We start from the raw sequence: 288,358 nt of genomic DNA, 5'->3' as shown, positions 1-288,358 counted from the left end.
ATGAGTATAGTCCCAACCTACTCAACCTAGCTTCATAAGTCAAGCCCTCATCTCCAGAATCAACCTCATGAACCTTCTCTGAACAGCCTCCAATGCAAGTATATCCTTCCTTAAATACGGAGACCAGAACTGCACGCAGTACTCCAGGTGTGTCCTCACCAAGGCCCAGATTGGAACAGATTCATTAAATGGGTTGGATTTTACTAACCTCGGTGGGTCAGGAGTGGGCAACATCCTTGGTGAGTCCCAACCCCACAGCTATGTTGATCCCGGCCTCCGACATGATTTTACCTTGATGGAGCTTGTTAAGCCCGCCTTCCGAGGTTCCAAGCCAATTAAAAGGAAGCGGGTCTGATGATGTCATTTGATGACACGTCATCAGCCAGTTTCTTTAAAAGGACTATGCCCACGTACATTTTGACAGTTGTGCTGCTAGTGTTCTACAGCATTGAGGTGCTGCAAACACTGACAAGCATTGCACAAAGGTGCACGGCTACACCCAAGCTTTCCCATCACTCCCTCCAGATGCTCATGGAGGGAGTCACAGCATGCAGGGAGGTTCTCTTCTTTTTCCATGGGCAGCAGAGTCCTCCACAGGACACTAAAGCAGCCTGGTTGCACATTGTGCAGGAGAGCACAAACAGGGATGTCGTCAGGAGGATCTGGGTGCAGTGGCGAAAACCTTTCAATGATCTCTGTGAATCATGAAACGTTACTGAAAGCCACACTCAGCCTCGTCCTGCTGTGCCACTCATCAATCCCCATCACTCTGCCTTCCTTACCCTACTCCTGCACATCTTTACACCAACTTACCTTGCATCCCTCTTTCTCTATCTACGTTATCACATCTCCATCTCACAAGCCACCCCTCACACTCACCCTCATCCTTGTCCAATCACAGCCACTAACAACACACAAGAGTAGGCACTTGGGTGTTATCTCTAATGCTGAAGTAAATGCTCATGTGTGATCAAATATTGAAATCTATATTTTCAACACTCTGCCTTCTTGGACAGATCTGTGTGCACCTTTGAAAGTGGCTTAGTGAGTTGCAGTGAATGGCAAGACATAACGGTAGCCCCCGCCGCCGACTCCCCCCTCCCCCTGCCCACTCCCAATGGCGATGAGTGTGAAAGAAATGGCTTGGACATTGTAGGTGCTTTATGGTGTTGCCCTGGGGTGTTGCCATCCTGGCGCATCATGTGGCAGTCAGGGTGTACAGCATCAAGTGAAGTAAATGTGGCCATGGTGAGGCCATCCCTGGCGCCCCAGGCAGCAATGTAGTCAGGTGCTGATGCCCTGTACAGCATCCGGTGATTGCGGAGAATGTTGGTGTTGTTGTTGGTGATGCTGGTGTGCCTAGTGTTGTTGGTGTTGGGGCTTATCGTAGTGTGATTCTGAGGACCAAGGTGAGATTTTTTTCAAGGGCACCAATGCTGATGGAATAGCTGGCAGCTGAAGTTGAGATGACAAAAACGATCTGTCAGTGGTCAGAGAGGTTGTTCCAAGGAGGTGACACTTGATATGGAGTTCACGATAAACACTTCAAACTTCCATAAAGCTGAAAAGTGTATTCCAAATCCTGAAGGCTCCAGCTTCTAAGATTGGAAATTAAACAGCTGTGAAATGGTAGCTTTCATACCACTTCTGCAGCAGTCAACCAGTCAAACCAATCCAGAGTTGTTGAAAACCCGACTCACTTACCTGATGTGATACCCGAGGGACATGAACCTTGTAAAAAACTTGGAAAAATCCTTTGGATCTGGTAAAATGCTGCTTAAATAGCTTTAAGTAGCTTCTTAACTAGCACAGTTGCCTGACACATCGCTTAGTCCGGGTCTCCAATCCACAGGTAGAGCCGGCACTTTGGAAATTCACAAGGAAGCGGGTTCAGAGTGATCTTCCGACCTGCTGTCAATCATTGCCATTTTGACAGCGGGCCTGTCTCCAAACTCGTACTTGCAGGGCTGGTAAGATTCAGGCCATTGAATTAACTTGCACACTTGAAATACCATGTAAAAAGAAACTGTGCCAATATGTAAAAAAAAATCTTCACTAAGGAATCAGAAAGAAAGAAACTCACCTCATTCGCACTCATTTGCATGAGGTGATGTTGAACACCATTTCTAATGCCAACCGCCATGAGTCTCTGAAGGCAGTACTTGTGAGCTAAGCACTGCACACAGCCCCTCCAGTCTACAGTTCCCCACCGTGCCCTTAGATGGGCTTTTATGTTATCTATTTTCAGAGGAGAAAAGACAGAATGACACTGCTGGGATTTTAATCCAGAACCTTTTGGGCCCCAATCCAGCACTCGACCAACCCAACCTACCTAACAGTTAGTAAGTGAATAAGTGATATTTCTTTTCGCAGACTGTGTCAGATAATATATTTTGTGAAAGTTTATTTTACTTTAACATCTGAATTAGTGCAAACTTCATATTGCATCATCATTTACTATGTTAATTTTACCCCTTAGGTTGGGTGTACCAGCCACGACCAGGAAAAAAAAAACGATTTGCACTGGGTGTTCCTTCAAACGTCTTTCCTGGCAGTGGTCAAAGTATTGTTTCTACAACTCCAGCAACCATTTACCCCTATCGGCCTGCCACCTACTCGGTGGTCATTCCGAATTTACAGACTAATGTCAACCGTCCATCAGTTATTGGTAAGTTATGAAATTTATGATATAGTGTTGAGCTGTGTAGATCAACATGTCTATTATATAATAAAAATGGTAAGTGAGCTTCAGATTCTAATGGTACTGCATAAACGTAAGGAAGCATCTTCAAAATAGTGGGATGGCACCTTATAATATATAACAGCCCACTATGCCTTCGTGATTGCAAAACCATTCCCCGAACACAGAAGATTGTTGTAAAGGGACCCCAAGTAAGGCCACAGCAAAGAAGGATACAGAAATGTTAACCATATTTAAAGTATTGAACAGGATAAGAATGCAGTTGGAGAGGCGAAAAGAAGATGTGGAGACATGTCCAAAGAAATTAAATCCTTCTCCAAGGCTGTGACCAATAATGAGTCAATAATCATCCACCTGCATCCTATAATGTATGTAAATAAGGTCTGTCCACCACCAAGGGCACTACTGTCAGAGGTCCTAGGTCCACACTCGTGCTAGGCCTAGTATATAACCTGAACTTCACCTTTGTACCTTCACTTCTGGAAGCCATTAAAGACTGAGCAGGTTACACCTAGTCACTGGCTCACAGTACGGAGTTCATTGTATCATTTCATACACAGCAACTGGCGATGAGGCAAATACAAACCCACGCAAAAGTATGACGAGCACAGCACGATCGAGTACTGTTGGAATTCTCGAGAGATTCAATGAGGGAGAGCATTGGGAAGATTTCACGGATTGTCTTGACCAGTATTTCGTGGCAAACGACCTAAACAAAGATGAGGATGCAGAGAAGCGCAGGGCAGTTCTTCTCACTGTCCGTGGCCCCACGATCTCTGCACTCATCAAGAATCTGCTCTCACCCACTCTTCCTACAGAAAAGGATTACAACGAACTGTGTGCTCTAGTTTGGGAACACATTAAACCCACGGAAGGAATCCTCATATCCAGATATCGCTTCTATACGCACGTTCGTCCTGAAGGCCAGGACGTACCGGCATTTGTTGCCGACCTGAGACGTCTTGTAGGGCCTTGAAAATTTGGGCCTGCGCTGGACGACATGCTGCATGACTTTTTCGTGATCGGGGTCAACCACGAGGTGATCTTAAGTAAGCTGCTGGCTGTGGAGACACCGGACCTCAGCAAGGTCATCACCATCGCCCAGGCTTGCATATCCACACAGAAAAGCACGAAGCAGATATCGCGACAAAACAGGAACTCCACGGCAACTACTGTGTACAAAATTGCATCGACGGCCGGCGGAGCTGCACATAGCAGGGCCTACTCGACTGCGTCTGCAAGACCAGGAGCCGCTCAAAGTTCGCTATCGAGGGCCTACTCGACTGCGTATGCGAGAACGGGAGCCGCCCAAAGTTCGCCGTTGAGGGCCTGCTTGCCTGCGTGTGCGAGAACGGGAGCCACTCAAAGCCCGCCATCGGGCACAAATCCAAGCTCAAGTATTGGCATTGCGGGGCAATCACCGACCCCATCAGTGCTGCTTCAGGCAGTATGTATGCAGAGGGTGTGCGAAGACGGGGCACCTTCAGCGGACGTGTCTGCAGCGGAGCAAGCGAGTTTCGACACACCACGTGGATGATGATCAATTCAGCGTGGATCTGGCGATCTAACCCGAGACATTTGAGAGCTCCAAGAAGGAAGTGTATAGCGTATTTACATTCCTAACAAAGAGCCAATGATTGAGGTAAAATTAAACGGCGTGCCGGTATCCATGGAATTAGACACGGGTGTGAGACAATCGATAATGAGCCAGAGGATTTTCGAAAAGCTGTGGGTGACCAAGGCAGCGAGACGAAAGCTGAGTCTGATAAATGGAGAGTTGCGTATCTACACCAAAGAGCTCATACCAGTGATCGGTAGCGCAGCAGTAAGAGTGTCGTACGAGGGAGCGGTTCATGATCTACCGTTATGGATTATTCTGAGCAATGGCCTATCGTTATTCGGCAGGAGTTGGCTCGAGAAAATAAAATGGAAATGGTACAACATCGAAGCTTTGTCATCAGCGGATGATGATTTGTGTGCTCAAGTGCTGAGCAAATTTCCCTCACTGTTTGAATCGTGAATTGGTAGCTTCAAGGGAGCCAAGGTGCAGATTCACCTAGGCCCAGAGGCAAGGCCCATCCATCACAAAGCCAGGGCGGGCCCGCACATGATGAGAGAAAAGGTCGAGCTTGAATTGGACAGGCTACAACGCGAGGGAGTCATCTCACCGCTCGAATTTAATGAATGGGCCAGTCCCATTGTTCCGGTGTTCAAGAGCGATGGCACGGTCAGGATTTGTGGAGACTACAAGGTCATGATCAACCAAGTTTTGAAACAAGATCAGTACCCGCGACCGAAAGCTGATGACCTGTTTGCAATGCTAGCCGGAGGAAAATCGTTCACCAAATTGGATCTAACATCGGCCTACATGACACAGGAACTGGTTGAATCATGAAAGAAACTTATGTGCATCAACACGCACAAAGGATTGTTTATTTACAACAGGTGCCTTTGGCATTCGTTCGGCGGCAACCCTATTTTGGAGAAACCTGGAGAGCCTATTGAAATCCGTCCCCAGGACAGTGGTATTACAAGACGACATCCTAGTCACAGGTTGTGACACCACCGAGCGCCTGCACAATCTGGAAGAGGTTCTGCGTTGCCTGGACAAAGTGGGACGCAGGCTGAAATGTTCGAAGTGCATTTTCATGGCACCAGAGGTCGAATTCCTTAATTGCTGCAGACGGAATCCGGCATACAGAAGCGAAAACAGAGGCCATCAAAAATGTGTTCTGGCCGCAGAATGTGACGGAGCTGCGTTTGTTTCTGGGTCTTCTCAATTACTTCGATAACTTCTTACCCAAATTGAGCACAGTATTAGAGCCTTTGCACAAGCTGCTCAGGAAAGGAGACGACTGGGTGTGGGGTGAACTTCAAGACAGAGCCTTTGAGAAGGCTAGGAATCTGTTGTGTTCCCACAAGCTACTGGTACTGTATGACGCATGCAAGCGTCTACTTTTGACCTGTGATGCGTCGTTCTATGGGGTCGGCTGCATACTCCAGCAAGCCAATGAGTCAGGCAAACTAGAACCAGTTGCATTCGCATCTCGAAGCCTGTCCAAGGTGGAAAGAGCCTATAGCATGGTAAAGAAAGAGGCTTTAGCATGTGTTTATGGGGTAAAAAAAATGCACCAGTCCTTGTTTGGGCTTCGCTTCGAGCTGAAATCCGATCACAAGCCGCTTATATTGTTGTTCTCGGAACATAAAAGTATCAATACCAACACGTCGTCCTGCATCCAGAGGTGGGTGCTGACATTATCTGCCTATGATTATGTCATTCGCCATAGACCAGGCACCGACACCTGCGCTGATACATTGAGCCGGTTACCGTTGCCCACACCAGAGGTGCAAACGCCAATGCCCACAGAGCTACTCATGGTCATGGATGCCTTTGAGAGTGAAGAGCCGTCTGTCACTGCTCAACAAGTTAAGCTCTGGACCAGCCAGGATTCGACCCTATCGATTGTAAAACATTGTGTTCTTTGTGGGGACCGGTCAATCATCCCCAAGGAAATGGGTGATGAAACCAAACCGTACAGCCGTTGCAAAGATGAGCTCCACATCCAGTCCGACTGTTTACTGTGGGGTAATAGTGTTGTAATGCCCAAGAAAGACAGGGCGAGATTTGTACGGGAGTTACATAGTACGCACCCTGGTATTGTCATGATGAAGGCCATCACCAGGTCCCATGTTTGGTGGCCTGGCAATGACTCAGACTTAGAGTCATGCGTGCATCAGTGCAGCACTTGCATGTGGTTAAGCAATGCCCCAAAGGAAGCTCCACTCAGTCTGTGGTCATGGCCATCCAAACCGTGGTCTATAATCCACATCGACTTTGCGGGCCCTTTCCTCAGTAAAATGTTTTTTGTGGTGGTGGATGCATACTCCAAATGGATAGAATGTGTGATCATGTCATCCAGCACTTCCACTGCCACCATTGAGAACCTGAGAGCCATGTTTGCACACATAGTCTGCCAGACATCGTTGTCAATGACAACGGACCGTGTTTCACGAGCCTGGAGTTTCAAGAGTTCATGAAACGCAACGGCATAAAACACGTGAGGTCAGCCCCGTTCAAACCCGCGTCCAATGGTCAAGCAGAGCGAGCAGTTCAAACCATCAAGCAGAGCCTGAAACATGTAACTCACGGTTCCTTGCAGACATGCCTGTCATGCATACTGCTCAGTTACATGACAAGGACACACGCTCACCGGGGTCCCACCTGCAGAACTATTGATGAAGAGAGGCCTCAAAACCAGGCTCTCTCTAGTCCATCCTGACCTTAACCCAACATTAATGCTTTCTGTCTTGAAGCCAGCTAACTATCCATTCTGCTACTTGTCCCCTGTCTCTGCATTCTCTGACTTTATTCATTAGTCTATTATGCGGTACCTTATCAAAGGCCTTTTGAAAATCTATATAAATTACATCTACTGTATTACCTTTGTCGTACCTCTTCAAAGAATTCAATGAGTTAAGTCAAGCAAGACTTTCCCTTTTGAAATCCACGTTGACTATTCATTATAGTTCTGACGAAGGGTCATCGACCCGAAACGTTAACTCTTCTTTCGCTCCACAGATGCTGCCTGACCTGCTGAGATTTTCAGCATTTTCTGTTTTTATTCATTATTATGTTTTTGGTTTCTAGATGTTCTTCTATTTGTTCCTTTAGTGGAGATTTTATTATTTTTCCTACCATTGATGTTAAGCTGAATGGTCTATAGCTCCCTGGATATGTTCTATCTCCCTTCTTAAATATAGATATTACATTAGCTATCCACCAGTCCTCTGGCACTATACCTTTTTCTAACAAATTATGAAATATGTTTAATAGTGCCTCTGCTATTTCTTCCCTAGATTCTTTTAAAATGCATGGATGTAATAAGTCTGGACCAGGGGTTTCATTCTCTTTGAATTTGATTTGTTTATTTAATATTTCTCTTTATTTTAAATACGGTTATGCGAGTAGAGCTGGCATGGACTGTTTGGGCCAAATAGCCTGTTTTTGTGCTGTATATCCTATGTAACCCAATGTAATATATCATTTCTAATCTCATCTTGTTAATATGGATTCTTTTTCCCTCAATCTGTTTCAGCGAATACACTGACGCAAACACCTTCTTGCCTTTTCTGTAAAAGACCTTTATTGAAGATTCTCCGGCCGGAACTTGTCAAGACAAATCAGAGCCTGTTTACCTTCCTCTGGACAAGCCCCTTTACAGCGCGAAAAGCACAGCAGTTATACATTTTCAAAACATAACACATTTGATTAGCACTTGGTCTGTCCATTCCCTTTCTTCCTCCCCCCTGCCCGAATATGTTCAATGGCAGGCGAGGAGGTATCCTAATTAGAGCTGACCCAAGGTCAGCTTGTTTATAGCCTCATTAAATTCTTCTTCTTTATCAGTAAAACCTATTTCCCTCTTATCAGTAAAAAGCATTACGTTATTCTCCCCTCCTTATTAGTGAAAACCATTACGTTACCTTCTCCTATCTGTGATTGCTTTTTCTTTCCCGTGACCCATGTTTAACCTCAACTCTCAATAACCCCCTTTTTTTCTGTCGATTCTGCAATGTCTGCATCTTGACATTTCTTTAACTATTTTCCCATGATTCCCTATCTCCATCTCTCTGCCACATTTACAATCCTTCTGTATCCATTCTCAATTTTCCAATGTTATGTCCACCTGCTCTGTCTCCCTGGTAAATACTGAAACAAAGTAATTATTGAATATTTTTGCCATTTTGCTATTGCTGCCTGTGATTTAATCCTGACCATCCCTTCATGGCATGATTCCCATCTCAACTATCATTTTTATATTTATGTGCCTGTAGAATATTTTACTATTTTGTTTTATGACATCTTTTGTGACTGTGACAAAGGTAAACTATCCCTCCTCATGCTTCTGGACCTGTCTGCAGCCATTGACACAGTTGACCACTCCATCCTCCTCCAAGGCCTCTCCACCAATGTTCAGCTAGGTGGGAGTGCACTCGCTTGGTTCCATTCTTATCTCTCTAATCGTAGCCAGAAAATCTTCAGCAATGGCTTCTCTTCCCACTCCCGCATCATTACCTCTGGTGTCCCCCAAGGATCTGTCCTTGGTCCCCTCTTATTTCTCATCCATATGCTGCCCCTTGGCGATATCATCCAAAAACACAGAGTCAGTTTCCACATGTAGGCAGATGACACCCAGCTCTACTTCTCCACCATTTCTGCCGCCACCTGCTTGGTATCTAAATTGTCAGATTGCTTGTCCGAGATCCAGTAATAGATGAGCAGAAATTTTCTCCAATTAAATATTGGGAAGACCGAAGCCATTATCTTTGGTCCCCGCCGCAAACTGTGTTCCCCAACCACTGACTCCATCCCTCCACCTAGTATCAATCTGATTGTGAAATCTGAGGGAAGACTGTTCACAACCGAGGTGTTATATTTGACCCTGAAATGAGTTTCCAGCCACACATCCGCGGCATAACTAAAACTGCCTTTTTCCACCTCCGTAACATTGCCCACCTCTGCCCCTGCCTCAGCTCTTCTGCTGCTGAAACCCTCATTCATGCCTTTGTTACCTCTGGACTTGACTACTCCAACTGACTCCTCGCCGGCCTTCCATATTCCACACTACATAAACTTGAAGTCATCCAAAACTCTGCAACCTGTGTAATAACCCGCACCAAGTCAAGATCACCCATCACCCCTGTGCTTTCTGACCTACATTGGCTCCCAGTTAATGCCTCAATTTCAAAATTCTCATCCTTGTTTATAAATCACTCCATTGGCTTGCCCCTCCCTATCTCTGTAATCTTTTTCAGTCTCGCAATCCCACAAGATGTCTGCGCTCCTCAAATTCTGGCCTCTTGAATATCCCTCGTTATAACTGCTCAACCATCGGTGGACGTGCCTTCAGTTGTCTGGGCCCTAAGCTCTGGAACTCCTTCCCTAAACCTCTATGGCTCTCTACCTCCCTTTCCTCCTTTAAGACGTTTGTTATAACCTACCTCCTTTAAACAAGCTTTTGATCATCTGCCTTAATTTCTTCTGTGGCTCGGAGTCAAATTTATCTGTTTGTCTGTAACACTGTTGTGAAGTGCCTTGGGACATTTTACTACGTTAATGGTGCTATGTAAATAAGTTATTATATTTATGTTCCTTGATCATTTAATTTCATAGTTCCTTTTTTTCTTCCTAATTGTTTTTTTGACTTCTCTCCTAATCTCTTTGTATTCTCCCTTGTCATGCTCTTCCCTGCTGTTCATGTACTTAGTGTACACCTCTTTCCTTACCCTCAATTTTTGCCGAATGTCTTTATTCAGCCATGGTGTCTCATTAGTCTTCAGCTTATTCTTGTCTTTTAGTGGAATATATTTTCCGGGAACTCTGTTGAGCATAGTTTTAAATGTTTCCTATTACTATTCTACATCATTGTTTGCCAATATTGTTGTCCATTTTATTTTTGCAAGTTCTATTCTCAGCCCTTCAAAATTGGCTTTTCTCCAATCTATTACCCTGGTCTTCGTCATACTTATATCCTTCTCAATTATTATTTTAAAATGTGTTGTATTATGGTCACAATTGCTCAGATGTTCTCCTACTTTTACTTCTCTTATCTACTCTGGTTCATTCCAGATTCCTAGATCTACCCTTGTTGGGTTTCTTACATATTAGATTAGAAGGGAGTCCTGTACACATTGTAGGAACTCCAATCCCTTATCCCCTTTACCTACCTCTTCTGACCAATTAATATCGGGATAGTTGAAATCCTCCATGATTATTCTATATTTTTTACTCATTTGCCTAATTTGTTTGCATATTTCTTCCTCCACCTTCCTTCTGCTATTAGATGGTCTGTAGACTACTCCTATTAATGTGTGATCCTTTATTATCTTTTATCTCTATCCACATGGATTTTATTTCTGTCTTACTGATAGCTGCCAAAGTAATGTAAAATATTCAGGTGCAGCTACAGCATTTCTTGCGTTTATACTTGCTGGACGTTCAATAAAACTATCATATCAACAACATGCAATGGACTGCTTTGTTCGACTTACATCGAATATACAGCACAGAAACAGGTCATTTGGCCAAACAGGTCATTCGGCCCAACAGGTCAATGCCAGCGTGTATGCTCCACACAAGCCTTCTTCCAGCCCTCTTCATCTAACCCTTTCAGCCTAACCTTGTATTCCTTTCTCCCTCATGTTTATCTAACTTCTTCTTATCTGCATCTATGTTATTCGCCTCAACTACTCATTGTAGTAGTGAGTTTTACATTCTAACTATTCTTTGGGTAAGGAAGTTTCTCCTGAATTCCCAATTGCCAACAGGCAGCCTGGCATCCCCTCTTGGGTGTCAGGTCGTTGGCCCGGCCAACCCTCCTTGGTGGCCAAGTGTTTGCCACTAAAGTGGCCGCAAAGTTCGCAGCGGCCCTCCCCTTTAACTGATTGGGCAGAGCGTTGTGACGTGCCAGCGCGATGGCGTCATCAGCGTGGCACTGATGGCCCGATGATGAGGCCACTTCCGTCCCGCTTCAAAAAAGCATGAAGTACTGAATTTCTCCGGTTTGCCCACCCCATGGATTGGGGCGGCCAGGACACTTCAAGAGTGGTAGGTGCGACACGTTTCGGGCAGTGGGCAATTTCGGCCCCATAATTTTGTGCAGTGACAGTGATAATAGTTCAAGGAAGTTGTATTATATAGATAGCATGCTAATATGATGTTCGATGACCTGACTGGACAATGAACATTGATGTTATATGATTCGTTCCCCCCCATTATAAATATCTCATCACACCAATGGTACTTGCAGAGCTGAGGTTAGTGGACAATTATGGTTTATGGCAAAGGGAGTTTGAAAGTATGGCACTTCCAAAATGCTGCTTGGGGCTTCAAGAAGTCAAGTTCAATAATAAAATGAAAAATCACAAATACTAGAATTCAGAAATGAAATTAGAAAATGCTTGAATTCTACAGCAGGTCAGTCAACATCTTAAAGGGAAACGCCAATTAAATTTCAACTGGGATCCTCCATCAGAAGTGGCACATTGAGGCAGGAGAGCCTCTCACAGGGCCAACCAAAACAAGTTGAGGTCAAGAGTTGAAATAAGCTAACTAATTTCATGAAGAGGCTGCTGGAGGCTGTGATAGCCATGTGAACAGATTTTAAAATACTGGAAAGAAAACAACAAAGGAAGACTCTAAAATGGCTCTAAAATCCAACAGGAAGATGCTAATGAACTAAATGTATTTATTTAGAACTGTATAATGGTACATTGTTATTCATTTATATAACTTTTATTGTAATTGTTCTCAGTTATAACAGTTTTATACATTTATAAAGTGTTGGCATTGTTCACAAAAACTGCAATTTAGTGTACATATTACTAAAGTACAGAGTGATAGAACGTTGGCTTTGCATAGAGGTTCATGGACTACTGATAAGTGTATTGGCTTGTGCTGCTGTTGCTGCCTGCTTCACTGCTATCGAGGATTGTTGGATTTTTTTGGGGCTGTCAATACCCTGTATAACATTGTGACACTCTGCGACCAAGTAGGTTAGCCTGTGTCCCTTTTACTCAGCACCTGGATTTTAAAAGGGATCTTGGTCAGCATGCCAGCCAGCATTGGCAGTAGTCCATAACTAGGAACTGAGTTTGAATGGGATAATATTAAAAAGTCCAACCAACTTGCCACATCGATGGCTTGCAAAATTGAAACCTTCAGTGACTGAATGAAGTGGAAGTGTTCAGGCCAAGGAATGATTTAGTGTTAATTGATTTAAAATATTTCATGTCATTCTTGATGGAAGGCAATACTGTTTATTATAATTTGGAACTGTAAAACCATTTAATCTATTTCAACAGACTTGATGATGCCTTGTCCTATAATATGTGATGTCCTGGTTTTCCAGCAGGTCAAAGCCAGTCTCTGCGCATGCCAGTTGCTCAAGGTCCTCGCCCAAATTCAATTATACTTTATCCACAAACAAATCCCGTCCAGGTTGGTCTGCCTACTCAAAGCATATCCAGTCATCCCACTGTGCCAACCACTTGTCCTCCAGGACACAGTAGGAATGAGGTCCACCATGAGGTTCCTGGTCCAAGTGCAGTGGCTAATTGTGCAGAGCAAAGGATACCTACAATGTCAGTGGATATTGGCAAAAGAAATTCTACCAGTGAAACTAATAACACCCACAACAGAGGTACCATACCTGAAGTACCAGCACAAAAGGAGATACCCACTGTTTCCAACTGCCCCAGAAATCCACCACAAATACCTTCAGCAACTCTTCCACACCCACATGCTTACCAGCATCCGCCAATGGGGCATGCTGCTAATCTGTTTGGAGCTGCTGCCCGATTTCCTTTTCACCATCCCTATTTCTTGCCTGGACCACCCTACTTCCCTTCAAGGTACGTAGAAACAGATTTATAGTTGCAGTATCTTCATGCTTAGAATTTAATTTACATAGAAATGTTGCACCAAATGAGAGATGGAAATATATTTGTTTTAAGTTGTTGTAGGACATGAGCTAGTGTGTTAGGATGCCTAGTAATTCAGATGAGTATGTGTGTTTGTATAAGCGTGCAGAAGGATCTTACACAATTTGGCAGACATACTGTTTGCAAGGTTCATTGAGGCCCAAATGTCTATGAAAGCTAAGGGCAAACACCAAAATGCACCTGGAGAACCAAAGTAGCACCCAGACATTCAGTGCGTGTTTGCAACAGGTGCTTCAAGGAAAGGCTTTAAACAAATGGAGCTTCTCCAGTTGGGCCCCTCCTCCACATAGGACCACCTCTTGCTGCAAGACCAACTGCCCCATAGCCTCTAACACTTAATCTGCACATCAAATATTTCTTGTGGAGGCTTATAAAAACTAGGATCTTGAACTTCCCGGAGCAGAAAGCAAGACTTTTGTCCTGGGCCCAGGAATTTAGGAAGCTGCCTGGTTTTGCTGGGAATCCACCCCATTTGCAGTGTACCTTTAAATTCAGTTCGGGCAGGGCAGGGCAGAGATGGGCAGATCTTATAACTCCTTTCCACTGATTGCTGGCATGAGTCTTATTGAGACCTTTAGAAAGGCCACAAACCTTTACTAGACTAAAGTAAAGGAGTGGCTTGATTAACTTAGTCTGCAGAGACCAAGGGGCCGAAATTGTCCCCCTCTATAAGGTCCATTTCCGCTTCTAAGAGGTGGGAATAGAGCGGAGAGGCCTTACTGACTGGGAGCGGACAGATGGGCCGACCCTTCTGAAATTGCCCCCAGACCGGAAGCGGCGGGAATGGATTTCTGCACTGCCCGTTTTCCCACCATGTCGGGCACGTGCCAACCCCTTACTGACCAACGGCGATCCCTGCAGGAAATGGTCCCGAGGTAGCGGTGCCACCACCGGTTGGTGCCACTGACAGCTTTCCCCAGCGGTGTGCTATTTGTGGCTGGGCGGCACATCTGCTCTTAAAAGGGAGGTCGCGCTGCCGGCAACTCCATTTTATTTTTCATTGTCAGCTGACTGCCAGGTCAGGCCAACAATTATGCCCATGGGTTTATCTGGGCCAACAACAGGCAGCCTGGCATCGCCACTTGGGTGCCAGGCCACTGGCCAGGTCAAAACACTTCCTGGTGGCCCAACTTTTGCCACTAAAGTGGCTGCAGAATTCGCAGCGGCCCTCCCTTTTAATTGAAGGGGAGGGATGTTGTGAAGAATCAGCGTGACGCAGCACCTCAGCATCGCACTGATGTCCTCAGCGATGTGCTGATGACTTGGAGCGACGGCCCTTCCATCCCACCCACACTTCCACCCGCTGACGATAGCCGCTCCAACCCGCCTGCACTTCTGCCCCGCTGACGACTGCAACACTGCTCCGACCAGACAAAAAAAGATTAAAATCTTGAATTTCGCCGGATTATCCGCCCCACAGAAAACTGACAAAACGATACATGCGCCCCATTTGGGGCGGAGGGCAATTTCGATCCCCAAGTCTCTAAAGGAAGCTAAAATTATTTTTTGGTCAATTTTTCTGAGGTCTAAAAAATCTGTGGGCACTTTCATCTGTGCACTGATTCATCTTGGGCAGACAGATTGGGGCAGCTGCCACTGACGTGCCCTTGCAAGCACAGTACACCTGTTTGGGTGTGCAAATGGAGTTTGGGACCTGATTTCTGGCATCGGGCTAAGGTGAATGGAAATTCCATTCCATCACACTTACACCAGCCCTCAGGATCTTCAGGGCTCAGCATATCTTTAAAGGCAGCCAGCACCCTTATAACAATTATTTGCTCCAATGCACTCCTGGCTGGCCTCCCACATTCTACCCTACGTAAACTTGAGGTCATCCAAAACTCAGCAGCCAGTGTCCTAACTCGCATCAAGTCCCGCTCCCCCATCACTTGTGTGCTTGCTGACATTGGCTCCCGGTTAAGCAACGCCTCGATTTCAAAATTCTCATCCCAGTTTACAAATCCCTCCATGGCCTCGCCCTCCCTATCTCTGTAATCTCCTTCAGCTTCACAACCCTCTCGAGATATCTGCACTCCTCAAATTCAGCCCTCTTGAGCACCCCTGATTATAACTGCTCAACCATTGGTGGCCGTGCCTTCATTTGCCTAGACCCTAAGCTCTGGAACTCCCTCCCTAAACCTCTCCGTCTCTCTATCTCTCTTTCCTCCTTTAAGATGCTCTTTAAAACCTACCTCTTTGACCAAGCTTTTGGTCATCTGCAGTAATTTCTTCTTACGTGGCTCGGTGTCAAATTTTGTTTTATAATGCTCCTGTAAAGCGCCTTGGAACATTTTTACTACGTTAAAGGCACTATATAAATACAAGTTGCTGTTGGTGTTAAAGTGCAAAAGAAGGATCTAGCAAGGGGAATCCCATGTCAGTAACAGAGCTCTTCAGATTTTCCTTGCTTTGAAATTAATGGAAGAAAAAGAAAGTGGTTTCTGTTAGGGGTGTGCAAATCTCCTTACCAGATTTTCCTTTCTGCACTCTGCCAGGAAATGTTTAATGCTCAGGCAATAAAAAGCAACATTTCCAACAGTTTCTTCCTGTCCCTCAGAGCTTTATCTTTTACTTTTTATTCATCTTCAAGTGTTGCGAATTCGTATTGAACTCCCATATCTCCCCCATTGCTAAAATTGCCCCATCAAAAGAATCTGTATTCCTCTTTTGTGCCACTTCTTTTCCCAAAAATAATTCTTAACTTCTATAAAGTCCAAGTACTTCTCCCACATCTGGGAAATGTTACTAACAGTTCCCTCCAACTCCCAGACAGAATACAAAAAAAAAGTTTTTACTTCTGAAAGACCATTCCTCTTACCCTCGCCCGCAGCCCCTCTCTCATTTCCGTACTTTATTGCACTTCTATGGTCTGTAATCCTCTGAACGTTCCTTTTTATATATCCCGACTGACTTGAACTCAAGATACAGTTTTCTATTCTATATCACTTTCACGCAACCTCAGGATGATGGAATTCCTTCGTCTTTTCTTTCCTCCTAACTTCTTGAGGTTATTAAAATCTAAGCTTGACATTATCTTTTCACTACTTCACTACTTTCGCTCTGTGCTTGCTCGTGCCAATTTCACGATTTCCCAGAAGAAGTAACGGGGCACAAAATACATCTGCCAAAATGGCCTTCTGTGACGTAAACTTCTATGATTCTAAATATGTACTGGGGTATTGAAATGCTATGCAAATGATGGGATTATGTCATACTGTGTCATTTATGTTATTTGCTCCCTCGCAACTCTTGACACTTATGCTTTCCTAGGTACAGCATTGCTACTGGCAGCAGATGGATCATTTTAAAATGAATAGGCTTGTGCCCAGCCCAGGGGACTAATGGCCATATTATACTGTGCCAAGCCTGCTGCTGCCGATCACTGACCCTGCTCCAGGCATAACCCCTGGCAGAGGCTGGGGAGTGAACTGAAATGATTTTAATGAGCTATGGGCCATAAAACTGTTCAGGGGCACATTGTTACATAGCAACATAGAAAATAGGTGCAGGAGTAGGCCATTCAGCCCTTCGAGCCTGCACCACCATTCAATAAGATCATGGCTGATCATTCCCTCAGTATCCCTATCTTGCTTTCTCTCCATACCCCTTGATCCCCTTAGCCGTAAGGGCCATATCTAACTCCCTCTTGAATATATCCAATGAACTGGCATTAACTCTCTGCGGCAGGGAATTCCACAGGTTAACAACTCTGAGTGAAGAAGTTTCTCATCTCAGTCTTAAATGGCATACCCCTTATCCTCAGACTATGTCCCCTGGTTCTAGACTTCCACAACATCGGGAACATTCTTCCCGCATCTAACCTGTCCAGTCCCGTTGGAATCTTATACGTTTCTATGAGATCCCCTCTCATCCTTCTAAACTCCAGTGTATAAAGGCCCAGTTGATCCAGTCTCTCTTCATATGACAGTCCAGCCTTCCCAGGAATCAATCTGGTGAACCTTCGCTGCACTCGCTCAATAGCAAGCATGTCCTTCCTCAGGTTAGGAGACCAAAACTGAACACAATATTCCAGGTGAGGCCTCACTAAGGCCCTGTACAACTGCAGTAAGACCTCCCTGCTCCTATACTCACATCCCCTAGCTATGAAGGCCAACATACCAGTTGCCTTCTTCACCGCCTGCTGTACCTGCATGCCAACTTTCAGTGACTGATGAACCATGACACCCAGGTCTCGTTGCACCTCCCCTTTTCCTAATCTGCCGCCATTCAGATAATATTCTGCCTTCGTGTTTTTGACCCCAAAATGGATAACCTCACATTTATCCACATTATACTGCATCTGCCATGCATTTGCCCACTCACCTAACCTGTCCAAGTCACCCTGCAGCCTCTTGGCATCCTCCTCACAGCTCACACCGCCACCCAGTTTAGTGTCATCTGCAAACTTGGAGATATTACACTCAATTCCTTCATCTAAATCGTTAATGTATATTGTAAAGAGCTGGGGTCCCAGCACTGAGCCCTGCGGCACTCCACTAGTCACTGCCTGACATTCTGAAAAGGACCCGTTTATCCCGACGCTCTGCTTCCTGTCTGCCAACCAGTTCTCTATCCACGTCAGTACATTACCCCCAATACCTTGCGCTTTGATTTTGCACACCAGTCTCTTGTGCGGGACCTTGTCAAAAGCCTTTTTAAAGTCCAAATACACCACATCCACTGGTTCTCCCTTGTCCACTCTGCTAGTTCCATCCTCAAAAAATTCCAGAAGATTCGTCAAGTATGATTTCCCTTTCATAAATCCATGCTGACTTGGTCCGATTCTGTCACTGCTTTCCAAATGCGCTGCTATTTCATCCTTAATGATTGATTCCAACATTTTCCCCACTACTGATGTCAAGCTAACCGGTCTATAATTACCTGTTTTCTCTCTCCCTCCTTTTTTAAAAAGTGGTGTTACATTAGCTACCCTCCAGTCCATAGGAACTGATCCAGAGTCAATAGACTGTTGGAAAATGATCACCAATGCATCCACTATTTCTGGGGCCACTTCCTTAAGTACTCTGGGATGCAGACTATCAGGCCCCGGGGATTTATCGGCCTTCAATCCCATCAATTTCCCTAATACAATTTCCCGTCTAATAAAGATATCCTTCAGTTCCTCCTTCTCACTCGACCCACTGTCCCCCAGTACATTCGGAAAGTTATTTGTGTCTTCCTTCGTAAAGACAGAACCGAAGTATTTGTTCAGTTGGTCTGCCATTTCTTTGTTTCCCATTATAAATTCACCTGAATCCGACTGCAAGGGACCTACGTTTGTCTCCACTAATCTTTTTCTTTTCACATATTTATAGAAGCTTTTGCAGTCAGTTTTTATGTTCCCTGCAAGCTTCCTTTCGTACTCTATTTTTCCCCTCTTAATTAAACCTTTAGTCCTCCTCTGCTGAATTCTAAATTTCTCCCAGTCCTCAGGTTTGTTGCTTTTCTAGCCAATTTATATGAATCTTCCTTGGTTTTAACACTATCCTTAATTTCCCTTGTTACGATGTGTTGAAGTCCCACCTGCACTTCAGCCAGCATAACGACCAAGCAAAAGATCTTTAGAAAGGTAAAAATTGGAGGGTTGGGGTGGGAGAAGGACAACAACTTTAGAAATATGTTATAAGGTAGTAATTATGCTGCTAAGCTTTCCTCTTATAGTTTATAATGTCCTCCAAACTGTTACTTTGTTCCATTGTAACACTATGCTCCTGCTATCTATTGTCCGATAGTCAGTACCCATGAATAATCAGCAAACATCACACTGACTCGATCTGTTCTCCCACTCCAGTAGTTGTCCTTACAGCAGACCACCCTATGGCTATGGCGATTTTGCAAACAGCATGTCTGAATGCCTGGGCTACTACGAGGACCGATACCAAAAGCATGAGGCTATGTTCTCAGCGCTGAATAGAGACTATCCTTTTAGGGAGTACCCAGACGATTGTCAACGCAACACAGACTCCAGGAGCAATAGCAGCATTGAGGAAGGACCACACTCTAACAGCCTGGGAGGAGAAGAGTACCTGAACTCTGTGCCACAGTTGGACGTTGGAGCACTGGAAAACGTCTTCACAACCCCAATGTCTGCTCCATCACAGCCACAAAGAGTGGAAATGGTCCACAGTGATGACGAACAAGAAGGCAAAGTATTAAAAAGCCTGTAGCTAAAAAAAAAACTATTCAAATTGTTTTAAACATACCATCATAAAGAGTATCTCTGTGGAATGATGATTCTTTTATTTATAATAAACCAAACTGAGAATTCACAGTTTTGTCTCCACATGGGAGCACTTGATGTTTATAACATCCATGCATGAAAATATAGAGCATTAAAAATATAATTTTAACCTTTGCGCACAAAAAATACAAAAAAGAAAAAATTGTTGGTGTTACAGATTGTTATTGATACATTTTAAAATACCTTCAGTGACCTTTACTTCAGATTCGAAATTCAGTTGAAACACACCTAACTACTAGTTAGTGCTCGTGATTCTGGTTATTGCAAGTCGACTTCTGTAAGTGTTGTTCATATTGTTACAGTTTCTTTTTCAGTTATATTTTAATAAACTAACATTAAACCTACATTTTTTTAAAATAATTGTTTTTTTAAATTGTTCCCTTGTCACATATGATAAAGTTGCAGTTCATTATGGCTTATTTTTAAAATCTCTTAACACGATTGCACTTGTGCCCAGAGGCTTAAGGTGGGCAGGATGCCAGGGCAGCCACAGTGTGGAGTGATTGTCTGTGGGTTGACATTCACGTTTCCCCTGCACGGTCATTCGCCAACCATCGGCAGCCCTGTCAGAGGTACGCACTGAGCGGGGGGGTTGGGGGAAAGGAAGAAAAATGCTGATTCCTCCCTGACTGCTGTTCCACACCTCCCAGCAACAAGTTACTGGCACAGAGACCTAGCAGCGGGTTGAGGGCCAACTTCCTCGGCCAGGGAGTGGTAGGTGGCACAGGGGCCTTAAAGAGGGGGAGCAAATCTATTTAATCCCAGACATTTTTGATTTTGTAAAATGATTTATTATAAGCCATCAAGGACTGTTCAGCATTCAAATCGCTGTATTTTTAATCACCGGGAGCCTTCTTAATTCAGCATAATGCATAGAAGTTAACAGTATCAGAAACTCTGTGGCATAGACCAATTTGTTTTATTCAATCTTTTTAAAACAGTAGTTCAGAACATTCCAGTATTGATGGACGATGAAGGGACAGGAATCAATTTGCCATCCCTTACTTGTAACATTATCACAAATTCATATATATTGTTATAATAAATATTTCTATTTATTGCAATCCATCTCTGGCGTGTTTTTATTGCTTGAATAAAGATGCTATGGGAGTCTGAGCAATTGCCCAAAGTTGTGCCATGGGTTCTCCATGCTGAAACATTAACCTGCTTATTTCTCTTTACAGATGCTGACTGGCCTGCTGTCCATTTCCATTTTTATTTCATATTTCCAACTTTCACAGTTTTCTCTTTTTATCCCAGTCATTATTATTGTTTCACTACTACTTTTAACCAGGTCACTTTTTAAAATGTTCTCGACACTGACATTGCTGTTTTTGCTCTTGTTTTTAAAGGGATATTTTCACCACGTTAAAGGGTCTTGACAAGACCGTTTGCCAACCTGGAAACACAGGCACATACATATAAAGCTTGGTGATACCACCTGGGGTCCACCATTTTATGTAGGGCTCGGCCCACTCTGACACTATGAGGTTTTCTCCAGTGCCATTATGGAAAGGAAGGCAGGTCCTGGGGCAATATCCTTTGTTCAATGAAACTTCATGAAAGCAATATCAGGTGGCGCTCAACACTTCATTGTATATAATCGGAGCATACCTCTGGACCACAGCCGATAGTGTAGCTGCTAAATACACAGCCCAGGCTAGCACTAAGACACACGGATCAGTTTGAGTCATGGTCTCTGCTGAGTCAGTTAGAGCAGCAGTTGAGGACATTACATTTGCCCTCAGTGCCCTGCATTAGTGGGTAGAAAAATCAGCTCAGGTTCCTGCTCCTTATCTCTGTCCAATAACTCCTGCTGGAAAGTGCTCCTATCTGAAACTTGAGTTAGGACAGGAGCTGGCATGCACATGCTGCCTTTCGTGGTTGAATAATTTGCTGACAGTCATTGTGTAAGCTCACATATGATGAATAACCACTTGGGATGAGGTACTGGAGGGCCACTGAACTCTATCCCAGGAAAGGAAAAGAGAAATGATGGCCTGCTTTAACTCTCACCATCACCAACAGCAAACTGAACAATCAAACATTGACCTCTAGTGTTGACTAAATAGGTCATAATGTTTGCTTTATTTGAGACTATTAACCTATGTCTTTTGACCTCATCTCCGCTGATTACAACATCCTAATGCAAACAGCAGGGTATTGTAGGAATTGTTGGGGAGCTGGTGGTGATCATCAGTGAGGTAATGTGAATAAAGGTATTACTGAATACTCAGAGACTATCAACAAAATGGTGAATACATGCAGTTTGCCAATGCGCATGTCTGTGTGGACACTGGGTGATGACAAGGGGCAGGCTCAACTGCGCTCTTCCTTGGTTGAATAACTAGCAGGCACTTGTTACCTAGGCTCACAAATGAAGAACAGCCACTTGAGTGAGGTACAGGAAGATTGCTTAATGCCCAGGAAACCATGGACCCCATCAAAAGAACACTACCTTCAAGAAAGGGAAAAAACTGAGAAAAAGAATGGGAGATAAACAGTCAGACACTGACAAGCACATCAACTTAAGAGATTTAGAGGTGTCCCGAGGAAAAAATATGCCAGCAAGCTGTCAAAGAAAATTATTTTATCTCATCTGTTTATTATTTTATCACATTGCTGTTTGTGGGAGTTTGCTGTGTGTAAATTGGCTGCTGCGTTTCCCACATTACAACAGTGACTACACTCCAAAAGTACTTCATTGGCTGTAAAGCACTTCGAGACATCCGGCGGTCGTGAAAGGCACTATACAAATGTAAGTCTTTTCTTTTTTTATCACCGCCAATGTATATTTTACATTAATTTAATGTTAATTCTTCAGTGATAACAGTGACTGCACTTTAAAAGTAAATAATTTGTTGTTAAGAGCATTGGATAACCAAAGGATGTGATGATGCTAAATAAATGTAAGAATTTGTTCTTTATCTATTTCTTTTTCTCTTTATCTGTCTTTTTCTTCTCTCTTTTTCCCTTTATTTCTCACTTTCTCTTTCTTCAGTTAAAAGGCTCCCACTAAACTGATAAATCACAAATAAGGCTCAATTTATTGATTTTGCAAATGACAATTCTGGTCAGCGATGAATTATGCAGCCATTATACCACAGGTACCACTTTGATACCAGCCAACACCTGTGTGAGAGTGTGTGAGGCAACAGCAAAAAATTGTTCAAATAATATAAAGCTTCAAATGAAGGAGACAGTAGAAAATGCTGAAAAGATACAGCAGAAATCAAAATGGGTTAATGTTTCAAATGGAACCCTGACAAAAGCTATGCACCCAAATCATCGATCCATACTTTCTCTTGACAGATGTGCATTTACAGCATTTTCAATTTTATTACATTTTAGGACCTGCTGTGCTTTCCATTCGACAGAGGCGAGGTTCTATACACAGGTACAATGCTTTCCGGCACTGGAATTTTAAAAAAATATTAAAAATGTATGTGTAGACCAGTGCATCACTGCATTTAAAATGAATATTTAGAAAGAGGGCTTTGCCATGAAGGTGCTGGGAATCGGGTTCCCTAGGGTGCGGCTCACCTGCCAGTACCTTGACCAAGTGGCCACTTTTCAGAGGTGACACTAGAGTGTCAGTTTCAGCCAGCGATCCTACATTGAGGGATATCACAGCTCAATATCTGCACTAGGTCAGCGATGGAAACATTGGGCAATTTTTCCTCTGCTTAGGCCAGAGGCATTGAGACCAAGGACTGAATTGTTTTCTGCTATTCTATGGAAACAGGAGCAGAATTGGGTTGTGAAGCCTCATTGGCCTGACCTGAATTTTCTTCCCCTTGTTGCTGCTAGGACCGCCACTGGCCACTTCTTCCTTGCCTGTGATACCTGGAAGGCCCCTACATATCCAAATGGAGGAAGAGGGCCTTGGAATGATTTTCTGTCCCTCGTGTCTCTTATGATGCTGCAGGCACAGTCTTTTTACAGTATCGTCTTACACTGTGTGGTAACTGGCAGGCTCCTGTTTGCTGGTGTGGAGTCCACCACGGATGCTTAATGACCCCTGACCCAGAAAACTGGGGCATTGTGGGATGATAGGCATATATTCCCCCTGACCATGTAGGGGCAGAATGACGGAATCCCAATCCTAGCAGTAGCATATAACAGGGTAGGCAGTCTATCACTGAGATTTGCATGTATAATCCCACAGACACTGATCATTACTACATTTATCTGGTTCCATAACCTCTCAGCACCCCCAGAAGTATAACATTTTCCTTTGATGAAAGAATAAAAGAACGGAGTAATGAGTGTAAAGTTGAAATTACACCATACAAACAGCAGATGGCCTTCTTTACCACCTATTATCACCAGCAACCAAGTGCTGACCTCTAGTGTTAGTTAAATAAATAATAATGTTTGATTCACTTCTGCCTTTTGACCTTTTTTGACCATTGATGACAATATCTTAACATGTTATTGTTGGGGAGCTGGTGATGTTCATAATTGAGGTACTGCATTGGAAATAAAGGTGTTAATTAATAATCAGAGAATATTAACAAAATAGCAACATGGTAAATATGTACAGATTACCTATGTTGGTGTTTCTGTGGATGAAGGTGGGACCAGGCTTGGCTGTCTCACCTTCCACAGTCAAATAGCCTGCATGCACTCATTGCCTTCGGTGACAGATGTCTAATGGCACTCATTCTGCCACTAGAAGCCCAGGGCAGGATATATGCCGCTGCCTCAGCCCTTGGTCAAAGATCGTTAAACATTTTGGACTCCTTCCTGTGGGTGGGAACCTGCCAGTTAGCTCTGGAACCCATAACCTTCTGACTCAGAGGCGAGAGTGCTACCACTGAGCCACGGCTTAAACTGACTGAAGGAGAAATATTGGTCCAGGACCAGGGGAGAACTCCCTGCTCTTCTTCTTGGATACTAGGGAATCAAGGGATATGAGGTTAGGTTGGCAAAGTGTTGAGGTAGAAGATCAGCTATGATCTTAATAAATGGCGGAGCAGGTGCGTGGGACCATATGGCCTACTCCTATTTCTTATTTTCTTCCAATAATGCCTTAGGATCTGAACAGGCAGAAGGGGCCTCAGTTTAACATGACATGCAAAAAGCAGCACTTCATAATACTGGCATTCGTTTCCGACCCTCACCAAGTCCGCTTACTTCCACCTCCATATAATTACCCATCTCCGCCCCTGTCTCAGCCCATTTGCTGCTGAACAATCCATGCTTTCATTACCTCCAGACTAGACTATTCCTGGCCGGCCTCTCATCCTCCACCCTGCATAAGCTTGAACTCATCCAAAATTCTACTGCTCATATCCTAACGAAAGTCCTGTTCACCTATCACCCCTGTGCTCGCTGACCTACATTGTCTCTTGGTCCGGCAACGTCTCAAGTTAAAAATTCTCATCCTTGTGTTCGAATCTCTCCATGGCCTCGCCCCTCCCTATCTCTATAACCTCCTCCAGCCCTACCAACCTCCAAGAACTCTGCATTTCTTCAATTCTGGCCTCTTGTGCATCCCCATCATTGGCGGCTGTACCTTCAGCCATCTAAGGCCTAAGCACTGGAATTCCATCCGTAAACCTCTTCACCTCTTTAAGACGCTCCTTAAAACCTACTACTTTAACCAAGCTTTTTGTCACCTGTCAAATCTACTTATGTGTTTGGTGTCAAATTTTGTCTGAATACACTCCTGTGAAGTGCCTCGGGGATCTTTTCATTATGTTATAGCCGCAATATATCTGCAAGATGTTACTGTTTAAAACCTAATTGCAGTGCGGTTGATGTTGCAGCTACATGGGCCATCTGCACTTAGATTGTTTGGGGTTCACCTGTTGTTGTTCCCGTTTTATGCAATCTATTTAGAAATTGTGCCCAGTTAGGCCGTCACTTGTTCTCAGTTGGGTCCTTCTTTTACTTCTTCACAAATTAATGTCCCTGCTGTTCAAAGCTTCTTTGAAATATGTGGTTAAGTTTCTGATTTGACATTCGGGCTGGGTGTCCTTAGGACTGATTCAGGTCACTTTCCAGTTCCATTTGGGTCAAGAAATTGTTGGCTTGCAGATTTAGACAGCAACACGCAGGGGTACAGCAGCATAGTACTTATATTACTGGACTAATAATATGAAGACATGAGTTCAAATCCCACAACAGCAGCTGGGGGAATTTAAATTCAGTTAATTAAATAAATCTGGAATTAAAAAGCTAGTATCAGTAATGATGACCATGAAATGACTGGATTGTTGGAAAACCTCAACTGCTTCACTAATGTCCTTTAGGGAAGGAAATCTGCCGTCCTTACCCGGTCTGGCCTATATGTGACTCCAGACCCACAGCAATGTGGTTTACTCTTAACTGCTCTCTGAAATGGCTTAGTAAGTCACTCAGTTGTACCAAACCTGTATAACAAAGTTAGCACTGTGGCAGTTGTGTACGTAAATAAACAGACTAACTGAAACAGGAGTAATGTAACTTACTGTATCCTTTACAGCAACTCCCAAAATGGTGTCCCAAAACCAGCATGTTCACAGCAGAGTGTGAATAGCTCCCTCAGGGTCATAATGCCTGTCTAGTGTCCTATAACAAACAAATAGAATATGAACACAACATATTTTCCCCTCTTTGAAAACACAGTCTATGTACAGACAAAATCCTTGAGACAGCCAGGCCGTGTTCTGATACGCTGAGACCGGTGTGGAGCTTGTGGTGTTTGATCGAGGTTAATAGGTTGGGAAACAGAATGGTGCCTCTGTTCCATCCTGCTAGTCTATTGGCCTGTAAGTTGGGATCAGTTTATGAGCGTTCCATCGAGGTCCATCTGTCATGTATTCAACTGTCATTGTAACCCATGTATAAACTGACCTAAGTTGTACACCGTGAGAACATTGACCACTAGGTGGTAAACCTGTGGGAGACACTCCGAACCTGGACTTTCAGGTATAAAAGGGGAAGCTCCACCCACCTTCATCACTTCAGTGCTGGCTAATAAAGGTTACTGGTCACAGAGTGACCTTCTCTCAAGTATGGGCCTCATGTGCATTTATACTATACAGTAAGGACATATTATTGGTGACGAGAAAGTGGGATTTAAACCACGCAAGCATGGCCACTAGCAGCACAGACGAGAGGTACTGTGTTGGTGATGATTGGGACGATTTTATTGAGAGATTACAGCAAAGTTTAATCACCAAGGAATGGTTGAGATAGGGTTCGGCCGACAAACGCAGGGCTCATCTCCTGACGGTTTGTGGATCCAGGCCGTACTCCCTGATGAAGGACCTTCTAGCGTCAGAGAAGCCGGCGGACAAAACTTTTGAAGAGCTCAGTAAGTTGATCGGGGAACACTTTAAACCGGCAAGCAGCATGCACATGGCGAGACACCGGCAGCGAGCAGGGCAAAGCGTTCCAGACTTCATGGCAGACCTCCGGTGACTGGCGAGTCTATGTAAGTTCCCAGATGCATGCAGAACGGAGATGCCGCAAGACTTTTTTATTGAGGGCATCGGGCATGCTGGGGTTTACAGGAAACTGATTGAGACCAAAGACTTGACCTTGGAAGTGGCGGCTGTGATAGCCCAGACATTTATCTCAGGGGAGGAAGATGATGTTTGACAAAAATCTTGGTTTTAATGCAGCAAATGGACATTGTTAACGTGGTACACAGTTCTCCAGGCAGGCAGGGGCAATTGGACATGCCCGAGCATGTAGTCGAACCCAAATGGGGAATTCAACAGAGACAGTGGCTAGCTGAATGGCGATTCATGCCATCGCAAGGGACAATGCGGCCAGTAATGGGGCCATCAACACCTGTCAATGGTGTGCTTAAGGACAGTTACAGAGACAGTCAGAGACGATCAACTGGTAATGGACCTTTTGTTTCCAACAACGGCTCATGTTGGAGGTGTGGAGGCAAACACCCAGCCAGAGCTTGCAGGTATCAGCAATATACATGCAGAAACTGCAATGTCAGCGGTCACTTGGCGCATTTGTGCAGGAAGCCTGCAGCCAGGTTGATGTACGAGGAGGACAGGCCCGATATAAGCCCTACGAGGCCAAATGGACACTGGGGGAACTCATTGGAAGCTGAAGTTCAGCGAGTTCATGTGGAGCACACATACAGTTCATACACCAGGACGCCACCAATAATGATGAAAGTGCTCCTCAATGGCATCCCAGTATCAATGGAGCTAGACACAGGGGTAGCCAGTCCCTGATGAGTATCAAACAGTTTGACAAGTTGTGGGCGTCCAAGGCCAGGAGGCCAAAATTATTGCCGATTGACGCACAGCTACGGACATATACAAAGGAGATCATTCCGGTGCTAGGCAGCACCACAGTAGTTGTAACCCACAAAGGTTCGGAGAACAGGTTGCCACTCTGGATTGCCCCGGGGGATGGTCCCGCACTACTGGGGAAGAGTTGGCTCGCTGTCATGAACTGGAAATGGGGCGATGTCAATGCAATTTTTTCTGTGGAGCGAGTATCATGCTCACAGGTCCTGGGCAAATTTGACTCATTATTTCAACCCGGCATTGGCACTTTCATGGGGATTCACATAAATCCAGACGCCAGGTCAGTACACCACAAGGCTAGAGCGGTGCCATATGTGATGCGGGAAAAGATAGAAGGCGAATTGGACCGCCTGCTGAGGGAAGGCATCATCTCGCCAGTCGAATTCAGTGACTGGGTGAGCCTGATTGTGCCGGTGCTCAAGGCAGATGGGTCGGTCAGAATATGTGGTGATTACAAGGCCACCATCAATCGTGTGTCACTCCAAGACCAGTACCCGATACCGAGAGCGGAGGACCTCTTTGCGACGCTATCCGGTGGCAAACTTTTTTCAAAATTGGACCTGATCTCAGCTTACATGACCCAGGAGCTGGCTAGTGAGTCGAAGAAGCTGACCACCATCACGACACACAAGGGGTTGTTTGAGTACAACAGATGTCCGTTCGGGATTCACTCGGCCGCCGCGATCTTCCAACGAAATATGGAAAGCCTCCTCAAGTCGATTCCAAGGATGGTGGTTTTTCAAGACGACATCCTCATCACGGGTTGCAACACTGAAGAACACCTCCACAACCTGGAGGAGGTGCTACGCAGACTGGACCGGGTAGGGCTGTGACTGAAAAAGGCGAAGTGCGTCTTCCTAGCTCCAGAGGTAGAATTCCTGGGGATGAGGGTAGCAGCAGACAGGATCAGACCTACTGCGTCCAAAACGGAAGCGATCCAAAGAGCACCCAAACCTCGCAACACGATGGAGCTGCGTTCGTTCCTGGGGCTCGTGAACTATTTTGGTAACTTTCTTCCAAAACTGAGCACGCTGTTAGAGCCGCTACACGTGCATCTATGCAAAGGTCGCGATTGGGTCTGGGGGGACAGCCAGGAAAGGGCTTTTGATAGAGCACGCAATTTGTTATGCTCCAACAATCTGTTAACGCTATATGACCCATGTAAGAAACTTGTTTTAACGTGCGATGCGTCGTCCTATGGGGTCGGATGTGTGTTGTAGCATGTTAATGCCAAGGGTCAGTTACAGCCGGTAGCTTATGCCTCCAGAAGTCAGTCCCAGGCAGAAAGGGGCTACGGGATGATAGAAAAGGAAATGCTTGCATGTGTATATGCAGTAAAAAAAAAAGCACCAGTACCTGTTTGGCAGGAAATTTGAGCTGGAAACAGATCACAAACCCCTAATGTCCCTTTTGGCTGACAACAAGGCCATAAATGCTAATGCATCGGCCCGCATACAGAGGTGGGCACTCACGTTAGCCGCTATGACTATACCATTCGGCACAAACCCGGCACTGAAAACTGCGCCGATGCACTCAGCAGGCTCCCACTAGACACCACCAAGGGGGCAACCGAGCATGCTGCTGAGATAGTCATGGCTGTTGAAGCTTTTGAAAGTGAAGGCTCACCCGTGACAGCCCGTCAGATCAAAGTCTGGACAAATAGAGAACCGCTACTGTCTTTAGTCAAGAAATGTGTCTTCAGTGGGGACTGGGAGGCCACGTACGGGGCATGCCCTGAGGAATTTAAACCATTTCACAGGCGCAAGGATGAACTCTTGATTCAGGCAGATTGCCTACTATGGGGAAACTGAGTAGTCATGCCCCAGATGGGCAGAGAGTTGTTCATCAGAGAACTCCACAATGAGCACTCGGGCATTGTCATGATAAAGGCAATTGCCAGGTCACACGTTTGGTGGCCAGGGATAGATGCAGACCTGGAACTTTGTGTTCGCAGGTGCAACACGTGTGCCCAGCTGGGCAATGCGCCCAGGGAAGCCCCCCCTTAGTCCCTGGTCCTGGCCCGCCAAGCCATGGTCATGCATCCATGTGGACTACGCAGGTCCTTTCATGGGAAAAATGTTTTTGGTTGTAGTAGATGCTTACTCCAAATGGATCGAGTGTGACATTCTTAATTCAAGCACATCCTCTGCCATGGTAGAAAGTCTACGGGCAATGTTCGCTGCCCATGGTCTACCGGACGTCTTGGTCAGCGACAATGGCCCGTGCTTTACAAGCATTGAATTCCAGGACTTTATGGCAGGAAATGGTATCAACCATGTCAGAACGGCACCGTTCAAGCCGGCCTCAAACGGCCAGGTGGAACGAGCAGTGCAGATACTCAAACAGGGGATGCTCAGAATCCAAGGGGGTTCCCTACAAAGCCGCTTATCATTCCTCCTGTTGGCCAATAGATTCCGACCATACTCACTCACAGGGTTTCCACCCGCAGAGCTGCTAATGAAAAGAATGCTCAAAACCAGGTTATCCCTTATACACCCAACCATGAAAGAACTTGTTGAGAGCGGCACCAGTCACAATGTGACTTCCATGACAAGAATGCGAGGGCACGATGTATTGATGTCAATTACCCTGTCTTTGTCCTCAACTGCGCTGCAGGGCCCAAATGGCTTGCAGGCACTGTGATTGCCAAAGAGGGGAATAGGATTCTAGTAGTTAAACTTACCAATGGACAAATCTGCTGCAAACATGTGGATCAAACAAAAAGGAGGTTCAGCAACCTCATAGATGAAGCAGAGGAAGAACACGATGTAGAGTTCATTCCACCACCAGTGACTGAACACCGGAACTAAGTGGAGGAGAGCCCAGTCACTGTGGGCAGTCCGGACAGGCCTGAGGCACCGCAATCAGCAGACACTCAGGCCAGCACCCAACAACCGGAGTCCCAACTCAGGCGCTCCACAAGGAAGCGTAAACCACCAGAGAGACTTAACCCCCTGTGATCCCAATAAGACTTTGGGGGGGAGGTGATGTCATGTATTCAACTGTCATTGTAACCCATGTATAAACTGACCTAAGTTGTATACCATGAGAACATTGACCACTAGGTGGTAAACCTGTGGGAGACACACCTAACCTGGAATTTTAGGTATAAAAGGGGAAGCTCCACCCACCTTCATCACTTCAGTGCTGGCTAATAAAGGTTACTGGTTACAGAGTGACCTTCTCTCAAGTATGAGCCTCGTGTGCATTTATACTGTATAGTAAGGGCATATTACCATCATTGAGCTCGTAGGTGTGAGGGCTGAGCTTTCGACCGATCTGTTTTGGAGGCGAAAGTGAAGATGCGAGCTTATGACTCTGGTTTGGGCGCTTAACTGTGACCTAATCTCCGTTCTTCAGTTGGGGCTTGAAAGCGCTGATGTAAGCTGAGTGGACCTCATTAAATACAAGGTCGATGCTCAGCCTTGATACCCCTCTGGACGGACTAAGTGAAATATAGAGTCGACGTCCCGACGAGTAGAGATGACAGACTTCGATTGGAGGTTCAAAACGGTCTTTATTCACAGGCCTGGGGAGAACCTTCTGAGACCGCTCTCAGATCCAACTCCACCGAGATGTTAGCGAATTTCATATTTATACATTTAACAGTCCATCACTTCTGTAGCCTTTCCCGCGTGACATCTTACGCTATTCCCTATATTCGCGGTTAATCTTGTTTCTTCTTGTAAGCTTATTTTCAGCTCCTTCTGTCATTGGGGCCTTCCTCTTATCTATTCTTGCAACTTCATTGCTGTAACAATCGCCCTTTGTTTTTGTCAGATGGCCTTGTCCGATCGCATGTTTTCTTAAGGTAACAGTTCCTGTTCTCGCAGGGGTTTCGAGCTATCTCTGCAACGTGAGCAGATTCTGACCTTGTAACATGCTCATGTTAATTCTGTAAGGCAAGCATATCGTGGTTAATTTTATCAGACTTCAGCTGTAAGCCATGTTGCTATGCACACAGTGCATCCTTTACCGTTTAATTGTGCAGACTGGTGCCTTGACCGAGCAAGTCCTCAAGTCCTCTTAATCATGGATCGATTCACTACCTCTTGTCCCATTTCACCAAGCACACTGGTGATATACTATAGCTCAACATATTTATACATAAATTCAAGCGCTAAATAAATTTGGTTATTTCAAGCGTGTCGTTTTGTGTCAGTGTACAACTTTGCTTTTTGTTGGCATTCCGAAATCTGGGATGCGAGTGTGGCTACCTTCATGCTAGGTTTGGCTGGGGGGTTGAGAATGTCCTGTAGCCAGCGAAGATTCCGCCCAATCATGAGCTCAGCGGGTGTCTTTCCCGTCAGCGAGTGATTTGTCGAACAGTATGTGCGGAGAATGGTTTGAACCGTTTTGTCGAATCTTTGGCCTGCTGCGAGGTTGGCTTTCAAACCTTCTTTGATGACGCAGTTAAATCGCTCAACCTCTGTTGCTTTGCGGATTGTACCGAGCAGTAAGGCGATTCTTGATAGCATGACAAATAAGGAAATCCGCTAACTGGTCGGACACAAACTGAGGTCCCACTTCATGAACTTACGCTACAGAATAGTGACGATCGTTGATGAGGTCACTGAACTTGTAGCGATTTCTGGCCATTTGGAATGCGGGTCATGTACTACAACAAGGAAACGCTGGTGCTGTGGAGCTGCTTCAACTGGATCGAAGATATCCAACTGAAGTTGTTGCCATGGTTGTTATGGCCATGGAATGGACTTCATTGGCGCTGGTCGGGTGTTTGTGGCCTTTTCGCTCAGACTGCATGCTTCGCAGTGTGAGACAAAGTCCTCGATGGGAGTGTCAATCCCAGGCCACCATACTGAATCGCAACATTTCTGCTTCATGCGGACAATGCCAGGGAGTCCATCGTATGCCAATGAGAGAATGCGCTGTTGAAGCGACTTCTGAATTACTGCTCTATCACCACTAGCTAGGCAGCCATCGTTCCAAATGAAAAATTCATCGCAAAGTCTGTGGAAGGTTTTCAGCTCTTCTGGAATTTGCTTAGGCCACTCAGTCTGGAGGAAGTGTCACATGTGCTGGACCGTAGCATCACTCTGTGATTCGGTTTTGTGTTTGTTGCAGGAGACAAGGTTTCTGATGGACTGAGTGATGGTCGACATGACATATGTGTCGTCATCTGTGAACAAGTTAGCATCAGAGTCCGAAACACTCGGTTTCGAGTGGCTGAACATGTCAGCTGCATGGTTGCAACTGCCAGCGATGTACTGTACATCAAAGTTATACTGATGAAGGCGATCGGACCATCGGCTGATTCGTAGTGGTCTGTGCCCAGATGCAGTTGTAGCAAGCAGCGTAGTTAGCGCTTGGTGATCCGTACGGAGGGTAAATTTCCTGCTATAGAGGTAGATGTGCCAGCTTTCACATGCATAGATGCAATCGAGTGCTTCACGTTCCCCTGTACAGAGATGGAAGCAAGTGCTTTGCATTCCCCTGTAGAGTATTTACGTTCTGCAGACGAGAGTGTGCGAGAAGCGAAGGCTACTGGGCCTTCCTGGCCATCAATCTATTGCGAGAGCACAGCACCAGTGATGGTGCCTGATGCATCGTGGTGACGTACGTAGTGGCATTCGGATCAAAGTGCACGAGGATAGGAGGGGATGTGATTTTCTCCTTAAGCGTGGTGAATGCCTGAGCCTGGGAATATGTCCATTCCCAAGGAATGTCCTTGCGCAGCAACTTGTGATTCGACAATGTGCGCATAGTGCGGGATGAACTTCAGATAGAAGTTACAAGTGCTGAGGAATGATGAAAGTTTTTTGACATTGGTAGCCTCCTGCATTCGCTGGATCGTGTCAATGTTGACAAGTGTCAGCTTGACACCTTGTGCTCTGAATCTGTAGACCAGAAAGTTTATTTCTCCAGCAGCAAATGTAAAATTATTGGCATTAAGTGTAATGTTTTGTGCAGCAAGTCTAGCCATAACTGCATGAAGTCGCTGGTCATGTTCTTCCATTGTCTGTCCATGGACGATGATATCGTCAAGCAGATTGAGGGCTCTCTCTTTGCCTGCTAGCATAGTAGTGACAATTTTCAGACATGCACTTGATGCAGAAGATAGTCTGTAGGGCATGTGTCGATACTGATACAGACCATAATGCATCGCGAATGCCGTGAGCGGTTTGCTGTCCTCCGCGAGGGGTATTTGCAGGTAACTGCGGCGCATGTCGAGTTTTCTAAAAAGTATTAAGCCGTGGAATTCTGAAGACAGTTCGTTAATGGTAGGAAGAGGGTACTTGTCGGGGATGATAGTCTTGTTGACCTCTTTCAGGTCGATGCTCTAGTGTATGGACAAAGAGTCCGACTGAACAATGTGAGCTGTAAGTAAAGTGTGCCCTTAGTCTTTTATTGCAGGTGTCCAGGGTGCCTCTCCAACCTGTGAAGCCTTCTTAAATACTTGTGCTTCCAAGGGATTATGGGATCCCTTGGGAGTCTGAGGAATGAGCCCTCTGGTGGCTGTACAGAGTAAATACAAGTCCACATATATAACAACATTTCACCCCCAAAGTCAATAGAGTAACTATTTACAATGTGAGTCGATCTGGGGCCCTTCTTGCACTGGTTGGTCATCTCGGTGTGAAAGCTGGTGTTGTTGAATCATTTGTTGGGCCCTCGCTAGGCTGCTGTGCAGCTGGCCTTGCTGGGCTGCTGTTGATGAGGGGTTCTGCTTCGTGGTCAACCGTGGTGTGTATTTTGGGGGATCAAAAAAGCTAGGGTCCAAGGTGGGTTGCTCAGGATAGTCCATGAATTTGAGTTTGATTTGGTCCAAGTGTTTCCGGTGAATGAGTCCATTTGAAAGTTTGAGCCGAAACACCCTGCTCCCCTCTTTGGCCATGACAGTGCCGGGAAAACACTTGGGACCTTGTCCATAATTTAATACAAATACAGGATCATTGACTTCACTCTTGCGTGACACATTTGCGCTATCACGGTATGTACTTTGTTGAAGCCGCCTGCTCTCTACCTGTTCACGTAGATCAGGGTGAACTAACGAGAGCCTTGTCTTAAGTGCTCTTTTCATGAGCAGTTCAGCAGGTGGGATCCCAGTGAGTGAGTGGGGTCTCGCGTGGTAGCTAAGCAGGACTCAGGATAGGCGAGTCTGCAGTGAGCCTTCAATTAGCTTCTTCAAGCCTTGCTTGATGGTTTGCACTGCTCTCTCTGCCTGACCATTGGACGCTAGTTTAAAAGGGGCAGATGTGACATGTTTGATCCCGTTACGGGTCATGAATTCTTTGAACTCAGCACTGGTAAAACATGGTCCGTTGTCGCTCACCAGAACATCAGGTAAGCCATGAGTGGCAAACATGGCCCGCAGGCTTTCAGTAGTGGCAGCGGACGTGCTAGCCGACATTATCTCACTTTCAATCCACTTGGAGTACGCGTCTACAACCACAAGGAATATTTTACCCAAAAACGGGCCTGCATAGTCGATGTGTACCCTAGACCACGCTTTGGAGGGCCAAGACCATGAACTTAGCGGCGCCTCCCTGGGTACATTGCTTAACTGCGAGCATGTATTACATCTGTGAACGCAGGATTCTCAGTCCGCATCGATACCGGGTCACCACACGTGGGATCTGGATATCGTTTTCATCATTACGATGCCTGGGTAGGTACTGTGGACGTCGTTGATGAAGGTGTCTCTGCCCTTCTTGGGAACCACTACTCGATTGCCCCACAGAAGGCAGTCTGCCTGTATAGACATTTCATCTTTGCATCGCTTGAACGACTTTATCTCTTCTTGCATTTCCACTGGGACATTGGACCAGCTCCCGTGAAGCACACAGCTTTTGACTAGAGATAATAAGGGGTTCTGGCTTGTCCAGGTTTTGATCTGCCAGGCAGTGACGGATGATTGCTCACTCTCAAAAGCTTCCATAACCATGGCTAGATCTGCAGGCTGCGCCATTTCCACCCCCCGTGATGGGCAATGGCAGCCTACTGAGAACATTGGCGTAGTTTTCTGTGCCTGGCCTGTGGCGGATGGCGTAGTTGTATGCGGACAACGTGAGCGCCCATCTCTGGATGCGGGCCGACGCGTTGGTATTTATCACTTTACTCTCGGAAAACAGGGATATAAGTGGCATATGGTCAGTTTCCAATTTGAATTTTAGCCCAAACAGGTATTGATGCATTTTCTTTATCCCATAGACATACAGTAACGCTTCTTTTTGAATCATGCTGTAGGCTCTCTCGGCCTTAGACAGACTCCTGGATGCATAAGCAATCGGTTGCAGTTTCCCGAAATCATTAGCTTGTTGCAATACACACCCGACGCCATATGACGATGCATCACATGCTCGTACCAAACGCTTACATGGATCATACAACAGAAGCAATTTGTTTGAGCATAACAATTTTCTCGCTTTTACAAAGGCATTTTCTTAGCTTTTACCCCAAACCCATTCGCCCCCCCTTTTCATAATAAGACATGTAGTGGTTCTAGCAGGGTGCTGAGACCTGGTAAGAAGTTACCAAAGTAGTTCAAGAGTCCCAGAAATGACCACAGCTCCGTCATGTTCTGTGGCCTCGGTGCGTTCTCGATTGCCTCCGTCTTCGCGTGGGCCTGATGCTGTCCGCCGCAATCCTCCTTCCCAGGAACTCCACTTCAGGTGCGGAAAATGCACTTCAAGCATTTTAACCTGAACCCCACGCAGTTGAGTCGACTAAGAACCTCCTCCAGATTCTGCAGATGCTCGACTGTGTTCCAACCTGTGACCAAGATGTCGTCCTGGAAGACCACGGTGTGCGGGACCGACTTCAATAAACTTTCCATGTTTCTCTGAAATATCACCGCCGCTGATCAGATTCCAAATGGACATCTGTTATAAGCAAAAAGACCTTTGTGCTTGTTGATGCAGGTCAGGGCCTTCAATGATTCCTCCAGTTCCTGCGTCATGTAGGCTGAAGTCAGATCCAGCTTCGTGAACGTCTTTCCTCCCGCCAACGTTGCAAAGAGGTCGTCGGCTTTTGGTAGTGGATATTGGTCCTGCAGAGAGAAACGATTGATGGTTACTTTGTAATCGCCACAGATTCTGACGGTGCTGTCTCCTTTGAGGACTGGGACAATAGGACTGGCCCACCTGCTGAACTCGATCGGTGAGATGATGCCCTCTCTTTGTAGCTGGTCTAGCTCGATCTCTACCCTTTCTCTCATCATGTACGATACTGCTCTCGCCTTGTGATGGATGGGTCACGCCCCGGAATTAGGTGGATCTGCACTTTTGCTCCTTGGAATTTCCCGATGCCTGGTTTGAACAGCGAAATAAATTTGTTTAAGACCTGGACACACGAAGTGTCGTCAGCGGGCGATAGCACTCGGATATCGTCCCAGTTCCAGCGTATTTTTCCCAGCCAGCTCCTGCTGAGCAACGTGGGACCATCGCCCGGTACCATCCAGAGTGATAGCTTGTGCACCGCTCCATCGTAGGATACCCTTACGGTAGCACTGCCGATCACAGAAATCAGTTCATTTGTGTAAGTTCTTAGTTTCGTGCGAATTAGAGTTAAGAGTGGCCTTAAGGTCTTTTTGCCCATGATTGACTGGCTTGCGCTCGTGTCCAGCTCCATTGACACCGGGAGTCCATTTAATTCAACATTCAGCATTATCGGGGGACAATTCATGGTGAATGTGTGTACCCCATGTACCTCTGCCTCCTCTATCTGAGGCTCTGTTTCTTCATGATCCTCCTCTGCAACCTGGTGGTTTGCAGGTTTAACAGGTTAACAGCTTGCCTGCACACTCGTTGGGCTGTCCCATTGTTCCACAGCGTTTGCAAACGTATCCTTTGAATCGGCATGAATGGAAACGATGATCACCCCCGTAGCGCCAACAAGGGGTTAATGGCCTTTCATTCATCACCCTTGATGGTGGACTCTGAGACATCTGCGGACGTGTAGCTGCAGGTATATGCGACCTGCCCTGTACGTTACGATTCAAAAACAACATCACTTTGTTCACAGTACTTGAAGCAGCACTTGTGTGTTGAGAGATTTGCTTCGTATTGTCATTGGTGGGAATGAACGCCTGGGCTATCGCTATGGCCTTACTCAAGGTTGGGGTCTCTACAGTCAAAAGTTTGCGAAGTATGATTTCATGGCCAATGCCAAGTATGAAAAAGTTTCTGAGCATGTGCTCCAAATGTCCTTCAAATTTGCAATGTCCTGCAAGGCATCTTAGCTCGGCGACATAACTCGCCACTTCAGATCTTTTGTAGCTGTAGAACCGGTACCTTTCCATCAGAACGCTTTCCTTCGGGTTCAAATGCTCTCGGACCAGTGTGCACAAATCGGCGTACGATTTCTCCGTGGATTTCACTGGAGTGAGCAGATTCTTCATGAGGCCATACGTTGGTGCCCCACAGACAGTGAGGAGGATCGCCCTTCGTTTGGCAGTGCTCTCTTCCCCATCGAGCTCGTTGGCCACGAAGTATTGGTCAAGTCGCTCCACAAAAGTTTCCCAATCATCTCCCTCCGAAAATTTCTCCACGATGCCCACTGTTCTCTGCATCTTTGGGTTCGCTATCTGTACCTCGTCGCCAGTTGTAGTGTATGGAGAAAGAGTCAGACTGAACACTGTGAGCTCAAAGTAAAGTGTGACCTTAGTCTTTTATTGCAGGTCTCCAGAGTGCCTCTCCAACCTGTGAAGCCTTCTTAAATACTTGTGCTCCCAAGGGATTATGGGATCCCTTGAGACTCCGGGGAATGAGCCCTCTGGTGGCTGTACAGAGTAAATACAAGTCCACATATAAAAAAGATGCATCGGCGGTCTCCCTATTTTTACACCAAGCAATGACTAAGTTCAAGGTCCAGGATGAGAAGTCGATGCTCTGAGATTCAAGTCGCATTATTTCTGTGGACACTTGGTTGCAAACCGCGAATGGGTGATGGCGAAGTCGCTGTGTAACCAGTTTGATGGAAGAGTCAACGTGGGGATGATGGCAAAATGTTGTTGTCACTCCAAACCCTGCGAGGGTTGAGGGATACTGCTTGTCAAAGTCCACCGTGTACACAGGTGCGCCGGTTGGGTCGTAAACTTTGACATGAAAGGAAAAGTTCTCCAATGTTATGTCCTTGTAGTATATTGGGACAGATATGACCCCAAGTACCTCAATTTTGGAGTTGGACTACACATGTAGAGTGGAAGTTGCAGGCTGCAGTTGACAGTGCGTGAAGTGGGTTTTGTACACAGCCTTGCTCAATGTGGGGATTTTGGCTCCAAAGTCAATGAGGAGGCAGATGGGCGTCCCGTCAATGTTTATATCACAGTCTTTGAATTTGCCTGAACCAATGTGCGAAATGTCACTAACGGTGTAAACCATAATGGGTTCATCACTATCGGGGTTGTCCACATGTCGAAATTGCTGCGATGAGCAACATACACTAGCAAAATGTTCATATTACCACATGGAGAGCATTTCTTCCCACATGCTTTGCTGAATGTGATTTGTCCCCACAGTTAAAGCAGTGGAATTTAGACTCATGATCCATAGTGGGTGGCTTATTACTAGCCCTGGGTCTCTGCTGTGATTTCCGCTTTGGACGAACGCCTTGCACATGGGCTGTAGCTGAAGTCTGCTGCACTGGGGGAACAGGAGACCGGATCGCTTTTGAATTGGAAAGCATTGATTTGATTTGGATAGCCAAATTAGTTGCTTTATCCAATGTCAATTTGTCAACCTCCATTAGCAAGCGTTCCTGAATGTGGTGGATTGTTGATTCTCAATCATTTGAACCCTAATCATTTCCTCTGTGAATGCTTCAAAGTTACACGTAGCGGCCAGTTCAGTTAATTAAATGATATACTGTTGATTGGTTCACCGTTCCCTTGCCCACCTTGACGAAATTTGTTTCTCTCCAACATGATACTTTTCTTTCGCCCAAAATAGTTCCCTAGAATGCTTACCACTTTATTGTAGGGCTCCGTGTCTTTGATTTGGCCAAAGATGCGTTGGCCTTCGGTGCTGAGGCAGTGGATAAGTATTGCACGGCGGCGAGCTGGTGTTACGTTGTTGCTGTGTAACCCGTTTGCCGGGATGTACGTAAAAAAGCTTTTTATCTGTCTCGGCCATGGAATTGGAGGGTCCCCGAGTGTGGAGAGGAAAGGCGGGGGGATAGGGAGGTTAATTTGATCCCATCCTTGTCGCCAAATTATGTTGTGTACATAAATAAACAGACTAACTGAAACAGGAGTAATGTAACTTACTGTGTCATTTACAGCAACTCGCAAAATGGTTTCCCAAAACCAGCATGAACCAGCATGTTTACAGCAACTGTGAATAGCTCCCTCAGGGTCCTAATGCCTGTCTAGTGTCCTGTAACAAACAAATAGAGTATGAACACAACAAGAGTAGCTTCACCACACGGACTACAACGGTTCAAGAAGGTGGCTCACCACCACCTTCTCAAGGGCAATTCGGGATGGGCAATAAATGCCAGCCTTGCCAGCGACACCCACATCCTGTGAATGAATAAATTAAAAAAAACACAAGTCAGAACTGGAACCTTGGGCTAGAATTTCCTAACAACCCGCCCAAAAGACGCATAGATTCCCAAGATTATCACCGGTGAAAACTTCCCCCATAAAAAGAAAATCCGCCCAGCATAAAAAATAGACGTTGCACCCTGATTCTCGGAAAAAAGGTGAATTTTGGGTCGCTTCGGTGGTTCTCAAAGAAAATGGGCGATAATTAATAAATTTACAAAAAATTTACCCAGAGGCTATGGGTTGGGACGAGGAGAAAAACACGAAGGGCTAGATTTTCCACTAAGATTCTATCGCCCCAAAAAATGGGCAATATTTCCGGCCTTAGTGATTTTTTATTTTTCAGGATCGCTGGAATATCGCCCATTTTTTTGACCGCTAGTTTTGGCTTTTTATTTTGGGCGATAGCCTTAGCGATGTGAAATGGGCCTAATTCAGTACAGCAAGGCTGCCGTCCATAGCAACGGCCGTTCTGCGCAAGCGCTTTTTTCTTTAGCAAAGAACTTTTCCCGCGATTCGTAAGGTCAGGGGTCATCTACACATGCTCAGATGACAAAGGAAGGGAGAGAGAGTGTTTTTTGTGGAGAGAGAGAGAAAGAGCTTTTGTGAAGGAGTGAGGATTGCTGATTTTTGAAGGAGTGAAGGATTGCTGATTTTTCAAGTGCTATAGTTGTGAAGAAGTTAGTTATAAAGTAAAAAAGATTTTTGTAAATCGTTACAAAGATAAAAATTATGGAGAGGTCGCATGAGGACTCGGGAGAGAGTGTGCAGGAGGGTTGCAGGGAGAAGGAGGGCAAAACCCTTCTCTGACAAAGCAAATGATGCATTGGTCAATGAAGTCGAGACGCTGTGGAGCCAATTAACCCGGGGTGGGCGTGGGAAACCTCCACCCCAGATGTATCAGAAAATATGGGGCAAGATCGCCGATGTATTATCCTCAGTGTCCCACGATAGGCGTGAATCCAACCAGTGCCGCAAGAGGTGGAATAGCCTGGTTGCTTCCACAAGAGTAAGGGCTAGAACCTCCGCTTTATTTGCATGATTGCCGCCCACTTAATGACCATTTTACCGCTGAAAGGACGTATAACGCCCATAGATTGCCCATTTTGGCACAAAATGGAAACAGACGGGCATTTTTAGGAAACTTATCGCCGAGCGTTACTTTCCCCATGTGCTTAATACCAAGAAAAAATATTCCCGTCGCCCACTTTTTTGGGGCAGAATCAGCAGAATGGGCGAAATCAACGGCCATAATATCGTCCAGCGTTACTTTCTGCACAGAATTAACGCCGAGATTCAATATTAACGCCCGCACACTGTTTTTTGTCGTAAAGAGCATATTTACCCAAACTAGCGGCCATGAGATCGGCCAGCGTCAATTTCACCACCTGACACTCGTATCGCTCACAATATCGCTCGCCCAGAAAAATGCCCACACAAAGTGGAACTAACCGGAACGAATGCCAGCGGTGTGGCTGGCATTTGTTAAATCCACCTCTTACGTGAGGAGCTGATATCGGAAAGATTTGCCTGAAATAACGCTGATGTGAGTGACAACACTGAAACACTGCTGTGTGTGTGCAGCTCAGACATCAATGGTGCCCATCACCTTGGTGCCAGTTACAGTTTACGTTGATTGATGTTAAGTTGTATTTAACCCTTTCATGGTAAGAAATCATCAGTGTGTAATAGTACAGCTCTCTGGGACAATACGCAACAAGGTTGTGATCAATAACAAAAATGTTATACCAATATTAGTCTGAAATCATAAGTATCACAGCCAATGACACCCAACCCTCACCCACACCTCACTTTTTCCACCATTGACATAAATCACATGTTCAACATGTCTAGCAACGCAGAATTCAAAGGCAAAGCAGGAGCGTGGTCCCCAGCCCCCATACATTGCAACAAATTTCATACACCCAGATAGAGATACAACACAGCCATCACCTGCACAGATGCAGCCCACTTTCCTTCCTCCCGCCCTTTATTCTCCCCACCTCTACCCCTTCCTCTCCTCGCTCCACGGAGCCTGGCCGAGGAGCTCCTCGGGCAGTGCTTCATTGGGGGGGATGAAGGCAGATGCAGTCCTTGCACGGGTACGGGAGTGGGGGGGTGGGTGCCGAGGGGGCAACATTCTCTGATGCAGAAGCAGGATCTTGGTCCTTGCTCTCATTTATCGTACGCGGTGGGGGTGCGGAATCTAGGGGTGGAGTGCTGCGCTCGGGGACCACTGGGAGGCCTGTGGCAACAGTGTTCCTGGCTATCGCATTCAGAGCCTCCACTATACGCCGAATGTATTCGGTCATGGTGGCCAGCTGTTGGGACATGCCCTCCAATGCTTTGATGAGCTGGTAACGAATGTCTACAGTCCTCCTGGACAACTGTACCATCTCTCCACTCTCATGTTGTGCTCATGGAACAGATCTGCCGCATCCATGAGGCCTCTGCGGGGTCGGCACCATCCTGAGGACAAATGGGGTGCCCTGTGGTGAGGTGCTTGGGGCCGATACCTCCAGAGTGGAGGCGGGAATGACCAGAGAACCACGAAATGGCCTTGGGGTGGAATGGCCTCTGGAGCATGGTGATTCAGGTTCTTCGAAGTCCGCGCTCTCATACGTGCAGAACAGACCCAGCAGATTGGCGGGTGAGAATCGGAGCTCCTCAGCAGTAGATGTAGTAGGATCATCCGCCGACTCCTGCCCCGTGCCCCCACCTTCTGGCCTCTGCGGTCTTGCCTGGGGCCGCGCTGCTGGCTGAGCTACAAAACACAAATGAGGTTATTAGAGGAGTAGGGGGTGCTAGGGTGACAAGGTGAGTCCAGCGCTACACGCAGCATATGCACGACAAAAGCACCACTGCTATCAAAATCATCCCAGACATCACATTTCATGACCATCAACACATTGTGCATTGCATTGATTTTCATTGGGCCAGAATTATTTCTATGACAATTTTAGAAATCATCTACCATATATGATTGTTCGGATATAAGTGGGTGTGGCATTTATAGACTTTACTTACGCAATGGTGTAAGCTTTACTCATGTGGCATCACTTCAGGGTCTGCAGATGCTTCCGTGGCTGTCCGGTGGTACTTCTCCACGAGTGCGAGCACCTACTCCTCCATCTCAGTGATATCGCCCCCACCCATTCGCCTCTCCACGGACCTCAGCGTCGATAGCTTCTTCTGTAAAAAGTGACAGGACGACATGGCATGAGATCATTGTGTGATATCATTGCTAGATACTGTCACAGACACTGATACAACACATAAACGACAGATGTAATCATGATTATTATGAAAATTATCATTCTTTACCTAAAGACGTACACCGTGATGGCAGGCTTTGAGTAAAACATTCCCGATCAAAGTGCAAAACCTCATCTGCTGATAGTCACTCATGACTGTTACAAATCAAATTATATAAATACATAAGTACATGTAAATCAATGTAATACTTACTCTTGTGGATCTCACTAGGTCGTTCCAGCATTTGCGGCATTGGTTGCCCTCACGCACCTCGTTGGTCGCCAACGAGACCACCTCTGCTATCTCGGTCCATACATTCTGGTATGCCTTTGGAGTGGGCTTCCCACGCCCTCCCTGTGTCAAATCACCCCAGCATAACTGAACCTCCTGGAGGAGGGAAGCATTTACCTCGTCGACGAACCTCCTGGCTCTTTTGTGCCCTCCAGTGTGCTCCGTTCCCAGCTCACTGCTCTGTCCAGCGTCAGTCTCCACAGTGCTATGTTGCCTTCTCCTCTCTCTCCATTATAGGCCAAATGCTGTCAAATATGTGGCTGGTAACACCTACTTTTTGTTTGCCTACTTGCTGTGAAGCACGAAAGTCTCCCTCCTTCCTCCCAAAGCAGCCAAACCACACCCAGACGCGCCTTCAGTCCCTCTGAGCTCCCTCTCTCTCTGTCTCCTCTTCTGCGCATGTCATGGTGGCCCTTGAGCTGCTGAATTGCTGGAATCGAGCGTTGCCATGCCTTTGCTAAGGACGGCCACACTTTATGGCAGAAGGTCAAAAAAATGTAACGCTCCCGCCCATTTCATATTGCTCGCGATAGCGCCCATTTTCAAAAGTGGAGACTGTTATGTGTCAAATAAAAAAATGTGACTTGAGCAAGTGTAACCTGAGTCTCTTTATTCTGACTCCAGAGGGATAGCAGAGCTTGGGAGGCCTGCTTATATAAAGTGCTCCCAAGGAATGCTGGGATCCCTTGGGACTCCAACAGATGCACCCTCTGGTGGCAGTAGAAAGTTGGTTACAAGATGTTGCATACATAACATCACTCCCCACCCACCCCCCCAAAGTCAATAGTACACTTATTTACAGGGTGAGATGATCTGGGGCTTTCCGCTCCCTAGTCGATCGTCTCGGTACAAGCACAGGTGCAGGTGAGTTGGTTGGGCCTTTGCTGGACTGCTGCACAGCTGGCCTTGCTGGGCTGCTGGGGATGATGAGTTCAGCTTCGGGGTCAACTGTGATGTCGGTTGCCACTTGTGTGTGTATCGGAGGATCGAAGTTGGTGATGTCCTCTTCAGGTTGCTCATGGCTGTCTGTGAATCGCAGTTTGGTTTGGTCCAAATGCTTTCTGCAAGTTAGTCCATTTGCAAGTTTGACCTCAAACACCCTACTCCCTTCTTTGGCTATGACAGTGCCAGCAAGCCATTTGGGACCATGTCCATAGTTGAGTACAAATACAGGGTCATTGACTTCAATATCGCGTGACAAATTTGCGCGATCATGGTACATGCTTTGTTGATGCCACCTGCCCTCGACATGATCATGGAGATCAGGGTGGACTAGAGAGAGCCTTGTTTTGAGTACCCTTTTCATGATCAGTTCAGCAGGGGGAACCCCGGTGAGCGAGTGGGGTCTTGTGCGGTAGCTGAGCAGGACTCGGGACAGGCGGGTCTGCAGGGAGCCTTCCAACATGCGTTTCAAGCTTTGCTTGATGGTTTGGACTGCTCGTTCTGCCTGGCCGTTAGATGCAGGCTTGAATGGGGCAGATGTGACGTGCTTGATCCCATTGTGGGTCATGAATTCCTTGAATTCAGCGCTGGTGAAGCACGGCCCATTGTCACTGACAAGGACATCAGGCAGGCCGTGCATGGCAAACATCGTAGGCTTTCGATGGTGGCAGTGGACGTGCTTACAGACATTATTACACACTCAATCCGTTTAGAATAAGCATCCACAACAACTAAAAACATTTTGCCTAGAAACGGGCCAGCGAAGTCAACATGGATCCTAGACCATGGTTTGGAGGGCCATGACCACAAACTTAGCGGTGCCTCCCTGGGTGCATTGCTCAGTTGAGAGTGTTGCATTGGCGCACGCAAGACTCAAAATCTGAGTCGATGCCAGGCCAATGCAACGCTATAGCTTTCATCATTACTTTGCCTGGGTGGGTACTGTGTAGGTCGCGTATAAACATTTCCCTGCCTTTCTTTGGCAAAACCACGTGATTACCCCACAAAAGACAGTCCGCCATTTTGTCATTGCGCCGCTTGAACGACTTGATCTCTTCATGCATCTCTGCTCGGACACTGGACCAGCTCCCATGTAGGACACAGTTATTTACAAGGGACAGTAAAGGATCCTGGCTGGTCCAGGTCCTGATCTGGCGGGCCGTAACAGGTGACTTTTCATTTTCAAATGCATCCATCACCAAGAGCAAGTCTGCAGGCTGTGCCATTTCCACCCCGGTGGTGGGCATTGGTAGCCGACTGAGAGCATCAGCGCAGTTCTCTGTGCCTGGCCTGTGGAGAATTACATAGTTATTTGCAGACAGAGTGAACGCCCATCTTTGGATGCGAGCAGAGGCATTGGTATTAATACCTTTGCTCTCTGAGAATAGCAATATGGTGGCTTATGGTCAGTTTCTAACTCGAACTTAAGCCCAAACAGATACTGGTGTATTTTCTTCACCCCGTAAGCACATGCCGTTCAATCATGCTGTAGGCCCTTTCGGCCTTGGACAAACTCCTGGATGCATAAGCGACCAGTTGCAATGTTCCCGATTCGTTTGCTTGTTGTAACACACACCCGACCCCGAACGAAGATGCATTGCAAGCGAGCACTAAACGTTTACATGGGTCATACAGAACAAGCAGTTTATTGGAACATAACAGATTTCTGGCTTTCTCAAAAGCAGTCTCTTGTGACTTTTCCCATACCCAGTCATCTCCCTTGCGTAGCAATATATGTAGAGATTCTAGCAAGGTGCTTAACCCGGGTAGGAAATCACCAAAAAATTTAGGAGTCCCAGGAACGATCGCAGCTCCATCACGTTCTGTGGTCTCAGTGTGTTCTTGATGGCCTCTGTCTTGGCGTCGGTGGGTCTGATGCCGTCTGCCACGATTCTTCTCCATAAGAACACGACCTCTGGCGCCAGGAAAACACACCGAGCGTTTCAACCTGAGTCCCACATGATCTAGCCGACTTAGAATCTCTTCCAGGTTCTGCAAGTGTTTGATGCTGTCCCGACCTGTGATCAATATGTCGTCCTGGAAAACCACGGTGTGCGGAACCGACTTTAGCAGATTCTCCATGTTCCTTTGAAAAATAGCCGCGGCCGATCGAATCCCAAACGGGCATCTATTGTAGATGAACAGACCTTTGTGCGTGTTGATACAGGTGAGTCGTTTCGAAGATTCCGCCAGCTTCTGCGTCATGTAGGCCGAGGTCAGGTCCAACTTGGTGAATGCCTTCCCTCCTGCCAGCATCGCAAATAGGTTGTCTGCCTTGGGTAGTGGGTACTGGTCCTGCAGACAAAAACGGTTAATCATTACTTTATAGTCCCCACAAATTCTGACCATGCCATCGCCCTTGAGAACCGGAACAATCGGACTGACCACTCATTGAAATCAACCGGCGTGTTGATGCCCTCTTGTTGCAGCCTGTCCAGCTCGATCTCCACTTTCTCTCACATCATGTATGGCACCGCACGTGCCTTGTGGTGGATGGGTCATGTACCAGGAACCAAGTGGATCTGCACCTTCACCCCAGAGAATTTTCCGATGCCTGGCTCAAACAATGACGGGAACTTGCTCAAAACCTGGACACATGAGGCGTCGTCGACGGATGAAAGTGCTCGGATGTCATTCCAGTTCCAGCGGATTTTTCCCAGCCAGCGTCTCCGAACAGTGTGGGGCCATCTCCTGGTACAATCCATAATGGTAGTTCATGCATCGCTCCATTTACTGCTGCACTGCCAATTACAGGGATCAGCTCTTTAGTGTAAGTTCTCAGCTTGGTATGAATAGAGCTTAGCTTGGGCCTTTGTGCCTTGTTGCACCAGAGCCTCTCGAAGGCCTTTTTGCTCATGATAGACTGACTTGCACCCGTGTCCAATTCCATGGATACTGGAATTCATTTCAGTTCAACTTTTAACATGATCGGTGGACATTTTGTGGTGAAGGTGTGTACCCGTACACTTCTGCCTCCTCGGTTCGAGTCTCTAGTTCAGTTTGATCCGCCATGGATCAGTATTCCTCTGCAATGTGGTGGTTTTCAGGGTTTGCAACTCGTCTGCACATTCACTGGAGGTGTCCCATTGTTCCACGACTTTGCACGGATAATGTTTGAAGCGGCATTGATGGGCTCGATGATCACCTCCGCAGCGCCAACAAGGTGTTAATTGCCTCGCATTCACACTTGATGGTGGACTCTGAGTCTCCTGAGGTCATGTAGCTGCAGGCGTGTATGTTCTGCCATATGCATTCCTGCCTGAAAATGATGTTACTTTGTGTACATTACTTGCCGATGCATCTTTATGCTGCAAAATGTGTTTGGTGTTATCGCTGGTGGACATAAATGCCTGGGCTATCGTTATGGCTTTGCTCAGATTCAGTGTTTCAACAGTCAATAGTTTGAGAAGGATAAACTCATGGTCAATACCAAGCACAAAACAGTCTCTTAACATTTGCTCCAGGAATCCACCGAATTCGCAATGTCCTGCAAAGCGCCTTAGTTTGGCAACGTAGCTCGCCACTTCCTGGCCTTCAGATCGTTGACATGTATAAAATCGATACCTTGCCATCAGAATGCTCTCCTTCGGCATTAGGTGCTCCCGGACCAGCGTACACAGTTCTTCATTCAATTTGGTTGTTGGTTTCAGCGGAGCAAGAAGATTCTTCATGAGGCCATAGGCTGTTGCCCCGCAGACGGTAAGGAGGATCGCCTTTTGTTTGGCAACGTTCTCTTTCCCTTCCAGCTCGTTGGCCAAGAAGTATTGGTCGAGTCACTCCACGAAGCCTTCCCAATCATCACCTTCTGAGAATTTCTCCAGGATACCAACAGTTCTCTACATTTTCGCGTGATGGTTCGTTATCTATTACTCATCGCCAGTTGTTATGTCTCAAATAAGGCAATGTGACTGAGTACTGTAGACTTAAGCAAGTGTGACCTTTGTCTCTATATTCTGACTCCAGAGTGCTGGCACAGCATGGGAGGCCTGCTTATATATAGTGCTCCCAAGGGATGCTGGGATCCCTTGGGATTCCAACAGATGCACCCTCTGGTGGCAGTAGAAATGCTGGTTACATGGTGTTGCATACATAACAGGGGCAGGGGCCAAAGATAATGTTTTTGGTCTTGCTCGGTACAAGAGGTTGCATCGATAACAGAGACTAGGTGGTTTGAGAATGGGTGAGAAGCTGGCAATCTGAAAACCCTTTTTTACCGCCCACCCCGGAAATATGGCCCATTTTGGACGATAATCACAAAAGTGGAGGTTCTAGCCCTAAGTATTAAATAGATTTGAAATTGTAATGATTTACTGAATAATTAAATCTGCCGGATTGTAATGAAGCTGGGTAATCTTGCTAGACTCCCTGCTAAGATTTGGACTGGGGTCGGAATCTGCGCCTCTAATTTGCGCACCGTCTCCTTTTTGGTTACGTTGATGGATGGGGCACGACTGAGCACTGAGGGGTCTGGTCAGCTTTACCCAGACTCTGTGAGTCTCTCCGGCTGCTGTCATTCACACAGTGACCCAGCCTGGACTGGGCGAGAGCTGCCCTGGCTCGCTGTCTGCCCTGGGACACTTTGGGATATTAGCTCCGGCCACACAGAGGTCTCCGATCACAGCCCATGGACACAGTGCCCCCTCCCATTACAGTCCTGTCATTGCCGAGCTCACCAGTGGTCCTGATTCCCCCCACTGGGGGATCGCCATTGATTCAAATAAACCGCATATCTCCCCTCAGGCGTCGAATGTCAAGGCCTGTGGATGGGGCCTTTCCTGGAGATTGTACGCGAGATGTTTGGTGTCAAGCATTAGTTCCTAAACACGATGTTAATAAATATTTTCTCTAAATGTAGATGTTATAACCATGCATCCATTGTGGATATAAACCGTTTCAGCAATGGTAGAATCTGTTGTCTTTCCATAATAGTACCTAGTCAGTTAGCTTATGCCATGCGCTTGTCACGTTTGGAGGAGGCCCTGCTGATATGCAGACCCTGACTGACTTGGAGGAATGTGCTGATGCACTAGTGGGCAGCCACAGTCGCTCTGCCACCCGTGGTGGTGCAGATCCCGTTGTTGCGCCATGTGAGTAATGTGTAAAGCAGTGGTAAACCAGTGGTCATTTAAAGTAATGTAACGGCATTTCATTATAATATATGAATGATGTCATGTTATACATGCAGCTTCTGTACTACTCTCAGATTAACAACATAAGAACATAAGAAATAGGAGCAGGTGTAGGCCATTTAGCCCCTCGAGCCTGCTCCGCCATTCAATAAGATCATGTCTGATCTGATCATGAACTCAGCTCCACTTCCCTGCCCACTGCCCATAACCCTTCATTCCCTTATCGCTCAAAAATCTGTCTATCTCCGCCTTAAATATATTCAATGACCCAGCCTCCACAGCTCCCTGGGGCAGAGAATTCCATAGATGTACAACCATATGATGTCTCTCGTTCACATTTATTGCAGTAGTGTTGCTCCTTGTACATATGCCAGTGCAGCGCAAACATTGTCATATCTACCCTTCTGTTCTAATAACCTCAATTATGTTTTGCAGGTCCCGAGACTCCCGAGGCGCAAAGGAAGGCCCCTCCACAAACGCCTGTGACATTGTAGGTGGTCATCACCACGGGTACAGAGGAGACTACTGATGAGGAGGAAGATGACCAATTGTCATCTGTTGTACCTGCGGCCACGTCTTCATCGATGGATGAAGTAGCGGGGCCAAGCGGCTTGCAGCAAGCAACTCCAAAGCATACAGTGCCCATGCCGACCACACAGCAGTTGAGTCGGTGAGGTAGGCACGCACTGCGACAGGCAGATCCTAACGAGGACATGGTCGCACTGTCAAGGGTGAGCGTCGACCTAGATCGAGAGCTTCTCCAGGCGATTGTTGGGTTGACCGGAAACATTGCCGCAATGTCCGCACGAATAACGGAGGACATGAAGCGGATAGTTGTGGCAATGGGCCAAATGACCAGCGTCTTCTCCTCCAGCCACTGAGGAGATTCTGTCAACATCACCCCCCCAGCCCCCCCCCCACAGCAGCAGGCCTTGACGTCCCCTACTGCAAGACGTATTGGTCCCGTTACTCGGGGATTGAAACGGGGGCTTATTAGAAGAGGGGGTCAAGGTTCAGGTGGGAAGCATGGCTGCAGGTAGGGTATTGTATATAGTTGTTACTTCTTGTTAAAAATACATTTTTGTTAAATGTACACTGTTATGTTATTGTTTTGGTAAAAATATTGTTGAATGTTCGGGGTTAGTGTGTGGGGGGTGGGGTATATGTTTGTTGTAAACATTTTCAGATTTATGTTTAACAATTAAATATTTTTATTTAACTTTACAATTGTCCTGAAGTGTCTTCTAATAACATAAGGTAAAACATCAATACAAGGGTTGGAAACAATGGCCATGGCCAGCCCAGGTCAGGCAAGGATGAAACGTAACACAACTGTAACTGTCACCAATGTAAGTTCATGCAAAGTGTTCATTTATGAGCTGCTGATGCAAGAGTTTTGCAGCTATGTAACTACCACAGGGCTTTTCCAGTCTTGCGTGGGGGGGGGGGCATGGGTTCATCACCAGGCTGATTGTCCTCCCCAAGGTCCTCCTCATCCTCCTCCTGGTCCTCCTCTTCTGCCTCCCCTCTCTCCTGAGCTGGAATGGTGGTCCCATCTGGCAATTGTTGTCCTCTCCTTATAGCTAGGTTATGCAACATGCAGCACACCACAATAAACTCAGCGACCTGCTCAGGGTAGTATTGTAGGTTGCCTCCTCAGTGGTCCAGGCATCTGAAGCGCTGCTTAAGCACTCCGATTGTCTTTTCGACGACATTGCGTGTAGCTATATGGCTTTCATTGTAGCGCTTCTCAGCTTCCATCTGGAGCTTACTCAGGGGGGGTTATGAGCCAGCTGGCAAGGCCATATCCTTTATCCCCCAGCATCTAACCGTGACCTTGTGGCTGACTCTTAAACAAGTCAGAGACAGTGCTCTCATGCAAGATGTGCGCATCATGGATACTGACTGGAAAATTTGCATTTACTGCCATGATTATTTGCTTGTTGTCGACAACAAGCTGTACATTCAGGGAGTGGAATCCCTTTCGGTTCTGAAACACCTCTGCATCCTCTAAAGGTGCTCGCAGGGCGATGTGTGTGCAGTCTATAGCTCCCTGCACCTTGGGGAAGTTTGCTATTCGCGAGAAACCCAAAGCCCTCTCAGTCTGTGCCTCCCTGGTCATAGGGATGATTATAAAGTCCATCCTGCATGCATATAGGGCTTCAGTCAGCTACCGAATGAAGCAATGTGTGGCGTGTTGAAAGCAATGTCGCCAGCTGATGTCTGAAAGGAGCCCATACGTAGAAGGAAAGTGCCGCAGTAACCTTAACATCAACGGACAGTGCGGGCCTGATGGTGCTGGTAGGCTGCAGATCTTCATTAATTAGCTGGCAGATCTCACTGATGACCTCTTTCGGAAGAGCAGCCTCCTAACGCACATGTTAGCGGACAAGTTCAGGTATGATCGCTTTTCCCTGTAAATGCGTTGGGTGTATGGTCTCCTCCGCAGCAGCAGTCTACCACCCCTTTGTTTGGGCACATAAAGCTCTTCAATATACCTTCTCCCATCTCTATGTGATTAGCATGTGATTAGTGACCAATACTGGTTGAGAAATTATAGGCCTTATCACTATAAATCGCTATAAATGCCCTTAATTTGTCCTCAACAAATACAAATGTAATTAGATGATTGGCAAGAGTCAAAAAGTTCCTTAAAATCACTCACAAATTGATTCTCCTCATATGCACTTGAAGCAGCCTTGCAGTACAGATCCTCCGACTTTTAAAATGGCATCAGTAGTGCCGAGTACTGCCGAGCAGTGCCGACTTAAGGTCAGGTGAGTGCAGCTTTTTTTCAACAACTTTTTCGGCCAGCAAAATGCCGAAAGTTGCGGTCGGCGATCATCTCGGCGATAATCGCAAGTTTCCATTTTCAGCACTATTCTCGACCTTGCACGCGGATGACATCATATTTTTTTTTAAACTTAGGCTGGGCGATGCAGCACATTCATGTGTGCCGAAAGTTGGGGAGGTGATAAATGGGCGCTAATCGGGCACTAGTTCCATTTTTTAGCAAAAATGGACGACAGCCTGAATCTCAGCGCTTATATGGGTGCTAAATGGGCGATGCCCCTAAAAATAATTTTTCAAAAAACATAACCTAAACAATTATTGAAACATTCTCAGGACTCTTTTGACTTAAATCTCCACAACAAAATTTTAAAATAATTAGTAAACAATTACTTAGCATTTTCTTGCAGAGCTACCCACCCACCGCCCAGCTCCGCTGATTCTCGTGGGTGTTTTTTTATATACTTACCTACATAGAAAATAGGTGCAGGAGTAGGCCATTCGGCCCTTCGAGCCTGCACCACCATTCAATAAGGTCATGGCTGATCATTCACCTCAGTACCGCTTTCCTGCTTTCTTTCCATACCCCTTGATCCCTTTAGCAGTCAGGACCATATCTAACTCCCTCTTGAATATATCTAACGAACTGGCATCAACAACTCTCTGTGGTAAAGAATTCCACAGGTTAACAACTCTCTGAATGAAGAAGTTTCTCCTCATCTCGGTCCTAAATGGCTTACCCCTTATCCTTTGACTGTGACCCCTGGTTCTGGGCTTCCTCAACAACGGGAACATTCTTCCTGCATATAACCTGTCCAGTCCCGTCAGAATTTTATATGTTTCTATGAGATCCCCTCTCATTCTTCTAAACTCCAGTGAATACAGGCCCAGTGGATCCAGTCTCTCCTCATATGTCAGTCCTGCCATCCCGGGTATCAGTCTGGTGAACCTTCGCTGCATTTGAGCAAGAATGTCCTTGCTCAGATTAGGAGACCAAAACTGAACACAATATTCCAGGTGAGGCCTCACCAAGGCCCTGTACAACTGCATTAAGACCTCCCTGCTCCTATACTCAAATCCCCTAGCTATGAAGGTCAACATGCCATTTGCCTTCTTCACCGCCTGCTGTACCTGCATGCCAACTTTCAATGACTGATGTACCATGACACCCAGGTCTCGTTGCACCTCCCCTTTTCCTAATCTGCCGCCATTCAGATAATATTCTGTCTTTGTGTTTTTGCCACCAAAGTGAATAACCTCACATTTATCCACATTATACTGCATCTGCCATACATTTGCCCACTCACCTAGCCTGTCCAAGTCACCCTGGAGCCTCTTAGCATCCTCCTCACAGCTCACACCACCACCCAGCTTAGTGTCTACTGCAAACTTGGAGATATTACATCTAAATCATTGATGTATATTATAAATAGCCGGGGTCCCAGCACTGAACCCTGCAGTACCCCACTAGTCACTACCTGCCATTCTGAGAAGGACCCGTTTATCCCTATTCTCTGCTTCCTGTCTGCCAACCAGTTCTCTATCCACGTCAATACATTACCCCAATACCATGTGCTTTGATTTTGCACACCAATCTCTTGTGTGGGACCTTGTTAAAAGCCTTTTGAAAGTCACATCCACTGGTTCTCCCTTGTCCACTCTACTAGTTACATCCTCAAAAAATTCCAGAAGATTTATCAAGCATGATTTCCATTTCATAAATCCATGCTGACTTGGACTGATCCTGTCACTGCTTTCCAAATGTGCTGCTATTTCATCTTTAATAATTGATTCCAACATTTTCCCCACTACCAGTCAGGCTAACCGGTCTATAATTCCCCGTTTTCTCTCTCCCTCCTTTTCTATGGGTCACCGCTGAGCCAAATATCACGCCAGGATGCATGCCGGCGGTCCGTTCCCCAGCGGTACTTCGAAACCGCCGGCATAACTCAGCTGGGCAATTTCTCGCCGACCCGATTACCGCCAAAATGGCCAATACCGCCCAGAAACCGGGTGGTGAGCCACTGCAAATTCTAGCTCCTTGTTTCCATGAGATCCTTGCAGAACCTTTAAGTTAATGTATCTCACACAAACTACCAGACAGTTAGTTTAAGTGCAGAAACTCAATGTACACCTGAAGTGACTGAGCAGCAATAGCCAAATAGATCGTCGAGTCTATAGTACTAAATTACAATAGTGACAACACTTCAAAAGTATTTCATTGGCTGTAAAGCGCTTTGGGATGTCCTGAGTTTGTGAAAGGCGCTTTATAAATGGAAGTTTTTCCTTTCTTTGCACGGAAGAAGTCACAAGAACAGTGTACAATATGTAGGGAGACAAGAGAAGCTGGGATTCCCCTTAAAGCAGAGAAAGGCAAAGGTGGATCTAATAGAGATGATCAAAGTTATGACAGTTAAGCTAGAGAGAAACCGTTTCCACCGGTGGAGGGTCCGTAACTAAAGGACACAGATTTAAGATAATTAGCAAAGGAACCAGAGGGGAGAACAGGAGAATATTTTTTATTATACAGCGAGAGGTTATGATTTGGAAAGCATTACCTGAAAGGGTGTGGAAGCAGATTCACTTGTAACTTTCAAATGGGAATTGGATATACACTTGAAACGGAAAGATTTGCAGCACTATGGGGAAGGAGCGGAAGAAGGAGAGCGACTAATTGGATCACTCTTTCAAAGAGCCGGCACAGGCACGATGGGCCAAACGGCCTCCTTCTGTGTCATATGATTCTATGACAGACCATTCCACCTGTTCCATGGCTGCTTCCTGAGCATCTCTCAACCAGGCTCCGTTTGGCAGCTCACGTCACGTGGTGCCAGCCCCACACATTTTACCAAGCATTTCTGTGCAGATGGAACTGCAGCTCGTGACCAAGGACAGATCAGTCCCGACAGCTGGTGTCTCAGCCCCATTGTAGGGGCCTCCCTTCTTAAATCCATGGTATGCTACCACAGTAGGTGGGGCTGCGGATTACCATACTTGCTGGGGCCTTCTTCATTCTTTGAATGATATGCATGCTACACAGTCTGCCCCTGGAATTCGTCTCTGCCAGGCCTCCTCTCCCTGTTACTTCACCTTCAACTTTTAAACTTCTTTTTGGGAGAGGGGGCTGTGAATTCCTGCAACCCCATCTTGTTGGCAGCTATGGGTGGGCAGGGGGTGGCGGGGCGGTTCACTCATTGGACAGGGGAATGCTCCTGCTACGGTGAAAGATCTGCAAACAAGACTTTTTCTATTCTTAATGTTAGCTGCAGTTCACAGTACCGTCCCATCTATTCAGGGTTGCATTAGTCGTGGTGAGTTAGTGTTAAGCACTTGGTTTTGGTTCAGCGCCAGGTCAGAATTAGTAGGTCACAATGGTGCAGATTCTGGGGATATTGCATGACACAGGAGTGGAGAATGTTTGGGCCCTGCCTAACTGCAGGGCCATGACAATATTTTGAATTGTGTGCTCAGCATATTGCTAACCTAGAACCTGCCCACCTGAGTTGCACTCTTACTTGTATGTGGGACATGAACAACATTCAAAGAATGAGGAAGAACCGACAGAGCAGGAATCCTCCCTATTTTCCACACTCCAACTATCCCACCGTCCCAAGGCTCATTATCACCAATGTCCTCTTATCCTATCTGCTCCTCACTATCTATGTAACATCCTCCAGCCCTACAATCCTTCGAGGTGTCTGTGTACCTCCAATTCTGGCTTCTAATCTACCCCCGACCCCCCACCTTTTCCTTCGCCCGACCATTAGTGGCCGGCTTTCAACTGTCTAGGCCCAAAGCTCTGGAATTCCTTCCCTGAACCTCTCCGCCTCTCTACCTCTCTCTCTTCCTTTAAGACGCTCCTTAAAACCTACCTCATCAACCAGGTTTTTGGTCACCTGCCCTAATGGCTCCTTCATTGGCTCGGTGTCAATTATTTTCTGTAACACTCTTGTGAAGTGCCTTGGGACATTTGACTATGTAAATCATCATATCATCATCATAGGCAGCCCCTCAGAAGACTTGCTTCCACTCTTAGCATGAGTTCTTAGGTGGCTGAACAGTCCAATACCAGAACCACAGTCTCTGTCACAGGTGGGACAGACAGTGGTCGAAGGAAAGAGTGGGCGGGGAGTCTGGTTTGCCAAACGCTCCTTCCGCTGCCTGCGCTTGATTTCTGCATGCTCTCGGTGACGAGACTCGAGGAGCTCAGCATCCTCCCGGATGCACTTCCTCCACTTAGGGCAGTCTTTGGCCAGGGACTCCAAGGTGTCAGTGGGGATGTCGCACTTTATCAGGGAGGCTTTGAGGGTAACGTTTCTGCTGCCCATCTTTGGCTCATTTGCCGTGAAGGATTTCCGAGTAGAGTGCTTGCTTTGGGAATCACGTGTCTGGCATGCAAACTACGTGGCCTGTCCAGCGGAGCTGATCAAGTGTGGTCAGTGCTTCAATGCTGGGGATGTTGGCCTGGACGAGGACGCTAATGTTGGTGTGTCTGTCCTCCCAGGGAATTTGTAGGATCTTGCGGAGACATCATTGGTGGTATTTCTCCAGCGACTTGAGGCGTCTACTGTACATGGTCCATGTCTCTGAGCCATACAGGAGTGCAGCTATTACTACGTCCCTGTAGACCATGAGCTTGGTGACAGTTTTGAGAGCCTGGTCTTCAAACACTCTTTTCCTCAGGCGGCCGAAGGCTGCACTGGCGCACTGGAGGCAGGGTTGGATCTCGTCGTCAATGCCTGCTCTTGTTAATAGGAGGTTGCCAAGATAAGGGAAGTGGTCCACGTTGTCCAGGGCCGAACCGTGGATCTTGTTGTCTTGGGGGCAGTGCTATGCAGCGAAGACAGGCTAGTGGAGGACCTTTGTCTTACTGATGTTTAGCGTAAGGCCCATGCATCAATGCCTCAGTAAATACGTCGACTATATCCTGGAGTTCAGCCTCTGTGTGTGCACAAACGCAGGCATCGTCCACGTACTGTAGCTTGACGACAGAGGTTGGGGTGGACCTGGCCTGGAGACGACAAAGGTTGAACAGCTTCCTACTGGTTCTGTAGTTTAGTTTCACTCCAGCTTGTCAACTTGAGGTGGAGCATGGCAGTGAGGAAGATTGAGAAGAGGATTGGTGCGATGACGCAGCCTTGCTTGACCCCAGTCCAGACGTGAATTGGGTCTGTGATGGATCCATTGGTAAGGATCATGGCCTGCATGTCATCGTGGAGTAGGCGGAGGATGGTGAAGTACATTTGGGGGCATCCAAAACGGAGGAGCACGCTCCATAGACCCTCGCGGTTGACAGTGTCAAAGGCCTTTATAAGGTCAAAGAAGGCCATGTATAAGGGCTGACGCTGTTCCCTGCATTTTTCCTGCAGCTGTCGCGCTGCAAAAATCATGTCCGTTGTGCCCAGGAGGGGACAAAATCCGCACTACGACTCCAGGAGGAGCTCCTCGGCCACGGGGAGAAGACGGTTGAGGAGGACTCTAGCAATGTCTTTCCCAGTGGTTGATAGCAAGGAGATTCCTCTGTAGTTGCCGCAGTCGGACTTGTCCCCCTTTTTTAAAGATGGTCACGATCACTGCATCTCTAAGATCTCCCGGCATGCTCTCCTCCCTCCAGATGAGAGAGATGAGGTCATGTATTCGTGCCAGCAATGCCTCTCCGCCATACTTTACCGCCTCAGCAGGGATTCCATCCACTCCCATCGCCTTGTTTTTAAGCTGTCTTATGGCTTTTTCTACCTCGTGCAGTGTTGCAAAAGGCACTATATAAATGAAAGTTATTGTTGTTGTATCTGATATAAAGCACAGCTGAATAAGAATTACATTCAGTTCATGCTACTCGGGTTGCACAGGCAAAATCAGCCAGGGTTCCTGCTCCTGACCACTGGCCAGAGACTCCTGGAGGAAAAGTGCACATGGTCAGGATTATGCTCAACTCGATGCCCCCCATGCAGTTGAATAGCTGACTGCCTGAGCTCACTCACACAAGGCCAATTGCTTGAGCTACTGAAAGGTTCCCAGAATTGTAGCCCAGCAAGAGGTAAGGGTCCTGCAAAAGAGGAGAAGAGTAAATCAGGAGAGAAAAAAAAACGTCGTTGTGAATATACTGAACAAATAGGCAAGAATGCAGATTCAAAAATGTTTTTGGTGGGATATACAATAATGGCATGATGTGAAAATTATATAGAGAGTAAATAGTAAGCTCATTATGTGACAGGACATGATGTGATCATGTGACATTAAATTGGTAACATCACTGTCACAAGACAAAGTAATTTGCATCTACAGTTGGTGCTAATGCGATTTGCCCGTTATACATGGTAGACAGGTACACTAAAAAGCAAAATAACCAACATATTAAAAAAAACCCTGAAGATCTCCACTCTGGCACTGCCTCTGCTAATTGCGAGTAGTTGCATCCAGAATCCCATCACTAAGGCAATTACACCTTCTTGAGGTGTGGACGGCTGAATGAAATTGCTCGAAGACCTGACTTTAGCTGAAATCCACACAGCTTTTTAAATGGGTAAGTACAGGGTTGGTACTTATTGAACAGCCAGAAATGGCCGGCGCGTTTAATACGGCTTAAGAGTCACCTTTTTAATTGAGGTCTATGGTGATGTCAGTTGTTAGCGCCATTGGCCTGATATGGGCAGCTGTCCGGGATGAGCATGGCCAGTGTAAGTGGTGAGGATGTATTTTCTAATGTTAACTTCAACTTCAACTTTGGAGAAATCATGATAATTTGTATATCATTCTGCCGAGCATGGGCCTCCCCACACAGGCAGTCTCGTGTGGTCCTTGAAATAATGCACTCTTTGATTCTATTTCCGAGTTCATGTGGACAAGATTGGCTGATCTCAATTCATATCTTGAGGCATCGAAGCTCCCGGGTTTCTCCTCCACCAGCAGAAATGTGGTGCAAGAAAATTCCCAGCAACCTACAGCCACAGATTGGGACCCCGTCCCAAATTGTATGGGGGCATTTCACATGGACTGCCCTCCCCAACTAAAGAATGAAGAAAGAACTAATATTTCTATTGCACCTTTCAAACCTCAACACAATCAAAGCACGATACAGCCAATGAAGTGCTTTTGAAGTGTACTCACTGTTGGAATCTAGGAAATGCAGCAGCCAATTTGCACACAGTAAGGCCTCACAAACAACAATGTGATAACGACTAGATAATCTGTTTTAGTGAAGTTGGGATGAGGGATAAATATCGGCCAGGACACCGGGGATAGCCCCCCTGCTCTTTTTCAAAATAGTGCCATGGGTTCTTTTATGTCCACTTGAGAGGACAGACAGAATCTCGGATCCGGAAGATGCCACCTCCTACAGTGCACCCTCAGTGCTGCATTGAAATCCGACTTGGATTTTGGCTTAGGTTGCTGGCATGGGACTTGAACCCACAACTTTCTGACTCAGAAAGAGTGCTATCACTGAGCCACAGCTAACAACGTGGTACGGAAATAACCACTGATTTCTGTCGCCCCTGGATTAGAGAGGGGGATAATTGGCTAGGATTTATAGTCCTCTTCGCTATCTAGTGACCCTGTGGGAAGTGTGAGTCTTTGAACATCAGGAGAGTTCAGGATCTGGCCTGGCTGTAATGCTACCCCCTGCTCAAGTAGCTTGCCGACACTCACTCCCGAGGTTCACACTTGGGTGAGGTAGCCGAGAGTGTTCGACATCCATGAAACCTCACCAAAAGAGGACAAGGGAGGGGAGAAAACCAGCAGAGGTAATCACACACCTTAACCCTCATCACATTTCTAAGCATCTCCCAGTCATTGGGTCAAATCTTGCTGGAGCACGGTTCTCGCCGTTAGTTAGACTTTTTCCAGCACACTCCAGCTCAAATATAATTTGAGCCTTAACTTGCTAGAAGTATGAGCTGATAACAGCACAGTAAGGGCAACAGAGCATCTGAGATCTTAACGAACCACGGGATCAACATATTATCACTATAATCATTCAGATTTAAGGATTGAGAAAGAAACAGATGAATGATAGAGAAGGAGGATGAATTAGGGTCAAATCAGAAAGAAAAACTTACATTTATATCGCGCCTTTTACAACCATCGGACACCTCAAAATACTTTGCAGCCAATTAAGTGCTTTTGGAGTGTAGTCACTGTTGGAATGTGAGAAACACAGCAGCCAATTTGCACACAGCAACTCCCACAAACAGCAATGTGATAAAGACCAGATAAACTGTTTTTGTTATGTTGACTGAGGGATAATTATTGGCCAGGAAACCAGGGATAACTCTCCTGCTCTTCTTCGAAATAGTGCCTTGGGATCTTTTACGTCCATCTGAGAGAGCAGACGGGGCCACGGTTTAACATCTTATCTGAAAGACGGCACCTCTGACAGTGTAGCACTCCCTCAGCATTGCACTGGACTGGCATGTCAACCTAGGTTATTGTGCTCAAGTCCCTGGAGTGGGATTTGAATCCAAACCTTCTACTCAGAGGCGAATGGGCTACCCACTGAGCCACAGCTGACACTACAATCAGGTACACATAGAGAAATAAAGAGTGGGAAAAAAAGATTGATTAAGAGAGTGAGAAAGAAGAGACAGAAAGGAAAAGTAAGAAAAAAAATTAAAATTTGAAATAAAAAAAAATCTCTAACAACAATTTACTAAATGCAGGAATAAGACTCAGCTGTTTAAATTGTTTCCTTTCTGGGCCGGATTGCACTGCATTAACAATCGTCAAGACGTTAAAAGTATAATTACGCAGTTCCTTGTGAGCTTTATGGTTCTGCGGTGAGTTTAGTGGGGCAAATAATGGCCATATCCAGCAATTTAAAAAAAATAACAGGAAGGCTAAGGGTGAAATGTCATTTGTGTGAGGCAAATGGCAGAGTGAGGTAAATTGTTCAGCAAGTTCTGGAGATTCGTACTCACAGCATATCTCTTCATCCCCTGAACATGTTGGCTCATTTACGCATTGATAATGACATGTGTCATAATCTCGCCGTTATTATCCAGAAAGGTTTGGCTCATAATCTTTCAATCGTAAACAAATACAGTGGGATGCCACAAAGAGCAGTAAGCTGATGATGTTGGTTGAATTGGTTGGTAAATGATGTTTCCTACATTACAAGTGACTGCACTTCAAAAATACTTCATTGGCCGTAGAGTGCTGTCAGATGTCCCGAGGTCGTGAAAGGCTTTATATAAATGCACGTTCTTTCTTTTCATGGAGAAATGGCTACAACAGGCCGGGAACTCTCTGCTCTCCTTTGAAGAATGCCGGGTGGTGTTTAATAGCCACCCGCACATGTGGATGGGGAGCTGGGTTGAACATTTAGATTTGCCAACTCTAGTTGGACATATTCTGGGAGGTGTTATCGGATGATCACCTGTCCCCAACAGCCCCGCCCACATGCACTTGCTACTGGTCACCTGACACATCATTTCTCGCACTACTCCGCCTTCCCTCACCAATTGGAAGCGAACAGAGTCTTCATTATGCAATTAAATGATTCTTAACAGTCAGTCAAATAGTCGTTTTTCCATCTCCGATATTCTTATACCTAATAAGCAAAAGTGACTGAAGAAAATAAAAAAAAACAATTTTTATGAATGCCCCTATGATTTTTCTCCCAGGATTGCTTGTAGCGATGTCCGGGAGATTAATCTTTAATTCTTGGAGACTTCAGGAAAATCCTGGAGAGTTGCCAACCCTATGAACATCTCACCGGCCACAGCCAAAGGCAGCACTTCTGACAATGCAGGACCCCTTCCCCCAGTGTCAGCCTAGGTTATGTGCTCAAGGGGTAGAAATTCACCTCCACCCAAAACGGGGCGCACCTACTGTTATGTCTTGAATAAAGAATCTGACCAGATACTGTAAGCTCAAAGTAATGTGTGATCGTAGTCCTTTATTACAGGTCTCCAGAGTGTCTATCCAGTCTGTGAGGCCTCCTTATGTACAGGTGCTCCCAAGGAATTGTGGGATCCCTTGGGACTCTAGGGGGTGAGCCCTCTGGTGGTTAAACAAGATATTTACAGGTTTACATATATGACAACACTCCCCCCCCCCAAAAATCAATGGTGTAACTATTTATAATGTGAATCGATCTGGGGCCTTCCTTTCCCTGGTCGATCGTCTCGGTGCAAATGCTGGTTTTGGTGAGTCGTTTGTTGGGTCCGCGCTGGGCTGTTGTGCAGCTGGCCTTGCAGGGCTGCTGGGTGTGGTGAGTCCTGCTGGGCTGCTGCAGGTGATGGGTTCTGCTTCGTGGTCAACCGCTGGGTCAGTTGCCACTTGTGTGTGTGTTGGGGGGTCGAAAAAGGTAGAGTCTATTATTGGTTGTTCTGGATAGTCCGTGAATCTGAGTTTGGTCTGGTCTAAATGTTTTCTGCAGGTGAGTCCATTTGAAAGTTTGACCAGAAACACCCTACTCCCCTTTTTGGCCATGACAGTGCAGGGAAGCCACTTGGGACCTTGTCCATAGTTCAACACAAATACAGGATCATTAATCTCGATTTCACGTGACACATTTGCACGATCATGATATGTATTCTGATGAAGCCGCCTGTTCTCTACCTATTCATGTAGATCAGGATGGACTAACAAGAGCCTTGTCTTAAGTGCCCTTTTCATGAGCAGTTCAGTGGGGGGAACACCAGTGAGCGAGTGGGGTCTTGTGCGGTAACTAAGCAGGACTCAGGATAGGCGAGTCTGCAGTGAGCCTTCAGTTACCCTCTTCAACAGTGTCCCGACCAGTAACCAAGATGTCGTCCTGGAAGACCACGGTGCACGGGACCGACTTCAGCAAGATTTCCATGTTCCTCTGGAATATCATCGTGGCTAATCGAATCCCAAACGGGCATCTGTGAACGTTTTTCCTCCTGCCAGCGTCGCAAATAGGTTGTCTGTCTTTGGTAGCGGGTATTGATCTTGCAGGGAGAAACGATTGATAGTTATTTTGTAATCACCACAGATTCTGATGGTGCCATCTTCCTTGAGGACTGGAACAATCGGACTGGCCCACTCGTTGAATTCGATCGGCGAAATGATGCCCTCTCGTTGCAGACAGTCCAGCTCAATCTCCATCCTCTCTCATCATGTACGGTACCACTCTTGCCTTGTGATGGATGGATCGCACCCCGGAATCAAGTGGATCTGCACTTTTGTTCCTTGGGACTTCGCGATGCCCGATTCGAACAGCGAGGGGACTTGTTTAGGACCTGGGCACATGCAGTGTCGTCGACGGGCGAGAGCGCTCAGACGTCATCCCAGTTCTAGCGTATCTTTCCCAGCCAGCTCCTGCCGAACAGCATGGGGCCATCGCTCAGTACCACCCAGAGTGGTAAATTATGCACCGCTCCATCGTAGGAGACCTTTACGGTAGCACTGCCGATTACGGGAATCAGTTCCTTTGTGTACGTTCTCAGTTTAGTATGAATGGGTGTCAGGACTGGCCTTGAGGCCTTACTTTACCACAATTTATCGAAAGTCTTTTTGCTCATTATGGACTGGCTCACGCCTGTGTCCAGCTCCATTGACACCGGAGGTCCATTTAATTCAACCTTCAGCATTATCGGTGGACAATTTGTGGTAAATGTGTGCACCCCATATACCTCTGCCTCCTCAGTCTGAGGCTCTGGTTCACCGTGATCCACCGTGGATCTGTCCTCCTCTGCAACATGGTGGTTTGCAGGATTAGCAGCGTTTGCAGCTCGCCTGCACAGACGTTGGAGGTGTCCCATTGTTCCACAGCCCTTGCAAATGTATCCTTTGAAGCAGCATGAATAGAAACGATGTCACCTACGCAACACCAACATGGTGCTAATGGCCTTGCATTCACCACCCTTGATGGTGGACTCTGAGACATCTGCGGACGTGCAGCTGCAGGCATGTGAGGCCTGCCCTGTACGTTACGATTCGAAAACAACATTACTTTGTTCACAGTACTTGCAGCAACACTTGTGTGCTGAGAGATTTGTTTGGTATTGTCACTGGTGGCGATGAACGCCTGGGCTATCGCTTTGTCTTTACTCGATGTTAGAGTCAAAAGTTTGCAAAGTATTACTTCATGGCCAATGCCAAGTACAAAGAAGTCCCTGAGCATGTGCTCCAAGTGTCTTTCAAATTCGCAATGTCCTGCAAGGCACCTTAGCTCGGCGACGTAGCTTGTCGCTTCCTGGCTTTCAGACCTCTTGTATGTGTAGAACCGTACAAATCATCATACGACTTCTCTGTGTGTTTTGCTGGAGCGAGCAGATTTTTCATGAGGCGATATGTTGGTGCTCTGCAAACGGTGCGGAGGATCGCCCTTCGTTTGGCAGTGTTAGCTGCTCCTTCCAGCTCGTTGGCCACGAAGTATTGGTCGAGTCGCTCCACGAAGGTTTCCCAATCATCTCCCTCCGAAAATTTCTCCAGGATGCCCACGGTTCTCTGCATTGTTGCAGTGGGGTTCGTCATCTATATCTTGTCGCCAGTTGTTATGTCTTGAATAAAGAATCTGACCAGATACTGTAAGCTCAAAGTAATGTGTGACCGTAGTCCTTTATTACAGGTCTCCAGAGTGCCTCTCCAGCCTGTGAGGCCTCCTTATGTACAGGTGTTCCCAAGGGATTGTTGGATACCTTGGGACTCCACGGGATAAGTCCTCTGGTGGTTAAACAAGGTATTTGCAGGTTTGCATATATGACACCTACTATCTTTTGCTGGTCATTACCACCGCAATGGTTACGGCAGCCATCGGATCGAAATTCAGCAGTTTTGCTGGAAAAATTGCGCAGAGCGGTATTGGTTGGCGAGAATCAGCAGCTTGCAGCAGTCTGGGTGTGGAGTGGCATTTGGACCGCAAAATTCACCTACTGCTAATTTTCTGCTAACGAGCCAGCTTCTCCCTGGCCTTCTTAAAGGGGCTAGGCCCTGAGCAGGGAAGGCGTTTGAGTCAAGGACATGGCTAATGCACCAGTAGATTTCACTACTTCCACAATGAGGCCTCTGTGGAGTACAGATTGAAGCCCCCAGCCCACTAACATTCAATGCCACTATGAAAAAGGCGGGTGAGAAAGTTTGGAGATCTCTGAAAAATTTTCAGCCCAAAAAATGAAGATGCACGCAACACACCTTTGACCTCCGCTGGCGGTCTTGAGCCAGCACACTGCATTGACACAAAAAAACTGTCGGGGACACCGAAAGGTGGCCAGTTGACTTTTAAAAATGAATTTAGTTTCTGGGGCGGAGAGGCTGCAGTGCGTGCTCTGATGACGTCTTTAATGACGCATCTGCAGGAGCGGGGCGGAAGTGGGGGGAGCGGGGCAGATCTCCACACCGCTGCAAACCTCCACCAGGAGAATTTTGCAACTGGCAGCTGTTCGACGACAAATCGGCGGCCACACGACACCGCCGTATGACCGCCGCTTTCCCGCAGTTACAGACCTTATTTATGAGGCTGAATTTCGGCTGCCAAATCTCTGGAGTGCAATAAAATACACACTGCAGATCACATGCAGAAAATTATCAACGGACCAGCATGAAGTTACATCCGAATTTATATAAATTTAACAAGGAATGCTCAACTATATCAACCACGTACATGGGGTGGGAGGAATGTCTCCTGAAACAAAAGGGGGTGGTCCTAATATCATATATTTAAATAGGACTGAGACAAAAAGCCCAATCACAAGTAGGCAGGGCTGGAAACAGAAGAACAATCTTTCAGGCGATCGGATCGAGATGAATCATGTGCATTTAGCCCAGACAGAGCTTTTAACTTAATGGGCAGAGACTTGCCTCGCACACACACACATTGTGAGAGGTCCCAGGGAGCTGTTCAGCTGCAGCGCTTGCCCGATGCTCAGGACGATCTCAACCCCTCGCCGAACAAATAAAAAAAAAGCGGATCGGGTACTGGGGGTTGCTGGCAAGGGAGAGCATCGTTTGCGGACTCGGACACTGGAGGGCTGATGGCTCAGAGGTTGGGACCGGTCCACAGCCCCGTAGCCCATCTCGCCCAAGTGCTCTGCTGCCTGGCGCTGGCTTGCTGTACAGATACAACGGGCAGAGGTGAGGCGTGTCTCTTACTGACTGTATATGGATGTTGGCATCGAACTGAAGAGCCTGGCCGTTGAGTGCAGGCATGTTTGAGAGAGAGAGAGAGAGAGAGGGAGAGAAAGTTAGTTTAAATCGGAGCTGGGGGGAAGGGAAGATAAAATGCTTTACACTTCTCACGTTTCTCTCGTTTCCTTCCCCTAATGTGATTGATATCAAGTAATGTAATTGGATTTTCCCTTCTGGGAGAGCAGATCATTGAAACAGTTAGTCATAGGGACTGAGAGCATCAGACTGCTGAAAGGAGGAGAAGGGGGTCTGAGGAGGCAGGGTGTCATCCCATAATAATACAAACCTATCCTGTATGGGAGAGGAGGGGAATAATATATTGGGACCAGTGAACTATACCACACAAATAAGGATGGGGAACACCGCGCCCCCCCCCCCCTAATCATCTCAGAACTTGGCCAGAATTAGGTGGAAAATGAATTAGCTTTTGTGAAGATTGTACGCAAAATTACTGCACAAAATATTATATACATATCCCTGGTGTGCATATGTGTATTGTGTGTATGTTTGTGTGTGTGTATGTGTATATGCCTGCGTATGTTTGTGTGTGGCTATGTGTGTGTGTGTGTGTATATATGTGTGTGCATGTTTGAGTGTATGTTTGTGGACATCCTGAGGTTGTGAAAGATGCTAGGTAAATGCAAATTATTTCTTTCATGTGTGTTTGTCTGTTTGTATTTTAAATATATGTATTATATATGCATAGTTACAGTACTGGCAATCTGAAAGGATGTCCCGAGTTCAACAGGTTAGGTAAGTTAAGCCATTAAATTTAAGTAGAGTATCAATTAGTCTGTTTAATACAGATTTCTGTTGTGAATAAATGAATAAAAAGTAAACAAATGCAAGGAATCATTTTTCGGGGGTTGTGTGGTGGGGGTGGCAGGGTGGGGGGGAAGGTAAGGGTGGGGGGGGTGGCAGGGTGGGGGTGTGGGGTGTGGGGGTGGGTGGGGGAGTGGCAGGGTGGGGGGATGGTGGGTGGGGGTGGAGCTGGGTGGGGGGTGGCAGGGTGGGGTGGGGGGTTGACAGGGTGGGGGGGTGGCAGGGTGGGGTGGGAGAGTGGCAGGGTGGGGGGTGCGTGGGGGTGGGTGGCGGGGTGGGTGGGTGGGTGTGGGGGGTGGGGTATGGGGGTGGGTGGGGGAGTGGCAGGGTGGGGTGGGAGGGTGGGGGGTGCAGGGGGTGTGTGGTGGGGTGGGTGGGCGGGGTGTGGGGGGTGGAGGTAGAGGAGGGGTGCTGGGATCTCTTACTCTATTGCTGGTGATTAAAAAAAAATTATTCAGGTTGTGTGCATCACTAACAAGGCCAGAATTTATTGCCCATTCTTAGTTGCCCTTGAGAATGTGGTGGTGGGCCGCCTTCTTGAATTGCTGCAGTCCGTGTGATGAAGGTGCTGTTAGGTCGAGAGTTCCAGGATTTTGACCTAGCAACAATATAGAAATGCCGATATATGTCCAAGTCAGGATGGTGTGTGAATTGGAGGGAAACTTGGAGGTGATGTTTCCCCCTTGTCGTTATAGGTGGTAGAGGTCATGGGTTTGGGAGATGCTGTCGAAGAAGCCTTGGCGAGTTGCTTCAGTGCATCTTGTAGATGGTACACACTGCAGCTGCGATGCACTGGTGGTGGAGGAAGTGAATGTTTAAATGGTGGATGGACTGTCGATCAATGGGCTGCTTTGCTCTGGTTAGTGTTCAGCTTCTTGAGTGTTGTTGCAGCTGCACCTGTCCAGGCAAGTGGAAAATATTCACACTCTTGACTTGTGCCTTGTAGATGGTGCAGAGGTTTTGTGGAGTCAGGAGGTGAGTCACTCGCTGCAGGAAACCCAGCTCCTGACCTGCTCTAGTATTGATGGCATTTATGTATCTGCTACGGTTGAGTTTCTGGTCAATGATGACCCCCAAGATGTTGATGATGGGGGATTTAGTGATGGTAATGCCATTGAATGTCAATGGGAGGTGGTTTGACCCTCTCTTGTTGGAGATGGTCATTGCCCAGCACGTGTGTGGTGTGAATGTTACTTGCAACTTATCACCCCAAGCCTGGATGTCCAAGTCATGCTGCATGCGGGCATGGTCAGTTGTGTTCATCAAAGTGAGGGATTTCAGTATTGGGGACTGGAAAACTTTTTTTTATATTGCACATCCAGTGTTAGCATCAGCAGACTGAAGAACTACGAATGTTGTACCATTATTTAAAAAGGGAGAAAAGGATAGACCGAATAATTACAGGCCAGTCAGCCTTCCCTCGGTGGTGGGAAAATTATTGAAAAAAATTCTGAGTTACAGGATAAATCTTCATTTAGAAAGACACAGATTAATCAAGGACAGTCAGCATGGATTTGTTAAGGGAAGGTTGTGTCTGACCAGCTTGATTGAATCTTTTGTGGAAGTAACCAAGAGGGTCAATGAGGGTAGTGCATTTGATGTAGTGTATATGGATTTTAGAAAAGCTTTTGATAAGGTCCTACATAGCACACTGGTCATGAAAGTGAATGCCCATAGTGTTAAATTGGATCCAAAATTGGCTCAGAGACAGGAAGCAAAGGGTAATGGTCAATGGGTGTATTTGTGACTATAAGGCTGTTTCCAGTGGGTTTCCGCAAAGCTCAGTGCTGGGTCCCTTGCTTTTTGTGGTATATATCAATGATTTAGACTTGAATGTAGGGAGTATGTTTAAGAAGTTTGCAGATGATACAATAATTAGCAGTGTGGTTGAAAATGAAGAAGAACGCTGCGGACTGCAGGAAGATATCAGTAGACTGGTCAGGTGGGCAGAACAGCGGCAAATGGAATTCAATCCGGAGAAGTGTGAGGAAATGCATTTTCGGAGGGTTAACAAGGCAAGGGAATACAAATTAAATGGTTGGACACTGAGAAGTGTAGAGGAATAGGGGGACCTTGCAGTGCATGTCTACAGATCCTTGAAGGTAGCAGGACAGGTAGATAAGGTGGTTAAGAAGGTATACGGGATACTTGCCTTTTGAGCCAGGGCATAGAATACAAGAGCAATGAGATTACGCTTGAACTGTATAAAACACCAGTTAGACCTCAGCTGGACTACTGCGTGCAGTTCTGATCACCATATTACAGGAAAGATGCGCTTGCACTAGAGAGGGTACAGAGGAGATTTACGAGGATGTTGCCTGGACTGGAGAATTTTAATGATGTAAAAAGATTGGATAGGCTGGGGTTTTTTTTCTTTGGAACAGTGGAGGCTGAGGGGAGACCTAATTGAGGTGTATAAAATTATGAGGGGCCTAGATAGAATGGATAGGAAGGACCTATTTCCCTTAGCAGAGAGGTCAACAACCAGAGAGCATTTTTAAATAATTGGTAAGAGGTTTAGAGGGGATTTGAGGGAAAAGCACTTGAAGTGCCATAACCTACAGTGCTATGGACTAAGAGCTGGAAAGTGGGATTAGGCTAGATAGCACTTTGTCGGCCGGCACAGATACAATGGGTCAAGTGACCTCCTTCCATGAAGTAAATTTGCATGATTCTATGATAAAGCACTCCCAGGTCAGGTATAGAATGTATAATCCCGGCGAAAAGTACAGGTCTTCCTGCTCTGTGCCAGCTGATAGGCTGCCAACCAAAACTCTCTAAGGATAGAGATGAAGACTTGTAACTTGTGTGAGATACTTTGGTGTAACTGGGCAAGAGTTGGTGCCATCACGAGATGAGGTGAGAAAAATCATTAAAAAATCGACTTAAAAACAGATGAAGAATACAGTCAAAATAACAGTGCAATAATTAAGGAAAATATCTGCTTGGAATGGTATGAATTTGTCATTATCATTGTCGCATTTTATTAATTACAAATTGTGAATCATAAAAATGACAGCTCATTTATTGTTGCCCAATTGTAAAGTATCTGACTTATGTGGACTTTTCGAAAGAACGGTGGCTCCATTGGACACTGGGCGATCGCACACTCACACCGAAGCAGTAGAGGGCACTGCAGTTCCAACACAGAGCAGGGATGGGACCTGGCAACTTGCTGGGTCGCACTCTACAACTGAGCCATTGGCTGCCCATCCAGTATTTGCCAGTCACGCACTATATGCCATTGCATGTGTGTTCTGCCACAAGTTGCCCTGTGATTACTACCATGGTGCCTGTGCAGTTTAGAGACGGCGGGTTGAACGGGTACGTTCTTTGCGCTGGTGTCTGAAGTTTGGCAAGGTTCTCTCTTTCCCTCGCCTCCCACCCCTCTTTGTCTTTATACTGAAATGACCTCAACATCAGCTTCCAACTGGTAATGTATTCAAGTAATTGTCTAAATGGAGCTTATCAGAGATTTGTTAATGGATGCATTCATAACTCTTCACCCTCCAGACTCTGCAAGGACGAGCATGCGGATCATTGCAGCGGATCTGCTGAGCAATTATGCGCAGTTTTAGTAATGAGAAAGTGTGCCTGCACTGTTCCTTCACTAATATCTTTTTAATAGCTGATTTCTGCTCTTGTGTGTGTTGGTTCAAACCAGGCCTCTTTTTTTGGGTTGGGCAGCTGTCCACATTTTGGAACCAAATGGCCCAATTTTTGAGTTGAGTAAGATGTAAGCCAGTGCTAATTTTTTTTAAATACAAGCATGTTTCCTCTCTCGTCCCCTCCCCCACACTTAATTCTGTGTGTTATGGTGTGAAAACATTAGCTCATGTGGTGACTGAGAGTTTGTATGAGTTTTCAGCATCAGCAAGGATGATACCTTTTATTCCTTTCTCACTCATGTACTTATCTAGCATCCGTTTAAATTAATTTATGCTATTCACCTCATCTACTCTTTGTGATAGCAATTTCCACATTCTGTAAGGGGTTTTCAGGGAGTGTTGTTGTGCCTTGGGTGTCTCTCTCTGGGCTTCTGTCCTCACAGCTTATGCCTGGCCTGTGAGGTACCCTGAGTGCTGCAAGAGCACCCCTGGAGAGACTGTGTCCACAGCTTATGAAGGGGGTTTTGAGACTCGTGCGTCCCCACAGCTTATGCCTAGCCTGTGAGGCACCTGTGAGTGTCAAACACTCCTAACCCCTTCTTCCCTAGCCTGTGACACACAGTTGAGCGTTTTCGAGGCGCTCCTAGCTTCCCTTACAATGTTCTGACATAAGACTCACGATCAGGAGATGTAATACAATAGAACTGAGACAAGGTGATTCCAAGAGAAACTTAGGCGTCTAATTTATTTGACAAGGTGTATCTCAACAAACAGCAATACACCAACAAAACAATCCCCCTAAATCCCACTAAACGGACACAACGAAAATCTTTACACAAGTTTAGCAGTACAATGCCCAACCTCCCACCTTTCCTGGCCTAACTGAGTTGGGAGTTCTGGGAATCAGAGGTTAAACTCACTACTGTGCCTTCTGCAGTCTAGTGGTTTGTTTCTTCTATCTTCGGTGTCTTCGGACACTGGTTTTCCTTCAGTGTCGAGAGTCTTGCTGGTTGTTTGTTTGACAAGGGCAGGGAACCCACCCGCACTACGTCAGAAACCCCTTTTTATAGCCAGATTATCCAGTCCGCCTCTCCTGCTGAAATCGATTCTTCCCATTGGTGGGCTTTGTGATTTTGAAAAATGCAGCAGTTTTAGATTATTGAGGGTTTTTTCCACTGATGTTAACCTACTCAAGGTTTGAATGGGTGTTGATTGCGTTGGCCTCCTGTAACCATTGTGTAGGCCCTTGGGTTGTTTTGGGTTCCCTGGTTTCTAAAGGTCTGCATAATTTTCCTTCAATTCAGTTTTTCTAACCTACTCAAGGTTTGAGTAGGTGTTAGTTGGGTTAGCATCCTGTAGCCATTGTGTAGGTCCTTGGTTTGTTTTGGGTTCCCTAGTTTTCTGAAGATCTGCATAATTTCCTTCCATAGTGTAAACATGGGGAAGACAATAGTCCGATAATGGCTGTGAGTCAGTCCCACAGTTTGAGCAAGTGCTCTCCCATTGGCTTGAAAGCCCCATGCTCCGGGCTAACTCTGTCTCACCATTGGCCCTCCGGTGTCCTCCCCTGTCCAATCACTGCTCTGCCACGGTCAAACTTTATCCGTTTCAATTCACAGCACAGACTGATCCCACAGCCCTTTTCCTTCTGGGTAAAATGAGGGGTTTTCGTCCTCCCCTACATAATCCCCCATCTGACACAGTCAGACACTACTCGAGTGTGTCAAAGTTCAGGGTGGTGAGAAAACCCTAGGTCTCCCAAATTGCCCAACTTTCCCCAGTTTAACTCTAAACTGATCCCGTCGATATATATCATAATTCCTTTTAACGCGGTACAAAACACAGAATCCAACCGGTTACAATATACATATATGTACTTAAGGTTACAGCAGCAATTGTGCATTGAGTCTCATTTCAGTCTTAACCGTAAAACAAAGAAACCTGCCCTGCAAACTCCCCAGGGACCATGTATGAAAACACAGTCATCCTTGGGAATAACAAAGCCACCTAAGTGTCGTGGTCAAGCTTTGTTTACACGCCTTGAGTGTTTAGCAACGGCTCTCCTGGCTGTGTAGTAGCCTGAGGAACTGCTTTCTTTTTCTTTTTCTCCTGAGCTTACAGCTTGTAACTAGCAGATAAGCTACAATCAGGAGTTGGCCGATTACTAAGGCATGCGATCCCATCTAGATCCATGCAGGTATGTCTGCCCGTATTCCCAAATCCCACCATGCTGGGGGTTTAATCTGGGCAATCTCCCCTGCTAGAATTTCAGTTTTCTGCTCCATGGTGTAACAATGTTTTTGAGACAAATCCACTGCCTGGAGGAGGGCTGTAAGTTTCTCAGGTAGTGGGGCAATGGGATAGCCAAACTGGGCGACATATTGTTGTAGATGGCTGAGGTTGTTTTGTACCGTGAGGTGAATCGTGGAAGGTTCAGGGATGGGTGTGATTCTGGTGTGTGCCACTTGAACCTCTGCCCTGGGTTTAAAGCAAAAGCTGCTGTACGGTATTGTGTTCATACCGTTGGGCACTTGTGGTGACACAATATGTCCCACCGCCTAAATATGCTACCTGTGGAGGCATGTGGTTAGGGGCCATTACCTCCATTGTGCAATTGATAGGCTCTGCCCCAGCAGTGCTGAACCCGCATTGTGGCCTTGCAAAAGCGTTCAAGTGCTGGGGGCACAGGATTACCTGTGCTTCACTGTTCCGACAACCCGAGAGGTCTGTACCTATCACAGTGTGCTCCCACATTGTGACATAAGGTGGGACCTCTTGGAATCGAACAAGCACCCCTCCATGAATGACTCCCACATTCTCCACTCGGTACAGGGGTGCTGGTTGTGGGGATGCCCCCATCACGGGCATCCTAACCACTACACCCATGATGGTATGATTTGACTTTCCACAGTCCACCGGTACCGGGTCGGCTTCCGACGCTACACGAAGTTGGCAAGGACTCAAAACATTATCATAAGGGTGCAGTGCTGCTAAGTGCTGGTTGCTGATCAACGAGGGGACCCATCCCTGTCTCAGATCCTCGAGGTTACTCCGTCCCTCTCCCAGCAACCAGGCCCCATAGAGCACGCACACCTCATTTTGGGCGGCTTGATCGGAGGCGTTTCTATCCTCCCGAATCAAGGCATTTACAGCCAATTGAGAGATAATCTCCTTTAAGTGAACTGTCATTGCCACCTCTTCGTGGAGCGTGGATCCCACTACGATATTCTCGTCCCCCAGGATTTTGCGCAGCTGAATCTTTAACCCATTTATCTGGAGGGCCAGCTGCATGTTATCCAAACTGTTTATGGCGGACACCCCGGTGTTAAACCCCGTAAAAATGTCATTTAAAGTGCCACGCCTCTGCCTGCCCAGTTCGGCCCTATCCCACTGTTTATACAAGTCTGTCACTTTGACATCCCCGAAGTCCAGTTCATAGAACTTCCGGAACATCTCCCGCAGCAGAGCCTGGTATAACAGCTCGGTTTCCTGGGGACACCACATAGGTAGGCGGACTTCTGTCAGATTTAACACCACTGATGCCACTGCGTAGTGTACCCCCTGATAAAATAGTTTCTCGGTAGGGACCAACACTAAACCATTCCCCGGCTCTCTGGTTGTTGTCGGGCACTCGTGTGGGACGGTGGGCTTGGCCGTGGGTGGGGGTTTTCTTTCCCGAACTACAAGTTCGGTAGCGTTTACTGGTACCCGGGGATTGGGGGTCACACACGCCTTCCCGCTGCGATCCCATACCACCCCATCCCCGACATCCTGCCACCACCTATAAAAAGCAATGGAGACCCCCTCTGAACACACGCGAGTGGATCCCCACATACACAAATAAATTCCTTGGTTGTACGCCCACCATTTCTCCCAGCACACCGTTACCCCGCCAGATGACCCCATGATGGTTCGGTAGGTATTATTATCCAGACGTTCCCAGTCCGAGTGTCGGTCTCCCACGTCCCTCTTGAGCTTTCTGAGCCACCACCACCGTTCCAGAGGTATGTCCCCTTGGCAAGTTAGGCATACCTTCCTGCCTTCTGTCACTCTCACTCTGGAAGTGGCCACAGTGATCTCCGGGCAGGGGATGGAGGCCTCTCCGTAGGTAAAGTCCTTATGGTTGGAGTACTTGGTGGAGTTCGATCCCAACCACCCAGGCCATCTCCCCTTGTGGGATTAGGTGACCCGGCCATCTGCCGCCGGAGTCCCTTCTCCTGTGGTCACTGTCGGCACTCTGCCCCCGGTGCATCCAAAAACCAGGGAGTCCTCGGTGTCCCCTCGGTGCCCGGTGCAGATCCTTTGCGATACCAGCATCACTAACATCCAGTAGGGAGATGTTGACATCTGAAAGGCAAGAAGAACATGGCCTTGCCTTGAGAGACCTCTCCAGGCTCGGCCCGCGTAACATGTTCCAAACACAAAAATGCTGTACCCAACAGTCACTGCCTTACCTAAACATATATACTCACAACACAAAGTAACAAAACAGGAAGGGAAAATATATACACTGCCACCTGTCCCCGGGTGGCCAGGCTACACCCTGTCACTGTACAGGCATTGTTGATCACTCGGCTGACCGTACCCTGGGGACCAGGATGCCCTCCGCTGAGGGGCTCGTATAGTCCCCCTTAATGAGTCTTGTGCTGCCCCCCAAGGCCCTCCCGAGCCCCGGATAATCGGTGGGAGAACCTTGCTAGCACAACAGAGCACCCTCTCTGTTGTCTTTCGCCTTCTCGGTCTGGGGCGGGAAGCTAAGTAAACAGGGGACCATGGTCTGTGGCACTCTGTTACTCCTCCTTACTGTCGGCGCAGAGTCCCACGTTATGGGCTGCAATGCTATCTCCTCCACCTCTTGGGCTAGCCCCAGCTGATCCACTATGGGAGGTTCAGCTTCCCCTTGGACCTTGCTAATGGTAGAGCCTTTCTCCCTACTTCTGTTAGTGGGCTGGGAACCTCTACCCAGTGGTGGGATAGCCTTACAGGAGCAGTGAACCAGCCCTGGCTGTAGAGCTTCGGGGCCCACTGCCTCATCCGGAGCCTCCAAATCCACCGGGGCCTGTTTTTCCCCCAGTGCCTGATTCCCTTCCCTTGCTCGTCCCCTCTGTTTTTTTACCTCTTTTGGGGTCAAACAATTTACACTGATTAATGCGATACCACTTCACCCGGCGAGGCAATTGAACCGCATAGACCATAGGGCTAGCCTTGTCGACTATGCTGTATGGTCCCATATACAGTGGTTCAAATACCCCGACCCGGGCGAAGCTTCTCACCATCACCTGGTTGCCCACCTCCCAATCATGGTGACTGCGGGGTTCCAGCAGCAGCCGATTGGCACGGTGCTGTTTACCCATGTTTTTGGCCGCCTGCCAGTGGATCTGTTGAAGCTGTTCAAACAGATTCCTGACGAAGCTGTCCCGGTTCACCTCTCGAAGCTGCCCTTCGGTGAGAATCGGCGCCAACACATGCACTGGGGTTCTCATGATCCGGCCCGTCATCAGCTGATGGGGTGAGTACCCTGTGTTCTTTGACTGACTGGCCCGGATTCCCATGAGGACCAACGGTAAGATCTCCACCCACTTGTTCGGTGAGTCTCCCGTCTCCTTGTGCAGCCTTTCCTTTAGGGCCCGGTTCAGGTGTTCTACGGAGCCTAAGGACTGAGGGTTGTAGGCGACATGCCATTTGGCTCTTATCCCCAGCACCTTTAGGGTGGCCTGCATCACCTGGCCGGTGAAGTGGCTTCCCCGGTCGGACTCCATGATTTGAGGTAGACCCCACCGAGAGAACACCTCCCTCACCAGGATTTTTGCAGTCCCCAATGCGGTAGCTGTTCGGCAAGGGAAGGCTTCCACCCACTTGGAAAACACATCCACCAGGACGAGGCAGCATTTATAACCTCCCTGGGCGGCCGGTAGGGGTCCGATGTAGTCAATCTGGATTGACTGCCATGGTCCCTCTACCCGCCTGACGTGTCCCATAGACACCTTCCTTTTCTGAGGGTCTGGGTTGTTTGCAGCGCAAACCAGACAGCCCGCACAGAAGTTGTGGATGTCTTCCCGGAGGCCTGGCCACCACCCTGCCTTTTCTACCCGTTGCCAGGTAGATTCCGGCCCAGGGTGTCCCGCACCTGGACCCTCATGGGCCAGCTGAAGGAATTCCTTCCGGTGTTGTGGCGGCACTACCCATTTGTCCCCTTTAAACAACATGCCTTCCCGGACAGCAATATCTGCAGCACTGTATGGGCCCTCCGCCTTTTCCCCCTTTTTGATAGCAGCCAAGGCAGCCTTCAGGATCGGATCCTGTATCTGGACTACTTTAAGGTCTGGAGCCGCAGCCGCCCCTACGCTCCCTTGTGTCCCTGGTTTGCTTCTTGCTGCTGCTATCCTGCCTGCCTCGTATGGGTCCCATGGGCGACCTGTACAAGCACCTTCCCTTGCCAGCAGGTCTGCCTGCTGGTTACCTTCCCCCCGTGGCTCAGATTTGGAGTGGGCCTTTACTTATGGATATATACATCCCCGGTTTCTCCCACTGCAGCCACAATCTTTTCTAGCAGGGGTTTGGTCACAAGGGGCTTCCCATCCGCAGAGATGTACCCCCGGCGTGACCAAATCACCAGATACTCTGTACATGAATTGCAAGTGAACATGCTGTCCGAGCAAATCGTGTATGGGGTAGGGAATTCCTCGGGGTGTGTGACCACATACATCACTGCCGAGAGTTCCGCCTGCTGGGCGCTCAGGGTGCATGGGAGTTTAAGAGCCAAGGCAATTCCTGCCTTGGGATCCCAAACTCCGCAGCCCGTGAGTCTTGTACCCGCGGACACTGAACTGGAGCCATCAACGTAGATCTCGTGGCCTGTGGGGTGTATCCCTGCCCGAAATCCAAAGTTGATATCCCATACCCCCTCCACAGAGCATCTGTGCGGCTACCCTGGATAGATTAAATTTGCTGCGAGCCTGGGCTTGCAGAGGCCCTTGACCTTTAAAGTCATTTGGGAGAGGAGGAGGGTCCAGCGAGTGATTCTAGCACTGCTCACTGTCCCATCCTTAATCCTCCCGTCCAACAGCATCTGCGTCGGGGTATGATGGGTGAGGAGTGTAATGGGGGATATTCCGGTAAAGATCTGAGCTCTCTTTACTGCCCAGTGGGTGGCAAGCAAGTGCCTCTCACAATTGGAGCATCCCTTTTCTACCTCCGTGAGGACCCTGGAGGAGTACACTACTGGTCTCAGCTGACCGTTTCGCCCCTGGAGCAACACTGCACTTAAGCTGTCGCCACTGGCTGCCACCTCCAGGAAGAATTCCTCCCCCCCATCAATTGCCCCTAGGGCTGGTGCTACCTGCAGGTCTCTCTTAAGACGGACAACTGCTGCCTCACAGCCCTCGTCCCATTCCCACTCAACCCCCTTATGTAGGAGTCTGAGCAGAGGGGCGGCAGTGGCTGCATAGTCCTCGATGAAGTCCCTACAGTAGCCAGTGATTCCCAGGAAAGACCTTACCCCTGACACATCCCTAGGGACAGGGAGTTCCTGCACTGCCTTTCTTCTAGCCTCATCAATGGCCCTTTCTCCTGCCCTTATCGTCAGGCCCAGGAATTTTACCTCTCCTAGACCTATCTGGGCTTTCTTGGGGTTAACTTTAAAACCCCCTTCCTTCAGTAAGACCAGCAGTTCGGCCAGCAGTGGACCATGTTCTTCACTGCTGTCTGTGAACAACAACAGGTCGTCCACATACTGGACCAGCTGGTGTGGTTGGCTGAAGCCTTTTAAGCAGTTCGCCATGCATTGGTGAAAGATGCTGGGACTATTATGAAAGCCCTGTGGGAGGCAGCTCCATGTATGCTGCTGTTCCCGGAAGGTGAAGGCAAACTTGTACTGGTCTTCCCTCCGTACAGGGATAGATCAGAACCCGTTGGATATGTCCAACACTGTGAACGTGGTTGCGGATGCAGGGATTTCCCCTATCAGATCCGCAACCGCCGCTACTGTGGGAGCACAAGCTGGGATGTTTTTATTGAGCACCCTATAATGCACCGTAGCCCTCCAAGAATTGTCCGGTTTCCTAACCGGCCAAAGTGGGGAGTTGACATGGGTGGCTATGGGTCTCAAAACACCCTGCTCGACAAGCGAGCTTAAAGCTGTCTCCATGTCTGCTTCTGCCTCTCGGGGAAGGCCATACTGCTTTTGCGGGCGGGACATGGGATCCCCATCTATTCTAACCTCCACTCCTGTGACTCTCCCACAATCGTGTTTATGGGTGGCAAATGCTGCAAGATTTGCTTGCACATAGGCCCGGTACTCGGCCGGGGTGTTACCAACCAGAACCTCCAGGTCGTAACCCCCTTTTGGCTTCATTGTACACAGAGTCCCTTTTCCCTGTTTCTTATCAATAACCATGACTTCCCCCTCTGCTCTCGTGCCCACTGTGCCCTATAGACGGTGATTCCTCAAGTCTACTAGGATCTGGCGAGCGATGATGAAATCAGCCCCCAAGATCCCTTTTCCCACCTGCTCCCAGTTCATCAGGACGCACTTCCATTGTGTTTGGAGTGCTCCTAAACGAATTGCGAGCGGGACTGAGAAAAACCCAGCCTTCTCATTACCTGTGAACCCAACTAGTTGATACGGCACCCCGTTTGATAGAGGTGAGGTTGCGGGGTCCTCCGAATGGACTATCGTGCTGGAAGCACCAGTGTCCAAAAGGTCAGTACCCAATACACCCTCAACCTCCATCTTGACCCAGGGTCGTCCCCAGGAGTCGTATTCTAGTGGGCACAGGTATGCAGGCTGGGTCTGGGCTCGTCACGGCCTCTGTACTGGCAGGGTTGCTGGTGCTTCCCTGCCTGTTGCCGTGGCTACCTTCCCAGTCCCCTCCAGTGCTGTCCTCACTGCAGCTACTATCTCATCAAGGGATGGTGAGGAGCTCGCTCCACTTCCCCCACTCTGGGCGGCTCCTAAAAAACTTCTCCCCCCATATCTCTTTATTGGGCTTCTGCAATCCCTTTTAAAATGCCCAGCTTTCCCGCACCCGTAGCACACTCCCTCCTTATCAATCGAGCGGCCACCCTCCTGGTGCCATTCCCTCTTGGGAATCGAGTTGGGTTTTACTTCATTTACCCGACCTTTGGAGGTTTTCTCCTCCTTCCCTCCTCCATACCGTTGGACCAGTGCCAGTTGCCTGACCACTGCTTCCTCGGTGAGGTTGGGGTCCCAGAAATCGAACCACAGTTATGCCCTAGCCTTGAGCCGCCCGGCAAGCAGTTTGCCACCAGCATCCTCAGCCAGTGGCCAGTCTGTACCGCGGAAAGATTCGCCCGGTCGAGGAGCTCCCCACAGGCTGCGTGGTATACCACCTACAGCCTGTCCGCAAACGCCTGCGGGGTTTTCCCTGCAAGCTGCCTTGTCCTTTCGACCCGTTCGAAAGGACTGCCGTCATCGAAGCCCATAGCCTCAAGGACGGCCCTCTGGACCTCAGTAATTGTACGCTGTCCCCTCCGGCATTCTGCCGGTAGGGTCTGGTACAATTTGCTGTCCAGAGAGAAGAGCAGCAGCTTGGCTGTCTCTTCCTTGTCGCACCCATTAATTTCCCCTGCCTGCATCACCTCCATGAAGTGTATAGATGGGTCCCCACTGCGAGTGAGTTTGGCCAAATGGGCCATCATGGCCCCGAGTGATTGAACTCCATGGGGAATAATAAAGTCGCTCTCCAGCGCTCCCCGACCTTGGCCACCTGCCTGTGGAGACCGTACTTGCGCTGTCTGACCGGGAACATCCGCCCTTGTTCAGGATCTTTCTGCGCTGGTCCCTCTACCTCCGGCTGTCCCACTATACTCGGTGCAGCAGACAGTGCCTGGTCACCTGAGCCAACCTTTAACTGACCCTCAGCTGGAGCCTCACATCCCTGCTGCCGAGCGGGACACATTGGTCCTGCCCCCAGCCCTGGGTATGCTACTACCTGCGTGCCCCGCTCCTCCTGGTATCCCAGCGGACAAACTACCGGTGCCTCAGGAGGTGGTCGGGCGTCTCTTGCCTTTGGATTCTCCTCTACCCCCCAATACTCTCCTTTGTCCCCTGTGGACCCTCCGGATCCTATCAGGGCGACCATCCCCTTTGCCTGGGATAGAGCGTGGGTGAGAGTTTTAATCCTCTCCTGGCAGGGACCGTGATCTGCAAACTCACTGCTACTGGCCACTTTATAGGCTGCCTGTACATCTTTTAATTTATTCTCTAGTTCCCAAATTTTCTGGGTGTACCGAGAGCTCTGTTCCCGGTGGGACCCCTCACTACCCTTGGCCTCAGTGACCTGACACTGAAGATAGTCCCGGCTATTTCGGAAGGTCTCCTCCAACTGCTGGTTCCTTTGCTGCTCCTCAGCTAATTCGGCCAGCAGGTTGTCCCCAACCGCAGCCCGGATAGCAGAGAGCTCCTCTGATTTCTGAAGACTCTGTTCCAAGTCCTTCACCCGCTGGTCGAGCTTTCGGACTTGGCGGGTGAAGCAGATAAGCCAGATGGCCTTTTCCACCCTACGGTTGTGGTCCTTCCCTGCTGTCCACTGAGCAGCAGCATCCACTGGGCGCTCTGCCTGAGTGAGGGCTTGTACCCAAGGTTTGGTGAGGTTCACCTTGCCAAAAATGTATGAGGAAATTCTCTCCTCCAGTTTAGTTTCGTCTCTTATCACCTCATCTGTTATATTAACATCTCCTGTTTGCTTATGTCCTGCCGCGGTCACCATGTTCTGTAAGGGGTTTTCAAGGAGTATTGTTGTGCCTTGGGTGTCTCTCTCTGGGCTTCTGTCCTCACAGCTTATACCTGGCTTGTGAGATACCCTGAGTGCTGCAAGAACACCCCTGGAGAGACTGTGTCCACAGCTTATGAAGGGGGTTTTGAGACTCGTGCGTCCCCACAGCTTATGCCTAGCCTGTGAGGCACCTGTGAGTGTCAAACACTCCTAACCCCTTCTTCCCTAGCCTGTGACACACAGTTGAGCATTTTCGAGGCGTTCCTAGCTTTCCTTACAATGTTCTGACATAAGACTCACGATCAGGATATGTAATACAATAGAACTGAGACAAGGTGATTCCAAGAGGAACTTAGGCTTCTAATTTATTTGACAAGGTGTATCTCAATAAACAACAATACACCAACAAAACAATCCCCCTAAATCCCACTAAACGGACACAACGAAAATCTTTACACAAGTACAATGCCCAACCTCCCACCTTTCTTGGCCTAACTGAGTTGGGAGTTCTGGGGACCAGAGGTTATACTCACTACTGTGCCTTCTGCAGTCTAGTGGTTTGTTTCTTCTATCTTCGGTATCTTCGGACACTGGTTTTCCTTCAGTGTCGAGAGTCTTGCTGGTTGTTGGATGACGAGGGCAGGGAACCCACCCACACTACGTCAGAAACCCCTTTTTATAGCCAGATTATCCAGTAAGCCTCTCCTGCTGAAATCGATTCTTCCCATTGGTGGGGTTTGTGATTTTGAAAAATGCAGCAGTTTTAGATTATTGAGGGTTTTTCCACTGATGTTAACCTACTCAAGGTTTGAGTGGGTGTTGATTGCGTTGGCCTCCTGTAGCCATTGTGTAGGCCCTTGGGTTGTTTTGGGTTCCCTGGTTTTCTGAAGATCTGCATAATTTCCTTACATAGTGTAAACATGGGGAAGACAATAGTCCGATATCTTCTCTGTGTCCATCCTATCAAACTGTTTCATAAACTTCTGAGGTTATAACTATCAGAAAAGCTGGAACAGGATCGGGGCTTATTTTTTTCTCTCGAAAAGAGAAGGCTGAGGGGTGACCTGATAGAGGTCTTTAAGTTTGTGAAACGGTCACAGAGTAGATGTTTCCATTTGTGAGGGAGACCAAAACTAGGGGCCATAAGTATAAGAAAGTCACTAATAAATCCAATAGGGAATTTAAGAGAAACGCCTTCATGCAGAGAGTGGTGAGAATGTGGAACTTGCTACCACAAGGAGTAGACGAGGTGAATAGCATAAAGTCATTTAAGGGAATGCTTGATAAATACATGAGTGAGAAAGGAATAAAAGGTTCTGCTGATAGGGTGAGAGGAAGAGGGGTGGGAGGAGGCTCGTGTGGAGCATAAACATCAACATTGACCTGTTGGGCCGAATTGCTTGTTTCTGTGCTGATGTTGCCAAGGTTGACAAATCTATTCTTTCCTTCCAACTTGTACATTATTGCAGTACACATCTTTCCCCAACTGATGGGATGAAGAGCTCACCCTCCAGTCCATGGCCTGCAGTGGTCCATTAACTGGGGCACTGGGTTCTATGTAGGAGCAGCTTGAGTTAGTGTTTGGGTTTCTTCTGGACAACCACACCATCTTTGCCCAAAGTCTATGTCAGTAGCTGCTGCTGGGGTAATGTTAACCTAAATGGTTGGGCGGCATACCATGGGATCGGGTGGAATGCTATTTTTTGCCCCACCCAATATTGCTCTCCATTGACTTCAAAGGCATTGGCCCAATGACAGTCCTCTTGTACCTTGCCTATGTGACCATTCATCATGTGTGAGCCAAGGAAGTGAGTCTGTCCCATCTGTGACAGGGACTGTGGTTCTCGTATTGGACTATTCAGCCACCTAAGAACTCATTTTTAGAGTGGCAGCAAGTCTTCCTCAATTCCGAGGGACTGCCTATGATGAGCCAAGGCAGTGAGTGCCAGGAGATCTTTCGGCTGTAAAGTGAATCGCAATCATGAACGATCTGGTCCTCATCCATCACTCACATATGAGCACTGGGATCACTGGATCGTGATCAGGAACCCTGGCTGATTTTTTTTCTTCCACTTTAGCTGAAAGGAACTGAGGCTAATTGTACATGACCAAGAGCTACCTTGGCTAAAATGAGCTAGTTCAGCACAGAGCGAGAATTGAACATGGGGCATTTTAGAATTTAAACAAAAGGAAAATACTATTGTGATGACAGAAATCTAGGCTAATGCTACCCGGGGTGCAGCCTCTTCCTAAATATAGATTCGTGCCAGTGTAAATTTAATTGTGTAACATTTTCATTGGCTACACCCCAATGAAAGTCCCAAATGAGATGGTAAAGCATCCAATTTAAATTAAAGGTTAAGAAGAATGATTGAAATGAAGAGCTGGGATCATTGGGGATATCTCTGAATCTGTTGCTTGTGCCTGTGTGCAGACTGCATGGCCAAACAGTCGAGTGGCAGTCAGTGTTACTCAACCCTTAGTAGATTAAACTCAATAGAAATGAGTGGAAGGCACTTCAATGGGTTGTTCATTTAATAGGCATATATTTACTATATCTATCTAGTTGTGGCCCATCAAAAATATATATTTTTAACCCTCTTTAGAGTAATTTTCTCATTGAATACCATTCCCAAATGCAACAATAAGAAAGAAAGACCTGCATTTCTCTTGCGCCTTTCACGACCTCAGGACGTCCCAAAGCACGTTACAACTAATAAAGTACTTTTGAAATGTAGTCATGTTGCAATGTAAGAAATGCAGCAGCCTATTTGCGCACAGCAAGGTCCCACAAACAGCAATGTGACAATGACCAGATGGTCTCTTTTTGTCATGTTGAGCGAGGGATAAATATTGGCCAGGACGCCAAGATGAAGTCCCATGCTGTTCTTCAAAATAGACCCATCAGATCTTTTCCATTCACCTGAGAGGGTAGTCAGGGCCTCGGTTTAATCCAAATGATGGCAACTCCGACAGTGCAGCACTCCCTCAGTACTGCAATGGAGTGTCAGCCTAGTCTCTGACATGCGACTTGAACCCACAACCTTTTGACTCAGAGGTGAGAGTGCTACCACAATGAAAGCTAGGTGACCAGTTTCCAGCTCATTATTGATGGTATGCTCCATCTGACAGGAATTAGAGGTAGGGAGTTTGGGGAAGTTATGAGATGGCCATGCGAGCAAATTGTTCCTTTCCATTTATTATATTTCCTTGACTACTTTTTAACCCCTGCTTTTGTCTCCATTCCATTATGTGTGCTTTATGTGTGTAATATATACACCTGTGAGGATGCTCACAGGTTTGTGGAGATGTTGCATTGTGAGCAGCTTAGCCAGTCACGTGATGTTCACAAGACTCAATAAAACCCCAGTCAGTTGGCTCTAGGTCATCCATGATGAGGTATGTAGTTGTGAGCCTAGTGGATGAACTGGTAATGTGTAATTTTATTATTGAATCTTTGTTAATAAACCAACTAGTTCTTAATAGCAATGTGTTGCTATGAATTCATAAGCAAAGAATCCATGAAGCAAATACACTACAATGAGCTGTGCAATCACCTCCACAGCAGAGTACACAAAGGATATACTTGCTTTGGAGGCAGTTCAGAGAAGGTTCACTAGGTTGATTCCGGAGATGAGGGGGTTGACTTATGAGGAAAGGTTGAGTAGTTTGGGCCTCTACTCATTGAAATTCAGAAGAATGAGAGGTGACCTTATCGAAACGTATAAGATTATGAAGGGGCTTGACAAGGTGGAATGCAGAGAGGATGTTTCCACTGATAGGAGAGACTAGAACTAGAGAGCATGATCTTAGAATAAAGGGCCGCCCATTTAAAACAGAGATGAGGAGAAATTGCTTCTCTCAGAGGGTTGTAATTCTGTGGAATTCGCTGCCTCAGAGAGCCGTGGAAGTTAGGTCATTGAATAAATTTAAGACAGAAATAGACAGTTTCTTAAACGATAAGGGGATAAGGAGTAATGGGGAGCGGGCGGGGAAGTGGAGCTGAGTCCATGATCAGAACAGCCATGATCTTATTGAATGGTGGAGCAGGCTCATGGGGCCATATGGTCTACTCCTGTTCCTATTTCTTATGTTCTTTTGTTCTTAAATACTTCGATTCAGACTGTCAGATTTCATACTGGCCTGGGCTGGCTTCTTCCCAATATTCCCCACTCACTTTCTCTGATGGGAAGTGCCAAGCCTTTATTAGATTCCTTCCCTTGAAGGCACAGCTGAGATAGGGAACTTGTCATGTGGGAAATCATGGCACAAATCTAATGTCCTAGATGATGGTAACAAGGATATTAGGCAATATTCTCTCCTCTTCACAGATCTGCAGTTCAAGGGGAGTCTAAATTGGAACCAGATATCTCTAGGACTCAATTATCCTTTAATCTCTCCTGAGCATAGTGTGGCACTTCCCACAAGCAGAGCAAGTGAGATTCAGTTTAGAGGTAGGAGATTTTTCTTTGTTGGATTTTAAGGGCAAAAAGTATTTTTAAACAAACGATTTATACTTCAGGTATCATGCTTAGTGTTCACTCACTCACTCACTCACACACACACACAAACATGCGTAAAACAAATAGACAGGCTCATTCTCCTTGGAGCAACCACCTGTCCCAGCTGTTTGCTGGGGTCCCACTTTGAGCAGATAGCACTGGCAGGAAGTCGAGTAAAACAACAGTATCTATTTACAGCTGGAGATTATATTGTCCCCTTGTGTCTGAAGAGCATTTGTAGGGCAAGTTTCATTTGAAACTTGGTTGAGAATGAGGAGGAAGCCAGTTCTGTAGCGGACTCTCAGTTGCCCAGCCATGAATGATAGGGTATGAGACGGTGTGATTATTCAGCAGTTTGACTTTTATTGTACTTTGAAAATGATTCCTGCTTTTATCCACTCACCAACTACAGAAATCACATTAAACAGTGAGCCCTTTACAATGTCATTATGTGTGTATTAGATAAACTTCATCCTGTATGTTCCCTGAACTTTGTGCGTATTTATGGTGGCCCTCGGACTTCCTTCCTGGAACTGCTCCACTGTGACTTCAGAGTAGACAAGTCTGAACATCCCAAGCCACTTGGAAAGGAAACATAGACCAAACTCGCCTCCAATCATAAGATGTTTGACAAACTGGGCACTTAACCACTTGTGGGGAATCCAAAATTAGAAGCCATACATATAAGATAGTTACTTATAAATCAAGTAAGGAATTCAGTAGAAACTTCTCTGCCCAGAGAGTGGTTAGAATGTGGAACATGTGGCCACATATAGTTGAGACAAAAAGCATAGATGTATTTAAGGAATAGAAGGATATGCTGATGGGGTTAGATGAAATAAGGTGGGAGGAGGCTCATGTGGAGCATTAACACTGGTAGAGGCAACAGGCCGAATGCCCTGTTTTTGTACTGTAATTTCTATGTAATTAATACCCTTATAATACTGCGTTAGAAACATAGAAACATAGTAAATAGGTGCAGGAGTAGGCAATTTGGCTCTTCAAGCCTGCACCAACATTCAATAAGATTATGGCTGATCATTCACCTCAGTACCCCTTTCCTGCTTTCTCTCCATACCCCTTGATCCCTTTAGCTGTCAGGGCCATATCTAACTCCCTCTTGAATATATCTAACGAACTGGCATCAACAACTCTCTGCGGTAGAAAATTCCACAGGTTAACAACTCTCTGAGTGAAGAAGTTTCTCCTCATCTCAGTCCTAAATGGCTTTACCCCTTATCCTTAGACTGTGACCCCTGATTCTGGACTTCCCCAACATCGGTAACATTCTTCCTGCATCTAACCTGTCCAGTCCCATCAGAATTTTATATGTTTCTATGAGATCCCCTCTCATTCTTGTAAACTCCAGTGAATACAGGCCCAGTCGATCCAGTCTCTCCTCATATGTCAGTTCCGCCATCCCAGGAATCAGTCTCGTGAGCCTTCGCTGCACTCCCTCAATAGCATGAACGTCCTTCCTCAGATTAGGAGACCAAAACTGAACACAATATTCCAGGTGAGGCCTCACCAAGACCCTGTACAACTGCATTAAGACCTCACTGCTCCAATACTCAAATCCCCTAGCTATGAAGGCCAACATGCCATTTGTCTTCTTCACTGCCTGCTGTACCTGCATGCCAACTTTCAATGACTGATGTATCATGACACCCAGGTCTCGTTGCACCTCCCCTTTTCCTAATCTACCGCCATTCAGATAATATTCTGCCTTTATGTTTTTGCCACCAAAGTGGATAACCTCACATTTATCCACATTATACTGCATCTGCTATGCATTTGCCCACTCACCTAACTTATCCAAGTCACCCTGCAGCCTCTTAGTATTTTCCTCACCGCTCAAACTGCCACCCAGCTTAGTGCAAACTTGGAGGTATTAAACTCAATTCCTTCATCTAAATCATTGATGTATATTATAAATAGCTGGGATCCCAGCACTGAGCCCTGCAGCACCCCACTAGCCACTGCCTGCCATTTTGAGAAGGACCCGTTTATCCCTACTCTCTGCTTCTTGTCTGCCAACCAGTTCTCTATCCACGTCAATACATTACCCCCAATAACATGTGCTTTAAATTTGCCCCATAATCTCTTGTGTGGGACCTTGTCAAAAGCCTTTTGAAAGTCCAAATACACCATATCCACTGGTTCTCCCTTGTCCACGCTACTTGTCCATCCTCAAAAAATTGTAGAAGATTTGTCAAGCACGATTTCCCTTTCACAAATCCATGCTGACTTGGACCGATCCTGTCACTGTTTTCCAAATGCACTGCTATTTCATCTTTAATAATTGATTCCAACATTTTCCTCACTACTGATGCCAGGCTAACTGTAATTCCCCGTTTTCTCTCTCCCTCCTTTTTTAAAAAGTGGTGTTACATTAGCTACCCTCCAGTCCATAGGAACTGATCGAGAGTTGAAAAATGATCACAAATGCATCCACTGTTTCAAGGGCCACTTCCTTAAGTACTCTGTGATACAGACTATCATGCCCTGGGGATTTATTGGCCTTCAATCCCATCAATTTTCCTAACACAATTTCCTGACTAATAAAGATTTCCTTCAATTCTTCCTTCGCGCTAGACCCTCGGTCCCCTAGTATTTCCGGAAGGTTATATGTGTTTTCCTTCGTGAAGACAGAACCAAAGTATTTGTTCAATTAGTCTGCCATTTCTTTGTTCCCCATTATAAATTCACCTGATTCTTGCTGCAAGGGACCTACGTTTGTCTTCATTAATCTTTTTCTCTTCACATATCTATAAAAGCTTTTGCAATCAGTTTTTATGTTCCCGGCAGCTTCCTCTCATACTTTATTTTGCCCCTCCTAATTAAACCCTTTGACCTCCACTGCTGAATTCTAAATTTCTGCCAGTCCTCATGTTTGCTGCTTTTTCTGGCCAATTTATATGCCTCTTCCTTGGATTTAACACTATCCCTAAGTTCCCTTGTTAGCCACGGTTGAGCCATCTTCCCCATTTTGTTTTTACTCTAGACAGGGATGTACAATTGTTGAAGTTCATCCATGTGATCTTTAAATGCTTGCCATTGCCTATCCACCGTCAACCCTTTAAATATCATTCGCCAGTCTATTCTAGCCAATTCACGTCTCATACCATCAAAGTTACCTTCCTTAAGTTCAGGACCCTAGTCTCTGAATGAACTGTGTCACTCTCCATCTTAATAAAGAATTCTACCATATTATGGTCACTCTTCCCCAAGGCGCCTCGCACAAGATTGCTAATTAGTCCTTTCTCATTACACATCACCCAGTCTAAGATGGCCAGCCCTCTAGTTGGTTCCTCGACATATTGGTCAAGAAAACCATCCCTAATACACTCCAGGAAATCCTCCTCCACTGTATTGCTACCAGTTTAGTTAGCCCAATCTATATGTAGATTAAAGTCGCCCATGATAACTGCTGTACCTTTATTGCACGCATCCCTAATTTCTTGTTTGATGCTGTCCCCAACCTCACTATTACTGTTTGGTGGTCTGTACACAACTCTCACAAGCGTTTTCTGCCCTTTGGTATTCCGCAGCTCTACCCATACAGATTCAACATCATCCAAGCTAATGTCCTTCCTTACTATTGCGTTAATTTCCTCTTTAACCAGCAACGCTACCCCACCTCCTTTTCTTTTCCGTCTATCCTTTCTAAATGTTAAATACCCCTGGATGTTGAGTTCCCAGCCTTGGTCACCCTGGAGCCATGTCTCCGTAATCCCAATTACATCATATTCGTTAATAGCTGTCTGTGCAGTTAATTCGTCAACCTTATTATGAATATTCCTCGCATTGAGGCACAGAGCCTTCAGGCTTGTCTTTTTAACACACTTTGTCCCTTTAGAATTTTGCTGTGATGTGGCCCTTTTTGATTTTTGCCTTGGGTTTCTCGTCCCTCCACTTTTACTTTTCTTCTTTCTATCTTTTGCTTCTTCCTCCAATTTTACTTCCCTCTGTCTCCCTGCATAGGTTCCCATCCCCCTGCCATATTAGTTTAACCCTTCCCCAACAGCACTAGCAAACACTCCCCCTTGGACATTGGTTTCGGTCCTGCCCAGGTGCAGTCCGTCCTGTTTGTACTGGTCCCACCTCCCCCAGAACCGGTTCCAATGTCCCAGAACAGCAGAATACAGCAGTAATGCATTGTGAGCTTGAATTAGCCATGGTACCATCAACCCACATAAATCCTGGGTCCCTGAGGTGGCAGACAGATCCTTTTTATATTGTCTCTTCCTCTCCCCTATCTTATCCTTATTAAAATGTTCTTGAAAATTATTTTATTTTAAGCTAATTTTGGCACCAGCCGGTCACTACCTCCTGGGTTACCTCATCTTCTAGCCTGACAGTGTCCTGTGCAGTAGGCCTTTACTAAAAATAAACTGTCACTGTAAATGAAACCGCTAAAATTTCGTAGTAATATTCACCGGGAAATTCCTCGGAGCTGCTCCCGCTCCGCTCCGTTACATCGCTGGAAGGGCAACGAATACTCCCTTTATGCACGTGAAGTTAAGCAAGTGATGTAACGTCGGCAGAGCGCAATCAGTTCCGGGGGATTTCCTGGACAATGTCACAAGTATAATATTTCAGTGGCGATGTCATGAAAGAATCATAGAATGCGCAGCCCCGTAAATATCACAGCCATAGAATCTTGCAACACTAAAGAAGGCCATTCAGCCAATCATGTCTGTGCCGGCTCTTTGAAACAGCTATCCAATTAGTCCCACTCCCCTGCTATTTTCCCCATAGCCCTGCAAAGATTTATTTTTGAAGAATACAGCCAAAATGTTAACGTTATAAATGTGCAAATAATCTCATCCCGGGGATCCGGATGGCATCAAACCATTAAGCTCAGCTCTTGAAAGTTATGCCTTCTATTTTCTTTTGGTTGTCTGGGCGTATGACAGAAGTGAGAACTTATTAGCGGACTTACTGAGCGAGCTTCACCACCCCTCTCCCCAAAAACCCCATGAAACCATGCAGGTGACTAGCACAGAGCACAGGTAAGTTTCCAATTGATTGGCCATCTAAGGCTATCCTATTTGTTAGGTCATTAGCTTGCAGGGTTATCTGGAGATGAATGGCACGGAAAAAGCAAAGGCGGGTAAATGGAGTTGAGGTGCCGATCAGCCATGATCTGATTGAATGACAGAGAAGTTTCAAGGGGCTGAATAGCCTACTCCTGTTCCCAATGTTCATATGATAGATCTACCCTCCATCTCCCATCAATATGCAAGACAGGCTAATCAACCATCAACAGTACCCTGGAGTAGCTGGAGTATTATAGACTTGTCTGGCTTAGGTAACTGTTTACCAATTTTACCACAGAAGATTGATTCAGTTCCAACCACCACCTCCCCACCCATTACCATAAAGAGACCTTCTCCCTAGCTTCATTAGAACCCTCAATGAAATGTATCTTGGAATAACTGTGATCTGTTCATTATTGTCTGTTGTAATCTACTGGAAATCACTTGACTATATTATTTCAGTGATAACATCAACCAGTTTTATCTGTAATTTTGTTGAGACTAGAGCATATATTATCAAGTATTATAGATAGGCAAATGAATAAACACACTATCTGGTATAGTACGATATGGGTATCAAGAAGGATTCGGTTTTGATCGGTGGTCTGAGCTGAATTGGTCTGATGGGAGCTCGGGTGATGATGAAGAACACTGCAATTGGTGTGTGTTGCCTGGAGTAGGGATTGGCCAAGGTTGCTGTTTCAGATTGCTGTCCAGTTACCTCTGTTTTTGAGTGTGGACAGTGGGTAAGATTACAATTGCACATACAAGTTTTGACCCCAGTGTCAACTTGTCAGCACTTCATGGGAAACAGTAGTCTTTTTCACTAGGATTGGAGTTGTTCGCATCAACCAATTAGATCAGTTTGAAGATGGCACTGGAGGAGTGAGACCAATCAAATTAGTTGGGAGGACATGCTTTGAGCCTATCCAAACCAATCAGACGGATTGAAGGGTAAGACTGAAAGCTGTAAGAATCAATGAGGTTAATTGGAGGGTGAGACTGGTGGCTGTTAGAACCAATCAGACATTACTTCCTCCCATTGTTGATTATACTCCAACTTTACAGACAAAAAAATTTACCTGCAGGTCTATTGCGTGTTGGTCCCCAAGGAAGTTCTATATAGCAAATAAGCTGCTAAAATATAACAAAACTTTATATTTTCCTCAACAAAACAACCAAGCTGCTGTTTTATGTGAAAATTTAGCTTCTTCAAGCTTGGTTAATAGAAGCTTTTTTGATATAAAGAGAGTGTTCCCAACTCCAAATGCATTAACTGGCTTTATTTGAGCATTACACTTTTTTGGAGTTGCCAGTGTCTAAAAGTAAAGGAAATGATGAAGAGTTTTTATTTTAAAAATGACACCGAGAATCGCAGTGATTTTACATGCAATGCACTATTCTGATGTGAGATATGCATTGTTGGCCTGTTTATAATGAGTTGTAACACCTGGTTATAATCTGTAATCCTGAAAGCTATTTTCAGTTCATTTATGCGCTCACAGTGTAGGTCCCTTTGTTACTGTGCAGTAAGCAGGAAGAGAGCCTGTGCGGGTTGTATAAGAGCAGGCAACCTCCACGGGGAAATGTGAGGGGTAACAATGACAGTCGATATGGGTATAATAGAATGGAACAAGGCTAGCAACCCGGAGGTCGCAAGTTCAAATCTCAATATGTCAAGTTGTGAAATTCAGCTCAGTAAATCTAGTTACATCTGGGCTGGCACCAGACAAAATGATCGTAAAAGTTGCTGGTTCACTGATGCCTTTCAGGGAAGGGATCCCACCAATCTGGTCTGACTTACACGTGACTGCAATCCCACACAATGTGGTTGACGCTTGAATGACCTGTCAAGTTTGCCTGAGAGCACAACATTCAACTCCCGAATGCCTGTTCCTGCACTTAGAGAATTAAATTATGGTGACGGTTTGCCTAAACTTGATTTGTATTCCCTGACATTTAGAAGATTGCGGTGTGATTTAATTGAGGTGTTTGAAATGATAAAGGGATTCAATAGGTTAGTTACAGAGAAACTATTTCCTCTAGTGGGGAATCTGGAACAAGGGGGCACATTATTAAAAGTGGAATTGAAACATTTAAAAATGAAATCAGGAAGTATTTTGTTCACTCACAGCTGAGCAGAAATCTGGAACTCTCTTCCGAAAAGGTTATCGATGCTAGGTTATTTGAAGCTTTCAAGACTGAAATTGATAGATTTTTGTTAGCTAAGGGTATCAAGGGATATGGATCAAAGCCAGGTTAATGGAATTGAGGTACAGCTCAATCATGATCTGATTGAATAGTGGAACAGACTCAAGGGACAGAATAGACTACTCCTGTTCCTATGTTTTATGTGGCCTTCAGTATTTTTCCTACGGATTACAGTATGAAATGATTTTTATTTCCAGTACAAGAAAATGAAACCCTTTGATACTGTCAAATGAACAACACAGAGTAGAAATTAGTGCTAAATTATAATTGTATGACGCTTCACGGGAGAATTATAAAAAAAGAATGAAGTTTGACACCGAGCCATAATAGGAGATGTTAGGGCAGATTGGTCAAAGGGGTAGTTTTTCAGGAGCGTCTTGAGGAGGAAAAAGAAGTGGAGCGACGGAAGAATTAAGAAAGGAATTCCAGAGATTAGGACAGAGGAAGCTGAATGGTGGAGTGATTAAAATCGGGGGTGATCAAAAGACCAGAAAAGGCAGAGCACAGAGTTCGCGGGGGATTATAGGGCTGGAGGATATTACAGAGAAAAGGAGGATAATATAACGATGGACAAATACTTAAGCTCTGGTATGACCATCCTTTACTGGGGGCTGTTAAAACCCATTTATTTAAATGAGTTAACACCTCTGTTAGAATAGCAATATCAATGCATTCATTTTTCATCATTAACACCAACAGCTTTGTGTTTTAAAAAAAATGCACAGCAGGTTGAATAACATCTAAAAGAGGAAATGGTAGGTTCATGTTTGGGTGTGCCCTGTCTAAGATTTTTGTTTTGATGAAATTGACTGATCATTATCTCTCTTTAAGCTACTTGTATGAAATTAAAAATTGTTTACTTGACAAGATAGTGTTGGATGAGGAAGGCCATTCGGCCCAGATCATCTTCCCAGAAAACCCCACAGCCAACCCTATCCAGGAAAGTGAATAAATCCCCATGCCCGGATGAAATGTATCCCAGGCTGTTAAGAGAAGCAAAAGAAGAAATAACATCAACTCTGACCATCATTTTCCAATCCTCTCTGGCTACAGGTGTGGTGCCAGAGGACCGGAGGGCTGCTAATGTTGTACCTTTGTTTAAAAAGGGAGAAAGGGATAGACCAAGTAATTACAGGCCAGTCAGCCTAACCTCGGTGGTGGGATTATTGGAAAAAATCCTGAGGGACAGGATAAATCAGCATTTAGAAAGACATGGATTAATCAAGGACAGTCAGCATGGATTTGTCAAGGGAAGGTCATATCTGATTAACTTGATTTAATTTTTCAAGGAGGTAACCCAGAGGGTCGATGAGGACAGCGCGTATGTTGTAGTGTATATGGATTTTAGCAAAGTTTTAGATAAGGTTCCACATGGCAGACTGGTCACGAAAGTAAATGCCAATGGGATCCAGGGCAAAGTGGCAAGTTGGATCCAAAATTGGCTTGGAGGCAGAAAGCAAAGGGCAATGGTTGATGGGTGTTTTTGTGACTGGAAGGCTGCATCTAATGGGATTCCACAGGGCTCAGTGCTGGATCCCTTGCTTTTTGTGGTATATATAAATGACTTGGACTTAAATGTTGGGCGTATGATTAAAAAGTTTGTAGATGACACTAAAATAGACTGTGTGGTTGATAATGAAGAAGAAAACTTTTCTTCAGGGCTGGATTTGCACAGTCAGTTTTTTTGAAGCTGTTGGTCAGCTCTTGTTAGTTTTGCAGGATGGCATGTGTGGAGTTGAGCTTGGTTGTGATGGAGCCCATGATGGAATAGCCTGCTGGCACAGACTACCTGGCCTCACACGTGAGGAATGGCCATTTAGAAAGACTGTCTTTTTCACCTTCTGCTGGTGTAAGTCAGCTCCTATAATGTTGGAAAGTGTGGGGTCATGCACTTTGTCAGAAAAAAATCAAAGAGCAAGTTATTATTTAAATGGAGAAAGATTGCAAAGTGCTGCAGTACAGTGGGACCTGGTGGGTACTTGTGCATGAAACACAAAAGGATAGTATGCAGTTGCAGCAAGTGATCAGGAAGGTCAATGGAATCTTGGCCTTTATTGCAAAAGGGATAGAGTATAAAAGCAGGGAAGTCTTGCTACAGCTATACAGGGTATTGGTGAGGCCACACCTGGAATTTGGTTTCCATATTTACGAAAGGATATACTTGCTTTGGAGGCAGTTCAGAGAAGGTTCACTAGGTTGATTCCGGAGATGAGGGGGTTGACTTATGAGGAAAGGTTGAGTAGATTGGGTCTCTACTCATTGGAATTCAGAAGAATGAGAGGTGATCTTATCAAAACGTATAAGATTATGAGGGGTTTGACAAGGTGGATGCAGAGAGGATGTTTCCATTGATGGGGGAGACTATAACTAGAGGGCATAATCTTAGAATAAGTCCATGGGTCCATGATTCAGATCAGCCATGATTGTTTTAAATGGCGGAGCAGGCTCAAGGGGCCATATGGCCTTCTCCTGCTCCTATGTCTTATGTTCTTATAGGAGAAGTAAGGGGAGAAAATCAGAAGGGAAACTAAAAGCAAAGTGATTGATAGATGGTGCAAGATGAGCAAAGTGAGAGTAATAGATTCCTGGATTTGATGACGAGACAGTGATGCTGTTAAATTTGAGAGTTTATGACTCATGGAATACCTGCAATGAGAGTGCAGCTTTGAACTGCTTCCAGAACACCCATTGCTGTGATAGTCGATATTGCTGACCGGTAATGCACTTTGTATGATTGCCGCACAATGACATCCATACTGAAGGACTAATAATTATGATACGAGTGTAGTAAGCATATCGAGCAATATTACATAGAATTACATAGAATGGACAGCACAGAAACAGGCCATTCAACCCAACAGGTCTATGCTGGTGTTTATGCTCCACACGAGCCTCTTCCCACCCTATCAGCATCTCCTTCTATTGCTTTCTCCCTCATGCATTCATCTAGCTTCCGCTTAAATGTATCTATGCTATTTGCCTCAACAAGTCCATATGGTAGCGAGTTCCACATTCTAACCACTCTCAGCTAATCAGCTAATTACTTGCAATCAATGTGCTTTCTATAAGGTCAATTTTCCCAGGTCATTTGTGCCATTTTTTGGCACGCGCTGTTTTTTCTGGCGTAATTATTTAATTCAAAGTTTCCCCCTGGAATCTGCGCCAGTGTAACTGATTTAGTAACGATTTTTCTAGGTTTTTTTGACGTCATAGGGGGCCCTCATGTCTGTGCCAGTTTTTAGCATTTTTCGCAGTTTGCCGAAAATATTTTTATCCTAGGTCGGCGTATCTAGCCACTCCCGAAAAACATGAAAAGTCGGCACTGAAAGGTGCCACATCGAAGTTTTTGGAGGGAGTCTCCAACACTTGAAATGTCCATAATGAAGTTCAACTTTTTTTACCTTTGAACGGAGTACATGGAAGTTTTTTGGATTTCTGAAGTTTTCATTTTCTTTTTTTACTTACACGCCACCACCGAACGTCTTCCAGCAGGGCTGGAGGGGTGGTAGTATCGGCCGTCAGAATCGGCCCCATGCCTGGGCATAGGGGCTCGGGGCTCAGCTGGACAACAAGCCCAGGGGGGCGGAGGTGGTGATCGGAAGGCTCATGCACTGAGCCTGGGGAGGGAGGTGGTGATCGGAAGGCTGATGATTTGAGCCTGGGGAGGGAGGTGGTGATCAAAAGGCTTCTGCACTAGGCACAAGACTGCAATGAGTTTGGGGGAGTGGGGGAGAAGGGGAGAAGTCACAAGACTGCAATTTGTTGGGGGAGGTGGGGGAAGAGGGAGGAGAAGTCACAAGACTTGGGTGTGGTCCATCCATACAGACCTTGGAGAAAGAGAACAAAGAACCTGTCCTGCCTGCCTACCTGCCGTTTTGAGCTTCTTGCAGATGTCAAATTTAACTATGGGGACAATACTGACTATGCCATACCTTGTGCGAGCCTTCTGCATGATGGTGCTACGTAGGAGACAATTGATTCAACATCATCATATGAGGACCATCAGAGCCCATAGGGTGCTGGGCAGGAGGCCTTACCCACGGCAGGCCTTCGTACCTGCACCTGAATGATGCAAACTGTGTCAGAAGGCTACGTTTCCGCAAAGAAGTTGTAATTGAGATCTGTGAGTTGGTGAAAGCAGACCTGCAACCTAGAAGCATCAGGAGGACTGCTTTGTCAGTTGAAATGAAGGTTACAACTGCACTTTCATTCTATACCTCCAGATCTTTTCAAGCTACAACTGAGGATGTGTGCACCATCTCTCAACATGCAACACATGTCTGCATTCAGCAGGTGACAACTGCAGTATATGCACGGAGGAATGACTACATAAAGTTCCCTATGACCATCCAAGTAATGCGCGTCAGGGCTGTGGGCTTCTCCAGGATCGCTGGCTTCCCAAAGGTACAGAGCTGCATTGATTGTACCCACATTGACATGCAAGCCCCTTTGGAGGATTCTGAGATGTACAGGAACAGAAAAGGCTTGCACTCCTTGAATGTGCAGGTCGTGTGTGATGATGTGCATCGCATCATGCCAATCGATGCAAGATACCCTGGGAGCACCCATGAATGGTTCATCCTACGCGAGTGCATTATATCTGCCATGTTTCAGCAGCAGCCAGAAGGGCAGAACTGTCTACTGGGAGACAAAGGGTACGGTATCGTCACCTGGCTCACGACACCCCTCGGAGTAACCCGGACGGAAGCTGACCGGGAATACAGCATGTCGCACATTGCGACATGCAGCATAATAGAGAGGACTATTGGCATCTTGAAACAGCATTTCCGATGCCTGGACCATTCCGGAGGTTACTTGCTATACTACCCTGAGATTGTCGGTCAGTTGATTGTTGTGTGCTGCATGCTACATAACTTAGCCATCATGCGGCAGCAGCAGCTGGTAGTAGAAGACCCACCTGCGGTGAGGGTGGCTGATGATAATGAGGAGGAAGATTCAGATGACGATCAGGAGGACGAGGAAGCCATGCAACTACCTGAACCCGAAGCACGACGGCGGAGGAGGGCAGGCTATCATGCTCCTTTAACGATTGCTCAAGCCTTGCACCAGCAGCTCATCCGTGAATGCTTTGCTGCCTGAAGGCTCAGCGGCAACTATTCCACATAGACCATGTTTACTGTTTGGATCTGTTCTGTAATGTGTTGTGTTAATGTAACAAATATTGGAAATTATTCTTGTTTACTTCAAAAGTTGTATTAATAATCGAACAAATAATGGAAATGATTCAGATTTAATGTAAAATATATTTTATTCAAAAGTTTAACAAACAGTGCTTTGTACTTAACTCGACCAGGCCAACATCCCTAGCATTGAAGCACTGACCACACTTGATCAGCTCTTCTGGGTTGACCACATTGTCCGCATGCCAGACACGAGACTCTCAAAGCAAGCGCTCTATTCGGAACTCCTTCACGGCAAACGAGCCAAAAGTGGGCAGAGGAAACGTTTCAAGGACACCCTCAAAGCCTCCCTGATAAAGTGCAACATCCCCACTGACACCTGGGAGTCCCTGGCCAAAGACCGCCTGAAGTGGAGGAAGTGTATCCGGGACTGCGCTGAGTACCTCAAGTCTCATCGCCGAGAGCATGCAGAAACCACGCGCAGGCAGCGGAAAGAGTGTGCCTGTCCCAACCTCCCTTACCCTCAACGACTATCTGTCCCACCTGTGACAGGGACTGTGGTTCTCATATTGGACTGTTCAGCCACCTAAGGACTCATTTTAAGAGCGGATGCAAGTCTTCCTCAATTCCGAGGGACTGCCTATGATGATGATGATGATGAATAAAGTTATTATTGTATCAAACTTTAAAATTTCACTTACGATCACTTACAAACTTTAAGATCACTTAAAAACTTTAAGATCACTTACTAACTTTTAAACTTGTAAATTTTGTAACTTACAAAAATCTTTTAATTTGAGAACAACAGTTACAACAGTAACAATAGATATAATAATAACAACAACAACAGCAGCAGCAAAGAAAGGCTGCACCCATCTCTCCTCCACCCTATTCTAAGACCACGCTTTTCTTGCTGACTCCATCACTCCTGCCCGCAGGCAGTGGCGCAGTGTTTCTGAGGTTGGTACCAAGCTTATTCTTTCTAAGATCTCAGGTAATGCGTACCTGTTGCTGTTGCGGGGGCGGAGGGGGGCAGGTGGATGGGGGGGCAGCAGGCGGTAATATGGAGGGCCCAGGCGGCTAGGCTTGGGGCTCTTCAGAGGCCGGTGTGGGGATTGGAGTGGGAGTGACAGTTAATTCTGTCAATGGGTGCGGGGTCTGGGTGTGTTCCCTTATAGGAACATAAGAAATAGGAACAGGAGTAGGCCATTTGGCCCCTCGAGCCTGCTCCGCCATTCAATAAGATCATGGCTGCTCTTATCATGGACTCAGCTCCACTTCCCCATCAGCTCCCCTTATCGTTTAAGAAACTGTCTATTTCTGTCTTAAATTTATTCAATGTCCCAGCTTCCACACCTCTCCGAGGCAGCAAATTCCACAGATCTACAACCCTCTGAGAGAAGAAATTTCTCTGTTTCAAATGGGCGGCCCCTTATTCTAAGATCATGCCCTCTAGTTCTAGTCTCCCCCATCAGTGGAAACTTCCTCTCTGCATCCACCTTGTCAAGCCCCCTTATAATCTTATACGTTTCAAAAAATCACCTCTCATTCTTCTGAATTCCAATGAGTAGAGGCCCAACCTACTCAACCTTTCCTCATAAGTCAACTCCCCTCAACCCCGGAATCAACCAGGTGAACCTTCTCTGAACTGCCTCCAAAGCAAGTATATCCTTTCGTAAAAATGGAAACCACAACTGCTTGCAGTATTCCAGGTGTGGCCTCACCAATACCTTATATTGCAGCAGCTAACTCTAACCTGCCATTCTTCATGTGCCCTGAGAGTATCTTAATAACCTGCAACATTCCCTCCCTCATGTTGAGCAAAACTGCCTTAACTACCTGTGACATTCCCTCCCTCATGGTCACTGACATGGTTTCAGCTGATGGAGACATTCCCTCATTCAGGGACCCGGACAACATTCCCATTTCTCATGAAATTGCTGTTACTTCTCCCGATGAGTCCTGCTGCCTCATCACCCACCCCACTGATGGTGTCCAGGAGTGACCGCATAAGGTCAATGCTCTCCCCACTCATTGTCATCATATGAACCACATCTGTTAGATCCTGCACCTCAGAAGAGCACTGTAGAGTTCTCCTTCCCCTCCTCCCCACACATGTGGCTCGCACCCCACCACTGAGAACCGCAGCCTCGAAAGGTGGGGCCTTGGATGTGCCTTGCTGCACCCCACCACTGAGAACCGCAGCCTCGGAAGGTGGGGCCCTGGATGTGCCTCGCTGCACCCCACCACTAGGTCCTGTAGCCTCGGACAATAGGAAACTATGGAATGTCCCACTAACACTCAAACCTCTAGTCACGGAAGGGGCTGGCACCTCAATGGGTGGCACCTGCACCTCCTCCAAAGTCAGTAATACAGTGGGGACTTCATCCATCTCCATCCCCTCCCTCTGCCCTCATCCCCATGCTCTTGGGTTGGAGGGTGGGATTGGAAGATGTTCTCCTCTTCAAGCTCGTTCTCATCTGAATCTTCTGCATCGTCGTGGTTGGCCTCAAGTCCTGAAAAATATAACAGAACAAACAAATGGTTAGCAGCAGAGGAGGGAGTAGGGTGGGTGGCATGAATAGGCTCACACAGCGTAGGCAGCAGGCTGATTTGAAGGACCATGATGAGTGATAGCACATTGCATCAACCGAAGTGTAGCTGACGGAGACATCCCCAGGAACCAAAGCATGGCTAGCCCGTGCAGTAGCAAGTCCTCTCCCTCGAGTGTGGGCCCAGCTTGTGCAGTGATGGTTGCTTTTCTCCAGGCAAGACCCATCAAAGCAGCGACAATCTCTTCCAAGGGGGTCAGTGGCTGCAGATTTGCTGGGCCTCTTCCTGTTCGAGTTCTTTCCCTTTTATTATGTGCCATCTTCCTCTGTAAAGATGAAAATGCGACTTTTTAGAGAAGGTATCTTTCTGCTGTGTGGGACATATACAGCTGGTCACATTTACAATTGCAATTCCATTGAATAAATTAAAATATTACTTACACTAACTACTTGACCAAGGTTCTGCCACTTCCTTTTACACTGGTCTCCAGATCTCATGCTCGTCACCATTGCGTAGTAATCTTCTGCAAGTTGGTTCCAGCATTTCTTCATTTCTATGGGTGGAATTTTTACGTGAACTCTGCTGGTGTCCAGCTCCTGCCATCTGTTCTCAATCACAGTAACTAGTGCCTCCACTTTATCCTGTAAGAAATTCTTGGTCCTTAGACCGTGTTGCATCTTTTATTGCAGCAGATCTGATTTTTCCAATGCTCTCACACAGCGCTCCTCACACACACAACTGGCTCTTTAAAAATGGGTGATTGCCATCCCGGAGCTATACTCCGGATGCGCGTCCATTGAAATAACGTCAAATACGTAACTTTTTTCCCCGCGCATGCGCAGAAGGTGCACCATTGTTTTTTCGGTGCAGACAGCAGGCTCCACCTCCCCCGCCCCCCCCCCCCCAAGGTGACTGGGCACGCCGCGCTGCGCCAAATTTGAATTACACATCGGGGAAACATTGCCAAAGTATTTCTGCCGCATTTCTGGCCTAGAAAAACGAGCGTAACTCTGGCAATACGCCAGAAAATGGACTTGGGCAAAATTGAGCCCTTTGTATCCTGTAGTATCAAGGTGTCATTTAATTTTGCAATTCAGATGGTATCTATAAAGCATCTTTGTGGCTTAAAACACTGTAAATGTCTTAATTACAGGTTAAATTCAGTGTGGCACGTCACTGAGCCGCACAGGAGAAGACCCCAGACTCAGTCCAGGCTCTGTGCTGAGTTACCACCAATCAGCCAGGGATAGTGTTGGGGTGTGGGGGGGAGAGGGGCTATAATTGGTCTCCGTGTCCACTGGCCTTGGAAGGTGAAAGATAACTGAGCAGAGATTCAGGATCACTATCCAGTGACCTTCACTTGAGCAGTGTGTGTCCGTGGGGGTAATTTTACCTTTTGGACGATGGTATAAAGTCGGTAATATTGAATTAGCTGTTCATTATACACCACAGCCGATTTACCCTTCTGTTGAAGGGGGCATGTGTAAATTGTGTGTCTGTGCATGTGTGTGTGTGTGTGTTGTATATGTGTGTCTGTGCATGCTGGTCTCTCCCTGTGTGTGCATGGAGATGTTGAATGTGATGTTCTATCTCCAAGGCCGATTAGCCTGCCAATACTCAGTCCAGTTTACTTATTTAAGTTAGAACTGCATTGACCGTTGGGCCAAATTGCCTGTTTCTGTGCCGTCACCGATGTAATCATACCCAGTGTGTGTCACCATCTTTAGGAGAGGACGGATCAGTGGACAAAAGATAAAGGACTGGAGAGAAAAGCAATTTCTGCCAACCACTCGGAACTCAACCTATTATCTGTCAATTCATCTAGTTGTTTTTTTTATCTCCCAGGGAGAAGCAGTAAGCTGAGCCCAGAGACTCAAACGTACGATCACATCATAAAGTATGAAACAATGGTACCCCAGTGGCTCACCTCAGGATCATCGCAACACTTTCTATCTCATAACCAGGTACAGCAAACTAACCGGATAACCAGCAAATTGTGTTAATCAGGTCATTACTCATAGTGTGTTGACCTGATAACTTGGTGAAGCTTGATAACCTGATAACCAGGTACAGCACAACCAGATAGCCAGCTATGTTAGTTACGATGACAATCAGTTGCAGTGTGTTAACTTGATTTCTAGCTAGCGAATGCTGACTTAGTGCTGCTGGAGGCCCGAATGTCTGTACGCTGCTGGGGGTGCTGAATGCCTAGTCGGATGCTCACCTAGGGCGTCGTCAAGGGTCGGGGATTGGGTGGAGCAGCAGGGACGATGCGGGGGAGGAGGTCAACGAGGGCCGGGGGGGGAGGTGAAAGAGGTCCAGGACGATGCTGCAGGAGGCTCGGACGTCACTTGTGGTCCGATGGATGGTTTGGAGCGAAGCCTGAGGTAGGCCCGGATTTTAAGATTTGCAGGATTAGAGTTTAAGGTAGGGATTTATGCACCCCTATTAGGGTCTATTAGGGCTAGGGGGCGTTTAGACAGTGGAAGGAGGGGAGGTTGAGGGTGGATAGTTGTCGGATGGCAAGGGTAAGGTTGATTTGGCAGGGAAGCTCCCTAGGGAGCTGCCACCCCAGCGGCTATCTTGCAAGGACACCCTCAAAGCCTTCCTGATAAAGTGCACATCCCCACCGACAACTGGGAGTCCCTGGCCAAAGACCGCCCTAAGTGGAGGAAGTGTATCCGGGAGGGCGCTGAGCACCTCGAGTCTCATCGCCGAGAGCATGCAGAAATCAAGCGCAGGCAGCGGAAAAAGCGTGCGGCAAACCTGTCCCACCCTCCCTTACCCTCAATGACTATCTGTCCCACCTGTGACAGGGACTGTGGTTCTCGTATTGGACTGTTCAGCCACCTAGGGACTCATGATCAGAGTGGAAGCAAGTCTTCCTTGATTCCTCGAGACTGCCTATGATGTTGATGATGATGATGCTGACCTAGTAACCAGGTAGTGTATATTAACTTTATAACTAGCTGTAAATCAGTTAGTGTGTTGATCTGATAACTAGATGCAGTATTCCAACTTATTAACTTGCGTACAATAAACTAATGTGGAAACCAGTTAATGTGTTGTGATGACCCTATAGGGAGGTCTGAAAGAAAGACAGGCAGCTGGGCCATCGGGGCTAAGGTTAAATACTGAGGGGAATGGGTAGGCCTGGAGGCAGCAAGCCAAGACTAATGTTCCAACCCACTCACCCTCTCCATCCTGCCCGGGATGCTGCACCATGTTTTTACAGGGTCCTAATGTCTTCCGGGCTTGTACTCTGAATTTCTATCACCAAGTGTGTTTCCTCTTTCCCAAGCAAACTTCAAACATTTAATGTTTTTTTTTACCTTGTAATTTTTATTAAAGACAAGATAATAACTTTGTGCTAGAAAAACAACATTTATATTACTTCCTGAAGAAAACTCGACTCTGCTTTAAAGCTTGATCTCTCGGACTGAATTATAGCCCTAGCTGGTGATTCAGCCCACCACGTAGAGGCGCCCTGCAGTCTGGATGAGTAAAGCCACTCTGCTCGGTGACACAGCCATACAACCCATACTGGTCCCAGTTTCCATCATAGGCAGTCCATCGGAATCGCGGAAGACTTGCTTCCACTCTAAACATGAGTCCTTAGGTGACTGTACAGTCCAATACGAGAGCTACAGTACCTGTCACAGGTGGGACAGACAGTCGTTGAGGGAAGGGGTGGGTGGGACAGGTTTGCCGCACACTCTTTCCACTGCCTGCGCTTGGTTTCTGCATGCTCTCAGCGTTGAGATTAGAGGTATTCAGCGCCCTCCCGGATGCACTTCCTCCACTTAGCCAGGGTCTTTGGCCAGGGTCTCCCAGGTGTCAGTGGGGATGTTGCACTTTATCAGGGAGGCTCCGTACTGAATTAACAGATCTCAGATAGGGCAGCCGTAGCTGGACTACTATTGGATCTTAGTGTCGGTGATTTGGGAAGAGAAAAATCAAAACAAGTTAACAAGAAAGACTTGCATTTCTATAGCTCCTTTCACGAACTCTGGACCTCCCAAAGCACTTTACAGCCAATGAAGTACTTTTGAATTGCAGTCACTGTTGTAATGTAGGAAATGAGGTGGCCAATTTGCACACAGCAAGTTCTCATGAACAGAAATGTGATAATAACCAGATAATCTGTTTCCATGATGTTGATTGAGGGATACATATTGGCCCAGCACACTGGGGAGATCTTCCCTGCTCTTCTTCAAATAGTGTCGGAGGATCTTTTATTTCTACCTGAGAGGGAAGACGGAGCTTCGGTTCAACGTCTCATCCAAAGGACTGCACCTCCAACAGTGCCGTACTCCCTCAGTACTGCACTGAAGTGTTAACCTGGATTACATGCTCAGATCTCTGGAGTGGGACTGGAACCTTCTGACTCAGAGGCGAGCGTGCTACCAACTGAGCCACGGCTGACACTGCCAGTGTTCAGCTCCTGCCGAAAGTCTCCGTGTGTGGATGTCAGGTGAAGTCAGAATCATGATTGCACTCACTCCCCAGGCCAGAGATACATAAGAACATAAGTAATAGGAGCAGGAATAGTCCAGTTGGCCCCTCGATCCTTCTCCGACATTCAATGAGACCATGGCTGATCCTCTATCTTAACTCCACCTGACCACATTATTGCCGTATCCCTTGATTTCCTTTATATTCAAAAATCTATTGATTTCCATCTTGAATATGCTCAATATTCAAGATGGATATGGAGAGGCCTCTGGGGTAAAAAATTCCAAAGATTCTCCGAGTGAATACATTTCTACTCATCTCATTTCTAAATGACCGACTCCTTATTCTGAGACTGTGACCACTGGTTCTAGACTCCCCAGCCAGAGGAAACATCCCCCTGCATCTATACTGTCAAGTCCTGGAAGAATTGTGTATGTTTCAATGAGATCACCTCTCATTCTTCTAAACACTGGAGAATATAGGCCTAGTCTACTCAGTCTTTCCTTATAGGACAATCCCCCCATCCCAGGAATCAGTCTGGTGTATCTTTGTTGCACTCTCTCTATTGCAAATATATCTTTACTTAGGTAAGGAGACCAAAACTGTACACAATACTCTAGGTGTGGTCTCACAGGGCCCTACATAATTGCAGTAAAATGTCTTTACTCTTATACTCAAATCCTCTTGTAATAAAGGCCAACATACCATTTTCTTTCTTAATTGCTTGCTGTACCTGCATGTTAACTTTCAGTGATTCGTGTACAAGGACACCCAGGGCCATCTGAACACCAACATTTCCCAATCTCTCATCATTTAAAAAATACTCTTCTTTACTATTTTTCCTACCAAATTGGATAACTTCACATTTCTCCACATTCTATTCCATGTGCCATGTTCTTGCCCACTCACTTAGCCTGTCTATAACCCCTTTGCATCCTCCTCACAACTTACATTCCAACCTAGCTTTGTTTCATCAGTAAACTTGGATATATTACATTTAGTCCCCTCATCCAAATCATTGATATAGATTGTGAATAGCTGGGGCCCAAGCATCGATCCTTTCGGTACCCCAGTCATTACAGCTTGCCAACCTGAAAATGACCCATTTATTCTTACTCTCTGTTTTCTGTCCATTAAATAATCCATGCTAGTATATTACCCCCAATCCTACGAGCCCTAATTTTGTTTAATAATATCTTGTGTGGCACTTTATCGAATGCCTTCTGAAAATCCAAATACAGCACATCCACTGGTTCCCCCTTATCTATTCTGCTCGGTACAACCTCCACAGATTTGTCAAACACGATTTCCTTTTCATAAATCTATGTTGACTCTGCCTAATCTTATTATTTTTTAAGTACCCTGTTACTTTAAAAATAGATTCTAGCATTTTCCCTACTTCTGGTGTTAGGTTAACTGATCTGTACTTCCCCATTTTCTCTCTCCCTCCTTTTTAAATAGTTACATAGAAACATAGAAACATAGAAAATAGGTGCAGGAGCAGGCCATTCAGCCCTTCTAGCCTGCACCGCCATTCAACGAGTTCATGGCTGAACATGAAACTTCAGTACCCACTTCCTGCTTTCACGCCATACCCCTTGATCCCCCGAGTAGTAAGGACTTCATCTAACTCCCTTTTGAATATATTTAGTGAATTGGCCTCAACTACTTCCTGTGGTAGAGAATTCCACAGGTTCACCACTCTCTGGGTGAAGAAGTTTCTCCTTATCTCGGTCCTAAATGGCTTACCCCTTATCCTTAGACTGTGACCCCTGGTTCTGGACTTCCCCAACATTGGGAACATTCTTCCTGCATCCAACCTGTCCAAACCCGTCAGAATTTTAAACGTTTCTATGAGGTCCCCTCTCACTCTTCTGAACTCCAGTGAATACAAGCCCAGTTGATTCAGTCTTTCTTGATAGGTCAGTCCCACCATCCCGGGAATCAGTCTGGTGAATCTTCGCTGCACTCCCTCAACAGCAAGTATGTCCTTCCTCAAGTTAGGAGACCAAAACTGTACACAATACTCCAGGTGTGGCCTCACCAAGGCCCTGTACAACTGTAGCAACACCTCCCTGCCCCTGTACTCAAATCCCCTCGCTATGAAGGCCAACATGCCATTTGCTTTCTTAACCGCCTGCTGCACCTGCATGCCAACCTTCAATGACTGATGTACCATGACACCCAGGTCTCGTTGCACCTTCCCTTTTCCTAATCTGTCACCATTCAGATAATAGTCTGTCTCTTTGTTTTTACCACCAAAGTGGATAACCTCACATTTATCCACATTATACTTCATCTGCCACGCATTTGCCCACTCACCTAACCTATCCAAGTCACTCTGTAGCCTCATAGCATCCTCCTCGCAGCTCACACTGCCACCCAACTTAGTGTCATCCGCAAATTTGGAGATACTACATTTAATCCCCTCGTCTAAATCATTAATGTACAATGTAAACAGCTGGGGCCCCAGCACAGAACCCTGCGGTACCCCACTAGTCACTGCCTGCCATTCCGAAAAGTACCCATTTACTCCTACTCTTTGCTTCCTGTCTGACAACCAGTTCTCAATCCACGTCAGCACACTACCCCCAATCCCATGTGCTTTAACTTTGCACATTAATCTCCTGTGTGGGACCTTGTCGAAAGCCTTCTGAAAGTCCAAATATACCACATCAACTGGTACTCCTTTGTCCACTTTATTGGAAACATCCTCAAAAAATTCCAGAAGATTTGTCAAGCATGATCTCCCTTTTACAAATCCATGCTGACTTGGACCTATCATGTCACCATTTTCCAAATGCGCTGCTATGACATCCTTAATAATTGATTCCATCATTTTACCCACTACTGAGGTCAGGCTGACCGGTCTATAATTCCCTGCTTTCTCTCTCCCTCCTTTTTTAAAAAGTGGGGTTACATTGGCTACCCTCCACTCGATAGGAACTGATCCAGAGTCAATGGAATGTTGGAAAATGACTGTCAATGCATCCGCTATTTCCAAGGCCACCTCCTTAAGTACTCTGGGATGCAGTCCATCAGGCCCTGGGGATTTATCGGCCTTCAATCCCATCAATTTCCCCAACACAATTTCCCGACTAATAAAGATTTCCCTCAGTTCCTCCTCCTTAATAGACCCTCTGACCACTTTTATATCCGGAAGGTTGTTTGTGTCCTCCTTAGTGAATACTGAACCAAAGTACTTGTTCAATTGGTCTGCCATTTCTTTGTTCCCCGTTATGACTTCCCCTGATTCTGACTGCAGGGGACCTACGTTTGTCTTTACTAACCTCTTTCTCTTTACATACCTATAGAAACTTTTGCAATCCGCCTTAATGTTCCCTGCAAGCTTCTTCTCGTACTCCATTTTCCCTACCCTAATCAAACCCTTTGTCCTCCTCTGCTGAGTTCTAAATTTCTCCCAGTCCCCAGGTTCGCTGCTATTTCTGGCCAATTTGTATGCCACTTCCTTGGCTTTAATACTATCCCTGATTTCCCTAGATAGCCACGGTTGAGCCACCTTCCCTTTTTTATTTTTACGCCAGACAGGAATGTACAATTGTTGTAATTCATCCATGCGTTCTCTAAATGTCTGCCATTGCCCATCCACAGTCAACCCCTTAAGTATCATTAGCCAATCTATCTTAGCCAATTCATGCCTCATACCTTCAAAGTTACCCTTCTTTAAGTTCTGGACCATGGTCTCTGAATTAACTGTTTCATTCTCCATCCTAATGCAGAATTCCACCATATTATGGTCACTCTTCCCCAAGGGGCCTCGCACAATGAGATTGCTAATTAATCCTCTCTCATTACACAACACCCAGTCTAAGATGGCCTCCCCCCTAGTTGGTTCCTCGACATATTGATCTAGAAAACCATCCCTTATGCATTCCAGGAAATCCTCCTCCACCGTATTGCTTCCAGTTTGGCTAGCCCAATCTATGTGCATATTAAAGTCACCCATTATAACTGCTGCACCTTTATTGCATGCACTCCTAATTTCCTGTTTGATGCCCTCCCCAACATCACTACTATTGTTTGGAGGTCTGTACACAACTCCCACTAACGATTTTTGCCCTTTAGTGTTCTGCAGCTCTACCCATATAGATTCCACATCATCCAAGCTAATGTCTTTCCTAACTATTGCATTAATCTCCTCTTTAACCAGCAATGCTACCCCACCTCCTTTTCCTTTTATTCTATCCTTCCTGAATGTTGAATACCCCTGGATGTTGAGTTCCCAGCCCTGATCATCCTGGAGCCACGTCTCCGTAATCCCAATCACATCATATTTGTTAACATCTATTTGCACAATTAATTCATCCACCTTATTGCGGATACTCCTTGCATTAAGACACAAAGCCTTCAGGCTTGCTTTTTTAACACCCTTTGTCCTTTTAGAATTTTGCTGTACAGTGGCCCTTTTTGTTCTTTGCCTTGGGTTTCTCTGCCCTCCACTTTTCCTCATCTCCTTTCTGTCTTTTGCTTTTGCCTCCTTTTTGTCTCCCTCTGTCTCCCTATATAGGTTCCCATCCCCCTGCAATATTAGTTTAACTCCTCCCCAACAGCACTAGCAAATACTCCCCCTAGGACATTGGTTCCGGACCTGCCCAGGTGCAGACCGTCCGGTTTGTACTGGTCCCACCTCCCCCAGAACCGGTTCCAATGCCCCAAGAATTTGAATCCCTCCCTGCTGCACCACTGCTCAAGCCATGTATTCATCTGCGCTATCCTGCGATTCCTACTCTGACTAGCACGTGGCACTGGTAGCAATCCCGAGATTACTACTTTTGAGGTCTTACTTTTTAATTTAGCTCCTAGCTCCTTAAATTCTTTTCGTAGGACCTCATCCCTTTTTTTACCTATGTCGTTGGTACCAATGTGCACCACGACAACTGGCTGTTCTCCCTCCCATTTCAGAATGACCTGCACCCGCTCCGAGACATCCTTGACCCTTGCACCAGGGAGGCAACATACCATCCTGGAGTCTCGGTTGCGTCCGCAGAAACGCCTATCTATTCCCCTCACCATCGAATCCCCTATCACTATCGCGCTCCCACTCTTTTTCCTGCCCTCCTTTGCAGCAGAGCCACCTACGGTGCCATGAACTTGGCTGCTGCTGCCCTCCCCTGATGAGTCATCCTCCCCAACAGTACTCAAAGCAGTGTATCTGTTTTGCAGGGGGATGACCACAGGGGACTCCTGCACTATCTTTCTTGCACTGCTCTTCCTGTTGGTCTTCCATTCCCTATCTGGATGTGGACCCTTCTCCTGCGATAAGACCAACTCACTACACGTGATACTCACGTCATTCTCAGCATCGTGGATGCTCCAGAGTGAATCCACCTTCAGCTCCAATTCCGCAACGTGGACCGTCAAGAGCTCGAGGCGGATACACTTCCCACACACGTAGTCGTCAGGGACACCGGAAGTGTCCCCGAGTTTCCACATGGTACAGGAGGAGCATATCAAATGACCGAGATCTCATGCCATGTCTTAACCTTAGATACCCTTAAATTGGTAATAACAATGTTATAGTTCACTTACTGATATAAAAAATAAAAGAAAAGCTACTCACCAATCACCAGCCAATCACTTACCCCATTGGCTGTGACGTCACTTTTTGATTACTTTCTACTTCTATTTTGCTTTCTCTCCCGCTGTAGCTGCACCAGTATGCTTTTGACAGGTCGCTCCCCTCTCACCAACTGCCGCTGGCTCTCGATCTCCCGCTGGGCTTTTGACAGTTGAGTTATAATAGTGGCCATTCTTCATGTACAAGCCACAACAGTAAGCATTCACGGGGCATTGCAGCTGAGATAACCAGCACATTGTGTTAATCTGGTAATTAGTCATAGTGCATTGACCTGATAGCCAGGTGAAGCTTGATAACCATAAATCAGTTACAGCATAACCAAATAGCCAGCTACATTTTATTACTAAGCTAATCAGTTACAGTGTGTGAGCCTGGTTTTACCAGTTAGCGAATGCGAACCTAGTAACTAGGTACAGCATATTAACTTGATAACCTGTTGTATTTTGTTAATCAGTTATTGCACCTCAAATACTGGGGCCAAAATTCAGGCCCATTTCCGCCGTTTTGCTGCGGCCATGCGGCGGAATTGAGTGGCCGGCGTGTTGCCTCCACTGGCCGCCCTGACCTAAATTCAGGTCGGGGATTGTCCCCAATTCCACCCCGCTGCTGATGACCACCACAAGTGCGTCATCATAACGTGCTGAGTGCTTTGAAGTGTTGCTGCTCAATGGCACTCTCTGCGAATTGACTGATTGCAGAAATTCGTCTTTCCAGTTTGGCTGCGTCTGGCCTTTTGGCTCAGGACAAACACCAATTGGAGAGAAGAAGAAATCTGCATGTCGACCAACAATGGGCAGACCAGGAGGTCCGCCAACGTGCCAGACTGGCACCACAAAAGATTGAAGACTTCAGCCAAAACACAAGCCGAAAGGAGGAATCAGCAACCCGGATGACGGCCAACCGAGCGGCGAACCAGGGTGTCCAAAACACCATCCGAGTGACTGTAGAGAAAGTGGAAGAACAGACGACGATCAACCAGGACCTCTTCATGAAGAAAATCCTGCTGGGAACCTGTGGCATGAAAGTCATAGATGTCTTCGCCTTGCAGGACATCCCGAAGAGAGGTTACCTTCAGAAACGTCAACCAATGCCTGAAATTCCTGAAGGGATTGAAGGAGGCGAGTGAATCACTGCGATCAGTGCTGACTTGGGAGCCACTGTTCACCCTCCCGTCGCAGAGGAAACGTACTATCACAGTGCACATGTACAACCCCCACATCCCGGTCATTGATGTGCTGACATTCCTCGCCAGGTATGTCGATGGGGCAGGAAACAGCATCGACCTGAAGGATTTGCACGGGATTTGGACCAGCAAATGCCAGATCCAGGTCACCTTGAAAGTGGACCCCAGCGGAACCATCCTGCACCCCTCCTCCAGCTTCGCCACCGGAAGAAGTCGGGGCTACATGGTGTACGCCGGACAACCCAATGTGTGCCGAACCTGCGGGAAAGCAGGCCACGTGGTGGCAAGCTGCAAAGCAATCATTTGCCGCAACTGCAAGAAGGAAGGACACCAGACAAAGGACTGTAACAAGAGCAAGTGCTGCAACCTTTGTGGTCAGGCTGGACATCTGTACCAAGGCCTGCCCCAAGCAGAATTTCAGCTATGCGCAGGCGGCAAAGAACATGGTGACATGTGAGGAGAAAGCTGAGGAGTGCAACACCCAAGAGGAGACCGACACCTTCCTCCCCTCCAAGACACCGTGCGAACAAACCACTGCCCTAGTCGAGACTGACCAAGGGGAGGAAGGAAAGTCTGCCACGGCAAGCCGCCAGACACTAACACCCAGCAGTGAAACTCCCCCCCGAGACACCGAGTCCATGGAAGAGGAGGGAGCAGAAGCAGAAGGAAAACAGGAATGGCAGCTCTTGAAGAAGAAGAAGAAGGCCCGCAAGTCAAAGGAAAAGAGCCCTCCTGCAGAAACGGGAGGCAAAAGACGGCTACCGTCCACGACGGACAGCAATGGCTGCAGCTCATCCGATGATGAAGGGTGAGGCAAAAGCCCCCACTACCACCAGCAGAAGAAGAGGCAAAACGCCAATGCGACCAGCGCAGTTCCAGTTCCAGGACCCCGGGAGCAGTAATGTCACCGATGCACCCCTGTTCCGGATGTCCGGGAGCGACGAAGCCACCAATGCACCCCCGCTCCGGATCTCTGGGAGCGGCGAAGTGACAGATGCACCCCAGCTCCAGAACGCTGTGAGCGACGACACCACAGGGGATGCACACAAGGAACAGCCAACACCAGGCAAGGGCAGCCCAGTTGACATGGAGGATCCCCCGTCCACACTGCTGGTGTCCCCTGGTCGAACCATCCCCAAGGCAGAGGACAACCCATATATCAGCCAAGGTGCAGTAGAAAAGTTTAAAGTTAACCTATGTATACGGGAACAGGCCAAAGGGCCAAAGGACTGCATGTTCGAAATGTAATTTTTGGATTGTAATCACCAATTAAAAATGGGTTTAAAGATTGCATCCATTAACGTGCGTAGCATTAAGTCAACCGCGCAATGTGTTTCCACCTTGGGGTACCTCGCCAAGGTCAAGGCAGATCCGTTATTCTTGCAGGAGTGCAGCCTGCCACACTTTAGCAGTTACCGACAGTGGTCGCAATGGTGGTCCCATGGACCATCCGTCTGGTCAGGAGGCAACGATTGCCGTTCCTCCGGCCTGGGCATTCTGCTGCGGGGAGGCCACTTCACCATCACCGAAGTTAAGGAGGTGCTGGGCAGCCGCCTCCTCGTAGCAGATGTAATGTATAAAAATGTTCCTTGAAGGCTAATTAACATGTATGCCTCGTCTCTCAGAAGCGAGCGGCTGGCCCTCCTCCATCAGCTCCCACTGCTGCTGGCGACATCCAGACCAGTCGTTCTGGGTGGTGATTTCAACTGCATCATCGATGCGGCTGGACGATCCAGCAGAGCCGACAGCAAACTGGACACCACATCAAAACTCCTGATGGATGCGGTAAAAGATGCCAAGCTGTGCGACGTCTTCAGCAACCCTGCAGATGGAGCACTGTGCAGATACACCTGGTCGAGACCAGACGGGTCCGTCCATTCCAGAATAGACTTCCTGTTTGTGTCCCACATGCTCAAGGTCAGATCCACCGACGTCACGCCGGTGTTCTTCTCTGACCACTGCCTCCTACTGGCCGACTGCCTCCCACAGGAAGACCAGAAAGTTGGCAGAGGGATATGGAAGCTCAACGTGAAACTGTTGACCCCGGAAAATGTTGAGGAACTCAAGAGGTTGGAGAACAGTAAAACCCCTCTGTGATTCCCCGATGCACTGGTGGGAAACAATCAAGACAAACATCAAGAGGTTCTTCATCCTTAAAGGTGTTCAGGAGGCGAGAGGGAGACAGAGGGAATTGTCCCAACTCCAGAAGAGTATGCAAAACCTGCTCCTGCTGCAGTCGATGGGGGTCGATGTTGCGGGAGAACTCCAAGAGGTGAAGGGTCAGCAAGCCTCTCTCTTTGCCTCAGAGTCCTCCAAAATCATTTTCTGCTCCAGAGTCCGCTCCGTCGAGCAGGATGAGACGTGTTCGCATTTCTTCTTCCAAAAGGTACACAGGGGGAGCTCTGTGATCAGCAGCCTAAAGGAAGAAGATGGTTCTGTGACATCTTCACAACCCGACATGCTGAGAATCAGCAAATCCTTCTATGCCGGGCTGTACGACGTCAAGCCCACAGCCCTGTCTTTCCTGTCGTCTATCTCAGAGGTCTTCGACGACAGCGAACAGGAGAGTCTGGACTACCCGCTAACTCTGGACGAGATGACAAAGGCCGTCCAGTCCCTCGCGACGAGTAAAACTCCCGGAAGCGACGGCTTACCGGTTGAGTTGTATTCGGCTCTGTGGGACTGGATGGGCCCAGACCTGCTGGAAATGTACGGGGGTATACTTCTGGCCGGCAGTATGTCAGAATCAATGAGGGAAGGCATCATCACCCTCATCTACAAGCAGAAGGGGGAGAGGGAGGAAATCAAAACTGGCGGCCCATTTTGCTGCTCAATGTGGACTACAAGATCCTGTCGAAGGTCATCGCAAACAGGGTCAAGTCTGCTCTGGAGCTGGCGATCCATCCGGACCAGGCCTGCGCTGTTCCTGGCAGGAAGATCTCTGATAGCCTCGCGCTACTCAGGGATATGATTGCCTACGTGTGGGACAGGAGTGTGGACACCTGTTTAATCAGTTTGGACCAAAAGAAGGCCTTTGACAGGATATCGCACACGTACCTGATGGACGTGCTCTCCAAGATGGGGTTTGGGGAGGGTTTCCGCAATTGGAGCCAACTGCTCTACACAGACATCAGTAGCACAGTTCTAATCAACATGTGGGAAACTGAAAGCTTTCCGATCAGGTCTGGAGTCAGGCAAGGCTGTCCCCTCTCCTCTGTCTTGTTTGTGTGTTGTATCGAGCCCGTTACCGAGTACATCAGGAAGGATGCGGGCATTAGGGGGCTAATAATCCCAGGCAGCAGAGGCACTCAGGTCAAGACCTCCCTGTACATGGACGACGTCACCGTCTTTTGTTCGGATCCGCAGTCGGTCCACAGATTGCTCACAACCTGCGACCAGTTTGAACTGGCCTCGGGAGCGAAGGTACATCGCAGCAAAAGCGAGGCCATGTTCTTTGGAAGCTAGTCCAAACGATCCTTTATTCCCTTCACCGTGAAGTCAGATTACCTGAAGGTTTTGGGAATATGGTTCGGAGCGGATGGGGCGTGCGTCAAAAACTGGAAGGAGCGTATCGCTAAAGCGAAACATAAACTCAGATGGTGGAAGCTGCACCAACTCTCCATTGCAGGAAAGAACCTGGTCATCAGGAGTGAGGTGCTCTCGGTGTTGTTGTACGTGGCGCAGCTCTGGCCCATACCTCGCTCCTGTGGCGTGGTGGTCATCCGAGCCGTCTTCCACTTCATCTGGAGATCGAAAATGGACCGTGTCTGCAGAGACACGATGTACAAATCTCTGGACAAGGGGGGAAAGGACGTTCTGAAAGTGGCCCTCATCCTGATGGCCACCTTTGTGTGCGGCTGCATCAAGCTGTGCAGACCCTTCGTACGCAAATGCCAAGTGTCAGTACGTGCTGAGATTCTATCTGTCCCCGGTGTTGTGAAGGATGGGTCTGGCCAGGCTGCCGCGGAACGCTCCGAGCAGTTGGACCATGCCTCAGCACCTGTCCTTCGTGGAAAAGTTTTTCAAGAAAAACACTTTTGTCCACAAAGCCATAAAACAATGGACGGCAGTCAAGTTCCTGGATGCCCTACAAAAGAAGGAGATGATGGATCCTGTCGGATGGTTCCCCAAGCAGACTGTTGAACTTGTTTGGCAGAATGTCTCATCGCCAGAACTTTTACACAAGCATCAAGATGTAGCTCGGTTGGCGGTGAGAAGGGCCCTACCTGTCAGATCCTTCATGCACAGCTGGGGTTTCAGAGACACGGCACTCTGCCGCCGAGTTGGCTGAGGTGCGGACGAGACTGTCATCCATCTCCTTTGGGACTGCCCCTTTGCAAGGCAGGTCTGGAAGGAGATGCAGTGGTTGCTGTCGAGGTTCATCCCAAGCAGCTCCGTAACACAGGACTCTGTGCTCTACGGACTTCACAGGGACACACACCGAGACAGACATCACCTGCTGCTGGAGGGCCATCAACTCGGTGAAAGACGCACTTTGGTCTTGTCGAAATTTGCTGGTCTTCCAGAGCAAGGAGATATCCACGTCTGCGTGTTGCAGACTGGCGCAATCCAAGATCCAGGAGTACGTGCTGAGGGATGCACTAAAAATTGGTGCAGTTGCTGCAAAGGCACGGTGGGGAAGAGCCACAGTTTAAAGCCACGGTAAACCCAGGGGCTGGAATCAGTATAAAACTCCCCTCGGGCTGTACTTGTAAATCTTTGTATACATAGAGCACCATGAACTGAAAACACTTATGCAGTGCCATGTATAATGCAAGTTCAGCAACTGTTTAGTAATGTATGTTGTAAAGAAATGTAACTGTACCCTCACCCGTTCCGTGTACTGTATAGTGCCACATGTAACGTAATTTGATGACTGTATTACAATGTATCCTGGATTGTACTGAATTGTACCTTGAAATGTAAAGCAAGCAAATGTATTGAACGGAACTGCCGTCAGCATCCAAATGTATTGTATGGAATTGCTGACCACATCCAAATGTACTGAACTGCCTCCCAATGTATCGTGCAAATTTGTATATGAATAAAGTACATATTTTGAAATTTTAAAAAAATCATGAAGTGCACCGCCGCTCTCCCGCACCTGCAGAATACTGCGACCAAAATTTATTGAAAGCAATCGTTGCCCCATCGCGCGGTGCCCCCAACAGGTTTCTCTGTCAGTGCACCTTCTCCTCACTGTGTGCGGCCTGGCAGCATGGCGGCCCTTCAAGAGGAGGCCCACTGCTGCGGCTGCCATGTCTTTATTTTTGCTGGCCGACTTCCCCATAATGCCGACAAAATATTGCCTACGGGTTCGGCCGGTCTGCCAACAGGCAGCCTGGCACCCTCTCTTGGATGCCAGGCCGCTGGCTCGGCCGAAACCCTCCCTGGTGGCCCAGTGGCCGAAGATAAAAAATGCCTGATTCTCTCCCCTGAATGACAGTGGCGGAAACGCGATCCCACCCCAACTTCCGCCCCGCAGCCTGCCTTACCGCCACACTTCCGCCCCCACTATGACCGACTTCCAGTTCGACGGCAAAAAAACTACAAAGTCCTGAAAATCGATGGAGAGGCCACCTCAACGATCCCGGCGGAAAAAACTTAAAAAAAAGGGTAGGTGCGCCAGCTTTCTGGCGGTCTGAATTTCAGCCCTAACATCTGTAAATGTACGCTCCAGCAGGAGTCACGTGATAGTAATCTGACAGCACAAGCCAGAAGTCATACTCGGGGCCTTCTTGATTTGTGTAGATCAGTAACATACCAGGCAGTACACTTACTAACCGAGCCATCGTTGCACCATTAGACGCTTTAATTAGGTCACTCTTTTATCAGTCGTAGCACCCTCGCCTCTGAGTCAGAAGGTTGTGGATTCAAGAGACTTGAGCACATAGTCTATGCTGACACTTCAATGCTATCGTTTGGAGGAGACATTCAATTGAGGCCCTGTCTGCCCTCTCGGGTGGATATAAAAGATCCATGGCACTATTCAGAGATGAGCAGGGGAATTCTCTTGACTGGTGTCCTGGCCAATATTTATCCCTCAACCAACATCGCTAAAATAGATTATCTGAAAGAAAAAATAAAGACTTACATTTATACAGCACCTTTCACGACCACTGGACATCTCAAAGCACTTTACAGCCAATGAGTACTTTTGGAGTTTATTCATTGTAATGTGGGAAATGCGGCAGCCAACTTATCTCCCACAAACAGCAATGTGAAAATGACAGATAATCTGTTTTTGTTGATTGAGGGATAAATATTCGCCAGGACACCGGGGATAACTCCCTGCTCTTCTTCAAAATAGTGCCATGGAATCTTTTACGTCCACCTGAGAGGACAGACAGGGCCTGGTTTAATGTTTCATCTGGAAGATGGCACCTCTGACAGTGGAGCACTCCCTCAGCACTGCACTGGAGTGTCAGCCTAGATTTATGAGCTCAAGTTCCTGGAGTGGGACTTAAACCCACAACCTTCTGACTCAGAGGCGAGTGTGCTACCAACTGAGTCACAGTTGACACACCTTGCTGGGTGCATATTGGCTGCCACATTTTCCCACCTTACAATAGTGACCACACTTCAAAAAGTTGGCTGTGAAGTGCTATGGGATGTCTGAGGATGTGAAAAGTACTATATAAATGCAAATTCTTTCTTTTTTTTTCTTATTGACAAATATGTCAGGCTGGGTGGATTGTCCCATCACACAGTGTGCTGGGTTCATCAGAATTGTTTAACTTCTTCTCACAGCCTACAAAAGATGAGGGTCCCCTGAAACACTTTCACATTGTGTCAGCTGCACCTGAAACCTGGATGCTCCAGGTGTAATGTGCCATGTGTGAGTGAAACGGCCTTGTTCAAAGACCACTTTACTTTACCTGAATAAGTATCATTGGATAGCTGCTGCATTTGTCTCTTGCTCCAAAAGAATATTGCAGGGGACTGTTCCATCCCTTCCTCCGACACATTGCACCGTTACCTCATCCTGTGAGCATACTGATAATTAGTGGAAGGCACAACCGAGGAACTCTCGGCCTGAGGGCGAGGTCTAGCAGCAAATGAATCTTTTAAAAAGTGGACAACTACAACTGAATAAATTATATCTGATGGAGCTTTCCTCTCTTTCTTTCCCCCACCTCCTCCCTCCAACCTCCCTCCCTGTACACGCAGCATCCAGCCTGGGCAGAAATCCAAATCACAGCTGAAGGAAAAGATCATATTTTGGAGATCCAGAAAAATGAGTAAGTACAAGAGTTTTTTGCAATATGCAACATAGAATGCAGTACAAAATAAAAGGTAGAATATATAGCATAGGTTTCAGTAGAGATTAGAGGACATAATAGAGTCAGTATAGAATGTGGGTGCAGTATAGAATATAGGATCGTGCAGAATAATAGGGTACAGTGTAGAATATAGATTATAGTACTGAACATGGGGTACAGTACATAATACAGGATAGATTACAGAATACAGGGTACGATGTAGAATACAGGGTAAATTATCAATGACAATGTACAATTCGGAATACTGGTACAATAGAAAATGGAGGTACAGTCTGGGAAGAGTACAATCCCTTTAACTGCATTTAGAGATTGTGTAAAGTTTTGTACAGTCCATTATACAAAAGGTGTAAAAGCAATGGGAAAGGTGAACTGTAAACTCACTAGCACACTACTGAAGATGTAACAGATATGACAAGAGACTTGAGGAGTTGGTGTTTTTTCCTGTAGAACTGAGAAGGTTACGGGGTGACCTGTTAGAGATCTTCCATATTATGAAGGATTGTGATGAGACAAATAAGGTTGTTTCTTGTGGCCAGCAAGACACTAATGAGGAAGTATGTTTAAGATAATTACAAAAGAGAGTGATTAGAATGTGGAAATTGCTACTACATGGAGCAATTGAGACGAATAACAGATGCCTTTAAGGGAGAGTTAGATAAACACTTGAGGGAGAAAGGAATAGGCTGATAGAGTTAGGTGAAGTAGGGTGGGAGAAAGCTCGTGTGGAACATAAACACCGGCACAGACCAGTTGGGCCAAATAGCCAGTTTCTGTGCTGTTCATTCTATAAAAACCAATTAAAGGGAAGTTGAAAAATTTCTTTACACAGATGGTGGTTAGAGTATGGAATTCTCTGCCACGAACAGTTGATGAAGCCGAGCCCATAAATTCTTTTAAAAGGGACGCAGATAATTGCTTGAGAAAGAGAAATATTACAGGCTATAAGGAGCAAGTGGGAGAGATGGCTCAGGTGGAGAAAAACAGCAGTGCAGACTTGACAGGCTGAATGGTCTGTTTCTTATTGAAACGTTATGATTCTAATGATAATATATGTCAATAGCAAAGTTGAATTGCTCCTCTGAGGCAGCCATAATTAACATAACTTAAAAATAGACTCCAAGTACAGAGCCATCTAATGTCATCATCATCATAGGCGGTCCCTCGAAACGAGGATGACTTGCTTCCACGTCAAAAAGGGATGAGTTCACAGGTGTTTCAATGAAGGACTTAATATTCCAGGTCCCGAACTACATCTTGATTGGTGGAAGATGCCTGTGCATGGATTTTTTTAATGTGTGGTGGCCGTTGCACGCCAGCCACCACACGGGCTTGACAGAGCTAGGTCTTGGTCCAGTGGCAAAGATTACCCAAGATGACTGGAGACCTGCTCTGCTGCATGGGCCTAGTGCACACACATTTCGAGAGACCATCAGCGGCAGGTCGGGACCATAAAAGGACATCATGGCGGCGTACCACTTCAAGGTACAGCGTGAGCTGGTGTAGGAGGGCGACGGCAGCGAAGAGGGATGTCATCAAGGTCCAGGTCGGTGATTGGAGCCTGGGCAGATACAGCAGGAGCAGCGAGGTCTGGGCGAAGGAGTGGCGAGAGAATGTAGAGGGACATGATCGGGACCCGGGAGAGGCGTGAGTTCAGGGCCAGAAGAGGCGAGGGCCCAGGGACATCCAGTGTATAGGCTGAGAAATCACCGATACGTATGTATAAATGCCATGTCCAGTACCAGCCAGTGTGAGAGCTGGAAGAAACAAGTGAGCATGCAAGGTGTTGTGAAGCCAGGAACATCTCTTGTGAGTACTGTTGGGGCTGACCATCGGGTAAGTGCCAGGATGCAGCCACTGGTAACCGTTCACCGGCAACCCTCGCCAGTAGGTGGGGTCACTAGGAGGTCACCTCATTATAACACCAGTGATGGGCACCCATCCCATACTATGATGTCTCTTGGGTGTCTGCTAGTTGGAGGAGGCTGGGACTCCTGGCAGAGGGTGCCAGCCTATATGTTGGTTTTCCCCTCCCACCACTACTGCCCCCTCCCCCCCCTCACCACCACTGCCACTGTGAGTATTCCCATTGCCTCCTCATGAGGGACCCAAATGTTTAAAGTCCTCAGGACTTCAGACCTGAGCTCCAAGATGGGCCACACTTCTGTCAGTAGACAGACAGACATGCATGTTTTCACTGGATGTTCCGGCCTGTTGATTGGTTCTCAGCCCGATCGAGGAGAGGAAACTCCCGGCCTGGGAGTCCCCTCTCCCGCCGGTGCCCTCTCTGACATGGTGACCCAGTTTGGGGGTGGATGGATGTACACTATTTTAAACAAGAAAACCCATAACCTTGGGAGGAAAGGACGGGGCCCAGAGACCCATTAGGCTCTGTGCCTAATTCCTGACCCTTCCGGCAGTGTTACAGCAGGAGCGTCCCGGGAGAGCCCCAGTGCAAGCCGTTTACAGTGAACTGGTTTTTGTGTGGTGATTTTGTCTGATCAGCATCTGCCTGATTTACAGCGGTATTCTCTGTCAGCACAAGCAGCATCACTTGTGGCTTTTCTTGTAGTGTGGCACATAGCTACACTAAAGCTACTGCTGGCACACTGCAGCCGACATGGCCACATACTACAGCTGGCACTATACTACAGCCGGCTCACTACTGCTAGCAAGGCCACATGCTATGGCTTTCACTGACAGTCCCTTCTGGCATATTATGATTAGCATTGCTAGCATGCAACAGCTGCTACTCCTGGCACATGTGGCACACTATGGTTGGCACTCCTGGTACACTATGGTTGGCACCCCTGGCACACTATGGTTCACACTCCTGGCACACTATGGTTGGCACACTATGGTTGGCACTCCTGGCACATTACAGTCTGTAACATCTGCAATCATATCTCATTAAAGCGGATATAGCGTCTACTGTAAGAAATGAATATATTATTGAATTCTACTGCTTTGGTTCGGGTTTGAGGTTTTGCAGAACCTACTATGAAGTGATCTTGTTTGATTTACAGCCTGACTGGTCCTCTCAATAATTAAATTAACCAGAGAGATAAAATTAGCTCTATTCTGTGATTTCATCCCGGGTCACAGACACACTGTAAGCAGCCTGCAGTCAGATATTGATGTCCCTTTACTTCAGTAAGTGTCATTGTTACATTTCAGTGTGAGTAACAGTCAATATTTCATAATGTAGCAATGTGCCAATCAGTTAGACAAGGAAGGCAGTCTGCTGGAGGAGACTGTAAGCAGAGCTGGATCAGTTGAATGTGACAATCCTTTAAACTTCTAATAAATCCGTTTCTTGGCCTAGAATTTCAGGTGCTTTGTGCCACCCATTAGCGCCATGAAATGGCACGGCATTCTTCCGGCAGCTGGTGGGGGGGGTTACCGCAGCGGCGGTCATTTTCGGCAGGTTTTCAGCGATGCCGTTAACTGATCTTGGCAAGAGTATTTTAATGAGGTGGAGTGTAATGTCAATTGGCATCACCGAGATGACGCCGACCGAGTCATCCATTTTGGAGTTTTCTGCTCACATTGGCGCCTGAGCTAAAGGACATCAGCAGCGTTAACGGCCATGGGGAGTCTGGCAGGATTATAAGGAGGGACTGCAGAACTTCAAACACCTCCTTTGCCAGGGTTCTTCTTTTAAACTTCACTTTTTGCACCTCAGTGGTGAAACAGCTTGGCTGGACGCTGATGTTAGCGGCAGGTTTCCAGCGTTCCCCAATTTCTAGGCCACAATCTTTCAATATTCAATTTTAATGAGCCCCAAAATAAGTTCAGCAAGAACTAAACATGTCCTGATCTCACAGACAATACACAGCAGGTGGAAAAGAGAAAAATGAATTAAAGTTTACGGCATTACCGTCAATCAGAATGGTTGGAAAATATATAGCCACAAACAAGAAAGGATAGGAGCAGTTTGAGATGGGGACAGGTAATTGGTGACTGCCTATTTAACCAAGAGCTGTGAGGAACAGTCTCATTCAAAACCTGTCCTTTCTCTTTCAGATGCCGACTGATTTGCTGTGCATTGGCTGTATCTCTGTTTTTATTTCTGATTTCCAGCATCCACGTTTTCCTTTTCTTTCTATCTGTTAAATCTGTAGTTCCCACATGGCAGATTTTAGATTCTCTTATGTTAATGTTGTTATGTCCTTACACACTACAGCAAATCAACACGAGGCACATACTGGAGGCAAGGTCACTCTATGACCTGTACCTTTATTCACAGGACCAAGAAGTGATGACCCTGCGTGGGACCTCCCTTTATATACCTGAATGACCAGGTGAGGAGTGCCTCCCACAGGTTCACCCCCTGTGGTCAAGGTGTGCATTTCCTATGTGTACAGTGTTGTTACATGAAGGTTACAGTTACATGAAGTTTACAAACATGACATCACCTCCCCCCAAACGTCTTTGGATCAAAGATTGAGTCTTTCAGGTGGTCGACGCTCTCTCATGGAGCGCTGCAGTTGGGGCTCTGGTTGTTGAGCCTTGGCATGCGTCTTTGTCACCTGTGGTGATTCTGGCTCATCCAGGCTGGCCGCAGGGACTGTGCATGCTGCTGACGGTTCTTGTTGCTCATTCACTGGCAGTGGTGTGGGCAGCATCTCATGATTTTCCTCAGGCTCCTCAGTGTCCATGCTGAACCTTTTTTTTTACTTGGTCCAGATGCTTGCGGCATATCTGTCCATTGTTAAGTCTGACCTCTATGACCCTATTCCCCTCTTTACCAATTACAGTACCCTTGAGCCACTTGGGCCCCACAGCATGATTAAGAACAAATACAGGGTCATTGATTTTTATGCATCTCCCCTTTGTGTTACGGTCATGGCACTCATTTTGGGACTGGCGCTTGCCCGCAATAATGTCTGACAGGACTGGATGGATGAGGGACAGCCGAGTTTTATATGTACATTTCATGAGTAGTTCTGCTGGTGGGACTCCCGTGAGCGAGTGCAGTCAGGACCGGTAGGCCAGCAGGAGGCGCGATAGACAGTATTGAAGAGAGGGTCCTTGAATCCGGAGCATGCCTTGCTTTATTATTTGGACCGCACATTCTGCCTGGCCATTGGAAGCCGGATTGAACGGTGCTGTCCTGACATGTTTAATGCCATTACCCGACATGAACCCCCGGAATTCATAATTGGTGAAGCACGAGCCGTTGTCGCTAACCAGGATGTCCGGCAGGCCATGGGTCGCAAAGACCGCACGCAGACTCTCCACTGTGGTGGATGTCGTGCACAAATTCAATATGGTGCACTCGATCCATTTTGAGTACGCATCAACAACAATGAGGAACATTTTCCCCATGAACGGGCCCGCGTAGCCTACGTGAATGCGTGACCACGGCTTGGTGGGCCAGGGCCACGGGCTGAGTGGGGCCTCCCTAGGGGCATTGCCCAGCTGGGCGCATGTCGTGCACCTGCGAACACAGTGATCCAGGTCTGCATCAATTTCCGGTCACCATACGTGTGACCGGGCAATGGCCTTCATTAGCACAATGCCTGAGTGCTCGCTGTGGAGTTCCCTGATGAATGCTTCCCTACCCCTCTGGGGCATGACTACCCGGCTGCCTCATAGTAGGCAGTCGGCTTGGATGGAGAGTTCATCCATCTGTCGTGAAACGGTCTGACCTCTTCAGGGCATGCTCCGTTTGTGGGCGCCCAATCCCCAGTCAGGATACATTTCTTAATCAGGGACAGGAGGGGATCTCTGTTTGTCCAGATTTTGATCTGGCAGGCTATGATGGGGGAGCCTGCGCTGTCAAAGGCATTGACAGCCATGACCATCTCAGCGCTTTGCTCCGCTCCCCCTCAGTGGTGGCCAGTGGAAGCCTGCTGAGCGCGTCAGCGCAATTTTCGGTGCCTGGCCGGTACTGTATGGTGTAATCATACGCAGCCAGCGTGAGAACCCGTCGCTGTATGCGAGCTGACGCATTGGCATTGACAGCTTTGCTGACAGACAACAGGGATGTTAACGGTTTGTGGTCCATTTCTAACTCGAACCTTCTGCCAAAAAGGTACTGGTGCATCTTTTTCACCCCGTAGACACATGCGAGTGCTTCCTTTTCAACCATCCCATACCCCCTGTCTGCTTGGGAGAGCAACCTGGAAGCATAAGCCAAAGGCTGGAGTTGGCCCTCATCATTACTCTGCTGCAACACGCACCCAACCCCATAGGATGATGCATCACATGTCAAAACCAATTTCTTACAGGGGTCGTACAGGGTCAACAACTTATTAGAACAAAGCAGGTTTCGCGCCCGATTGAATGCCCGTTCCTGACAATCCCCCCAAAACCAATCGCAACCCTTATGCAGGAGCGCGTGCAGCGGCTCCAACAATGTACTTAAGTTCGGCAGAAAGTTCCCGAAATAGTTCAAGAGTCCCAGAAATGAACGCAACTCCGATGAGTTGCCGGGCCTGGGCGCGCGGCGGATCGCCTCCGTTTTGGATTCGGTAGGCCGGATCCCGTCTGCAGCAACCCTCATGCCCAAAAACTCGACCTCTGGGGCCAAAAACACATATTTGGACTTCTTTAGTTGCAGGCCTACCCGGTCCAGTTGGCGTAGCACCTCCTCCAGGTTGTGGAGGTGTTCCTCGGTGTCTCGACCCATGATAAGGATGTGGTCCTGAAATACGATGGATTTGAGCAGGCTTTCCATGTTCCTTTGAAAGATAGCGGCTGCTGAACGAATGCCAAACGGACCTGTTGTAGACAAACAGCCCCTTGTGCGTGGTGATGGTGGTCAGTAGCTTGGATTGTTTGGCCAGTTCCTGAATCATGTAGGCTGAGGTGAGGTCCAACTTGGTGAACAGCTTGCCGCATTCCAGCATGGCAAAAAGATCCTCCGCTCTCGGAAGCGGGTATTGGTCCTGAAGTGCACTCGATTGATAGTGGCCTTGTAGCCGCCACAGATCCTGATCGAGCCATCTGTTTTTAGAACAGGGACGATGGGGCTTGCCCAGTCGCTGAATTCAACGGGTGAAATTATGCCCGCTCTTAGCAAGCTGTCCAACTCACTCACAATTTTCTCCCGCATCACATACGGCACAACTCTGGCTTTGTGGTGCACCGGTGTGGCATCCGGGGTGATGTGTATCCTTATTTTGGTGCCCTTGAAAGTCCTGACACCAGGTTGAAATAATGACTCAAACTTTTGTAAGACCTGTGAGCATGAACTTCGCTCTACAGATGAAATGGCCTGCACATCCCCCCATTCCCAGTTCATCTCGGCTAGGCAGCTCCTCCCCAAAAGCGCGGGACCATTTCCTGGGACAATCCAGAGTGGCAGCCGGTTCTCTGATCCATTATGCGTAACCACCAACATTGCACTGCCTAGCACTGGGATGATCTCTTTGGTGTATGTCTGTAATGCGTGTCAATGCGTTCTAGTTTGGTTCTGCTAATGCTGAGTGGCCACAACTTCTCGAATTGTTGGACACTCATAAGTGACTGGCTGGCTCCTGTGTCCAGTTCCATGCATACTGGGATGCCATTTAGCAGTACTCTCATCATCATAGGTGGCGTTTTTGTGTATGAGCTATGGATGTTTGCCACCTGATCCCGCTGAACTTCAGCGTCCATTGCTGTGTCCCAAGTATAACCCTGCCTTGCAGACCCCTCTTGTGGTTCATCCGCTTCGTGGACCAGTCTCGCTGCAGGCTTCCTGCACATCCTGGCTAAATGTCCACTTAAGTTACAATTTCTGCAGATAAATTGCTGAAACCTGCATGTCTGCCCCCGCACCTCCGGCATGAGCTGAGATTGTTGTGAACAAAAGAGCTGTTACCAGGCATTCCTCTCTGATTACTCTTTGAGCACTCTGTTAATGGGTGTCAATGGCCCCATCCCGGGACGTATTGTCCCTTTTGATGGTGTAAATGTCCGTTCAACCTGTCATTGTGTCTGTTGAGGACCCACCCTAGAATCTGTTACTGCCTGGTTGGTGTCGAATTGCCTGCCTGCGGAATTCTGAGTCGCGTTTACCCTGTTAACTCCCTGCTCCATTGCTACGTTGGGAGCAGAGTTACGCGCGTATATGGTCTTGGTTTCCTCCTCCCCCGCCATGAAGGTTTGAGCCATCAACGCCGCTGCTTCCAAGGTCAAGTCCTTGGTCTCAATTAGCTTCCTAAAAATCTCGGCATGACCAATGCCCTCAATGAAGAAATCTCCACCCTGCAGACGTCTGTGAACTTAGAGGCTGGCCAAGCGCCGAAAGTCCGCAACAAAGTCCGGTATGCTCTGCCCTTCCCAACGTCGGTGCGTATAGAACCAGTGTCGGGCCATGTGTATACTGCTCGCCGGTTTGAGGTGCACACCGATCAGTTTGCTGAACTCCTCGAAGGTCTTGTCCGCTGGCTTCTCGGATGTGAGTAGGTCTTTCATCAGCACGTACGTCTTAGGTCCACAGCTGGTCAGTAGGTGCGCCCTTCGCTTGTCAGCCACTGCCGCTCCCAGCCAGTCCTTCGTGACAAAGCTCTGCTGGAGCCTCTCAATGAAATCGTCCCAGTCCTCACCAACACAGTACCGTTCCTCCATGCTACTGTGGCCATTCTCAAAAGTCATTGATTCCCGTTTCTCATCGCCAAATGTTATGTCCTTACACACTACAGCAAATCAACATGAGGCACATACTGGAGACAAGGTCACTCTGTGACCTGTACCTTTATTCACAGGACCAAGAAGTAATGATCCTGCGTGGGACCTCCCTTTATATACCTGGATGACCAGGTGAGGGGTGTCTCCCACAATTTCACCCCCTGTGGTCAAGGTGTGCATTTCTTATGTGTATACAGTGTACAGTGTTACATGAAGGTTACAGTTACATGAAGGTTACAAACATGACAAATGTCAAATCGAGGTAAGCTGGAATAAGCATTGGGAGTTCACCTGCGCTCTTGTTCAATATCAGGTGACTAGATGAGCGATAAAGGCCAGAAGGACATGCTGTGCCTTAAGAGCCTTCAAGATATGTCACCATAAATGTCACTGAATGTAATGGAGCAGCCCTGTATACATTGGAAGTCCATATCTCTCAAGTACAGACAACGATCCCATGTATCTCATGGGACTCTCATTTTATTTCCCCCTTTAACATTGAAGCAAAACTTGCTCTCAATATTTTCCTTTTCAACTGTGGTGGTTTCTTGCATGGTGGACCTTTACCCTGTGCCTAGGATTGTCAATGAAAAAAAAATCACAAGTCCCACCCTCCAAAAAGAAAAGCGCTCTGTATGACCATGCATCTCAATGTCAATTTGGCAGTCCTTCTATCTGTGTTCCCGGCAACTGTGTGAAAATGTACCAAGGGAATGTCAGGGAAGTTGGTTTAACAAGACTTAGTTGAAATGATGTTGCATTGGCAAACAGAGCACATTGCTTTAAAACACAATCATTCTGTGCTTACAGCAGTGATCTCATCATTTCAAGGCCTTCATCTTTGGCAATTGTTACAGTTTCTCTTTAGAGAAGTTGACCTTAGAATTGAACGTCAGCCAACCTACGCAGTGTTGAGAGTATTTTTGTTGGTCCAAGAGCCTGCCTAATGTGCAAAAAGATTTGTCTCAATGAAAAAGTTCAGGATTGTCGTATTAACTATAAAAGGACATAAAAAGGGCTTTATCTTTGGTATTGTGAGGCAGAAATTTAATCTGAATGGCTCACTTCTCAAAAGTACTGTCCGTTGCAATTTTGCATTTTCGCATAACTACTTGTGTGAGGTGAGTGAGGTGAGTGCACCTACATGCAGAAATGCCATGCCATGGGCAAGAATGCGACAATTCATCCCAAGGCAATCTTACAAAATGATACAAAACATGAACGACACATAAGAGCATTTAAAGGCAGATTTGACAAAACAAAGCAGCCCGCTTGATCGATGCCCCATCCATTGGCTTGAACATCCATTCTCTCAACCTTCAGCACACCGTGGCTGCAGTATGTATCTCCACAGGATGCACTGTAGAAACTCACCAAGGCTTCTTTGACAGCACCTCCCAAAGCCATGACTTCCACCAGGGCAGCAAGTGCATGGGAGCAGCATCATCTCCAAGTTCCTCTCCAAGTCACGCACCATTCCGACTTGGGCATATATCACCATTCCTTCATCGTCGCCCTGTGAAAATCCTGGAACTCCTAACCTAACAGCATTGTGGGAGCTCCTTCACATGCATTACATCAGATCAAGAAGAAAGTCCACCATCACCTTCTCAAGGGCAACGAGGGTTGGGCAATAAATGCTGACCTTCAAATCAATGAAATGGAAATTGAATGGTTCCGATAATGGGCGACCGACCCACTCCTGTAAGCTATTGCCTGTGCGGTGAAGATAAAAATTTACACCATGCTCTCCTACAGTTCAAAGTTGTGGAACTCTCTACCTTCCTCAATCCTCCCTATTTTAGGAAAAGAAAGGGAAAAATCCACAATTCACAGTGGATACTAAGACAGGAGGTATAGTGAATTGTGAAGAAGAGAGCAGAAAATTGCCATATAGATGGACAGAAAAATGGCAGATCCAGTTAACATAACAAAGTGTGAGGAAATGGACTTTGAGCATCAGAATTGCAGCTGGAAATACTGTATAAATGGGGAACGTACTGGGAGATGCAATTCAACTTTGGCAGGGGCACAGAATGGGCAATAGTGGATTGACGGCCTGATATGCATCCCCACCAGATTTTCCTTTCCATTGACTTCAATTCAAGACCCTATGGGTGGAGAGGGTAGATAGATAAAGGGTCTTAGGATCCCAGGTATATCATTCATTAAAAGGTACAAAAAGCAATGAAAAAGACTTATGGGATACCTAGCTTCATGACAAGAGCTGACAGGGCCAAAATTGCCCCTTTCCTTAAGGCCTGTTAATACCAGAAATCGGCGGCCATGCTGCAGAGTGCAATGGCTGCCGATCTTTTGTGTATTGGTCGCCAGTATCAAAATTCCGCTCCTGCGGTATCCCGGATGACCCGCTAGCCCCCATCCCCCACCACTCCATTGCGGCAAATTTGTCCTAAGTGCATCATCAGAGTGCGCACCGCCAATGTTCTCCCTCGACAGTGAAATTCCGCCAAGAAAATCAGTGCAGTGAGGCTGTGGCCTTCTGAAATAGCAGTGCGACTCCCATTAAAGGGGAGGGCGGCTGCCGCTGTCGCCATGTTTTTTTTTGTTGGCCGACTGCCATGTCGGGTCGACATTTTTGCTCCCGGGTTCAGCTGGGTCGCCAACAGCCCTGCCGAAATCCTCCCTGGTGACCCAGTGGACTGAACTTTAAAAATCGCACAGGCGATTTAAGTGGAGGGGAGAGCCGTGGTGACGCAGTGCCATGATGACATCATCAGCGCCAGGCTGATGACTGACAGCAGCGGACACTACACCCCACCCCAACTTCTGCCCCTCTAGTGTGCTTACCGCTGCATATCCGCCCCATTATGAGCGACTTCCGGTCCGCCAAAAAAAAAGCCAAAGAGCGGAATTTCACTCAAGAGGCCACCTCATCCCCTGTGCCAGCAAAAACACTAGAAACATGTGCCCCATTTCCAGCGGTGGGTAATTTCGGCCCCGTGGAATCTAAGAGGAAGAATATATTATTACTGTTCTATAAAATGCTGGTCCGACTTAATGTATTCTGTCCAGTTTTGGGCATTTGTATCTTCAGAAGATACACCAGCTTGGAGAAGGTGAATTGGCAATTCACAAGGGTGGAATGAACTGCATAAAATTGGGTTATATTCCCTGGAGAGAATGAGGTTAAGCAGTGATCTGAATGAGATGTTCAAAATAATGAAGGGAATTGACTGGGTAGATAGGTAATGACTCTCTCCTCTGGTCGAGGACTCCAGAACACGATGACATAATCTCAGAGTCTGAGTTAAGCTAGTTTGAACCAAATCCAAGAGAGAAAAAAAACAACAAAAGGTTGTGAGAATGTGGGATTATATGCATCAGATGGTTGCATTTTCACAATCAACTAAAATATTTAAATGAGAAGTCGATATTTGCTTGGCAAATAAGGACATTAAGGATATTGAGAAGAGTGTGGAATTGCATTAAAAAGGTAGAGAGGCTAACAAAAATCTGGAGCAGTTTTGATAGATTGAATATCGGACTCACATTCCTATGTTAAGTGTCAGCTGTGGCTCAGTGGGTAGCACACTCACCTTTGAATAGAGAGATTGTTGGTTCAAATGCCACTCCTGAACTTGAGCGCATAAATCTAAGTTAACACTCCAGTGCAGTGCTGAGGGAGCGCTGCACTGACAGAGGTGCCGTCTTTTGGATGAGACGTTAAACTGAGGCCCTGGCTGCTTTCTCAAGTGGACGTAAAAGATCCCATGGCACTATTTTGAAGAAGAGCAGGGGAGTTATCCCCAGTGTCCTCGACAATATTTATGCCTCAATCAACATAACAAAAACAGATTATCTGTTCATTATCACATTGCTGTTTGTGGGAGCTTGCTCTGCGCAAATTGGCTGGCACGTTTCTCACATTACAACGGTGACTACACTACAAAAGTATTTAATTGGCTGTAAAAAGCTCTGAGATGTCCAGTGGTCATGAAAGGCACTATATAAATGCAAGTCTTTTCTTTTTCCTAGAATCTATTGACTTTTAAAGCCAAAGAATTACATTACTTGACCACAACTTCCTGATGTGCCACATGTTCTCCTTAACCATTTTCTATCTTCTTGACACCTGACCTCATGAGACTTCCTCCTCCATTTAGGTATCTCAACAATAAGAACATCCAGAGTTCCGGATCTCAGCCATTCTGCAGAGAGAAACCGAGAGATGGCTGTTCGCTACAAAGAGTGGGGTAAGGGGGAGGAAGGCGAGTATGATGAGAGCATTAAACTGCTGGCTGGTGTTGTCCATGAGCAGGATTGGCAGAGGCTGAAAGTAGACCAGCTATCAGCTCTTTCAACCACAAGTGAGACTGACAATGAGTGAAGGCTGAAATGCTCTAAAGAAACGACATACTTCAAAACATAAAGTTATGATGGCAACTTATATGGTTTTGGCCAGGAAGACAAGAAAGACTTAAATTTTTATAGCACCTTTCATGAGCTCAGGATGTCCCAAACCATTTTAAAACCAATCAAGTACTTTTGAATCGTGGCAGCCAATTTGTGCACAGCAAGCTACCACAAATAGTAATGAAATAAATTACCTGATTCTGTTTTTGGTATTGGTTGAGGGATAAATGTTGGCCAGGACACTGGGAGAACTTCCCTGCTCTTCGTCAAATAGTGTTGTGGGATATTTTACATCTATCTGAAAGAGCAGACGGGAACTGGGTTTGATGTCTCGTCTGGGGGAGAACATTAAACTCCCTCGGCGCTGTACTGGAGTGTTGGCTTGGATTTTTGTGCTCGTGTCTCTGAAGTGGGACTTTAATTCATACCCTTCTGAAATGATGTTACACCCATTGAAGTACAGCGGAAAGGTTAATGCACAGCATTTTTCCAGATCAAACCATGGTAGTCGGACAAGGGGACAATCTAGTCAAAGGCAAGTTCAGAACTGATGTTAGGAAGGACATCTCCATCTGGAGAGTGATTTAACACCTCTGACAAAAGGTGAACTCTGTTTCTCTCTCCATTGATGCTGCCTGACCTGCTGAGTATTTCCAGCATTTTCTGTTTTTATCCTAGATGGTCCTCTGGCTAATGTGGTGTGGTAAAATGTCAGGAGTCATTGGAGAGGCAATTAACTGCTGCGAAGTAGTGGCCATAGGTCTCTATAGATGGGCCAAATAGGATTAATCATTCATACTTGATATTGTGAAGAAAGGCTTTTGTCTTAAAGTGATAGTCATTTTGAAGACATTTTAACCAGGTCGGTAAAGCCAGGTACCTGTTTAAAGCTATGATTGCTAATTGTGATATTGATTGTTTCCCATTTTGGATAAAAACTCATCACAGAATATTAGCACTGTAAATACAAACTTACCAAGGGATCAAAAGTTGTAGGTTTTGAGCTGAATTTTCATAGTAAGCTATCCACCCAGTGGTTGCTCTGCACTTGTCTCTGTGGGACACTGTTCCTATAAGCAACCTGAGGGAAAGCCAGTCACAGTTCACACAATTAAAAATTTCGGGCCAGTGTTTGAATTCACTGATCGAATGGTTTGCAGCAAACTGGAAATATTCCAAAAGTCTTGTCCGGGGAATCTGTCACAGTTGGACAAACCACGTTGCCAAAAAAAACACTTTACGCTGTTAGAGATCTCTGGCCTCTTGCGCATTTCCGATTTCCTTTTCTTCACCATTGGCGGTTATACCTTCAGCTGCCAAGAATTCCCTAGCTAAACCTATCACTCTACCTCTCTTTCCTCTGTTAAGATGCTCTTCAAAATCTACCTCTTTGACCAAGCTTTCTGTCTTAATATCTCCTTATGTGGCTTGGTGTCAAATTCTGTTTGATAACCTTCCCATGAAGTGCCTTGCGACGGTAAAGGTGCTATAGAACAGATCTAACAGCACAAAATTGGGCATCCATGAGGCACTGTGGGCCATCAGCAGCCACAGAATTGTATTCCACCACAATCTGTAACCTCATGGCCCGGCATATCCCTCACTCTATCATTACCGTCAAGCCAGGGAACCAACCCTGATTCAATGAGGAGTGCAGAAGAGAATGCCAGGAGCAGCACCAGGTGTACCTAAAAATTAGGTGCCAACCTGGGGAAGCTGCAACACAGGACTACATGCATGCTAAACAGCGGAAGCAACATGCTATTGATAGATCTAAGGATCCCATAAATAACGTATCATTTCAAAGCTCTGCAGTCCTGCCACATCCAGTCGTGAATGGGAGTGGACAGCTAACAGGAGGAGCAGGCTCCATCAACATCGCCATCCTCAATGATGGTGGAGCCCAGCAAGTGACTGCAAAAGACAAGGCCGAAATGTTTACAACAATCTTCAGCCAGAAGTGACGAGTAGATGTTCCATCTTGGCCTCCTCCTGAGTTCCCCACCATCACAGAAACCAGTCTTCAGTCAATTCAATTCACTCCATGTGATATCAAGAAATGGCTGAGCGTACTAGATACAGCTAAGGCTATGGGCCCCGACAATATCCCGGCTGTTGTGCTGAAGACTTGTGCTCCAGAATTAGCTGCGCCTCTAGCCAAGCTGTTCTAGTACAGTTACAACACTGACATCTGTCCAACAATGTGGAAAGCTACCCAGGAATGTCTTGTCCACAAAAATCAGGACAAATCCAATCCGACCAATTACCACCCCATCAGTCTACTCTCAATTATCAGCAAAGTGGTGCTAAATGTCGTCGACAGTGCTATCAAGCGGCACTTACTCACCAATAACCTGCTCACTGATGCGCAGTATGGGTTTCGTCAGGACCACTCGGCTCCAGATCTTATTATAGCCTTGGTCCAAACATGGACAAAAGAGCTGAATTCCAGAGGTGAGGTGAGAGTGACTGCCGTTGACATCAAGCAGCATTTGACCATGTGTGGCATCAAGGATCCCTAGTAAAATTGAAGCCAATGGGAACCAGGGAGAAAACTCTCCACTGGCTGGAGTCATACCTAACACAAACGAAGATGGTTGTGGTTGTTGGAGGCCAATCATCTCTGCCCCAGGACATCGCTGCAGGAGTTCCTCAGGGCAGTGACCTAGCCCCAACCATCTTTAGCTGCTTCATCAATGACCTTCCTTCCATCATAAGGTCAGAAGTGGGGATGTTCACTGATGCTTGCACAGTGTTCAATTCCATCCGCAACTCCTCAGATAATGAAACAGTCCGTACCCACAAGCAGTAAGATCTGGACAGCATTCAGGCTTGAGCTATATTGAGTAAATTTTGTGCTATACAAGTATTAGGCAATGACCCTCTCCAACAAGAGAGAGTCTAGCCAACTCCCCTTGACATTCAACGGAATTACCATCGCCGAATTTCCCACCATCAACATCTTAGGGGTGACCATTGACCAGAAACTTAACTGGACCAGCCACATATATATTGTGGCTACAAGAGCAGATCAGAGGCTGGGTATTCTGTGGCGAGTGTCTTACCTTCTGACTCCCCAAAATCTTTCCACCATCTACAAGGCACAAGTCAGGAGTGTGATGGAATAGTCACCATTTGCCTGGATGAGTGCAGCACCAACAACACTCAAGAATGTCGACAAAGCAGCCCACTTTATTGGCCACCTTATAGATTCACTCCCTCCACCACCGGCGCACCATGGCTGCAGTGCTGGTCTCCAGTCGTCTTGGTTAATCCTTGCCATTGGACCAAGACTTAGTGCCACCACACGTTAACAAAATCCACGCACAGGCATCTTCCACCTTTCAACATGTAGTTCGGGACCTGGAATATCAGGTCCCTCATTGAAACACCTGTGAACTCATCCCTTTTTGGTGTGGAAACAAGTCATCGTCGATACGGGGGACCGCCTAAGAAGAAGAAGCACTGCAGCAACTTGTCAAGGCTTCTTCGACAGCACCTCCCAAACTCGTAACCTCTACGACCAAGAAGGACAAGGGACAGCAGGTGCATGGGAACATCACCACTTCCAAGTTCCCTTTCAAGTCACACACCATCCTGACTTGGAAATATATCACCGTTCCTGCATTGTCGCTGGGTCAAAATCCTATAACTTCTTCCCTAACAGCACTGTGGGTGTACCTTCACCTCACAGACTGCAGCCATTCAAGAAAGGGGCTCACCACCACTTTCTCAAGGGCAATGAGGATGGGCAATAAATGCTGTCATTGTCAGTGACGCCCACATCCCAGGAATGAATTTAAAAAAATGCAAGTTGTTGTTGTAGATAATATTACTCTAACAAGCTCTATTACTTGTTAAAATGTGTCCATTGACAAACATTCGCAGCCTGAGACCCTAGCTATTCATATCATCAATTGTGTTTGCTCTGAATCTTTCTACCTTCTGCTTGAAGGCACTAACATGCCAGGGAAGAGTTTCCCAGGTGTCAGCCATCTTGTACATCAGCCAAGTATACATTTGTCAAATGTGAGTCCAGGCAGTTCCAATAGGCAAGATGAGAATTTTCAACTTGAGGTTTTGAAGGAAACAGGGAGCCAGTGAACTTCAGTGAGAATGAGGAGGTGCGGATGAACTGTGAACAGCATTTAGTGCTGGGAGAAAAATAGGCAGTAGTTTTGGACAAGTTGGGGGGCTTGTGGAGTGCCAACAATCTGTCAACACTCTGTCCTCTGACTCTCCTTGAACAATGCTCACTTGTAGCAGGTATTAGAGTGGGGAGTGGGCGGGGTGGGGGGGCGGGTGGCACAATCTGTGGAACTATATTCCAGAACAAGGTGCTGTGTTGCGAGAGGAAGTGCTATTTAGGCGTGATTTTGTATTCTCTTTTAACCACACATTACAGATGTTGTAGATCCACCTACAAGGGATGGCAAACCTCTCAACACCACAGGGATGTATTATGTGTCGGTTAATAGAGCAAAGCATTTATTATTTAGCAGCCTCTTATGGGAAGGCACATGGTTCCTTTGATCTGGCAACAGTTTTTGCTCAGGCTCTTGAGTATCAGTTGTGATTACAGCTCGGAGTTCAGATGCCTTGCAGCAGTCCCCAAATACTGTCAACTTAATGTCCAATGCTTTGTGTGCAACCAGTAAGGCAAGTGATAATGTTGCAGTGTATCAATTAATCAGAAAACCATCCCTGGGACATTTTATATGTACTCCAGTGCAATACTGGAGGAGTGCTGCAGTGTTGGAGGTGCCATCTTTTGGATGAAACGTTAAACTGAGGCACCATCTGCTCTCTCAGGCGTACGTAAAAGATCCCACCGACACTGTAAAAGAAAAGCAGGGGTGTTTTCGCCAATGTCCTGGCCAATATTTATCCCTCAACCAACGTCACTAAAAAAAACAGATTACCTGGTCATTTACCTCATTGCTGTTTGTGGGACTTTGCTGTGGGCAAATTGGCTGCTACGTTTCCTGCATCATCATCATCGTAGGCAGTCCCTCGAAATGACTTGCTTCCACACCAAAAAAGGCTGAGTTCACAGGTGTTTCAATGAAGGACCTAATATTCCAGGTCCTGAACTACATCCTGAAGGGTGGAAGATGCCTGTGTGTAGATTTTTTTAACGTGTGGTGGCCGTTGCACACCAGCCACCACACGGGCTTGACAGAGCTAGGTCTTGGTCCAGTGGCAAGGGTTATGCAAGATGACTGGAGACCTGCTCTGCTGCATGGACCTAGTGCGCACACATATCGCAGTGTGGACTGGCCCGTGCTGCCCCTGGGCCCCTGGCCCAGAACTCGCGCCTCTCCTGGGCCCCGATCACATCTCTCCACAGTCTCTCGCTGCTCCTGCTGTATCTGCCCACGCTCCAATCACCGACCTGGACCTTGATGACGTCACTCTTCACTGCCGTCTTGCATCAATTACACATTTCCTGCATTGCACCAATGACTACCCTTCAGAAAAATAAATTCATTGGCTATAAAGTGCTTTAGGACATCCTAAGGTTGTGAAAGGTGCTATACAAATGCAGTCTCTATCTTTTCTTGAAATTACAATACTCAGTCAGTAATTCACTAGACATGGTAGATTGGTGGAGATTTTTCTTTCTGTGGAATTTACTGCTGTGAAAGGTCACTTGTGCTAATGATTAGTAGAGGCACAAAGTAGTCAGCATAATACTGAGCAAGCTTTTAAGGAAAACAATGAAATCTAAGTACTGCATATAATGCTTTAAAGTGCATTTTATGTGGTACTTAAGATCATTTTGACATTTAGGAATATGTCAGTTTCCCAGGAGATGTATCCTGTTTCATCATAGCTTGAGGGCTTGACTATTTCAAATGTAACACACAAGGGGCCGGAATTTTGGCTTTCGGGTTTTTTCGGTGAAAACGGTAGCGATACGTGAAACTTACCGTTTTCGCTGCACTACAGTTTTTAGGCCGAACTTTTGGGTTTTACATATGCACCATCGGTAAGGGAGGCGTTGCACGAGCAAAAACGCGAGTTTCACCAAATTTAGTCCAAGGCCAGGAGTTCTGTTAGAGAGGCCATAGGAGGGGGGGAAAATTCAAAAAAACATTCAATAAACATTTACAAGACACTTATCTATCGAATCGCTGAAAAAAATTTAAAAAAAACTTTAACTTACCTTTTTTACAGGTTTTCATACTTACCGCTGTCGGTATTCTGGATGCGGCGTACGGTTCGGGAGAGAGCCGATAGTCGGTCGGTAACGCAATCCACGGTGTTGCATGTCGGCGCGCCTCTCCCCAGAGATACGACCCATCGACGCTGCAAACAACGAGCCCAGGATCACGCCAGGGCTTTGCGACTGAATTTTTGCCGCGGAGGGTCAAATCGGCGTGAAAACCCGGTCGCAAACTTCTCAAAAATCCGGTCCATAAGATTTTCCCCCCACCCCCTCCTCTCCCAAAGGCACTGACTCTCGCTGAGGTACGGTGTTACAGGCATCACCCGCTCTCCGGTGCTTCACTCAGGCGGCCATTCTTCACACGCTAGCCCAGCGACCGAATGCCGGCGAGCTATTCGACGGCCGAATCCCGATCCGGCATTTGCCCGATATCTGCACTTTTCCATTAGCGGCCAAGCTTTTAGTAATTAAAGAAAGAAGAAAGACCTGCATTTATATAGCGCCTTTCACGACCACCGGACACCTCAAAGTGCTTTACAGCCAATGAAGTACTTTTGGAGTGTAGTCACTGTTGTAATGAGGGAAATGCAGCAATCAATGTGCGCACAGCAAGCTCCCACAAACAGCAATGTGGTAATGACCAGATAATAAGAATATAAGAAATAGGAGCAGGAGTAGGCCATTTGGCCCCTCGAGCCTGCTCTGCCATTCAATAAGATCATGGCTGATCTGATCATGGACTCAGCTGCACTTCCCTGCTCGCTCCCCACAACCCTTTACTCTCTTATCACTTAAAAGTCTGTCTATCTCCGCCTTAAATATATTCATTGACCCAGCCTCCACAGCTCTCTATTTTGTTATGTTGATTGAGGGATAAATATTGGCCAGGACACCGGGGATAACTCCCCTGCTCTTCTTCAAAATAGTACCATGAGATCTTTTACGTCCACCTGAGAGGGCAGACGGATCCTCGGTTTAACATCTCATCCAAAAGACGGCACCTCTGACAGTGCAGCACTCCCTCAGCACTGCACTGGAGTGTCAACCTAGATTTATTTGCTCAAGTCCCTGTAGTGGGATTTGAACCCACAACTTTCTGAAGCAGAGGCGAGTCTGCTACCCACTGAGACACAGCTGACACTAACATCAAGGGCAGGAACCCTATGTCATTCTTTGTAGAGGCAGTGAGGACAATTAGCGAGCTCCACCTTGACAGTGACTGTGATCAGCCAACTCTGCAGAGACCGGTTCCGACTGTGAGCAGTTATAGGACCTGGTTTTATTTGTTCTCTGGACAAGGCCGGCACATATTGTCCAACCCTGGTTGCCCCGAGAAGATAGTGATAGCAATTTCTTCTTGAACTGCTGCAGCCCTTGTACTGATGGTGCTCCCATGATGCTGTGAGGGAATACTCTGGAAAGGATGGTCAGATTACAGCAGTCAAGCTCATAACCAGGCGCTCTGCTTAAAATATCTTGTAATACAGAATCGGGATATGACCAATAACTGAAAGTTCGAGGCTTGCACATGTGGGTAACTGATACCGCTGTGAGCCTGTTTGGGACGCAATGCATTTTGCAAGGTGAAGCAGGAGTCAGTTACTGTCCGCCATTGAAAGAAACGTGTGCCGCAAATTGGCTCGTGCAGTTATGTCAGCTGATCTGGGTATCCCACCGGGAATTCTGATGTTCCTCGGCGCATGCAATGCTCAGGTTGTGGGGCTGAAATTGCCCCTTCTGATAAGGCCTCTGGCCACCTGAAAGTGGCGGCAACGGAGCGGCGTGGAATGGCTGCCGGGTCTCCGTGGAGGGGCCGCCATTTTGAAAATTCCCCTTCCTCAGGTTTGGAGTGGTGTAGGGGATCGCCATAGCGTGCAGGCGCCGACCCCTTACCGACTGACAGGGACCCCTTTCCCGGAATTGCTCGGCGGGAGCGTCGCCACTGCCGATTGGTGCCGCCGGCAGTTTCTGCTATCTCTGTGGCTTGGTGGCATCTTATTTTTTTTGTCGGCCGACTGCCAGATCGGGCCGACAATTATGCCCCCAGGTTTGGCCGGGCCGCCAACATGCAACCTGGCACCCCCTCTTGGGTGCCAGGTTGCCAGCTTGGCCGAAACCATCCCCGGTGGCCCAATGTTTGCCACTAAAGTGGCTGCAGAGTTCACAGTGGTGAATGATTGATGGGGAGGGACGTTGTGACGTGCGGCACTGATGACTGAGAGCGTTGGTTATTCCGCTCCGCCCCCACTTCCGCATCGCTAGTGACGGCAACTCTGCCCCGCCCCCACTTCCACCTCCATGATGAGGCCACTTCCGCCCCGCTCCAAAAAAGTCACCAAAGTGCTGGACTTTGGTGGTTATTCCGTTCCATGCATTGGGGCAGCCAGAACACATCGAAAATGATAGGTGCACCTTCTTTCCGGCGGTGGACAATTTCGGCCCCCGTGTGTCTAGAGAGAGTGTTCCTGGGATTAGAAATCTCACTTCACTGTTGGTATTCCTTTCAACAGCGATCGAATTTACCGGCCCTTGTCATCCTGCCAAGTTTCAATCACTGTAAATGAGAGATACAGGAGCATATCACTGCAGGGGAAAATTTACAGCCTGCTGAAATCATGCTGAGATTTCAGTTTTTAATTCCCCCTGTTCCATAAAGATGTTGGAGGTTAAGTAAATGGGAAGCAGGCAGCAGCGCTCAGAGATCTCACCACTATAAATATATGACCCGCTACATCTTATTTCTTTCTCATCAGAAAAACACACTGTACAAACTGTGAGCTCGTTTCATTCAAGCACTGGTTCTCTCGTTGGTGAATCTGCCCCCTTTCTACTGTGGGACAGGAACATTAGGAACAGGAGGAGGCTGTTCAGCGCCTTGGGCCTGCTCCGTCATTCAGTTAGATCGTGGCTGATCTGTACATTAACTCCATTTACCTTCGCTCCATATCCCTTGATATAACAAAAATCTGTCAATTTCAGTCTTGAAAGCTCCAATTGTTCAGAGAAGGTTCACTAGGTTGATTCCGGAGATGAGGGGGTTGACTTATGAGGATAGGTTGAGTAGGTTGGGCCAATACACGTTGGAGTTCAGAGAACGAAACTTATAAGATAATGAGGGGACTCGAAAGGTGGATGCAGAGAGGATATTTCCACTCATAGGGGAAACTAAAAATGGGGACATCGTCTCAGAATAAGGGGCCGTCCATTTAAAACTGAGATGAGAAGAAATTTCTACTCTCAGAGGATTGTAAATCTATGGAATTCTCTGCCCCAGAGAGTTGTGGAGGCTGGGTCATTGAATATATTTAAGAAGGAGATAGACAGATTTTTGAGCGATAAGGGAGTAAAGGGCTATGGGGAGCGGGCAGAGAAGTGGGGCTGAGTCCATGATCAGATCAGCCATGATCTTATTAAATGGCGGAGCAGGCACGAGGGGCCAAATGGCCGACTCTTGATCATATTTCTTATGCTCTTGTGTTCTTATGATTAGAACTGATTGGGCCAAATGGCCTGCTTTTGCATTTTAACTTCCATGCAGTTCCCCGTATGCTGTTTTAACACAGGCGTTAACCCACTTACTCTACACAGGTAAACATATCAATATTACAGAATAAAAGAACTCTTCATTCTAGTAATGTTTATGGAGCCCATGATCTTTATCAGAAGATGATGCCTTGATGTTGTGATTTGTCAGTCAGGGCACTTAACCTCCGAAAATAAAAATTGGGTGTGCTCAGAGGGTATGTCCTTTGCAAAAAAAAGAAGGAAAACTTACATTTATATAGCATGACTTCATTTTACAGCCAATGAAGTACTTTTGAAGTGTCATCAGTTTTGTAATGTAGGAAACGCAGCAGCCAATTTATGCAAAAACAGCAATGCAACAATAACCAAATAACCTATTTTTAGTGATATTGGTTGAGAGTGAAATATTGGCCAGGACACCAGCAAATCCCCTGCTCTTCTCGGAAATAGTGTCATGGGATCTTTTACATTCACCTGAGAGGGCAGATGGGACCTTGGTTTACCGCCTCATTTGAAAGACGGCACGTCTGACAGTGCAGCACTCCCTCAGTACTACACTGGGAGTGGCAACCTAGATTTTGTGTTCATGTCTCTGGAATGGGACTTGAACCCATGACCTTCTTGTTATATATGTAAACTTGTATTTACTCTGTACAGCCATCAGAGGGCTCATCCCCTGGAGTCCCAAGGGATCCCATAATCCCTTGGGAACACAGGTATTTAAGGAGGCTTCACAGGTTGAAGAAGCACTCTGGAGACCTGCAATAAAAGACTAAGGTCACACTTTACTTTGAGCTCACAGTGTTCAGTCTGACTCTTTCTTCATACACAACACTTCTGACTCAGAGTCTAGAGTGCTATCTGCTGAGCCAGGGCTGTGAGTTGCCAGCACAGTTTGTGAAGCTGAAATTGTTTAGCATTGATGGAGACTGTCTATCTGACCTGTTTTGGGAGCCGCTGACAGAAGCTCTGGGTCGGAACTGAGTCAAAGCAAAATGTCGGTGTCCGGCTTCCCATTTAAAAGGTTGCAGTGAAATAGATTTGGCATTTCTCTCAATCTTGCTTTTTCTCGCCAAGGGTTGACTACCGACAAGTAACAAAGCAGGAATCAATTACTGAGATGTTGGGGATTTCCTCAAAGGAAAGTTAAAGGTGAATCATTCCCCCAATTAGTAATAAAGTCAGCACAGAATAAGGATGTGGTCAAAGAAAGAACTTATATTTATACGATGCCTTATCACACTTCTTAAAAATAACCAAAGTACTTTACATATAAAGAATGAATTTGAACTGTTGCTCTGTAAGTGAACATAGCAGCTATTTTGTATGGAGAAATATCCCATTAACAGTAATGAGATGAATGACAAGTTAATTTTTTTTGATGATGTTGGTTGAGAGAAGCATCTTGGCCAGGACATGAGGAGCACCCCACTCCTACAGTCCCATGGGACCTTTTATATCCACTGAAACCAGCAGATGAGGAAGATGTATAACAGGCAGATGAAGCAGTAGTGCCTGTTTTACACTATCGCTTTCAAAATTACCCCCCATTTTATTTCAACTCACTGAGGAGGTTTTGCTGTTAATGTTTTATTGCAGTTGGTGTCAGTAAATATTACTCACAATATCTCATTGTTGTGATGTCTACTAAGCTACATTTCAATGTGTTGGCCAAGGTTGCCATATATTTGGCTGGAATGCACCCACATTTGGCTGGACCAATGGTGGGGCCAGGTGACTACCTTCTAGAATGAATTGGAAGATGTCAGATCAATGTGGAGAGTTTCATTATTAGTTACAGAAAATGGGTCCACCTTGAAATTGCTGCTTTCATTTAGCATTGATTCATTGAATGATTCCGACTTCACTCCAAAAGGTACCAAATCACCACATCCTCCACGTGTGAGCTGAAAGGAGTTGACTGCAGCTCCCTTGATTGGCCTAGTGAGTAAATGCATTGCCCACTGTGATACTGAGTCATGCAGATCAGAGGGCCTAGGTTTGGGGCCTACTTTATGTTGAAGTAGCTGAGGAGCAGTAGGTTTTACAGATGCCACAGTTGGCCTGCAGTGGAGAGTGGTTAAATCACCCAGAGTTCATGCTCCTCATCACGAGCCAGTGATTAATGTGGCAGACATAGCTCAGTGCTAGCACTCTTGCCTCTGAGTCAGGGGGTCATTGGGTCAAGCTCCTCTCGAGGGACTTGAGCACATAATCCACTAATCCATAAGACACTTCGTGCAGTACTGAGGGAGTGCTGCACTGTCAGAGATGCTGATTATCCAATGAGACGTTAAGCTGAAGTCCTGTCTGCCCTCTTTAATGGATTTAAAGATCCCATTGCATATTCGAAGAAGAGCAAGGAGTTCTCCCCAGTGTCTTGGCAAATATTTATCCCTCAGCCAACATCACTAAATCAGATTGGGGCCGAAATTCACCCCTGCTGGAAACGGGTCGCACCTAGCGTTTTTGTTGTGTTCTGTAGCGGTCCATCCTGCGAAATTCAGCTCTTTGTTATTTTTTTCGAGTGGGGCGGAAGTCGGTCATTATGGGGTCAGAAGGGGGGCGGGACAGAGTGTCCGTCACTAGCGGGGCGGAAGTGTGGGTGGGACGGAGTGACCGTCATTAGCGGGGTGAAAGTGGAGGTGGGACGGAGTCGCCATTGCTGTCAGTCGTCAGCGCAGGGCCGATGACGTCATCGCGCTGGCGCATCATCATGTCTCTCCCCTTCAGTTAAAGGGGAGAGCCACTGTGAACTCTACGTTTATTTTAGTTTGGTCCACGGAGCCACCAGGGAGGGTTTTGGTTCGGCCAGGCTGCCTGTTGGCGGCCCGGCCGAACCCGGGGGGATAATTGTCAGACCGACCTGGCAGTCGGCCGGCAAAAATAATAAAATGGTGTGACCAGCAGCGCCACCTCCCCTTTAAGGGCAGCCATCCCGCAGATCAACGCTGAGTGCACTGACAGAAAAAGCTGTCAGGGGCCCCGACCCGCGGCTGGAAGACTTTTGCAGTTGAATTTTGGGGCAGGAGCTTGACGGTGCGCGCTCTGATGACACACTTAGGAGGCTTCGGTGGCAGTGGGGCAGAAGTGGGGGGAGCGGGGCAGATTGTCACACCACAGTAAAAAGCCCTGAGGTAAATTTAGCGAGCGTCGGCCAGTCCGCCGCAAGTCAGCAGCCATTCGGCACCGCCCCGTGGCCGCTGCTTTCAGGCAGCCAGGGGCCTAATCGGGAGGCTGAATTTCAGCCCCATTTTCTCATTGCTGTTTGTGGGACCTTGCTGTGTGCAAATTGACTGCAGCCTAAGGTTCCTGCGTCTGATCACTACCCAGTGATCCTTACTGTAAAGTGTACACCTGTGGATCTCGTGTAAGAACAGGACAAGAATCAGCCTAATTTCCCTTTATCCAAAAATAAAAGAAAGAAAGACTTGGATTTATACAGCACCTTTCACAACCACCGGACGTCTCAAAGTGCTTTCCAGCCAGTGAAGTACTTTTGGAGTGTAATCACGGTGTAATGTAGGAAACGCGGCAGCCAATTTGCACACAAGCAAGCTCCCACAATGTGATAATGACTTTCCATTAGGAGTCAGTGATCAAGAACCCTGCCTGATATTTCCTCATCTAGCACAGGACACCTGTAACGCTGACCTGGCTGAGATTGACTAACACCGCATAGACTGCAGAGCGAAGCTGGAATCCTCCTGGCCCAAAATGACATAATGCCACGTGGCAGTGTGTTTACTCAGTGAGTTGTGGTCTTCATGTCACTGCTTTGAACTGCGCTGAGAATTCCGTTCATTGCAATACATCTCCGTTATTAAGCTGCAGGCAAGAAGGGGGCAGAGACCGACTTAGCGCATTACACAGGCACCACATCCATCCAGGAGGTCTGAAAACTATGGTGATACAAAGGGACACAAATACATAATAATATTTGCATTTATATAGCACCTCATCACATCAGAATCTCTCAAAGTGCTTCACACAATGGATTTGGAACATAAGAACATAAGAACATAAGAATTAGGAACAGGAGTAGACCATCTTCCGGATATAAAAGGGGTCGGAGGGTCTAGTAAGAAGGAGGAACTGAGGGAAATCCTTATTAGTCGGGAAATTGTGTTGGGGAAATTGATGGGATTGAAGGCCGATAAATCCCCAGGGCCTGATGGACTGCATCCCAGAGTACTTAAGGAGGTGGCCTTGGAAATAGTGGATGCATTGACAGTCATTTTCCAACATTCCATTGACTCTGGATCAGTTCCTATGGAGTGGAGGGTAGCCAATGTAACCCCACTTTTTAAAAAAGGAGGGAGAGAGAAAACAGGGAATTATAGACTGGTCAGCCTGACATCGGTAGTGGGTAAAATGATGGAATCAATTATTAAGGATGTCATAGCAGTGCATTTGGAAAGAGGTAATATGATAGGTCCAAGTCAGCATGGATTTGTGAAAGGGAAATCATGCTTGACAAATCTTCTGGAATTTTTTGAGGATGTTTCCAGTAGAGTGGACAAGGGAGACCAGTTGATGTGGTATATTTGGACTTTCAGAAGGCTTTCGACAAGGTCCCACACAAGAGATTAATGTGCAAAGTTAAAGCACATGGGATTGGGGGTAGTGTGCTGACATGGATTGAGAACTGGCTGTCAGACAGGAAGCAAAGAGTAGGAGTAAATGGGGACTTTTCAGAATGGCAGGCAGTAACTAGTGGGGTACCGCAAGGTTCTGTGCTGGGGCCCCAGCTGTTTACACTGTACATTAATGATTTAGACGAGGGGATTAAATGTAGTATCTCCAAATTTGCAGATGACACTAAGTTGGGTGGCAGTGTGAGCTGCGAGGAGGATGCTATGAGGCTGCAGAGCGACTTGGATAGGTTAGGTGAGTGGGCAAATGCATGGCAGATGAAGTATAATGTGGATAAATGTGAGGTTATCCACTTTGGTGGTAAAAACAGAGAGACAGACTATTTATCTGAATGGTGACAGATTAGGAAAAGGGGAGGTGCAAAGAGACCTGGGTGTCATGGTACATCAGTCATTGAAGGTTGGCATGCAGGTACAGCAGGCGGTTAAGAAAGCAAATGGCATGTTGGCCTTCATAGCAAGGGGATTTGAGTACAGGGGCAGGGAGGTGTTGCTACAATTGTACAGGGCCTTGGTGAGGCCACACCTGGAGTATTGTGTACAGTTTTGGTCTCCTAACCTGAGGAAGGACATTCTTGCTATTGAGGGAGTGCAGCGAAGGTTCACCAGACTGATTCCCGGAATGGCGGGATTGACCTATCAAGAAAGAATGGATCAACTGGGCTTGTATTCACTGGAGTTCAGAAGAATGAGAGGGGACCTCATAGAAACGTTTAAAATTCTGACGGGTTTAGACAGGTTAGATGCAGGAAGAATGTTCCCAATGTTGGGGAAGTCCAGAACCAGGGGACGCAGTCTAAGGATAAGGGGGAAGCCATTTATGACCGAGATGAGGAGGAATTTCTTCACCCAGAGAGTGGTGAACCTGTGGAATTCTCTACCACAGAAAGTTGTTGAGGCCAATTCACTAAATATATTCAAAAAGGAGTTAGATGAAGTCCTTACTACTAGGGGAATCAAGGGGTATGGTGAGAAAGCAGGAATGGGGTACTGAAGTTGCATGTTCAGCCATGAACTCATTGAATGGCGGTGCAGGCTAGAAGGGCCGAATGGCCTACTCCTGAACCTATTTTCTATGTTTCTATGTTTCTGTCTAGCCCCTCGAGCCTGCTCCGCCATTCAACAAGATCATGGCTGATCTGGCTGTGGACCCAGCTCCACTTACCCGCCCGCTCCCTGTAACCCTTAATTCCCTTATTGGTTAAAAATCTATCTATCTGTGATTTGAATATATTCAATGAGCTAGCCTCAACTGCTTCCTTGGGCAGAGAATTCCACAGATTCACAACCCTCTGGGAGAAGAAATTCCTTCTCAGCTCGGTTTTAAATTGGCTCTCCCGTATTTGAGGCTGTGTCCCCTAGTTCTAGTCTCCCCGACCAGTGGAAACAACCTCTCTGCCTCTATCTTGTCTATCCCTTTCATGATTTTAAATGTTTCTATAAGATCACTCCTCATGCTTCTGAACTCCAACGAGTAAAGACCCAGTCTACTCAATCTATCATCATAAGGTAACCCCCTCATGTCCGGAATCAGCCTCGTGAATCGTCTCTGTACCCCCTCCAAAGCTAGTATATCCTTCCTTAAGAAAGGTGACCAAAACTGCACGCAGTACTCCAGGTGCGGCCTCACCAATACCCTATACAGTTGCAGCAGGACCTCCCTGCTTTTGTACTCCATCCCTCTCGCAATGAAGGCCAACATTCCATTCGCCTTCCTGATTACCTGCTACATCTGCAAACTAACTTTTTGGGATTCATGCACAAGGACCCCCAGGTCCCTCTGCACCGCAGTATGTTGTAATTTCTCCCCATTCAAATAATATTCCCTTTTACTGTTTTTTTTCCCAAGGTGGATGACCTCACATTTTCCAACATTGTATTCCATCTGCCAAACCTTAGCACATTCATTTAACCTATCTAAATCTCTTTGCAGCCTCTCTGTGTCCTCTACACAACCCGCTTTCCCACTAATCTTTGTGTCATCTGCAAATTTTGTTACATTTCTGTCCCCTCTTCCAGGTCATCTATGTATATTGTAAACAGTTGTAGTCCCAGCACCGATCCCTGTGGCACACCACTAACCACCGATTTCCAACCCGAAAAGGACCCATTTATCCCGACTCTCTGCTTTCTGTTAGCTAGCCAATTCTCTATCCATGCTCATATATTTCCTCTGACTCCGCGTACCTTTATCTTCTGCAGTAACCTTTTGTGTGGCACCTTATTGAATGCCTTTTGGAAATCTAAATACACCACATCCATCGGTACACCTCTATCCACCATGCTCGCTTTATCCTCAGAATACAGTGACTTTTCATCTGTAAGAAAATGCATCAGGTATTGTGTGTCAGTAAATCCCACAACAGCAAGGAGATGAATGGCCAATCAATCTGTTTTTGGCGATATTGGCTGAGGGAGGAATGTTGGCCAGGATACCAGGAGAACGAATGGTTTGCAGCCAATTATGTGCTTTTTGAAGTGTAGTCACGGTTGTAATGTGGAAACATGGCAGCCAATATCTGCAATGGGATAATGACCAAATAACCTAGTTTTGGTGATGTTGGTTGAGGGGTAAATATTGGTCAGCACATTGGGGAGAACGCCCCTGCTCTTCTTCGAATAGTCCTGTGAGAACTTTTACGCCCACCTGAGAGGGCAGACAGGGCCTCAGTTTAACATCTCACCCGAAAGAAGGCACGTCAGGCAGTGCAGCAGTCCCTCAGCACTGCACTGGGGGTTTCAGCCTCGATTTATGTGCTCAAGTCTCTGGAGGGAGACTTTAACCCACGACTTTCTGACTCAGAGGTGTGAGTGACAACACTGGGCCAAGGCCGGCGCTGTGTGATGCCACTGGATCTTTAATAAGCAACTGAGCAGGCAGATGGGAGTTCCGTTTAGCATCTCATCTGAAGGATGACACCTTTGGCAGTGCAACATTCCCTCCATACAGGAGAGCCAGCCTTGATGCTGTGCTCAGATCCCCAGATGTGGGGATTGAACGAGCAACATTACAGCCCAGAGGTGAGGATGCTACCAGTTGAGCCAAGTTCAAGATCAGGGTGTTGTATTAAATGTTGAGGAGAAAATTATAGTGGGGGGGGCGGGGGGGGGAATGATTGATGGTAGAAACACTTTTGCTTCAGTGCAGTTGTGATAAAATGTTAGTTGGAAGTGTTTGTGAGTGTGCCAAGTGATATGTGAGGCAGTGGGGATAATTTAAAACTAACCTCCTCCCTCTGATGTGAAACTGATATGAGTGGAGAATAAAATGGGTCAGGGTATAAAACTGGCTGGTGATCTGATCCTGTCAGTTTCCCGCTGGGCGGGTTAGATTAAAATAACCCCCAGTGACTTGACTGACATTCCTCCCTCAACCAACACTGCTGGAAAACAGGGTAACTGACCAGGCTCATTGGACCTTTGCATGTGCAAGATGGCTGCTGTGTTTACCCACATAACAACCCTCACTGCAGTTCAGAGTAATTCATTGTATGCAAAGAGCTTTGGGCAGTTACTGAGAAACACGATAGAGTGTTGCAATGAATTCAAGTTCCTCCTTCTATGCTTCTTAACATTGATGTCAAGTGTCAAAATGCTTGTTTCCTCACACTGATGAAATCTTGCGATTTGTGTTTGTGAAATATGGTGTGCCATGTTGCCATATTAACCTGTGTCAGGTATTCTATTGCTTCAGCCAGCAGTTCAGCCTGTCTGTGAGCTTGCTGCATAGTTCTTATATTGACCATTCTGTCCCACAGCTCATCAGGGTTAGTTGATTTAATGGCACTAAATATATGGTTTATGGACCATTTGTGGCCAAAAGTTCTTTTCACTAGTGATCCAACATCCCCTTCACTTCTGACTCAACATCTCAATCACTTCTGGACGTCACATCTAGGGCTGGAAACAGTTCAGTTTTTATTTAAGAGAAAAAATATTCAGGTTAACACCCATGAACAAAATACTCAGCAAAAACTTAAAAAGAGTCGCTTCATCGTAGTTTTTTGTCATGCTTATTGAGTTTTGGCCTGTTCTGGAGGTATTTTCATGGTTGAGGAAACAAAATTGCTGAAAGGAAATTACTTAGGAGGTCTGTCAGGCCTGGGTGAAAATCAGTTGAAAAAAATTACTTGATTGGCACTAATTTGGGAGCCTCCCCGATTTATTGATTTATTGGGCCAGAATTTGCGGTGGGTATTCTGGCAAACTCTCAGAGATGGAAATAGACCATTAGTTCTGGAATTCCCATGCGCAAGTGCACACGCAAATCCTGAACTTGTGATCTGCCAGTCCGCTCTGCCTTGGAAATCCCAACAGCTGGGGCAGATTTGGGCTAATTGCCCACCAACTGCAATTAGGTACGAAAATGTTATGGCTAATACAAACAGGCACAGGGTGTAAGGGGATACCTCAAAAGATCCAAAGCATCGTTCGCCATGTATTTAGCTTAGTTACCTCACATAAGAGGTAGAAAGGACTTCAATTAATCATCTCTGAATAATTGGTGAGGGTGGGGCGACATTGCTTCAGAAATAATGAACTCAGAATAACAGGAAGTGGTTTCTAAAAAGCAGGAAGCTGCTTTCCCCATCCACTCATTCTATCACTTCGTCAAAGCACAGAAGCAGCAGAGAAATTGCTCTGTCACAATTTCAAAGTGCTGCAACGAAAAGTCAGAGCATGGTTTTAAGGCTATTGCAGTGACTGCTCCGTGTGTGTTTTACATTTGCCTGCAATCTCAAGGCAACAGCTTTGCTCTTGGCAATAAAATTTCACAGTTAAGAGCGTGGGAAGATTAGGAACAAGAGTAGGGCAATCAGCCCTTCGAGCCTTCTCCGCCATTCAGTGAGATCGTTGTTCATCTGTAGCTCAACTCCATTTGGTCCATTTCTCTTCATAAACTTGCCCAACTAATACCCAGCAATCTCAACAGATTGAGAGCTCCAAGTGACCCCAGCATTCACAGCCTTTTGGGGAGAGAGTTCCAGATTTCTATTACTATTTGTTTGAAAACATGTTTCTTGATTTCCCTAGCCGTTCCCTTCCTGATTTCCTGAATGGCCTAGCTCTAAGTTTAAGATTGTGCCCCTTTGTTGAGGACTCTCCCACCAGAGGAAATCGTTTCTCTCTATCTACCCTATCGAGTCCTTTCATCATCTTAAACACCTCAATTAGATCACCCCTTAATCTTCTATGCTCGCGGGAATACAAAGCTAGTCAATGCAACCTGTCCTTGTAATTTAATCCTTTTAGCCCCAGTATCACTCTGGTGAATCTGCACTGCACCCGCTTCAAGGCCTGGACATACTTTCTGAGATATGGTGCGCAGAACTGAGTGCAGTTCGCCACATGGTGTCCAACCAGAGCTTTATATAATGTACCCATTTGTATTCCAGTCCTCCTGAGATAAAGATCAAAATTCCACTGTTTTTTTGCAATAATCTTTGTACCTGTCATTGAGAAAGGCTAAAGTTAGCATTGTCCTGCATACCCAGTTTAAAGATTTTAGTTGACCCTGATTCAATTACCTTCTTGAGAAGTCATTTCCAAATTCTACTATTTTGTGGAGATAAAAAAAGGTTTTCTAATCTTTAACTTGCTTGAAGCTTGTGAATTTTTGATTCCAGTCCAGTGTTCATTATCCAAGTTAAATAGCTTACACGCTTCAGAATTCAAATAGCCTGCAATTCAATCTATTTATTCTCTATCAGTGCCTTAAAATGTTGCTCAATGTTATTATTTGTGTTTAAATATTATGGCTGTTATTGGCTTGCGTTATTCACGCAGACAGCTCCATAAACAGACTGTCAGACAATTATATACACAGACAGACTCCGACTACATTTTTTGGACCTTGGAGCTCAGATCCAGCTATTGAATTGACCAAAATTAGTCCTTGGTGTAATGATGTAAATTGTGTGAATTGCGTTTGCTGAACTTAAGCAACCCCACCTCAGGTTAGGTTTTGTACTTGTTCCAATTTGGACGAATGCTTGTTTAAAGTGGAAGCAGATTTGATGCTGAATAAACCGTATCCCGAATAACCGAATAAACTGTGTGTAACATGATCCCTACAATGAATCAGTACTAGAGGGACAAGTTTAGAGTACGAGAGGGTTGAGTTTAGAGTATTAGCTTTGATGAGTCGAATGGCCTTTTTGAATCTTTGCCTCTCTCCCTTAAAATCAAATGACAAATGAGTTGTAAGTGTGATGCTGTCGATGCTCTATTCCAAGGAAGCAGTGTGGTTGGGCTTTAAATGACTATCTTACATCACTGGGATTATAGTCGAGAATAAACATGCCAATAAACATATGCCCACACATGTTGGATATTGGAATCGCCAATGAGACTTTGTGAACTGTAACATGAACAAGTTATGTTGCAGAGAAACTTGGTCCCACAGTGTTGTAATGTCCTTACTCAATGGCACAAAACCCACACGAGGCACATTCTATGGACAAGGTCACTCTATGACCTGAACCTTTATTCGCAGGACCAAGAAGTGATGAACTTACGTGGGACCTCCCTTTATATACTTGGATGACCAGGTAAGGAGTGTCTCCCACAAGTTCACCCCCTGTGGTCAAGGTGTGCATTGCTTAAGTATATACAGTATTGCAGTGGTGTTACATTGTGGTTACACACATGACATCACCTCCCCCCCAAAGTCTTATTGGCATCATAGATTAAGTCTTTCAGGTGGTCTACGCTCCCTCATGGAGCACCGCAGTTGGGGCTCTGGTTGTTGAGCCTCGGCATGAGTGCCTGTCAGCTGTGGTGATTCCGGCCTGTCCGGGCTGACCGCCGGGACTGTGCATGCTGCTGAATGTTCTTGTTGCTCGTTCACTGGCGGTGGTGTGAGCACCATCTCATGATCTTCCTCGAGTTCCTCAGTGTCTATGTTGAACCTTTTTTTCACTTGGTCCAGATGCTTACGGCATATCTGCCCATTGTTAAGTTTAACCACGATGACCCTGTTCCCCTCTTTGTCTATTACAGTACCCTCAAGCCATTTGGGCCCCACGGCATGATTGAGGACAAATACGGGGTCATTTATTTCAATAGATCTCCCCCTTGAATTTCAGTCACGGTACTCGTTTTGGGACTGGCGCTTTCCCTCAACTATGTCGGTCAGGACTGGGTGAATGAGGGACAACTAAGTTTTGAGTGTTCGTTTCATGAGTAGCTCATGAAACGAACACTTCTGTGAGTGAGTGCGGTCGGGACCTATAGGCCAGCAGGAGGCGCGATAGGCGGCATTGAAGGGAGGGTTCTTGAATCCTGAGCATGCCTTGTTTAATGATTTGGACCGCATGTTCCGCCTGGCCATTGGAGGCCGGCTTGAACGGTGCTGTCCTGACATGGCTGATGCCATTGCCCAACATGAACTCCCGGAATTCGTAGCTCATGAAACATGGGCCATTATTGCTAACAAGGATGTCCAGCAAGCCATGGGTTGCAAAGACTGCAAGCAGACTCTCCACAATGGTGGATGTCGTGCACGAATTCAAAATAATGCACTCGATCCATTTCAAGTACGCATCTACCACAATGAGAAACATTTTTCCCATGAACGGGCCCACGTAGTCAACATGAATACGTGACCATGGCCTGGTGGGCCAGGGCCACGGGCTGAGCGGGACCTCCCTGGGGGCATTACCCAGCTGGGCACACGTCGTGCACCTGCAAACACAGTGTTCCAGTTCTGAATCAGTTCCCGGCCACCAAACATGTGACCGGACAATGGCCTTCATCAGCACAATGCCTGGGTGCTCGCTGTGGAATTCCCTGATGAATGCCTCCCTACCCCTCTGGGGCATGACTACCCGGCTGCCCCATAGTAGGCAGTCGGCTTGGATGGAGAACTCAATCCATCTGCCTGTAAAACGGTCTGACCTCCTCAGGGCATGCTCCGTGTGCAGGCGCCCAATCCCCAGTCAAGACGCATTTTTTAATCAGAGATAGGAGGGGATCTCTGTTTGTCCAGATTTTGATCTGGCGGGTGTGATGGGGGAGCCTGCGCTGTCAAAGGCATCAATGGCCTTGACCATCTCAGTGCTTTGTTCTGCTGCCCCCTCGATGGTGGCCAGTAGAAGCCTGCTGAGTGCATCAGCGCAATTTTCGGTGCCAGGCCGGTGCCGGATGGAATAGTCATGAGCAACCAGCGTGAGAGCCCATCGCTGTATGCGAGCTGACGCGTTGGAATTGACAGCCTTGCTGTCTGACAACAGGAATGTTAACGGCTTGTGGTCCGTTTCGAATTCGAAGCTCCTGCCAAAAAGGTACTGATGCATTTTTTTTACACCATAGACACATGCGAGTGCCTCCTTCTCAACCATCCCATATCCCGTTCTGCTTGAGAGAGCGACCTGGAAGCATAAGCTACAGGTTGTAGTTGGCCCTCAGCATTACTCTGCTGCAACACACACCTAACCCCATAGGATGATGCATCACATGTCAAAACCTATTTCTTACGGGGGTCGTACAGGGTCAATAACTTATTTGAACAAAGTAGGTTCCGTGCCCGATTGAAAGCCCGTTCTTGACAGTTCCCCCAAAACCAATCACAACCTTTACGCAGGAGCACATGAAGCAGCTCCAACAACGTGCTTAAGTTTGGCAGAAAGTTCCCGAAATAGTTCAAGAGTCCCAGAAATGAACACAACTCCGATGTGTTGCCGGGCCTGGGCACTCGTCGAATCGCCTTTATTTTGGATTCGGTGGGCCGAATCCCATCTGCAGCAACCCTCCTGCCTCGGAACCTCAGGAGCCAAAAACACACATTTAGACTTCTTGAGGCGCAGGCCTACCTGGTCCAGTCGGCGTAGCACCTCCTCCAGGTTGTGGAGGTGTTCTTCGGTGTCACGGCCTGTGATGAGGATGTCGTCCTGAAATGCGATTGTTCCAGGAATGGATTTGAGCAGGCTTTCCATGTTTCTTTGAAAAATCGCGGCAGCTGATCGAATGCCAAACGGGCAACTGTTGTAAACGAACAGGCCCTTGTGCGTGGTGATGGTGGTCAGTAGTTTAGATTCGGCGGCCAGTTCCTGAGTCATATCGGCTGAAGTGAGGTCCAACTTGGTAAACAGCTTGCCGCCTGCCAGTGTGGTGAAAAGATCCTGCGCTCTTGGGAGCGGGTATTGGTCTTGTAGGGACACCCGATTGATAGTGGCCTTGTAGTCGCCACAGATCCTGATAGAACCATCCGCTTTTAGGATGGGAATGATGGGGCTCGCCAGTCACTGAATTCAACGGGCGAGATGATGCCCTCTCTCAGCAAACGGTCCAATTCACTCTCAATTTTCTCCTGCATCACATACGGCACCGCTCTGGCTTTGTGGTGGACTGGTCTGGCGTCCGGGGTGATGCGTATCACTACTTTGGTACCTTTGAATGTCCCGACGCCAGGTTGGAATAGTGACTCAAATTGCTGTAGGACTTGTGAGCACGAACTTCGCTCCACAGATGACATTGTGTGCACATCCCTCCATTTCCAGTTCATCTCAGCTAACCTGCTCCTCCCCAACAGTGCGGGACCATTGCCCGGGGCAATCCAGAGCAGCAACCGGTTCACTGATCCATTGTGTGTGACCACCAACATTGCACTGCCTAATACTGGAATGATTTCTTTGGTATACGTGCGTAGTTGCGTCTCAATGCGTTCTAGTTTGGGTCTACTGACTTTGAGTGGCCATAGCTTTTCGAATTGTTGAACGCTCATGAGTGACTGGCTGGCCCCCGTGTCCAGCTCCATGCTTACAGGGATGCCGTTTAATAAAACCTTCATCATCATTGGTGGCGTTTTGGTATATGAGCTGTGAATGTTTGCCACATGAATCCGCTGAACTTCAGCGTCCATTGATTTGCCCCAGGAGTCATCCTGCATCACAGACCCCTCTTCTGGTCCATCCGCCTCGTAAATTAGCCTGGTTACAGGCTTCCTGCACATTCGAGCTAAATGGCCACTGAGGTTGCAATTTCTGCAGACAAATTGTTGAAACCTGCAAGTCCCAGCAGAGTGTTTGCCCCCACACCTCCAGCATGAGCTGAGATTCCCATTGTTGTGAACAAAGGAGCTATGACCCAGCATTCCTCGCTGACTGTCCCTTTGACTGTTCTTGAGTACCCTGTTAGTGGGTGTCAATGGCCCCATCCCGGACCGCATTGTCCACTGTGATGGCGTAATTGTCCGTACTCAATGGCACAAAACCCACACGAGGCACATTCTATGGACAAGGTCACTCTATGACCTGAACCTTTATTCACAGGACCAAGAAATGATGACCCTGCATGGGACCTCCCTTTATATACCTGGATGACCAGGTAAGGAGTGTCTCCCACAAGTTCACCCACTGTGGTCAAGGTATGCATTGCTTAAGTATATAGAGCATTGCAGTGGTGTTACATGAAGGTTACCTACATGACAGGTGTTAAGTAAAACTACTCCTGATTTGCCATTTGAAAGTTGGCAAATCCAAGTGATCCTGGGGCCATGAGAGAGCTGGAAGAGGGAGGGAGTGAGTGAGGGGCGGGGGGTGGATACAATCTGAGAGGCAAGGGAGCAAGTGACCCGGTGCGACCTCTGATTACGCTGTTCTGCATTCAAACCAAACAGAGAGACAGAAGCTTGAAGGCTCGCCAATTGCTGCTAACATCTGAAAACAAATTGGGCACTGGCCACAAGTGACAGACCCATTCAGAAAGAACAAACGTGACAACAGAGCAATCGCACAACTAAAACACAAAGCGACACACATTTCAAAAGAGGTCATCGAGTGATTCCAACATTGACCATAAAAGTAAAAGCATTTTGCCTTGGGGAAGGGTGAGATACGAGGTTTGAATCTCTGGCCAATATTCACCTTCAAAAATGCTACATAAATATAGGAAAGTATATCATAACATTACTGCAGGCTGCACTAAAAGTACAAATGCTGCAACACAGTTCAAATGAGGCATAAACATGTATGTTCTGTTTCTCGAGGAGCCATTTGTTCTATGCACTGAAGGTCTGAGTATGTTAAGTTAGAAATGGAGACACTCTGATACAGGAGAAACCATTCTATTCCTCTACAGTTTTCCATCCTCTTATCCTGAAAGCCCTATCCCATTCCATGGTCGCTGGCTGCACGGCGATACTTTTCTCGACCTTTCATCACGTGTGAGCCTTTGCGCTGAGTGTTGGAAGACTATTTGACTGTAGTGGGCATCATAGCCGAGGCCAATCCTGAGCTCTGTCTGGACACCAGTATAAACAGTGCAGAGCTTCGACTGGCACTCATAGTAAGCATACCGCAGTCGCACAAGGCACCAGCATTGAGTGTGCTGCATGCCCATTGCTTATAAAGAGAGATGGAAATCTAAAAGGCAAAATGCTGACCTTGTAGAATCAATTCCAAGCCCAGACCTGAATTGCTGGGGTTAACCAGAGCAGCACTGTGACACCGGTGGATATAAACCAGAGACACAGCAACAGGAAAAGCACATTCACGAGCTTCTATTTGACATATCTTACAGGTTTGGCTGCACGAACTTGTAAAGAAGTATTTTTATGGATAGAACACATTCCCCAGGAGTTAATAGCATAAGGGTCTCAAAAACTGGGGTTTATTTCTAGAGGAACAGAATACAAAAGGAGGTAGTGCTCAATTTATGCAGAACTTTGGTTAGACCGCACTCAGAGTACAGTGCACAGTTCTGGTTTCCATACTACAGAAAGGATACAGAAGAAACGGAGAAAGTCAAGTTTAGATTTATAAGGATGTTAGCAGATTTGAGAGGATGTGGATATCAGGAAAGATTTGAGCAGGCTGGAGCTGTTTTATTGGGGAAAAAAGATTACGAGGAGACCTGATAGAGGTCGTAAAGATTATGCTGGGGTTTTGACAGGGTGGACGTGGCAGAGATGTTTCCACTGTGAGTGATTCCAGAACAAGAGGATTATCAATACAAGATCGACACTAACAGATTAAATAACGAATGTAGGAGGAATCTATTGACATAGAGAGTGGTGAGAATGTGGAGATTACTGCCCACATGGAGTGGTTAAAGCAGATTGACATATTTAAGGCAATGCTTGATGCAAAAATGACGGGGAATGAAATGGAGGGATATGGGGGCAGGGTGGGAAGAGGTAATTAGAGTGGGAGGAGGCTTGTATAAACAATGGGATAGACCAGTTGCGACTAATTTCCTGTTCTGTACTATAGATTCTATCATTCTCAAGGCCCAGATCTGACTACTTTCCTGTTTTGTCTGATTACCTGCATGATAACTCAGTCTTTAAAACTTGAGTAAAATGTGTTGCAGCTCCTCAAGCCTGCATTGCCCCACTTTGGTGGGACCAAGTCCTCACACTTTCTGTGTTGGCAGGATTTTCACCTACTTGCGTTGGAAAATCCAATTCAAACACGCTGATGTTGGGGGTGGGTCTTTGGCTCAGTGGTAACATCACCGCCTCTGAGTCATAGAAACATAGAAAATAGGTGCAGGAGCAGGCCATTCAGTCCTTCTAGCCTGCACCGCCATTCAACGAGTTCATGGCTGAACATGAAACTTCAGTACCCACTTCCTGCTTTCACGCCATACCCCTTGATCCCCCGAGTAGTAAGGACTTCATCTAACTCCCTTTTGAATATATTTAGTGAATTGGCCTCAACTACTTCCTGTGGTAGAGAATTCCACAGGTTCACCACTCTCTGGGTGAAGAAGTTTCTCCTTATCTCGGTCCTAAATGGCTTACCCCTTATCCTTAGACTGTGACCCCTGGTTCTGGACTTCCCCAACATTGGGAACATTCTTCCTGCATCCAACCTGTCCAAACCCGTCAGAATTTTAAACGTTTCTATGAGGTCCCCTCTCACTCTTCTGAACTCCAGTGAATACAAGCCCAGTTGATCCAGTCTTTCTTGATAGGTCAGTCCCACCATCCCGGGAGTCAGAAGGTGAAGGGTTCAAACCCCACTCCATACTGTTCTGGTGAGTGGAGACTGCAGCTCTGAATTCTGTGTTGACAACCAGTGGGATACATGTGACAAGAGGGAGCCCATAAAACACTCCCACCATATCGGCTGGCATTAAGATGATTACGGCCATGGCAGGAGCTGTTAATCAGCTTGTGATTCCTTCCACTACTTTACACTGTTCGCCAAGGGAAGATGTGAAGATATGAAAACATCATCATCATCATCATCATAGGCAGTCCCTCGGAATCGAGGAAGACTTGCTTCCACTCCTGAAGTGAGTTCTTTGGTGGCTGAACTCTGTCACAGGTGGGGCAGATAGTCATTGAGGGAAGGGGTGGGTGGGACTGGTTTGCAGTTTCCTCTATCTGCGCTTGATTTCTGCATGCTCTCAGTGTTGAGACTCGAGGTGCTCAGCGCCCTCTCGCATGCATTTCCTCCACTTAGGGCGGTCTTGGGCCAGGGACTCCCAGGTGTCAGTGGGGATGTTGCACTTTATCGGGGAGGCTTTGAGGGTGCCCTTGTAGCATTTCCGCTGCCCACCTTTGGCTCGTTTGCCATGAAGGAGCTCTGAGTAGAGCACTTGCTTTGGGAATCTTGTGTCTGGCATGCAGATTATGTGGCCTGCCCAGCGGAGCTAGTCGGAGCTCTGATGTCAAATTGATGTCAGCGTTTAGTGGTCTGTACAGACAGGAAATATTACAGACCTGAAAAGCAGTATGGGTAGGGTTGTCAACTCTGGTTGGATGTATTCTGGAAGGTTCCATCACATGACCTCCTGCTACCAGCCATCCTGCCCCGCCCCCACACTCCCACCATTGGTCGCCTGACATGTCCACCCTCACGGAGTACCGCCTTTCCACACCAATTGAAAGGCTAATAGACTCTTTGTTACTCAATTCGATGATTCTTCACTGTACTGCCATTTTTTTCCATTTCCAACATTTTTATGACTAAAAAAAAGTGTTCAAACAAAATGATTTAAAAAACACAATTTTCTCTTCTGTCAGGTACCCTTGCAGTCATGGCCAGGAGATTAATCTTTTATTATTCACTATACAGGCCCACCCATGAAAAGTGATCACTTGGCTGAAGTCCTGGGCAGCTGTCATTGTCTGAGGGATGACATCCCAGCACGATTCAGCGTGATCAGAAGATGTAGGTACCAGCCATGGCTCAGTGATAGCACTCTTTCCTCTGACTTAGGTCATGGGTTCGAGTCCCAGTCCAGGGACTTGAGCACATAATCTAGGCTGACACTTCAGTGCAGTACTGAGGGCGTGCTGTACTGTCGGAGGTGCTGGATGAGAAGTAATACCCTCTCAGGTGGATGTAAAAAAGCCTATGGCATTATTTCAAAGAAGAGCTGGGGAGTTTTTCCCTGGTGCCTGGCCAGTTTGTATCCCTCAACTAACATCAGCAAAGCAGATTATTTGGTAATTTTCTCATTGCTGTTTGTGGGACCTTGCTGTGCACAAATTGGCTGATGTGTTCTTTACAGTACAACAGTAAAGCACTTTGGGATGTCCTGAGGTCATGAAAGGCGTGATATAAATGCAAGTCTTTCTTCTCTTTTATGGGAGGAGCAAACTGGGAGATATAAATGAGCCAGCGGCTGTCTAAGAGAGATGCAACCTTGGCTAAACGGTTCTGCGTGTTTTGTTTTACCGGCAACAGGTTACTGGGGATGGAAATCTATTGTTACAAGGTGGGCCTTGAGAGACTGGCACTATTTCCATTGGAGCAGAGAAAGTTAATCGAAGATTTAATAGAGGTTTTTAAAATAATGAAGGGTTTTGTTGGTACATGTCAGGAAATGCTATTTCCTCTGGTTGGGGAGTTATTGACAAGGGATCATCAATTTAAAATGACATAGAAATTACGATCAATGTTCCCGCATGTGCGGTCAATTAACGGGCTGCATGGCCCATTCAAATTTCCATATATGTGCATTTTTTCCATCGTGAAGCCCGCGCGGGACCTCCAGAGCGCCGGGGTGATGTGTCGACGAAGCTGCTCAGCTTAACGGGAACATTGATCTCAACACAACCAATCCATGTTGCTGTTTAACTTCCACATGAACACTAGTCCTATTCCCATGTGGTCGCCCTGTTCTAATATCCCCCTTTTATTCAACTATCTAGCTAACCTATTCTTAAAATATTGGTTGTACCTGTAGTAAGAAATATAAAGATAACTTATTTACAGTAAACCATGCCAGTAAATCATGCCTGTTTCCTGCTCTGATGCTGTGATTAGAATGTGACAAATGACAGGATACTCCTGGTCAGATCCATTGATGCAGCTCATTGACCAATCCCTAGCCGCTCCTCACATCGTTGCCTTGTGTTACAGAGAGTGACGAACTGAAATTCAAGAGGAAGTGCTTCCTCTCGATGTGTTGGAGTAGACTGATGTGTCTGTAAATATTCTCTTGTTACAATAGGGCGAAGTTGAACCAACTGCCGCCTCATCTCTAACTTCCGTTTCTTATCTAAGATCTCCACCTCTGTGCTCACCTCCCTCACAGCTCTTTGTTTGAATCCCTTCGGTCTGCTTTCCACTGTGCTCACAACATTAATTACCCCCTTGTCAAAATCACCAGCTATATTTTCTTTGACTGCGGCATGTTATCACACACCATCCTCCTCGCCCTCTCTGTGCTTCCATCAGCTTCAGACACATCTTCGCCATTAAGCTCCTTCCCCACAACCTGACCTTCACCCTCTAAAGTCGTCCATCACCACATCTTGTCTTTCGCTAAATCCCATTTCCCCATCACACCCGAGTCTCAATAACTCCCATTGGCTCCTCATCTCCCAACCAATGTTAAAGTTGCTGTGTAAATGCAAATTATTGTTATAATATAGTATAGAACAACAGTAACAACTTGTATTTAAATAGTGCCTTTAATGTAAGAAAATGTCCCATAGTGCTTCAAAGGAGCACCGAGCCACATAAGGAGATACTGGGACAGGTGATCAAATGCTTGGTGAAAGAGATAGGTTTTAAGGAGCATCTTAAAGGAGGTAAGCGTGGTTGCAAGGCGGAGAGGTTTAGGGAGGGAGTTCCAGTTGTTGGAAATAGATAATGATTATTCATAGACAGGAATATTCGTACATGTTCCCTTGCTTAAGTAAGTTTCATTGTTTGAGTATGTAAGTTTGAGATATTCCCCTAACAATCAATATCTGACAATCAACTGGGCAAAATGGTTGAGGCACACCTTCCGAGCAGGGCATTGAAAATGGATCCTGGAGGTATAGGGTGTTTGTTGAATATTGCTGTATATAATGACATTTAATGAGGTTGTTTTCATTCATTCTTTTGTTACAAAGGACCCTAAAACAGGTTCACGTAGAATATTACTGGGATGTTACTTTCAAGGTTCCAGTCTACAAAGGAAAGGGCTGGGGGAGGGGGAGACTCATCAGATTGATTCCTGCTCAGTCTACATATATTCAGGAAGTCTTCTGGCCTCAGTTCTGAAAGCTCAGCTGAGCACAGTAAACAATGTGGGAGGAACAGCAAACCCACACCCTTTCATCTTGTAATGCACTGTCTTCAAATAGTATTACGTCTGATTATGTGTAACTACGTGGAGAATTCAGGGAATCTGCTTGGTTCAAGGACAAGAACGATGATCATTACATGTGGTTGGGTGAGCTGTGCACATCTGCCTGCTCCTGCTAGTCCTCATCATCAGGCAATTTCCTGCTGCAGATCAGTTGGAAGAACTCCAAGTAGTCTGTGAAATGTTTGCTTTATATCTGAGTCAGCCGGAGCAATAGTTTAAAAAATTGATTTATTCATGAGATGTGGGCATTACTGGCAAGGCCAACATTTATTGCCCATCCCTAATTGCATCCCTAATTGCCCTTAAGAAGGTGGTGGTGAGCCACCTTCTTGAATCGCTGCAGTCCATGTGGTGAAGGTACTCCCACAGTGCTGTTAGGGAGGGAATTTCATGATTTTGACCCAACGCTGCTGAAGGAATGGCAATATATTTCCATGTCAGAATGGCGTGTTACCTGGAGGGGAACTTGGATGTGATGGTGTTCCCATGTGCCTGTTGCCCTTTTCCTTCTAGATGGTAGAGGTCACCTATTTGGTAGGTGCTGCCGAAGAAGCCTTGGCGAGTTGCTGCAGTGCATCTTGTAGATGGTACACACTGCAGCCACGGTGCACCGGTGATACAGGGAGTGAATGTTGAAGGTGATGGACGGGGTGCCGATCAAGTGGGCTGCTGTGTCCTGGATGGTGTCGAGCTTCTCAACCTGCCCTGCCACCTTTAATGATTTGCGCACATATACCCCCGGTCTCTCTGTTCATGCAGGCCCCTTTAGAATTGTATCCTTTACTTTATATTGCCTCTCCTCTTTCTTCCTATCAAAATGCATCAGCAATTTTCTGTGTTAATTGTCATCTGCCACGTGTCCGCCCATTCCACCAGCCTGTCTACGTCCACTTGAAGTCTTATCACTACCTCCTCATTGTTTACTATACTTCCAAGTTATGTGTCATCTGTAAATTTTGAAATTGTATCCTGTTCACCCAAGTCAAAGTCATTAGTATATATCAAGAAAAGCAGTGATCCTTGTCCTGACCCCTGGAGAACACCACTGCATACAGTCCGATAAACAACTGTTCACCACTACTCTCTGTTTCCTGTCACTTAGCCAATTTCGTATCCATGCTGCCACTGTCCCTTTTATTCTATGGGCTTCAACTTTGCTGGCACTTTATCAAATGTCTTTTGGAAATCCATGTGCACCACATCGACTGCATTGCCCTCATCAACCCTCTCTCTACCTCATCACAAAACTCAATCAAGTTAGTTCAACGATTTGCCTTTAATAAATCCATGCTGACTATCCTTAATTAATCCACACTTGTCCACGTGACTGTTAATTTTGTCCCGAATTTTCATTTCCAAAAGTTTCCCCACCACCGAGGTTAAATTGACTGGCCTGTAGTTGCTGGGTTTATCCTTACACCCCTTTTTTGAAGAAGGGTGTAACATTTGCAATTCTCCAGTCCTCTGGCACCAGCCCCATATCCAAGGAGGTTTGGAACATTATGGCCAGTACCTCTGCAATTCCCACCTTTATCTCTTTCAGCATCCTAGGATGCATCCTGATGACTTAGCAACTTTAAGTACAGCCAGCATTTCTAGTACTTCCTCTTTATCAATTTTTGTCCCATCCAGTATCTCAACTACCTCCTCTTTCACTATGACTTTGGTCGCATTGTCTTCCTTGGTAAAGACAGATACAAAGTACTCATTTAGTACCTCAGCCATACCCTCTGCCTCCATTTGTAGCTCTCCTTTGTGGTCCACTTATTATCTGCTTACTATTTAGATTTATGTTGTTCACTGAATTATGTTTATCAAAGAGTGATCAACACTTAAGAATAGATTTCTGGTTGGTGTAGTGAAAGCATAAACTGTGGAGTCATTTCAGTAACACTTGCGAAGAGGGAGCTGTTAGGTGTTTCTGGACAGATGACCTAGGATAGGCCACTAAATTATCTTGTGATCTTCGTTATGCTTTCAGGGAATAGATAATATTGGTGTTACATGCATGAATTACAGTACGCAGACGACGCTTATGTCTGCGCACACTCGGTGGCCAAACTCTAATCAATCATCAACATCTTCACCAAAGAGTATGAGAGCATGGGCCTTACATTAAACATCCATAAGACAAAGGTCCTTTACCAATCTGCCCCCATCACGCAGCACTTCCCCCCCAATTATCAAAATCCACGTCGAGGCCTTGGACAACGTGGACCATCTTCCATACCTCGGGAGCCGACTGTCAACAAGGGCAGACATCGATGACGATGTCCAACACCGCCCTCAGTGTGCCAGTGCAGCCTTCGGTCACCTGAGGAAGAGAGTGTTTGAAGACCAGGACCTCAAACTTGGCACCAAGCTCATGGTCTACAGAGCAGTCGATATACTCGCCCTCCTATATGGTTCAGAGACATGGACTATTTACAGCAAGCACCTCAAAACACTGGAGAAGTACCACCAACGCTGCCTCCGCAACATCCTGCAAATCCATTGACAGGATAGGCGCATCAATGTCAGTGTTCTCGCTCAGGCTAACATCCTCAGCATTGAAGCATTGACCACGCTCGATCAGTTCCGATGGACGGGCCGCATCGTCCGCACGCCTGAGACGAGACTCCCAAAACAAGCACTCTACCGTGAGCTTTGGCATGGCAAGTGAGCCCCAGGTAGGCAGAGGAAATGCTTCAAAGACACCCTCTAAGTCTCCTTGAAAAAGTGCAACATCCCCACCAACACCTGGGAATCCCTGGCCCAAGATCGCTCAAAGTGGAGGAAGAGCATCCGGGAAGGCGGCGAGCACCTCAAGTCTCTTCGCTGGGAGCAAGCGGAAGCCAAGCACAGACAGCAGAAGGAGTGCACAATAACCCAAGCACCCCACCCACTTGTTCCTTCAACCAACATCTGCCCCACCTGTGACAGAATCTGTAGATCCCGCATTGGACTCATCAGTCACCTGAGAACTCATTTTTAGCATGGAAGCAAGTCATCCTCGACTCCGAGGGACTGCCTAAGAAGAGAAGAAGGAAGAGAGTAATGCACACTGGAGCATGTTCCAAGACAGTCATGTATCTTGGGTGAATTTATCATAGGATGTAAGATACCATCTCAACTGTGTGTCACTGCTCCAGATTATCTTTCGTCACAGTTTCAATGTGCTATTGTCATGGATCGCGTCACGAAAAAACACGGTCTCTGCTAATAGCCCAGAGTGTTCCCTTAAAGGGGCACTGTCTAAAGAAAAATTGCTTGGTAAATCTTTACTCCTTTGCTTGCAAGCACACACATACAATGACGGAAGTTTTATTTTGTTGTATCATTGTCGCTTGGAAGTGTGTGTTGCCTTCAAGGCAGACACAGTCTTGATTATTCCATTTTTTTCTCCTGAAATTTGACCATACATTTTTTTTTCATAACATTTTAAGTATTTCCAGTATTCCTTTAACATATTTAACTGAAGTATCAGCTCAACGTGAGCTCAGTTGATAAGAAATAACTTGCACTTATATAACGCCTTTCATAATCTCAGGACATTTTAAAGTGCTTTTCAGCCAGTTAAGTACTTTTGAAGTGTAGCCACTGTTGTAATGTAGATACCGGACCAGCCAATTTGTAAACAGCAAGGTCCCACATACAGCAATATGATGATCAGCCGATAATCTGTTTTAGTGATGTTGATTGAGGGATAAATATTGACCCGAACACCAGGGATAACTCCCCTGCTTTTCTTTGAATAGTGCCATGGGACATTTTACGTCCAATTGAGAGGGCAGGTGGGTCCTTGATTTAACATCTCATCCTACTGGCCATGCAAAACTGAAGACCCTAGGTTTGATTCCTAGTCTGTGCTGTGGTAGCTAATCTCATTTTGGAGGGATGGTTCATGGCTTGAATACCTGTGAGACAGGTAAGGGAAAATCAATATTGATCTTCTGTTTCTGATTGTTACGTAGTGATCCCTGGTGCACTGTACCTGTGCTTGGATGTCAGGTGAGAAAATGTGTAGTCTGGACCATGGTACATCTCATGGTTAAACAGCACGCAAACACATGCGATTGCAAATGAAGAATGGCCATTTGGCAAAAGTGAGTCAGTCAGAGAGGAAAAGCTGCCTGAGGGAGGAAGGGGGGATTCACAATCGCAGTTAGTGAATTGCGAAATGATCAGTTTACTTACAATAAGAGCTGACTATTGTAAGGAAGCTCTCATTATAATATTCACAGGCTTGTGTTCTCCATGTGTCAATACCACTCAAAAATACACAAGATGCACCGAGTAACAAAGCAAATCCTTCACTGGCCTCACTTTGGGGCTTTAAATGTCATGATGTCATGTAATTCAATGCTGCTTTTTTTGGTGGAATATTGATGAAGATAAGAGCCCAGTTATGTTGAGGAGAATGAAATAATTCATCAGTACAGATGGACTTGATCACTTCAAGCTGCACTGTGCAGTCTTCGGAACATCTCATCCTGCAGATTGGCAACGTTCCAGTCAAGCACTCATTTATCTTAACAACGTTCAGCCAGTCCTCCTCCTCAGCAATCGCTGCCTAATTGATCTGGTCCTGAGCAGCTATATTTATTTTCAGTTAACATGGCTGAAGGTTGAATCATGCAGTTGAATTGAAACAACTGAACACTAAAGCACCATTTCTTTTTTTAAAAAAGCATATACAGGTTCAACCTCCAAAATCCGGAGTTCCAGAATCCAGAATGTTCCAGAATGCGGACACCGGGTCAATCCGTGGCACAGTCGTCCGGAAACCGGAAAATGTTCCGATATCTAAACACCTCCCGCCTCGGCGAACCGACTTCGCCCTGGCCCGACTTTGCCCCGACTTCGCCCGCCTCAACTTTGCCTGCCCCAAATTCGCGGGGCCCGACATCACCCCGGCCCGACTTCGTCCCGGCTCCCCTCCCTCCCCTTTACCTCGGCTGCCCTACCCCACCTACCTCAGGCCAGACAAGGAACTCTTCCACGGCGGCGGGCGCCCCCGATCAGATTCTCGGTGGTGAGGCCGCGCCCGATCAGGTCCTTGGCGGCAGGGCACCGCCTGAACATCTCAACGTCGACAAGCATCCCTCTTCCCCTCACCCCCCCCCCACGATATTTCGAAATCCGGAAATACTCGAACCTGGGCTCAGGTGTTTCCGGATTCGTGACGTCAGAACGATGTTCCAAAATCTGGTAAAACGCAAAATCTGGAATGGTCTCAGTCCTAAGGGATCCGGATTCGGGATGCTGCACCTGTACTAATAGATTCTCGTGGCACTGCTCACGAATAGTCCAGAGTTTGAGGAAGGAATGCGATGTTCAACTCCTAATCTGCCCTGTCACTTTAAGATCACCGCTCAAGTACTCCCCTGTGAACAAGTGGCCTGACTTGTAATCGTAGCTCACTGTAAGTTCCTGATCGTAGGGCCATCGGAATTGGTTGTAAATTCCAGGCTCTGGGTGAACGCTGAGATTTCTTGCTCTTTTAAAAATATCATTTTCCTTCTTTGTAATAAATACCCTGAAGTGCGCCATCTGCAATGTGGTAATTGGAATGTGACGCACATGCACTTATTATTAAAAAGTCTTTTATATAAATTGATGAATTTCCTTTAGCATTGCTTATGAGTAGTCTGTAGGATGGTGCAATATTTAGCCTATTAACTGACCTGTTCCTTTAAGGCCAGTGCTGTAGTACTGCATGTAGGAAATTAGTCCAAGTAGGCAAATATAGCTATTTCTAACCTAAGGTCAGTCAGAGAGCAATTGTATGCTTGTAAATTTAAGGCTTTGAGTCAGTGACTGGGTTTCATTCTCTTTTTTAAAATTGATTGGTTTTCATTTTTAACAAAGTGTGACATCTGCACCACGTAAGTTTTGCATATTTTTCTTCTCTTTAATTCTTCTCTACTCGCCTAAAGGTGAATGCTTGAACATTTCCACAAACACTATGCAGGGCAGCATAGCCAAACCTGTTAAACAATTCCTCCTCAGGAAGTAGGCATCACTGACAATGCTGCCATTTATTGCCCATCCTTAATTGGCCTTGAGAAGGTGGTGTTAGCCTCCTTCTTGAACTGCTGCAGTCCATGGAATCATAGAAATTTATGGCACAGAAAGAGGCCATTCGACCCAACATAAACATGCTGGCCGAAAAAGAGCAGTCCAGTGTAATCCCACTTTCCAGCTCTTGGTCCGTAGCCTTGTAAGTTGCAGAACTTTCTGTGCATATTCAAGTACTTTTTAAATGCAATGAGTATTTCTGCCAGTGAGTTCTGGGCCTCCACCACTCTCTGGGTGAAAAAGTTCTACTCATCTCCCCTCTAATCCTTCTACTTTAAATCTATGCCCATTGGTTATTGACCTCTCTGCTAGGGGAAATAAGTCCTTCCTAGCCACTCTATCTAGGCCCCACATAATTTTATACAACTCAATCAAGTCTCCCCCCACCCCCCCCAGCCTCCTCTGATCCAAAAAAAAACAACCCCAGACTATCCAACATTTTCTGATAGCTAAAGTTCTCGAGTCCTTGCAACAATATTCATAAATCTCTCGACCCTCTCGAGTGCAATCACATCTTTCCTGTGATGCGGTGACCAGAAATGTGCGCAGAACTCTAGCTGTGGCCTAACTAATGTTTTATACAGTTCAAGCATAACCTCCCTGGTCTTATATTCTACACCTCAGCTAATAAAGAAAAATATCCAGTATGCCTTCTTAACCACATTATCTCCCTGTCCTGCTACCTTCAGGGATCTGTGGACATGCACTCCAAGGTCCCTCTGTTCCTCTACACTTCTCAGTATCCTACCATTTATTGTGTATTCTCTTGCCTTGTTAGCCCTCCCAAAATACATTACCTCACGACTGAATTCCATTTGCTACTATTCTGCCCACCTGACCAGCCCATTGATAACTTTCTGCAGTCTGCAGCATTCTTCCTCATCATCAACCACACAGCCAATTTTTGAATCATCTGCAAATTTCTTAATCATGCCCCCTGCATTAAAGTCTAAGGTGAATTTTCGGGTCTTCTGCGCTCCGTTTTTCACCCCAGAGTGGCGGCAATGATGGCGGTGAGGTCTTCTGGGCGGGTGGTCAGTCTCCAGCGCCCCGCAGGCATCCTCGGGTCCGGTTTAGCGGCGGCGCTGAGCAGCATCGCCATAAAGAGCTGCGCCGGTGTGCAACGGCCCTGGTTGTGACACTGATACTGGTGCGAGTTTTGACTGCAGTCCGACCCATATGTCCCGAAGTGCTCCCTGCAGTGAAGGTCTGGGAAATCAGGTGGTCCAATGTTACTGACTGCACACAGGTAAGTAATGGACTCCTAAGGTAAGTGTGATTGTTTTATCTTTTATTATTTTTTGCATTTATGTTGTGCTTGCGTGGGCAATGTTTTGGAAATGTTTTTGTGGTTTTTACTGTTCGTTTTTTTTTCTCTCTAGGCGTCTCTTTAAGCGCTCCTGACCCGGCTCTTTAGCTCGGGAGTTTCCCATGCTGGTGCCCAAGAGAGGTGTACAACACCTCCCTTAGCGCTGCACCCACTGACTCAGGGCCCAGCTGCCCAATTTTATTTACTGAGACGGAAACTGTTCTCGGGCACAAACTTTACCACACCCACACCCCAAAATCATCAAAACTGAAAATCCAGCCCATAATCATTGATATATAACACAAAAATCAAGGGACCTAGTACTGAGCCCTGCGGGACTCCACTGGAAACAGCCCTCCAGTCACAAACCCACTCATTGACAATTACCCTTTGCTTCCTGCCACTGAGCCAAATTTGGACCAACTTGCCATTTTGCTGTGGATCCCATGGGCTTTTACTTTTCTGACCAGTCTGCCATGTGGGACCTTGTCAAAAGCTTTGCAAAAATCCATGTAGACTACATCAAAAGTGTTACCCACATTGACCCTTCTTATCTCTTCAAAAAATTCAATCAGGTTAGTCAAACACGACTTTCGCTGAACAAATCCATGCTGATTGTCCTTAATTAATCTGTGCCGTTATAAATGACGTTTAATACTGTCCCTCAGAATTTTCCCAGTAATTTGCCCACTACCGAGATAAGTTAGACAAGCCTGTAATTACTTGGTCTATAGTGTTCTTTTTTAAACAACGATACAATGTTAGCAGTCCTCCAGCACCACACCTGTAGCCAGAGAGACTGGAAAATGATGGTCAGAGCCTCCGCTATTTCCTCTCTTGCTTCTCTTAACATTTGGGATACATTTTATCCAGTCCTGGTGATTTATCTACTTGCAAAGATGCTAAACCCTTTAATAGTTCCTCTTTCACTATGTTTATCTCATCCAATATTTCACACTCCTCCTCACTAACTTCAATGTCTGCATCATCGTTCTCTTTTGTGAAGACAGACACAAAGTATTCATTAAGAACCTTACACACATCTACTGCCTCCACACACAAGTTACCTTTATGATTTCAAATAGGCCCTACTCTTTCATTAGTTATCCTCTTGCTCTTTGTGTATTTATAAAATGTCTTTGACTCCATCCCTCTCCCTGGCCACCCTCTGAGGCTAACACAGACTGTTACATAGAAACATAGAAACATAGAAAATAGGTGCAGGAGTAGGCCATTCGGCCCTTCGAGTCTGCACCACCATTCAATAAGATCATAGCTGATCCTTCACCTCAGTACCCCTTTTCTGCTTTCTCTCCATACCCCTTGATCCCTTTAGCCGTAAGGGCCATATCTAACTCCCTCTTGAATACATCCAATGAACTGGCATCAACAACTCTATGTGGTAGGGAATTCCACAGGTTAACAACTTTCTGAGTGAAGAAGTTTCTCCTCATCTCAGTCCTAAATGGCCTACCCCTTATCCTAAGAAACCTCAACGTCCTATTTGACTCTGAGCTGAGCTTCTGATCCCATATCCTACTTCTATCTCCGTAATAATGCCCATCTCTGCCATGCCTTGATTTTACTTGCATGTGGTGAAGGTACTCCCACAGTGCTGTTAGGTCAGGAGTTCCAGGATTTTGATATAGTGATGATGAAGGAACGACAATGTCCACGTCAGGATGGAGTGTGACTTGGAGGGGAACATGGAGGTGATTCTGAAACTGATCCTGACGTCAATAGATATTCACAAGCGAACTTTCCAGCAGGAGTCAATAATCGCCACCTCTCCTTATCCCAGGGGTCCTGAGGCCAATTGTAGCCTTGCTGCTCCCTCCTTGGCTGAGATCAGCTCAAGCTAGGGGTCAAACCTGCAACCTTCTAGATAATGACTCTATAACATGCTTGTCTAACTATCTTAATGGCTTCAAGCTCTCTGTCCTTTATGTTGAGGTGAATGCCTCCATCTTATTTTTCAGATTGCTAACTAAATCCCATTAGAACTGCTAAGTGCAGCACTCCCAGTTTGCTGAAAATGTAGGACCATTACATTATAATGCAAAATTTAAATTCAGCATTTGACCTACAATGCAGCACTGACCTCATTTCAACCATAAACGCGCTGTTGTCTGGCTGGCAGGAGCCAGATGAAGAATAAAATGTTTGATGGCAGACATTATGAGCCTTTAGCATTCAGAAACATTAATAACTCAAAGTTCATTATGAATCTGAGTAGCAAAATGCCCAAAGGCTACAGACTGTACTCACAGTGCCCCTAGTGATGTGGCAAAGGTGCCCTGTTGACTTTTTAATGGTACTTTTTTATGTCTAGCCTGATAAAGCGCTCTGGTACTTCAATTCTGGAGCCCCGCCTATCTCATCTACATGTTGCCCCACGTCAGCGACATCATCAGAAAACTCATCAGACTCCGCATGTACACTGGCGAAACCAAGCTCCACATCCCCACTACCTCTCTCGACCCTTCCACCATCTCTGATTTATATGCTGTTTGGCCGACATCCAGTTCTGGATGAGCAGAAAAGACCTCCAATTGGGAAGACCATAGCCTTTGTCTTCGGTCCCCACCACAAGCTCCATTTCCTAGCGACTGACTCTATCCCTCTCCCTGGCCACCCTCTGAGGCTAACCCAGACTCTCTGCAACCTCAATGTCCTATTTGTCTCTGAGCTAAGCTTCTGATCCCATATCCTACTTCTACCTCTGTAATATCGCCCGTCTCGGCCCATGCCTCAGCTCATATGTTGCTGAAACTCTCATTCATGTCTTTATTCTCTACAAAGTCGACTATTCCAATGAACACCTGGCCATCCTCCCATCGTCTATAAATTAAACTCATCCAAATCTCTGCTGCCAGTATCCTAACTCACACCAACTCCTGTTCACCAATCACCCCTGTGCTCACTGACCTACACTGGCTCCCGATCCAGAAATGTCTCGATTTCAAGATTCTTATCCTCAAGTTCAAATCCCTCCATGGCTTTGTCACTCCCAATCTTTCAGTATTTATAATAGTGGACTTGAGCTGGCCAATTTTTAAACTGATTGAACATACATAGTCAAAATATCCAGATCAGTTCCTGCAACAGCCCAGGTTAAACGATTTGGGAGAATATTTATTTATTTTAAAAATAACTTTGCCTGTTAAAGTCTGCAGCTGACTTTGCTGTACTGGCGTGGGAGTGTTTGATGGGACAACGTGGAGGGAGCATTACTCTGTATCTAATCTGTGCTGTACTTGCCCTGGAGTGTTTGATGGGACAGTGTAGAGGGAGCTTTACTCTGTATCCAACCCATACCGTACTTGCCCTGGGAGTGTTTGATGGGACAGTGTAGAGGGAGCTTTACTCTGTATCTAACCTGTGCTGTGCCTGCACTGGGAGTGTTTGATGTGACAGTGTAGAGGGAGCTTTACTCTGTATCTAACCCATGCTGTACCTGCCCTGGGAGTGTTTGATGGGACAGTGTGGAGGGAGCTTTACTCTGTATCTAACCCATGCTGTACCTGCCCTGGGAGTGTTTGATGGGACAGTGTGGAGGGAGCTTTGCTCTGTATCTAACCCGTGTTGTACCTGCCCTGGGAGTGTTTGATGGGACAATGTGAAGAGAGCTTTATTCTGTATCTAACCCATGCTGTACCTGCCCTGAGCGTGTTTGATGGGACAGTGTGAAGAGAGCTTTACTCTGTATCTAACCTGTGGTATACCTGAGCAGGGGGTGCATGGCCAGGGGAGGTCAATCAAAGGCCATTGTAATTGCGTGTAACTCTCCGTCTGGGTGTTTCCTTGGCCCCTGTTGACGGGTAGTACGCAGCGTGAATGTTAGATTTTTGGCCGTTTATGACTGGACCTCTCGTTGGGCCCCATTTTTGCCGGCCAGGAGGCAGATTTCGGGCCCACCTGGCAGTTTAGGCCTGGACTACCTAAGATCTCTTGTCTTCCAAGATTCTGTCCTGATCACCTCCCTTTACAAAGGGGCTTATAGACAAGAGCCAGGGTTTCCCGCATAAGCATAAGCAGTTGGCCGATGTCCTTTCTTTCAAACCCCCTATCTCCCGCTCTGACTGCTGATAATGCATCAATAAAAATATAGTGCCAGTAATGTAGTAAAACATCCCAAGGTGCTTAATAGTGGAATGGGTGCCTACCAGCGAATGTCAACTGTTAACTGCCCTCCTGATCCCGGATATTCCAGCAGTGACAGTGATGGAGGTTCCTGGTGGGCCTATCCTGGCATTTTGTGGATTTTGGAACATGTTGATGTGTTCTGTTCCTCAGTAGCTCAAAAACTCATCACAAAAATAGAAAAAAACAAATTAAAAAACCCAATTAAAACAAGCCAGGGGTGAGGGTCTATATTTGCACAATGCCTAAATAGAAATGATTGACAGATTTGATTCTCAAGTCTGCATGTTCTAGCGAATGTTTGGCCTTAAATGAGACTTTGTGCTAAGAGATGGTTTTAATTTCAATTTCAAAACCTATCAGTCTAGAAGTTCACGTTTCTTTCCCATGATCCTTAGCTTTAGTGAAAACAATTCTGTAAGGTTATAGGACGTGTTCACCTGCATAGGGAATATGGGTAAGAACGGCAGCCATTTTGACCTTTAGATCAAGCAGATTCACCAACCTGCCTACTTTTCAACAGTTCATTCTGTTTGGCCAGCTGGGTGTCTGATATATGATGAAGTCTTCACCATGTTTAGGAATCTCCAAACAAAGCTAATGAGAAATCCAGACATGTAGAATTTCTGTTTGTCCAATATAGAACCAAAGACAGGTCTTTCGGCCTCAACCGTACAATACTTTATTCGGTTCCACACACACACACACACACACACATACCAGTAAAAGTAACACCTGATGGCGTAAACAAAATAGTACAACAGTACAAAAACTGGCCTATCCTAACAGGCCCCTGTCGCGAATTAAGATGATTAAGAAAACAACACACTACAGTAATGTACAGGGTATAACTGGATTCGTCCAACAAATCAAACCTTACATACACTATAATCACATGCAGCACCTCCCCACTAAACCCCTAAGGCTTGATTTGGGACACATGACATCCCCTCACACTCGATTCGGCAGTCTTAATAATGCTTGGATAATGCTCACCCAGATTATCCGTTGGCTTACTTGCTGCTTCTTCCTTGGGGAAAGCTTTCTCTTCCGATTACGTGCCACCGTTGCAGCATTCAGGTCCTGGTCTCGAGGGTCCTTCCAAAGGTAGAGTAGCGAGGCTCTTGGTCCCTCGTTGGTGGGTTTCCTCTCTGTCGCGATGGAGTGCACAGTTCTTGGAGCGAAGAGAGAAGAGAGAAAAATGGCAGCAAACTGTCTTCTCTTATATGTTACAGTCCATGCTTCTTCCTGCCAAAATAGATCATTTCCTTTCTCTGGGATGATTGTCTGAATGGCCCATCATCCCAGATCTCACGTTCGTGTATTCTGTTGATGGCTCCTGATGGCTTCTGCTTCCACTGGGCCTGGGACTTAATGGCAGTTCTTAGTTTGGTTTCCCGTCTTTCGGGGCTCTCTCATCCAGGTAATGGCGTAAATGGCCATTGATGGGTTTCTGCTTCACACCCGATCTTGGGCTAAGCGGTTTCCCATTACTGAACAATACTGCCAATCGCCTGGGATGAGTTTTCTCTCCTGGCAATTGTTGCCCAGAGACCTCAGGTTGCTCCAGATATTTTCAGAAAACAATTAAAAATAATATGTCCAAAAGCCCCCAATCTTTTGGAAACAGTGTCCAGCATGTTCTTTAATAAAAACCTTCTGGTGTAAGCACTTTGTCCTATATCCCTTTAATATCTTCCTGGGGCCTGCACCAATGCTTACAGTCCAGCGACGTGACTGCTGCCAAGCCAGAGCAGCTGTGAGGAAATTCCTGTCCCAAGTAGTTCTAAACCTCACAGAGCAAAACCTGTGATATGGAGGAAGGGAAATCTCTGCTCCATTTCCTTGCGTCTGGTAGTTGAAGGCTGCTGGATCACATAGATTTTTGCTTGCTGCCTATTTCCTATCTAACCCCATCCTCATCTCCTCCACTGCACTTCATTTGAAAGATCTGCTTGCTTAGCTCATTGAAAGAAACTCAGTTCCCACTTCCAGCCAATACTTTAGCAACATAGGAATTGCTGCACGATAAAAGACCAATGGTCCATCTAGTTCGCTTTCTACCAAATCAGTAAAAGAAAGGAAGTACTTACATTTATATAACATCAGGACATCACAAGGTACTTTACAGCTAATGAAGTACTTTTGAAGTCTAGTCATTTTGTAATATGATAATAACCAGATAATCTGTTTCAGTGATGTTGGTTGAGAAATAAATATTGGTCAGGAACCCAAGTCGCAGCATATAATGGAGTTATTGACGAATCACATCAATCAATCTCTATCAGTTACTCTACAGCAGAGCCAGACATGACACGAGGAAAACTACCAGTGATGGAGAGTTTAGGAACCACAGGCCCAACCTCTTCCCTCCCAAGCATGCTACATTTACCACATGTCATGCCTCAAATTACTCATATTCCATATCCCAAAATGTTATTTTCTGTAAAAAATGTATCTAATTTGCATTTGAATGAATCAATACTAACTGCTTCAACTATCTCCCTGGGAAGCTCTTCCATAGATTGACCACCCGTTCACGAAAGTTTCCACAGATTAGTTTTGAATTTACACCCCTTCAGGCACAGGCCTTGTCCTCTGCTTCTACTGTTCTGGACAGGGTGAAATAGCTTGTCATGGTCTATACTTTCATTTTTTTACAGTAAATGTTGTAAGAAGACTAATGAGTTTTTCAGCTAAGTTAATGTGCACAATGGCTGTTCAAATTATAGTGGCACTAGTGTGCAGGGTGTTCGTGGCATTCACAGGCCTAGCAGGAGAAAACAATAAATAAAGACTTGCATTTCTGTGATATATTAACAGAGCATAGCATACACAGTTTCTAACATGGCAGGCAGCTCTCTCGGAAGCCACCGGAACCTCATGCTTCTGTTTAATTATTAACTCTGTAGTTGCAGTACACAATAAGTCCACATCCACAGTGTGGAGCTACAAACATTACAAGCTTACAGACATTGCACTTCTCCCTCCTTAATGAAGAAGTTATTACAATAAACATCACACATAACTTGCATGTTTATACATAACACAGGATATAGACTTATTTTTTTCCATATTTACAAATTTAACTTCACCACTTGTTTTCTGTTTCAATGAGGATACCTTCGCTCCCGAACAGAACCTTCCAAACATGGTGTTGAATTTAAACTCATTCGAGGCTCATCCTAAGGAATATTTTCTTCCACGGAATTTCCTTGATTTTCATTTGAACTCACTATAACTTCAGGCTGTTTGTTTTCCTGCTTCGGACTCAAACTGACATTCTGATTTTCTCTTGGATTTGTTTCCAGTACATTAGATGTAGGATTTGCTACTGGTGTAGCAAAACTATCTGATGAGTCAGAAATAATTGAATCATTCCCATTTTCAACTCCTTCTATGTCTGTAGGTAAAATATGATCAATATGAACAAACCTAACCTGTCCATGATCAAACATCTTCACCCAATATATGTGAGGACCACCTATCTTCACCACTCTTCCTAGTAACCATTTTACCCATTTATGGTGATGGTTCTTCACTCTCACCTTCTGGTTTAATTTCACACTTCTCTCTTTTACTCTACCTCTATCATGATTCTCTTTCTGTCTTAATTGTGTCGCTTCTACGGACTGTGCCAAATTTGGTTTTAACAACGAGAATCTGGTTCGTGGCTGTCGTTTGAGAAACAACTCTGCCGGTGTTCTACCAGTAATTGTATGAGGAGTATTACGATATGTAATCAAAAATTAGACAATTTGTGATCCAATGACAACTGTCGTTTCTTGGGATTTGGATCTAACATTTGTTTTAGGAGAGCCCATTTCACAATTTGTAAAGTGCGCTCTGCTGCACCATTCGAAGCAGGGTGGTACGGTAGAACCTTGGTATGTTTCACACCATTTTTACTCATGAACTGTGCAAATTCTTCGCAACGAAATTATGGTCCATTATCCGAAACAATTTTTCAGGGAGGCCAAATGAAGAAAGTAATCTTCGTAAAATGTCCAATGTTTTACTTGTTGTTATTTTCTACATTGGGAATACCTCAACCCACTTCGAATGGCTATCAATCACAAAGAATAATTGTTGTTCTTCTAGCTCAGCAACCTGGGAGGCCATTTGCTTGCTTACCGATTGACATGTCGTACACTGACTCACAATGTACTCTATATCTTTATCAATACCTGGCCACCACAAATAACTGCGTGCAAAACTCTTGGTCAAGCACATTCCCAGGTGCTGGTCATGGAGGTCTTCTAATAGAAACATAGAAACATAGAAAATAGGTGCAGGAGTAGGCCATTCGGCCCTTCGAGCTTGCACCACCATTCAATGAGTTCATGGCTGAACATGCAACTTCAGTACCCCATTCCTGCTTTCTCGCCATACCCCTTGATCCCCCGAATAGTAGGAACTACATCTAACTCTTTTTTGAATATATTTAGTGAATTGGCCTCAACAACTTTCTGTGGTAGAGAATTCCACAGGTTCACCACTCTCTGGGTAAAGAAGTTTCTCCTCATCTCGATCCGAAATGGCTTACCCCTTACCCCTGGTTCTGGACTTCCCCAACATTGGGAACATGCTTCCTGCATCTAACCTGTCTAAACCCGTCAGAATTTTAAACGTTTCTATGAGATCCCCTCTCATTCTTCTGAACTCCAGTGAATACAAGCCCAGTTGATCGAGTCTTTTTTGATATGTCAGTCCCGCCATCCCAGGAATCAGTCTGGTGAACCTTCGCTGCACTCCCTCAATAGCAAGAACGTCCTTCCTCAAGTTAGGAGACTTGATAATTTGGACCCGAATTTATTTGTTAGAACCACTCTTGCACCCCACATGATACAATCTTTATCGACTGATAATTCATTCCTACGAATGAAGAATGGATGAATATCTTTGTCTGTTACCTGGTTTGGCCATCCATTTACAATATAATCATACACCTTTGACATCACTGGATCACGTTTGGTTGCTCTATCAATCTCTTCAGCTGTGACTGGCAGTTCATCAATGTATGAAAAATAAAACACTTCTTCCCTATCGGGTGTAACTTGTGATGGGGAAGGCAATCTAGACATTGCATCAGCATTACTGTGATCAGCTGATGGTCTGTATTCAATATCATATGTATATGCTGACAAAATCAAAGCCCATCTCTGCATTCGGGCTGCAGCTAATGTTGGAACTGGGGACTTTGGATGGAGGATTGCTGTTCGGGGCTTATGGTCCGTAATAATGGTAAACTTACGACCATACAAGTATTTGTGAGAATTCTTGACCCCAAAAATTAATGCCAAAGCTTCCCTTTCAATTTGTGCATAATTACTCTCACTGACACTGAGAGTGCATGAAGCAAAAGCAATTGGTCTCTCCTCCCCACTACTTGATACATGAGAGATTACTGCCCCAACTCCATACGGAGAGGCATCACATGCTAGCTTAATCTCCTTAGATATGTCATAGTGAACTAACATGGTGCTCTCTACCAATTTGCTTTTACACTCCTTGAATGCTGTATCGCATTTTTTTGACCACTTTCAATGGACCTGTTTTTTTCAATAGTTCATTTAGTGGATGTAATACTGTAGCCAAATTTGGTAGGAACTTCTCATAATAGTTCAAAAGACCCAAAAATGAACGAAGTTCAGTGACATTCCTGGGAGTGGGTGCATTTCTGATTGCATCTGGTTTTCCCATGGTTGGATGTAAACCATCTTTGTCTACTCTGTACCCTAAGTACTCCACTGAATTGTAAAATAACTCACACTTACGAGCAGACACTCGTACTCTGTGCTTCTCTAGCCGTTTGGGGACTTTAGTTAATATTTATTATGAATTTGCCTATTTGGTGCTGAAATTAGTATGTCATCCAAATAACATACTACCCCTTCAATACCTTACAAAATCTAGTTCATCAGGGGCAGAATCTGCAGGGGCAGAAGACACTCCAAATGGTAGCCTATTAAATTGATATAGGCCTAGATGAGTATTTATAGTCAAACATGACTTATACTCCTCATCTAGTTCAAGCTGTAAGTAGGCATTCGTAAGATCCAGTTTTGAGAAAATCTGACCACCTGTCAGTGTTGTGAACAAATCTTCTATATTCGACAATGTATTGGGGACATTATCCTCTAGAACCTGGTTTACGGTTACGTTATAATTACCACACAATCTTACCTTACCATCGGACTTAGGTACAACAACAATGGGTGTAGCCCAATTGCATCCATCTATTTTAAAAATAATGTTCTCAGTCTCTAGTCTTTTGAGTTCTTGCTCAACGTTCTCCTTGACTGCATATGGTACGGAACGTGGCTTGTAGTAAACCGATCTAGCGTCCTTCTGTACCCTGACACTCGCCTTGAAGCCTTGGATTGGACTGCCTGTTTTGCAGAACACCTTCGGATACTTCTTGAGAACATCATCCGTTGATGCAAATCTCGTTTCCACACGGAAAATCTCACTCCAATCCAGCTTCAGTGATCTCAACCAATTTTTTCCTAGTAAGGCAGGCTTGTCTCCTGCCACTACTATTGGAGGCAAGTTTTGAAATTGATCTTTATATTTCACTGGTACGGTGATATGACCTACCACAGGAATTTTCTCTCCCGAGTAGCCTCACAGCTGAATCTTGGATTTCTCCAGTTGGAAATCACGCAATTTGGCGAGGTATAGTGACTCCAATACTACACTCACGGATGCACCTATGTCGAATTCCATTGTTATCTTGAATCCCGCAACATCTGTGGATTTTGATACATTCCGAATCGCTGTCCATTAACCTTGTGCTCCTGATGACATGTAACTCTAACATCTCTTCATCCTGTCATCGTTCTTCCATGCTATGTAGTCTCTGGGGATTTCTATTCAAAGCTTTGAACGCTGGACTCATAGCTTTAAAAGCTGGTTTACACTTCAGTCGGCATGCCTTTGCAAGATGCCCAGTCTTTCTGCAGAAGAAACACTCTGATTTCACATATGGACAACTTTGAGCAATGTGTTGTCCCAGGCACCTATAGCACAACTTCGATGCTCTGTTAGAATTTTCAGTTTCTGAGACTTTGGGCCCCCACCGCCTTTTACTTTGAATCTGCAGGCGATTCATCTCGGTTGACTGATGACCGTAATTATTATTTAATTCTCCGGAATATTGATCGGCCATGCCCATCGACCTCGCTGTCTGACAAGCAATATCAAAAGTCAAGTCATCCGTCGTCAATAACTTTCTTCTGATCACATCATTTTTCACCCCACAAACAAAACGATCCCACAATGCTCGGTTTTGAAAGTTTCCAAAATTGCAGTGAATAGATAACTTTTTTAATGCTACAATGTAATCACTGATATTTTCATCAGACTTTTGATTTCATATACCGAAACGATAGCTTTCAGCAATTTCTAATGGGTTGGGGTTATATTGCTGCTCCAGCTTCGTTAAAATCTCTTTAAGCATTGTGTCCTTTGGCTCGTCAGGCACAAGCAGATTTATCAGTGTTTCAAGCTATTCCAGTCCAGCTTCCGATAAGAAAATAGCTCGCTTCCGTTCCAATATCGCCTGATTCCGGACTGCATTGTCTGGAACTTTGATTATATTATTTGTAGTGAAATACATTTCTAGCCAATCCACATACATTTTAAAACATTCGCGGTCGTGTCAATATTCACCCAAATGTCCCATTACACCTTTTTCCAGCTGTTCACACCGTGTGCTGTATTTTACCTCGGATTTTGTAGTTATTTCCAAAGACAGAAGCTTCCAAAGTCTCTCTGTCGGCTGGCTGAATCCTTCACCAAAAAAATTTCAGCTTTAAATCATCCGAAAAATCCCATCTTGCCGCCAAATGTGATATATTTTCACACAGCACAGCACACACAATTTTCTAACATGGCAGGCAGCTCTCTCAGAAGCCACCGGAACCTCCTGCTTCTGTTTAATTATTAACTCTGTAGTTGCAGTGCACAATAAGTCCACATCCACAGTGTGGAGCTACAAACATTACAAGCTTACAGGCATTACAATTTCTATAGTGCCTTTGATAACCTCAGGATGTCCCAAAGTACTTTACAGCCAATGAATTACTTTTGAAGTGTAGCCACTGTTGTAATAGAGTGGGCACATTGGCGGGTGGGATTCACAAGCAGCCAAGGGCAGTGCAGTGCTAGAGCTAAGATTGAAGAGCATCGTTTGTTTAGTGTTTTTACCAGAACTGCCCATCTCAGGAGAGATGTATTCTATGTCCCCATTGTTGTGTATCTGTAAAGCATGCAATCCCATGTTCTGCCAGCAGGAAACTCATCCCCTGAAGTCCCAAGGGATCCCAGCATCCCTTGGGAGCACTGCATATAAGCTGGCCCCGAAGGCCTGTTCCTCACTCTGGAGTGTCTTATTAAAGACTGAGGTCACTGTTACTTTAACCTCCCTGTGTGCAGTCTCATCTGTGTTAGGAACACAATAACTGGCGACGAGAATACAAATCCAATGCAAAGCTGCAGCAAACTGTGGGCAACCTGGAGAAGTTCTTGGAGGGTGAGGACTGGGAAGCCTATGTCGAATGGCTAGACCAGTACTTTGTAGCCAACGAGCTGGACGGAGAAGGAAGCGCTGCAAAAAGGAGAGTGGTCCTCCTCACAGTCTGCGGGGCACCGACCTACAGCCTCATGAAGGATCTTCTGCCTCTGATGAAACCCACAGATAAGTCATATGAGGAACTGTGTACACTGGTTCGGGAGCATCTTAACCCAAGGGAGAGCATGCTGATGGCGAGGTATCGGTTCTACACGTGCCAGCGATCTGAAAGTCAAGAAGTGGCGAGCTACGTCGCCGAGCTAAGGCGACTTGCAGGACAATGTGAGTTTGATGACTACCTGGAACAAATGCTCAGAGACTTTTTTGTACTGGGCATTGGCCACGAGACCATCCTATGAAAACTTTTGACTGTAGAGACACCGACCCTCTGTAAGGCCATTGCGATAGCACAGGCATTTATGTCCACCAGTGATAACACCAAACAAATCTCTCAGCACACAAGTGCTAGCAATGTTCATAAATTAACGGGAACTGTGTTTGCAAGCAGAAATGTACAGGGCAGAACCCACGAGTCTGCAACTGCCAGCAGGCCTCAGGTGACCCAGATGACTCAGAGTCCCCAACAAAGGATGAATGCAAGGCAATTCACACCTTGTTGGCGTAGTGGAGGCTTCCATTCAGCCTATTCATGCTGCTTCAAAGGGTATGTTTGCAAGAGCTGTGGAACAATGGGTCACCTCCAACGAGCTTGCAAACGAGCTGGAAGCTCTGCAAAACCTACTAACCACCACGTGGCAGAGGAAGATCGGTCCATGGTGGATCAAAGCAATTTCGAGACTCAGAGAGAGGAGGCAAATGCTGAAGTACACAGATTGCACACATTTTTGAAGAAATGTCCACCTCTAATGCTAACTGTAAAATTGAATGGCTTACCCGTAGCCATGGAACTGGACACTGGCGCAAGCCAATCCATCATGAGTAAAAAGATGTTTGAGAGACTGGTGCAACAAGGCATTCAGACTAGCCCTGAGACCCATCCACATGAAACTGAGAACGTACGCCAAAGAGCTCATCACTGTCCTGGGCAGCGCCACAGTCAAGGTCCCTACGAGGGCACGGTGCACGAACTGCCATTCTGGATTGTCCCGGGCGATGGCCCCACACTGCTTGGAAGGAGCTTGCTGGGCAAAATCCGCTGGGCAAAATATCACATGTCGATGAGGCCTCATGCACCGAGGTTCTTAACAAATTTCCTTCCCTTTTTGAGTCAGGCATGGGTAACTTTTCTGGGGTGAAGGTGCGGATCCACTTGGTCCCAGAGGCATGACTCATTCACCACAAGGTGCGAGCCGTACCTCACATGATGAGGGAGAGAGTGGAAATCGAGCTAGACAGGCTGCAACACGAGGGCATCATCTCTCCAGTGGAATTCAGCGAGTGGGCCAGCCCGATTGTTCCAGTACTCAAAAGTGATGGCACGGTCAGGATTTTCAGCAATTATGAAGTAACTATTAATCGTTTCTCGCTACAGGACCAATACCCGCTACCTAAGGCAGACGACCTATTTGCGACGCTGGCAGGAGGCAAGATGTTCACGAAGCTCGACCTGACTTCGACCAAATGACGCAGGAGCTGCAGGACTCTTCGAAGGGCCTCACCTGCATCAACACGCACAAGGGACTGTTTATCTACAACAGATGCCCGTTTGGAATTCGGTCGTCTGCAGCGATCTTCCAGAGAAACATGGAGAGCCTACTCAAGTCGGTACAACACACGGTGGTCTTCCAGGACGACATATTGGTCATGGGTCAGGACACCGCCGAGCACTTACAAAACCTGGAGGAGGTCCTCCAGCGATTGGATCGCATAGGGCTGCGGCTGAAGAGGTCAAAATGCGTCTTCATGGCAGGAATTTTTGGGGAGAAAGATCGCGGCGGACGGCATTCGGCCCACAGACGCCAAGACAGAGGCTATCAGGAATGCACCCAGGCCACAGAACGTCATGGAGCTGCGGTCGTTCCTGGGTCTCCTCAACTATTTTGGTAACTTCCTACCGGGGTTAAGCACCCTTTTAGAGCCCCGACATGTGTTATTGTGCAAAGGTGAAAACTGGGTATGGGGAAAAAAAACAAGTAATTGCTTTTGAGAAAGCTAGAAACATTTTATGCTCTAACAAGTTGCTTGTATTGGATAACCTGTGTAAAAGACTTGTGCTAGCACGTGACGTGTCGTCGTATGGAGTCGGGTGTGTATTACAACAAGCTAACGTTGCGGGGAAGTTGCAACCTGTTGCCTATGCTTCCAGGAGCTTGTCTAAGGCCGAGAGGGCCTACAGCATGATTGAGAAAGAGGCATTAGCGTGTGTGTTCAGGGTAAAGAAAATGCATCAGTACCTGTTTGGCCTCAAATTTGAGCTGAAAATCGATCACAAGCCCCTCACATCCCTGTTCGCTGAAAACAAGGGGATAAATGCTAATGCCTCAGCCCGCATACAAAGGTGGACACTCGCGCTATCAGCGTATAACTACACCATCCGCCACAGGCCAGGCACCGAGAACTGTGCGGATGCTCTCAGTCGGCTACCATTGCCACCACGGGGGTTGGAAATGGCGCAGCAGCAAACTTGTTGATGGTGGAGCAGCCTGCAGACTTGTTGATGGTCATGGAAGCGTTTGAAAATGATAAATCATCTGTCACAGCCCGCCAGATTAGGACTTGGACCAGCTAAGATCCTCTGCTGTCCCTCGTAAAAAACTGTGTACTGCATCAGAGCTGGGCCAGCATCCCCGTTGAAATTCAAGAGCCAATCAAGCCATTCCAGCGGCGAAAGGAAGAGCTGTCCATTCAGGCAGACTGCCTGTTGTGGGGTAACCACGTAGTGCTACCAAAAAAGGGCAGGGAGACGTTCATCTCGGATCTCCATAGCGCACACCCGGGTATAGTAATGATAAAAGCGATAGCCCGATCCTACGTGTGGTGGCCCCTTATCGATTCTGACTTAGAGTCCTGTGTATGTTAATGCAGCGTATGTGCTCAGTTTAGCAACGTGCCCACAGAGGCACCACTAAGTTTGTGGTCCTGGCCCTCCAGACCATGGTCGAGGATCCATGTCGACTATGCGGGCCCGTTTCTCGGTAAAATGTTCCTGGTGGTGGTGGATGCTTTTTCAAAATGGATTGAATGTGAAATAATGTCGGGAAGCACCGCCACCGCCACCATTGAAAGCCTGAGGGCCATGTTTGCCACCCACGGTCTGCCTGACATACTGGTCAGTGACAACGGCCCATGTTTCACCAGTGCTGAATTAAAAAAATTCATGACCCACAATAAGATCAAACATGTCACCTCAGCCCCGTTTAAACCAGCCTCCAATGGACAGGCAGAGCGGGCAGTACAAACCATCAAACAGAGCCTGAAACGAGTCACAGAAGACTCACTCCAAACCCACCTGTCCCGAGTACTGCTCAGTTACTGCATGAGACCCCACTCACTCACAGGGGTGCCCCCGGCTGAGCTACTCATGAAAAGGACACTTAAAACCAGACTCTCGCTGATTCACCCCAACGTGCATGATCAGTTAGAGAGCAGGCGGCAGCAGCAAAATGTAAACGATGGTCGCGCCACTGTGTTACGGGAAATTGATCTGAATGACCCTGTGTATGTGCTAAACTATGGACATGGTCCCAAGTGGATCGCGGACATGGTGATAGCTAAAGAAGGAAATAGAATGTTTGTCTTCAAACTAGACAATGGACAAATTTGCAGAAAGCACCTGGACCAAACGAGGCTGCGGTTCACAGATTGCCCTGAACAACCCACAGCAGACACCAACTTTTTCGAGCCCACAATACACATCCAAAGGATCAACGACACCACGCCGGACCAGGAAATCGAACCCATCATGCCCAACGTTCCAGCAAGGCCAGGCTCACCTAGCAGCCCTGCAGGGCCAACAACACGCCAGCCCAGTGAGGGCACAGCCAACACACCAGAACAGACATTTGTACCGAGGCAGTCCACCGGGGAAAGAAAGGCTCCCAGCCGCCTCACCTTGTAAATAGTTTTCACTTTGATTTTGGCTGGGGAGTGAAGTTGTGTATCTGTAAAGCATGCACTCCCCTGTTCCACCACCAGGGAGCTCATCCCCTGAAGTCCCAAGGGATCCCAGCATCCCTTGGGAGCACTTATATAAGACGGCCTCTAAGGTCTGCTCCTCACTCTGGAGTGTCTTATTAAAGACTGAGGTCACTGTTACTTTAACCTCCCTGTGTGCAGTCTCATCTGTGTTTGGAACACAATACCCATCACATACAGTGGGAAGCCCTGGAAGTTGCGAGCCAGCAGAGCAGCTTACAATCAACATTTCACTACATTCCGACTCGCCGATGTCATTCACTAATATGCTGCTGCACAAGTGAAAAGCTCGGATCACAAGCTTGAGCCTTTAATCAAAAATCGCTAGAAGGCAAAATGTAAATGAATAAAACGACCGATTCACCCATTGACAAGAACTCAGTCAAGTAAGAGATGGAACATCGTACTGGCATGTCCTGCCCACTTTATCCTCAGCACAACTGAGTCTGCAGCAACTGCTTAACTACGTCCAGTTTTGGTTTCTGTCATGTATTCAACCAGCATTGTAACCCATGTATAATCTGACCTAAGTTGTACACTGTGAGAACAATGACCACTAGGTGGTGAACTTGTGGGAGACACTCCTAACCAAGACCTTCAGATATAAAAGGGGAAGCTCTACCCACTTCCATCACTTGAGTGCTATGAAATAAAGGACAGGTCACAGACTGACCTTCTCTCAAACATGGGCCTCGTGTGCATTTATACTGTATAGTAAGGATGTATCAATGGCGACAAGAAACTGGGATTTAAACCACGCGAGCATGGCCACTAGCAGAACAGATGAGAGGTACTGTGTTAAGGAATGGTTGGGACAGAGATTGAACATTGTTAAAGCAGCACACAGTTCTCCAGGCAGACAAGGGCAGTCGAGCATGCCCCAACATGTAGTCGAACCTAGAGGGGGAGTTCGACAGAGACAATGGCAAGCTGAATGGCGATTCATTGCAAGGGACAATGCGGCCAGTAATGGGGCCATCAACATCTGTTAATGGCGCACTCAAGGACAATAACAGGGGCAGTCAGGGAAGTTTGACTGGCAAGGGACCTTTTGTTTCATGCTGGAGGCGTGGAGGCACACACTCAGCCAGAGTTTGCAGAGGTGAGCAAAATACCTGCAGAAATTGCAGAAATGAATGCTGGGGGAAATCGCTGGAAGCTGAAGTTCAGCGAGTTCATGTGGAGCACGTATACAGTTCATACACCAGGACGCCACCGATAATGATGAAAGTGCTCCTCAATGGCATCCCAGTATCAATGGAGCTAGACACGGGGGCCAGCCAGTCCCTGATGGGTATCAAACAGTTTGAAAAGTTGTGGGCGTCCAAGGCCAGGAGGCCAAAATTATCGCCGATTGACGCACAGCTACGGACTTACACAAAGCAGGTCATTCCAGTGCTGGGCAGCGCCACAAAGATTCACAGAACAGACTGCCACTCTGGATTGTCCCAGGGGATGGTCTCGCACTACTGGGGAGGAGTTGGCTTGCTGTCATGAACTGGAAATGAGGCAATGTCAATGCAATTTCCTCTGTGGAGCGAGTATCATGCTCACAGATCCTGGACAAATTTGACTCATTATTTCAACCCGGCATTGGCACTTTCATGGGGGCCAAGGTAGTGATTCACATAAACCCGGACGCCAGGCCAGTACACCACAAGGCCAGAGCGGTGCCGTACGTGATGCGGGAAAAGATAGAAGGCGAATTGGACCGCCTGCTGAGGGAAGGCTTCATCTCGCCAGTCGAATTCAGTGACTGGGCGAGCCCGATTGTGCCGGTGCTCAAGGCGGATGGGTCGGTCAGGATATGTGCGATTACAAGGCCACCATCAATCGGGCGTCACTCCAAGACCAGTACCCGCTACCGAGAGCGGAGGACCTCTTTGCGACGTTATCCGGTGGCAAACTTTTTTCAAAATTGGACCTGACTTCAGCTTACATGACCCAGGAGCTGGCGAGTGAGTCGAAGAAGCTGACCACCATCACAACACACAAGGGGTTGTTTGAGTACAACAGATGTCCGTTCGGGATTCGCTCGGCTGCCGCGATCTTCCAACGAAAGATGGAAAGCCTCCTCAAGTCGATTCCAGGGACGGTGGTTTTTCAGGATGACATCCTCATTACGGGTTACGATACTGAAGAACACCTCCACAACCTGGAAGAGGTGCTACGCAGACTGGACCGCGTCTGTGACTGAAAAAGGCAAAGTGCGTCTTCCTAGCTCCAGAGGTAGAATTCCTGGGGATGAGGGTAGCAGCAGACGGGATCAGCCCGACAGAGTCCAAGACGAAAGTGATCCAGAGAGCACCCAGACCCCGTAACACGACGGAGCTGCATTCATTCCTGGGGCTCCTGAGCTACTTTGGTAGCTTTCTTCCCAAATTGAGCACGCTGCTAGAGCCGCTACACGTGCTCCTACGCAAAGGTCGCGAATGGGTCTGGGGGGACAGCCAGGAAAGGGCTTCTAATAGAGCACGCAATTTGTTATGTTCCAACAATCTGTTAACGCTATATGACCCGTGTAAGAAACTTGTGTTAACGTGCGATGCATCGTCCTATGGTGTCGGGTGTGTGTTGCAGCATGTCAATGCCAAGGGTCAGTTACAGACGGTAGCTTATGCCTCCAGAAGTCTATCCCAGGCAGAAAGGGGCTATGGGATGGTAGAAAAGGAGGCGCTCACATGTGTATATACGGTAAAGAAAATGCACCAGGACCTGTTTGGCAGGAAATTTGAGCTGGAGACAGATCACAAACCCCAACGTCCCTTTTGGCCGACAACAAAGCCATAAATGCAAACGCATCAGCCCACATACAAAGGTGGGCACTCACGTTAGCCGCCTATGTCTATACAATTCGGCACAGACCGGGCACCGAAAACTGCGCCGATGCACTCAGCAGGCTCCCACTAGCCACCACTGAAGGGGCTACCGAGCATGCTGCTGAGATGGTCATGGCTGTTGAAGCTTTCGGAAGCGAAGGCTCACCCGTGACAGCCCGTCAGATTAAAGTCTGGACAAATAGAGACCCACTATTGTCTCTAGTCAAGAAACGTGTCCTGAATGGGGTCTGGGCAGCCACGTACAGGGCATGCCCTGAGAAATTTAAACCATTTCACAGGCACAAGGATGAACTCTTGATTTAGGCCGATTGCCTACTGTGGGGAAACCACGTAGTCATGCCCCAGATGGGCAGAGAGGTGTTCATCAGAGAACTCCACAATGAGCACCCGGGCATTGTCACGATGAAGGCAATTACCAGGTTACACGTTTAGTGGCCAGGGATAGACGCAGATCTGGAACTTTGTGTTCGCTGGTGCAACACGTGTGCCCAGCTGGGCAATGCGCCCAGGGAAGTCCCCTTAGCCCCTGGCCATGGCCCACCAAGCCTTGGTCACGCATCCATGTGGACTACGCAGTCCTTTCATGGGGAACATGTTTTTGGTTGTAGTAGACGCCTACTCCAAGTGGATCGAGTGTGACATTTTAAATTCAAGCACAGCCTCTGCCACGGTAGAAAGTCTACGGGCAATGTTCGCCGCCCACGGTCTACCGGACATCTTGGTCAGCGACAATGGCCTGTGCTTCACAAGCACTGAATTCCAGGACTTCATGGCAGGCAATGGAATTAACCATGTTAGAACGGCACCGTTCAAGCCGGCCACAAACGGCCAGGCAGAACGAGCAGTGCAGATAATCAAACAGGGGATGCTCAGAATCCAAGGGGGTTCCCTACAATGCCGCTTATCACGCCTCCTGTTGGCCTACAGATCCCAACCACACTTGCTCACAGGGGTTCAACTCGCAGAGCTGCTAATGAAAAGGACGCTCAAAACCCGGTTATCCCTTATACACCCCACAATGAAAGAAATTGTCGAGAGCAGGCGCCAGTCACAATATGACTACCATGACAGGAATGCGAGGGCGCGATGTATTGATGTAAATGACCCTGTTTTTGCCCTCAACTATGCTGCAGGGCCCAAATGGCTCACAGGCACTGTGGTTGCCAAAGAGGGAAATGGGATTCTGGTAGTTAAACTTACCAATGGACAAATCTTCCCAAACATGTGGATCAAACAAAAAGGAGGTTCAGCAACCCTATTGAAGAAGCAGAGGAAGAACACGATGTAGAGTTCACTCCACCACAGATGACCGAACACAGGAACCAAAGGGAGGAGAGCCCAGTCACTGTGGGCAGTCCGGACAGGCCTGAGGCACCACAAACAGCAGACACTCAGGCCAGCGCCTAACAACCGGAGCCCCAACTCAGGCGCTCTACAAGGGAGCGTAAACCACCAGAGAGACTCAACCAATAAGAAATTTCTCCTCATCTCAGTTCTAAATGGGTGGCCCCTTATTCTAAGATCATGTCCTCGAGTTCTAGTCTCCCCGACCAGTGGAAACATCCCAATAAGATCCCAATAAGACTTTGGGGGGAGGTGATGTCATGTATTCAACCAGCATTGTAACCCATGTATAATCTGACCTAAGTTGTATACTGTGAGAACAATGACCACTAGGTGGTGAACCTGTGGGAGACACTCCTAACCTAGACCTTCAGATATAAAAGGGGAAGCTCCACCCACTTCCATCACTTGAGTGCTATGAAATAAAGGACAGGTCACAGACTGACCTTTTCTCAAGCATGGGCCTCGTGTGCATTTATACTGTATAGTAAGGACATATCTGTTTCCATATTTACGAAAGGATATACTTGCTGTGGAGGCAGTTCAGAGAAGCTTCACTAGGTTGATCCCGGGGATGAGTGGGTTGACTTATGAGGAAAGGTTGAGTAGGTTGGGCCTCTACTCATTGGAATTCAGAAGAATGAGAGGTGATCTTATTGAAAAGTATAAGATTATGAGGGGGCTTGACAAGGTGGATGCAGAGAGGATGTTTCCACTGGTCGGGGAGACTAGAACTCGAGGACTTGATCTTAGAATAAGGGGCCACCCATTTAGAACTGAGATGAGGAGAAATTTCTTCTCTCAGAGGGTTGGGAATCTGTGGAATTTGCTGCCTCAGAGAGCTGTGGAAGCTGGGACATTAAATAAATTTAAGACAGAAATAGACAATTTCTTAAACTATCAGGGGATAAGGGATTATGGGGAGCGGGCAGGGAAGTGGAGCTGAGTCCAGGATCAGATCATGATCTTATTAAATGACAGAGCAGGCTCGAGGGGCCGTATGGCCTACTCCTGCTCCGATTTCTTCTGTTCTTATGTTCTTATTAACAAGTGTTCTTCAGTAAAAGCACCTGGGGTCAAAATTCAGCCTCCCGATATGGCCAGTTACCGCTGGAAAGTGGTGGCCACGCATTGGTGTCAAATGGCCACCAATTTTTTTGTGGAATGGCCACCGCTGGCGAAATTCTCCTCGGTGGTTTTTCCGGCATCCCCCACCTCCGTTCCGCTGCTGCCGAACCCTCCTAAGTACATCATCAAAGCGCACACCGCCAAACTCCCACCCCAAAGCAAAATTTACCTTGAAAAATCTTGTGTCCGCTACTCGGTGCTCCGACAGTTTTTTCTCTCAGTGCAGTGTATTTGCACTGTGTGTAAAATGGTGGTACGGTCTCCAATAAAGGGGAGGGCGCATTGCTGTGGCTGCCATCTTATTTTTTATTGTTGGCTGACTGCCAGGTAGGCCCAATCATGCCCCGGGTTCAGCCGGGCCACCAACAGGCAGCCTGGCACCCCCTCTTGGATGGCATGCCGTTGTCCCGGACGAAATCCTCCCTGGTGGCCCAGTGGACTGAACTTAAAGAATCGCAGAGCTTGCAGTGGCTCTCCCTTTTAAGTGAAGAGGAGAGACGTGGTGACGCGGCACCATGATGATGGGTACTCACGGACACTCCGTTCCCGCCCCCAATTCTGCCCCCATTTTGACCGACTTGCACCCTGCTGGAAATAAAAAGACAAAGAGCTGAATTTTGCACAAGAGGCCACCACATCCACCGCAGCGGTGAAAACAATTGAAACATGGTAAATGCGTCCTGTTTCCCGCAGGGATGAATTTCGACCCGCCCTATCTGCTTGCTTTTGGTTCTCGACAGCTCTGATTGTCATCAGTTTTATTGTGCTCCTCTTCTGGATGGCTGTAGCAGTCAGGGTTGGGTTGGCCTTGGCCTGGGCCAGATCGGGTGGGGAACTGAGCAGAATGAGCTAGCACACATCCAGCCTTCACAAGAGATCGCCACTGATCAAAAACTCAAGAGAAACTCTGAGAAAACCGGAGTTTGGTTAAAACCTCAAAAGACTCAGCAGCAAATATGTAAAGTTTGTATTTCTGGTGTTTATATTAGTCACTGAGCTGTTTGATGTTGGCTTGTCTGACTGGATAGTGCTCTTGCTTCTCAATCAGAAGGTTCAAGCCCCATTCCAGAGACGTGAGTACATAATCTAGGCTAACAATTCAGTGCAGTACAGAGAGAGTGTTGCACTGTTGGAGGTGCCGTCTTTCAGATAAAATATTATACCCAGCTCCATCTGTCTGCAGGTTGGTTGTAAGAGATCCCAGATCACTTTTTTCAAAGAAGAGCATGGTGTTCTCCCGATGTCATGGGCAACATTCATCCCTCAAGCAAAATCAGATTAACCGGTTGTTCACCTCATTCAGTGTTTGTCGGACCACATGTGTGCAAATATGGCTACGGCATTTAAAAACCAACATTGACGACATATCAAAGAGTCATTGATTAGGTGAAGTGCTTTGTACATCTTGAGGATGTAACAAGCCCTATATAATTACAGGTCTTTCTTTCTCTGTAAGCAGTACAAGCGACGGAGGGTGTGGTAGCATAGTGGGTATGTTACTAGATTAGTTCATTCAGGGGCCTGGACAAATCCCACTACAATGGCTGAGTAATTTAAATTTAATTAAATAAAACTGGAACAAAAGGCCAGTGTCAGTAACTGTGGGTTAGTCATAAAAGCCCATCTGGTTCACTAATGTCCTTTAGGGAAGGAAATCTGCCGTCCTTACCTGATCTGGCCTATGTGACTCCAGAGCCGCAGCAGTGTGGTTGACTTTTAACTTTCCTAGCAAGCCACTCATTTGTACCAAATAAGTATCCTCACTATGGGAGTATCCTCACCTCAAGTGTAATGAAGCCAAGTTTGCAGATGATACAAAGATGGGTGGGAGAGCAAATTGTGAGGAGGACACAAGAAGTCTGCAAAGGGATATAGACAGGCTAAGTGAGTGGGCAAAAATTTGGCAGATGGAGTATAATGTGGGAAAATGTGAGGTTATCCACTTTGGAAGAAAAAATAGAAAAGCAAATTATAATTTAAATGGAGAAAAATTGCAAAGTACTGCAGTACAGAGGAATCTGGGGCTCCTTGTGCATGAAACACAAAAAGTTAGTATGCAGGTACAGCAAGTAATCAGGAAGGCAAATGGAATGATGGCCTTTATTGCAAGGGGGATGGAGTATAAAAGCAGAGAATCCTGCTACAACTGAACAGGGTATTGGTGAGGCCACACCTAGAGTACTGCGTACAGTTTTGGTCTCCGAATTTAAGGAAGGATATACTTGCATTGGAGGCTGTTCAGTGAAGGTTCACTCGGTTGATTCCGGAGATGAGGAGGTTGACTTATGAAGATAGGTTGAGTAGGTTGGGCCTATACTCATTGGAGTTCAGAAGAATGAGAGGCGATCTTATGAAACATTTAAAATAATGAGGGGACTCGACAAGGTGGATGCAGAGAGGATATTTCCACTCATAGGGGAAACTAAAACTAGGGGACATAGTCTCAGAATAAGGGGCCACCCATTTAAAACTGAGATGAGGAGGAATTTCTTCTCTCAGAGGGTTGTAAATCTGTGGAATTCTCTGCCCCAGAGAGCTGTGGAGGCTGGGTCATTGAATATATTTAAGACGGAGATAGACAGAATTTTTTGAGCGATAAGGGAACAAGTGGTTATGGGGAGCAAGCAGGGAAGTGGAACTGAGTCCATAATCAGATCAGCCATGATCTTGTTAAATGGCAGAGCAGGCTCAAGGGGCCAAATGGCGTACTCCTGCTCCTATTTCTTATGTTATGTTATTATGTAACGGAGAGTAGACAATGGTAATGCAGTAAATTTAATTTATCTAGAATTTCATAAGGCCTTCGATAAGGCACCCCATAATAGACTGATGAACAAGATTAGAGAATGCGGAGTCAGGGGACATGTAGCAGAATGGATAGCTAGCTGGCTTCAAGACAGAAAGTAGAGAGTAGGGGTAAAACGTGGCAGAAGGTGAGTAGTGGTGTTCCACAATGATCATTGCTAGGGCCACCGTGTTCACAATTTACATTAATGATTTAGACTTTGGAATCAAAAACGCAATTTCTAAATTTGCGGATGACACCAAATTGTGGTTGTGGGAATAGTCAATACTGAGGAGGACTGCAACAAACTCCAGGTGGATCTTAATAAACTTGTAGAATGGGCATATAATTGGCAAATGAAGTTCAACACAGATAAATGTGAGGTATTACATTTTGGTAGGAAGAATAGGGAGGTCACTTATTACTTGGAGGATGCGAGTCTAGATGGGGTAGAGGAACAAAGGGATCTCGGAGTACAAATACACAAATCATTAAAAGTCGTGACACAGGTTAGGAAGACCATAGAAAAAACAAACCAAGCACTAAGGTTTATTTCTAGAGGTATAGAATTGAAAAGTAAGGAAGTTATACTAACCCTATATCCAAACTTGGTTAGGCCACACTTGGTTAGGCGTACTGTTCTGGTCACCATATTATAAAAAGGATACACCGGCACTGGAGAGGGAGCACAAAGATTTACAAGGCTGATACCACAAATTTTAGGGTATACATATCAGGAAATGATGAATAGGCTGGGTCACTTTTCTCTTGAAAAAAGAAGACTGAAGGGTGACCTTATAGAGGTCTTTAAAATAATGAAAGGTTTCAAGAGAGTGGATATAGAGAGAATGTTTTCACTTGTAGTGAAGAGCATAACTAGAGGCCATCAATATAAGATAGTCACCAAGAAATCCAATAGGAAATTCAGAAGAAACTTCTTTACCAAGGAGTGCCGAGAATCTGGAACTCGCTACCATAGGGAGTGGTTGAAGCAAAAGGTATAGATGCATTTAATGGGGAAACTAGACAGGCATATGAGGAAGAAGGGAATAGAAGGTTATACTGATAGATTAGGAAAGATGAGAGGAGGCTTGTGTAGAGCATAAACGTCAGCATGTACTGGTTGGGCCGAATGGCCTGTTTCTGTGCCATATGTCCGATATAACCCTATGTAATCCTATGTGCATTACCCTTAATTTACAGTTATCCACACAGCCATTAAAGAAGGTTCAATGGCGCCACAATCAGATCACTTTTACTGACCAGTCAATTGTAAGCAAATGCAGTAATTTCCAGTTCAATGTATAGCTTAGGAACATAGGAATTCTAGACAATAAAGATGTAGGTGCATCTATTTCACCTTCATTTTGACAGTCACAAAAATGATAAAACGATAATGGAGTTGTTGTCTAATCATAGAAATCAATCTCTATCAATTATACTACAAGAGACCCAGACCTGACACGAGGAAAACACGAGTGGTGTCGAGCTTTGGGAACCATAGGTGCAATGTCAACTTTTTCGTCCTAAGAACAGGAGAAACAGAGTATACAGCCTGTATTTGAAAAGGGATAAATTCAAAACTAATCTGTGGAAAAAATGGCCCCAAATTTGTGGACAGGTGCTTCCTGTGGGCGGATGATTCCGATCTGCAAAAAATCTATGAATTTACCTGGTGGTCCGGGAGGTTCATAGATTCGTGCTCCTGGGCCTCTCCGAGTACCTGCGGATAAAAGGTCCACGTATCCCAGGGGCACATGCAAGTGCTGCTGGGATTATGTGGGCTTGCCCAACCAATAAAAGTTTGTACGGAAACCCCATAAGTCTGAATAAATACACAAACACATAAAATAATTTTTTTAATTACATATTTAAAATTGATTAAAATGTCATTTAATTAAATATTTTAAACAAATGTATGTATTAATGGGGCTAAAAATAAGCTTACCTTATTGGACAGGGTTTTTAATGGATACATGAAAAAATTTTATTTTTCTATTTTTTAAAACTCTTATGCTGGTAAAAGCAGGCCTTAAGCAAGAAGATTCTTGACAGATTGTAAATTCCGGGTTTCAGCGCACGCGCAGTGCATGCCTAAACCCCAAACTTGCGGAGGCCCTATGGGTGCGTGAGCACCTTGTACGCACTTGTAGGGGCCGCAAATTCAGCCCCAATTTTTCAGTGAGCAAATGGTCAGTCTATGGAACAGGCTCCACAGAGAGATGGTGGAAGTAAGTAGTATAAATGCCGCATGTTATGTCTCAAATTACTCATATTCTGTATCTCAATATGGTACTTTCTGAAAGAAATCTATCTAATTTGCATTTGAATTAATACTAATTGTTTCCATCCTATCCCTGGGGAGCCTGTTCCATAGCTTGACCACTCTCTCATTGAAATATTGTGTCTGCAGATTAGCTTTGAATTTACCCTGTTCAAGCGGAGACCATGTCCTCTGGTTCTAATGTTCTGGACAAGATGAAATTGTGTGCCCTGGTCTGCATTATCTAGTCCTTTTGGAATCCTAAAAGCAGCAATCACGTCACCTCCCAACCATCTCTTTGCCTTGGGTCCTACAGTCCGCTGTACAGTATAACAGTGTGTCAATAGCTCCAGACTTGTATCGTTGCAGTTTGGTTATTGCATTAGCAGTCGATTTGATTTTTATGAATGGCTTACTGTCTGTATTGCAACAACACAAACTGATTTTTATTTTGCGTGTGTGAGTGTGGACAATGTTGCTATTGACAAGAGAGCTCAGTGACAACTAACAAAGGTTAATTGTTATCTATTTGACCAGAAAAAAAAAGATTTATTGTATTTATATCTCAAACAGTCACCATGATCCTGTGAGCTTAGAAAGAAGGTGGTTGAGAGGGGATCTATTAGGGGTAAATGGTAAAGAAAGAATGTCATCACCATCACCAGCACAGGCTGCCCTTGCCTCATCTCAAATATTGGCTCTTCTAAAATCACACGCTTTAATTCTTTGAATCTATAGAACGTAGGCACCGCAACTTCTGAAATACCAGTGAATCTTTGATTAATGGTTCATCACAATTTCTTCTGACCCGGCCAACATTTAATAGTTCTTGGGACAGAAAATCACCATCCCCAAAGGGACGGCTACTGTGGGGTTTGGGCGATCGGGTGATTTTCCCTCCCCGAGCCATATTCAGCTCGGGAGGGGCGCGGGGGGGTTTGAGCGTTGCGCAATTCCACAAGAAACGGGGGGGTGAAGCCGCAGTAAAGGAAGATTTTCTGCGGTGAGCTCAGCAGCGTGTGGGCCACTGAAAAACGGCCAGGACAGGGAAATTCGCCAACAAAAATGTAGGATTTCTTCAGGCAGTGCCCCCGCGAGGTATTCGAGTCGTTGCTCAAACGCGACACTGCTGGAGTTTTGCTGTGATTGAGGTCCTTTGGTAAGGAAGTAGTTTTATTAATTTTAGTGCTTTTATTTCAGATTCCATCATCCACAGTATTTAGCTTTTCAAATAGTTTTATTCATTATTAGTCTTTTATGTCAGATTCCATCATCTGCAGTATTTAGCTATTCATATAGTTTTATTAATTGTTTTGGCTCCATTAAACCTGCTGAGTGATTCTCAGAGGTTTGCACATACTTTTGCACAACTTTCAGGTCTGACATTTGAACGAGGTCCTGAGAGCTGTAGAGACCTACTTGGCAGGGTTCACCCTGAGGATGGGAGGAGTGTTGGGAGGGCGACACCTGGTACACCTGGTCAGAAGTAGAGTGACACGCAGGAGAAGGCATCGCCATCAGCACCATGCAGACAGGCAGTGGGCAAGGGAGGCAGCAGCCATGATTCATTTATTCTGCGCCAGACCAGTGTGCCCGCCGTCTTCACCGGCCCGAATCAGGATTGCGATTGGCTGCTTAAGGACAAGGGATATCCCCTTTCCACTTAGCTGCTCACTCCACAGCACAACCCCAGGACAGCACCAGAGCATGCATACAATGATGCTCATTGTGCCACCACGTGCATCATCAAGCAGTGCATAGGCTTACTTAAGCGAGGTTCCAGTGCCTGGACCGCTCTGGTGTACTCTCCTCAATGGGTTTCAATAATCGTCGTGGTCTGCTGCATGCTGCACAACCTGGTCATCATGAGGGGACAGCCATTGGAGGTCGAACCAGCAGTACCACCTGAGGAGGAGGAGGCACAGGAGGAGGAGGAGGATTTCTATCACCCCAGAGTTAGGAGGCGTTGATCCATCGCCACCCTGGAAGGGCCGGGTGCAGACTGCCCAGCAACCTCCTAGGAGGTGCCTGTGGAGGTGCCTGACACCTCCGCTGCAATCTCCTTCCATGCATTATATACTGGCAGTCTGCCAGGTCTCCCCATGTCAGGAAACAGTATTCTTCTTCTGTCCTTCACACCGTCCATCAGTGTCTCCAGTTACATATCAGTGAACCTGTTGGCTCTCTTTGCACCTCGCCATCCTTCCAACCTCCTTCCCCGTTCAGGGCCTTGCTGCAAACCCTGGCCCAGCTGGCTCGTTAGAAGAATTTGTCAGTGGTGATAACGCTCAAATTAAGACAGCCACACCACTGAAAAATCCACATTGGAAGGGTTCATAAGGACTGGAACCTATTTGTTCACTTTTGGAGCTGAATATGGGATGGCCCAGCCACGGAAAAATTTCGGCGCAATTGCCCCAAAAAGATGAGGGAGCACCAGCTTTCCAGCGGTACTGAATTTCGGGCCCAAAGTCACCTTACTAGAAAAAGGATATTGATAAACTGGAGAAAGAGCAGAACAGATTTACAAGGATGTTACAAGAATTGAGAGAATGTAATGATTGAGCAGGCTGGGGCTCTTTTCTCTCGAAAGAGACTAAGAGGAGACCTGATAGAGTTCTTCAAAATAGTGAAGATGTTTTTTTAGGGTGTATGTGGGGAAATTGTTTCCACTTGTGGGTGAGTCCAGAACAAGAGGGCATAAATATAAGGTAGTCACTAACAGATCAAATATTTAGGAGGAACTTCTTTACACAGAGTGGTGAGTATGTGTAATTTGCTACCATATGGGGTGGTGGAAGTAAATCATCTTGATGCATTTAAGGGGAGATTTGATGTTAATATGAGGCAGAAAGGAATAAAGGGATATTAAGGCAGGGTGGGAATTTGAGTGTGAGGAAGCTTGTGCGGAGTATAAACACTTGCATAGACCAGTTGAGCTGAATGACCCACTTCTGTGCTGTTGATTCTGTATAATTCAGTGTAAAGCTATACATTCCTAATTAAATTCCTGATTCACATCTAGTTTTCACAGTTAAGGAAGTTGGAATATTTGAAAGTGAATTCTGATAGTCGTAAAACTTGTCAAGTTTATTAAGATGTGAAATGTAACTACGTTTGTCTTTCAGGCAGCTGTTGGCACCGGTTTACGCCGAGACTCACTACAGCCAGACCGGAGAGCAAAGAACCAGCTACCCTGACCACAAGGTGTGTCTGTGTAATGCTGTATGTGACTGGGAGGAGCAGAATACGAGTGATGTGGTGGTTAACTGACAACGGGTGTTCGTGGGGCAGCAGCTGCTGGTCTGAATGTACACCTGCTGATCGTCTTTTGACATCATATTGCCGAGTAGTGTCATATAAATAACTTATTCCATTCCACTCAAATGCCTAAGTTATGCATGGTCAGCTGTCGTATATCATAAATAAGTAACCTTCACAGCAGAGGGTGCATTTTTGAGTTAAATTTAAAAAAGAACTTGTATTGTTGGCCTGTATTTTGCGGTCAGCGGCAAAAGAACAATGCTCACTGTTCATTACACTGACACTTGCCCACAGATTCTTTGTGTGCTTTGTACTGTGACTTGCGGTAATTTGAAATATATTTCAGCGCGGTGCCCTCTACAGGGGATCTGGGAACTGTGTGAACAGGTCAAGCAATGGTGTGTTTCCTCAACCAATCAGGTTGACAAATCCTCATGCAGAGTCTAAACCAGGAAGTGTAAGTTAGAGGCCTAGAAATTTATCTCAGGCAAAACGGGCAGTATCGGATTGGCCGCCCGTTCTACGCAGCACCTGATAATCAATTCCATTGTGGTCAATGGGCGGCCGATCTGATATCGCCCAATTTGCGCCAACACCTGAGATGAATTTCTAAACCAGAATATTTAATTCAATGTAAAATCATGTGCAGAAAATGATCTAAAGAGAGCAAAATAAATATGGGATTAAGAGAGAGAGATAAAAGAGACAGAAAGAAAAAGTTTTAAAACATTTTAAAATCTCTAACATTAATCTGAAGGAATGAGACTCGACACTTTTAAAAATACATTTTTAGTGCCAGAGAGGTTGTTTGGCAGCAATTAAAACTTATCACATTGTTAAAAATTCATTTAAACTTGAATGGACAAGTTTAACTTTTTCTGGTGTTTTTAGTGGGCATCCATCACATATAAGTATCCCAACTTCACGTTGTTGCAAGTATTTGAATGGCGAGTCTCTCGGCGAGGTACTGGTGTAGCGAAGTTTGCGGAGGAGCAGAGGATCTCAGACAGCAACTTCCTGATTTCCATGTTTAACTGCACATGTGTGGACGCCAGAAGTTACTGTCCAATTTACTCTTTAACAACAGTGAGCGCTGATAGCCTTACCATTATAGTACCTTTCACGGCCTTAAGATGTCCCAAAGCATCTTACAGTTAATTAGTGCTGTTGAAGTGTAGTCACTGTTGTAATAGAGGAAACGCGGGAACTAATCTGCGCACAAGGTCCAACAAACAGCAACGTGATAATCTGTTTTTTTATATGCAGGTTGAGGAATTAATATTGGCCACGACACTGGGAGAATTCCTCTGCTCTTCCTTGAATAGTGCCATGGGTAACGTTCCCTATAAGTTGTGCGAAACCCCAAATGGGCCAGGCAGCCCCTTAAAGGGGCAGCACACCCCTCAAAATATTAAGGAAAACATTGGCCATGTGATCTTTTATGTTCACCTGGGAGGTCAGAGAGAGCCTCGGTTTAAAATCTCATCCAAAAAATGGCACCTCTGACAGTGCAGCACTCCCTCCATACTGCGCTGAAGTGGCAGCGTAGTTTATGTGCTCCGGTCTCTGTAGTGGGGTTTTAACTATAACATTAAGGTTCAGAGATGGGAGTGTTACTTCTGAGCCAAGGCTGTTGCTGAGATGGTGCCTCAATTCACTGAATCATATGGATAAGAATCTTGAGGACTGGGGGTGGGGGGTGATCAAACAGTCTGTAATCTAGGAATTTTCTATGCATTGCCAACGAGACAGATCATCAGTATCTGTGCATAGTTATGATATGATCTCATTGTTTTGCAGATGAGGGCAGTTTGTTAGTGAGCAGAAAACCCACCTCATACACAGAACCAAAGCTGTCTCTGTTGAACAAATCCTGGGTTCGAGATTTTCGGTCAGGCATCTCAATCCAGCAAGGTGATCCTGTCACATGGTAACAGGGAAAGGCCAAGAGGCACCAATCTCAGGCTTTACTTCATGAATTGAAGCCCACAGCACAGAACTTTGTGTAATAGGACTGGGAGCAGGTTAGCGTCCTGCACTAGGTTCCGTACTCAAAATGAATGCTCCGAAAGTCACATGGTTTGTACTGACCTTAATGGACAAATTACCGATATTCTCAGCACTAGAAACACTGAAGGCAAAGCGTCCACCATTATATTTCATATAATCCAGGCTAGCTGTAACAGGCTAACCTTGCCGCTGTTCCAAATGAAGCCCACGGCCTGCTTTGCCATTATTAACGTCTAACTGTTGTTCCCTTTTGTTTCAGGGGCACTGTCTTTACCACGGCAACGTGAAAGGTTTCAAGCACTCCAGTGTAGTACTGAGCACGTGCAGAGGACTCCGGTAAGATTGACGGTGCATGTATTTGATGACTTTTAATAGCAATCTACTTCACAATAAAAGTGAATAATTCGATTTGCAAATTGTCACACAAACGATCCAAACAGATTTTCTTCCAGCTAAGAAAATGTGCGTGTATGGTCGGGAAGGGGTGGTGGGGTGAGGGGGTGGGTGGGGGCCGGGATGGTTAAAGGGCACACATGACATGTTTTTTCTTGAGATGTGGACAATGATGGCAATGCCAGCATTTATTGCCCGATCCTTAATTGCCTTGAGATGATAGTGAGCCTTCTCCTTGAATCACTGCAGTCTTAGTGATGATAGTGCACCCATGATAGTGTCAGAAGAACAAAACAAACTTCCATTTCTATAGCACTTTTCTCAAGACCAGGACATCTCAAAGTGCTTCGCAGACAACAACATTTTATTTTCCAAGTGTAGTCACTGTTGAGGGAATGTAGGGAAATGCAGCAGCCAATTTGCACTCATCAAAATCCCACAAGTAGCAGTGAGGCAACTGACCAGATAATCTGTTTTTGTTAGTATTGCAGGAGGGATAACTGTTAGCCAGGACATTAGGACAACTCCCTGTTCTTGTTTGAATCGTGCTATCAGATCTTTTACATTCACATGGGAAAGAATAAGGGATCTTAATTTAATGTTTCATCTGAAAGGGGGCAACTCCAACAGTGCAGCACTCCCTCAGTCAGCTGATATTACATGCTGACGTCTTTGAAGTAGGGTTTGAACCCACGACTTTCTGACTCAGTACAAGAGTGCTACTATTGAACCAAGGCTGATTCCTCACTTAGGTAGGAAATTTCAGATATCGATCCAATAATGATGAAAAAACAGGGGTATGTGTTCAAATCAGGTGGTGTATGACTTAGAGAGGAACTTGGAGATGATGTGTTCCCACGACATTGTTGCTCTTGTCATTCTCGATGGTGGTTACAGGGGAAGGAGATATTGTTGAAGTAAGTTTGGTGTTTAGGAAGAGAGGAGCACCTGTGCCATGCTCCATCCGACATTATTCAGGTTAAGTTTGCACCCAGCCTATTTAACCATCATACTTTGCCAAAGTGGGCATTCTTCACGTGTTCCCCTCGGGCAGAGCAACTCAATAATGTTTTGTTGAGGGCCATATTCCCAAGTAGCGTCTTGCTCGAGGAGCAGTCTTAGGAACTCTGCAACACCATAGACTGCAGATTATGAGCTCCAGCGTTCCATCATATCTCACAAGGGCAGTTACTGAGTCGAAGCCTGACACATAGAAACATAGAAACATAGAAAATAGATGCAGGAGTAGGCCATTCGGCCCTTAGAGCTTGCACCGCCATTCAATGAGTTCATGGCTGAACATGCAACTTCAGTACCCCATTCCTGCTTTCTCGCCATACCCCTTGATCCCCCTAGTAGTAAGGACTACATTTAACTCCTTTTTGAATATATTTAGTGAATTGGCCTCAACAACTTTCTGTGGTAGAGAATTCCACAGGTTCACCACTCTCTGGGTGAAGAAGTTTCTCCTCATCTCGCTCCTAAATGGCTTACCCCTTATCCTTAGACTGTGACCCCTGGTTCTGGACTTCCCCAACATTGGGAACATTCTTCCTGCATCTAACCTGTCTAAACCCGTCAGAATTTTAAACGTTTCTATGAGATCTCCTCTCATTTTTCTGAACTCCAGTGAATACAAGCCCAGTTGATCCAATCTTTCTTGATATGTCAGTCCGGCCATCCCAGGAATCAGTCTGGTGAACCTTCACTCCCTCAATAGCAAGAATGTCCTTCCTCAAGTTAGGAGACCAAAACTGTACACAATACTCCAGGTGTGGCCTCACCAAGGCCCTGTACAACTACAGTAAACCTCCCTGCCCCTGTACTCAAATCCCCTCGCTATGAAGGCCAACATGCCATTTGTTTTCTTAACCGCCTGCTGTACCTGCATGCCAACCTTCAATGACTGATGTACCATGACACCCAGGTCTCTTTGCACCTCCCCGTTTCCTCATCTGTCACCATTCAGATAATAGTCTGTCTCTCTGTTTTTATCACCAAAATGGATAACCTCACATTTATCCACATTATACTTCATCTGCCATGCATTTGCCCACTCACCTAACCTATCCAAGTCACTCTGCAGCCTCATAGCATCCTCCTCGCAGCTCACACTGCCACCCAACTTAGTGTCATCCACAAATTTGGAGATACTACATTTAATCCCCTCGTCTAAATTCCGGGGAAAAGGGGAAAAAAATGTGATTAGAGAAAATTATCATTTGTATAGTTTTGTCATGGGATCTTTTTACTTCCTATTTGAATGTTGGGATAACCCTGCCTCCTAACAACATTCACTTCCCTTGATTTGGAACCCAACCAACTAACACCTTCAACCTCAATGTTTGGTTATTGGTAAGCAGGCTAACCTTGTAACGCTGATGTGGAATGGATCTGTTTCCCATTAAAATAACTAGGAACTTGAGTGGTATTACCTGGCAACCAGTGCCATTAATGTTTCATGCAACAAGCCAAGGCCATGTTCAAAGTGAAGATCGCTGCGTTGATGGAGCAATTACAAGGTCTTTGCCATGTAGTAGCAGCTGGGGATTGTTTAAGCAGATGTTTGGGAGTTTGATGCCTTTAATCAGTATGAAAAGGGATTTTGTTATTTATAACTCTGAAGGAAACCACAAGACAGCTCCCAGGATGAAAACAATGAACTTCCTGCAGTGGATTTTTTGAGAAGGTCAAACAAAGCAGTTTACTAATGTTTATATGGAAACACGGAACAAATTGTGTGCAGATGGAGATCTTCGCTCTTCAAGGATTTTTGCAAGAACTCGAGTTATACCTTTGCTTCACAAGGCTTTTCTTAACAGCATATACAGAGCTTGCAGTTCAAAACTGGACCATCTTTATTTGTCTAGTTCAGGTGAAGACCCGAGGCCCACAATGCCTCACCAAGGTTATAAAAGGCAATGTAAATAGTACTTTGGTATTGGCCTTAACTCAATGGTATTGCTCTTGCCTCTTGAGTCTGAAGGTTGTGGGTTGATGCCCCACTCTATGGGGGAGAAATTCTGTTGGATAGCGCCCCTCGCAGGGCGCTAAAGGGTTTGAAGCCATGATGCTGGCATTAGCACCGCTTGGCAAATTCAGTATGCCGGTACCAGCGGCGCCGAGGAGTATCGCCCGGGAGCATCGTGCCGGTGTGCAACGCCCCTGATATCCACAGGGATGGAAACTTTGGTTTACGCTGCACCCGTAGCACCATGTAGTGTCACCGCCAGAGAAAGCTATCATGCAGAACTGTCCTGGGGCGCTAAGGGAAGTAATGACTGCATGAGGTAAGTGTGATTGCTCGGTTTTTTTTGTGATTTAACTTTATTGGGGTGAGTCATGTATTGAGAATGCTTTTTGTGTTTTTTGTTCCGATTAGGGCGCTACGAATGACAGCTCTTTAACATGGGATATTCAGTTGTTCTCCTGGCCTAGAGCCCTAAGAGAACACTTCCCTTAGCGCTCTACTGCACTGTCAGGGCACAACCACTGAATTTTGTGGCTCCCGTCGCTAACCATTTTCTGGCGCTAAATTTAGCGAACGTCTGACATTAGTGCCTTAAAAACTCTCCAAACAAATTTCTAGCCCTTGTAGACTTGAGCACACACAGGTTGAACCTCTCTTATCCGGAACCCTCGGGACCTGGCCTGTTCTGGATAAGAGATTTTTCCGGACGAGGAGTGGTCACGTTAAATTGGATGGAACAGGTACTGAGCAAGGGGATATCAGGGCTGGCTGGCTTAGGGCTGGGAGTGCGGCAGAGAGATCATGGGGGTGGGGGGTGGGGGTGGTGGGAAGTGGATCGCGGGGTCAGGCCAGTGATTGTGGGAGTCAGCAGCGACGAAGGACTTCAATTTGTTCATGTTGGCAGTTCTGCGCATATGCCACCTCATGGCTGGGAATGGTTCTGGACAAGGGCCGTTTCCAGATAAGGGAATTCTGGATAAGGGAGGTTCAATCTGTAATTCAAGGCAGTACTGAGGGAGTACTGCCAGAGGTGCCGTCTTTTGAATGAGATGTTAAAACTGAGGTCCTCTCGGATGGATGCAAAAAATCCCATGGCGTTAATTGAAGAGTGCTGCCCTTACCAGTATTGATCCTTCAGCCAACACCACGAACAAAGATTGGGGAAGTTTTCCAAGTTGCTGCCTTGGCATAAAACTAGCAATGCTTATAGGCTACAGGTTATAGTAACAGACTTCAGGAGGTCTTATATAGGCTGGTGAAATGGGCAGACAGACACGATGCAATTTAATGTTGATCAGTGTGAAGTGATGCTCTTCGGGAGGAAGAACTTGGAGAGGCAGTATAATCTAAACCGGACTATTGTGAGGAAGGTGCAAGAGCAGAGGAACCTCGGGATCCATATTCACAAATCTTTGTAGGTGTTAGGGAAAGTTGATAAGGCGGTTAAGAAAGCATAAGAGAGATTTTGCTTCGTAAATAGGGGCATTGAATGCAAAAACAAGGACGTCATGCTAAAACTTTATAAAACACTGGCTAGGTCTCAGCTGGAGTATTTTGTACAATTTGGGCGCCACACTTTAGGAAGAATGATAAGGCCTTGGAGAGGCTACACCGGAGGTTTACTAGGATCGCATATCAGGGAAGGGGCACTTTAGTTATGTGGAGAGATTGGAGAAGCTGGGATTGTTCTCCTTAGAGCAGAGAAGGTTAAGGGGTGATTTAATAGAGATATTCAAAATTATGTGGGGTTTTGATGGAGTCGATAAGGAGAAAATGTTTCCTCTAGCAATTGGATCAGTAACCAGAGGGGCACAGATTTAAAGTAATTGGCAAAAGAACTAGAGGGGAAATGATGAGAATTTTTTTCTCACACGGTTGTTAAGATTTGGAACACACTACCTGATAGGGTGGTGGAACCAAATTCCATAGGAACTTTCAGAAGGCAATTGAACCTGTGTTTGGAGATAACTAATTTGCTGGAAATAGCTGGAGTATGGGAATAAATTGGGGAGCTCTTTCAAAGAGCTGGCACAGGCACGATGGGCCAAATGGTCTTCTGTGGTATAAGGGGAAGGATGTTTGTTTTGGGAATTGAAACAATTTCTACTTTGGATGCTCATTGTCAGCATCGAGCATGGTTAGATAATCCTTCTGCCCCGACAGTTCGTCTCAGTCTCAACCTCAGAACCTACTGCACCAGTGACACACTGGGGATAAAGTTGGTCTTGGGGTAGTAGTGCAAAACAGGTGAGAGCGAATTGCCTGCCCATTTTACACCCTGTCTGGCATTCTTTTCCATCGACCTGAAAGGTAAAGAATATCGGGCAGAATGTGAAATAGGCTGCCAATTCTCCGGCGCCAGTTTTAGACTACTGCGTCAAGGCCAATCTCGCGCCCCTCCCCCCAACCCCTGTCAAAATCACCGATTGTCCATACTTCACCCCGCTGTCCTGTCTGTGCCCTCACTGAGTGAGATGGTCAATTTAATGCCAGGCCATGTTTTTATGATAGGGGAGAGGGGCATGTCTACTAGGAGGTAGGTTGAGACTATCCAAGTTCATTTCACATTGGATCCTTACACTAGCTTGCAGTGGAGGCAGGATTGGAGACAGGTCGCAGAGTTGACAGGTCACTGTCTAATTCATTATGCCACCTAGTTCTCCATCCTTTAAACTTTGATGACATAAGGTGATGAAAAGCTAATCTAACAACAGAAGGTGCATTATCTAAATGATATCTCCTGTGCTTAGGGGTCTGATTGTTCTAAATGCGAGCCTCAGTTACCTGGTGGAGCCACTTGAAGATGGCCTTGGCCAACACCTGATCTACAGGGCCGAGCTTCTGAAGCTAAAAAGCGGAACCTGTGGACATCAACAGAGCAAGCACAAAGAAAATTGGGTCACAGACTTCACCAGCCAATTTCATCCAGCCCATCATCGGGTAAGGATAGCTGAGAACCAAGTCTTGTCAAGAGTCACACCAAAAGCCTTAACCTACTCACTCTTATGGGTGATCCTCAGGCAGTGTGTTTGGGCTGAGCACCAGTGACGCCACGCTGGGCCCTTGTCTCGGCGAATTGGAGCCGGTGGGAGCGGATCACGGTGGCCACCGCCTGGTTTTATACTCGGGGGGGTGGGGGTGTTTATTTCACACTTTGGATTATTATTATTATTCACTCGGGGGGAGCGAGGGCATCATGGCAACGGGTTTGGTGAGCAAGCTGCAGAGTTTGCATATTTGATACTATTGCAACAAGAAGAGAAAAGTGAGTGGGTAAACATTTGGCAGATGGAGTATAATGTTGGAAAGTGTGAGGTTATCCACTTTGGCAGAAAATATAAAAAAGCAAATTATTATTTAAATGGATTACAAAGTGCTGCAGCACAGGGGGACCTGGGAGTCCTTATGCATGAAACACAAAAAGTTAGTATACAGATACAGCAAGTTTTTGTTATGTTGACACTGCCATATCAAGTACAAGCTGTAAATGGGGGAATAGGGGAGGGGCACCAGTAAATGGGGGAAAGGGAGGGGCACCAGTATATGGGGGGATAGGGGAGGGGCACCAGTAAATGGGGGATAGGGAGGGGCACCAGTAAATGGGGGGATAGGGGAGGGGCACCAGTAAATGGGGGATAGGGAGGGGCACCAGTAAATGGGGGGATAGGGGAGGGGCACCAGTAAATGGGGGATAGGGTGGGGCACCAGTAAATGGGGGAAAGGGAGGGGCACCAGTAAATGGGGGATAGGGAGGGGCACCAGTAAATGGGGAATAGGGGAACCAGCACACACTGCGATATGTGTGCTCACTAGGTCCGTGAAGCAGAGCAGGTCTCCAGTCATCCTGGTTCAACCCTTGCCACTCGCTAAAGGCCGAACTCTGTCAAGCCCGTGTGGTGCTGGTGTGCAATGGTCACCACACATTAAAAAAATCCATGCACAAGCATCTTCCACCCCCTCAATTGGGGTTCAGGATTGGAACATCGGATCCTTCATTGAATTATCTGTGAACTCATGTGCAAACAAGTCATCCTCGTTCGAGGGATCAGCTATGATGGTGATGATGGGTGATCATTGAGCTCTTGGGCATTTTCTGTTTTGATGTCTAGCATTTGTTAATTTTTTCTTTACCTCATGTGTTGCTAAGTTGGGAGGCAGCATTCACATCAACACATTCATAAAGACAAGGTACAATTAACAGTAACCTCTTTAATACTTACATGTGGCCTGGAGCCCACAGACTCAAACCTCACACACTGCTATCATTAAGATCTCCAATCTTAAACCAGCATAATGCAGAAAAACCTCAAACAAATAAGGCAGAAAACTCTTAAATTTTAAGATAACTCCTTGGCGCCTAACAGTACACCAATGGCTGATATTATACGAAAGGGTGATATTATAGCAAGGGGTGATATTATAGCAAGGGGTGATATTATGGCAAAGGGTGATATTATGGCAAGGAGTGATATTATAGCAAGGGATGATATTATAGCAAGGGGTGATATTATAGCAAGGGGTGATATTATGGCAAGGGGTGATATTATGGCAAGGGGTGATATTATAGCAAGGGGTGATATTATAGCAAGGGGTGATATTATAGCAAGTGGTGATATTATAGCAAGTGGTGATATTAGAGCGAGGGGTGATATTATAGCAAGTGGTGATATTATAGCAAGGGGTGATATTATAGCAAGGGGTGATATTATAGCAAGTGGTGATATTAGAGCAAAGGGTGGTATTATAGCAAGGGGTGATATTATAGCAAGGGGTGATATAGCAAGGGGTGATATTATAGCAAGGGGTGATATTATAGCAAGGGGTGATATTATAGCAAGTGGTGATATTATAGCAAGTGGTGATATTATAGCAAGAGGTGATATTATAGCAAGTGGTGATATTATAGCAAGGGGTGATATTATAGCAAGGGGTGATATTATAGCAAGGGGTGATATTATAGCAAGGGGTGATATTATAGCAAGTGGTGATATTATAGCAAGGGGTGATGTTCCACCAAGGACTGATATTCCAAGGGGTGATATTAGACCAAGGGGTGATATTCCAAGGGGTGATATTATAGCAAGTGGTGATATTAGACCAAGGGGTGATATTCCAAGGGGTGATATTATACCAAGGGGTGATATTATACCAAGGGGTGATATTAGACCAAGGGGTGATATTCCAAGGGGTGATATTATACCAAGGGGTGATATTAGACCAAGGGGTGATATTCCAAGGGGTGATATTCTAAGAGGTGATATTATACCAAGGGGTGATATTCTAAGAGGTGATATTATACCAAGGGGCGATTGTACACCAAGGGGTGATATTCCAAGGGGTGATATTGTATCAAGGGGATGGTACCAAAGGATCATAGTACAACAAGGAATGGTGAAGAAACATATAATGAGTCCATCTCAGAATTCTCTCTCCGCTATTTTAGCCAATTGGTTAACCTATCTGTTTCAAACAGGTTAATGCCTTGCATTAAAACTGAAGAGCGTGATTTAAATGAATGCGTTGTTTGTACTCTAGGACCCCACACCATTAATCGATGGGCTGAGATTTTAAGACCAGTACATTTGAGGATAAGCTAGTTTTGACATTAAATAGAATTTGTTTAGTTCACTCGTGCTGCAGAAATGACGTTACACAGATTCACATCTGGACATTATATTGTAGACGGTGCTGTATCGCTCTAAGTGTTATTTTTTCAACTGCACAGGAAAAGAGAGATGCGGTGAAGGATATGAAGTATGTGGAGCTGTATTTAGTGGCTGATTATGCTGAGGTAAGGCTCTTTATGTTCCTTGTGAGACTACACTCATTTGTTTTATTCACTGATAGGTCTAGGTGAATTGTCAAGGCTCCTAGTTCATTAGCCCACTGAGATTGAAAAGGATGGAACAGATGATAAATCAGGATAAGTAGTGGTTAGGTGGGAAGACTAAGGGAGGGTAGGAGTTGACAGTTGTGCAGTCCTGAGAGGGAATGAGTTGGAGTGGGAGAGCATTGAATGGTGTTGATGGTTATGAGATGATTTAAAGCAAGTGATCGCAAATCGGCAAGCCCACTATACATTTTTATTTCCACTGACTTCAATAGAAGTAAAAAAACGGAGAGAGATGAAAAACGTGCTGCCGAGTTGCTGTCATCCATTTTACACTCGCACAAAGTCACGATCTACCCCAGTAATTCGGAAGGATTTAGGGGTGAATTTCCACCTGGGTTCTCCCAGGCCACGGCCATTACGTAAGAACATAAGAAATAGGAGCAGGAGTAGGACATTAGGCCCCTCGAGCCTGCTCCGCCATTTAATGATCTTCTATCTCAACTCCACCTGCCTGCTCTATCCCTATATTCCTTGATTCCCTTAATAGCTACACTTGGCGGAAGAGCCCTGGGAATGCTGGAAAACAGGGTATGGGCCATTTTTTCAGGGTTTCCATGGGTTTTCTGCGGAGGTTATTGTGGACGATTCGGAGAACCTCTGTAGAAATTCATCTGCCTTAGCTTTTTTAGGAAGAAAAAGAGATTTACATTTGTATAGTGTCTTTCTCAGCACAGTCTCCAAGTGCTTCACATACGTTGAATTACAGTCCCGAGTATTATGTAGCAAGACTCCACAAACTTGCACTGAAATGAATCATCAGTTAACCTGTGTGAGGAGCGAGGAATGCAGGTCAGGACATCAGGAGACTTTCCTTGCTCTACTTCAGATTCTTCTATGGGTCCTTTGCAGACAGTTGAATCACAACTACAGACTGTCGGGCCTCCGTTTAACATCTTATCTGAGGAGCAATACCTCCAACAGTGCAGCCATCCCTGAGGTCTGCACTGGAGTGTCAGCCAAACTATACGCCGTAGTCCCTTAGATTGGGGCTCGAACCCACGTTGAACGCGAGGCGAGAGGGCTGCCATTGAGCCAAACTGTCACTTTCTCCGTCTTGATTGATCCGCCAACAAAAGGACATGTTTCGTAATCGCGTGTTTGAAATCCACGGGTTCCCGCGACTTTATTTGCAGGCGACTAATTTCTGAGATCAGCCGCCATTCTCCTGTTGAACGAGGAAGCTCACCACAGCCCTCTCCTTTTGCTTCTAACATCCTGCCTGGGTCAGTGTAAGCAGCATATACACTGTAAAATTATATTCGTAGGGAAAGACTGTTGTGCCTCTAAGTAGAAGTTACATTTCACTTTCCAGGTTTCATACCCCACGCCACATTATAAGCCATTGTCTTCCATTCTGCATCATATCATCTGTCTTCCTTCTAATCATTTCATTTAATGCCAGACAGACAGGCATTTCCCCCAACCTCACGTCTTCCTCACCCCCGAAAGCGTTAACTCTTGCTGGGTACAGTTCCGCGAGCACTGGCAGCCCTCCAGTACTTTGCCCAAGTGGCTATTCTTCATGTCCGAACTCAGCCAGTTAAGTGTCGGCAGTCTATTCGACATGGCGGGCACTTCCTCGCCTAATGTATGTGTGTTTTCAAGCAAGGTTCACTCAACAGCGAACAGGACAATGAAGCCCCCTCCCGCCGGCTGACTTTGAGGCCAGTTGTAGCACCCCATCACTGCCTGGCATAAAATAATTGTTACATCCATCTCCTCATATAGAGTTCAACAGCTTAGTTAATCACTACGACCTTTGAATTGTTGACGTTTTAACAGATTTCCCCTTCCTGATACATCGTCCAGTGTGGCACAGAACCTATGGACTACAAAGGGTAAGGTTTGAACACCAGTCTATGCTGAGCGAATGAGCCATCATTCAGTTTTGCCCCTCAGAGTCAGCATCAGGCAGTCTCAGGTCAGCCATTGCACATGCAAATGGAGATTAACGCTCCCTCTGCTTTGCCACCAATAACCGCGATTGCAACATCTGATGCGATTCTTTTGCCATCTTTTGACATAGCCTATTTACTACCGATTAATCTTGAATGATTGGAAATGTTCTTGAAGTGGACCATTTTTCAGGGTTATGGGGAAAAAGCTGGACTAAATTAACAACCCTTTCAAAGAGCCAGCACAGGCCTGATGGGCCAAATGGCCTCATTCTGTGTGGTAAGTTTCTAGGATTGTATGATATGCAGTTTGTGCTCTGGGAATTTGACAAAGACTGTGCAAACATACTTTATTTAGGACTCTTCCTCGCTAAGAGATACTTTAATGGGATAGAGAAATTAAACCAGGACAATGTTTGCAGATTTACCAGGGTAGCAGACTGACATGGCAAGCTGAGGACAGAGCCAGGAAGTATTCCTTTACACAGAGGGTGAGCAGGAGCAGGTTGCTGGGAAATTTGGCTGAGACCTAGACGAATTGATAGAGATTGATTACCATGATTAGTCAACAACTCCATTATCGTTGTATCATGCAACCACCAGGATGATGGAAGGGCCAACTAGATGGACCTTGGTCTTTCTTCATCTAGCAATTCCTATGTTCCTATGACACCAGATTAATTTGGGAAGCAGCTAAATGCTGTAATGGGAAGACTATAGGGTTTGTAAGATCAAATGAGCCAAAAACCTTTGTCATCTGGGCCCATCTTGCCTTACCTCATGACACTGGGAAGCTAATGTTAATCCTAGTGAAACTTCACTGAACCTTTGAGAGATGGTCAGTTTCTTTCCTCTATCTAATTCTATCACCTTTTAGTTTCAGAATCATTATTGGGATCTCGAGAAAACAAAACTGAAATTAAAGGAAACTGCGAACTACGTTGATAAGGTGAGACCAAGTGTGTGTTGCTGTGGGTTTTGTATGTTAGATTGTATTGTATGTTACCAGGTGTCCTGGCCAATATCTATCCCTCAACCAGCATCACTAAAATATATTATCTGGTCATTATCACATTGCTGCTTGTGGGAGCTTACTGTGCGCAAATTGACTGCTGGGTTTCCTACATTGCAACAGTGACTACACTTCAAAAATACTTCTTTGGCTGTAAAACGCTTTGGGCCATCCTGAGGTCGTGAAAGGCGCTATAGATATAAAAGTTCTTTCTTTCTTTCTTTCTTATTATTTGTTGGCATGCAAGATTGCTTCACAATGCAGAACATGGAAGACATGTAAACGTTTATCTGACTCACTGAAAGCGATATACGTTGCAGGGCAATGACTGGGTTTTGGATTAATCAACACTGGGCAGTCATGTAGAGCCATATGCTGTGTTTTGTTCGGCCTACTATCAGGCCAACCGTTGAGTCAGTCTCTCTACCTGAGTGTTTCTCTCAGTATTACAGGTCCCTGAATATCAGGATTGCCTTGGTTCACTTGGAAGTGTGGACTCATGAGAACAAGTGCGATGTGAGAGAGAATCCCTACAGCACCCTCTGGTCCTTTTTAAAATGGAGGCGACAGACACTGACCCGAAAGAAGCACGATAATGCACAGCTGATCACGTAAGAATCAAAGAGTTTTTCCTTGTATTTCATCAGGACTCATGGACACCAGCCGTTGCTGCTGGAAGGGCAACTAATACCACCTAAAATCCGTTACCGGGGCAGTTTTCCATGTGCCCCACCCCATGAAGGGTTCCATAACATTGTATTATTGGCACCACGACCCCCTCCTTTATCCATGAGAATCCGAAGGTTCCTGCGCCCTATAAGGGGATCTGTTCTACCCCTGCAGTTGCCGCATTGTTGCTTGTGGGACCTTGCTGTGCACACATTGGTTGCCGCATTTGCCTCCATAACAACAGTGACTCCCGTTCAAAAGCAATCCATTGGGTATAAAGTACTTTGGGATATCTTGGGGTTGTGATAAGATGGTTTATAAAATGCAAATTCAATTATAATGAAATAAAGATGCACTATTCCACATAATACTGAGCCAAAAGCAAAATACTGCAGATGCTGGAATCTGAAATAAAACAGATAATGCTGGAAACCTCAGCGAGTCAGGCAGCATCTGTGGAGAGAAACAGAGTTAACGTTTTGGGTCGATGACCCATTGTCAGAACAGTCATCGACCCGAAACGTTAACTCTGCTTCTCTTCACAGATACTGCCTGACCCGCTGAAAAGTGCAGCATTTTCTGTTTTTAATACTGAGCCACACTGGTCAGAGGGTCTCCGGGTTGATTCTGTAGCTGCTTTTCAATTAACTTCAGCCCCTACTGCACTAGGGAGGGGAAAAATCTACCAGGGTGTCCCATCCTGATCATCAACAAGTGATTCCGGCTGGAAAGTGTATGGATTAGACTTTCCTATGAGCCCCTCAATGCCTGATTGCCCGCTCAGAAAAATCACTAACGTTTGGTGAGTAACGCTGGCGAGAATTTCCACTTTTATGATAAAACTAATTAAAACTAATTGCCCGGCAAGAAACTGGGCCCTGCACCTTTATTCTCGGCAGTTTTCTCGGTGGTTAAGGAGAAACTAAGTAAAACGGTCATTTTTTTTTAAACTTAGTCCAAGGCTGCGGTTGGGCCTAGGGAGGGGGGAGAACTTAAAAAAAAATGTTTTCAATAAAAACAAAGTAAATGCATTCCCAAGACACTTTTACATCTAATCAGCATTTTAAAATGAAAAAAAAAAGAACCTTTAACTTACCTTTCTTTGCAGAGTACTCACTTACTGCCCTTTTTAAGCAACTTTTACAGGGCGGTTCTCTCGGCGATCCGGACGGACTTCCGTTGAGGCTAAACTTACACGTTGGCAATTTTCTCGGCATTGCATGTCGGCGGTTTGGTCCCGGCGGACGTTTCAGATTTGGGCGATACCATCAAAAAACTGAGGGGAAAACTGTCGCCGGTTGGAAAAACAGCTGTACTGCCGAGAAAATCGCCAAGAACCCGCCGAAAATGATAGGAAAGTCTAGCCCTATGATATATATTCGATATATATGATATACGGTTTATTAAAAAATCTTTACAGTCTGTAAAGAAGATGGTTAAGATAAGACTTTCCTGACATATATATAAATATTAAATTAAGTAAATCCTGAACTAACATAAGGCTGGACATTGGGACAATGGATCATACATAAATATAAATGAAAGAGAAGTTAATTTAGATCAGATTTTGTTGGGACTTCCTCACATAAAAGGTAAGAAATACCTGGAATAATCTGCCAGTCAGGTGAGTAAATACGAGAGGGGCGGAGGGGAATTTTCTGAGGTAGCACTGTCCACAGTTTTTCGCCAATGATTTCTTGGGCACCAGTGCATAGTCGATTTTCTGCTACACGCTACCGGCAGGCATGTCTGCTTGTGCTGGAAACTCTTTTGTACCCACCAGGTACAATAGATGGAAAACCCCATGTTGCACACGGTTGGGAGGGTTCAAATACACGGGGGCCAAGCTAAGACCTGAGTTAAGAAGTGGCCTTTTCTCATCCTTGACTTTATTTCTGTCTTGTAACGTTAGATTTATTTTTCCATGATTGTGAATTTGCATTTAGGGGGATCACCTTCAACGGCACCACGATTGGCTTGGCACCTCTAATGGGCATGTGTTCAGATTATCAGTCAGGAGGCGTGAATATGGTGAGTGATTGCAGATGGACGGCAGCTCTCGCACGGAAAAGCTGAAAGTTCATGTATTTATTTTCCATCAGGCAATGCGGTTGGCAAGGCGTTAGAACACTCAGTGCCACAGAGTGGTAGACGCTGGTTTTCAGCACTATAACTCTCCTCTGGCTGAGTTCTCTATGGGGCTCCTTGCACTATCTTCACCTCCCCATGGAATTTCAGCACCAGTTGGGCGTTGGGGGCTAACAGCAAGAAGGATCAATAGCTTGTGATAATAATAATATCATTCAGTTTTTATTAATACATTTAAGACATCCTAAATAAATTTTGCATCTGGGTCTTTTTCCCCAACATTATAAAACTGGCTGCCATTTAAAATTCAAATTACTCAAAGAATGCTGACTGGCAGTGTTTGTCCTCAGTGCGGCTTAATGTGGGGGAGGGGATAGCGTTAAATCAATGGATCAGTGTTCCTGCTTTTGATTTCCAGTAAGGAGTCGGGGGTCAGTGGATGATAATTATGTCTCATGAGTGAGAACAGAATCAGGCTCAGTTGTGATGCCCCCCAGTGTCCAATAGGCTTCCTGTCTGGCCTAACACCTGAAGAACGCTCATAGGGAATTGCCTGTGCAATGCTGCGGCACCAGGATAGAAGGGATGAAGAGAGAAGAGATGCGTTGGAATCCCCTCAGGCTGCTGGCCGTGTGGGGATTATTTCAGTGGTGTCAGCCGTGGTCCAGTTGGTCGCACTTTCACCTCTGAGTCAGAAGATCGTGGGTTCGTAACCCCACTCCAAAGCCTTGAGCCCAAAATCCAGTCTGATACTCCAGTGCTGCACTGTCAGAGATGCCCTCTTTTTGATGAGATGTTAAACCTGTCTGCCTTCTCAGGTGGATGTAAAAGATCTCATGGCACTAGAGCAGGAGAGTTTTCCTCGGTATCCTGGCTAATATTTATCCCTCAACCAACATCGCTAAAAAACCCCAGATTATCTGGTCATTATCTCATTGCAGTTTGTGGGATCTTGCTGTGTACAAATTGGCTGTCGTGTTTGTCTAAAAAACAACAGTGAATACACATCAAAAGTACATCATTGTCTCTAAAGTGCATTGGAACGTCCTTAGGTCATGAACGGTGCTATATAAAAGCAAGTTCTTTCCTACCTTTGTTTCCTGGGTTTACGCTTATCCCAGTTACTGTTATACCAATATTGTGGTTACTTTAATATTGAAAACACAAATGTTTTGATTATTAGTGAGAATACAAACAGAAGTGACTAATAAACAAATAACTTGACTCATGAAGCTGACAATCTTCCTTTTCCCATTGGTCTATTTTCCCTCAAGGATCACTCCGACAGTGCGATCGGCGTCGCTGCCACCATGGCCCACGAGATGGGGCACAACTTCGGGATGAGTCACGATGCTGACGGCTGCTGTACAGCCCGCCCGGAGGACGGAGGGTGCATCATGGCCGCAGCCACTGGGTGAGGTCCAGCACCATCGGGATAATGTTCCAGCATAGTTTTGTGAGCTTGTGTGGAGCCCAGGTCTGACCTCGTGCCCTCTAAGTACACTGCATTGTAGCAGAAGTGATGAGGATCAGGGGAACTCTTCCACAAAGTGTGAAAGACATGAGTAGAGTTCAAGGATGTATTATCAACACATCTCATCCAAAAGTCGGCATATCTGACAGTGCAGATCTGGAGTGTCGGCCTGGATTATGTGCTCAAGTCTCTGGAGGAGGAGTTGAATCCACAACTTATTTGACTGAAAGTGAGAGTTCTACCACTGAGCCAAGGCCAATACTGGTGCAATCATTTCTCAACCTGTATACTAGGTGGCTGTGTATCAGAGTACATATCTAAACTTGCTTCAGCCAAGGAATTCATCTTGACTCAAGAATGATAATTGAGTTGACACTTTCCCCCATATCATCTCTGAAAGTTACGATTGAATCCACTTCCACCACTTTTCAATGCATTCCAGATCATAACATCTTGCTGCATAAAAATATTCTCCTCATCTCCCCTCTGGTTCTTTTGCCAATTAGCTTGGGCTAGACTTTCCACTTCACATCGCCCATCTAAGGCCCATCTATGGCCCAAAATGGACCTCTATCGCCCATTTTGAGCAAAAAGTGGAAACTAGGCCCAAAATATCACCGGAAAAATAGGCCCCCAAGTTCCCACTTTGATCGCTGAGATGATCACCCAAATGATCGCCCACACAAGGCCCATCCCAAGTTTCAGCACTTAGCATGCACTTAGCTGGTCCGATGCAAGGTCCAAAAGAGTGCTAAAAAATAGTTGCCTTTTCAGGGCCTTTGAGAGGGAAATGGGCACTACGGACGCCATTTTTAGCCTCTGAGGAAGGGTGGAGAATTGTTCTGAGTTATTTAGAGAGTAAAATTGATGCAAATTGTACTCAGAAATTTTGGACAGGGAATATAAATAGGTATTATCACCTTATTTATGCATATATTGGAATTATTTGAAATATCAGCGGAAAAATAGGCCCCCAAGTTCCCACTTTGATCGCTGAGATGATCACCCAAATGATCGCCCACACAAGGCCCATCCCAAGTTTCAGCACTTAGCATGCACTTAGCTGGTCCGATGCAAGGTCCAAAAGAGTGCTAAAAAATAGTTGCCTTTTCAGGGCCTTTGAGAGGGAAATGGGCACTACGGACGCCATTTTTAGCCTCTGAGGAAGGGTGGAGAATTGTTCTGAGTTATTTAGAGAGTAAAATTGATGCAAATTGTACTCAGAAATTTGGGACAGGAAATATAAATAGGTATTATCACCTTATTTATGCATATATTGGAATTATTTATTAAATAGCTTTTACATAGTGAAGTTATTTAATGATATTCCGTGGGGAAACAGAATAAACAAATCTACATGAAGAACTGTACGTTGTAAAACTTATGTAAGTTTGAGAGAAGGTTCAAAAGTTGTAGAAATTTTTTTTTTATTAACAAACAAAGAACTAATGAACAACACCCTCCCTCCAACCCCCCACCCCCCGCACCAACCCACCCTTCCCTCAAAATCCCCAAAACGTTACAAGAAGAAGAAATGAACATTTTACAGAACAAGTGGCCATTTAAGTAATGATAACAAGTGACCATTTCAGTCACGCTAACAAGTGACCATTTTAGTTATGATAACAATTGACCATTTCAGTCATGACGACAAGTGACCATCTCAGTCATGACAACAAGTGACCATCTCAGTGATGACAACAAGTGACCATTTCAGTCATGACAACAAGTCACCATTTCAGTGCTGACACCAAGTGACCATTTCAGTGATGATAACAATTGACCATTACAGTGATGATAACAAGTGTCCATTTCAGTCATGCTAACAAGTGACCATTTCAGAAAGAATGGAAAGGGAACAGTTACATAATGATAACAAGTGAACAAGTGAACATTTAACTTTATGCTGGGTTGTGTAAAATTTAGTTATGTTTAAATGTAACCCAATAACATTGCAGATTCTAGTTACTATTTAGATCATTAAATAATACATAAATATAAATTTCAACTACTCTCGCAGCTGCCAGTAGGCTGTTCCACCGTTTGTGGCACTGGTCCGGTGTGCGTGTTTCATTGGAGGCCGATGTGACTACATCGGCTATTTCAGACCAATTCCTGCGATATGCACAGGGTGGAGGTTTCCCCTGCTCACCCCGTGTCAGATCCTCCCACCTGGAGCTGAAAGCATTTACAAGGGCCTCATTTGCCTCTTCGCTGAAGGGTTTGGCCCTTCTCTTTCCTGCACCTCCCTCCATTCTTTAAATTTATCTGTAATTTGGATAAGACTTTCTGACCTGCTTCCTTTCTCCTCTCTCTCTCTCTCTCTCTCTCCCAGACCTAGAGCTTCTGAGCATGTGTGAAGACCCTTGACCTCTCAAAACGTGGGAAGAAGCATCAACCTGAAAAAAAAATCAACCTGCACTGCGCAGTAATGTGTTGCTAGGGAAGCTTTTTTTTTCATTCACTTCCGTTTTCTTTGGGCGATCAGGAGATCGCCGAGAAATGACATCGCCCATTTGACATTGCTGGGCTAAGGCCGAGTCGAAAATTGCAAAAAAAAAAATGGGCCTTGAGCCAGCAATCAGCACGAGCGATAGATCCCGCATCGCTAGAACAAGGCTATTGTTTTCGGCCTTAGCCTGAAAGTGGAAAGTCTAGCCCCTTATATCTGTGACCTCTGGTTCCCAACCTTCTTGCCACTGGAAACAAGTTCTCCATGTGTAATTTTATCAAAGCAGTTTAGAATTTTGAACATGTCTATGAAATAACCTTCTAAATGGTGATCTAGTGGTCATCCATCATACTTCAAATGTCAAAGAAAGCTGGTCATTTCCCGCTGCTTTTCTGATGTTCCTAACCTAGCTTCTCCCCAGAAGGCGTGAGCCGAGGATTAACAGATTGTGGACAATCTCCAGAAAGTTCCCTCAAGGATTGACTTCAGGATGTTCCTATTAATAGCACTTTCTCCACAGAAAATACCCGAGCAGTGAACTTAAAGGGACAGGGCAGGTTAAACATAGCTCCATATCAACAGCTAAACATCACCACGGTGCAGTCAATCCCAGACTACCCATGAGCAATGCCACAGAGAAAGCTAGAATATTTAACAACCAAATCCCACTGACCATATTGAAGCACAATCTATTTGGAATACTTGTACAGAAGAACCGTCCATTAACTTTGTCGGTGAGTGCATCCTCGAGTTAAGGGTACATGATAGATCGATGCACTTTGAAGTGAGTCAGGCCAAAAGTTTCCATTTGCAATGCTGCAGCTGATTGCAATTATTGAATGTGCACCTGCTGACCAGGCATTAATCCCCCAAACATATAAATGTGGCTTCACAGGGGCTCGGTAATTATGTTTGCTGTCTGATGTGCAACTGAGTTATAGGAATATTAGGAACAGGAAAAGGCCACTCAGCGTCTCGAGCTTGCTCTGCCATTCAATTAGATAATGGCTGATCTAGGAAGGTCCTAGATTAATTCTCTGGTCTGTACTGAATTATCTAGTCTCAATTAGCTTTAACTTTCTGGGCTGGGTGGTGGGGAAAATCAGCTCAAACTCCCAAACTCACACATCCCCCACCACACCCCTGAGGAAAATCTGTGTGTATGGCTGTCAGGTAAGGCCATGTACAGGCTTCTCAGTGATGCCCACAGTAGTCAAATAGTGTCCTGGCACTCACTGCCTGGGCACACAGATGGAGATTGGGCATTTAGGTGAGGTACTTAGGTGAGAGCTGCTGGTCCTCATGGAGTACCCCATTAGCATCTTCAGAAGAGGAGAGGAAAGGGAAGTAAAATGTGAGCTGGCACAGGGTTGATGGGCTTTTTCTGTGCTGTAACCTATGAAAAGTCTGCATCTATAAGACGGTATGACCATAGGGTGATGTCGATTTGTTCATTCTAACCATGTGGCATTATTGGTCACATGATCAGTGTGGGTCAATCTGATGCAGAGAATCAATCCCGGAAAACATGGGGCTGATCGATTTGTTCCCACTCCACAGGCTGGCTGTTGCTATTTCCCAGTTGCCCTCTGCTCCCAGGCTCTGCTGTGTGTGTGTGTTTTTTAATGTATTCATTCACAGGATGTGGGCTCTGCTGGCATTTATTGCCCAATCCTAATTGCCCATAAGAAGGTGATGGCGAGCCACCTTCTTGAACTGCTGCAGTCCATCGTAGCAGTTGTTTTTTTTAAATGGCAGAGTGGCTTGCTAATGGCCATTTAAGAGTCAATCACATGGCTGTGGGTCTGGAGTCACATAAATGCCAGACCAGATAAATATGGCAGGTTTCCTTCCCTAAAGGACATTAGTGAACCAGATGGGTTTTTAGGACAATCCGGTAGTTTCATAGTCACCATTACAGGTACTGATGTTAGCTTTTTATTTCCGATTTCTTTAATGAACTGGATTTAAATTCCTCAGCTGCCGTGGTGGGATTTGAATTCGTGTCTCCGGATCATTAGTGCAGGCCTCTGGATTGCTGGTGACATAACCACTATGCTATTGTACTCATATGTTCCTATGTCTCCACCACTTTCAGGCGTCCATGAATTACATTTACTTCTGCATTTGGAAATGTATCTCTGGATGTGGCCCCATTAACCGTCCATATGCTCCCAGGACCCTTACCCCAAGCAGCCACTCCATGGCAGGCTTGGGGTATCCGACTGATGTAGATCAGCGGAGCCGCTCCATTAAATGTTCGTGACTCCCCACCATGTATTTTGGAGCAGCTTAAGTTTTGTCCTCGAGGGGCCAAATGGCCCACTCCTGCTCCTATTTCTTATGGTTCTTATGTTCCCACCACTGGCCAAGCTATCCTGAGCAGCCAGACCTCAGTCCAGGGCCCAGTCTCATAGAAACATAGAAACATAGACATCTACAGCGCAGAAGGAGGCCATCTCGGCCCATCGTGTCCGTGCCAGCCAACAAAGAGCCGCACGGCCCTCGGCCAGCAGCCCTGAAGGTTACATATAAACCTATGAACAATGAACAATGGGGAAAAGGCAAAGAGCATCCAGCCCAACCAGTTCGCCCCACACAACTGCATACCCCTTGCATCGAAACATTCTACACCATCCCAACCTGAACCATGTGATCCCCTGGCAAAAAACATAAAAACCCAGGCCAATTGGGGAAAACAAAATCTGGGAAAATTCCTCTCCAACCCATCCAGGCGATTGAAACTAGTCAAGGAGATCACTCTGGGTGTATTCGATTCCCTGCAGTACTTACCATCGTATCCACACCAGCCAACAAGAGGTTATCCAGTCTAATCCCAATTACCAGCTCTAGGTCCGTAACCCTGCAGGTTACGGCATTTTAAGTGCCCATCCAAGCACGTTTTAAATGTGGTGAAGATTTCAGCATCCACCACCCTTCCAGGCACTGAGTTCCAGAGCCCCCACAACCCTCTGCGTGAAGAAGCCTCCCCTTGAATCCCCTCTGAACCTTCCACCAACTAGCAGCCTCAGCTCCTGGCCTAACTATTTTTTGTCTTTGTTGAATTTTTTAACTTGTACAACCTTTGTACAAACCTTTTTAATTGTGATTTTCTGTAAGCTGGATTCTGTATTACGCAGAAAGTACACATGTTGTGGCAGATGAAGGTGAATTAATAAGCATCGAGAAGGTAGTCCTTCTAGTTCTCACATGTTAATGCAGACTGGATGCCAGACATTGGCCTGATTTTAACACCGCGTGGTTTTTGGATGAGTGGTTGGCGTGGTGAGTTGGAAACACAATGTTGAAGAAATGTGGTCCAGCCTATTTTAACTTCCGCGCCTCAGAGACGTGCCACAGGTCACACTTCCCGCCCAGAACTGGCGGCCTGTGCGAATTCGGGGGCCAGGAACATTTAATGGAACAGCTCAGTCGGGCTGCATTAGTCGGATACCCTAAGCCCGTCATGGAGTGGCTGCCAATCAACCAGCCTTTTTATCCCGTCTCCTATATTTTTAACCAATAAATGAAAGCATTCAAGGAAAATGAGAAGATCACACACAACTTTCTTAATGCCGCTATAATTTTTCTCCTGGATTGTTTGCCATGGAGACTCCAGGATAATCCTGGAGGGTTGGCAACCCAACTGTCAGTGCCAGAGATTGCTTATGCTCAATACTGCTGAATGGGTGTTCCCTCCAATGTAATTATGAGTGATTCAGCCATGTACTGCTTTGTTTCGGGATGGCTGTGGGGCTGGTCCCAAGCCGCCTGGATTCGGGTCAAAGGGCAAGCCCCAGTCTGGAGTTTTGGCTTTGATTGACAGCTGTCTCAGTGAAGGGGACAGGGTCACTGATTGGCTGAGGTCCTCTTTGACGGACAGCTTGGGGCCAAGAGTTCTCATAGTACAGAATTATATTAGGCATTGAGGTAAACCAGTTTCGGTCAGTGTGTATATCTTGCAGACAACATTTCAGTGTGTGCAAAGGATACAACTTAAAATGAAGGAAAGGCAACTATTTCATGCTGGTTTTTCTGACCTGGAATTAGAGTTATACAAGCACCTTGTTGATCTACAAACATCGCTCACCAACAGTAACCAACTTGTCTCAGTCTGTGCCTATTTACAGCAACAAGGGTCAAGTCAGATTAAGCATAATTCAACCCTCGCAGCAGAATTATTCATGGTGTAACACTCCTCTCAATATACAACAGTGTATCTCCCACTTCATCCTGAGCAATGCCACAGAGACCCAATGGTAAATATTCCGTACATTTATATCTGATTTTTACTCTGCAGCGATCCGTTCCCCAAAGTGTTCAACAAGTGCAACGAGAAGGAACTTCAAAAATATCTGCACAACGGTGGAGGGATGTGTCTCTTCAACATGCCTGACACCAAGATGCTTTACGGAGGGCGAAGATGCGGGAACGGTTATGTGGAGGAAGGCGAGCAGTGTGACTGTGGGGAGATTGAGGTAAGTTGACTCCTTATGTCCACCAGGTAAAGCAACTTCTTCAAGTAATACCATTTAGCTGTTGGTGTTTTCACATTTGAGCCCTTCCACGCTTCCTGCTCCCTAAATTATTTTGTTTTTGTTATTCATTCATGGGATGTGGGTGTTGCTGATTGTTGTGTATGTAAATAAACAGACTAACTGAAACAAGAGTAATGTAACTAACTATGCGCTTTATAGCAACTTCCAAACTGGTGTCCCAAACCAGCATCAACCAGAATGTTTACAGCAGTGTGTGAATAGCTCCCGCAGGATCCTAATGCCTGTCTAGTATCCTGTAACAAACAAATAGAGTATGGACACAACACTGATAAGGCTGGCATTTATTGCCCATCCTTAATTGTCCTTGAGAAGGTGGTGGTGAGCCGCCTTCTAGAACCGCTGCAGTCCGTGTGGTGAAGGTACTCCCACAGTGCTGTTAATGTGGGAGTTCCAGGATTTTGACCCAGCAATGGTGAAGGAACGGCAATATACTTCCAAGTCAGGATGGTGTGTGACTTGGAGGGGAAAATACAAGTCCCACTCCAGGGACTTGATCCCATAATCGAGGCTGACACTCCAGTGCAGTGCTGAGGGAGTGTTACACTTTTGGAGGTGCTGTCGGATGAGATATTAAACCGAGGTCCCATCTGCCCCCTCAAGTGGACGTAAGAGATCCGATGGTGCTATTTTGAAGAGCAGGTGAATCCTGGCCAAACTTTATCCCTCAAGCAACATCCCAAAAACAGATTATCTGGTCATTATCACATTGCTATTTGTGGGATCTTGCTGTGTGCAAATTGTCTACCATACTTCTTACATTACAACAGTGACTGCACTTCAAAAAATACTTAGTTGGTTGTAAAGTACTTTGGGATGTCCTGATGTTGTGAAAGGCGCTAAATAAATGCAAGCCTTTCTCTCTTTTGCTTGTTGGAGCTACTGTGGACTGCAAGTTATAATTAGAGTTTTCCCACATAGTTGCCAAACAATGCATTAATCCTAATTTTCCTCTCTTGACATCAATGACTCACTATGCGGTTTAATGGTTTAATTTATATAAGTGGGCATTCTTCAAGTCTGAACCTAACAACAATCAGTTTATTTTGTAATTTTGTACTGTTGAATGTTTGGAACTGGGATATGCTGATATTGACATTGGGTGAAATGCACCCAATGTCAGTATCAGCATATCCCAGATCAGTTCTAGAACAGCTAGATGTACAGTGAAGCTCCCTCTACTCTGCCTCAACAATGCAGCTCAGCACCAACCCCAGTGTGGTCATTGTCCAATTTTGAAAAGCAGCTATCCTTGGGTCTATCCTTGAGCGGCATTTTATTTTATTATTCATTCTCTGAATTTGGGCATCACTGGAAAGGCTTGCCAGGCCATATCTGAGGGCAGTTAAGAGTCAACCATGCTGGTGTGGGATTGGCATCATGTGTAGGCCAGACCGGGTAAGGACAGCAGGTTTCTTTCCCTAAAGAACGTTAGTGAACCAATTGGGTTTTTACAACAATCTAACAGCTTCACAGTCAATTTTACTGATACCAGCTTTTTGTTGGCAGATTTTTTTTAAATCAAATCAAATTCTGAAATTGACATAGTGGGATTCAAACTCAGTTCTATGGATTATCAGTCCAGACCTTTAGTAACATAGCCACTACACCACCATATCCATAAGTGGGCACTGCCAATTATTGCTAAGTTAGGCGAGATTTCCGTCCTAGGCCCATACTCACGAGGAACTGAATTAAGGCTCCCCCAAACACATAATCAGGCGACAGAGGAGATGCTCATCCTATTGGTCTGGAATGGATTTTAACCCAGATGTGAAAGGTCAACCTTTAATCTGCTGCATCTCCCACTTGGGTAGTCTATTTCAATGAAGGAGACACCAGAGCCAATGCCAATCCCAATCCAACATCGAGACAAATGTGCTTTCCAACAGGGGTCACTGGAGGAGTGGGAACCTTGGATGAATTTTTATTTTGCTCTCATCCTTTCCCTAGCCCAGACTTACACAGGTGCCAATGTGTGGGACATTTCATAAATGTGTCTCTTATTGAAGTTAATGTTAACACATCCTGCAAAATCCAGTAAAGTGCTATGGCGTTGCCAATGATCAATTGATTAATTTTTTTAAATATATGGTAACAGTTGGTGAAGGAATTGGTAGACTTAAGAAACCCATTCCATGGAGCTACCTAGTGGTCAGAGCTTGCAATTAGGTTGTGACCGTTGACATAGCAAAATGGAATGGGGAACATTGACATAGCCATTTACAATGGTAGATTTTGACAGACGAGTGCAACCAAAAATTGTGACAACAGAAACTAGGGTTTTTGGAGAGGAAGTAAGTGCTCTATGCAAGGTTTCTAATAACGTGCAGATTATGCGTAGCGTGCACTATCTGCTGCTCAAGGAAGATCACATCGTATCACAATACTTCCATAACACTTGCTTGTCACGCCTGGATGTTAGTTTTGAGCACCTTGAAGATGAGAGGGATGGGTATGAGGTTTCACGGCCTTGGCACTTGCCCTGAGCAGCAAATCAATCCAACTGTCAGCAAAGTTTGTAGACAGGTTTCTGCTACATTCACTGAAACAGAAGTCCTCAGCAGAGTCCAGTTGACACGAGGTGCTGTGCAACTGTATCACGGAGTTCTCCGTTAAAAAAAAAACAAACACAACACAGAAGCATTACAGTTAAAAAAGGAATAAAGTGTATCCAGTGATAGAGTAGTCATGCTTCGGTTTACATTAAACCAGTCAAAAAATGCACCAATATAAAAATATATTTTTTTAATTTTCAAAGGATGAAAGTTGCAGATTGCGATGTGAGAAACTTCCAATAACCTGAGAGAATTTGAGTAGATTTTCATGTACATGGCCTGGCAGGGTATTGTCTGCCGTTTTTAGAATCACCCACTTTTCATTGGAATCACAGGGCAGGTGATGTTCTCCACTAGATTACTGCCATAGAGGTTACGTTGAAATTCTGCATCTATTATTTTGAGCATGAACCCTCTATGTGTATCTATTGGTGGAGTTAAAAGGAAAAACACTGAGATTTCTGGAAATCTGAAATGTAAACTGAAAATGCTGGAAGTACACGGCAGGTCTGCTTTTGGATTTATTCCTTCATGGGGTATGGGCGTCGCTGACAAGGCCGGCATCTACTGCCCGTCCCTCGCAACCCTGAGAAGGAGATGGTGGGCCTTCTCCTTGAACCGCTCCCGCACTTGTGGTGGTAGTACTCCCACAATAGTGTTAGGTCTGCTGTCAAAGGAAGAAAAGGCTTGGATTTTTATACAGGACATCCCGAAGTGCTTCACAGCCAACGAACAACTTTTGAAATGGAGTCACAATTGTAATGGAGGGAAACGTGGCAGCCAGTTTACACCCAGCAAGGTCCCTCAAATAGCAATGAGACAATGACCAGATCATCAGTAAAGAAAAAAGACAGCTAAATGTTTCAGTTTGAGGACCCGTTGACTTGTTTTTTTTAAAAATTCTTGTCCTGTTTTTGATTCAGAAATCCTGGCACAGTTCCCAAACGGCTGACGTTTCCTATTATTTGAATGAAATGGCTTTATAATGAAGAGCAGCTGCCTGTCCTCTTCCTGAGTCTGTATCTGTTGCCGATGGGAATGGTCTAGCACAGGGTGGGGCCAGTGCTGAATTATTTTTGTTTTGTAATATATATTCCAGGTTTTCTAGTAACCCACTGTTAAAACTATCCCGAATTGTACTGAGAGCTGACACAGTACCCAGTGCCCTGTCATGCGTTAAACCTTTAACAGGAGTGGATATCCCAGGACTTTTCATGCATGCCTGCCGCTACTTTGGCGTGAGAGCCGCGGCAACGCCAGAAAAATGGCCGGAATGCCGGCTCTTCCGAGGCTTCTGTGGCTCTTCTGCCAAAGTTGCAGTGGGCGAGAAGGAGAATTCCAGCTGAAGTTCACCATCCTTCTCTTTGTGCAATGTACCTGGGAACAGGAGTAGGCCATTCAGACAGCTTGACTGAGATCAGGCGCTCACAGTGAGGGACTTATCATTGGTCGCCTGTTCTGAAGGGCTAGCGCCAGCAAGTTATACTGCCTGTCGTCATACTCTAATTTGGTCAGCTGTCAGCCATGGCTCAATGGACAGCACTCACACCACTGAGTCAGAAGGTTGTCTGTTCAAGTCCCACTCCAGCACAAAATATAGGCTGACATTCCAGTGCAGTTAAACCGAGGCCCTGTCTGCTCTCAGGTGGATGTAAAATATCTCATGGCGAAGAAGAAGTGGAGGGGAGTTCTCCCAGGTGTCCTGCTCAATATTTATCTCTCAATGTACATCAATAAAAGACAGATTATCTGGTCATTGCTCCTTTTGGGACCATAATGTGTACAAATTAGCATCCACATTTTCTACATTACAACAGTGACTACACTTAGTTGGTGGTAAAGTACTTTAGGATGTCCTGAGGTCGTGAAAGGTGCTATATAAATGCAAACTCTTACTTTCTTATTTGTGATGAATACCAGAGAAAGTTTAATAATGAAAGTGTGCATCTTGTGATGCCCCAGTGACCTGAGTGGTTGGGTTAAATAGGCCAGAAGGTTGAGTGGCTTTGATTCCTGGTCTGTGTTGAGTTAGCTGAGGGGCAGAGGCGAGATGCAACAATTGTCTTCCATGCCCCCTGGGTTAGGAAGGGAAAAATCAGAGAAGGTCCCAGTTCTTCATCGCTAGGCAGGTCATTTCATTCTGTTGTCAGTGGCGCTACTGATGGTAACATCATTTCCAACTCTTTGACTGCCTCGTAATTCATGTCGTGTCCATTATCATATGTGCTGTGTCTTAGTTCTCATGCAGAAAGCGGTGGAAGTCTGGCTTGAATAAGGCCTCCAGATGGTGCCGAATATATTCAATTTAAATGTTAGCCAAGCGCCTTTGTAATAGTTTTAACAGATGGCTCCTTCCACCCCACACTGCATCTAATTCCAACCATCCTCGGTTTCACCACATGCTGCACAGAAATTTGAAGTACAGTAAGATCTTAAACTTCATGATTTAATCCATCAATAAGGGAACTTCTCTGAAAATAATGGTCCCTACACTGCTTGTTCATCCAAATTCAATCAGACCAAATCAGCACTGACCCTGAATACACACAGCACTGACCCTTGTGATATCTTCCTTACGACATCACCAACACACAGACTTTATAAGTTGGTTTCATTACATCATGTGACTTTTATTTTATTTACATCATCAGTTCCATTACCACAGTAGTCCACTAGTTGGAGCTCTATATTACACTTCTCCCTCCTTAATGAAGAAGTAATCATAACAAAATAATCATCATACACTGACCCTGAACACACAAAGTGAACTCAGTATCAACGCAGTTTGTAATTTTCTTATTCACCAATCATATCTTCTCCGCAATCATATCTCAGCAAATTCAAATTCTACCCAATCATAAAATCTATCAAAATATAGTTCTACCCAATCACATTCCAGCAAAAGTCCTTCACCATGTGACATCTGCCTCAAAAATTCATTGATCTCCAGTATAAAACTTACCACGGGACACAATGACATTCACAAAATAATTAATTTTTAGGGGGAAAGGGAGCAATTGAGGGATTGAGAACTTATACAGTGGCAGGGAGAAGGATAAGGATACCCAACTGAGTGGTTATAGATTGAATGGTCCTATTTAAGGGTGGGGGAGAGAGTGCGAGATCCTTCTAAGACTCTTAACACAGACCAGAGATTTAACATGCGACCTCTCTGATCTATGTAGCCTGGTACCACAGAAAGTCCACATTTCTAAGTGTGTGCCTTTATTGCTCTTCCTCAGTTCTTGTGCTTGTTTTTCAGGAATGTAGCAATCCCTGTTGTTATGCCAATAACTGTACCCTGAAGATGAATGCAGAATGCGCCCATGGGATCTGTTGTCATAAGTGCAAGGTCAGAACCATTATAATGTCATGGTTTAAATTCAATAACTTTTGATGATTTGCAAATGTCCATTAATACCCTATTTCATAGTCATTTCCAAATTACTTGTCGGATTGTCATAAAAACCTAACTGGTTCACTAATAGTCTTCTGGGGAAGGGAACCTGCAGTGCTTGTGTTGGGGAGTCAATGTAGGTAAATGTGTTTGTGTAAACTCCTCCCTGCTCTAATTGAATATGGTTACTGATATGAACACACTAACTAATGTGCACAAAGTTAGCACAAAGAGGAAACAAAAGCCTTTGGTAACCTAATTACACTTTAACATTTTGTCATAGCCGGCTCAAACACCAAACTATTGGTTCTAAAGCCCAATTGTTGACTGCCCTACAGTATTTGGGCTTGAGCAGTGATGTTCCTTTGCTCCTCTCATCTTCAGCAAGGGAAAACACACAGGAAAAATCTTATTCATGGAAGGGCTACCCTAGCAGCCATAATACAAATGAAAGAACCCTAGGTGAACCTTCCAACCTTGCAGAGGCCTATCTTCTGGAAATTTGATCTGTGACCTCCAAATAGTACCTTTCATCAGTCCCACACTCATTTACTGCTGAATTTTGTCTTCCAACAGTTAAGGACCTCTGGCACGGTCTGCAGGAAGTCATCGGGACCATGTGATCTACCTGAGTATTGCACTGGTGGCTCTGAGTATTGTCCAGCCAACTTTTACCAAATGGATGGTGTCAGCTGTGACAGAGGTCAGGCCTACTGCTACAATGGGATGTGCCTGACTTACAAAAATCAGTGTGTGCTGTTATGGGGTTCTGGTAAGTTCAAAGAGAAATCCCAGAGATCTTGGATGCAATTATGGCTTTTTATTTAGTTTTGTCTTTTTATGGTTGGTCTGTTTGAGGGGCCTGAAAATTCATCCAGGAGTCCTACTTCTGATTGCTATCCTGCGATCTCTGCTGGAAAGTGCATGTTGTGAAAGAAAAAGAGACTACGAAAGAACTTGCATTTCTATAATCCCTTTTACAACCTTTCACAACCAACCCTAGAGCACTTTCCAGCCAATGAAGTCCTTTTGAAATGTGGTCACTGTTGTAATCATGGTAGCCAATTTATGCACAGCAAGCTCCCACTAACAGCACTGAGATACATTACAAGTTTATTTGTGTGAGATGTTGACTGCAGGATTAATATTGGCCAGGACAGAAGGGAGAACTCCCTTCTTCTTGTAGGAATCTTTGATGCATTTAAGGGAAAGCGAGATAAGTACATGGGGGAGAAAGGACTGGAAGGATATGCTGATAGGGTGAGATGAAGTCGGGTGGGAGGAGATTCATGTGGAACATAGACACTGTCATAGACCAGTCGGGCCGAATGGCCTGTTTCTGCGCTTCCAGTCCATTCTATGTTGTAAATTTGATGTAATTCTACGAATCATACCATGAGTCTTTTACACCTACCTGAGCGAGAAAATGAGCACTCAATTTAATGTCTCATTTGAAAGACAGCACCTCTGACAGTGTAGCACTCCCTCAGTACTTCACTGGGGTGTCAGCTGGGATTATGGGCTGCTCCATCTGTAATATCTTCAAAGAGTCCATGGGGGGGGTTATTTTTTTCCACAGCTGTGGTTCCGGTGTCTTCTGTTTTTGTTTCAGAATTCCAGCATCTGCAGTATTTTGCTGTTTTTTTGATCCAAGAAAATTGTTGACTGATATATCCATACTATACAGTACACAAGGCCCATACTTGAGAGAAGGTCACTCTGTGACCAGTTACCTTTATTACCAAGACCTCAAGTGATGAAGGTGGGTGAAGCTTCCCCTTTTATACCTGAAAGTCCAGGTTAGGAGTATCTCCCACAAATTCGCCCCTTGTGGTCAATGTTCTTAGGTCAGCTTATACATGGGTTACAATGATAGTTGAATACATGACATTGACAATTGCAAACACTTGGGAATTTAGAAATAAGAAGGGATCTGCTCGCTGACCGACATTGGCTCTCGGTCGGACAGCGCCTTGATTTTAAAATTCTCATCCTTCTTTTCAAATCCTTCCCTGGTCTCTTTATCTCTGTAACCTCCTCCAGCCCTACATCCCTCCCAGATCTCTGCAAGTGTTGCTAGTCCATATTTGCTGTTGACCGTTGCCAAGCTCTCACACAAACTTACGGTAATTTCAATGTATTGAATTCATATCCGTAGTTTGTTTTCATCACTCCACTATTGGTGGCCGTACCTGCATCTGCCCCAATATCTCCTTATGTGGCTTATTGGAAATGTTGTTTGATAATTGCTCCTGCAAATCACCTTGGGACATTTTACTGTGTTAAAGGTTATTTTTATTGTTGCTCCCAACAGATTGCTTTGGAGGCAGTTCAGAGAAGGTTTACTCAGTTGATTTCGGAGATGAGGGGGTTGACTTATGAGGCAAGGTTGAGTAGGTTGGGCCTCTACTCATTGGAATTCAGAAAAATGAGAGGTGATCTTATCGAAATATAGAAGATTATGAGGGGGCTTGACAAAGTGGATGCAGAGAGGATATTTCCACTGATTAGGGAGACTAGAACTAGGGAGCATGATCTTAGAATAAGGGGCCGCCCATTTAAAACTGAGATGAGGAGGAATTTCTTCTCTCAGAGGGTTGTAATTCTGTGACATTCGCTGCCTCAGAGACAGCTGGGTCATTGAATAAATTTAAGACAGAGGTAGACAGTTTCTTAACCGATAAGGAAATAAGGGGTTATGGGGAGCGGGCGGGGAAGTGGAACTGAGTCCATGATCAGATCAGCCATGATTATATTAAATGGCAGAGCAGGCTCAAAGGGCTGTATGGCCTACTCCTGCTCCTATTTCTTATGTTCATATGTTCTTATAACCAAGTTGTGGAATAAGTTGTCAGGAGAGGACATTGATGCAGACAGAATAAATGTATTGAAGAGAAAATTGGATACATTTCTGGATGAAGAAGGAATGGTGGGATAGGGTGGGGAATTGAGGTGGATGTATGAAAGCCTAAAGCAAAAGAAAATACTGCGAATGCTGGAAATCTGAAATAAGAACAGAAAATACTGGAAACACTCAGCGGGTCAGGCAGCTTCTGTGGAGAAAGAAATAGAGCAGGTGGAGAGTATTCCATCACACCACTAACTTGTGCCTTGTAAATGGTGGAAAGACTTTGGGAGTCAGGTGGTGAGACACTCGCCGCAGAATAACCAGCCTCTGACCTGCTCTTTTCGCCACAGTATTTATGTGGCTGGTTCACAAATTTCTGGTCATTGCTGACCCCAAGGATGTTTGTTGTGCAGGCTTCGGTGATGATAATGCTGTTGAATGTCATGGGGAGGTGGTTAAACTCTCGCTTGTTGGAGATAGTCATTGCCTGGCACTTGTGTGGTGCAATAGTTACTTGTCACTTATCAGTCCAAGCCTGAATGTCGTCCAGATCTTGATGCATGGACTGCTTCTTTATCTGAGGAGCTACAAATGAAAATGTCCCCACTTCAGTCCTTATGATGGAGGGAAGGTCATTGGTGAAGCAGCTGAAGATGTTTGGGCTTAGGACACTGCCCTCAGGAACTCCTGCAGCGATGTCCTGGGGCTGAGATGATCGGCTTCCAACAACCACAACCATCTTCCTTTGTGCTAGGTATGACTATAGTCAGTGGAGAATTTTCCCGCTGATTCCCATTGACTTCAATTTTACTCAGGCTCCTTTGATGCCAAACATAGTCAAATGCTGCTTTGATGTCAAGGACAATCTTCCATCACTTTGCTGATGATTGGGAGTAGACTGATGAGGTGGTAATTGGCTGGATTGGATTTGTCCTGCCTTTTGTGGATAGGACATACCTGGGCAGTTTTTCACGTTGTTGGGTTGATGCCACTGTTGTAGCTGTACTGGAACAGCTTGGCTAGAAGAGCAGCTAGTTCTGGAGCACAAGTCTTCAGCACGATAGCCAGAATATTTTCATGGTCCATAGCCTTTGCAGTATCCAGTGCGCTCAGGCGTTTCTTGATATCACATTGAGTGAATGGAATTGGCTGAAGACAAGCTTCTGTGATGGTGGGGACCTTGGGAGGAGGCCAAGATGGATCATCCACTCGGTACTTCTGTCTGAAGATGGTTGCGAACGCTTCAACCTTGTCTTTTGCACTCGTGTGCTGAACTCCGCTATCATTGAGGACGGGGATATTCATGGAGCCTCCTCCTCTCATTATTTGTTTAATTCATGACCTGGATGTGGCAAGCCTGCAGAGTTTTGATCTGGTCTGTTGATTGTGGGATCGCTTCAATCTGTCTATATCATGCTGCTTCTATTGTTTAGCATGCATGTAGTCCTGTGCTGCAGCTTCCCCAGGTTGGTACCTCATTTTTAGGTATGCCTGGTGCTGCTCCTGGCATGCTCTTCTACAGTCCTCTTGAAGCAGGGTTGGTCCCCTGGCTTGATGGTAATGGTAGTGTGAGGGATATGCTGGGCCATGAGATTGTGATGGAATACAATTCTGCTGCTGCTGATGGCCCACAGTGGCTCGTGGATACCCAGTTTTGAGCTGCTATAACTGTTCTGAATCTATCCCATTTAGCACGGTGGTAGTGCCAAACAACAAGGTGGAGGGTGTCCTCAGTATGAAGACAGGACTTCATCTCCACAATGACTGTGCTGTGGTCGCTGCTACCAATACTGTCATGGACCGATCATCTGCGACAGGTAGATTGGTGAGGATGAGGTCAAGTACATTTTGCCCTCGTCTGGGTTCTCTCACCACCTGTCACAGGCCCAGACTGGTAGTTATATCCTTCAGGACTCGGTCAGCTCGGTCAGTAGTGGTGCTACTGAGCCACTCTTAATGATGGAAATTGAAGTCCCCCACCCAGAGTACATTCTGTCCCCTTACTATCTCCAGTGCTTCTTCCAAGTGGTGTTCAACATGGATGAGTACTGATTCGTCAGCTGAGGGAAGATGGTATACTTTAATAATTCTTAATTCAACATTGAAGTCAAGGGAGATTAATATCGGGCCAGGTGTAAAACTGGCGTTCCATCCCACCAGGTTTCCCACCAGGCAAGTTAGGTTAAAATTAAAGCCGTTAACTCTGTTTCTCTCTCCATGGATGCTGCCTGACCTGCTGAGTGTTTTCCAGCATTTCCTGTGTATATTTATGAGTAAGGCTCGTTGGCCGAACGGTCGTTTCATTTTTCCTCTAAAGCAGCTGGTGCTCCGAAGTGTATTGAAGGTATAACCCCCGACTTTCTTCTCCACGGTTTCAGGGGCTCAGGCTGCTCCAGCAGAGTGCTTCGAGATGGTGAACGATGCCGGGGACACGTACGGAAACTGTGGCAAAGACCGGCGGGGAAGTTATCGCAAGTGTGAGCCCAGGTACAAAGGCCACTTGCTGTTCCTTGGCGACGATTGGCAACTCCACCTGTATTTGATTTCACTCATACGGAGTAATGGTGGGGGTGGGGCGGGGGCGCAGTAATGGCAGGAGTGCGGAGGGGCCAGTAATGATGGGGTGGGGGGCACAGTAAAGGCGGGGTGGGAGGGGGGGGCGCAGTAAGATGGAGTGGGGGGGGCGCAGTAATGGCAAGGGGGGTGCAGTAATGGTGGGGGGGGGCGCAGTAATGGCACCAGCGCAACAAAGCAGCCTGTTTTACCTCCCGCCGCCCAATTTTCATTTCCATTGACTTCAACTGGGTAAAGAAAACCGGTGAGGTGTAAAACGAGCTGCTGATTTGCTATCACCCATTTTGCGCGATTGCCAAAGACCGATTGCACCGTCAAACACTGGCTTAAAAAAAAGAAAGAACTTAGATTTATATAACGCCTTTCACAACCTCAGGACATGCCAAAGCCCTTTACAGCCAATGAATACTTTTGAAGTTTTGTCACTGTTGCAATGTAATGGCTAATTTGTGCACAGCAAGATCCCACAAGCAGCGCTGACCAGATACTCTATTTTTTTTCAGTGATGTTGGTTGAGGGATAAATATTGGCCAGGACACCAGGGAGAACGCCTCTTCAAAATAGTGCATGGGATCTTTAGTGTCCACCTATAGAGAGCAGACAGGCCCTCAGTATAACATCTCATCTAAAAGACAGCACCTCTGATAGTGCAGCACTCATTCAGTACAGCACTGGAATGCCAACCTACACTTTGTGATTAAGTCACTAGAGTGAGATTTGAACCCACAACCTTCTGATTCAGGGGCAAAAGTGCTACCCACTGAGCCACAGCTAACACCTGACCAAGTTAGTGTATTTAAAAGAGTATGTCGACAGGTAAAATAACTTACTGCCGCGAACCCTTCAAAACAGACGACCAATGATTAGTCCCGCCTTGTGAGTTCCTGATCTCAGACAAACCATCAAGAAAATCTACCAAATGGAGGCTACTCACTTTCTAGGAATAATAAAGAGGCAGAGAGAAAGGGGGACTGAGAATGCGGCAAGAGAGAGAGGAAAGGAGGAGAAATAGAGAGTGAGAGTGGCAATAGGGAGGAAAACAGGAGCGAATGAGTGTCACAGTGTCAATGAAAGGTGAGAAGAAATAAATAGAGAGAGAGGGAAGGGAGAGAAATAACTTGGGGAGAGTGTGAGAGCGAGCACGGCAGAGAGGATGAAGGATTACAACAGAAAGTGAGGGAGAGTGACAGAAAGACAACAGAGGTAGAGTCTGGCGTAAAATTACCAGCTCAAAAGTATATTTTAATATTGTTAAGTATCAAATTTATTACAAATGTTTTAATGTTTTGCAAAACTCATATTCTAAAAGGGACAAATTGAATCTTTGGCATCGCACATTCTTTGGCAGCCTCAGAGAAACAAACAGTCCCACCGCTCTTAGCACTGTTAACATTTTACATGTTTTTTTTTTGTAATGAAAGGAATGCCAAGTGTGGGAAAATACAATGTCAAAGTGCGGCTCAAAAGCCCCTTGAGGCAAACGCCGTTGCCATAGACACCACAATAACTGTGGATGGGAGGAGGGTGCGGTGCAGGGGAACCCATGTTTACACAACTCCAGAGCTGGAAGGGGATATGCTGGACCCAGGACTGGTCATGACTGGAACAAAATGCACTGAGAAGCACGTAAGTTACTCTGCATAGGCAAAACAAAAGGTTGAGTTTGGGTGCACGCTGTTACTGGTCCGAGGGCCAAAACAGGCAAAAGGTGGATTTTGGTTTTGGCCGTTTTTCCGGTGGTTTTGTGGAGTGGATCGTTGGCCTGTAGTGCAACCCATGCGATTCTCATCTCATTAACATCAATGGGTCGCAAATCGGACGGGTATTATAATGGCGATCCTCGCCGCCAGGTTACCAACCAGGTGTGAAGGTGTGCAGGGCACATCAGGTTGTGCCAACAGCACTCAGTGCCTGTGATGTTTGGACATGGCTCTATGCCCCATGACCATTGATTTGTTCACTTATTGATTTCTGATAGTGCTGCTAATTCCAGGTGTCTCTCACTCTTTCACACTGACTCTCCTGCACTTACATCGATGCACACTCCATATTCTCCCTCTATTCTGTTTCTCCATAATTATAGCTCCAGGTACCATCTTCTTCCCACTCTCCTCTCCATTTTCCCTCTCTCTCCCACTCCCCTCTCCATGTTCTGTCTCTCCCACTCCCCTCTCTCTGTGTCTCTCTCCCACTCCCATCTCCCTGTGTCTCTCTCCCACACCCCTCTCCCTGTCCCCTCTCTACCATTTCCAACTCCCTGTGTCTCTCCCACACCCCTCTTCCTGTCCCCTCTCTCTCCCACTCTCCTCTCCTCTCCATGTTATGTCTCTCTCTCTCCCACACCCCTCTCCCTGTCCCCTCTCTCTCCCACTCCCCTCTCCCAGTCCCCTCTTTCTCTCCTACTCCCCTCTCCATGTTCTGTCTCTCCCACTCCCCTCTCCCTGTGTCTCTCTCCCACTCCCATCTCCCTGTGTCTCTCTCCCACACCCACATCCCTGTCCCCTCTCTCTCCCACTCCCCGCTCCCTGTGTCTCTCCCACACCCCTCTCCCTGTTCCCTCTCTCTCCCACTCCCATCTCCCATCTCCCTGTGTCCCTCTCTCTCCCACACCCCTCTCCGTGTTATGTCTCTCTCTCTCCCACACCCCTCTCCCTGTCCCCTCTCTCTCCCACTCCCCTCTCCCTGTCCCCTCTCTCTCCCACTCCCCTCTCCCTGTCCCCTCCCTCTCACACTCCCCTCTCCCTGTGTCCCTTTCGCCCACTCCCCTCTCCCTGTGTCTCTCTCTCCCACACCCCTCTCCCTGTGTCTCTCCTACACCCCTCTCCCTGTCCCCGCTCTCTCCCACTCCCCTCTCCCTGTGTCCCTCTCTCCCACACCTTTCTCCCTGTGTCCCTCTCTCCCACTCCCCTCTCCATGTGTCTCTCTCCCACTCCCCTCTCCCTGTCCCCTCTCTCTCCCACACCCTTCTCTTTGATCCCTCTCTCTCCCACTACCCTCTCCCCATGTCTCTCTCTCTCCCACACCCCTCTCCGTGTTATGTCTCTCTCTCTCCCACACCCTTCTCCCTGCCCCCCTCTCTCCCACTCCCCTCTCCGGGTGTCTCTCTCTCCCACACCCCTCTCTCTGTTATGTCTCTCTGATGGCTCCCTGCTTTTTGTTCTGGATATATCTGAGGGCCTGGAAAGTGGGAATGCATGATAGTGGAGGTCTCTGCCTTTGGCCCTTCTTAACATCAATAGCCATGTTTGGAGTCGGTCGATCTGCCCCAAACAGGCCATCCCAGAACCCCTGACCTAAGTGCGGGTCTTGTCATATCTGGGTCTGACCTCACTGAAAGCCCTGCTAGAGTTACAGCTGGAGTGCGTTGGAATGGCCACAGATTTCAACCCCTGGTGTGAAACCTGGACACTTGGATTTGCTGACGTTTGTGTCCCGCTAAAACTCATTCCCTTTCTCAGTTGTCACGCAGCAAAACAGATGAACTTTGCAGTACTGTGCAAATAGACAGACTACAGCTCCAAATGAGCCCTGGGGGCAAGGGCTCTCTGGTTAACTTGATGTCATGTTAAAATAGTATAAAATGGAAACAGAGACAACCAGATACGTTTATGCAGTGAGAAGGGATTGAGAAGTATGCTGAGCTGGCTGGTAAAATAAATAATTCTCAGGGTGTGGGCATTGCTGGCAAGTCCAGCATTCATTGTCCACCCGTAGTTACCCCTGAGAAGGTGGTGGTGAGTCTTCTTGTTGAACTGCTGCAGTCTGTGTGGTGAAGTTACTCCCACAATGCTGTCAGGGAGAGAGTTCCAAGATTTTGACCCAGTTAATCTCTGTCAGACCTAATGGCCTTTTCCTGTTTCTAAAAGTTCCTTTGTTCTAACAGATATGCTTTGAAGGACAATGTCAGAATGCTTCTTTCCTGGCAGCAGATGAATGTACCGCAAAATGCCACAACCATGGGGTAGGTGTGGAACACATCCAAGACTTCTCTTTGTCCGCTCGCTTTCATTGTTCATCTTTAATGAGATAACTTCCTGTTGCGTTGTGAATGATGCTGTATTATTGGACTCAAATCTCGGATTGTCTTAGTGATTCTGAGGAATCACTTATGGATGACAGTCATCTCTGATAACAAAGAAAAGAAAGAGAGAAAGACTGTGGGCTCAATTTTCTCCAATTATCTGCACCGTTTTTTTGGCGTGCACCATTTTTTGTTGGACTAAATTAAAATCTCCAAGTTTCCCCAAAGTTTCTGCGCCAGCATAATTCAGTTCATTACGATTTTTTTAGGTTATGTTTATTTGCGTATCCTGATGTCAGCGCCAGTTTTTCAGAATTAAGTAAGTTTGGCCAACTTACATTTTTCCGAGGACGGCGTATGTGACCACCCCCAAAAAATCTTCTGTGCACTTAAGAAAAAGCAACGCACATTAAAAAATTGACACAGAAAGACGCCATTGTTTTTAGGCGAAGTTTTGGAGGGACACAAGAAGGCAAAGAATATGCATCATAAATCCTAATTGTTTCAAAGTCAAAAGGGAGAGAATTAAAGTCTAATGCAATTCTTTAATTTTTGATTTTTTGAAAGTACCACGCCACCGCTGAATATCCCCTCAACGGGCTCGAGGGTCGGAGCGTCGGCCGGCAGAATCGCTCCCTCGCCTGGACACAGGGGCTCAGGGTTCGGCTTCAAAAGATGCCCGTGGGGGTGGGGTGTTGGTGGGATGGGGTGGAAGCCAAACTGAACTTCCAGCACCTTATATAAGGCATGAGGAATCCTTAGGCTATACAGCAGTTTCAAAAGAACCCCAGGAAGGATGGGAGTTGGGGAGGTGGCGCGGGTGGAAGCCGAGCCCCTGTATCCGGGCGAGGGAGTGATTCTGCTGACTGACGCTTCAACCCTCGAGCTCAGTGAGGAGATGTTCGGTGGTGGGGTGGTACTTTGAAAAGCATCAACAATTAAAGAATTGCATTAGACTTGGTTGCCCCAAATGCCGAGCTTCCCGTTCTAAGCAAGCCTATTGCGCATGCGCAGACCAGGGTGTGGTCCATACTTGGGCGTGCACCTTAGAGAGAGAGAGGAAAGAAGGTGTGAGTGCTTTGTTCTGTTGTTTTGAGCTTCTTGCAAAGCTACAATTTTAATTATGGGAGCAATATTGACAGTGCCATACCTCATGCAAGCCTTCTGCGTGATGGTGCTGTGGAGGAGAAGATTGATTAGGCATCATCACCTGAGGAACCCCAGAGCACATAGGATGATGTGCAGGAGGCCTTACCCACATCGTGTATATCGAGACAGACATTCGTACCTGCACCTGACTGATGCAGACTATGTGAGAAGGCTGTGTTACCGCAAAGAAGTTATAACCGAAATCTGTGAGTTAATAAAAGCAGACCTGCACCTTAGAAGCGTCAGGAGGATTGCTTTGTCAGTTGAAGTAAAGGTTACAGCTACACTTTCATTTTATACATCTGGATCATTCCAGGCCATAACTAGGGATGTGTGCGCCATTTCTCAACATGCAGCACATGTCTGCATTTGGCAGGTGACTGCTACACTACATGCCCAGAGGAATGACTACATAAAGTTCCCCATGACCGCCCAGCAAATGCGTGACAGGGCTGTGGACTTCTCCAGGATTTCTGGCTTCCCAAAGGTACAGGGCTATATTGATCATACCCACATAGCCTTTGGAGGATTCTGAGATGTACCAGAACAGAAAAGGCTTCCACTCCATGAATGTGCAGCTCGTCTGACGACATGGATCGCATCATGGCAGTTGATCATCCTATACGAGAGCGCTATATCTGCCATGTTTCAGCAGCAGCCAGAAGGGCAGAGCTGGCTGCTGGGGGACAAAGTGTACAGCCTAGCCACCTGGCTCATGACGCCCATACGCGTAACCCGGACAGAAGCTGACCGGGAATACAACATGTTGCACATTGCAACACGCAGCATAATAGAGAGGACCATTGGCATCCAATGCCTGGACCATTCCGGAGGCTACTTAGAATACTCCCCTGAGATTGTCAGTCAGTTCACCGTTATGTGCTGCATGCTGCACAACATAGCCATCATGAAGTTTGGTAACGATTGCTTGAGCCTTGCGCCAGCAGCTCATCCGTGAATGCTTTGCTGCCTGAAGGCTCAGCGGCAACTATTCAAATGGACCATGTTTAAATTTGGACCTGTTCCGTAATGTTGTGTTGTGTTAATGGAACAAATAATGTAAATGATTCTTCTTTAGTTCAAAAAGTTGTGATAATAATGGAACACATAATGTAAATGATTCAGTTATAATTTTATATATATTTTATTCAAAAGTTTAACAGTTGTTTGCACTTAACTTAAATAAAATTTTTCTTGTATCAAACTTTAAAGTATTCAGTTAAGATCACTTACAAACTTTAAGATCACTTACAAACATTAAGATCAATTACAAACTTTTAAACTTGTAAATTTACATCACTTACAAAAAACTTTTAATTTGAGAACAGTTACATAAGAACATAAGAACATAAGAAATAGGAACAGGAGTAGGCCATACAGCCCCTTGAGCCTGCTCCTGCCATTCAATAAGATCATGGCTGATCTGATCATGGACTCAGCTCCACTTCTCTACCCACTCCCCATAATTCCTTATTCCCTTATCGTTTAAGAAACTGTCTATTTCTGTCTTAAATTTATTCAATGTCCCAGCTTCCACAGCTCTCTGAGGCAGCGAATTCCACAGATTTACAACCCTCTGAGAGAAGAAATTTCTCCTCATCTCTGTTTTAAACAGGCGGCCTCTTATTCTGAGATCGTGCCCTCTAATTCTAGTCTCCCCCATCAGTGGAAACATCCTCTTTGCATCCACCTTGTCAAGCCCCCTCATAATCCTATACATTTCGATAATATCACCTCTCATTCTTCTGAATTCCAATGAGTAGAGGCCCAACCTATTCAACCTTCCCTCATAAGTCAACCCCCTCATCCCCGGAATCAATCTAGTGAACCTTCTCTGAATTGCCTCCAAAGCAAGTATATCCTTTCGTAAATATGGAAACCAAAACTGCACGCAGTATTCCAGGTGTGGCCTCACCAATACCTTAAAAAGCTGTAGTAAGACTTCCCTGCTTTTATACTCCATCCCCTTTGCAATAAAGGCCAAGATACGATTCGCCTTCCTGATCACTTGCTGTATCTGCATACTATCCTTTTGTGTTTCATGCACAAGTACCCCCAGGTCCCGCTGTACTGCGGCACTTTGCAACAACAACAATAATAACAACAACAGCAATAAAGAAAGGCTGCACCCATCTCTCCTCCACCTTATTCTAAGAATGCCCACTGCGCATGGTCTTGGTGACTCCATCGCCCCTGCCCGCAGGCGGGGGTGCAGCGTTTCTCGGGTTGATACCAAGCTTATTCTTTCGAGCATCTCGGGTAATGTGCACTTCTTGATGTCGGGGGGGGGGGGCAGAGTGGGGGGGGGTAGGCAGTAATGTGAAAGGCCCGGCTTGGGCCTCTTCAGAGGTTGGTCTGGGGATTGGAGTGGGAATGGCAGTTGATCCTGTCAATGGGCGCGGGGTCTGGGCATGTTCCCTTATTGCAGCAGCTACCTCTGACATTCCCTCCCTCATGTGTCCCGACAGCATCTCAACTACCTGCAACATTCCCTCCCTAATGTTCACTGACAATGTATCAGCGACCTGCGACATTCCCTTCCTCATGTTCACTGACAGTGTATCACCTACCTGCGACATTCCATCCCGAACATTCCCGCGCTGTGTTCCCATTTCTTATGAGAGTGTTGTTACTTCTCTCGACAGTCCCGATACCTAATCACCCATCCCACTGATGGTGTCCAGGAGTGATCACATAAGGTCAATGCTCTCGCACTTATTATCATTATCTGAAGCACATCTGTTACATCTTGCACCTCAGGAGAGCACTGTTGAGCTCTCCTTCCCCTCCCCACCCTGGGTGTGGCTCGTTGCATCCCACTAGAACCCGCAGCCTCGGACAATGGGGCCCTGGGTGTGTCTCGCTGCACTCCACTGCAACCCGCAGCCTCGGACAGTGTGAAACTATGAAATGTCCCAACACTCGCACTACTCAGGAAAGGGGCTGGCACCTCAATGGGTGGCACCAGCACCTCCTCCAGAGTGAGTACAACAGTGGGAGCTTCATCCTTCCCCTCACCCTGACCCTCCCCTCCCCCTCCTCCTCACCCCAATGCTCTTGGTCTGGAAGGTGGGTTTGGAAGATGTTCTCCTCTTCAGGCTCGTCCGTGTCTGAATCTTCTTCTGCATCGGCTTCAGCCTCATCAGGGTAATAAGAACATAAGAACATAAGAAATAAGAGCAGGAGCACACCATTTGGCCCCTCGAGCCTTTTCTACCATTTAATAAGATCATGGCTGATCTGATCATGAATTCAGCTCCACTTTCCTGCCCGCTCCCCATAACCATTTACTCCCTTATTGCTCAAAAATCTGTCTATCTCCGCCTTAAATATTCTATGGCCCAGCCTCAACAGCTCTTTGGGCAGAGAATTCCATTTCTCCTCATCTCTGGTTTAAATGGGCGGCCCCTTATTCTAAGACTATGTCCCCTAGTTTTAGTTTCCCCTATAAGTAGAAATATCCTCTTTGCATCCACCTTGTCGAACCCCCTCATTAATTTATAAGTTTCAATAAGATCACCTCTCATTCTTCTAAACTCCAATGTGTATAGACCCAACCTACTCAACCTATCCTCATCAGTCAACCCTCTCCTCTCCGGAATCAACCTAGTGAACTTTCTCTGAACAGCCTCCCTGAAAGTATATCCTTCCTTAAATACGGAGACCTTAAATACGCAGTACTCCAGGTGTGGCCTTACCAATACCCTGTGCAGTTGTAGCAGGATTCTCTGCTTTTATACTCTATCCCCCTTGCAATAAAGGCCAACATTCCATTTGCCTTCCTGATTACTTACTGTACCTGCATACTAACTTTTTTGTGTTTCATGCACAAGGACCCCCAGGTCTCTCTGTACTGTAGCACTTTGCAACTTTTCTCCATTTAACTTATAATTCTCTTTTCTATTATTTCTGCCAAAGTGGATAACCTCAGATTTTCCCACATTATACTCCATCTGCCAATTTTTTGCCCACTCATTTAGCCTGTCTATATCCTTTGCAGATTTTTTGTGTACTCCTCACAATTTTTTTCCCAACCATCTTTGTCTCATCTGCAAACTTGGCTACATTACACTCGGTCCCTTCATCCAAATCATTAATACAGATTGTAAATAGTTGAGGCCCCAGCACCGATCCCTGTGGCACCCTACTAGTCACTGTTTGCCAACTGGGAAATTACCCATTTATCCCGACTCAATGTTTTCTGTTAGTTAACCAATCCTCTATCCATGCTAATATATTACCCCCAACCCCATGAGCTTTTATCTTGTGCATTAACCTCTTTTGTGTTACCTTATCGTATGCCTTCTGGAAATCCAAATACACCACATCCACTGGTTCCCCCTTATCCACCCTGTTTGTTACATCCTCAAAGAACTCCAGAAAATTTGTCAAACATGATTTCCCTTTCATAAAACCATGCTAACTCTGCTTGATTGAATCATACTTTTCCAAATGTCCCGCTACTGCTTCCTTAATAATGGACTCCAGCATTTTCCCAACGACAGATGTTAGGCTAACTGCTATTTCCTACTTTTTGTCCGCTTTTTGTCTGCCTCCTTTTTTAAATAGGAGCGTTACATTTGCGGTTTTCCAATCTGCTGGGACCGCCCCAGAATCTTGTTAGTTTACAACCAATGCATCTACTATCTTTGCAACCACTTCTATTAGGAGGTAAGCCATCAGGTCCAGGGGAGTTGTCCGCCTTTAATCCCATTATTTTACCTAGTACTACTTCATTAGTGATAGCGATTGTATTAAGTTCCTCCCTATTGGGATGTTTTTAGTGCCTTCTACCGTGAAGACTGATACAAAATATTTATTCAACGTCTCTGCCATTTCCCTGTTCTCCATTATTAATTCCCCAGTCTCATCCTCCAGGGGACCAACGTTTACTTTAGCCACTCTTTTTCTTTTTATGTACCTGTAGAAACTCTTACTATCTGTTTTTATATTTTGTGCTAGTTTACTTTCATAACCTCTCTTCCCTCTCTTAATCATTTTTTCAGTCGTTCTCTGCTGGCTTTTAAAAATTTCCCAATCCTCTGGCCTCCCACTAGTCTTGGCCACATTATATGTGTAGTGTATGAAATAATACAATGAACTCCGTACTGTGAGCCAGTGACTAGATGTAACCTGATCAGTCTTTAATGGCTTCCAGAAGTGAAGATACAAAGGTGAAGTTCAGGTTATATACCGGGCCCAGCATGAGTGTACCTGTGACCCTAGGACCTCCGATGGTAGTGCCCCCTGGTGTGGGCAGACCTTATGTACATACATTATTACAGTATGCCTTTGTTTTCAATTTGCTACCCTCCCTTATTTCCTTAGTTAGCCACGGATGGTTATCCCTTCTCTTACAGTCTTTCCTTCTCATTGGGATATATTTTTGTATGAGTTATGAAATATTTTCTTAAATGTCTGCCACTGCTCATTAACTGTCCCATTCTTTCGTCTATTTTCCCAGTCCACTTTAGCCAACTCTGCCCTCATACCTTTGTCGTCTCCATTATTTAAGCTTAGGATGCTGGTTTGAGAACCAACTTTCTCACCCTCCAACTGAATTTGAAATTCAACCATGTTATGGTTACTCATTCCTAGAGGATCTTTTACTATGAGATCATTTATTAATCCTGCCGGATACACTCTATGAACTCCTCCTCAAGGCTACGCTGGCCAATTTGCTTCGTCCAATCAATATGAAGGTTAAAATCACCCATGATTATTGCCGTTCCTTTATTACAAGCCTCCATTATTTCTGGTCTCATGGTTGGCCTCAAGTTCTTCAAAATATAACAGAACAGACAAATTAGGTTAGCTGCAGAGGAGGAGGCAGGTTGGCATGAGTAGACTCACATAGCGCAGGCAGCAGGCTGATTTGAGGGACCACGATGAATGATAGCACATTGTATCAATCGAAGCATAGCTGATGGAGACATCCCCATGAACCGAAGCATGGCTAGCCTGCGCAGTACTTAAAATTTAGCAACGCCAGACTGTGGAATTTGAAGGACTTACTCTCTCCCTCAAGTGTGGGCCCAGCTTGTGAAGTGGTGGTTGCTTTTCTCCAGGCAGGACCCATCAAAGCAGGGACCCCCTCTTCCACGGGTGTCAGTTGGTGCAGATTTGCCGGGCCTCCTCTTTTGTTGTGTGCCACCTTCCTCTGCAAAGATGAAAATATAATTTTTTAGAGAGGGTGTCTTTCTGCTGGGTGGGACATACAGATGGTCACATTTACAATTGCAATTCCATTGAATAAATGAAAATATTACTTACACTAACTACTTGACCAAGGTCCTGCCACTTCCTTTTGCACTGGCCTCCAGACCTCGTGGTGGTCACCATTGCACAGTAATCTTCTGCAACTTGGTTCCAGCGTTTCTTCACTTCTTTTAGTGACACTTTTATGTGACTTCTGCTGGTTTCCAGCTCGTGCCATCTGGCCTCACTTACAGTAATCAGGGCCTCCACTTCATCCTGTGAGAAAGTCTTGGTCCTTGAGCCGTGTTGGATAGTGCAGCTCCGATTTTAAGTTCTCACACACCACTCAGAATTAAAGTTCTCACACACAACTGGCTCTTTAAAAATGGCTGAATGTAGACTGGGAGGTGTACTGTCCATGCGCGCCCATAGCAGTCACGTGAAAAATGTATTTTTTTTCGCGCATGCCTTCAGGTGACTCTGGTCCACACCACACCTTTATTTGGCGCAGACATTAGGCTCCACACCCTGAAGCTAAAGGACAGGCTGCGCAGCGCCAATTTCAAAAATTAGAACGGGAAAACTTTCAACTTTTTTTAGGAGTAATCGGGCCCAAAAGAAATTGACATTACTGTTGAAATACGCCAAAAAAACAGCATTGGGGAAAATTGAGTCCCATGTATTTAAATAACACCTTTCACAACCTCAGAACATCCCAAAGCACTTTACTGCCAATGAAGTACAGGGTTATAATACAACATTTAACTCCCACAAGTTAAGTTTGTGTTAATGACAGGGCAGCACCACACTGGTTGAGAATCCCATGCCACACTGGTTAAAATTGGTCAATGCTACATAGACTAGGGATTGAAACAGTGAACTTCCTGAACTGATTATCAGCAATATTAAAGCCAGGATACTTAGGAAAGATATAAATGCTGTAATGGGGAGAAGGTAGGGTTTGTGTTCTGGAACGATGGGATCAAATGGACTGAAAGGATTTCTTCAACTAAACTCACCTTCAGGTGACTCTGGTCCACACCAAATGATACAATGTTCTGTTTAATATATTTAACCTTCAATAAATACCTGACTTGTAGCATCTGACTTTCCATAATCATTCCTTTCACATGTAGTATTACACCATGGAAAATGGCAATTTGGCTCAACCGAATAGTTGCCAATAGTTGGAATCACATTTACCCACTCTGTTCCCATATCCCTTTATCCTGTTTTCCTTCATGCACCTATGGAATTGAATCTTGAATGTTTACATAGTTTCAGTAGGGTCGGGCTGTTAGTACAGATCTGGACAGCTCAGGTTCAAACTCAACAAGGCTCAAGTAAGAGTCTTCCGAGAACAGAAGAGGGAAGAGAGAGGTAATGAACACCAAACAGGAATTAGCAGCAAGTTAGGGAGGTGACTGAAGGTATGGTCAAAGAGATAGGTTTTGAGAAGGCTTTGGAAGGTAGAGAGAACTAGTAAGGTGAGTATTATGTCCAATTCTTGGCACCACACTTTAGGTAAGATGTGAAGGCCTTAGAGAAGGTGCAGAAATGATTTACAAGAATGGTTCCAGGGATGAGGGACTTCGGTTAAGTGGATAGACTGAAGAAGCTGGATTTGTGCTCCTTAGAGCAGAGAAGATTGAGAGGAGATTTGATAAAGGTGTTCAAAAGCATGAGGGGTCTGGACAGGGTAGATAGAAACTGTTGCTATTGGCAGCAGGGTCAAGAACCAGAGGACACAGATTTAAGATGATTGGCAAAAGAACCAAGGGGAACGTAATAAAAAACATTTTTACGCAGCGAATGGTTAAGATCTGAAATGCACCTCCTGAAAGGGTGGTGGAGACAGATACAATTTTATCTTTCAAAGGGGAGTTGGATAAGTATCTGAAGGTAAAAAAATTGCAGGGCTATGGAGAAAGGGCAGGGGAGTGGGACTAGTTGCGAACAGGCACGGGCTCAACGGGCCGAATGGCCTTCTTCTGTGCTGATTCTAAGGTGGAGGGGTTTAGAGAGAGCGCAGGCCCGTGAAGCTGCTTCACCACCAATGGAGGAGTTGAGGCACTCCCCTTGGACACAGGAGTCCAGATTCAGAAGAGCTGAGGCGTGGCTGGGATGGGATCTTGGAGGGGTAGGCCATTTGTAAATGAGCACAGAACTTTGAAATTGGCAGGTTTCCAATATGGCTGATGGGGTTATTTCGATCAAGGGCTCATGAATAAGATATTGGGATATTGACAATTTTTTTTCTTTGGCCCAGGTTTGTAACAACAACCAGAACTGTCACTGCGAGCCAGGCTGGGCTCCTCCATTCTGCAACAAAGCAGGACACGGCGGCAGTGTGGATGGTGGGGTTGGAACACCCAACTGTAAGTGGGCAATGAATGCTTTCTGTCACTATGCTGCAGGACGTGAGACCACATTTAGTGCACTACGTTCAGTTCTGGGTGCCGCACCTCAGGAAGGATATATTGGCCTTTGGGGGGCGGCAGTGCAGATTCAACAGGATGATACCGGGGCTGAAAGGCTTAAATCACGAGGACAGTTTGCATAGACAAGGCTTGTATTCCCTTTGATATAGAAGATTAAGGGATGATCTAATCAATCAAGGATTTTAAGATGATTAAAGGATTTGATAGGGTAGATAGAGAGAAACTATTTCCTCTGGTGGGGGAGTCCAGAACAGGGGGGCATAACCTTAAAATTAAATCTCAACCGTTCAGGGGTGATGTCAGGAAGCATTTCTTCACACAAAGGGTAGTGAAAATCTGGAACTCTCTCCCTCGAAAAAGTTGTTGAGGCTGAGGGTCAAATTGAAAATGTCAAAACTGAGATTGATAGATTTTTGTCAGGCAAGGGTATTGGGGGTTATGGAACCGAGAAGGGTGGATGGGGTTAAGATACAGATCAGCCGTGATCCACTTGAATGGTGAACGGGCTCGAGAGTCTACATGGTCACTCCCGTCCTGTGTTCCTATGACGTGGATGATGTCAATTTCTGGATTGAATGCTTTGAATTCAGTTGACCATTTAAAATAAGAACACAAGAAAACCTGGAATCAGGCCCACTTCTTTCACAGTCCAAATATGGAATTTCTTATCATGGATCATACCAAGCCTATTTAAGATGTCAGCTTGGCTCAGTTATTAGCCCTTGGGTCAGAAGATTGTCGGTTTGCTCCCAGAATGGGAGCACATAATTTTACGCTGAGATCACATTACAGGACCGACGGAGTGCTGCTTGGTGAGGTTGCCATTCTTTGAATGAGTTGTGAAAATAAGGCCCTCTCTGCTAGTTCCATGGGTTCAGGTTAAAGATCCCATGAGACTAATCGAAGAAGAACAGGGATTTTTCCTGGTGTCTTGGCGAATATTTCTTCCTCAACCAAGACAACCAAAACAAACACAGATTAACTGATCATTTGTCTTATGTCTTGCTGTTTGTGGGACATTGATAGCGCATAATGGAACTGTCAATGTTTACTTTGAAAGCAATTCATTGTTTGAGATGTGTTAACGTAATTGGTTATTTATCTCAATAATACTCCTGTGGAGTGCGTTGGGATGTTTCACTATGTTAAAGATGCTATATAAATATAAGTTGTTGTTGTTATACAAATCTGCTTATTATTTATTATAATCAACTGAGGGGAAACTCTTCAAATTCTCCCCAGCCCTCAACGATATTCAGGAAAAACACAAAATCCATCTACGTTTACACCTCCAAAGTGCATGTGTGACCAGTTGCTATCCGTGGTTCCATGGTGTTTCAGTCATCTCAGTCTATACTCATCCAATAGTCCCATTCTCACCCAGTTTTTTTTAATATCCAGCTCCTTATATGAGGGAGCTAGACCGTTGCTTGATGGGAGCAGAGATTGCATCATATATAGAATAACAGATAACACCTGGTCCATGTGATCTCTTGAACTGGTTTCACCAGAGAGGGTCAGAGAGGAATCTTCCAGAATATTTTTTTCTCTTTTTGGCCCTGGGATTTTCTCTGGTTTTATGCCTCTCCCATGAGATTACATGGCTGTGGCGTAGGTGGGTGGGGTGGTAGATGTGTGGGAGAAGTGAGGGGGAAGACGTTTAGTCATGATGCTTCTGTCATCATGTTGTGAGGCCGGCTCGATGGTCCAGCTGGTCTTTTCCTATCCTTCAATTTCGTCTGTTGGTATGAGTTAATCAGACTGCTTTGCTTGGTGTCTATTCCTCATCTGTATCAAGTTTGTGAGATACGTTTGTTGCACTTCCGATGCCACGTAGCCAGTTATCTGTGCCGCATGTTAAAGGAGGGAGAAAGAGCAATTTACATACAACTGACCTCAATATCTGCCTGGATCTCAGCTGAGTTTGCGCAATTACAGGTAGTGCAGCGTGAATGGGCTGACATCGCAAACGTACAGCACAAGTTGTGAGCAGCACAACAAAGCTCAATTGGCAGAAGCATGACATGAGCTGCTCACGGCATCTTGTGATGTCGGCCCAGAAATCCCAGTCGGCTGCTTCCCACGGGCGATCGGGTAAAAAACTTTAAAAAGATGCGCACTTGCCTGAAGCTGCTGCGCCCAGGTGAGTTCCCGGTCCTGAGGCCTCCACTGACTGCGCATCGCAGCGCGTGCCTGTTGAGACGTGCGCAGGGTTGAAGCTGCAGTCACATGGCTCTGGGCAGCCAATCAAGGTCAAGTATGTTCTCATTCATAATAATGGGAGCTCCGTAGGTTGTGAATGAAAAGCGGCCCCAAAACACCCAAAACACTAATAAAAAATAGAAAAAAGACACAACATATTTTTATTAATTTAGATTAAAGTTATTTATGTATTATTAAAAAATTTCCAATTTTTAAAAAAGTTTTTTTAATTATGGTTTGAAATAAACTTACAGTAGTGGGGAGGGTTGTTAAGAATAAAATGTGTTTTTATAATTTTATTTTACAATGTTTCTGTGGGTTTTAAAACTCTTACACCTGTAAAACTAGGCTATGTGCCTGCTTTTATCAGGCACAAGAGTTTTGAGGACATTTGCTGGGCAAGATATGGGTAAATACCACAATCTTGCCCTTGCAAATGTTCTCGCTCCCGAGATACAGAAGACCTGTCAAACTCCAGCTTGACAGATCGGAAAAGACTGTTTTCAGCGCATGTGCATTGTGCGCTGAAAACCGGCTTTTGCGATGCCTTCCCGGGTCTGTACACACTCCATACACATTCCGTACAGACCTGGGAGGCCGGGATTTCGGCCCCATCAATGTAAGACCACTGCCATCTAGAGGTGAACTAGAATTTTTTTACTCATTCCTTCATTCCAAAGGTCCTGCACAGACAGATCGTTCTGATTGAACAACTGCAAGTGTCCCCTACCCCATCTCAAAAGGAATGTATGGCTAGTAAATTGAGACAGTCATACTTTCAGGAATTATACACGCCATTCCCCTTGTGGTGTCCAGTGGTTGGAACAAATCTACCAGTGAACCAGTGGGCATGGCACACTCCATGGTCCATGATTCCATGGTCACCCAGATGCGTCGGAGACCTCTCAGTATGGACAAGCTGTCCGATGAGCCTTGGACTTGTTTCAGGCTTGTTTTACCAAGCCCAACATTGCAGTGAAGGAAGGAGTCTTTCGCTTACGTGAAATGCCCCAAATACGACTAAAGATCATCAAAAGTTCCATCACAGACGTAATAATGCTCATAAAGTGTCACATTGGTGCAGTATGAGTGAGGCAAATGATGCGTTATAATCAGGGCAACACTGGGGGACTGAAGAGCTCCATGTCCATTTTTTTAAATTACATTCGATTCAGGCATTCTCCCCACTTTTCAGACATATCGTTGGGTATCAGCTAGGCTCAATTGGTAGCACTCTCACCTCTCAGTTAAACAGTTACGGGTTTTTAAATCCCACTCCAGAGACTTGAATGCATAATTTAGTCTGACACAGCAGGGAGTGGAATCAGTCCCGATATCTCACTTGAAATTGATGAGCGGCTCCCCCTGGTGGGTGAACGTACTACTCTATGTGGTTCTGGCCTGTACAGAGCAGAATGTGCCAGGTTCGATTCCCAGTCTCTGCTGAGTTAGCTGGGCAAACATTGCAAAATAATTGATTTTAATTTTAAATCTATGAAGGAAAAGTAACACCCTAGCTCATCAGTGGATGGCTACCAAGAGACAGGTGACCAACTGCCTGAGTTAGGAAGCTAGAAGCACAGTAATCATTACCGTCCAAATGACATCTGAAATTACCGATTGCCATGCGCCACCACCTGGCTGTAACCAGACAGCAAAGCTTAATTTGATGTGCTCAGAAATGGCTATGTTTTTCATTAAAGATACTCACTATCAGCATCCAGTACTGCCAGCCAGATACAGCATAGACAGGTGGGGAGTTAGAAAGAACTTGCATTTATATCACACCTTTCACAACCTCAGGACGTCCCGAAGTGCTTTACAGCCAATGAAGTACTTATGAAGTGTAGGCACTGTTGTAATGTAGGGAAATGTGGCAGTCAATTTATGCACAGCAGGGTCCTACAAACAGCAATGTGATAACTTAGTAGTGTTGGTCAAGAGATAAATATTGGCCAAGACACTGGGGAGATCTCTCCTCCTCTCCTTCCTCTTTACATCTACCTGAGAGGACAGATAGGATCTTGGTTTAAAGTCTCAGCTGGAAGATGCACCTCCGACAGTGCAACGCTCCCTAAGTACTGCACTGGAGTGCCAGCCTGGATTACGTGCTCAAGTCTGTGGAGTGGGACTTGGAGCCACGACCTTCTGAGTCTAGACTTGAACCAGCTCCAAGAGGTGGCCAGGCAGTTTGAACCATGGTGAGACATCCAGTTCTCCTGCTTACCCCTGTTCAGTTTTATGTTCTTTCGCAAGGGATAAAGGATAAGGGGTAAGCCATTTAGGACCGAGATGAGGAGAAATTTCTTCACTCAGAGAATGGTGAACCTGTGGAATTCTCTACCACAGAAAGTTGTTGAGGTCAGTTCGTTAGATATATTCAAAAGGGAGTTGGATGTGGCCCTTACTGCTAAAGGGATCAAGGGGTATGGAGAGAAAGCAGGAATGGAGTACTGAAGTTGCATGATCAGCCATGATTATATTGAATGGTGATGCAGGCTCGAAGGGCCGAATGGCCTAATCCTGCACCTATTTTCTATGTTTCTATGTTTCTATTCCACATGACATTCATATTTGAGAAATAATATTGAGTAAATTGGCAATGAATTTTGTATAAAACAATTTTTTTGTTGCAGATAACAGCCTAATTGTGGCAGGAATCGTGGTGCCAATCATACTGTTGTTGTGTGGCATTGGAGTAACTCTGTATTACTGCTACCACCGCAGGCACAATGTGTGTCCAAAGGACATCAGGAACCCAGGGCCCAATGACAAACAGTTTTGGTAACTTGAATTTCATATTTAGTTTATCTTGCATTTTCAGAGGGAATCTATGTCTCCCCCTATAAGTCCCCATGTGATGGACACCGTTCCCTGAATGGGGCTGATCTATTCTTAAGGTGCTGCTAATCTCACTCATGAGCTGATTCAGCCAGTGCTCCGTTTTGACCAGAATCAGGCAGGCCCAGGTTGGACTAGCCACAACTTATGTTAAATAAAATAGGTACTTCTCCAGGGTTCCAGGCTGTGACTCCCCATCAATAGTTTGTTCTAGGGCCGGAGAACCAAAATGGCATCTGTCCTGCTGCAGGTAATTTGACAAATATTTTTATAATGAGATTATTTGATATAGATACCGAGGGAGCACTTGGCCATTGTTTCTCCATTAACTAAGTATATTTGGATGTTTTTTGTTGTTGATTAGAACAGTTTGGCGCAGTTGAATTGCTGAAGACCTCAAACTGTATAATAAATCCTTGGGTGGCCAAGTCTGAACTCCGACACATGCATCCTGAGAAGTCAGACCATACTGAGGTGCCAAGTGGGGAGTCCAGGTACTTTCTCACACGGGCGGGGAAAACTCGATGAAGGAATCATTATTAGACCATTCTTTCACATCCTAGTGGCCAGTATGGGGGCAGCATAAGCAGAACGAAGTCTGGGTCACCTGACTTCATGACCCGAGTAGATATGAAAAGGGGTGGACCAAGCAAACCGAAAGATAATAGAGTACATCACCCTCATAGAAAAAGGAAATCTTTCATTCCAAACCACCCGGAGGTTTCATTTGTATTTATTTTCTTCAGATTGTTGTGTACATTGAAACAAGAAGGATTAGAGGAAGGAAGCAGAATATGGTGACATGATGGTGCTGAGGGTTGAAGCACTGATGTTTTTAGGCCTTGTTGAACCTATTCAGGAATATGCGTGTGTCTGTCTGTGTGATTGTGCGTGTGTGCATGTTTGTTTGTAAGTATGTCTGTGTGTGTGTATGTCAGTCTGAATGCAAGTCTTTCATTCTTTTTTAACGTTTGTGTGATGTTTGTGTCTGTATGTGTATGTGCATCTGTATGAGTTTTTGTGTGTATGTTTTTTTGTTAATAATTTGGACCAGAAAACTAACAATGGCCACTCAAACTCCACCTTCCAAATCAGGAACAAAGATACAAAGGTAAGGTTTGGTGAAAAATGTAATATTTAAATAAGGGGATTGATGTTGGTCAGACCTGCTCCACTAAGCTCCTGATCCGAGCTGTGCTGAGTAAAGGTTACGGCATCTCCCAGCAGTGAGGGCGAGATCAGGGGACAAGATCGTTGCAACAGAAGCATTTAACCAGATGTTCCAACTGCCAAAGCCAAGCTTTGTCATTGCTCCATCAGTTTTCAAAATCCTCTACCTTCTGGCTGCATCTTATTGTACATCAGCCTAATGCAGAAGTTGATCTCAGATTATATGGAAATATCGCACTGGTATACTGACAGATCTTGGCCTGAAGGGTGAGGTTAAAGTGCATTGTTAGTTCATCGCTTTGTATCTGTGGTGTGTTCTGCCTGCACTTGATGCTGTCAATGGGTCTATGGCTGAAAGTTGACCCCCAGCTTGGTAACAGCACACACATATACACAAATGCATGAATGTGTGCTGACAAGCACACGCATCATACACACACACACACGCGTGCACACATGTGTGCACAAACATGCACACACATACACACAGACACAAAAACCTCACACAAACATTAACACTCACAGACTGACAGGCACTTGCACAAATCTAAACACTCATACAGAGTCACACACACACACTCACAAACAGAAATACACACAAACAAAAAAACATACACACAAAAACTCAGACAGATGCACATACACATACAGACACAAACATCACACAAACGTTAAAAAAGAATGAAAGACTTGCATTCAGACTGACATACACACACACAGACATACTTACAAACAAACATGCACACACGCACAATCACACAGACAGACACACGCATATTCCTGAATAGGTTCAACAAGGCCTAAAAAAATTCTGTTTATTTTTACTGCAATGGAATCATGGCGTGCTGAAGATTTATGAATGATATGTTAAGCAGAGTGTGAGATGTGCCATTTTTTTTCCCAGTGCTAATAATTTGGACCAGAAAACTAACAATGGCCACTCAAACCCTACCTTCCAAATCAGGAACAAAGATACAAAGGTAAGGTTTGGTGAAAAATTTAATATTTAAATAAAAGCAGAATATTTCGAGGAAAAGGTAACTTCACACTGGGTAAAGGCACCTAATAGTGAAGTACTGTGCTGCACTGTTCAGGCCAGAAGGTCCCCTGTTCAATCCCCAGTCTGGAGTGAGTCAGCTGAAACAATAGTTGGATATGCTATGCTTGATGTCAGAATTCCTCAGCCAGGGAGGCAGTCGTGAATAAAAATCAGCCAGGGTTTTTGTTCACGTTTGATCGCTGTCGAATGAGAATTGGTATAGGAAGTGGATCAGGCTGAACTGTGATATCTTGAATAGAGTCACAGAATGTTGTTTGCTCCATCTAGTCTAACTAGTCACTTCCTGTGCCCCTTTCCAAATAACTATCCAACCCACTTTTAAAATAAGTTATGGACTCTGCTTCAACAATAATTCCTCATTCTCACCACCCTGTGCAAAGAATCTTTTTCTAAAATTCCCTTTAATTCTTTTTCAGATTATCTTAAATTGTACCCTCTCGTTACCACCTCAGCAACCAATGAAAACAATCTATTGCTACTTATCTTATCATAACCCTTCATAGTTTGAAAACCTCAAACAAGTCAGCCATCTCAGATCCAGTGTTTAAATAAAATACAATTTCATCGTAACTCTCGTCCCTGCTAACATCCTAATGAATCTATGTCTCCTTTATAATCCTTCCTATAATGGAGTACTCAAAACTGAGCACTAAAATCCAAATGTGGATCAACTAAGACCCTGTAGAAACTCAGCATTGCCTTCTTTTGTACTCTACACTTCTAATTACAAAACTATAGAGTCAATTTTTTATGGCCTTACCTACTTGTGCTGCAAGCTTTAATGACCTATGTATCTCCTACTCCTCTACTCCATTTAAAATCATGTCCTTAAAGATGTTATCCTTTTCCTTATTCATACTTCCATAATGTTAAACTGCAGCTGCCACCTATCTTCCCATCCTGCCAACCCATTTATGTCCTCCTGTAGGTTTTCAACGTCCTTGTCACAATTTGGTGTCATCAGCAAATTTTGATATTGTTTCCTAATTCCCAAATCCATATCATTCATCTTAATAAAAGCAGCACCAACATAAACTCTCCACATTTTCCATCCGATAAACTTCCCATTATCCTACCTTTTGCTTTCTGCCCTTTAAGCATCTGTCTATAGATGTGGCCACATTCCTCATAATACCGTGTCTCTTTGCCATAAATCTCTTAACAAAGGCTCTTTTGAAAATCCACAGCCGCCACATTTCCTTTATCCACCCTCTCCATTACTTCTGTAAAGAGTTCTCTAAGTTTGATCAAGCAATTCCTGCCTTTTGACAATCCATGCTAACTGGTCCTGTTTCTGCCATAATTCCATCCCATATTATAGATTCTAATAATTTGCCAACAACTGAAGTAAGATGCACCGGTCTATAATTTCCTGGCTTATCTCTATTTCTGCAATTTTGAACATGGCAGTCAGGTTTATTACTCTCTAGTCCACTGCTTCAATGTTCCTTTCCATAGTAAGTTAGAAAACTACAGTCAGAGCTTCCCTCCAGATCTTTGAACATTAACCAGCGGGTCCCTGTCCCTTATGTTCAAGTCACTTCTTTAGACCGATCTCTCTTTGAGTAATAATCTTCACTAACCGTTCTATATTCATCTCTGGTGATTTTACAGTCCCAATATCTGCCTTGTTCATGAACACACAGAGATTTAGTATTGCAGTCATTCCCTCCCTCTGCACTACAAGCTTGTCTCCATCATCTCTTAGCAGTTCTACTCCTAGGACTCACTGGTCTTCACTCACATAATGAGAATAGTCACTTAGGTAAAGTACTGGAGGGCAGTTGGTTCCTAAGGATCATCATCATCATCATCATAGGCAGTCCCTCGGAATCGAGGAAGACTTGCTTCCACTCTTAAAATGAGTCCTTAGGTGGCTGAACTGTCCAATACATGAGCCACAGTCCCTGTCACAGGTGGGACAGATAGTAGTTGAGGGTAAGGGAGGGTGGGACTGGTTTGCCACATGCTCTTTTCGCTGCCTGTACTTGATTTCTGCATGCACTCGGCGATGAGACTCGAGGTGCTCAGTGCTCTCCCGGATGCACTTCCTCCACTTAGGGCAATCTTTGGCCAGGGACTCCCAGGTGTCAGTGAGGATATTGGACTTTTTCAGGGAGGCTTTGAGGGTGCCCTTGTAACATTTCCTCTGCCCACCTTTGGCTTGTTTGCCGTGAAGGAGGTCCGAGTAGAGCACTACACATGTCTGGCATGTGAACGATGTGGCCTGCTCAGCGGAGCTGATCAAGTGTGGTCAGTGATTCAATGCTGGGGATGTTGGCCTGGTCGAGGACGCTAATTGATCTCAACATCAGTCAGCACCTTCAGTGCTCTGTAGCTGGTTGCCAGAACGGGACAGCATAGAAATGGGTGTTTGTGTAGTGGAGAAGAGAAACGCAAAGATAAATATCTTACCAATAACATTTAATCCATTTTTTCCAGACTGGACCACAGCAGAGTCCTGCATTGCCTCCAAAACCGCGATTACCTCACTCTTTCCGTTCTCAGCATCCTGTCTTAATACTACCAACTCTTCAGTCTACCTCTCCAGCCAGTGATAATCACCATGACAGCAGAGTGCCCAGGCCTGGAACAATAGGGGTGCGGTCTCCAACAACTTTAAAAGATTCCAATGTTAAACCTTTAAAACAAATGCCTCCTAACAGACCCCTGCCAGCGGATCCACCCCCTCGGACTCCAAAGGTGCATACTTAATGCTTGCCTAATATATGAAGGAGAAAAAGGAAGGCTTTTGGTGTCTGCTTACATCTTAGAGAAGGTTGAGGGTAACCCTCTGGAGAAAAGCTGGACTGCATGGTTCAAAACCAGATGAATATCAAACCTAAGCAGGGCCTGTGCGAAAGCGGCTTTGGCTAACAGAACAGGGGCGTGCCTAACCTTCCCTGTGATGGAATGTGACAAGTGCGAGCTCAGCACATTGGTGCCATTCCTCTCAAGGTGAAAATTAGGGATGCAGGTCCTAAATATCAGGGACACTTTATTTTACCATAAACCGCAGCACCACTCAATCGGTATTTTCATTTTTTGTGTGTGCTTTTAATGAGCTTAATGTATTTTTATTTCTTTCTGCAAATATAAATGAAGGGAGTTTTAAACTGGAATGTGCTTAATTTGTTTGTTATTTTCTCTCTCGCACTCTCAGTCAGAGAGTAGCACTTTGAGATTAAAGGAAAACACTTGCAAATGCTGGACATCTGAGAGCAAACGAGAAAATGCTGCAAATACACGTGTGTCTGAAAGAGCAGAGATAGATTGATATTTTGCTAAAGAACAGACTAAATCTCATGCTGTAAAAGGGAAGTACCCATCCCGATGAAGAATCTCTCCCCAAATCATTAACCCCTAGTTTCCCTATACTGAACCTGCTGTGTATTTCCAGCAGTTTCTGGATTAACACCATGTTATATTTGATAGTAGAAAAGCCTTAAAAAAATTTACCAAATGTAATAATGTCAATTCCTCTAATTGGCAGATAGGAGGAAACAAATTAAGCACATGCCAAATTTCCTTTCTCTCCCAAATGAAGCTTTTAGAACCAGTAGTTGTAGGTTGGGAGGATATTTTACATTTCAGGAATGCTGCTCATGATATGGCGACAGGATTGAGATTCACCCACTAATTCGAGACATCCCAATTAAATCATGGTAGTTGTAAGGGGTGGTTGGTGCCCTAATTCATTGTACCATCAATGAGCTGCCGATAATTCTCCCCATATAGTGGCAGAGAAGCTTCAATCCAAACCCCATTTCCACCTAAACTACCTGCGTGCAGTACGATGGTTTGATTAAAAGGAGCTTGAGCTAACGCTGCTGATGAATCAAGTTTCTTTATTTGTATTTTATTGATACACGGAAATCATTCCCAAAATGGCTCTCTCTCCTAAGCAGACGCAGTTTGTAACTAATAAACATTGAATGTATTATCAGATACAAAATGATAAAAAAAGTATTTTTGTGGTTAAAGGTTTTACAAAGGATGGCAGTGTCCAACAGTCGTCCTGAGCTCCAGATGAGTAGTAGACCCTTATTGCCACCCATAAAAGAAAAACCACAGGAGAACAGAGTTCATTCTAAGACCAACCCATACAAGTAAGTACGGCTAAACCTTATCCTGTACTTATAGAGGAAGTCAGAATAAAAAAGGACTTCAATTAATACCGTGTCTTATCATGCATTGATATAGCATTTGTCATAAATAAATATGGCATCTTTTCTTGAATTAATTTTGCATCTTATCATGAATTAATCATGAATAATTGGTAGATTCATCTTATGAATTTATATAGACTCTTATTATGAATTAAGTTACAATTTTATCATGAATTAAGACAAGATCTTCTCGTGAATTAAGATAGCATCTTATCATGATTCAATATAGATTGTTATCATGAATTACTATGGTATATTATCATACCATTAAAACACTTTGCATGCTGAATTACTTTTGGAAGGTAGTTACAGAGACAGCTATTCTGCAGCAGCAAGCCTCCACAAGCAACACTAGGATGAATGAACAATTGGTCTGTTATTTTGGTGTTGGTCCTCAACAGCATCTTGGGAAGAGTTACCAAGTTCGCGTCTCAATCTAGTAAAAACTTGGGGAGGTAATTATGCCCTGGCAAAGATTACCTGCTATTTTTCTAGACATCTCCTGTGCGGATCTGTCTCTGTGTGGCATTGAGGGAGAGAAATGAGGAGAGAAAGACAAAGAAAGATGGAGAAGAGGAGGAGGAGAGAAAGATAAATTAAAGGAGTGGAGAGAGAAATAAATGCAGGAAACAAAAAGAGAAATATGGGTGAGAGAGATACTAGGAGAGAGGGGGAGAAAGAACGATGGAGGGGGAGTGATAGTCTGAGGAGGATACTACAAATAGGATCAATCTATCACTTTTGTTACATGTCCAACAATAAGGTCCAATAAACTATCATTTCCATATCTATCCAACCCGTTTGGGCACTGTATCTCAGGAAGGATATATTGGCTTTGGAATAGAGTGCAATGCAGGCTCACTAGAATGAGACCAGGGCTAAAAGGGTTAAATTATGAGACCAGGTTGAATAAATTTGGCTTGTCTTCCATTGAGTTTAGAATCTTGAGGGGTGACCATATTGAGGCATTTAAAATGTCAAAAGGATTAGATACAGAGGGCCAGAATTTGGCCAGGATAACGCATGTTTTAACACAATTTTTTTCGCGTTAAAAGTGTTTTTTGTCATTAAAAAATGTTAACAACATTTTGCTAATTTGGCCAGTGGTATAACTCCATCATTAAAAAATAATGACCGCCTTTTTTCTAAAACCATTTTTGTGATGTCACGTGAAAAACGGGGGAAAAAATATATATAATTTCCGCGCATGCGCAGAACGGGCGTTTTTTTTAGTGCAGAAAAGTTCCTTCTTGTCGTTAAAAACGCCGCTTTTTTTAACGGTTTGTCAAATTTAGGCAAATTTTAGGCGTTTATTTTTTGGCGTTACTTTGGCGGGAAAAAAAGTCATTAATCGCGAGTAACATCAAAAAACGGTGATATCGTTATTTGGGGAAATTCTAGCCCAGAGAAACTATTTCCTCTGGTGAGAAAACAAGGAGCCACAATCTTAAAATTAGAGCCAGGCCGTTTAGGAGTGAAATCAGGAAGCACTTTTTCACACAAAGGGTGGTGAAAATCTGGAATTCTCTCCCCTAAAAGGCTGTGGACACTGGAACAATTGGAGCTTTCAAGACTGAGAGTGATAGATTTGTGTTGGGCAAGTGTATCAAGGGATATGGAACAAAGGCGGGTAAATGGAGTTGAGGTACAGATCAGCCATGATCTAATTACTTAATGGACAGAATGGCCTCCTCCTGTTCCTATATTCTTGCCAGTAATGCTTTGCAGTTCTACAAGTTCCCGTACTCCAGCAGTCTCAATCCACAGCACCTTTGGTAAATCCCCTTCAGTATTCAGATCACTTTCTGAAGCCTCTGCATTTTTCTATCACTCTCTGTCAAACATCTGCAAAGAAATATTAGCCAGAGAATGCTTTAACTACAACTGTAAAAATGATCTCTTTAGTCTGGTTGGACCTTGGGAGGCAGGAGGATCGGGGAGGAGGGATCTCAGTTGCAGCAACACAACACTGCTCCACCTTAGAGGGGCAAATCAGGTGGGACAGGATGGGTGTTGCTGACAGGCCCTTGCAGGAAACAGCGGCCCACCTGGCTATGCAACTGACCCCATCCCCAGGATCTATGACTGGGACTAGGGCTCAGATGGGGAGGTGGGGAGAGGGTTCACGCCACTGCACTTACCGGGTGGAGCAGGGACCCGTGAAATTTAAGGGTCAGTATTTCCAATTGCAAGTGGACTTTCTACAACCAATTGAAACAGTCCACTCTAGATCAATCAACTGTCTTCTTTTTTTTTTGGTATGTTTTGCAGAAGGGACCATCCATAGCCTGTGCTACAGAACAGAGAAGATCAATTTTGGAGACGAGCCCTTGTGGGGACTCTCCTGGAACTCCTCAAGAACCACTTGCACTATCCTGATCTCTGTTGTCTTCGGATCTCTCGGTAAATGCCAGCGGAACAATGAATGTGACATCCAGTTCAACATCCCTGTAAATATAGAGGAGCCATTTTTACAACGTGCATGGTCAAACGCTCGTCAAAGCAACTCATCTTACGTAATTCTCTTGAATTCATCAGCTGTGAACATTTTGCTCAGAAGCTTTTGAAAGGTCACTTTTTTTTTCATTCAGTCTTTCTCTTCCTTTGCCAAAAGTATTGATCCCTCCAGAGACGTGGTTCAGTTGGTGCCATCTATCTTCTGGTACCTTACCCCGGGAGGCCATTCTTCAGGCATGAGGCCAGCACAGTGACAGTTGGTAGGCTATTTGATATCGGGGGACCATCGCACCCCAGCTTGATCGTTCGACATCCGATTCTCATTCCACCCTGCACCCATTTCCAAAGGGCTCAGTGGATAGCGACCAGGAGCAGGAAACCCTGGATGAATCTCCTACCCCACCCCACAACCAAAGGGTACTGAGGCCAATTATAGCTTTAATTCTCAGTTTCACTGTGACATTTGACCACACTTCAATCATTTTGTGAATCAAAGCAATGTTGTACATTGAGAATGAACATTTTATTTGCCGGTGATGTGAAGTAGAATTCTAAATGAACGTTTGCTACAACAGCGTTCTGGAGGACTGCAAATATTACACCCCTTTTCAAGAAAGGGGAGAGGGATATACCAAACATTTATAGGCTAGTCAGCCTAGCATCGGTGGTGGGGAAACTTTCAGAGACAATAATCTGGGCAAAATTAATCGGTACTAAAGTATAGGCTAATAAATGAAAGTCAGCACAGATTTCTGAAAGGAAAATCATGTTTGAATAACTTGATTGAGTTCTATGATGAAGTAATAGAGAGAGTTGATGAAGATAGTGTGGTTGATGTTGTGTATAAGGGACATTTCAAAAGGTATTTGATAAAGTACCACCTAATCGACTTGTTAGAAAAATTAAAGCCCATGGGATTAAAGGGACAGTGGCAGAGTGCACCCAAAATTGGCTAAGGGACAGAAAGCAGAGTGTACTGATGAATGGTTGTTTTTCAGACTGGAGGGAGGTATACTGTGGTATTTCCCAGAGGTCAGTATTTGGACCACAGCTCTTTTTGATATATATTTAATGAATCATTTCAAAGTTTACAAATTATAAGAAACGCTGAAATGTAGCAATAATGTGGAGGTTGGGAACAGATGTCAGGAGGACATAGACAGACTTATGACTTGGCAGGAAAAATGAGGAGAGGCAATATGAACTAAATTATGCAATTTTAAAGGGGGTGTAGAACCAGAGAGTCTTGGGGGTGTATGTATGTACACAAACCTTTGAAGGTGGCAGAACAAGTTGAAAAGGCTGTTAAAAAAGCATATGGGATCCTTGCCTTTATTAATAGAGGTATAATTTACTAAACCTTTATAAAACGCTGTTTAGGCTTCAGCTGGAGTATTGTGTTCAATTCTGGGCAGCACCATTTAGGAAGAATGTCAAGGCCTTAGAGAAGGTACAGAATAGAGTTACTAGAATGGTACCTGGAGAAACAAGAGAAGCTGAGGTTGTTCCCCTTAGAGCAGGGAAAGTTAAGAGGAGATTGTATCGAGGTGTTCAAAATCATGAATGGTTTTGATAGAGTAAATAAGGAGAAATTGTTTCCAGTGGCAGAAGGGTCGGTAAGCAGAGGACACAGATTTAAAGTGATTGCCAGAAGAACCAGAGGTGACATGAGGGAACATTGTTTTGCGCAGAGAGTTGTTATGATCTGGAATGCATTCCCTGAAAGGTTGGTGGAAGCAGATTCAACAGTAACATTCAAAAGTGAATTGGATAAATACTTGAAGGGAAAACATTTACAAGGTTATGGAAAAAGAGCAGGGGAATGGTATTAATTGTACAGCTCTAACAAAGAGCCGGCATAGGCACGATGGGCCAAATAGCCCCCATCTGTGCTGTATGATACCAGTTGTCACATAACCCAATTTAAGATATGATCAACATTTGAGGACATTTGACGGAACAATAAGACTAGGAACAATCTGTCCTTTTTAGTTGATTCTTCCCTTGCAGTTTCCCTCCTGTTCACCGGTAGCTGCTAACTACTGACAACTGAGCCATGGTTCTGTGGGTAGCACTCTGAGTCAGAAGGTCGCGGATTAAAGTAGCTCTCTAGAGACAGAACCCAGGCTGACACTTCAGTGCCATACTTAGAGGGCACTGCACTGTCAGAGCTGCTGTCTTTCAAAAGAGACATTAATAAAAACATAAGAACATAGAATTAGGAGCAGGAGTAGGGCATATGGCCCTTCGAGCCTGCTCCGCTATTCAATAAGATCATGGCTGATCTTCGACCTCAATTTCACATTCCCGCCCGATCCTCATATTCCATAAACTGAGGCTCCATCTGCCCTCTAAGGTGGGCGTAATCCATCCCATGGCACTATTTGGAGCAGGGCAGTTCTCTTGGCCATCATTTAAAATCACCCTCATATACTCATTTCAAATTATCATCCTTATGTTCAAATCCCTCCATGGCCTTGCCCCTTTCTTATCCAGCCCGACAAGCCTCCGAGATCTCTGTGCTCCTCCAATTCTGTCCTCTTGTGCATCCCTAATTTTCATTGTTCCATCATTAGCGGCCATGCGTTCAGCTGCATAGGCTGTAAACTCTGGAACTCTTTCCCTAAACTGCTCTGCCTCTCTACCTCTTTCTCCTCCTTTATGCTCCTTAAAACCTACATCTTTGACCAAGCTTTAAGTCACCTGGGCTAATATCTCCTTATATGGCTCAGTGTCAAATTTTGTTTGTGAAGCGCCTTTGGAACATTTTCACTATGTTAATGGGCGCAATATAAATACAAGTTGTTGCTGTTGTTGAAGACCAGTGGAGTGACTTGATTCTTTCCCAGTGCACTGACACGATCAGGTACATCACCGAGCAAGTTCCTAGATGAGCTGGTGTAACATTAAGCCGTACAAGAACATAAACATTCCTGTTTGATATACTGGTGAGCTGATCTCAGTTGATGGGAGGTGGGGTAATTGGCCTCAGCAGCCCTTGGGGTGAGGGAGGGTGGGGGTGGATAGCAGCCGGGGCTCCTGGTCCCATCACTATCCAGTGAATCCTGCTGGAAAAGCGTGCTGGTGTGGACGCTAGCTACAGAGCTGACCCAACTTGGCTCCGATGGCCTTCCACAACTCTACTCGTCGCCATTGCTTATTGCACTCACTCATGAGGCTGTGCCCCAGCCATGAAAGGAGGGAGAAAAAAACAACAGGAAGACTGAACACTGAGCCTCTCAAGATCTCAGGAGGCCCTTTGATCATTTGTTTGCCTAACTCCGCTACCTCATCGGAAAGGAGCCCTGGAGGAGGGTATTCATTTTTTAATTCATTTATTTAACCCCTCTACCTATTCCACGTATTTGGATTTTTTAATTCAAGAAAGAAAATGTATGTTTATGTGAAAGGGGGCCTAGATTTCAGGGAAATAAATTAAACCGTGTTTTAACAGTTTTTGATGGTGTGCAGCGGTTACATGTTGGGATAACATAATCGTGGGGATCTAATTTTTTTTGAATCCATATGTGTTACTTCTGAATTTGTGTAACTGGGTAAAACAAAAACAAAAAAATACTTGAACACCATGACTTGTGCCTTTACATTATTTATTAAGTTAATAAAATTAATGCTGCACCAGTAGTCGTGTGTTGCCTGCACTATGTCCTCTTTTGGTTGGGTCTTATTGCCAGCATCTCAGGTGCAGCTCACTCTTTATCCCAACTTTTTCTCTTCCTGACTTACGGGGTTGAATAGGGTTCTTCAAGCATCGGTGATGCCTCCAGTTCCTCACTTGGGAGGCTATTTTTCCCTCTCTGATCGCGACGGCGAGGCCTGGAACTTCCTCGGTATAATGGTGGTTGGTGGCGGAGGGCTGGGGGGGAGGAGAAGCACACAGAGGCCTGCTGTGCCCTAAAAATGGCTGCCAAAAAATTCCTCTGTACCTCCACACCCTTTTCCAATATGTAAATGATGACAGGATGTTGGTCCTTCACCGGGGGGCCCTAGCTCCACCTCCAAGGAGCAACAACTGTGTAGGATGAGAGATTTCAGGGCCTTTTTTGGGGCATCAGGAACATGATAGTAGGGGCTCTCTCAGCTCCTGTTACTCTTTTGCTACTTTCCTGATGCTCCCGAGCAGGATAGTTTGAAGTAAGGTAATGTTCAGAGGCTGCATCGCTGGACTGCCCCTTTAAGCAGTTGCACTGAGTGAACTACCATGCCTAAGTGGGATATCGCGCCTGCATAGTGATGGAAGGAGCACCTCGGACCTCACTACTCAGATGCAGGGGTCACTCCCTGCCCCCGCCTCCGCCCCCTTACCATTTCCCAAAGTTGGAGTCTGCAATGAACACATAACAAACTTAAATCCAGCGAAATGGGACAGAGTCACAGAGGGATCGGCTTGGAAGGCGTAGTCCGGCACACCTCTGACAGGAATTTTCCACCCCCTGCTGACCCTGTCATATATGTAACCTCAATGTAACACCACTGTATTACTGTATAACTCAACCTAGATGCACACCTTGACCACAGGGGGTGAACTTGTGGGAGACACTCCTTACCTGATCACACAGGTATAAAAAGGGAGGTCCCACACAGGGTCATCACTTGGAGTCCTGTGAATAAAGAGTTAAGGTCACAGAATGACCTTGTTCCCAGAATGTGCCTCATATGGTTTCATACTGTAGAGTAAGGACTTTACATTGGCAATGAGAAACGGGAATTCACGACCCACGAGAATGGCCACAGAGGAATGTTACTGTGTTGGGGAAGACTGGGACGATTTTGTCGAGAGGCTTCAGCAAAGCTTCATCACGAAAGAATAGCTGGGGGATGCAGCGGCCGACAAGCGAAGGGCTCATCTTTTGACCAGCTGCAGACCAAAGACTTACGCGCTCATGAAGGACTTACTAGCACCCGAAAAGCCGGCGGACAAAACCTTTGAAGAACTTAGCAAATTGATCGGGGAGCACCTCAAACTGGTGAGTAGCATACACATGACCCGATACAGATTCTACACCCACCGACGTCAGGAAGGACAGAGCATACCGGACTTCATAGCAGACCTCCAGCATTTGGCCAGCCTCTGTAAGTTCACAGATGCCTGCAGGGGGGGAGATGCTAAGGGACTTCTTTATCGAGAGCATCGGTCATGCGGGGATTTTCCGTAAGTTAATTGAGACCAAGGATTTGACCTTGGAAGCGGCGGTGTTGCTGGCTCAAACTTTCATGGTGGGGGAGGAAGAGACGAAAATAATATTCTGCCCCTAACGCGGCGAGGGATCAGGGAGTCAACATCATCAATGCGGCTCAGAGCCCCGCAGGCAGGGGCAGTCCGATATTCCCCAGGCAGCAATAGGCCCCAGAGTAGGACTTCAACAGAGACAATGGCAGGCTGAATGGACATTCACGCCGTCACAGCGGACAATGCGGCCCGGGATGGGGCCATTGACACCCACTAATAGGGTACTTAAGAGCAGTCAAAGGGCCAGTCAGCGCGGAATGCCTGGCCATAGTCCTCTTGTTCCCAACAATGGAAACTTTAACTCATGCTGGAGGTGTGGGGGAAAACACTCAGCTAGATCTTGCAGATTTCAACAGTTTGTCTGCAGGAACTGCAATCTCAGTGGCCATTTAGCTCGAATGTGCAGGAAGCCTGCAACCAGACTAATACATGAGGCGGATGGACCAGAAGAGGGTCCTCTGCAGCAGGATGACTTTTGGGACGAATCGATGGATGCCAAGGTTCAGCGGATCCATGTGGCGAATATTCACAGTTCATACACCAGAACGCCACCCATGATGATGAAGGTTTTTTAATTAGTATCCCTGTATGCATGGAGCTGGACACTGGGGCCAGCCAGTCACTCATGGGCGTTCAGCAATTTGAGAAGCTATGGCCATTTAAAGCCAGTAGACCAAAATTAGCACGTGTTGAGACACTATTAAGGACTTACACTAAAGAAATCATTCCGGTGCTAGGCAGTGCAATGTTGGCTGTCACACACAATGGGGTAGTGAATCGGCTGCTGCTCTGGATTGTCCCGGGCAATGGTCCCGCACTGTTGGGGAGGAGCTGGTGAGCCAAGATGAACTGGAAATGGGGGGATGTTCATGCAATGTCATCTGTGGAGCGGAGTTCGTGCTCACAAGTTCTGCAACAATTCGACTCACTATTCCAACCTGGCGTCGGGACTTTCAAAGGTACTAAGGACGCCAGGCCAGTGCACCACAAAGCCAGAGTGGTGCTGTATGTAATGCGGGAAAAGATCGAGAGCGAATTGGATCAGCTGTTGAGAGAGGGCATCAGCTTGCCTGTTGAATGCGTTGACTGGGCGAGCCCCATCGTTTCCGTCCTAAAAGCGGATGGCTCTGTCAGGCTCTGTGGTGACTACAAGGCCACCATCAATCAGGTGTCCCTACAAGACCAATACCCGCTCTCGAGAGCGGAGAACCTTTTCGCCACACTGGCAGGCGGCAAGCTGTTCACCAAGTTGGACCTCACTTCAGCCTATATGACCCAGGAACTGGCCGACGAATCCAAACTACTGACCACCAACATCACGCACAAGGGACTGTTCGTTTATAACAGGTGCCCATTTGGCATTCGATCAGCGGCCGCGATTTTTCAACGAAACATGGAAAGCCTGCTTAAATCCATTCCTGGAGCGATCGTATTCCAGGACGACATCCTCATCACGGGTCGAGACACCGAGAAACCCCTTTCAAACCTGGAGGAGGTGCTACGCTGACTGGACCGGGTAGGCCTGCGACTGAAGAAGTTTTTAGCCCCTGAGGTTGAGTTTCTGAGCAGAAGGGTTGCTGCAGATGGGATTTGGCCCACTGAATCCAAAACAGAGGCGATTCGACGAGCACCCAGGCCCTGCAACACATCGGAGTTGCGTTCATTCCTGGGACTGCTGAACTATTTCGGGAACTTTCTGCCGAACTTGAGAATGTTGTTGGAGCCGCTACACGTGCTACTGCGTAAGGGTTGCGATTGGTTTTGGGGGGACTGCCAGGAACGGGCTTTTGATCGGACGCGAAACCGACTTTGTTCAAACAAGTTGTTGACCCTATACGACCCTTGTAAATAATTGGTTCTTACCTGTGATGCATCGTCCTATGGGGTTGGGTGCGTGTTGCAGCAGGGCAATGCTGAGGGTCAACTACAACCTGTGGCTTAGGCCTCCAGGTCGCTCTCTCAAGCAGAAAGGGGATATGGCATGGTCGAGAAGGAAGTGCTTGCATGTGTCTATGGCGTAAAAAAAATGCATCAGTACCTCTTTGGTAGGAAGTTTGAGTTAGAGACGGACCACAAGCCATTAACATCCCTGTTATCTGACAGCAAGGCTATCAATGCCAACGCATCAGCTTGCATACAGCGATGGGCTCTCACGCTGGCTGCTTATAACTACTCCATCCGGCACCGGCCCAGCACTGAAAATTGCACTGACATGCTCAGCAGGCTTCCACTGGTCATCACTGAGGGGGCAGCGGAGCAAAGTGCCGAGATGATCATGGCTGTCGATGCTTTTGACAGCGCAGGCTCCCCCATCACAGCCCGCCAGATCAAAATCTGGACAAACAGAGATCCCCTCCTATCCCTTATTAAGAAATATGTCCTGACTGGGGATTGGGCACACGGAGCATGCCCTGAGGAGGTCAGACCGTTCCACAGACGGAGGATGAGCTCTCCATCCAAGCCAACTGCCTACTATGGGGCAGCCAGGCAGTTATGCCCCAGAAGGACAGGGAGGCATTCATCCGGGAACTCCACAGCGAGCACCCAGGCATTGTGTTGATGAAGGCCATTGCCCGGTCACATGTTTGGTGGCCTGGAATTGATTCAGACCTGGAACACTGTGTTCGCAGGTGCACGACGTGTGCCCAGCTGAGTAATGCCCCCAGGGAGGCCCCACTCAGCCCATGGCCCTGGCCCACTAGGCCATGGTCATGCATTCATATTGACTACCCGGGCCCGTTCATGGGTAAGATGTTCCTTATTGTGGTAGATGCGTACTCGAAATGGATCGAGTGCATCATTATAACTTCGTGCACGTCATCCACCACCGTGGAAAGCCTCCGTGCGATCTTTGCAACCCATGGCTTGCCGGACATCCTGGTTAGTGATAATGGCCCATGTTTCACAAGCTACGAATTCCGAGAGTTTATGTCGGGCAATGGCATCAACCACATCAGGACTGCGCCGTTCAAGCCGGCCTCCAATGGCCAAGCGGAACGTGTGGTCCAAATCATTAAGCAAGGTATGGTCAGGATTCAAGGACCCTCCCTACAATGCCGCCTTATCACGCCTTCTGCTGGCCTATAGATCCCGACCGCATTCGCTCACGGGGGTCCCGCCCGCAGAGCTACTAATGAAACGGACACTTAAAACTCGGTTGTCTCTCATTCACCCAGTCCTGACCGACATAGTTGAGGGCAAGCGCAAGTCACAAAATGAGTACCATGACCGTAATGCGAGGGGGAGATGTTTAGAAATAAATGATCCTGTATTCGTCCTCAATCACGCCATGGGCCCAAATGGCTTGAGGGCCCTGTAATTGACAAAGAGGGGAATAGGGTCATCATGGCAAAACTCAACAATGGTCAGATATGCCATAAGCATCTGGACCAAGTAAAAAAAAGGTTCAGCATCGACACAGAGGAACCTGAAGAAGACCATGAGATGGAACTTACAACACCGCCAGTGAATGAGCAACAAGAGCATTCAGAAGAATGCACAGTCCCTGCGGTCAGCCCAGACAGGTCAGAATCACCACAGGTGACAGACACTCATGTCAGTGTCCAACAACCAGAGACCCAACTGCGGCGCTCCACGAGGGAGCGTAGACCACCTGAAAGACTAAACCTATGATCCCAATAAGACTTTGGGGGGGAAGGTAATGTCATGTATGTAACCACAATGTAACACCACTGTATTACTGTATACACTCAACCTAGATGCACACCTTGACCACAAGGGGTGAACTTGTGGGACTCCTTACCTGATCACACAGGTATAAAAAGGGAGGTCCCATGCAGCGTCATCGTCTTTGGAGTCCTGTGAATAAAGAGTTAAGGTCACAGAGTGACTTTGTTCCCAGAATGTGCCTCGTGTGGTTTCATGCTGTAGAGTAAGGACTTTACAGACCCCTCCCCCATGAGGGAAATCGAAGTCTGAGTGTTGGTAGGCTATTGGACCATTGCAGCTGAGCCGAATCCTGTCGTCCAATACCCACGTTACACATCCGGGTCTGCTGCAGATAATCTACTTGGGTTCAGCGCTATCAGACGCTCCCTCAATCCGTTTGGTTTGCCAGCTTTTTACAGCTGTTGACTCCCACTGCCCTGTACCTGCTGGGCACAGTAGAGGCTTGCCACTAACCTAACGATGAAGCTCCTTTACAATCCGCACAGGTACTACAATCTCTCCGAAGGAACACCGAGTTCACTCTAAAGTGAGACAACGTTCAGTTCGATTCATAAACTGCTTTCTCCAGTGGGGATAAAACCTACAGAACACTGACTATAATGAGAGACACATGTTACAATGTTATGAACTCTCCTCACGTACTTTTACAAAATAAAAATGAACATGAAGAGAGGGAAATTGGGCTCCTTTGCACCTGTCATTGGCGCTAACAGGGTGCAAATGGGTTGCCGACCGGGTGGCGTGAGATCAGTGCCCCTCGTTAAATTTGGCAGGGGTTTCGTGGCGGCGGTACGGCATTGCGCTGCGATCTCCTGTGCCCGTAGATCGTGACGTCATCGCCATGTGCAGCACCCCGGTAGCACCCCGGAAGACAAATTGTCTCTCGCTCTCTTGTTGTGCGCCTGCCATTAACAACGACAGGATGAGCAGTCAGGTTTCAGACGAATGTCAGCTGGAGGAGCCCTATTTAAATGTCCAAGCATCTGGTTTACTTTTAGTCGGCCAATAATGCTTCCTTGTTTGTTTTACATAGGCAGACAGGCCTTTTGACTGATTAGAGTGATTTGCAGTTGAAGGACTGTTCTGGCTCATAAAGATTTGTGAGTTTCATTGAGGGCAGATTTGAAAGTCCAGCATTTGGATCCTTTCATGGGGGCTGTGCTGGCACTGACCTCACCCTCCAGTGTCACCATAGGAGGCAACTGAGGCACAGAGAAAGAGTGCAAAATATGGCCAGAAAGGAGGGCCAACATGGCTCTCAACAGGAGGCTTTGCCCTCCCAGGGTATTCCAGTAGCAGTCCTTCTACATCAATTTCCCTGAGGAACTGTGTATTTGAAAGCTATGCTTCAACAAGGATGTGGTCACCTCCTGTAGCCAAACCTCGAGCTTCAAACGTGGGTGAGGACGGCTCTCTCAGTGGCAGTCAAGTTCACCATCGCACTCAGTTCCTATGCCGGTGGATCCTTCCAGTGTGCAACAGGAGACATCTCCAACATCTCCCAGTTTGCCATCCATTGCTGCATCCGCGAGGTTACAGATGCTCTGTACAGAAGAAGAAGGGACTGCATTTCCTTCCCCATTAACAGAGAGAAGCAGCTGGAGCATGCATGTGGCTTTGCCAGGATAGTGGGCTTCCCCATGGTGCAGGGCACCATTGACTGCACTCACGTCACTTTGCGAGCTTCACATAAGAATCCTGAGGTATTCTGTAGCCGCAAAGACTACCACTCACTGAATGTGCAGTTGGTGTGCAACCACACATGCAGAATCCTCACTGTCAATGCCCGCTATCCTGGCCACAGCCACGATGCATTCATCCTGTGCCAGACAAGTGTGCCAGCTCTGTTTCAACCACCACATCAAGCTCGCGGCTGGCTGCTTGGAGACAAGAGCTAACTGCTCTCCACCTGGCTCATGACTCCCCTTTGCAACCCCACCACTCCTGCCCAGCACTCATATAATGAGAGCCATGCTGCCACCAGTAACATCATTGAGCAGACCATTGGAGTGCTCAAGCAATGGTTCTGCTGCCTTGACCGCTTGGGAGGAGTTCTCTCGTACTCAGTATGAGCTGTGGCTCAGTGGGTAGCACTCTTGCCTCTAAATCCCACTCCAGGGACTTGAGCACATACATCTAGGCTGACACTCCAGTGCAGCACTGAGGGAGTGCTGCACTGTTGGAGGTGCCATTTTTCGGATGAGAAATTAAAAGGCCCCATCTGTTCTCTCCGGTGGTTGTAAAAGATTCCATGGCACCATTTAGAAGAAGAGCAGGAGAGTTCTCCCCGGTGTCCTGGCCAATATTAATCCCTCAATTATCATAACAAAAAATTTATCTGGTCATTATCACATTGCTATTAGTGGGAGTTGCTGTGTGCAAATTGGCAGCCGCATTTCCCACATTACAACGGTGACTACACTCCAAACGTACTTAATTGGTTGTAAGGCGCTTTGAAATGTCCAGTGGTCATGATAGGCGATATATAAATGTAAGTCTTTCTTTACGCGGCTGAGCAGGTGTTCCTTTTTGTCGTCGTCTGCTGCATGCTGCACAACTTGGCCATCATGAGGGCTCAGCCATTGCCACCTGGCATAGCTCCATCACCTCAGGAAGAGGACGATGTTGAGGAGGAACAGGAGCAGGAACAGAAGCAACAGAGGAGGCAGCCATTCAATTGGCCTTCTGGAAGGGTGGTCTGCGACCACCTCATCAGACTTCAGTTCCAATGAATTCCAGGCCGTTTCCCAGTTGCTCAACACGTCCCCATCATTATATCAATTTCAAATTCCATACCACACACCAAAACTGAGACCACCAAATGTGCAACATTCCAATAACAAATTTATCCAAAAACATTAACCACATATATACACAACAAAATTTACTAATCACCCTTCTGCAAACCCTTACTTCCCCTCTTAACACTGCTTTTTCCTATTCTAGTGCTCCTATGTAGCCCCAGTGGCTGCTGGTGGAAGGCTGCTGGGTGCGGGTGCCAGAGACTACAGATGGCCTTTAAGAAGCAGTGAGTAAGCCAGCGAATCGGTGAGTATCATCTCTGCACACACATCTTTTAAGATCACAGCCACGGTGTGAGGGAGTATCGTGTGTTCTCCCAAATTCTTAGGTGTTTTCAGGGGAGGTGTTAGATATGGGTACTTCGTGATCGGGGGCTGTTTAGATGGGCCAAATTGTGTATTGTACTGTTTTACACACCAGGGTGTGTGTGGTTTTACTGGGTGCAGGTGTGTGTGCTTTAACTTTAATAAAAACATTGCCGCTTGAGACCAAGGTATTTGTTCGTGACTCATTCATCTGTTCAGTACAGTAATCACTCCCAGCTCTAGAGCTATTGTAAAGTGGGAGTTGCTTCACAAACACCAATGGGAAACAATTTATACCTTCCTCTGCAAAGATGAAAATAGAACTTTTTAAGAGAAGGGGTCTGCTGTGGTGGCACACACAGATGGTCACATTTATAATTGTAATTCCAGTGCATAAATGAAAATATTACTTACAGAAACTATTTGGCCAAAGTCCTGCCATTTCTTTTTGCACTGCCTGCCAGTCCTCGAGGTGGTCACCATTGCATAGACTTTGTCCCAACGTCTGTTCATTTCTCTGGGTTTTACTTTAACTGGACCTTTGTTCTGAAGCTCGTGCCATCTGCACTCAATGATGGAAAGCAGGGCCTCAGTTTCATCTGCTTGAAAATTCTTGGTCTTTGACCCATGATCCATATTGCAGTAGCTCCGATTTTTCTACTCACAAGCAGCTCTGAAAGTGTGTGGACACACCACACCCCTCACGTGGAAAATGGGTACTTTTTTTGGTGCCATTCGGCCCGGGATAGGAGTGGCACTGGTAGGGTGTGGGGGGCCACTTGGCCGGGGATTGGAGAGGCACCGGCGGTGGACCTTTCGACCCAGGATAGCAGCGGCGTCAGTTTCAGTTTCCAGCTTCAGCCCTTCAGAACTTCCCTTGTTACCCTGGCAACATCAGTTTTTGGTGCAGGCTTTAAGCTCCACCCAGATATCTTAAGGCCAACGTGCACCGTTCCAAATTCAAAGTTCATTCCGTTGAAACTTGGAACTTTTCTTTTTGGCACAGTCGGGCCACTAAAAAATTGGACATACCTCTTCAACTGCACCAACAATCGTCCATGTGGAAAATTGAGCCCAAGTAACCCATGTCACTGTTTCGAAGAAATGCAGGAAGTTGTCCCTGCCAATATTTGTTCCTCAACCAACATCACTAAAACAGATCTTCTGGTCACTATGTCATTGTTGTTTGTGGGATCTTGCCGTGTGAAAATTGGCTGCTGTTATGCCTACAGTGACCTCACTTCAAAAAGTATTTTGTTGGTTGTGAAACACTTTGGGATTTGAGGTTGTGAAATGTGATAAATAAATGCAACTTCTTTCTCTCCTAAAGGTGCATTGGGAGATCTTGGATGGTATACTCCAGTACTTAGCAAACCCCAATCAAGTAGGATTTATTTGAGGTGGACATTCATTGTAGTATCTAAGGAAAGACTACATTTCAGATGTGTACAACACTGAGGTTCACCAATAACATTGTTCACCTTGGAGAAAAAGAAGGCCTTTGGCATGTCCACACCATCTCCAACCTCTATTTCTTCTCCAAAGTCCTTGATATGTTATCACCTTTCAAATTCAGATCTATCTTTCCCTCAGCTCTTCATTTGAATCTCTCCAATTAGCTTTTGATGGGTCACAGCACAGAAATGGGCTTAAACAAAGTCACAAATGACACCATCTGTGACTGCGACCAAGGTGCATCATTCCTCATCTTCCTCCTTAACCTATCTGCAGCCATTGACAGGGTCAACCACAGCATTCTCCTTCAATGTCTCACCTCCATTGCCTATTGTCCGATGGTACTTGCTTGGTTCTACCTATCTGATCATAGCCAGAGCATTGCCAGCAGTAGCTTCTCTTCTTGTCCCTGCATCATTATCTCCTAATTCTTCCACATATCCTGCACACCCATCACCTCTGTCCTTGCTGACCTGTATTGGCTCCCACTACCTCAACATCTCCAATTTAAAATTCTCATCCTTGTGTTTAAATCTGTGTATGGTATTGTCCCTCTCTACCTCCTCCAACTTTGCAATCCCTCCTGGAATTCTCCATTCTTTGAATCGGAGCTCATGCAGCCCCGTCTTCTTTGCAGCACCAATGGCAGCCTTGGCTCCATGCACTTAAATTTCCTCCACCTCTCCATCTCCTCTTTTAAGACCCTCCTTGAAACACATCTCTTTGACCAAGCTTCTGGTCACCCCTCCTAATACCTCCTTCTTTGGCTCAGTGTCCATTTACTCCTTATGCCTTTGTGATGTGCCTTGTTGTTTCTACATTAAAGGTGACGTGTAAATGCAAATTGTTCTGATCATAATCAGTGGACCGCAAATATTTCCTATGTGTGGACCTCCTGAAAATATTGACAAACTTTAAATATTGGCACAATCCCAGTAACCCCTTACCCATATTCAACATAGGAACAGGAGTAGGCCATTCAGCCCCTAAAGCTTGTTCTGCCATTCAATGAGATAATGGCTCCTCTCCTTGTCGATGGCTGGACCTCTCCGTCCCCACTGGTGACCTGACCTCTTCTACTGGTGAGCATCACGGCTATGACTCCTCCACCCTCCCACTCCTTGCTGACCGCCCACTCAGAACTCCAGCGGCCAACTGACCTTCCTAATAGCTGACCCAACCAAGCCTCGGGCCATCTACCATCAAGGGCGCTAATTGGCGCCGAGCTTGCGGCCAACATCTTGCCGTAGGCAACTAGGCTCAAACAGCAGTGCCTGGTCTCCAGTCGTCTTGGACCTCCTTGTCACTGGACTTTGCTCAGCTAAGCCCGTGTGGCCACCCCACGTTAAAAGAACTCACACACAGGCATTTTCCACTCTGTTAACATGAAGTTCGGGACCTGGAATGTCAGGACCCTCATGGACAACTCCAACAGCGACAGGCCGGAATGCCGCACCACCATAGTTGCCCGGGAACTTAGACGCTTTGACATCGATATCGCCACCCTAAGCGAGACCCGGCAAGCAAAGAAGGCCAGCTCAAGGAACAAGGTGGAAGTTATATCTTTTTCTGGAAAGGAAAACCAGAGGAAGCATGCCACCTTCACGGAGTCGGTTTCGTCATCAAAAATGAGCTGGTCGACCGCTTCAAAGACTCCCCCTGCGGGGTTAACGAACGCTTCGACTCTTTGACTCACCCTATCCCGGAACCAGTGTGCCAGTCATCAGTGTGTACCCCCCAACACTCGATGCAATGGATGAGACCAAAGAGGGTTTTTATTCCAACCTCGAAAAATCCCTGTCCTGCGTCCCCGCGGGCGGCAAACTGATCCTCCGAGGTGACTTCAATGCCAGGGTTGGCAAAGACACAGCCCTTTGGAGGGGCATGATTGGCAGAGAGGGGGTAGGGAAAGCCAACTCCAGCAGTACCCTACTCCTGACAAAATGTCGAGAACATGAACTTCTCATCACCAACACCCTGTTCCGCCAGAGGGACAAATACAAGGCATCGTGGCAACACCCTCGCTCCAAACACTGTCAGCTGCTCGACTATATCATCGTCCGAGCCAGGGATCACAAGGATGTGCACATTACCCGTGCCATGACAGGAGCTGACGACTGCTGGATGGACCATCGCCTAATCCGATCCATCATTGACATTAACATAGCCCCAAAGCGGAGGGGACAGCAGAAGCAGTGCCGCAAAAAAGTCAATGCCTGGGCACTTAAAGACTCAGCTAAGAGAGCCCGATACAGCCAGCGCCTCACAGCTAACCTGGCGTGCCTTGATGACCCTGAAATGCTGAATGCCCACAGCGCTTGGTCTGCCCTCCAGACCTCCATATAAACCAGTGCCTGCGAAGAGACACTTGGTCACTCAACCAGTAAACACCAGGATGAGAATGATCAGGAGATCCAAAAACTAATAGATCGCAAGCACAAAGCTGAGCCTCAAGCAACAACCCAACTCGGGAGCAGCAAAGCAACATTACAGGCGGCTAAGGCTGAGGTCGAACAAAAAATCCGGGACCTAAAGAACAGGTGGTGGATGGAGAAAGCACAGGAGATACAACAACTGGCCGACAGCCATGATATACGAGGATTCTTCATCACAGTCAAGGCCACTTATGGTCCAAACTCCCAAGGCCCCACCCCACTACTGGCCAAGAACAGGGAAACACTCATCAAGGACACTGAGGCAGTCAGGGCCTGCTGGAAGGAGCACTTTGAAGATCTCCTCAATCGAGACTCTGCCTTTGACTCGAGTGTTCTCGACTCCATCCCGCAGCATGCGACCCGCCACCATCTCAGTGAAACCCTAACATTGCATGAGGTAGGAAAAACCATAAGACAGCTCAAGAACAACAAGGTTACGGGAGCGGATGGAATCCCTACTGAGGCGCTAAAGTATGGCAGTGAGGCACTGTTGGCGCAGATACATGACCTCATCTCTCTTATTTGGAGGGAGGAGAACATGCCGGGATATCTCAGAGTTGCAGTGATCATGACCATCTTTAAAAAAGGGGATAAGTCCGACTGCGGCAATTACAGGGGAATCTCCCTGCTATCAGCCACTAGGAAAGTTGTCGTTAGAGTCCTCCTCAACCGTCTTCTCCCTTTGGCCGAGGAGCTCCTCCCAGTGTCACAGTACGGATTTCGTCACCTACGGGGCACAATGGACATGATCTTTGCAGCGCGACAGCTGCAGGAAAAATGCAGGGAGCAGCGCCAGCCCTTATACATGGCCTTTTTCGACCTTACAAAGACCTTTGACACTGTCAACCATGAGGGTCAATGGCACGTCTTCCTCCGTTTCGGATGCCCCCAAAAGTTTGTCAACATCCTTCGCCTGCTCCACAACGACATACAGGCCGTGATCCTTACCAATGGATCCATTACAGACCCAATCCACGCCCGGACTGGGGTCAAACAGGGCTGCGTCATCGCCCCAACCTTCTTCTCAATCTTCCTCGCTGCCATGTTCCACCTCACAATCGACAAGCTCCCCGCTGGAATGGAACTAAACTACAGAACCAGTGGAAACCTGTTCAACCTTCGCCGTCTCCAGCCCAGGTCCAAGACCACCCCAACCTCTGTCGTCGAGTTACAGTACGCGGACGACGCCTGCGTCTGCGCACATACAGAGGCTGAACTCCAGAATATAATCGACATATTTACTGAGGCATAGGAAAGCATGGGTCTTACGCTAAACATCTGTAAGACAAAGATTCTCCACCAGCCTGTCCTCGCCGCACAGCACTGTCGTCTAGTCATCCAGATCCACGGCTTGGTCCGCGACAACGTGGACCATTTCCCGTACCTTGGTAGCCTCTTATCAGACATTGATGAGGAGATTCAACACCGCCTCCAGTGCACCAGTGCAGCCTTTGGCTGCCTGAGGAAAAGAGTGTTCGAAGACCAGGCCCTCAAATCTACCACCATGGTCTACAGGGCTGTAGTAATACCCGCCCTTCTGTATGGCTCAGAGGCATGGACCAATGATGTCTCCACAAGATCCTACAAATCCCCTGGGAGGACAAGTGCACCAACATCAGCATCTTCTTCCAGGCTAACATTCCCAGCATTGAAGCACTGACCACATTTGATCAGCTCCGCTGGACAGGTACATAGTTTGCATGCCAGACACGAGACTCCCAAAGCAAGTGCTCTATGTGGAGCTCCTTCATGGCAAATGAGCCAAAGGTGAACAGTGGAAATGTTACAAGGACACCCTCAAAGCCTCACTGATAAAGTGCGACATCCCCACTGACACCTGGGAGTCCCTGGCCAAAGACCGCCCTAAGTGGAAAAAGTGCATTCAGGAGGGCGCTGAGCACTTCGAATCTCAATGCCAAGGAAGTGTAGAAATCAAGCGCAGGCAGCAGAAAGAGCGTGCGGCAAACCAGTCCCACCCACCCCTTCCCTCAACGACTATCTGTCCCACCTGTGATAGAGTCTGTGGCTCTCGTATTGGACTGTTCAGTCACCAAAGAACTCACTTCAGGAGTGGAAGCAAGTTTTCCTCAATTCCGAGGGACTGCCCATGATGATTATGGCTGATCTGTATCTTAACTCCAGCCACCTGCCTTAGCTCCATGTCCTTTATACCCTTGTCTAGCAAAAGTATATTTCTCTTAGATTTAAAATGATTAATTCTGCTAGCATCTACCACTTTTTTGTGGGAGAGAGTTCCACATTTCAACCACCGTTTGCATGAAGAAGTGTTTCCTAACCTTTCTCCTGAATGGCCTATCTCTGATTTTAAAGCTTTATCCCCTTGTCCTGGACTCCCCCACCAGCAGAAAAAGTTTCTCTATCTACCGTATCAATTCCTTTCAAAATTCTAAAAACCCCAATCAAATCACCCCTTAACCTTCAATGTTCCAGGGAATACAAACCTAGTTTATGGAATCTCGTCATAATCATTGGAGACAGTTCAAAGAAGGTTCACTGGCACTGGGTTGATTCCGGAGATGAGGGAGTTGACTTATGAAGATAGGTTGAGTAGATTGGGCCTGTAACTCATCGGAGTTCAGAAGAATGAGAGGTGATCTTATCGAAACATATAAGATAACGAGGGGGCTCAACAAGGCGGATGCAGAGAGTATATTTCCACTCATAGGGAAAAATAAAACTAGGGGTCATAGTCTCACAATAAGAGTCTGCCCATTTAAAATTGAGATGAGGAGAAATTTCTTCTCTCAGGGGGTTGTAAATCTGTGGAATTCTCTGCCCCAGAGAGCTGTGGAGGCTGGGTCATTGAATATATTTGAGGCGGAGATAGACAGATTTTTGAGCAATAAGGGAGTAAAGGGGAGCGGGCAGGGAAATGGAGCTGAGTCCATGATCAGATCACAGGCTCGAGGGGCCAAATGGCCTACTCCTGCTCTTAGTTCTTATGTTCTTATGTTCTTATGTTCTTACCCTTGGAGCCCTGGTAAAATCCTACTGAATCTGCACTGCACTCCTTCCAAAGTCGATTCGAAGGTACGGTGCCCAGATCTGTACTCCAGATGTGGTCTAACCAAGGCTTTGTGTGGTTGTAGCAAAACTTCCTCCCCTTTATATTCTAGCCTTCTAGCTATATAGGCTAACATTCCATTAGCCTTTTTGATTATTTTTAGGACCTGGTACATTTTAGTGATCTGTGTACATGGACCCCTAAATCTTTTTGACCTCCACTCTTCCTAACTTTTCACCATTTAAATAATATTCATATCTATCCTTTCTTGGTGCATAATGGATAACCTCACACTTACCTGCGTTGAATTCCATCTGCCACAGTTTTGCCCACTCACTTAATCTATCAATGTCTCTGTAAGTTTATGCTTCCATCTTACCATATCTTTGTGTCATCGGCAAACTTGAATACATGGCTCTCTGTTATCTTATCTAAGTCATTAATAAATAGAGTGCACGGTTGAGGCCCCAGCACAGATCCCTGTGGGACATCACTCATCACTTCCTTCCAATTCAAGTAGGTACCCTTTTTCCCTAATCTATGTCTTCTATTGCCTGACCAATCTCCTAACCAGATCAATAATTTGCCCTCAATTTCGTGAGCTTTAATTTTAGCTAACAATCTCTTACGTGAAACACTCCCATGGAGCCCCTGCAAATATAAACAATAACTTGCATCTATAAAGCACATGTCAAAAAACATCCCAAGCTGCTTCTCAGATGTGTAAGATAACATGTTAGAAATTCTTGAGATATTCATTCAAAATTTAGCCCTTCCAATCCAAAAACAGATGGGTGAAAGCCCCTTGTCATGGGCAAGTCATACACAGGTCATTTTGATTCCGTTGTCATATGATGGCATTTGCCAAACACATTGGCATGGATTTGCTCGTCATTCATTACACTCATAGCAGCCCAGACTTTTCGTGGGCTTATGAACTGTAACTTCAGGTGCCTGAAACAGTGCGGCGTGCTCTATAGGGGACCTGTGTGAACAGGGCAAGCATAAGCGTGTCTCTTCAACCAACCAGCTTGAAGAATGCTGACTGCGACATGCAGAGTCTAAACCAGGAAGTGCAAGTTAGAATATGTAAATGTAAAATCAATGTAAAAACATGTGCAGAAAGCAAAATAAAGAGAGGGAAAGAAAGATGAGTATAAAAGAGAGGGGTGAAAGAGACAAAAAGAAAAAGTTAAAAAATATATTTTCATTTTAATTTTTTTTAAACTCCAACAATAATTAAAATATGAAGGAATGAGACTCCATACTTGTAAAAGTACATTTTCAGTGCCAGAGAAATTATTTGGTACTAATTAAGACGTATGCTGTTAAAAAGTCACTTACACTTTAATGGACAAGCCCTAACTTTTTCTGGCGTGTTTATTGGGTAACTAGTGGGTAACAACAACTTCACGCCCTCTCCTCGATAGGGTAAGAGATGAAGGGGTTGACTTATGAGGATAGGTTGAGTAGGTTGGGCCCATACACATTGGAGTTCAGAAGAATCAGAGGTGATCTTAGTCAAACTTATGATAATGAGGGGGCTCGACAAGGTGGAAACAGAAAGGATATATCCACTCAGGTGAAACTAAAAGAAGAGGATATAGTCTTAGAATAGGGGGCCACCCATTTAAAACTGAGATGAGGAGAAATTTCTTCTCTCAGAGGGTTGTAAATCTATGGAATTCTCTGCCCCAGAGAGTTGTGAAGGCTGGGTCATTGAATATATTTAAGGCGGAGATAGACAGATTTTTGAGCAATAAAGGAGTAAAGGGTTATGAGGAGCGGGCAGAGAAGTGGGGCTGAGTTCACGATCAGATCAGCCATGATCTTATTGAATGGCGGAGCAGGCTCGAGGGGCCAAATGGCCTACTCCTGCTCCTGTTTCTTATGTTCTTACATGTATTGCAATGCCGAGTTTCTTGGCGAGGTACCGATGTAGCGAAACTTGTTGAGGAGAAGGGCAAATTGGACAGCAACTTCCGGATTTCTGCATTGAACTGCGCATGTGTGGACCTCAGATGTTACTGTCTGATTTACTCCTTAATAATGGTGAGCGTGATAGCCTCAACATTATTATTACCGCAAAATACAGGACATTAGAAAAGATTGGAGCACTTTCCAATAGAGCACCACTTTAAATCTGGCATCCAATTCTCATCACTTTCCCTCTGGTGGCAAGTAAAGGAACTGGGGATTGGTCACATTGATCAAATGTTACTGCTGAGATTTATATTCAAAGGCAGATCTCAAAATCATCAAACACTGGTCATAGTGCTTATTTCTAAGTGAGCAAAATCAAAATAAGGTCAATTTTTAAACCAAAATGACAGAATCTTACAGCAAGTCATGAAACATTTTCTATGTTTCTATGTTTCTAAAACTAGGGTCCACACCCAAAATGTAAATTCATCTGCTGCTCTCTACATAAATTCTGCCTGAACTGATAAGAGTTTACCACATTATCTGTTTTTGTTTAAGACTTCAATTGGAGTGAATCTGATCTTTTAAATGCAACTGACAGTTTCAAACACAGGTCTGCAATCTACCCTGCTGCTTATGATCAAAAATCTCACTCCTTTGCTTAAATGAGAGAACAAAAATATATAGAAAATGCTGGATATGGACAAAATGCCCAATACCAATCTGAAAAAAGAGAAGATAAATAATTCCGGTATGGTCCCTGTAAAAGCTTAAGGTTTTTGCTCAAGACTGTTCGACAGTTCAAACATTAACCTATCTTTTTGTTTACAGTTGCTGATGGGCCTGTTGTGTATTCAGGGCCCAGGAGAGGCGAGGGCCCAGGGGCAGCAAGGGCCAGCCCACACTGCGATATATTTGCGCACTAGGTCCATGCAGCAGAGTTGGTCTCCAGCCGTCTTGGTCAATCCTTGCCACTGGAACAAGACCGAGCTCTGTCAAGCCCGTGTGGTGGCTGCTGTGCAACGGCCACCAGACGTTAAAAAAATCCATGCACAGGCATCTTCCACCATTCAACATGTAGTTCGGGACCTGGAATATTTGGTCCTTCATTGAAATACCTGTGAATTCATCCCTTTTTGGCGTGGAAGCAAGTCATCCTCGCTTCGAAGGACCACCTATGATAATGTGTATTTGGGAGGGGGGGGCTTTCTTTGAATGTCAGATGTCCAACATGGATTCATGAAGGGGAAATCATGTTTAACTAATTTACTAGAATTCTTTGAGGATATAACGAGCATGGTGGGTAGAGGTGTACCGATGGATGTGGTGTATTTAGATTTCCAAAAGGCATTCGATAAGGTGCCACACAAAAGGTTACTGCAGAAGATAAAGGTACGCGGAGTCAGAGGAAATGTATTAGCATGG

The 288,358-nt window shown here is 46.0% G+C and overlaps 1 protein-coding gene across 1 annotated transcript; it reads left to right on the top strand.

Moving 5' to 3' along the window:
• Positions 1 to 66,420: 66,420 nt before the first annotated feature.
• On the top strand, positions 66,421 to 269,025 carry adam19b (ADAM metallopeptidase domain 19b). The gene is made up of 23 exons (XM_070878580.1): positions 66,421 to 66,667; positions 103,182 to 103,300; positions 119,744 to 119,814; positions 201,417 to 201,495; positions 203,822 to 203,898; positions 209,677 to 209,866; positions 212,652 to 212,717; positions 215,592 to 215,663; positions 216,171 to 216,337; positions 218,342 to 218,426; positions 219,758 to 219,897; positions 226,710 to 226,887; positions 232,786 to 232,875; positions 233,497 to 233,692; positions 238,147 to 238,255; positions 239,764 to 239,968; positions 242,226 to 242,303; positions 251,980 to 252,088; positions 256,990 to 257,137; positions 259,269 to 259,344; positions 261,867 to 262,127; positions 263,409 to 263,533; positions 265,865 to 269,025. Exons 1-23 carry the CDS (start codon positions 66,568 to 66,570, stop codon positions 265,878 to 265,880), a joined length of 2,757 nt encoding a protein of 918 aa, XP_070734681.1. The 5' UTR covers positions 66,421 to 66,567; the 3' UTR covers positions 265,881 to 269,025.
• Positions 269,026 to 288,358: the final 19,333 nt, after the last annotated feature.

This window comes from Pristiophorus japonicus, chromosome 4, assembly GCF_044704955.1.
Source record: "Pristiophorus japonicus isolate sPriJap1 chromosome 4, sPriJap1.hap1, whole genome shotgun sequence".
In the NCBI taxonomy this organism is placed as follows: domain Eukaryota; kingdom Metazoa; phylum Chordata; class Chondrichthyes; family Pristiophoridae; genus Pristiophorus; species Pristiophorus japonicus.
Note: the sequence above shows the minus strand (reverse complement) of the source record. Positions and strands in the feature narration are given on the sequence as shown.

Coding starts and splice junctions, on each gene's coding strand:
- adam19b (XM_070878580.1), top strand. CDS start 66,568: ATGGCTCAGAGGTTGGGACCGGTCCACAGCCCCGTAGCCCATCTCGCC. Junction 218,427..219,757: donor AGTCAGGAGGCGTGAATATG/GTGAGTGATTGC, acceptor TTTTCCCTCAAG/GATCACTCCGACAGTGCGAT. Junction 226,888..232,785: donor GTGACTGTGGGGAGATTGAG/GTAAGTTGACTC, acceptor CTTGTTTTTCAG/GAATGTAGCAATCCCTGTTG.